This window comes from Vombatus ursinus, unplaced genomic scaffold (assembly GCF_900497805.2).
Source record: "Vombatus ursinus unplaced genomic scaffold, bare-nosed wombat genome assembly UNPS02014832.1, whole genome shotgun sequence".
NCBI classification, from domain to species: domain Eukaryota; kingdom Metazoa; phylum Chordata; class Mammalia; order Diprotodontia; family Vombatidae; genus Vombatus; species Vombatus ursinus.
This window is the reverse complement of record NW_020954610.1, coordinates 64,151,218-64,439,575: the sequence shown is the minus strand read 5'-3', so window position 1 is coordinate 64,439,575 and position 288,358 is coordinate 64,151,218. Positions and strand designations below refer to the sequence as shown.

The 288,358-nt window shown below is 38.2% G+C and overlaps 3 protein-coding genes and 1 pseudogene across 5 annotated transcripts in view; 2 read left to right on the top strand and 2 right to left on the bottom strand.

Annotated features, from left to right (window-relative positions):
* LOC114025961 (cytosolic carboxypeptidase 1-like) overlaps positions 1-3,023 on the bottom strand; it is a 173,093-nt gene extending 170,070 nt beyond the window's left edge. The window contains 2 exon segments of the mRNA XM_027839510.1: positions 2,814-2,918; positions 2,920-3,023. Of these exon segments, the coding sequence (XP_027695311.1) occupies positions 2,814-2,918; positions 2,920-3,023 (209 nt within the window).
* A 68,557-nt stretch (positions 3,024-71,580) lies between these two features.
* On the top strand, positions 71,581-137,736 carry LOC114025950 (N-alpha-acetyltransferase 35, NatC auxiliary subunit). 2 transcript variants are annotated; one of them, XM_027839491.1, is made up of 23 exons: positions 71,581-71,713; positions 72,936-73,070; positions 86,805-86,838; positions 88,656-88,770; positions 90,269-90,343; positions 94,656-94,823; positions 98,064-98,130; positions 98,222-98,265; positions 99,830-99,880; positions 100,579-100,662; positions 104,183-104,297; positions 112,122-112,300; positions 113,311-113,370; positions 114,175-114,281; positions 119,104-119,170; positions 122,038-122,136; positions 122,806-122,984; positions 124,949-125,085; positions 126,151-126,218; positions 129,843-129,983; positions 131,159-131,281; positions 136,183-136,263; positions 137,315-137,736. In XM_027839491.1, exons 1-23 carry the CDS (start codon positions 71,581-71,583, stop codon positions 137,372-137,374), a joined length of 2,322 nt encoding a protein of 773 aa, XP_027695292.1. In that variant the 3' UTR covers positions 137,375-137,736. The 2 variants fall into 2 exon arrangements, with proteins under 2 accessions (XP_027695292.1, XP_027695293.1); XM_027839492.1 differs by lacking the exon at positions 71,581-71,713 and adding an exon at positions 71,754-71,853.
* An 8,587-nt stretch (positions 137,737-146,323) lies between these two features.
* Positions 146,324-252,389, bottom strand: LOC114026004 (Golgi membrane protein 1-like). Of its 2 annotated transcripts, none has more exons than XM_027839567.1 (10): positions 252,177-252,389; positions 222,587-222,735; positions 219,995-220,174; positions 178,383-178,437; positions 175,075-175,177; positions 172,032-172,161; positions 170,350-170,500; positions 168,825-169,109; positions 151,698-151,808; positions 146,324-148,363 (listed from the first exon to the last, which is right to left on the bottom strand). In XM_027839567.1, exons 2-10 carry the CDS (start codon positions 222,713-222,715, stop codon positions 148,281-148,283), a joined length of 1,227 nt encoding a protein of 408 aa, XP_027695368.1. In that variant the 5' UTR covers positions 222,716-222,735; positions 252,177-252,389; the 3' UTR covers positions 146,324-148,280. The 2 variants fall into 2 exon arrangements, with proteins under 2 accessions (XP_027695368.1, XP_027695369.1); XM_027839568.1 differs by lacking the exon at positions 252,177-252,389 and adding an exon at positions 224,976-225,099.
* Positions 226,139-251,510, top strand: LOC114025878 (annotated as a pseudogene).
* Positions 252,390-288,358: the final 35,969 nt, after the last annotated feature.

The window sequence follows — 288,358 nt, the reverse complement described above, 5'->3', positions numbered from 1 at the left end:
GTACTCTGGATATTTTTTCCTTCCACAAAATTACTACAGTTGCTGGTACTATGTCACTAAAAAATTATAATCCATTCAATATTTAAGTGACCCTGTTTTTAAAAAATCTGCTTATTGCTTTAAGATACAGTACCAAATAAATCTTGTCTCCTAATTATAAGAGAGTTAAAGATGTTAAAGAAGTGAGGCTCTATACTTAGCATCTCCTCATGTAGGTAAACAAACAATTTCAGTTTCTGGAAAATCATTTCAAGGAAATATGTGAAATTATTCAAAATGGGTCTGTTACTTCATAGAAATATAAAGAGAAAGTTGTGAAGGCTTTTGACATAACGGATAACTTACATGAGGTCTCTGAATAATTTTTTTCCAAATCTTTTTAAAGGAATTGAGAGGGAAAGGATACTATTGTTTCAAGAATGTTGCACTCAAAAAAAAAAAAAAAAACCTCAGATATTTTCAGGGTTTTTTTTTTTAAGATACTCTGGGAAGTCATTAATTTTTTTTTTTAATCAGTAACATTAAAAGAAAGGCAGGATGTCCCAAAAGTCTTAGTGCCATTTTAAGCCAGTAAAGCTGTAATTTAACTCAAGTGCAGAACTAATTTAACTCAAGTGCAGAAGATGAAGGACAAATGCTAATCGTTTCTATTTATTTCACTAAGCATAAATTTCCAATTGTCTTGGTACAAAGGAAATTTGTAGAAAGAATAAATGTATTTCTATACTCAAGTGGTAATATAGTGTAACATCCAAATATCAAATCTACCCAATTTGATATTTACAAATAAAAGATATTGGCTCTGAATGGAAGAACTGACATTTGATTAAAAATGAATGATTAAAAACTGCTGAATAACTTCACTTTACAAAGACACCCAAAAATGCATCCAAATACAGTACAATACTATCTACAAGTGTCATACAGTTTTAGGTTACCGATACTGCTCGATCATAAACCTTCTCTGACAAGCAATATTAGAAAAGTGGGGGGAGGGAATGAGAATTGGGTTTTCATCAATACTCATGAAAGTAGAACATGTCACAGATCATAGATGTATTGTAGAAAAAGACCTCAATGGCTAAGAATTGGAAATCAAAGGAATGCTCATCAACTGGGGAATGGTTAAACAAGTTGTGGTATACGATTGCAATGGAATATTATTGTGCTACATGAAATAATAAGCAGGATGAGTTCAGAAAAACCTGGAAAGACTTACATGAACTGATGCACAGTGAAGTTAACACAATCAGGAGAACGTTGTACACAGTAATAGAAAATGTCCAATGAAGAACTGGAACGACTTAACTATTCTCAGCAATACAATGATCCAAGACAACCCCAAAGGACTAAGGATGAAGCATACTAACCGCCTCCAGAAAAAAAGAACTGATGTTGACTGAATACAGACTAAAGCATACTATTTCTCACTTTCTTTCATTTTTTTCTTTTATTCCAGTCTTCTTGTACAAAAGCAATTAGAACGTTTTACATAATTGCACAAGTATAACCTGCATCTAATTATTTATTGTCTCAGAGAGGGGAGGGGAGGGAAGGAGGAATAGAATTTGGAACTCAAAACTTTAAATAAAAATGTTAAGGAAAATGAAAAAGAAAGAAATAAAAAGACTTCAAAGGCCATCTTGGAGCCCAGCCCTTTCGTTTTATGGATGAAGAATGTGAGGCTCGATTTGTCCAAGGTCACCCAGGTAGTAAGAGGCAGAGGCAGGATTTGAAACCTACCCTCCACCCCTGTCCGCTAGCCTTTAGAGCCTCCTTCCTGTATCCCTACAGAATGCCAGTCCACATGCATATGTAGGAAAAGTCATAGAAAGGTTACCCACCAATACAAACACCACTGCATGCCTAACACAATGAAAGGGACACACCCAAGACTGAAACACGGAGCACAAATGTTTGAAAAAAAAAAAACACTCCCGTAGCTCCTTAGTTAGTGCTCGACTTGCAATTTCCTCAGGAATAACTAGGGAGGAGAGCAGGAAAACTATGCACTGTCATCTAGGGTGAACTGATGATTGCTCAAGCCAAACCCACAAGGTGACAAGTAGTAGTAAACAGAACACTTGCTTCCCCACAAACCCATTAGGGAAGAGTATAAACATCAAGCTCGAGCTTACACCTCCTTCACTGCCTTCTTTTTCCCTACCCCAATCCCAAAAGGCCTGCTGCAGGTTTCCGAAAGGAAGGGGATTCAGTAACGGGACTGAAGGCTGACAAAGCAAAGCGGGGCTGGGAGAGATCGGCCCCTAAGCCTCGCAGCTCGCCTCGCAATCCCCCCGCGAAGCTCTGGGCTGCACTGCAACAGCGCTGCCTCACTCCTCACTCCTCCCGGGACAATCCAGGGCCCCCATGCACAGGCGAGCCAGGAGGGGCGGGAGAACAGCAGGAGACCTAACACTTCCCCTAAGAGACCGGGATCCCCGGCCTACCAGGCTCCCCCGCTTCCTCAAATAAAAATACGCCGCCCCCAAAAAAAAAGAAAAAGAAAAAGAAAAAGCTCAGTCACGTTCTTGAAAGCCCAAGCCCTGTGTGGCTGAGGGGCCGGCGAGGGGAGGGGGGAGAGGGTCTCAGGGACCCACCTCTGGGTCCCCCCAGATTCCTCCTCCCTCCTCATCCTCCACAACACCGAGCATCCGCTGTCTCCCGGGCCCGCCCAGCCGCCTGTCAAGGCTTCCCGCCGGGCCGCCCCGGGCCCGTCCTGCCCCCGGGAGCCGGGCCGGGATACGGGGCCCCGGCCGCGCCGCCGCAGAGCTGGGGGCGGGGAGGGGAGCGGGGCCGACACCTCCTCTTACCGGCTCTGGGCGGGGAAAGGGACGGGCCTGGAAGGAAAGGCGGCCTCCAGCTCCTGCCCCGGCTCCGGCTCGGGCAGCGGCGGCGGCGGGGGCTGCTTCTCCCGGAGGGCCCCCACGGGTCACTCGCCGCCAGCCGCCCGGTGTTTTCATACAAACCCCGGCAGCAGGCGAGGAGGAGGAGGCGGCGGCGGCGGCGGAACCTGTCCGCATCCCGGGCAACGTCACCGCGCCGCCCCGCCCCGCCCCCACCGGCTTCCCCCTCCCTCGTCGTCTCCCCCCCGCCCCACCTTCCCTACTCCTAGCGGGCGGGGGGGGTAGGGGAGGAGAGCACGCTCCGCCCCACCCCCACTCCTTCCCTGCCCCTGCGGGCGGGAGAGGGGAGCGGGCGCCGATCCACCCCACTCCCCTTCCCTGCCCCTTACGGGCGGAGAGAGCATGCACCGCCTCCCCCCTCGGCCCCCGCCTACTGGCGGGCGGGGGGAGCACACGCGCTGTCACCGTGCCTCGCCGCCCCGCCCCCACTCGGCTTTCCCCTCCATCACCCACCCACTCCCCGTCGGCTTTAAGGCAGGAGGGGGAGGCTTGGGCAAAGTGTGCGGGGAGCAGGAGAAATGTGGGGTGAGCAAGGGGCAGAAGAGGCATAGAAGAATGATGAGTATACTGGGCTCCTTAGGCCTAGCCTCCCCACCCCCACCCCTACCCCCACCCCTACCCCCATCCTTACCCAGCCCCAGGAACCGGCGCCTGGAGGCGCGAACTGCCAACTGCTGGCACGCGCTGCCTCTCTCCCCGCCAAGATTACTGGCTCGCTAGGCTCCATATGCCTTTCTTCAGCTCATCTTTGCATGCATGTGTAAAATGCTGCCCGTAACCCCGCCATGTGCTCCCTGGATCAAACAGCACACTTTTCCCCGGGACTAACCATACTGGTCTTCACTCCACCCACCACCCACCCGAAAGCGTGGAATTCATCAGACCTGGCTTCTTTAATCTCCATTGAGCGCGCAGAACTATCACATGCTTTGAATTAAATCGCAAAGATCTAATACTTGATCCCAGCAGGGAGGTGGAGGGGAGATAAAACTTAAAAAGAGAAGACGATACGAGCAAATACACAACCAGCATATATTTTTTCGTGTATTTTGCATACATGCAAAATGTAAATTATCGTTTCAGGTGTGGGTTTGATTGGAGATCGGATGAGATCTTTTCCAACTCCCAAATTCTGTGAATCTGTCGAAAGCAGTTAAAAAAAAAAACTTAGCCGGTTCTAAGAAGCTCTGAAGGGACGTTGTGAAATTACTCCTTGCTGCCAGACTTATGGGAATATAAAAACTGACTGTTGCAGCATATAGAACAGTTGTTGGTGGTGGTGGTTTAGTTTTCTTTTTTATTAATGACTTTAAACAAATGAAATAGTGTTATAACAAATTACCAACCGAGGTCTTCTGTGGCCTTATTAGAGCATGGATAGGACCCTGTGTTTTTTGAAGGCTATTCCAAGACAGCAAAATTCTAACAGGTTTTAGCGAACTAAAAAGTCTTAGCCCGGAAACCCTGGTGAATCAATCAACAAGTATTTATTAAGTGCCTGCTATATGCCAGCTGCTGTGCTAAATGCTGGGAATACAAATCTTTAAAATGAAATAGTCCCAGCCTTCAAGAAGCTTACATCCTATTCTTGGGAGACAATATGTATATTTAATTATATACTTAATATTCCACACAAAATAAATGATGGCCTGTATATCTGCAAAAACAAGGTTTGGGTTCAGAAATGTTCATCAACCAGGGTGGGGCCACTAGGAGGTGAATTTTTCTCAGTCACAAGAACTCATGGAATGTCTACTAAGATGTAGAGGAGTTGTAATCTGGGAAAGTAGGAAGGAAGAAGGGAGAGAGGAAAAAAGAGAAACAATCTCCTATAACAGATGTAGATCTGTTCTTTCATTTGTATGAAAAAAAAATCTCATCATTAAGCAATTAACACTGTTTTCCATACTTGACTAATGAGTTTTGTGGAGGATGTTTCTGTGCATACAAGTGCTTGTTCAATAAATTTTGATAAAGACAAAATGTTTGATAAATGTTCATGGTAATGACAAAAGCTGAGATTTTTCTTTTTGCTTTTTCTAATGTGGTAAAATAGAAAGGGCACCAAATTTGGAAGCGTAAAGACCTGAGTTTAAGTCCCAGCTCAACCACTCACTAGCAGTATAACACTGAATTTCACTTTTTCACTGGCTATCCCATATGCCTGGAATGTTCTCCCTCCTCACTTCTGCCTCCTGGATTCCTTCAAGAATCAGCTCAAATTCCATCTTCTACCTGAGGCCTTTCCTGGTCTGCACTGTCTCAACTTCTAGTACCTCCCCTCTGAAATTATCTTCTATTTATACTTTGTATATTGTATACATTAATTTTTGCATGTTGTCTTACCCAAAAGAATATGAGTTCTTTGAGGGCAGAGACTGTGTTTTTGCCTTTCTTTGTATTTCCCATGTTTAGCACAGTATGGCACATAGTATGCCCTTAATAGATGCTTCTTGACTGACTGGCAGAAACCATAGAGTTTGGACAGATGTAAGTCCAATCACTTCATTTTACAAATGAAATTGGAGCCCAGAGCTATGGAGGGACTTGTCCATACTTGACTCCTTTGAGCCTCAGTTTCCACATCTATAAAATGAAGATATTACATATCCTACCTGCCTCAGAAGATATTGTGTCAAAACTTTCCCTCAACCCTGCTCAGCCTTCACAGTCATCTATCTGTCCTCCCTTTAAGATGTTAAACTTCTAGACAACTTCTCCCTCCTTCCAATTCCTCACAACTTGCCCACTCCTTAACCCCCTTGCAATCCGGCTTCTATCCACACCGATAGAACTGATATACTGATCCTGTTCTCTCTATGCCCATTACTATCTTCATTATCATATCTAATAGACTTGTCTCAATCCTCATCCTGGGAAAACTTTATATAGCATTTGACATTGTTGACCACCTGACCTCCTTGTTAGTCTTTCGTCTTTTGGCTTCCATAACACTGCCCTCCATTTGGTTCTCCTCCAATATTTCTGCTCTTCAATCAATCAACAAACATTTATTAAGTATCTAAAATGTGTCAGTCTCTGTGCCTAACACTGACACAAAAAACAAAACAAGTCAAAAGATAGTCTCAGCCCTCAAGAAGTTTATAATTTAATGAGGGAGACAGTATGTGTGCATACAGTATGTTTATGAGCTATAAGGAATAGGACACAGGGCAGGAGCTTTGATGAAGGAGAAAGCCTGTAAGGATGAAGATCTAGGGGAAAGGGTGATGTAATGAGGGTTCTAGGCAGAAAGAAGGGGAAAGAGCATGAAGGCTCTGAAAGTGAAGAGAAAGTTATTAAAAAGAGTTCTGAGAAGGTACCAAATAAAAGTGTTGTATTCTTCATAATTATGCCTAAGCCTGACTCTAAACCTAAAGAAACTGAAGAGACAGCTCCCTCTTCTCTCTTGCTTTCATCAACTCCACCCTGTCCCTCACACACAGGTAAGGAGCACTGATTCCCATCAATGAGGAGAGGGTTCCATACTAACGGGCTTTAGAGCTTGGGTTACATGTAATTTTGGAGAATAAGTATGAAAAGATTCCTTTTTGCACAAAAAAAATTGTTAATTCCCATTGACATTGTGGTTGATACTACTGATTCAGTGAGATAACTTGAATAGATGGGCAGGTTTAGTAGTACAAAGTTCTTTCCTATATGAATTAACTTCAATCTGTCACAACATTAGCCAACAGAATACAAGTGGAAAATAGCGAAGGTGAAACAAGATCTGCTCTTGCTGATGACTGTAAGAAGGCAGAAAGGAGACAGTAGCTAAAAGAAAGGAGAAAGTTGAGTAGAATCTTGAATACAAAAACCACTGAAGAGCCAAACCCCATTGTACACACCACACAGCTGATCTGGGACTCTGTCAGTTTTTAGCTACTTCCAAGAAAGCAATTTAATTCAGTTAACTAGGAGTTTGTAAAAAGTCTATTCTTTTGTGCAAACTGTTCAGGCATTATAAGCCATTTCCTCTGAAAGGAAACATTCCTTTTATTGATTACTCTAGATTTTTGGCATGTGAGTGGGATGGGAGAAATACTACAATGACAATTTTGGGGCAGCATGATCTGAATTTTATAAGGCACTTTTAAGAAAGTTAATTCAGCAAGCTCTGTCATAACATCTTTAAAAAAAATGAACAAGGCAAAAAACTGCTTCATTAACTTTTATCTTATATGGCTTCCCTCACTTCTCTGTATGAAAAATATTCTTAATCTATAATCCAATTCCCTAAAAACTAGATGAAAGTGGACCAAAAATAACAGAATACTACTCCCACCAGTCACTACCCAAAAAGGGCCACTACTAGAGTCACTCAAATTTATTTATACTTTTCCAATTTTGCCCTATTATCCTTTTTTGCCTTTCCATTTTGTCCTATTATCCAATGAACACATTATCTTCTATCTATGCACTCTCTTTCTTGGTGATCTCATCAGCTCCCATGGATTCAATTATCATCTCTATGAAGATTACCCCAGTATCTAAATATCCAGCCCTCATCTCTCTCTTTCTTAATCTCCAGTCCTATCATCACCAACTTTGCCTGCTGTACCTGGACCACCTCCATCTGGATGTCTCAGAGCTATTTCAAATTCAATATATCCAAAACAGAATTCATTATCTTCCCATAAAAATCCATACCTCTTCCTAATTTCCCTTTTTCTATCAAGGGCACCACTATCCTTTCAGTTACTCAGACTCACCACCCTAGAGTCATCCTTAACTGTTCCTCCAGCTAACTCCCACCTATCCAATCAATTACCAAATCTTATCCATCCTACCTCCATAATAAATCAATTAATCAATCAGCAAACATTTATTAAGCACTTAAATTTGTGCTTAAACTGTACTGTGTGCTGGAGATACAAATAAAGGCAAAAACAAAAACATTTCTCAAATCTATCCCCTTCTCCCCACTCACACAGCCAACATCTTCATTCAAGCCCTCATCACCTCTTACCTGAACTATTTCAAACAGCCTCCTAAATGGTCTGCCTCATTCCAGTCTCTCCCCTCTCCAGTCCAAACAGCTGACAAATTAATATTCCAAAAACACAGGTCTGACCGTGTCACTCCCTTGCTAAAGCAGCTTAAGTTACTCCCTGTTGTCTCTAGTGAAACACAGATTCCTCTCTTTATCAGGTCCATCATGAACTGGTCCCAGCCCATCTTTCTATTCTAGTTTCACATTATTACCCCTCTAACATTCCACACTCCAGCAAAACTGGTCTGCTTGTTCCCATTCACAGCATTCCATCTCCTGCCTCAATGCCTTCATCCAGGGTGTCCCAGTGCCTGGAATTCTCTACCTCCTCACTTCTGATTTTTGGAATTTCTTTGTCTTTTCCAGGCTTAGCTTGAATATCACTTCCTGCATGAGGTCTTTCCTAAATCCTCCAGTTGTTAGTTGTCTCATCTGCCCCCAATTACGTTTTATTGTATATATTTCATATTTACTTACATAATATAATGGATAGAGAGCTGGTCTCAGAACCAGGAATAACTGGGTTAAAGTCTCACCTCTGATATACTGACTGTGTAATGCTGGGCAAGTCATTTACCCTCTCATTGCTCTGGTTATCTCTCTAATGCTTTAAGTTAAAAAAAAAAAAAGATGCCAACAATATTGGTAGAAGGTATTTCCTCATGCGGGGAATTCCCTATACCAAAGAAATCACAAGTCCAGTTTCTATCATCCCTATATGAGTAAATGTTGTTTTTCCCCTCCCCACCCTAACCTTTTTATGCTATAATGTCTTTGAAGGCAGGGGCTATTCTGGTATTGTCTTTGTATCCCCATGCACTCACACAGTGCCTGGCACATTGTAGGTGATTGATTAAATCGTATTGAGTTGAATTTAACTAACTCTTTTTTTGTTGTTGTTGTTTCAATCATTTCTGACTCTTCGTATCCACATATGGGGTTTTCTTGGCAAATATACTGGAGTGGTTTGCCATTTCCTTCTCCAGCTCGTTCTACAGATGAGGACAGTAAGGCAAACAGGGTGAGTGGTCACACAGCTAGTAAGAGTTGGAGGCAAGATTTGAACTCAGGGAAATGAGTCTTTTTGACTCCAGGCCTGACACTCTATCCACTACACCACCTTCAAAGACCCCACCATAACGCTACCTCTAAACCTACCTGCCATAATCCTAAAGACATCTTGAGAAGACTAAATGCATTCCTGCATTCCAAATCCCTACCTCTCAGACTTAGCTGACTAAATGCAACTGTACGTGATTTTTTTATACAATGTATCTGCATATGACCTATGTGTTTAGACCACAATCTTGATGCATGATACTATATATTATGTGTGGTTTCTTTGTTTGGTCTACATCTTGCAACACTAATTTGGATGTCATAGACTATTTACCTACAGCCTATACATGCGTCCTTAGGGTACTATGCTGAGGCTGCATATTTTTTCTTTTGGTCGATAGAGGAAGGCTATAATAGACACATCTGAGTAGGGTTATATTTCCCAAAATGCCTGGTCCAAGAGCAGAATCACTCATTGAAGAAGTTTCCTTAATTCTATTCTGTAAATAGTGTGACTAGATATTGGGGTGAAGGGTTTTATCAAAAGAGGAGGGGTTTTTGAAAAGAAGTTTCTACTAGGGTCAGTGACCACATGGAGAGAACTAAGGACCACCTGAGACTTCAATGGGGGCATCAGGAACCTAGGATTCCTGGAGCATCTCTGGGGCCCTCTGGAGCAAAGAGAAGACATCTGCCTAAAGACTCCAGTGGAGAGGTAGATACTATGTGTGAAGTTACCTATTCTTGACTTTGCTGCAGAAAGTTCATGGGCCTACCCCCACTATTGGATTAATATTGAACTATTGAACTCCCTCCACTAAAGAATTTGGAAGGTCTTGTTTCTCAAACTACCTCAGGGAGAGGGGAGTGAGATTGTACCTGTGATATTATTTCCCTGTTATTTTACCATTTGTTTCCTGTCCAACTAAGCGTCTTATTCTTTGCCTTGATCTAGTAGTATGGTAGCACCTGAATATTTATACCCAAATTCACTTAAGAAGTCCCCAGTTTTTGATTAGGTGGGAACAAAATGAGCTATATAAGATAAATGCTCTCCTCTGCTATCTCTCACCAACCCCTTCCTCCCTCCCTATCTTCTCTGTCTCCCCTCCCTCTCTCTCTTCTCTTTCTCTCCCTCCCTCCCTCCTTCTCCCTCGTTCTGTCTTATTCTTTCTCTTTCTGTCTCTCTCCCTCTTCCTCTTTCACTTTATCTCTGTCTTTGTGTCTGTCTCTATCTCTCACTCCATAGCTCCTAAATCTCCTTCTGGCATTAAGCATAACAAAGTTTAATCCCTCTTTGACAGGACAGTCTTGAAATGCTTGAACACAGTGATCATGTCACCCCTAAGTCTCATTCTCCAGGACAAACAAGCTCTTTCCCTCAGTATATCCTCATGTACTGTGGCCATAAGTCTGATAAACACATACCTTGTAAGTTGCAGAACTAGGACTTGATTTTCTTCTGACTCCAAGGTCAATGCTGTTCCCATTATTCCACAATGCAAATTCATGTATTTTCTTCTTTTTATCTTTATTTTCTCCTATTTTTATTTCCATGTCCCTCACCTTTCATGCTTTAAGTACCTTTAAAGTTTCCTTCATCTTCTCCACTTTGTCTTTTAACCATTTATTATCTACACAGTTTTATGTGTAAGGAATTTGCAAAGGAAAACTTGCTTGGATTATTCAGCAGCTTTTTGGTCCCACTTAATAAGCAGTAATTTCTAAAAAAGGAAATGATATCTATACCTATCAGTGAAGAAAGCAAATAACCAATTCCTACCTGATTTTTGCAACCAAGCATCACATAAATATGAATGCTGTGGCCTCTGAATGAGCCTTCTAAAAGTTGACATTGATTAATCAATATCTCTTTCAAACTACTGGTTGGCTCAACTTTTCCTCCTACCTAATTAAAATTAATAAGAGCTTAGACTTTTAACTTTTCTCTTTCTTTTTAATTTTTTGTCACAAAGTTTGGAGAAAGGAGAGGTACATATTCAGAAATGAATGTGGTATAAGAACAAAAGATTTTTTTCTTAATGTAAAGAGATCCACATTCATAATCATTGAGCCTTGTTTCATTGATGATACAAATTCTCATTGGATTTCAGATACATTCTAGAAGGTTTTTAATCTTTGAATCAGAGATTTACCACATAGGATTTAGAGCTGAAAGAGATTTCACAAATTATCTTGTCCAAAATTCCTTCAATCTGTTTACCAGATGAGGAAACTGAAACCCAGAGGTGGAAATGACTCACCTATGGTCACACAAGCAATAAACAGTTGAGCTGAGGTGTGAACTGTCTTATTTCAAATCCAATCCTCTCCTCACTTATGCTATGCTGTTTCTCACACAATTCATGTGGCTTGTGGTCAGACAGATTGAAAAAAAATTATGTTATTTTCCTGGGATGGAGAAAGACTAGCAACTCCACCTACAAATTTTACCACAGATGATGACAGAAAAAAAAATTAAAGTGGGTAATTTAAGAGGGGCTAAATTTAACTTGGAGAAAAGACCTGGGGGAATGGTACCAAATCAAAGGGAAATTGTGCCATCTTCCCCTCCAGCTACTTGGACAGGACTGGGAGACCTAGACAGTTTATGCCCTATACAAATCATCACCTCCCCCACATGCTTGTCAGTATGCAAAGAGATAGAAACACAACTAAATTGTCATGAGGAAATATCCTACCAGCCTTCATCTATATTTCTCCTCCCCTTCTCAGCCAAACACTTTGAAAAAACTCTCTATACTTGTGCCTTCACTTCCTCTCTTCTCACTCTCCTAAACAGCAATCTGGCTTCTGAATTCATAATTTAACTGAAATTGCTCACTTTAAAGGCACCAGTGATCACTTAATTGCCAAATCTAATGACCTTTTCTTAATCCTCATCCTTCTTGATCTCTCAACTATAACCTCGATTTACTCTGGGTCCAGTCACCTATTTCCTATTCCTCACAAGATTTGAGCTTAGTGAACACCTCTTGGATAAGCTCTCCTCTCTAGATTTTCCTAACTCTTACTCTCTCTTGATTTTCTTTCCTGCCTCTCTAACCACTCCTTTTCAATCTCTTCTGCAAGGTCTTCATCCATGTCAAGACCATTTGCCGTGAGTATCCCCCAAGTCACTGTTCTAGCCTCTCCTATTTTTGTTCTATATTTTTTCTTAGTGATCTCAACAGCTCCTGTGAGTTTCATCTCTAATTTAGATAACTCCCAGATCTATTTATCCCACTTTAGTCTCTCCTGAGCTTCAATGCCGTATCACCAATTGTCTACTAGAATTTTGAACTAGATGTCCCCTGCATATCTCAAATGTAACTTGTTCAAAATAGAACTCATTATCCTTTTCCCACAAACTGATCTCTCTTTTGAACTTCTCTTTTACCATCAAGGATGCTACCATCCTCCCAGTCATTCAGGTTAGTAGTTTCAGTGTCTTCTGCTAGTACCAATATTGTCATTTCTATTTCTACAACATCTCTCACATACATCCCTTTCTCTCCACCAATCCTAGTTCAGGCCCCCACTCCCTCTCAATTGGCCCACGGCAATAACCTTCTAATTGGTCTGCCTTCTTCAAGTCTCTCCTCACTCCAATCTATCTTCTAGACAGCTGCCAAAGCAATTTTCCTAACGGGCATGTCTGACTATGTCAGATCTCTACTTAAACTCCACTTGTTCCCTACCACCTGTAGGACTAAATATGTACTCTTCTATTTGGCATTTAAAACTTTTTTGCAACTTTGTCTTTTCCCATTTTTTCAATCTTCTTACATACTACTTTTTTTCCCCTTGATTTACTCTGTGGTCCAGACATCCTGGCCTATTTGCTTTTCTTCATAAGCTGCTTCATCTCTGATTTCTTTGTCTTTGCACTGCCCATCTACCATACCTAGTGAATGTTCTTCCTACTCATTTCCCACTCTTATTCTTGGCTTGCTTCAAGGCAGCCAAAGCCACACATTCTGAAAGAGACCTTGACTAGTCTCCACCTCATTTCACTTCCCACCTCCATGCATTCCCACTGTCAACTGGATGGAACTGGCCTCTAACTGTGGGTGGCCAGAGCAAAACAGAGCAGGCCAGAGACAGGAGAGTCAGGAATCAAACGGAAGTTTAATTTCAAAGTGAGGGAAGTAGTTTGCAAGCAAGCACACATGTGCTGGAACCTTGCCCTTAATGCAGGGGACCTGCTTTAGTGCAAGCAGATCTCAATACTTACATCTATGGCTAAGTAGTGAGTTGTAGCCCTGACAATGTGGGATAACAACAACAGTGAGACAAGTTTGATTCGTAGCAGGGCTTCATGACTGGAACATGGGTACTTGTCCGAGCTTGTCCAGTGCTTGTCTAAGCTCAGAGAATACCTGGTTCTGGTCAAAACAATATAATAACCATATGAAACAACTCTGGGATTTTACTGTGCCTGAGATCATCCAGAGGGTGAGCGCAAAGGGTTGTTGTTATGCCGAGCTCAGGGCACAGCTTGTTTGCTGGGCCTTAACTCTAGAAAACAAGGTGTCTCCCAATATGTTGGCACCACACAACATTACCTTGTACCTACTTTATATGTACCATGTATATGCCTATATATGTATATTTTATATCCTCATTAGAATATAAGCTCCTTGCAGGCAGATACCTTTTTTTTTCCACTTTTTTCTGTGTATCCACAGTGTTTAACACAAAGGTTGACATGTAAGTGCTTAATAACCCCTTATTGATTGATTCACTGATCAAGAAAAGAGAATCAACCATCAGATCTAGACAAGTTGTTTCAAAATAGAGAGGGCAATAGAAAATTTCTGAGTTCCTGAGCCACCTCCACTGGCTAAAAAGTGACCTTTTGGGAGTTTTTAGGTGTGAATGGAAAAATCCCATAGAGAGGTCTCGCTAGCTCTCTCTCTTTCCTTTGCATAGGTGATGATACCCATCTCATTAGTTAATAGGCTTGTAGTTTTAAAGCTGAGAGGACTCTTAAAGTCTAACCCTTTCAGTTTACAGATAAGGAAACTGAGGCTCAGTTAAATGATTTGTTCCAGGTCACACAGACAGTAAGTTGCAGTGCTAAGACTCAGACTCAGGTCCTTTGTTTCCAAATTCCATGCACTTTTTCCCTGTATTGTGTTCTCTGCTATGGATCTATACAATCACATCACACCTTAGCCCTCCTTCCTACCCAAGCTCTATTTTAATCCCATCCCCTACTACTGTGTTTCAATTGAGATCACTTACAAAAGGCATTAACTACGTACAGCTCTTTAATCATAATAAAAGATGTGAATAAAAAACAAATGCATCAATACACCCAGCTCAGCATCTCCTCTCAGACCCTATAACCCTCCTCAAGATCAAAGTTCGATGACCTTTTCTACAAGCAAGCCCCAAACTCAGGAGCTCAGCTCCTCCCAACTACATCCCATGGAAGGCATCATTTACCCTATGGCTTTCTCACTATTAGCAAAAGCGTCCCAGGTTTAAAATGAATCGCATAAGTATATTGTCATAAAAGCTTACGTACAATTTCCACATAGAAACAACTGTTGTCTCTTGAGAGTTTCATGTGGAAGTCAGTGTCCCCAGAGAAACAACCTGAAAGTAAAGCTTGCTGAAGTTTGCAAATAAACATTTTGTAAAAACAAAAATTAGTAATTCCCTAAATGATTCTCAATTTCACCCCTTCTTCGAGAATCTCTTAATTAGGATAATTAGAGAAGAAAATAAAGGAAAAAATGTTTGAAGTTACTTGTGTTATGTATCCCCTCTTTACGTCTGTAAGTTTCATTGACAGCAAGGACTAGGTTTTGTTTTGTTTTAATTTAATGTTTGAATCTCCCCCAGTACCCAGTATAGCGCTCTCTGAGTGGCGCCAGGTAGTCAACCAGTATCTGTTGAAGTTGTTGAAATCTAATAGTATTAAAAGCCTAGACATATAAAAAGGAAGGACTAAACATGAAAACATTTCCTGATTTTAAGGGATTTTTACCATTACACCAATGTGATCAACCACACTTAAATCATTAACTCAAACATAAAAGATCTTGGTAAGTATAATGCCTTTCTAACTGTTGGAGGCAAGAATAACCTGAGAATCTAGAGCCTAATATTGAAATATGTACCTGACTATAAGGAATTGGGAACCTCAAAAGTGATGAAACTGTGATTTTTCTCAAAAAAATTATGAAAACTTTTAAGAACAACAAAACCAAATAAATACACATTTACAACTGTTTATAATTAAAAATTAGTTTCTATTTATAGTCTGTCTATAACTGCTCATTGGCTGTTCCTTCTTTATCCCTTTCCAGTACTTATTCATCTTTCTCTTCGCATGTAGAGTTTTCCTTTAATTTTGTCATAGGCAATATGTATAATGGTTTGTTCTATACACACACACACCCACACACACACCCACAGCCTCGCCGGTTCTGCTATCTTCATATGAGTCTTTCCAAATTTTTTATTAAAAATTCCTCACATTTATAGTTTTAAAAGGCACTACAATATTCTATTACATAAATTCTATAGTTTTTTCAGTCATTTTAAACAGGTCATTTATATTATTTCTTATTCTTTGTAAATGCAGTACTGATATAAAAGGCATCCCAAAAGTCTTACTGTGATTTTAAACTATTAAAGTTAAAAACCCAACTGTACTAATTCTTTTGGAACACCTTACATATGTACAAATAACGTATGTATTTATACACATTCATGTGTGAAGTCAGAGGGATTAAGGTCAAATCCTGCCTCTGTCACTTACTACTTTAGGCCAGTCTCTGGACCTCAGTTTCCTCATCTGTAAAATGAAGGATTGGACTAAATGGCCCTAAAGCCCTTTCCAATTCTCAATCTATGATCCTCTAGGCATGTCCCCCTATCTCTAACATGCACTGGCTGTGTGATTCTGGGCAAGTCACTTAACCTTTCGTTGTCTCGGCAACTCTTTAAAACTAGAAGATGCTGACCTACATTGTTAGAAGGAATTGCTTCACCCAAGAGTTCCCTAGACCATTGAAATCACAGGACCAGGCCCTATTTAAAAATCTCAATGATGATACACTTAAGTTATAGTCCCATTAAAAGGATTAATAGATCAAAAGGAATAATTAGTTTGTGACTCTTGACATGTTTAACATAATTTTTCCAGATAGCAGTTCTCATTTTAGAAGCAAGTCCTTCATTAGTAATATTAGTAGAAAAGTATCTCATTTTCTTATATCCATTGAAATTGGTGAGAGAATACAGAATTCTATGAAAAGCTGACTTCTTTGAAAGTCTTCTCCACTGTAGTGACCTTATACTAATTTTAAATGGTTCAGAGAAAGCCCATATGAAATTATGAAAACTATTAGTTAAAAAACATAGTTGTATTGTTTTTATAGTGACATACTGGTAAGTCCCCTGCCCCCCCATTCATTCTCATTTACAGGGAATGCCCCATGTGATATACATATATATATATATACATATATATATATATATATATATATGACATGACCTACTTCCAACTATAAGAAGAAACATATGGACCTGAAGAAGAGAATGGAGACACCAAGGTATAAGGGACCTAGAGAGAGAGGCCTGAGCCCCTCAAAGGAGCCCTGCACACTAAGAAGCTGAAATCAAATAGAGACATGGAAATAGCAGCAGAACAGCAATAGGGATGAGAAACCCATGAGTCTTGCTCTTCCTGGTTCTAGAGGGATCATCATGGTAGGGAACCAGACACAGTCTTTGGTAACCCAAACCTGTCTTCGCATCAGTACTTGAGTCACGTGAACTGTATAGGTCCTAAGGGAAGGCAGGACTCATGGGAAGTTTCATGACTTCCAGAAGTGGAAGGAGAGGTTTCCTAACAGATAAGGGACTTGGATATGAACCCATTCTGCATTGGTCAGGCAAAATAAAATCCATGCTTATTTGATATCTTGTTAGCCTAATTGTTTGCAGGGGAGTCAAGGGCCCTTTTAGGCAAAACACAACAAACCAGATAATGATATTTCCAAGATTTTCCTGGGTAGGTGGATGGGCATAAAAAAAAGAGATTTTGTGAGATGCTTCCTAAAAACATATCCATGACCTGTTAACCAATAGGTTACATTTTTAGGGCTCATCTTGGACCACTAATTTTTTGGAGGAGTTGAGACCATACCCTTGCAAGCACCAAGGCAGGTAAGAGCATAGACAGCATTGTACCACTGTTTATTACTCTGAGTATTTGGGATTCACTAGCCACCATGACTGCTGCCCTTACTAAGGATTGTTATATGGGAGAGTATCTATGAACTCTGATAAGTACAACTTCAAAACACTGACATACCTGCTGGGTTGGGTTCTTTGGTGGGAGCAGTAGAAGGTGTAAAGCTGTAGGAAAGGTGTTGAGAAGGGAGGGTGATGCAGCTGCTGCCTCATATGAGCTGTCTAAAGCATTCCTCGGTCCCTAAAGGGCTACCAGAATGGCAAGGAGAGGAGAATTTGGAGTTGTTCAACTCTCCATTTCTCACAAACACCAAGGAAAATTATGTCCCTTACAGAAGACAAAGGCAGGACTGTGGAAGATACAAAGAGATTTCTGAGGATTTGGAAATACTCTCCTCTTTGGCCAACAACCCAAAGACAATGGAGGCATGGGTCCAGGCTGTGGGACGGGTTGGGAAATGAGTGTGAGGGGACCCCCTAAAAATATACAATGGTTATTCTTTTACCTGCAGAGACCTATGACTCAAATTTTCTTCATAAGGTAATTAGAAGATAATTGTTGCCTGGCATCTTCTGTCCAGCACAGCAGAACAAGCCACATCTTCAAGTCTCCACTGTTTGCTCATTAGCCAGATTGCTTCCTTTGACTGGACCTTTCTGTTTGGATTCATAATACCTAGGAAAGGTTTTCTAGGGAAGAGGCTAATTTCTGAGGGACCTGAGATAGCCCCTGTTCCCAGCATCATCCCCATTTACTAATGCCCATCTAGTTAGTTTCAGCCTCTGGAAGATCAATGCTTTGGTTTTCCTCTTGAGGTAAGCTAAAATGCATGTCTGTGCCCACCTTGTCTGCTGTTGTAGCAGGGTACCACCTGGTCTCTTGGTTATGACTTTTCGGTATTCTTCCTGAATCAAGCATTTTTGATGGCTGAATCTAAGTTTCTTTGTACCCTGGGGAACAGTGATTCTTAGCAGCTCTGACTCTGAGCCAGGTCTAGTTCAAACTTATTCAGCGAGATCTAGCTGATCTGATTTTACCTCTTTTTTTTTTTCACTGTTCCACAATAGAGTGAATTGTTGGGGACATATAGAGAGCCAAATGTAACACGGCCCCTGATAGAGTAAACCTAGGAATAATTATTTTTCATCTGGGAGGGAGGAGGGGGAAAGAGTATATCTTTCATGTGTCCACTTAGAGAAGCTCAGTGGAATTTGTCTCATGCTCCTCACAAAATATCTCTGACTCTTGGCTTTACCCAGGGAAGTCCTGGGAACATCAGTATTAAATTCATTTTTTTCTTCCTAGGTGGCCCCTAAGCTTCTTTACAAGCGCTCAGACTAAGTATGCATTGAGGGTAGAATAGATTTCATGTAAACTGACGAAAATACAAAGTGGACCCACATCCTAGACCTTTGACTATTAGTTAAAAAAATACTCTCTTTACTTTTCTGGAGGACATCAAGTAATTCTGCCCTCCTGTGGATCCCACTTTCCTTCAGGATATGTATAATCTAGACACACAAAGAGTAAAAATAGGAGGCTGGAGTAGAAGGCTGGAGTAGAATGCTTCATCTGGGGTTAAAAAAAGGCAGCAATCATGATCTTAGACAAAGTTAAAATTAAAATAGATTTAAAAGAGATAAAAGCAAGAAAACTATATTATATTAAAAGGTACTGGATAATAAAGTAATATTAATACTAAACTTATATGCACCAGATACTATAGAATACAAATTTATAAAGGAAAAGGTAAATGAATTATAGGTGGAAATATATAGCAAAGCTATAATAGTGGAAGGCTTCAACTTTCCCCTCTCAGGACTAGACAAAAATAAATAAGAAGTCAAGAAAATGAATAGAATCTTAGATGTTGTTGTTTGTCCTTCATGTTCGAAGAGGATCAAAATGATATAATGAAGTAAGGATCAATGTAACAGTGTGTCCAGTTGTGACTGATCAGACCAATATGAGCTCAGAAAGCTCTACCCCAGTCAAGGCACAAATAGTCAGTGTGAACATTCAGGAAGGAGCCGTTTCTAAATTTGCACTTGTCATGTTTCTTTTTAATTGCTTTTTATTCTACTTTGCTCATACAGCACAGTTTCTTTTCTGATGTGGGCATGCCATGCTGTATGGTCCTGTACGTCAGTGTTTCCCATGTCTCACAATCAATACCAAAGTTCTTCAGAGAGACTTTAGAACTGTCCTTGTATCACTGCTTCTGACCTCCATGTGAGCACCCACCTTGTGTGAGTTCTCCATTAAATAGTTTTTTTAGGTCGATGTACATTTGGCATTTGAACCATGTGGCCAGCCCATTGAAGTTGTGCTCTCTGTTGTAGAGTTTGAATGCTTGGCAGCTGAGCTCAATAAAGGACCTCGATGCCCAATACTTTATCTTGCCAAGGGATCTTCAGAAGCTTTAATGGAAGGAGTTCAATTTTCTGGCATGGCACTGGTATATTATCTAGGTTTCACAGGCATACAACAATGAGGTCAGCACAACGGCTCTGTAGACCTTCAGTTTGGTAGGCAGCCTAATACTTCTCTCTCACATTTCTTTCAGAGCTTCCCAAATGCTGAGCTGGCTCTGGCAATGTGTGCATCAACCTCATTATCTATGTAGACATCCCTGGAAAGTATATTGCCAGGATAAGTGAACTTATCCACAGTATTCGAAATTTCTCCATTTGGAGAATCTTTGATAAGCTAGATGTAATAGACCTCTGGAGAGAACTGAATGGGAATAGAAAGGAATATAACTTTTTTCTTAGCAGTACATGGCACCTTTACAAAAATTGAGTATAAATTAGGTCATAAAAACCTTGGAATTTCATTAAAGAGAAGGATCATAATGAGATAACATACCAAAACAAATGCAGTAATCAGAAGAAAATTTCTATCTCTAAATACTTATACCAATAAAATAGAGAAAGAGCAGATCAATGAATTGGGTATGCAATTAAAAAAAACTAGAAAAAGAACAAGTTAAGAATCCCTGACTAAACAACAAATTAGAAATCCTGAAAATTAAAGGTGAGATTAATAAAATTGAATGAAAGAAAACCATTGAATTAATAAATAAAACTAGGAATTAGTTTTATGGAAAAAAGCAGACAAACCATTGGTTAATATAATTAAAAGAGAGGAAAACCAAATCACTAATATCAAAAATTAAAAGGGTGAATAGACCACTAATAAAGATGAAATTGAAACAATTATTAGGAGCAATGTTGACCAATTATATGCTAATAAATTTAACAATTTAAATGAAATTGAAGAATACTTACAAAAATATAAAGTGCCCAGATTAACAGAAGAAATATAATATCAAAATAAACCTGTTTTAGAAAAAGAAATCAAACAGACCATAAATCAGATTCTTAAGGAAAAAGCATCAGGACCAGATGGATTTACAAGTGAATTCTGCCAAACATTTAAAGATCAACTAGTTCCAATATTAAATAAATTATTTGGAATAATAGGCAAAGGAGGAGTCCTACCAAGCCCCTTTCATGAAACAAATATAGTATTGATACCTAAACCAGGAAGATCAAAAACAGAAAAAGAAAATTCCTTTCACTAAGGAATACGGGTGCAAAAATTCTAAATAAGATGCTAGCTAGGACACTACAGCAATATATCACAAAGATTACACATTGTGACCAAATGGGATTTATAACAGGAATGCAGGGCTGCTTCAACATGAAGAAAATTAGTAACATAATTGATTGTATCAATAACAAAAAACAACAAAAATCATATGATTATATCAATAGATGCAGAAAAAGCTTTTGACAAAATGTAACACTCATTCCTATTAAAAACACCTGAAATTACAGGCATAAATGGATTTTTTCTTAAAATGATAACAAGCATCTACCTAAAACTATCAGCAAACTTTATCTGTAATGGGGATAAGCTAGAAGACCTCCCAATAAAATCAGGAACAAAACAAGAATGTACATTATCACCAGTGTTACTTAATATTGTATTAGAAATGCTAGCAATAGCATTAAGAGAAGAAAAAGAAATTGAAGGAGTCAGAATGTGCAATGAGGAAATAAAACTATCTTTTTTTATAGATGATGTAATGGTATACTTGGAAAATCCTAAAGATTCAACTAAAAATTGGTTGAAACAATAATTTTAATAAAGTAGCAGGATATAAAATAAGCCCATATAAATCATCAATATTTCTATATAACACCAAAAAATCCCGCAAGAAGAGGTAGTGAGCGGTATTTCATTTGAAATAACCATAGACGATATAAAATGCCAGAGAGTACACCTGCCAACACAAACCCAGGGATTACATAAACATAATTATAAAACACTTTTTATGCAAATAAAGTCAGATTTGAATAATTGGAACACTATCAATTGTTCATGGGTAGGCTGAACCAATATAATAAAGATAACAATTCTACCTAAACTAATCTACTTGTTCAGTGCCATGCCAATTAATCTACCAAAAATTATTTTGAGGGGCAGCTAGGTGGCACAGTGGATAGAGCTCTGGCCTTGGAGTCATGAGGATCTGAGTTCAAATCTCACCTCAGACACTTGACACTTACTAGCTGTGAGACGCTGGACGAATCATTTAACCCTGACTGCCTCACCAAAATGCAAAAAATAATAATAATAACAAAATTCATTTGGAAAAACAAAAGGTCAAAAACATAAAGGAATTAACAAAAAATGTAGAGGAAGGAGGGCTAGCAGTACTAGATCTTAAATTGTGTTATAAGGAGATAATTATCAAAACTATCTAATACTGGTTAAGAATGGTAGATCAGTGGAATAGAGGAGGTATACAATACACAGTAGTAAATTTTTATAGTAAACTTGTGTTTGATAAATAAAAAGATCTAAGCTTTTGTGATAAGAACTCACTACGTGGTAAAAATTGCTGGGAAAGCAGCCTGGCAGAAACTAAGTATAGACCAACATCTTACATCATTTACTGAGATAAGGTCAAAATGACCTAGACATAAAGGGAGATACAGGTAAATCAGAAGAGCATGGAACATATTATCTATTAGATTTATAGATAGGAGAAGAATTTATGAATAAGCAAAGATAGAAAGCATTGTAGTATGTAAAATAGATAATTTTGATTATATTAAATTTGAAAGGTTTTGTACAAATAAAAATCAGCGTAGCCAAGATTAGAAGGAAAGTAGAAAATTGGGGGAAAACACTTTGTGGAGTTTCATGGATGAAGGCCTCATATTGCAAGTATATAGAAAACTGAGTTGCATGTGTAAGAATATGAGTCATTCCCCAACTGATAAATGGTCAACATATATGAAGGCAGTTATTAGAAGAAAAATAAAACCTATATATAGTCAAATGAAAAAATGCTCTAAATCATTATTGATTGTGTTGTTATTGTTCTTGTTCAATCATGTCTGACTTTTTGTGACCTTAGGCAAACAACTTTGCCTAAACAGATTGCCTAAAATGATAGAAAGGGAAAATGACAAATATTGGAAGGGATGTAGAAAAATTGGAACATTAATACACTGTTGGTAGAATTGTGAACTGATCCAACTATTTTGGAGAACAATCTGGAATTATGTCCAAAGAGCTATAAAACTGTGCATACCCTTTAACTCAGCAATACCAGTACTAGGTCTGTTTCCTAAGGTGATCAGGGAAAAGGGAGAAGAACCTATGTGTTCTAAAATATTTATGGCAGCTCTATTTGTGTGACAAAGAACTGGAAATTGAGGGGATTCCTATCAATTGTGAAATGACTGAACAAGTTATGATATCTGCTTGTGATGGAATACTACTGTGCTATAAAATATGATAAGCAGGATGATTTTAGAAAAACATGGGAAGACTTGCATGAGATAATGCTGAGTAAAATGAGCAGAACCAAGAAAATGCTATTTATAGTAATAACAGCAATATTATTCAAAGAGTAACTGTGAATGGCTTATCTATTCTGAGTAATATGAATATTCAAATCAACTAGAAAGGATTTATGAAGGAAAATGCTATCTACCTCCAGAGAAAGAACTGATATGTGTGAAGAATGTATTATATGGTTCCACATATATCTCTATATCAAATGTTGGCCTTCTCTAATGCAATGTTGGAAGGGAGGGAGGGAGGGAGGGAGGGAGACAACTCAGAACTCAAAATGTAACAAAATTTTTAAAAATTAATATTTATTGATAAAAAAAGACGTATATAATACACAGGACTTTACAATAACAGCATGAGAACAGACCCAGGTTGTTCCTTGGTTCATATGATTATTGATTGCACCAACAAGGAAAAGATCCACTTGTTTCCCCCCAACCCTACTGTCAATGGTACTATTGTTTCAATATTTCCATTTTTGTAAAGGCATTTTGGTATAAATGGTTCCTTGTAGGGGATATATACCTATATGGTCTTTTCTCCACGTTTATACAAGAGCCTAGTCCCAATTCCATGTATAATTGAGCATTTCCAACTCTCCTAGAAGTTCACACATTTTCTTATACGCAGAAATAAATCCCTCCTAATACATATGCCTGAATATTGCCTATGAATGAGGAGGGGGAGGAAATATCTGAATACCTGCTACACTTTTAAATAAATGGTGAGCACCCCATTGTCTAGTAGAAGTCCTGATAAAACTATTTGTTCATGGATATATAAGAATCACTTGTAATGAGCATATTGAATATAAGCAAACTTGTTTCTAAAGTGTTTGAAAAAGATTCACTTTCTTAAGTAGGCTATTACCTATTGTTGTTTACATTTGCTTCTATGACCAGTCTAGAGGTAGTTTTTAGCCCAGCATTCGCTTGAATTAACAAAAATTCCAAATGAGTGGGGTTGGAATTTATGAGATGTTTCACACTCAGAAGAGAATATACGATGTATAAGTAGGCTGTTAAGGAATTTGAAGTTATGAAGCCAAGACTCCGTTATTTTTAGTCCAAATCAGTAAGGATGTATTGAATGTCTACTATTTGCTGAGTACTTTGGAGATTACAGAATAAGTACAGTACAAGAAATGATTTTTTCCTTAAAAAAAAAAAACCTTAAAATCTCAATGAGAGGACAGGATAAGCAAATGAAACAACTGTAGAGTAATAAAACTAAATATAAAAAAATTCCTTTTGTGTCTCCTGAATATAAATCATTACAACACAGCTGTTAGGGGTGGACTTAACACCTGCTAATTCAGGTTTGATATTGGATTGAAATGAGGCACTCAAAAATCACTGAAGTTAATAAAATGAAATTTACTTTGCCCTGACACAGCAAGGATATGCAATGAGGATACACTGGCTCTTAGCTTCTCTAAAAGAGGCCCCTGCATCTCCATGTGGAAATTTGTCTAGTCAGCAGAGCAAGGTATGGAGATTCATATGGTCTTCAGATATTCACTAAGTCAGAAGGGCTAGGAATCTACATGGATGGGACTTTTAAAAATTTCCTTAGGTGACCAGGGAGCTGGATCCTGGGAGGCAGAAACCAATCAGGTCCCAGGGACAACTTTATTGTCTTTTATGAAAAAAATTGATCCCTTTTGCTGGGAATAGGGAACCCTAATCCTATGGCAACCTAGCCTAGCCCTAAGTCACTTCAGTCGAAAATCCAACAGTTAATTCCAAAGCCCAAATGCTTGTCCTAGATGTGGTTTATCTTTGGGACATTATTCAAAGATTACTTTACTTCAGAGCAGATTTCTATGAACAGAGAAACATGTGATCACATATATTTTCCCCAAATAATTATTACTAAAACATAGCTAAAGAGACAAGGGTCTGTTGGAGTAGAGAATGAATTTACTATGAAATTTAAAAGTTCACTTTCTCCTTTTCACATTGCCTTTCCTGACAGTCCTATGAAGCTAAGGATTTGGTCTTAAGTAAGTTATTCAGTGTACCTTTTTCTAGCCTCCAACCTCCACTAGTATAAATACTAGAACACTAACCCACTCCTCCTTTTACCTATCCCATTTCTCAGTGTCTCATGATGGCGCAGAGTTGACCCTGTTTTCTTGAAGGGTGTGCTAGAAGACCACAAGTTCTAGCAGGCTGAAGCTACCTGGAAGAGCTCTTCTGAGACACAAATGAAATTATCTATGTTAAGTGCTTTGCATACTTTGAAGTGCTACCTAATGTAAGTTGTTACTGTTGTTGTTAATGGATTGGAAAGATTTTGAATATGCTTCCAAAGGTCCAGAATTCTTTAAAGCATTAAGTCTATAACCTTTAAGAAAGTTTAAAAACTGCTTATTTCTTTGAGTCTGCAGAAATTATATGCACAACTTTAAAATGGAAAATGTGACTACATTATATGTGTCTTTTCTGTTAAATATTTTTGGGTGTTAAAAGCCTTTTTAAGACAAGGTGTTGCTTATACTTAGGTTAAAATGGCAAAAGAATCTATTATAGATGTGACTACAGAGAAAACATTCTTCAGCCTGTGGCTGAATATTGACATCAAAGGGATATGTCAAAGAAAATGTCAAAAAAATAAGCTCACTTAATGTGTTTGGCATGAATGATAGACTGAGAAGAATCAAACAAAAGTAAACTCAGTGATTCACAGATGTCATTATACTAATTGTACCAAGCACCAGAACTCTACAAAGCTTCCTCCGTGAAAACCATGATCATGACTAATATGTTACCTGAAAAAATAATAGACACTATTGTTTGTTAATTGATTAGAAAGAGATTAGTTTAACCATCTACACCAGAAAAACAAAGTGGATGGATAAAAAACACATATTACTCAGATTAAAGCATGAAACTGAATAGGCTGCCCATTGAGTTAGTACATTAACCTTGAACATGCTCTACAGATGAAAAATGAGCTGAGCCCAGAATTAAATAAATAGGAAGATATGAGGGTCTTTCACATCTGGGAGACTACAGAGTACTTTCAATTCAATAAGCTTCTTAATGCCACACAATATTTTCTCCCAACTTTTCTCCCAAGGATGCCAATGATTTAGACGCTAGTCCTCAGAAATTAATTTTAGTTTTGGTTGGGATTTAAATTAGATCCAATCAAAAAAATTCAACAAGCATTTGTTAAGCAACTGCTATGTGCCAGGTTCTAAAACAAAACATAGTTCTTGCCCTCAAGAAGTTTATGTTCTATTTCCAGGAAATTTCATATATGCTATTAAGTAAATATAAAAATTTAAATATAAAACATTAATATTAACAAAATATCAATATAAAATTATTGTTAAATCTATATGTTTTTAAATATAATTTAAATATGTTAAGCATTTTGTGCTTATTTGGGTAGTGGGCGGGTAAAGGATTAACAATTCAGGGAATAAGAACAGGTGTCATAGAGAGGGTAGCACTTGAACTAAACCTCTCAGACAGCCAGAAGTTCGAAGAGGCAGAACTTTAAAGGATCTTGGTATATTATTATTATTATTATTATCTTTTAAATGTATGACTTTAGAGGGAGAGAATGGGTTTTTAAATGTCCCTTTGGGAATCTGATACCTTTCTTTTCTTTTTTTTTCCAATATAAGTCCTAGAACCAGCATCACATTATTTGTAAATATATGTATATGTATAAATTTATATATATGTATATATTTATAGATGTTTGTGTGCTTGTATGCATGTATGTAAGAGCAGCTAGGTGGCACAGTGTATAGAGTACTGACCCTGGATTCAGAAGGACCTGAGTTCAAATTTGGCCTCAGATACTTACTAGCTATGTGACCCTGGACAAGTCATTTAATCCTGTTTGCCTCAGTTCCTCATCTGTAGAATGAGCTGGCAAAGAAAATGGCAAACCACTCCAGTATCTTGGCCAAGAAAACCCCAAATGGGGTCATAAAGAGTTGGACACAACCGAAACAACTTGAGAACAACAAGAAGTGCATGTGTGTATATATCAGCATTCTACCAAAGGCAAGAAAAAAGCACCTTCTGACTGTAATAACCTGCTAGTCAATCAATGAACATTTGGACTTGTCAGGTAATCAACAATATTTACCAGATACAGACCATAATACCAGAAGTCAGAGGTAGTTATTTTGAATAGCTGTTATAAATATTTTTTTAGTTCAGAGAATTTTAAAACTGGGAGGGAATGCTTTAAATTCAGTCCCAAGTGTTTATTATGCCATGCCAATGTTAAACCTAGTTCTTATAATTATTAAGACAACATTCTATTGTATTATATAATGATACCCATATTGTAACATCATTTCCTTCAGAGTTTTTCCTCTCTTACTCTATCTAAATTTACCTTGTTGACATTAAACACCAATCATTTTATTCTGTATTTTTTTCACAAGTCTTAAAATATCTGTTTAATTTAAGGTCATTTTAGGGCTGGATACTGAAAATAGCTACAAAATTATCTATGGCAATGTGTGGCTGACTCACAAACTAAAAATAATGGTTTTGTCCTTTGTTCTGTAGCAAATATTACATCACAGTATATTGAAATAGTCTATCCCACTAACATAAAGTAACTTCTACAGGGTAGTGGAAAAGTACTAAAGTGTAATTAAACAGAACTGGCTTTAGTTTCTACCACTAACTAGTTATTTGACCTTGGGGAAATCACTGCCCCTCTTTGGGCCTCAGTTTCCTCCTCTGTAAAATGAGGACACTGAAGCAGATGGTCTCCAAGATTCTTAATAATTATAATAGTCTACAATTCTATGAAACCACTTATATGCTGAAAATATTACAAATGAAAAGTGATATTGGGGGAGGGGAGTAAAAATTCTTTTCATTGAGCTCTTGGGGGTTTTTGTTGTTGTTCAGTCATTTCAGTCGTGTCCAACTCTTCATGACCCCATTTGAGGTTTTCTTGGCAAAGATACTGGGGTGGTTTGCCATTTCTTTCTCCAGTTCATGTTACAGATGAGGAAACTGAGGCCAACAGAGTTAAATGACTTGCCCAGTTCACACAGCTAGTAAGCATATGAGGCCAGATTTGAACTCAGTAAGATGAGTCTTCCTCATTCCAAGCCCAGTGCTCTATCCACTGTGAAATTTACATCATTTAAATGATATTTTGATAAAAAGCAATCTAAACTATAGAATGACTTGGTTTATTAAAGACATTAGATGCCCCTCTGGTCTTTTTAAGCTCAAAATATCACAAAATCACAGGATTTCAGAGTTGCAAAGGACCTCAGAGCTATTCCTAAACTGGAATCACCTCTACAATATGACTGAAAAGTGATCACCCAAACTCTGTTTGAAGATCTCTCTTCAGCCCATCACCCCCTGAGGCAATGCGTTTTGTTTTGGGACAACTCATTGATAGGGATTTTAAATATGCCATTCTGCAGTTTCTGCTTGCCTAGTTTTGCCCTCCGCAGTAGAACAAGGTTAATCCCTCTTTCATATGTAAGGGAAGCTGCCTTGCAATTCCTAACTTCTCCTCCAGGCTAAACATTCTCAGTTCTTTCAATATGTCTTTCTTTGGCCTGGCTTCCAGTTATCTCATCATCCTACTCGCTCTCCCCTGAACACATTCCAGTTTGTCTCAATCCTTTCTAAAACATGGTACCCAGAACTGAACACAAAAGTTCTTTCTTTGGACGCAGATAGTATTTTTCTTAATATGTCCTTTATAGTTAATTTGGGTATTTGTAATATTCAAAATAACTTATTTGCTCAAAGTCGTCCTTTTTTTCTCAAAGTTGTTCATAAAACAATATTGTTACTGTATACAATGTTCAACTGGTTCTGCTCATTTAACTCTTCATTATTTCATGCAAGTTTTTCCATGTTTTTCTAAGATCATTGAGCTTATAATTTCTTATAGCACAGTAGAATTCCACCACAGTCATATACCATAGCTTGCCACCACAAAGAGAGCTTCCATAAACACTCTAGAACACATAAGTTCTTTTCTTTTTTCCCTAATCATTTTTGGAAACAAACCTAGCAGTGGTATTGCTGAGTCAAAGGATATACACAGTGTAATAACTCTTTGGGCATAATTCCAGACCACTCTCCAAAATGACTGGATTAGTTTATAACTCCACCAACAATAATTAGTGTCCCAATTTTTGCACATCCCCTCCAACACCTTCCTCCTCAATCATGTAAGCCAATCTGGTAGGTGTAAAATTATATCTCAAGGTTGTTTTAATTTGCATCTCTCCTATAAATAATGACCCAGATCACATGGGTGCTATATCTCAATGTTAACTCATATTTGTCAGAACTCCGGCCAAGGCCAGTGGAGAAAGTGAGAACATCTAGTTCAAGGGACAGAATTAACTATTAGCTACTTAGTTCTGAATTAGATTATGTCACCATCATGGAAATATAAGAGCAACTTGAAATGGAAGTTTTAAAAGGAGGAAGATCAGAACTTATTGCCATTAAGACTAGACTGTCCTCTGCTTTGCAGCCTTGAAGTACCTTCAGTTGCTCTTAGAGAGAAATTTCAGACTCAGGGGAACATCAAGATGCTAGAGTATGGCTGTAGTGCCAAGATTCCTTGGAATCTTCCCTGATGTGGGTGTGTCTCTCTTACCCTTGGGAAGGCAATCAAGGAAGCCATTTGTGTGTGTTTTCCACCCTCCATCCTGAATGTTTGGTGTTCTCTGGATATGCTTTACACCTTCTAGGTCTCTGAAAAAGTCAACCTTTTGGTCTTAAACAGCCAAGATTTCTGGTCTGTAATAAGTCTTTCCTGAAGCAGCCTACAAAAAAAAAAGCAAAAAAAGGCGCAGCTCTCAAGGAGCTCATAGTCTAATGCTCTATGTCATATTCTATTGTATTAATTCTTTTTTTTTTTTTTTTTGCTTTTTGCTTTCCCTTTGAAAGCTTTCTTCTATTCTTTCAAGGAACATTTCATTGTGCTTGATAACCTGGAGACTGAAGAAGCATTTTTCCATTCCTTTCATCTCCTCCAGGAAAGAAGTTAACCTGTATTTGTGCACAATTAGCTGTCATTTGGCTGCAGCAGAAACAAAACATAGCATAATCTCTGCAGGTCACTGGAAGTGTTCTCCATGTTCTCCAGACTTCCTGGCAGTGAGGTGGCACAGCAAATAAAGCACCTAGCCTGAGTCAGGAAAACCTAAGTGATCCTGGGAAGTCATTTAACCTCTTTTTGCCTCAATCCCCTCATATTTAGAAAGAGGATATAAAAACACCTATGTCCCAGGGTTGTTGTGAGGATCAAATGAGATAGTATTTGTAAAATACTTAGCACAGTGCCTGGCACATAGTAGGTACTATATAAATGTTAGTTGTTAATACTATTATTAATTATTTATCAGCTAAGATGCTCAGTTCTCTTTTCTTCCTGTCAGTTCTTACGACTATGTGGCATAGCAAATTGTCTGTTCACTGCATCTTTTTGCCATACTGGGACCAAGTTAGTGAGGACTCCTGAGCCAGACTTTGTGTATCACAGGATTTCTTGTCTTTTTCTATGGTTTTCACTACCTTTTCTTTTGAAAGATGCCTTTTCAGCTGCTTTTGATCCATAATTAGTAGATTCCTGCCAAAACCTTAATGCAAATTGAAACTGCCCTCAGCTGTGATGTGCAAGATCTTAAATAGAAATTCAGCTTCCATGGAGAAATATGAATTACTCATGAGGAGGTCAAGTCCAAACAAATATGACAATACAACCTAAGTTAATCTAACTATCAGAAATTACTTTATAGAGTTAGAAAAATAATAATATAATTCATCTGAAGGAACAAAAGATCAAGAATCTCAAGGCAAATAATGAAAACAAGTGGGAAGTCAGAGGACTTAGCAGTACCAGATATCAAATTATACTAAAAAGTAATAATCATCAAAACAATTTGGTATTGGTTAAAAAAAAAAGGTCGATTAGTGAAACAGATTATCAACTAAAGCAGAGTGAAGCGAGTAGAACCAGGAAAAAATAGCTTATGCAATAATAAAATACCTTAAAGACAAACTCTGAAAGACTCAAAAACTCTGATCAATGTAATGACCAACTATGATTCCAGAGGATTGATGATGAAGCCTACTATCTCCCTACTGACAGGGAGATGATGGACTTAGAGTGTAGAACGAGACATATTTGTTGGACATGGCCACAAAAGAATTGGTTCTGCTTAACTATGCTTAACTTGTCGAAAGGGTTTTGTTTTTCTTTTTTTTTTAATGTTGGGAGGGGTAGGTGAAAGAGAGAAAAAATAGCTTTGTTCATTGGAAAAATTAATTTAATTTTTAAAATGAAGCTTGAAAAAAAGAAATTCAACTTGTAGCCATTTCTCGCATCTTCCTTTCTTTTCTCTTGTTTCTCTACTGTTCAGACATCAGCTATCCCTATCTTGCCTCATCACTGTCTTGATATTCAAAACCAAGCTTCTCTTATCCTTAAAATCTGTTCCTCTTTATTATTTCATCATTTGTGTCAATAGTACCACCCCATATTCCTGTTTACAAACCTGGTGTTATTTTGGACTCTTTCTTTCCCTTGCCTTCCACATCTAATCTGTTGTCAAATTCTGTCAACTTTAATTCAATTTAGCATTTGTTTATGCACAAATCACTATACTAGGTGCTTCAGCAATATCTCTCATACCTGTCCTGTCCTTTCCATTCCCAATTCTACTACCCTAGCATAGACCAAAGGTATTAGACACCCTACTCATGCACTACAACCCTCCTGTGTGCTGCAGGAACCAGATTAAAACGTAATCAAGAAATACTTACCCAAACAAATAAAAATACAATTAAACACAGAAAATATTACATTTTAAAACTAAGTCAATATGCGGCCCACAGGAATCCTTATATATGAATTACTGGCCCAAGTTTCTATTTGCTTTTGATACCATTGGTGTCAAATAGTAGGATCGAAAGTATACCATTGGTTTAGACCATCATTAACCATTACCACCCACCTTCACTATTGCATCACCTTCCAACTAGTCTTCCATCATTAACTTTCTACCTTTCAACCTATCCTTTTAAATGAATCTTCCTTATACACATAAGTCATGTAACTCATTCATTCAAAACTCAGCAATGACTTCCTCTTGCCCACTGAATAAAGTACAGACTTCAGTTTTGCTTTTAAGACCCATCAGTATGGTTCCACAGACCTTTTCAGTATTCTCTTTTGCTACTCTTCTCCATGTGCACTATAATGAGGTGCAAGTATAGCTGTTTGCTACTTGCCATAGTGCACACTTCTGAAGCCTTTCCATCTCAGTGTCTTTCCTCATTGTTTTCCCTATACTTGGAATACCATGCTCCCTCCCCTCCAACAACTGAAATGCGCATTCTTTAAAACCCAGTTTAAATGCCAACTCCTCCATGAAATATTCCCCCAGTGCCCACAATGGTCACTTTCTTTTTCCCTTGACAATAGCATTTTGTTTATGCATCTCTTATTCACTTTTGATGTATTGTTGTGAATTATAGTTACTTGTGTATGTGTCAATTAAACCGGGAAAACATTTATTAAGCACCTGTTACGTGTAAGCCTTTAGGGCTAGAGATGCGAAGGGAAAAAAGGAAAAACTCTCTGCCTTTAAGGAGCTTATGCTCTACTCTCAGATCCTCCCACTAAACTATAAGTTTCACAAGGTTAGTGGTTGTGCCTTATCTAAGCTTTGCATCTCCCCCAGAACCTAGCACAGTGCTTTGCATATAGTAGGCATTTAATAAATATTTGTTGAATTAAATATCACATAGGATATAATATAGAAAATACTAATAAAATTGGTGATTTGAGGAGACTTTCATTGGGAATCCACATGCTTTTTTTGATTTTTCAAATTGATTTTTATATTAAAATTTATACTTCATTTTCCCTAAATCATTCAAGCAATGTCTCATTTTCCAAGATCAACCAAATACTGCTGGGTATTTTTAATATGCTAACAGTCAAAGGGAAATCAAACTTCATTATTCATGAAATTATAAAAATAATGAATGTATGTCTGTTGCTCTAGCAACCAAAACTTCTGATCCAAGGAGATTTAACCACAAATATGAAATATTGATTTTAATGTAGAAGTAAAGAATATGGAACACTTATTTATAGTCAGACAACAGCTGCTACATGAGTGGAGCTCTGACTTTAAAATAATTTAGCGGATTGAAACCAGTGAAATCTTCCTAAGTCTTTACCATCAATTATTTCTTAAACATAAAGCTTAAAAAATTATAGCAGAAGAGCATCATGACTTTAATAGAGCCCTGAAGAATGAATGGATGGATGGATGGATGAATTAAAAAGCATTTATTAAGCAATTACTATGTGCCAAACACTGTTCTAAGAGCTGGGAATATATATACAAGCAAGATAGTCCTTGCCATCAATGAGTTTATACTCTAATGGAAGAAGACAACAAATGTATGTGCTTTCATTTATGAAACATATAGGTAACTCAGTAGGGGGGAAAGTTCTTCAAAGTCAGCACTAAAGAGATTATAAAATTTAATTATTATTCTATAACAAACTATAGGTTTAGCTTTTGTCCTTACGTGAAAATTTGGTATGCAGCCAATGACTCTTCCCCTCTTATAGCAAGTTACAGTTATAGCAAGGCTTTCTTGCTTATTGAGGTATTGTACTGCTAGCCCACATTAATTCAATTACTTCTTTCATCTGAATGACCTTATGGGAACATTCCTTTTGTAAAGGGAGTTGTTTCCAAATGCAGTGATGAGAGGAAATCAAGAAAGTGGTATGTCAATAGCAAAATAAGATACTACAGAAGAATATATAATTACTCAATAATAGAGGTAGAGCAAAAGAGATGGGAGAGGTGGGAAGGAGGAATAGGAGTCCTTGGACAGGTGGAGTTCATTTCTCATACAACAGAATCACTACGATTTTGTGCGATGAGTGAAATAAGACACAGTGATGTTTTGTGTGTGTGTGTGTGTGTGTGTGTGTGTATAACAATGGTACAATTCAATTCAATGAACTTTTATTAAGGGCAGGGCACTGTGCTAGCCACTGATGACAGTGTCAAAAATGAAGAACAATACCTGCCCTCAAGAAGCTTATATTCTACTAGGAGATATGACAAGTATTCAGATAAGGACATTCTATATAATTTGAGGATTGTGAGCACCAACAATGAGAGGTTCAGGAAAGTCTTCCCATGGAACCTGGCACCTGAGCTGAACCTTGAAGGAAACTGAGAATCCTGAGAGATGGAGATAGGGAGAAAAGTACATACTTGTTATCACTATCTGAAACCAAATGCTTGAGGAAGGCAAGTGCTGTCTCATATGTTCCAGAAACCCAAAGCTCTCAGTGCATTTGACCCAAAATAGATGCAATTCAATTCAATTCAACAAATATTTACTTACTACTTACCTTGTAACAAACTGCACTAGGCATTGGGAAAAATATGAAGTCTGACAAAGGCTCTATCCTTATAGAGCTTAAGAGGATATATATATATATATATGTGTGTGTGTATGTATGTATGTATGTATATATACATATATATATACACACACACAGAGAAATATACAGAAAAACATATATACAAATAACTATAATAGAATATAATACACATGTGACATTGATTTAACCTTTCTACAGTGTCATAGCCATGGAAGCTTGCTAAGCCAGGCATTGGTCTTTGAGCTAGGCAGATTACCCAACATTTCCCACGTTATGGTGGTCTTGCTCTGATATTGAATGAACTTCTTAGAAGAAGCTGAGAAGACATCAACAGAGGAGACAATAAGCAAGACTGATAGAGGTAGTAATTAGATTTTGAAGTAATTAGATAGGAGCTGAGGATGAGGTTGACCTGAGTTGTTAAACAGACAAATGCTGGAAGGAGTAAGATAGTAAGTAACCTATAGGCTCTGGAGCCAATTAAAAACATCAGCCAGTTAATGCCTTTCTTTTCCCTTTTTTAATGAACCTGATATGAGAAGAATAGAGGCAAGACAAAGAATTAAGGCAGACCCAAGTGCAACTGTCCACTTTTGCTAGTGGGCGCCTTAGGAAGAAAGATAATAAGTTCAATTTTATACGTGTTTAATTCAAGGTGAACTGGTGGGATATCCAGGTGGACCTATTCTTTTAGCAATGAGAAATGTGAATCTATAAATTAGAATAAGTTCAAGATTGGAGGTATAGATTTGGAAGTTATCTGCAGCCTCAAGGCCATTTCTTAGATTTACCCTTGGTCCAACACGTCATTGTTAAAGCAGTGATTGCCGCAGGAAAGAGAAGTAACACATTTTATTAAGAGGATGTGTTCTGTGAAGTTTGGATTCAGTCAAAGGGCCACACCTGAGGACCGAGAGAGCCACATGTGACCATGAGGCCACAGGTTCCCCACCCCTGCTCTGGCATCCTTAATCCCCTGGTGGAAAACTTAGTGCAATTAGTTGCTCCTTATTTCAGCTATTCCCTGCAGTCACTTGAGCATCTGAGAGACACCTTCCCCAAGCTGCATATGTCACAACTTGTGCTTCTTTTCTCCTCCCATCCTGCAACCCTCTGATTACGTGACACAGGCTTCACCTATCTTAAAGAAAGGTCTTGACATACCAGATATACAGCTAGAGAACAGGAAGGGGGCAGGTGTGTGGTGGTTTGATGTCATGCAGAGACTGGCCTATGCCGGTCATTTGCCTGTGGGCAAGTCACTTAACCATGTTTGCCTTCGTTTCCTCATCTGTAAAATGAGCTGGAGAAGGAAATGGCAGAACACTCCTGCATCTTTGCCAAGAAAACCCCAAATGGGGTCATGAAGAGTTGAATGTGACTGAACAACAACAATAACCTATGAGCTTAGATATTTCTCTTTCCTTCTCAGCCAGCATCAAGCTGATTTAGAATTGCAATCAGCCTGAGGAAACAAATATTTAGTTGCTGCGAAGACATTGCCCCCGTCACTATGATTCAAACAGGACAAGGCTAGTAAGGTTCTTAGGCCAGATTTGAACTTGGGAATGAGTCTTCCTGACTCCAGGCCTAGCACTCTATCCACTGTATCACTTAGCTGCCCTAAGTCACTGGCTATTACATAAACCCATTACCACAGCAGTCAACAGCTACATTCTTTAAGGGGCAGAAAACAGGAAATAAGTGAAGAAGGGTTAATTCAGATAAATGGCCTTAATGGATCTGAGCAGAGCTCTCAGCAGCAGCTACAGAGAATGAGTTGGAATGATTCACTAGTCCCTAGTCCAAGGGTTCTTAGTGAAGTTGGTCTTAAAAAAAAATTTAACTTACTAGCTGTGTGACCCTGCACAAGTCACCAAAAAAGCAAAAAAAAAAAAAAATTTCGATAACTCTATTACAATATAATTGGCTTCTTTTATAATCATATATATAATTTGTAATCATATATATGTTTTATACATTTAGAAAGGTTATTCTGAACCATTTTGGAAAGCATTTTGGAATTATTCTAAATGAAGTGACTAAAATGTGCATGCCCTTTGACTTAGAGATTATACTGCTAGGCATATACCTCAAGGAGATCATTGACAAAAAGAAAGCTTCCCTATGTAACAAGATATTCAAAGCAGCATTTTTGTGGTGGCAGAGAACTGGAAACAAAATTGATACCCATTGCTTAGGGAGTAATGAAACAAATTACAACACATAAACATGATGAAATATTATTACTGTGCTGTAAGAAATGGCATTGAGCATGACTGCAAGGTCATGCCAGAACCAGCACTAACATAGAGTGGTAATAAAACCTGGTCACAATTCTGGATAATGGAACACATCTTAAAGCATATTTCTAAAGGTTCCTCCTACCTACACAAGGGAGAATCCCCACCTAAGGAAGGGAGTGAGCAGCATCTCACAATCATGGGCTTTTACTCAGATAGGACTTGGCTAAGATTTGGTGGAGAGGGGACAGCTAGTAAGGAGACGCCAGGCAATAAGAGACAGAGTATTTCATTCTATGGAAGTTAATATAAAATATTTGGTCCTGTAAAATTCTCTATATAAGCAAAGACTGATGGTGGTAGCTTCACTTGTTCAATATCTAAGTCACTAAGGCCTAGTACATAATAAGCATTTAATAAATGTTTATTGATTGGTATATTCCCTACAATGGCATTACTGGGTCAATTTTCATGAGTGTCTGACAAAACATTATTTTTGTAATAACAAGGAGTTTTGATGATGAATTAATTTCACCATTTTTAATTTACAAATGGAGAAAATGGAAAATGAGGAAAGTCAAATGTTTTAAATGAGGCCAAGACCAAGCTAATGGCAGCACCAAAAGGAAAACTCCTAATCCAGGTCTCTATTTAGCTCTGTCCACTGAATGCTATCCCCCAACAGAGCACTTAACTTTTTGCTTCATATATGTTATAACACAGACTCAATAAATGTTTGTTGATGATGTTAATATTATAATAATAAAGATGTGGTGGTGGTAGTCATAGTAATGGTGATAATGAAGAGCTAAAGATGAAAATGATAATATTCACATGAGCTATTGAATGACTCTACATTCAGTTTCTCCTGTCAAGTCAGTCAATAAGCATTTATTAAATGCCTACTATGCACCTGGCACTATGCTAAGCACTGAGGATACAAAAAAAAGGCAAAGGTACTTCTGCCTTGAGGATCTCACAATTTAATAGAGAAGACAACACACAAACAACTATGTACAAACTATAAATAGGATAAGTAGGAAGTAATCAACAAAGAAAAGGTGTAAGAATTGAAAAATTGTAAAAGGAATTGAAAAAAGATTCCCATAAAAGGTGGGATTTTAGCTGGAAATTGAAGGAAGTCAGGAAAGATGGAAATGGAGATGAGGATGGAGAACATTCCAGTAATGGGGTACAGTCATTGAAAATACCTGGAGTTGAGAGATGGAGAGTCAAGGTATAAAAGACTGGCAAGGTGTAGGGGGCAGGGCAAGGAAGGAGGTGGAGTAGGTTATGAAGAGTTTCCAACTCCAAACAGAAGATTTTGTGTTTGATCCTGGAAGTGATAAGGAACCACTGGACTTTATTAAGTCACTGGAGTGACTTGGTTAAACCTGTGCTTTAGGAAAATCATTTGGTAGCTAAATGGAGGATGAACCAGAGTGGAGAGAGATTAGCAACAGAGAGATCAAACAGCAGGTTGTTACAATAGTCCAGGTATGAGGAGATGAGGCCCTGTACCACAGTTGTGTTTCTATCAGAGGGGAGAAGAGGGTATAGCTGAGAAATGTTGTAAAGGAAAAATTTGTTCTCCAGTGGTCACTTAAAAAAAATCATTTCTTTCAGGAGAGTTATAACTGCAAAGAATTGTAAAATACATAATAAAATAGCTATAGTTTGTATTTAGTATTCCAAGGTTTGAAATTGTCATTTATTCTGAGAATCTGTTTCCAGAGTCAAAATTAGGAGTGTGTCTGATGGTTAACACAAGGCAGAAAAGAGAGACCAGAAACATACAAATCTCATTTCAAATTTTTATTTATTAATTTTTATAAATTTCACTTCTACTGATGAATTTATATCATCATTTTATTCTTGTGATTCAGTCTTCTAGGGCCTGCTCCAGGTTCACTGAGACCTGTTTGCCTGCACTCCCATGCTAAACTGCGTTCCTCCCTTAGCCCAGTGCAATAGACCTTTCCAATTAACCATTCGGGTTGTCGTGGGCTGGAAATTTTTTTTCACTCTGTCTTTTTGTAGGTTCTGCTGCTTTAGAATTTGTTTAGAGTCAATTTTTACAGATATTTGGAGGGGTTTGGGGGAGAGCTCAAGCAAGTCACCACTTTTACTCTGCCATCTTGGCTCCGCCCTCATTATTTAATTCTCTTGACACCTCCACTCATTCACATATTAAGTTATAGTGGACATCAATATCTGACTAATACTGAAAACTTCTCTGTTTATTAATCTGAAGATGAATGAATAGAAAAAAATTCTTAAAAATTATTTTAAACCTATAATAGAAATGAGTAAAACACATCTTTGTTCAAAAATCTATAAAGATTAAAAAAAAGGTTTTTGATGTCAGGGTGTTATCTCATCCTCCACTGTCACTATACATCTATATTGTAGGTATATACACCTTCTCCATTAGGAAAAATTGACGTAATTGATTTGAAGTATGCTTTTCCTCAAACTACAACCGAGATTGATTTCATCAGGCAATGACATAAGATCAGGATCTGAAATAAATAAAGAATTAGCTTCATAGTTGATCTCTAAGCCTGAGAGATGCTGATCAGTGACTTTCTTTCACATGAGCTGACAAAACAGTAAGCACAACATGAGGTTAGTAGATAGCCCAATCATCTCTTCACAGCTTGTGAAAACATTCCAGATGGCAAAGAAACAACTTGCTGAGCAATTATCTCCCTATGACAAACTTGCTCAAGTCCCAGATGCCTGGAAGCTAATTTTCATTTTACTGCATCTTCTCATTGGTCTAATATAATAATTATTAAATAGGCAGAGGGATTTTTGGCTGTAATGAGTTTGGTTGCTTTTGAAATAGAGTAGAGAAAGGCAAGGTCAGCCATTCTTTTACAGAAAGGCTATTATGTAGTTAAGTCACAGATTTGTAGTCACTTTGAATGCAAAAATAAATAGGATTGTGTATGGATTAATAAATATACTTATCAGCATTAAGCATTTCTCTACTATTCTAAGTTAAAACAGAGCTCCATAGAAGATATACACTTACCAAGTTTCCAAGAATTTACTCTGATTCAGCAAGAATGTGTCCACAAGGATCTTAGTTACTAAATCTTAGCGTGGTATTTACCAACTAGGCCCAAGAAAAAGTAAGGGGAGGCCTAAGAGATAGACAGTAGCCAGGGAAAATGGTCTTGCTGTCGACATAACATGTAGAGACATAAATAAACTTTCTAAATTTTCCTAAAGTGATAGAGAATTAACAAAGCCTAAAGGATTTAGGTCTCCTAAAGTTGATCTAAATGATTAACAATTTTTTAAAAGTCTTTATTTTTCTCTGAGAAATTCAGGGGGGAAACCTAGCATGATATAAAAATCTGTCAATTTTTATTGTTGCTTATCACTGTAAGTTGCAGGTAATATTTTTAAAAACTTATTGATGCTTAAAAAAAAAAGACATTGGTCATTTTCCGATGATACCTTCCCCCCATAGAACTCTCACTCTTGCACCAATGAAATGTAGAAGAGTAAAACAAACCAAGACATTGACGATGACTGATAATTTCATTCTACACCTATATCCCATCACCTCTCTACCAAGAGGAAGGAGGCCTGTTCACCATCTATCCTCTGAAGCCAAGATGAGTCACTATATTTATCAACATTCTAATGTCTCTCAATGTTGTTTCCCTTCACATTATTATAGTTAAATAACTAAGATTTCTAGGGATGAAATCTTTCAATTATGAACAGTTTTAGTTGAAAGTTGTTCAGATCACTATGATCAAGTTGGATTTATACCAGGGATAGAAGAATGGTTCAACATTAGAAAGCAATCAACATAATGAATCATTTTTAAAACAAAACATTAAAAAACCACATGATTATCTCAATAGATGAAGCATGATAACGCTTTGATAAAGTACAACAGACAATTATGTTATAAAAAAACCCTACAAAACATAGAATAAGGACCTGTTTTCAATAAGGTAAAAAAATCTAGCACCACAAACTAGTATTATATGCATTGAGGAATCACTAAAATATTTCCCAATAAATACAGAAATAAAGCAAGAATTCTCCCTTTTCTCACTATTATTTGCCATAGTTGTAGAAATGTTAGCAATAGCAGAAAGATGAGAGAAAGAAATTAAAGGCACAAAGATAGGTAAAGAGGAGACAAAATTATCCTTGTTTGCTGAGTAATCAAGAAATAAATTAATCGAAAGAAAGTGCCAGGACATAAAATAAACTGACAAAATCAATAGCATAGCAATAACAAAGTCCAAAAGGAAATAATGGAAATAGAAATTTCATTCAAGAAAACTTCAAAATGCACAAAACCATCTGGGAATCAGTTTATCAAAGTATACACTTCACACATACATAGAGACAATTACAAAATGCTCTTTAAAGAATTAGAGAACAATTTAAATAACTTGATGGATAGTTCATAGCTGAGTTATGCCAATATAATAAAATTGACTATATTATCTAAATTAATCCACAGATCTAGTGCTATACCTATCAAACTATCAGGGCATATTTTACATAACTAGACAAAATAACAGCATTTGTATGGAAGAACATCAAAATCTAGAATACCAAGGGAAGCCATGGGGGAAAATTCAGAAATGAAAGGGAGAATAGAGTATAAAGGCTTCAATTTTTATTAACAAGCATTAATTACCAAAAATTGGGCATTGATTAAAATGTGTAAAACTAGATCAATGGAATAGACTGGACAGGGAAGAACTAGAAATAATTGAATTCAGTAATTCAATGTACAATAAAATCCAAAAGTATACATCAGCCAGGAAAGAACTCTCTATGTGAGATTGCTGAGAAAACTCAGAAGAAATGAGCAGAAATTGGGTTTAAATAGCTTACACCACATACCACAGTAATCTCCAAATGTTTACATAATCTGAATATTAAAAATAACATCACTAAAAAAATTAGAAGGAGACCAGATCTTGTATTGTTTACAGTTATGGCTAGGTGGTAAATTCTAGAAGGAGGAAGAAGAGGAAGAGGAGGAGGAGAAGAAATAGGGACAATTATAAATGACAAAACTCATTTTGATAACATGGAATTGAAAAATTTTGCACAAATAAAATAAATGCAACTAGGTTAAGAAGGGAAGCAATCAAATGGGAAACAATACTTGTATTAAGTATATTTGAAAAAGGCCTATTATCTAAGATATGTAGGCAATTAACAGAAATATGTAAAACCAAAAGTCATTTCCAAAAGATATGAGAAAGCAGCTTTGCAAACTACCAACAACCGTATAAAAGAATGCTCCAAATCATTGTTACTAAGAAAACCCAAATAAAAACAAATGTAAAGTTTCACTGCACACACAGCAAGTTCACAAAGATGGTAAAAAATAAGAATAGTCACTATAAAATGGCCTGCCAAAGACAGATACATTAATATATTACTGGAGTGTGAACTGGCCTAATCTCTCTGGATAAAGTTTGGAATTATGCAAAGAAAATGATCAAAGTAGCCATGCCCTTTGACCCAAATATTCTACTCCTTGGCATATATTCCAAGGCAGTGGAGAGAAAGAAGGAAGAAGGAAGGGAGGAAGGGAGGAAGGAAGGAAGGAAGGAAGGAAGGGAGGGAGGAAGGAAGGAAGGAAGGGAGGAAGGAAGGAAGGGAGGAATATTTATTTTGTAGTAGAAAAGAACTGGAAACAAAGTTGCTAATTATCAATTGGGGAATGACTTAACAAATTGTGATACAGAAATACAATGGAATATTACTGTGCTGTAAGAAACAGTGAATATGATTAATGCAGAGAAGTATGGAAAAACATATGAATCAATGAAAAGTTAAGTAAGAAGAACCAGAAAGAAAATATATATGATGACTATAATAATGTAAAAAGAAAGAATAACAACAAAACAACTGAAATTGAATGCTATGAAATTATAATGACCAAGGTTAGCCCCCAAAAAGAGATATGAGAAGGCAACTCCTTCCCTCCTTTGAGGTACTACAGGTCTGGAACATTATAAATAATGTGAGGCCTTTTTAGTTACTTGGCTAATTTTCCTGAACCATTTTTTTACTTTTTTATTCTTTCTTATAAGTAATGGTTCTCTAGGAGGGGGAGGGAGAGGAAAGCAATACGTTGGCAAATGCAGATGGTCTAAAAACCAAAAGAATCAAAATTATTTCATTAAAAAAGAAAAAAGTTCTCCAAAGCTCTACCATACTATATTAATTCCCTAGTCACTTTTCATTCTATATAGTAGTTTCAGGATGCTATTTTCAGGACATCCAATTTATATTGAATGGAACCCTCCATTTCTAGTATATATGTAAGGCTGGGAACCTACTGCACTTATAGTTTTTGTTCTATAATTTAGCATTTAATTATGTTCTCTCTTCTATTGTTCTTGTGTCCCAGTTGTTTTGTTTATAATAGTCTTGTCTCCTTGGGTCAGGAACCATGTATGTCATATTCTCTTTGTTCTTCAAAGCCTCTAACCCAGTGATAAGTACAGGTCAGGTGCTTAATTATCACTTATCTATTGTTTGAAGTCAAGTATATAAAGTCAAAAAAGCTTCCATTTGGACAGTGTATAATTATTGTATTTCTCATACTCTACAGTATCTTTTGAATACTCTAATCTTAGGTAGAATCAGAAAATGTAAAATTTGACAAATTTTAGGTCCTGCTTCAATACACTCATGTTTTCATGTATCTTTTGTATATTATCATATGCTATTTCTTTGCTAAAGTGGCACATCTTATGCCTTTTTTTCCCTAGGTCACAGCAATCATCTTTTGAAGAAATTGTTGATATCAATTGTATATCCAAGCTCCCTCTGAGAAAATTACAGTGTTGAACACAAGATAATCAGACATCAAAAGTAATCGGCATCATTTAAAACTGTTATTTTAGTTAGTAAGCAAATCAGAATTCTGAAAATTGTACAATAAAGTAGGGGAAAGTTCTGAGAAATAAAGGAAAAAGTGAGGAGTGTGGAGAAATACTGCCCTCCTTAGATCTGAATTGTATACCTCAGAAGAAAATATTTTAAAATGTAAAAATGGGCTCACAAAATCCTAACACCATGATTGACAAATAATTGTCTGTGACAAATGATGGGAGCCAGTGACAAGGGGTGGGGACAGAGATGAAGAGAAAAGAAAGGGAAACTTTGATGATCTTGAAGATCTGCAGTGTATGGCCAGGAATGAATAATTTATTGATTATTCAAACTGTACAGGACCTGACAACTCATCTTGTTCACTTACCTTGCTTTTGATGTAACCATGGTGTACACAATGGTGTACACAAAGCCATCAATAGATCCAGATATATGTGGCTGTTATTCACCTACTGGAGAGGCAATGGGATTGATCCTTTCCCCTTCACCAGTCTGCTCTCTAGGTTGCCATTCTCCAGGATGCTAGGACCCTTCTTCCTGTCTGTTTGGACTTCTCCCATCAACAAATGAGTTAACTGGTCTGGAAACCTGTGACTCTACGGCACCGTGGGATCAGCAAAGAATCAATGAGAGGATCAGTTTGAAAAGCAGCATATGTCAGTTTCTGCCCTACCACCTGCCTATAGGCATCAAGGAGGCACAGTGCATAGAGCACTGGACCTGGAGTCAAGTTAGACCCGAGTTTGAATCCTGCCTCAGACACTTATTAGCTGTGTGGTCCTGACTAAGTCCCTTAACCTCTGTCTGCTTTAGATTCTCCATCTGTAAAACGGGGATAATAATAGTACCTACCTCCGAAGGTTGTTAGGAAGATCAATAAGATAACATAATATTTAAAATTTTTTGCGAACTTTTAAACACTGTAAAATGCTATTATTCTCTGCTCCTATCCTCCTTTTCCCTTCCTTGAATTTTCCTTTTGCTAACAAACTCCCCTTCATCCTAGATTTCTATTTCTCAAATTCCAGTGTTTACTGAACACTGGCTTTCTTCTGAAGACCACTTCTCTTGGCTCATCTCCAAGGTTGGATTCTCCTCTCACATTCTTTGGCCCACAGGGTCAATTGACATGTTCTTAGATCCCCACTGTTACTTAGAACATCCTTCTTCTATCATCATTTAGTAACAAATTCTCTCTTTAAAGTTCACTCCATTTGATCCAAAATTTTATTACTGCTACTTATGGACCTCCAGGTTACCCTCCTTCTTCCTTCCACTACCTAACTCACAGTCTTCTTCTTCTTCATCTAAAACTTGCCCCACTTCAAACACCCTGGCCTTGAAGTTCCCTCTCCTCATTTCCAATGACCTGTTTCCATTCTACCTCAACCATATACGAGAGTGGATGCACCCTTCTTTCCTACTCTCCTCCCCCACTTCAAATTAAATTTTTCCCTGGGGGCTAGTATTCCTAGCCCTGGTTATACCTTCAGATAGGAGATGCTCTGGGTCAGTTTTATAATGAAGAAATTCATGGCAGAAAAAAATAGAAAAAGACTCACAGGTACCTCAATCAGTTCTGTCACTTGGGAGCAGCCATTTTGAAGGGGAAGGTTGTCACACCTGTTTCCATCCTGTCTAGAGAGACAAATAAAAGATAGTTCATCCCTGTTGTAATTAATCCTCTTGTTCCTGCTACAACCCAGATGGCTAGAGGTGAAGGGAATATAGGATTAGGGTTATAAGCACTGGTGCTTTTGCTACTAACCATGACGCTTTAGAAACTGGTGACTACATGAAATTTGTTGGTTATCAAAGACTGGGTGAAAATCCTTCTGTATTCTCCTCCTCCCAAAGTTGTGCGGAGATCAAGTACAAGGGCAGTTTTTTTTGTTTGTTTCTTTTGTTTGTGGGGAGAAATGGATCTATGATTTTATTGGAGCTGCCCCTTTCAATGTACTCACCATGAGACATTATACCTTGCTTAAAATGAAGCTGCTATCATACTAAATATTTTTGAAACTCCTCATGGACTTTTCTTCTAGAATCAAAGTCATAAAAGATAATTAGTCTCATTCCTTTTTATTCATGCCTTCCTTGAGACCAAAAATAGCCCTAGCCAGCTTGACTTACCAGACTTGGTTCTGAATGACTACAGGCTTTTTCCAAAATCATATCCATTTTCAGAGGAAGAAGACATGCCACCAAGAAGGATATTCAAAAGAATTATGGCTCAAAGCCTTCAAAACAATGCCATCATCTTTAAGGGAAAATATGGTTCCTGGCACTTGGTGAGAATGGAACATGATAGCAATGGATAATGCAGCCCAGAAGCTATCAGACTTCCTGGAATTTTTACTAAGAATTTCACATAGCTCCCAAATAATTTCCAAACATTGCAGCTTCTGCTAATACTTAAATGCTTCAAATGACTAGGAATAGCTACAACAGTGTTCATTCTTGAAACAAATAAGTGTCTTTGAATGTACTCAGAAAGGACGAAAACTAAAGCATAGTTACTGGGAAAATAACTAATCATAGTTTGTAGCAGGTGATTCCCTTTCACACACACACACACACACACACACACACACACACACACACATGCCAGTACATTTTACTTAGTCTCATTTTACATACCATATATGTACTTTTTATTTTTTTGAGCAAGAGATGGTTCTGTTTTGGAAATTTTTTTGCTTCCACTTTTGAATAAGTCAAATTCTTCTCTTCAATTTCTCATTGCAGGTTCCCATTTAATATCACCAATGGGAGATGAAACCATTTGTTTCTGTTTATTGAGCATATTTTAAGAATATTTGGCAAAGAAAGATGGAAAAGTATCAGTCTATAAATAGCAAAATTCTCTTCATAATTTCTGCTTTTTCCTTTGAGTTGTCTCACCTTATTTAGCTTTGAAAGGTTCTCCAAAGACTTCAGATGTCAAACAGTTAAGAAAACATAGAATAACGTCTTACTAAATTTTTTGCTGTTTGCTAAAAGGTACACTTCGTTATTTATAGCTCATAAAAACTGTCTAAAAGGCAAAGATATAACTTTATATGGTTCATATGTGAAAGGGTGCTTGGTTTTGTTCATTTCACTTTATTATTGGATAAAAATAACTTCCATTTTCAAGGCTAAAACTCAAAGGAAGTTTAGGAGCTTCAAGCACCTGGGAGATTACCTTTACTCGTCATTTATTTTTTATTTACTCTAAACAAGGAACAAGAAAACAGATCTTAACTACATTGCTATATGGTGAGGGGAGAAGTAGTGCTAAGTTAGAATGGGAAAGAACTCTTTTGACATGAGATATATAATAGATTTTAAGGAGATTGAAGTATATACAACAAACAAAAGAATTTGTCCTTCCCCAAATAGCTTTAATAATAGGCATGTAAGTAGGAGTCTGACTTCCTTTTAGGGGAATTTCTGGAATTAAATTTTTAGATCTGACATAAATAGCCTCCAAGTCTGAATGGTAAAATAGTCCTGCTAAATAGAGAAAATTGAGACAGGATTTTGAAGAAATCTATAAAAGATAGGCTGACTGGTACTAATTTAGAAGGAGATAAATAAATAGATACACACACACATATATATATGTACATATATATACACACACACATAGAGATGTTTGTGTATACATATATGCATATACACATACAATACAGTTATACATATACACATGTATGCATGCATATATACATACAAAAACATATATACACAGAGAGGGTAGGGGGGACATTCAGGGACTTCTCATCATTTGCCACTCAACTGCTTTCCTGGACGTCATTACCTTCAGATGATGAACTCATCATTCTGCGAAATGAATCAACTTAGAAACTCACGCTATATCAGATCATTTCTTATCCCTACTGCATGACTTCAACACGGCCCCTGTACTGGGTAATCTTCCCCCTCCACTTTTCAGCTTCTTTTTATGTGTTATCTCCCCCTTTAGATTATGAGCTCCTTGAGAGCAGAGACTGTCTTATGCCTTTCTTTGTATCTCCAGTGTTTAGCACAATGCCTGGCACATAGTAGGCACTTAAAAAATGTTTACAAACATTGTATATATGCATAAATGTGTATAGAATCTTAGATTTAGAGCTGGAACTTATCTTAGAAGCCATTGAGTTCACACACACCCCCATTTAGCAAATGAAGAAACTGAGGCATAGAGAAGTTCAATGATTTGCCTGGAATCACACAAGCTAGTAATAGCATGAGACATCTCTCCCATTAGAATGTACATTCTTGGATAGCAGACACTTAATAGCAAGAATTCATATTTTTCTATTTGTCTTTGCATTTCCATCGCCTAGTACAGCGTCTATCTCATAGTAGATGCTTAGTAAATGTTTGTTGGAAAATTGATTAGTAACAAGTATTACATTCAATTCAGCAAGAATTTATCAAATATTCATGTGGTAAAAAGTGTGGAAAATACCTTTGGGTATTCAATAGGAGCATTAACCATGGCTTTTAGTGTGTTTACAAGGTTGTTAGGGAGCTAACACAATCAGAGTGTAACTTCTTTTTGAGGTAGCTTTTGTTTCAGTTGATAACCATGTTCTTTCCTCTATACATTTCTAAAATCTTTTAGGGACTAGAAAGAATAAATAATATGAGGTTGGTATATCTTCTGGCCATTTAATGTGAACTGAGTTATCTGACACTGTTCAAATGTTTTGCTTTGAGTAAGACATAACATAAGAGAGTTATTGTTCTTTGAGGAAGATGCTTGACATGCAAGAGACACCAGAGATACTAGAAACTAGTGAATGAAGGAAGGAGAAAATGTATAATGTCAGGAACTGAGCTGATTCTGGATACTCTAGGGGTTACATAACTACCTTGGGAGAAGACACCCCATGCCATCTAATGATCATCTCATGAAGGTGTTATTATAGAAAGGATTTGTCAATCGAAGATTATCCAGGGAGTGAAAGCCAAGGATAATGATGATTTCTCTTTCTTCTGTGACACAAATGGTGAGGGAAGAGGGAGATACTCAGAGTGCTTCCCTACAAAGATCTGTGGCTCAGCATATTGAAAACCAGAAGGAAGGGGTAGCTAGGTGGCGCAGTGGATATAGCACTAGCCCTGAAGTCAGGAGGACCTGAGTTCAAATCTGACCTCAGACACATGATACTCACTAGCTGTGTGACCCTAGGCAAGTCACTTAACCTCGATTGCCTTCCCTGCCCCCCCCAAAAAAACCAGAAAGAAATAAGAGAGACTGGAATGTCCTCAATCTAAAACAAGCAACTACAGGTTTCCTAAAATCATGGTGTGCTTTAACCCTGCCCCTTTCATTTTTCTGTTTCACTTCAGCAAATGTACTTAATATATGAGTGTGAACTTTTTTTGGAGAGGAGGGGGTCACATTTGATGTGGAAAATAAATTTAGAAATTAAATTATGGGACTACGAGGCATAGGGTATATGTTGCCCATGAAAGTTATATGTTTATCCGTATAGGTTTTCTAAACGGGGAAGATATAAAGAGATATCTATGAAAACTCACCTACCCTCCTACAAGATAGACTTTGATTCCTGCTTGGAGAGAAACTGGGAATGGGGCCACAAGATTGGTCACTCTGTGCTCCTCAGACAGGAAATACCAGACTAGAATTATATCTATCTGCTTCTCTAAATATTGCTAGTCTTAGGGAAATGATTACTTCCTAGGTTCAAATTGCTTTCCTGGTCACTATGCCTTAAACAGGAAGGGGCACCCCAAGACTATAGCTAAAAGATTGGTTCCTTCCCATCAAATGCTTGGTTCCTTCCCACCAAAGACCATCACAAATAGGGAATTATGAGTTAACTCATTTATCTAAGCTGATAGCAAGCCAAAATCAGAGAATTATACAGGTTAGAATATACTAGAAAATGTAGAGAGTGAATAAGTTCTTCCAGGAGAAATTCCCCAAAATCTCTAAGGAGGCACACTGGAAAATAAGGACATGCCCAAATGCTACATTCCTCTACATTCTTGCTACTTCCCACTCTTTTCTCTTTCTCTCTGGTTTCTCCCTGAAAAGAATCTAGAACAGGGGCAGGGGACCTGCAGCCTTGAGGTCACGTATAGACTTCTAAGTCCTTGGGTGAGGCCTTTTGACTGAGTCCAAGTTTTACAGAACAAATCTTTTTATTAAGGGGATTTGTTCCTTGAAGTTTGGATTCAGTCGAAGGGCCTCACTTGAGGACCAACAGGGCACGTGTGTCCTTGAGGTTCCCTGATCTAGAATGTACTCTCCAGAAGCAGAACTGAAGAAGATCCCTCCCAAAAGCTCATGACAACTCCACCCTTCACATAGGAATAGAGTTGAATCTTCATTCTGTCCAGCAATGAGGAGAGTCTTATGCAAATGCTCCAGGACTGAACCCATTGCTATATAGCCATATATGGCAAGGCGATCATTCATAAAAAATAAAGGCTCCATATACACAAAATATTAATAGCAATACTTTTGTGGTAGCAAAGAATTGGAAACAAAGTAGATGCCCCTTGATTGAAAGACTGAAGCATAGCAAAATAAATTGTAGTGTGTTAATTTAGTATAAGAAGTCTGGAAAACAACTTGGAATGATGCAAATAAAATGGCTAAAATGGTCATACTTTTGGCTCAAAGATTCTACAGCCAGGCAGTTACTACAAGGAGGTCACTGACAAAAAGAACATCAAAATATTTATAGCAGCATTTTTAGTGATAGCAAAGATCTGGAGGGAGTGGAGGAAGCAGATGCTCTTTGATCGGAGAAGAGCTAAACAAATTGTGGTACCTGAATGTAATGGAATGTTACTGTGCTATTAAGAAACAACAAACAGAGAAGCATGGTAAGACTTAAATGAACTGATGGTAAGTGAAGTAAGATAACAAAATTTTATTTTCAAATAGATCCTGTGGAAATAGGGCCTAAAGTCATTTGATAAATTATAAATCATTGTTGGAAATTAAGCATACCCTTACACTAGAGTAGGCCTAGGGAAGACACCAGGAGCAAAAGCCAATCCTGATTAATGTTAAGTGTGCTCGATGAGTAAGGGGTGGCTAAGGTATAAGGAGGCCAATGCACAGTTGCGTGAGAAGATAGCTCAGGGTTTAGAGTGCCATCTTCTGGCTGTTATAAATATTGCCATGTAGGCACTTCTTTCCCACTTTCAACTTCCCACATTAGAACCAATGTGGGAAGTAAATCGGTAGCCCCAATTTGTAGGGTCATGCTCCTTTACATACGGGAGCTCTCTGCCTCTTTAATTTTTTTTAAATTTGTGAGCTTTTTTAGCTTAAAGTTTACCTTTCAGTTGAATTTTGGACAAGAGAATTAACATAGACCAGTACTCCATGCCAAGAATTCACAATGCTTCAAACTGTTGGTTTACAGCCAGTAGTTTTCAATATTGGACTTATGAAATAGATGTTGTTAGATTCCTATGGCAAAGGAAGACAGAAAGACAGCTTTTATCTGCCAAGCTGGATTTTACCAATTTGAGCATGTTCTCTAAGCCTCTTCAGCGCACCCAGTCACTTTTGAATAGCTTATGGAGAAAATAGCTAGAGACATGAACTATGTGAAAATGTTGGTGTACTTGAATGATCTCATTGTCTTTTGAAAGGTATTGAAAAAATCTGAAGTGATATTGATTAACACCTTGGATTGGCTGCAAGAAGCTGTCAATTGACAAGAGAAATTTCTATAGAGCATCTGTCAAGGATGTGGCTCATACAGTTTCTCAACAAGTAATGAGAAAATATACAAATACTTATCTATGTCCAACAAATTTTTGGTACTTAAGGATTTTTCTTGGATGTGGTGGATTTTACTGAAAATTTATAAAAAGCTATGCTGTAATTCCTAAATTATTCATTGATCTCACTCAAAGATATATTATTGAGATAAACCTGATGCAGAAGGACAGGAAAGGCCAATTTCACCGAAATTCTCTGGAACTATTCAGAAATTGTTGCATGAGGAATGTCAACACCTTTTCAACCGCTTGGTCAACTTCCTCATGTATTATATAGTGCTGGCCTAGGCAGATCCATACAGGCCCTTTGTTCTGCCTACTAATGCTAGCCTAGAAGGTTTAGCAATTGTCCTGTACAAAGAGAAGAACAGTCAACAGAAATCAATTACATTTGCCACTTAAGGGCTTACTGACATCGAACTTACAGAAATTAGAATTGATGACTTTGAGGTGGACAGTCATCATTTCAAAACTATGTGTATGTGTATGGAGCTAAATTTCAAGTATGGATAAAAAAACTATCTAGTGACCTATATTTTGACCAGTGCCAAGTTGGACACTGACTGCCAGATGTGGATAATAGTATTAACTAACCATGAATTCAGTATGTGCTACCATCCAGGGAAGCCCAACATGTGACAATAAAGGTCATGTGACAACAAAGTACAATAATACCCCTAGAAGGCGTGAAGGCTTTTTGTGATACTCAAGCAGAGGGATTGCAGTCAAATAGAAGTACAACTGAAAGTTTAGAAATTTCACCAGAATGTAACCCCACTATGTCACCTAACTACCTTATTATGCATTCATGTGTGAGTTGGTATAACCCCATGGAGTTTCCTTCCTAATATTTTGAGCTCACAGAGTTAATCCTATGTGTATGTGTTTGGGAAAATAGAGATATCGAGCCAGGGCCTGTTTTGTCTTCCCTGTTTGTGCACTGTGAAAGTAAGACACTATTATGAACTGTCTTTCTCAGATCAAAAAGGGGACCATCCAGAGAGAGCATTTAGTCGGTCTGCCAGCTGGTCATACTCAATAAACATTCTTAGATACTCATATTGCTCTTCAATGATGCAAATCATAACCCATCTATGACTGCCCATCTTATGTGAATTTTGTCTATATCGTTCCAAGAGTTTGTCACAGGAGGTCCACTCAACATGCTAGAGGCCTTCTTCTCTTTTTCCTGACATTATGAGGTGACCAATGGAGCATTCTGGTTGTACACAGTGAGGTTGGGCAGCAAGGTGATACAGTAAATACAGTGTTAGATTTGGAGTCAGGAAAACCTGAGTTCAAATCCCGCCTCAGATACTTACCAGCTGTGTGACCTTGAGCAAGTCACTTAACCTCTGTCTGCCTCATTTTACTCATCTGTAAAATGGGGATAATGATAATACCTGACTCATAGGGTTGTTGTGAGGCTCAAATGAAATAACATGTAAATCCTTTTGCACACCTTAAAGCACTACATAATTCTAGGTTACTAGAATTATTCCTATCACACTTGTCGTCTCTTACTCTTGCCACATGACCAACCAATCTTCTCTTCCTACCCTACCATTCTTTGAGGACATCCTTTACTCTTATTCTTCTTTGGAGTTTCTCATTGGTCAGATGTTGCACCCTGCTCACAACTATCAAGCACCTTTTCATTGCCTGATCTGTGATACTGCAGTCTTGCTGTCAATTAGAAACACCAGTAAAATATTAGTATTGAAAGGATAGACCTTTACTTTCAAACTTTGGGAAAGTAAAAGAGCTCTGTAATTTCCCCAAAGCAATCCAGCCTGCTCTCCTCCTCTTTTCAACTCCGGCCCCAGATATACATGATATTGGCCATCCAAATGAACATTGAAATGTAGGCGATAGATATTCTTTATCCATTTGATCTTTTCTATGTGAATGGACAGGACTAACACCTTTAAGTGACTATTGATCTCTTCCAGGAAGTTCTGCAGTATTCTAGCCCTTGATATGATCACTACAATGTCATCCACAAACAGGAACATCTGGAGGACCTCACTATCCAGAGGGAATCCCTTCTTGACCTGGGCTCTGTGCTGGATCTCCTCCATTTTGGTGGTGAACAACTTTGGCAAGCATCATCTCCCTGTTTTATGTCTTACTTGATATTCATGATCAAAGGTTTGTAGAACAGACTATTCATGTTGTGATATCCTCCAAGGAATCCTGGATGACTTTGCTGTAAAAGATCCTAAAAGGTGGCCTTTTGTTCTACTAAATTGCATGCGTTGTCTTTTTTCTTTTTTGTAATCAACAAACAATAAGCACAATGGGATCTTATATTCACTAAATCTTTCAGCTAATTATGAGATTGTAAAGATATGGTCCATTGTTGAATATCAGTTGTGAAAACCTGCTTTTTCCCTACCAATACCTTCTTTGAGGATGCCCTCAATTTATGTACGGATGACTCTGACAAAGATTTCAAATAGATGGGAGTGTAGGACTTTAGGTCAGGAGTTATTCATATGCTCTGAGTCATCCTTTTTTAATATATATTAATAAGGTCCAGACTTTTTTCTCCTGGCATTTGATGTCTTCCTCTCCTTTAGATACCTTATAAATTAGCCATTCAGTGTCCACAGATATATCCCCTTCAGCAGGGATATCCTCTATATATACTTAATCCAATCCAACCGATCCCCTGTCTTTGTTCTCTTATAGAGAATAATACCCTTTCTATTTCCTCTGTAAGCACCTCAGAAACTGCGATGTCAGGGTCCAAGTATGGTGGTCCCCACTATCCTTGATGGAGAAATTTGAAATATTTCTTCTCATTGCCATAACAGGAAACATCAAGCCAAAGAGGTGGTCCATAACAAATATGTATTTTAATGGAGTAAAATAATTAAACAAAAGGGGCAGCTAGGTGGTGCGGTAGATAGAGCACTGGACCTGGATTCAGGAGGACCTGAGTTCAAATGCGGCCTCAGACACATAACATTTACTAGCTGTGTGACCCTGGGCAAGTCACTTAACCCCATTGCCTAGCCAAATAAATAAATAAATAAATAAATAATAAAATAATTAAACAAGAGTTAAGTCCAGTCTGACTGCAGTGAAAGGTTCATGTTGGGAAGTAAGAGGAAATAATTATATACAGGTGTATAGCAATAATTTGCCCCTATTCCAAGTAACCATTTTTTTTTCTTTAAAGAAATAACATTTGGATCTTCTCATAACTTTATGTATATTTGAGATTCTCATAAACAAAAAAAAAATTGTAAACATCCTTTTAGAAAAGAGAGACACAGAGAGAGAGAGAGAGACAGACAGAGAGAGAGAGAGAGAGAGAGAGAGAGAGAGAGAGAGAGAGCATGTGCAATGTACCACTGATGCAATTCCCCAGGCGGAGGAGGCTTCAAGCCAGTAGTGTATAAACTGAGCCCCAAAGCCTATCAGTAGGGGACTCTCTCCTCATTAGCGGAGATCAATGTCTCACACTTACATGACGAGTAACCTCTGTGAAGACTTCTCAGGGTGGTGATGAAAAGACTGTCTTGAAACTAGAGATAGGCTCTGAGAGAACGAACAGGCCATAAGTTTAAATTACCTAAACCTATAGGAATTCGGCCCTAAAAACTCCCTCCTGATTGCCACTGCTACGTCAGCACTAGGTATATTAAATAAGGACAGATATGTTTGGATTGGCTATACCCTGTTTCCTTGTTCTTTGGGAATGTGAAAGATTTTTGTGCCTAGAATGTAAGCCTGCCTCTCAGCCAATGGGAGTAAGGGATAGTGGCAGGGTGGGAGTTTCTTGTTAGCGTTAAGATATATAACTTTGCTTTGTCCTTTGTGCCTCACCTCTCTCCTGCTGGTAATGTACTGGAGGAGTAGACACCCCTTCTCCCGAGATTGTAATAAAGTAACTTTTTGCTTCCACCTTGAGAAGTCTCTGAGTTTAATTGTGTTAGAGTTGCTGTACCACACAGCTTTGGAGGTCCCACTGAGATTTGCCCACCTGTGAGGGAGATCCCTAAATCTGGACCATGAGGGTTGGGGCGCCACCAGAGTTTTCTCCAACAGTCCTCAGGCCAGACTTAGGGTTCTTTCGCTCTGCTTGGGTGAGAACTCGAAGACAGAGCTCGGGGAAGCAAAAAGTGAAAGAAAGTTAAACTCAGGACAGCAACAGGATTTTGTGAAGTCGGCTGGCCGCAGGCAACAATTAAGGTGCATTGGATTAGTCACTTAAGTTGTATGCGTACAGCCCGGAGGTAAGTGGCTCTGATGTCTCCTTATTAGTAGGTCTCTGACCTGGAGGGAAGGCGACAACCCTCAACCAAATTCACTAATTGCTGAGTGTTTGACTCGGGGTTTTGAGGTGACTCTGCCTGGCCAAATTTCTGGCGACATTGAGGGACTGCTCAGGTGACTGTGGGGAGAGGGCAACCTCTTCTGGTGATTAATTGTAATTCTTGAGTTAGTCTCTGACTGGGGGATGAGAGCGATCTCTCCCAATCAAATTCCTTTGTGTGTTGCTCATTAGTAGGAGAATCATGGGCAGGAACAGTCTAAAATAGCAGGTCAGAAGCTGCCATTTGATATCCTGAAAGATAGCCCCTTAAGGGCTAGGTTTAGGGATTGAGATGAATTACCAAAAATATAGGGAACAAATTGAGTAATTAAGTGCACTATCAAAATGAAAAAAAAAAGACAAGAAAAATATAAACAGAATTTGTTTCATGACTTTGTTTCTGTTTGTCATTTGTCTGTGTGTCTGTGTAGTCTGAGGCCCTGTGGGGTGTGGAGACTGCAGCTGGATTTATTACTTGGAAAAAAATGTTTTCTTTCTTTCTCTCCCCCTCTCCCTCCCTGATTACAGCAGCCTCAGAGGAGCAGGTGGATGGGAGAGAGAAAGAGAGACAAATACTTTATTATTTAGGTTATATGATTGGTAAAAGGCGAGTTGAGAAGGATCTTTGAAGTGTCAGGTTAGAATTAGAAATTAGATATGTGCAATTTTAAAGGGACTTTAATCAAAGTCTATCAGAAGGAAAGGCAAGAAAGTTTAAGCATGTAGGAATGAAAGGAGTCTGGGTAGGAGGAAAAGTATAAGCTATTTGCACGAACAGTGTGAACAGAGGGTTTGAGAGTAAAATATTTGGAAGCTTTTGGAAATTGTTGGAAAAAAAAGATTTCTCTGTCTCTCTTTACATTCTAACTCTGGCCAAGTTTTTGAATGTGAAGGGAAAGACAAGAAAGAAAAGGGGATAGTGCTTTTCTCTGGATTTGCAATTCTTATGTCCCTTCAGAGCTCAAAGCTGCCCCAGCCTTGGTGGGTGTAATTTGGGTAGAAGAATTGAAAATGAAAATTTTGCAGCTCATTGTGATTGGATATTGTTATGTAAACTGGGCTGTTCAGTTACTTATTGGAACTCTAGAGGCCTTCTACCTAAGGGGAGAAAATTGATTACATCTAGTTAACATTGATTCAAATTACTGAAGCCTGAGATTCTCAGGTGGGTGGCTTTATCTGATAAACTGCTAAAAAGGACTGGGGACTTTTTCTTAGTTCCCTTAAGGAAGTAGGGGAAAAAAAGGAGAATTTAGAGCAGGAATTGTCACCAGGTGTCTTTCTAAGGGAATATGTAAATTTGTGGAAAATATTTCCTTTTAAGGGGCCAAGAGTATTGGATTTAAAACAAAAATGTTTTTAAATATTTATCATTAGTGATTATAAATTCAGATCTGATTGGATTTAAGTTTACTGTTCTATAAAAAATAATAATAATGGTTGTTATGAGATGTGGCATTATTAGTTAATTTTAAAAGTTAAAAGTGTAATAAGAGTGATCATTTCTATATGTGATAATATGGAAATGCAATTGATGTTATCTGAAGTTTATTGTTTAAGTTATTACTGTATTTCTAAATTGTACTGTAGTTCTAGAACTCTTAGATTGTAAAATCTGAGGGACTATTATGAGATAGAAATGGTGTTAAAGTAACTCTTGACCTGCAGGGGGTCTTTTAGTGATAAAGATGAGATAATTTGAAAACTGTTAAATACCTAGTGAAGTGTATTTGGTTATAAGACTATGACAGCAGATTTTATTTAAAATCTTGACTATTATAAAAATGTATGGTGGTTTAAAGTTATAGTCTCAACATATTAATGATGAGATGAATGATTTTCTATACAAAGTGACTTAGAAGTACATCCATCAAAGTTGATAATGGGTCATTTCAAAGTTTATTGCAATTGTGGAAATAATTTTATAATGTATGCCCTGTGGTAATGATGCTATTAAAATCTGGGCCCCAGAAAGGAAAAACCCTGGACTTTCCCACATGGCCAAATCTCTGGCGTTCCCCTGAGGCTATAACTCCATCAACTGGTCTTTCATTGTGGCTACACCCAGACTCCCCTCCATTGTCTTGCCTCCCTATGGCCCTAGACCACTTCCCATCCTTGGTCCCACCTAAACTTCATTTCCCACCCTTGGTAATTCTATTCCCACATGGCCAAATCTCTGGATAATCCCATCAACTGGCCTTTCATTGTGGCTGCCAGGAAAAAGACAATGATGGACTAGCATAGATAATAGGAAAAAAGCCAGTATAGGGGTGGGAATGGTCCCTGGAGGCTGTTGGACCAGGTGAAAGGGTTCAGAAAGAAAGAAAGATTTTTATTGGGTCTGTTTCAAGTTTTAATATACTACTTACTTGTTTCTGAATTTTCTTATATGATGTAATCTGATAGGCAATTGTATTAGTTATGTTGCTGGAAGGGCAATTTCTTTTATAATCTAGAATGTTGTTAAATTAATTGTGCCTTCAGGGAAAAGAGAAAAAGGAATGAATCGAGGCTTTTGGGGCATTCTATATGGTCCTGTTTTGTAACATTTCCTTTTAAATATTGTAATTTAAGAAATGAGAACTTCCAAGTTTTGTCTATGTTTAAAGGGAAGTTTTAGCTGGGATTATCTGGCTTTCACTTATGAAGTTTAAAGTTGTTAACTAAGCTATTTGGAGTTATTGTTATGTCAAGCACTGGTAAAAATATTTTGTGTTTGCGTGTGAAAAGAAACCTGATAATTATGCAAAAAAAAAGATTTTGTAAAATCTCATAATTCTTATAGGCACCTTTTGACTAGAGAATTTAGGTAATCAGGAATTTTAGGGTAATTAGGAAATTGTAAGCTGTTTTTGAGAAAGGGAGATACTTTCATTAAAAAAAAAGGTTTTGATAAAATCTTTGATATTCTTTTAGAGGGCCTACTAAATTCTATTTGCAAGAAAATTATGTCCAAACCTACTATGAACTTAGAGTTTCATTCCTGGGTTTGTTGTGTCCTTGGACTGGACTTAACTGGGTGCTTTTAGAGAAGTAGTCTCAATGGAAGCAGCATCAGAGATCTAAGACTAGTGATTAATACTAAAGCATATAAGTTGTAAATAGCAAAGATCTTACTGTTTGATCGGAATTCATTCCATGGCCTAGCAATAGTTAAAATTACTGTTTGAACTTATCATATGTATAGGATTCAAGTCCTAAAAGTGTCTCATTCTTTCAGATTAAGAATGGTTAGAAAGGAATAAATAAGCTTGAGAAACAGAGAGGCAAATTTATTTAGAATAGCTACTTATGATCTCAATGGAAACTTTGTTTTACTCAGGACGTTATTAGGAATCAGAACATGTGTAAGAAGTTATGCAAACTACTTAGAGCTCACTTTGGAGATGTTCCTGAATTAAATTATATTCCCACCTGAAAACACTGGTAAGGGGAATTTGCTATCTAAGACCTTGGGGACTGTTAATGAACTATTATTCTGAGTCTAATTCCAGGTATGGTTAACAAGGAACTGATTGAGCTACTGACCCATGACGTCAACAACCCGCAAAGAGGTTTGTGAGCTGCATAGATGAGCTGCAAGGGGGTGTTGTCGTGGGAAGGTCGGGAGAACAACTTTTCTGCATGGCTGAGGTAGGATTCTCCTGACTCAATTTCCCCACTATGACGCCTGGCAGACTTTAAGTCTGGCTCAATGCAACTGGTCATATATATGTAACTTCTGCCTGGAGTTGACATGACTCTAGGGAAGCAGTGTTCCCTTACTTTAGTTATGTTCTTTCGTGGCAAATTCCTACAATCATAAATTTATAAGCATAAATATTGAATCTATTAAACAATAGATTGATGCAGGAACATCTGAGGCTATAGGAAGATGTAAGTCTAAGATTGAGTTGTTTGGCCTAGAATTTCAGAATTAAGTATTCAGTCTTGACATCTGTTACTAGTATATTCCTGTGTATAAGTCAGGATCCTTTAATTTCCCATAATGGTTATGATGAGGTCTGGAGGTTTGGAGGTGCTGGGACTCCAAGGTCACAGCACAAGGGTCCTGCCTGAAGGAGGTCAGCCCAGGTCTTCTTTCGATCAGGGGGAGGTTTGTTGGAGATAAACCACATAGGCCAGTTAAGTGAAGTATAAGGGTTTTCTGGGGCCCATAGACAAATGGGAGCCAGATTCTCTCCGGGGCCAGGGGCAAAGGTGTTGGCTTGGATCCATACCCCGTCATTAGGGGATAATTAGCCACGAGATTGTGGAAGTAGGATATTATTTTGTTACTTAGTTAATACTTAGTTAATGTTAAAGTTGTCTCAATTTGTTACAAATTAATGTTAAAAGAGGAATAGCTTGTGACTTATCTTGTAAATGCCTTGAAAGAAGCATCCATTTTAATTAAGGATTATTTATTTGCACATAATCAGAAGGTGGGACTGTTTTAATATTTGATATGTACTGGTTTTAAATTAACTACTATATATTGGAGTGTGTTAGTAATTTCTTAGTGGAATCTCATCCTCCTGATGGGGAATATGAATAGGAATGAATAATGAACTAATGCAAGGTATGGAACTAGAAGTAATTCAGAGTGTAAGGCTAGGTTTTAATTTTTCTAATTTGAGTTTCTTAAAATATGACAATTGGTCAAGGTTCCAATTTTGACCTTGTAATAGTGGAGACATGGGGGTTGAGAGAACTTTCATTATTTGCCCTAGTTATTGGCAAGATAATTTAAAATTGTGTTAATGTCAATCTTGTAGGAGAGAGAGGACAAGAAGGATCTCTGTAGGAGGAGAGTCTGCTGGACACTGTTTGAACGGCACTTGGACCAGAGGACTTCACCAGATGATGTCCAGAATGTCAGACGGCTGTATGAGAAGAGACTTCTGAAGCTTCAAACAGACAATTTATTGTCACTTTTGGGTCTCTGTATCTGTACTTAATAAGGGTACTGCCCCCCCCCCTTTTTTTAAATTTGTCAATGTGTCATTCACTTTCTCCCATATTATTTTAAGTCCTCAAAATCCCCTGATGAAATGTTGCCCAGTAGCACAGCCCCAGATAGAACCATTACTAAGGCATTGCAAGGTTTAAACACTTTTAGCTGAGGAGTTGGCAGAGAACGCTGAGATAGATAATTAATTAAAAGGATGGTTAGAATACTAACTGCCGTAGGATGTTGTATAGTTCCATGCAATAAGGGACTAGTACAACGATTGATAATCTCACTAAAGATTATCCCATTAGGACCCGCAGTGGGAGTTCAGGGGGCAGGCTCTGGCAATATAAAGATGATGATTGAAAGTACCAATGAGACTTCCACAGTGATGTGGCTTATTCTGAATCTGTTAAATTAAGGGTTTTAAGGGAGCAGGTTTCAGCAAATCTGGGGAATAATGATAGGGAAACAGGGACTATGAAAATAGGGGTGTGGTATGATAGTATAAAACAAGGTGGCAGGCTGGTTGATGAACTATATTGACAATGGTGTGAGAAGTCTTCAGACAGTATGAAATGAGAGGGTGGACTGAATGAGATATGACCTCTGTGAAGACTTCTCAGGGTGGTGATGAAAAGACTGTCTCGAAACTAGAGATAGGCTCTGAGAGAACAAACAGGCCATAAGTTTAAATTACCTAAACCTATAGGAATTCGGCCCTAAAAACTCCCTCCTGATTGCCACTGCCACGTCAGCATTAGGTATACTAAATAAGGACATGTATGTTTGGATTGGCTATACCCTGTTTCCTTGTTCTTTGGGAATGGGAAAGATTTTCACACCTAGAATGTAAGCCCGCCTCTCAGCCAATGGGAGTAAGGGATAGTGGCGGGGTGGGAGTTTCTTGTTTGCGTTAAGTTATATAACCTTGCTTTGTCCTTTGTGCCTCGCCTCTCTCCTGCTGGTAGTGTACTGGAGGAGTAGATGCCCCTTCTTGCGAGATTGTAATAGAGTAACTTTTTCTTCCACCTTGAGAAGTCTCTGAATTTAATTGTGTTAGAGTCTCTGTACCACACAATGCCAACCTTTCTTTGGGTGGCTGAAGTGAGAGAAAGACTCTGGGAAGAAGCTAATATATGTTTCCTGCTAAACTCACAAGGGTATCATTAGGATTAAGAAATTAGTAAGTCCATAAAGTGCACAACATTCTTCTTAAAATAGCTAAGGCATATTAATCCATGTCTACAGATTTCCTTGAGTTAAGAAAAATATAGAATACACAAATGTAAGTGTGCATGTATTACATATAATATACATATTTTTTTCCAAGATCTAACTAGGGAAAAATCCTTAGCTATATTTCCCTCCAAAGAGAAGATGTTAGTTCTCAGAACCTTTTTGTTTGTTTGTTTGTTTCCAAAATAGTTTTTGCCACTAGGGGACAAATTTTTTTTTGTAATACAGAATAGCCAGCTAGCTAAGTCATGCCTACAGGCGCTCTTGAACCATTTTCTCATTCTTACCATGGGTAAGATTTCTGTTCTAAGCATTGACCTAACTCAGCATTAGAAAGTTCTTGTATCTCTGACTTAATTCCCTTATGGGGACCCTGAACCCCCAAACTATTGCAGAGGCAAGGGCTCTGCCAAAGAAGTCCCACAAGAGTTTCACAGGTGTGAGGAAATTTAATTTCCCCTTGGTCCAAGTATCTTTGGTTCTCTTGCAAATAAAAGGGAGGGGAAAAGGCAAGGAATAAAAACCTATCCCCTTCCACCTCAATCTTTTGTTCCAAATTATTGCCTTAATTATATACAGGTGTGTAGCAACAATTTGCCCCTATCCCGAGTAACCAATTTTTTTTTTCTTTAAAGAAATAACATTTGGATCTTCTCATGACTTTATGTGTATTTGAGATTCTCATAAACAAAAAAAAATTTGTAAACATCCTTTCAGGAGAGAAAGACAGAGACAGAGAGAGAGATCTATATCTATACATATGTCATAATACCAAGTCTGTAGTGAGGAACCCACTGGAACTACTACTTGCTTGGACAAACCTGCTCCATCCAAATTGCTCTAGCCACAGTACATAAATCTAGATTCAAGATTTTGTTCCTGCTAGCTTGCCAACTATGCCAGTGTTGGAGGATCTGGTCTGTTGCTATTCAGAATAATAGGAGGTGGAAATAAGAAGGGAGAGCATTCCAGGCACGGAGAACAGCTAGTGAAAATGTACTGTCAGGATATGGAGTGTCTTGTTCTAGGAAGAGCAAGGAGGCCTGAATCATTTGTTTGAAGAGTACATGAGGGTGAGGATGTAAAGTATCAGCAGACTGGAGTATTTGGCAGGGGAACCAGGTTACAAAGGGCTTTGAACTCCCAACAGAGGATTTTATATTTGATCCTGGAGGTGATAGGGAGCTAATGGAGTTAATGGAGTAAGGGGGATCACATGGTCAGATTTGCTTTAGGAAGATCACTTTGACAGCTGAGTGGAGGAAGGACTGGAGTGTGTCTTCCTATGACCAGTTACAAATGTCCTTCTTCATCATGAAATCTGTGGTTGTTTATTATCTTGGGAATGAAATAATCTACTTCTTCAGATAGTCCAAATCTACCATACTAAGGGAAAACTATGTGACCTCAACTCTCTAGACTAGGTATCCTTATTCCCTTTCCCTTCTTATCATACTATTCTACCTTTCAACCTCTTAACACATTAGGATTTCTATATGCCTTCTCAAAATCTTGTTTCCTCTTCACTTTTTCCACCTAATTTATTTCCTCTAGTTAAGGAAGACTATCTTTTCCAACAAATCAGAGAGTAGAAGAACCTTTCTCTAGCCCTTTTGCCTTTTCTCCTAACAGAGGAACCAATTTGCTCTTGGTATATATATGGTTGTTGATTGGAAGAAACACAAATAGCACAATTTAATCCAAGCTACTCATTTTATAGCTGCTTCTATGTCTTTGTGTTTTCAAATGCCCCATAAACAATGTTCATTGTCACTTAGTATGCTAAAGTTCAAGTAGAAAAAAAGGTTAAAGGAGATCAAAAGAAATAAAATAAAGGAGATACTTAACAGAGGGAAGGCACTAGAATTAAGAAGGTTGGGAAAGTCTTCCTGTAAAAGATGGGATTTTAATTGGAACTTAAAGGAAGACAGGGAAGTCAGTGTCAGAGGTATGAGTTGCCCCTCCACATATATACCCTGGCCATATATATTTCTTACATGTATGCTCCTCCCTAGGATATTTCCTAATTGTGTCCATTCTTTCTACTGATGGTATATATATATATATATATATGTATGTATGTATGTATGTGTGTATGTATGTATGTGTGTGTATGTATGTATATATATGTGTATATATGTATATATGTATGTGTGTACATGTATGTATGTATATGTATTTGTAGAAAAAATGCCCCAAGTTTGTGGGAAACATGTTCTTATTCTGTTTTTCTTACTATTTTATCTCTGTTTAAAAATGTTTATCAATATTGTTTATTTTTATATCAACTTCAACTTTAAATACGCTTCCCTACTCTCATCCCCAGAGAACCATCTTTTATGGCAAAGAATAAAAAAGAGGGAAACTTATCAATTCAATAAAACTAATCAATGAATCAGCCAAGCCTGATAGTATATGCAATGTTCCACATTCATAATTCCTCACCTACACAAAGAAGTTAAGGAGGTAAATTTTCTCTTCTCTTCTTTGGGGCCAAATTTGATCACTACAATTATATAGTTCTTTCGTTCTATTTACATTGTTATAATCACTGCATATATCTTTTTTCTGGTTTTGATTACTTCACTTTACATTAGTTCATACAAGCCTTCCTATATTTTTCTGTATTTTTCTATTTTTCATAATATTTCTTACAGAAGAGTGATATTCTATTATATTCATGTATGGCTTTGTTTGGCCATGCCTCAATTGATGAGTAGCTTTTTTTCTATTTCTTTCCTAGTACAAAAAGGGTAGGTATAAATATCTGTGTATATAGGGGACCTTGCTCTCTTTCTCTCACCTTCTTGAGGGAAAATGCTTAGTAATGGGGTCAAAAGGTATAGACATTTTAGTCACTTTCTTAGTATACATCTAAATTGTTTTCCAGAATGGTTGGACCAATTCAAAGCTTCCCCAATAGTGTACTAGAGAGCCCATCTTTCTACAACTTCTTCAACATTGATTATTTCCAAATATTATTTCCAGCCAAGGTTGTGTTGGAAGCAGCTTGAACCTACTCCAGAGAGCCAATTGTTAAATTTTTAGTGTGAGCATTCTTACCTTAGAAATTGGTAAATGCTACAAATACTTGATTTGTTGTTTTGTTAATCTTCTAGACTTCATCGAGAAAGTGATGGAGAAAATGTTAATAATGCAGATTAAACTTAAGATGTTCATCAAATAAGAATTATAATGTGCTTAGCATAGTGTAAATGGTTAGCACTACAAAATGTTAGCTGTTGTTTTTGTTGTAATAAGTGTGTGGTGCACACTCCTTTTTTTCTGAAGAGTTAGTTGTTAAACATTTATCAACACATCACTGAATGTAGCCCATAGACATACTGGTCTCCTTCTCCCTATTCCCACTCTCAAGTACTTCTTGGGTCTCCCAGAGAAAGGCTACATTATCCTCTTGGGGGTCCAACAGTGCCCATGAGGGGTCATGGTGAATCTTTTCTAAAACTATCAGCTCAAGCCCCCATTCTTATATGTTTTTTCCCAATATTAACTACCTGTTATAGTTCATAGCTCCTTTATAACATTAATATCCTGTAGACATTAACACCCTAGTATCATTTAATCAATTAACATCAATTAGCTTTTACAAATGGATCTTTACTGCAAAGATATAGCAGAAACAAAAGTTACAAAGCATTTCCTTCCTGAACCAAGAGGTCATACTCTTCTCATATATCACCTCAGTCACTGGAAAGAAAAAGTTCATACTTAAAGCATTTGCTACAATACATTTGCCTCCACCACGTTTACTTCCAAATGTGGCATGTCTGATAGATAAATTGCTGTCACTTCCTGCCTCTGGGCTGGGTCAAACAAGTAGCTCTTCAAAGCCTTAGCTACCACCTCACCCATGCCTAGCCTCCAACAAATTCTGACATGGACCCATTGTACAGACTCTAGAACTTCACAGTCCAAATTTTCAAAGCTTGAAAGTTCATACTCCTTGCTTATCTCCCACACTCTGCTTAAAATCAGAAAAGAATCAATACAAAGAAGTAAGAAGAGCAGGATCCTGTATTCAAAGTTCACATGGGACAATGGGTGGGGAAGACTTAAAAGCCTCTCTCCATCCAGAGGCTTACAGCATGTCTTTCTCACTGGAATGCAGCCAAGCAAGAAAAACACTTTGATGGATTTGTGTCATTTGAATACTTTCCCAGTTCCACCAGCCAATCAAAAGGCTCTTCTTTTTGAGGTAAGCAGATCAGAAACAATACCTGCATATTCTCAAGTGCACGTGAATATTGTTTTAGCAGAGCATACTGCACATCCTAATGAGGTCTAGACTCATTGACCAGTCACATGTTACACCACTGTAAGAGGAAAAGCTAGACCCTTCTGGCTGATCTCCCTTCTTCCTGGTAGGATGTAATATAGGTGAGTTGTTAATGTTTTAACAAGGTATTAGGTGGGATCAGGTCTTCATAGTGTAGATTCTACTCCCAGGTTGTAAAATGTGGTTTGTGGAACTCCATTGGTATGTTTTCCATTAATAGTCATGCTAGCAGATGCAATTAGTTTATTGCAAAGTAAGAATAGTGATTATGGCAATAGTAAGAACAATACTTCTTCCATTAGTCTGGGGGCATACTTTCCCATAAATGTATATAGTTTCCATACAAACAGTGGCCACAGACTCAGAGTACAATGGAAGTAAAGCACACATATAGGAAGTCCATGTAGCTATGGACAGCTCATATCTCTGGAACTGCAGGACCTCAGTGTCCCTTCTCTTCTTATGGAGTCTTCATGAACTTCAACTAGGCTTCAACTAGATGTAACATCTAGTGAGTGAGTATTTCTACTTCAAAATGACGTGGGTAATGGGATTGAGGGGTAATTAATCTCCCATCATCCTTTGATATACGTACAAAGGTGTCTTCCACAAAGCTGCTTCTAGCCTGGATGACCTCTTAGAGCATCTGAACTCCCACTTTTTATGGGCCTTCAGAAGCAAGATCAATTTCTAACCCTTGAGACACAATCAGAAGGTGTTCACTGCTCATTAAGACATTAACACCTCATCATCTGTCATTACATCCCCGTAAGAGAAACCAGTTGAACTGGACCAACTTCCCTTCTTACTCCATATTCTATCATCTTTGTGGGTTTGCTGAATGTGAGGTAAAATCTCAGAGTTTTTATTTGCATTCTTCTTTCTTTTTTTAAAAATTTTTCATTTTTCTTTCTTTCATTCTTTTTTTTTTTTTTTTGGTTAGGCAATGGGGTTAAGTGACTTGCCCAGCAACACACAGCTAGTAAGTGTTATATGTCTGAGGCTGGATTTGAACTCAGGTACTCCTGAATCCAGGGCCAGTGCTCTATCCACTGCATGACCTAGCTGCCCCTGCATTCTTCTTTCTACTAATAATTTATAGCTGTCTTTTGAATGATTTATAGTTTGTAATTCTTTGTAACAATGAGCCATGTAACAAAAGACTGGACAGACCACATGTAATAGGACTATATAGATGGATATGGGGATGCTCCCACCCCTTTCTCCTAAAAATCTGGATTTTCACCTTTATAGGTGGTAGGTGGACAGCCTACTAGACTCTTACTCCCTTGTTGTTCTATCTTTAAGAAGGATATTGTGCTAAAATTATATCTATCAATTATATCTCAGATATTTGAAGGAGTATTATTCTTTTGGGGCTTAGGATAAAAGCTACTTTCCATGGTCATTCCTGGGGGAAATAGTTTTGCCCCAGACCTGGAGGTTAATACTTAACTTAATCTGAGCTGGCTTAGTTTCCTTTCCCACAAAACACTTTATTACATAAAAAAATTATGAATAGCAAGTAGGCATGTTTATCAAAGCAAGCAATAAAAATGTAATTAGGAAAGCCAAACAGATTAATTTAGGTCAAGGGATTGCAAACTACAACTCACATTCAGCCTTTACCCCATTTTTGTAGAGACAGCTAATAATGGTTTTTACACTTAAAAATACTGTTTATTGTACTTATAAATGTAAAAACTACTCAATTTTGAGGCAGTGCAAAAATAGTCAGCTAGCCAGATTTGGCCCTTGAGCTTTAAGTTACCATAGTCTGCCAACTCTTGGGTTAGGCCAGAGAATACATAAGAGTTAGGGGAAAATTTGTGAAATGGAAGCAGCTGCACCAGGAAAAGAATTATCTTACCCTATAAGTTTATTTTTAATAGTCTCTGAAAGTGCAGGCCATGAGAATCAAGGGACATACTGAGGTTTTGACTTTTTCCCATAAGCCTTCAATGCTGGAAGTCAGCTATTTACCATTCAAAGTCCATGCCTTGCTTCTTCTTTCTCTCCTGTTTGCCTCCAAAAGTCTTTATGAGGAATCATGTCTCCCTATACATATGCAATGTCACAGGACTGTCTTTTATGGGACTGCCAGTTCCCCTCTGAATATGGGACATTTGCTTTCTGTTTGTTCATATCTTTCAACCATTTATCCATCAAAGAATAACTTTTGGTCTAATATGGTTGTATTACTTCCTATATACCTTTGATACTTGTGACGGATTGTCTGATGTTGGCTACGTGCCATGTGGGGGTTGTGGCAAGATGGGGCAGGGACAAGATATTAAGAAGTAACCGGAGCTCACGCTCCCGAGGCAGGGGGCTGTGCCATGTGGAGTTGTGGTGAACTGGGATAGGAACTGGATACGGGGAAGTAACCGGAGCATGTGCTCCTGAGGCAGGGAGCTGTGCCACATGGGAGTGGGACGGCAGAGAACGAGCTCCCTTTGTCACGTCCTCTCCCTAGGTGCAGCGCTAACCCCAGACGTCTCCTTCCTGTATCCAGGCCTAGCCTCCTGTGTCACGTCCTCTCCCTTGGTGCAGCGCTAACCCCAGACATCCCCTTCTGGTATCTGATCCTACAATCAATGACTAGTAGGCGGGCTGAGGAGGAGGGGCTAGGAAGGTATATAGGGGCGGTAGGGGTCGGAGCTCGCTCTCTTGCTCCTGCTCTCTTGCTCTGGCTTTCCTGCTTGGCCTTGCTGTGATGGCCTCTGAATAAAGCTCGAGTGGCCTTGCACCTCCTGATCAGCTCGTCTTTGTGTTTATCCGGGTGGGCACCGAAGACTGGTAAGTATGACCCTGGCAGCCTGCTCCTTATAGGAGGAGAGTGCACGGCGCGACCGGCACAGATACTGGGCTTTTAGCAGAGATATTTGAGGTAAGATATTTTTTCTCAATTGACACTTTTGCTTCTAATGCTAGTTACATTGATTTTGTTAATGGAAAAGCTTTCCAGTTACATGGAATCAAAACAGCAGGCTATGTTTGCTGGTATAAAGTGACAGCTAATTGACTACAGTGCAATTCTTCAACAATGTCCAAAAAGGAAACTAAAGACTATTTGTTTCACAAGTATTTGTGTCACCACTTAGTGATTTATGAAGTTCTCCTTTCTGTAATCTTTCTGAAGGTTGTTGGTTTGTTTTTGTTCAGACTTGGGAGTTCCTAGGTGGAAACCCCCTTACCATTGCAGATAGACAACTTTTCTTTAGCTTACATTCTTAGGACAGCGAGATATTGTGACAGTGTCCAAAGTCACACAAGCAGTATGTGTCAGAGCAGGAGTTGAGCATCTGTGATGTGGTTTAGGGGTTCAGGGGTGCTGGGACCCCAAAATCACAACATGCAGGTCCTGTCTGAAAGAATTCGACCCAAGCCTTCTTTCAGCCAAAGACAAGGTTTATTAGAACATGCATCATATTGGGCAGAGTCTAGGAGTCTGCAAGCCTTGCCTAGATTCTAAGAATCTGAGCAGTGGCTAGATTGTAAGAATCTAAGCAGTGGCTAGATTTTAGGAATCTGAGCATCTTAATGGAGACAAGATGGACCTTATATGCAGAAAGACTGTGGGAGGGACCTAGGAGTGGTCAGTAAACTGGGGTGAACAGAACTCCTGGGACCTTGACCTCATGGCCAAGGGAGAATGGAGCCCAGCTAGGATGAAGGATGGGAAATGGCCAGGAGCCATACATAGGGAGGTAAGACAAAGGAAGGCCCGGTTAGATTAACAGAATAGGCCAGTTGATGGGATTATAGCCTCAGGCGAAGGTCAGAGATTTGGCCAAGTGGGAAAATCCAGGGTTTTTCTTTTCTGGGGTCTAGATCCCAACCCCATCAGGTGCATGGAACAGTCCTAGATTTGGAGTCAGAGAACATGTGTTTACACCTGTTGTTCACTCACTGTCACTTGCTACATGTGTAACTTTGGTCAAGTCACAACTTGTCAGGGCTTCTGATCTGTGAAATGAGGAGGTCATGTCTTAAATTCTCTTGCAGGCCTAAATCTGGGATCTTGTGAACCTTGGTTTTCCTGGCTCCTAAAGACAGCTATCTTTACACCATACTGCCTCAATCCATCGATGAATCAACATTTATTATTCACCCATGTGCCAGGAATTGGGGATATAAAAAGAGGCAAAAGACAGCCCCTGACCTCAAGGAGCTTACAATCTAATGGGAGGTGCAACATGCAAGCAAATACATGCAAAGCAAGTTGTATACGGGATAAATAGGAAATCATTAACAGAGAGAGGGCACTAGAATTAAGAGAGGTCAGGGAAGGCTTCCTGTACAAAGCCAGATTTTAGTTGAGATTTAAAGGAAGTCAGGGAGCAGGGTTGGGGGAACAGCTCAAGTATGGGGAACAGCCAGAGAAAATGCCCAGAGGAATTTGCTGGTGGAAAAGCCAGGGTCACTGGATCAGTAAGAATGACAACAGTGGATTACTTTGTGACCTGAAATAAATGTAGAATTCAGGAGAGAGATGAGGAATAGGTATGTAGGTCTAGAAATCAACTGTACCTAGATAATGATGTGTACCTCTTAATCCCGGGTTCTTAAATTGGAATAAGTGAGTTTGGCTTTTTTTGTTTTGAGAGATTTTTTTTCCTATAAAGCCTCTAGAATTCCTAGAGAAGGAAGTGCAAGTGTTGGTTAGATTTGTCAGTCCATAAACATTTATTAAGCACCTATTATGTGCTATACACTACGCTGGGTCAAATAAACGAGGCAAGGTGGCGCACTAGCTGTTCAAAAGGCCCCTTTATTTGCTTCCTGGAACCTTTGCGGTTAATACGCCGTTGTTTTGAACGCACTTTTCCCGCACTTGAAGCATCACCCTGAGAACAAGTAGGGAATGAGGACGAGGCCAGGGACAAAAGCAAGCAGGGATGAGCTTGCCCAGGTGCGAGACTGCGGGGTTGGGGGGGAGAACCACGGAGAAAGCCAGGGAAGAAACACCTCAGCACGTGCACCCTCGCAGGAGTGACAGGAAGCACCAGCGCAGCGCCCCGCCCCCTCAACGCGCGTACTTACAGACGCACAGGCCACGCCCATTTCTTTGAGCCCGCCCACTTAACCCCCTCTTTACTGGGAAGGGGACAGAGAGGAAAGGGAGGCCTGCTATCGCGAGAGTCTCTTTTTTACGCGAGAATTGAAGGCTCCCTGGCCGAGGCTGGGGAGATAGTTGAGTGGAGGAGGTTGTGCGTGTGCCTGTGTGTGTGTATGTAGTATGTGCAGGTGTATGTGTGGGTGCGTGTATGTGTGCATGTGTGTGGCGTGGTGAGCAAGGCCCCTGGGAGTAAGTGAGGGGGCGGGGTCTCATGAACTCGGTGTACGCATGCGCGCATGCGCGCACGCGGCCGGGCCGCGCCGGGCTGGTCTGCTCGGGGAGGGGGTGGCCGTGGCGGCGACGTTATTTCCGAGGTCGGCAGCGGCGGCGGTACGGTGCGCGGCGGCAGGGGCGCCGCCGAACTAGTCGGTAGGGACGGTTATAGGGCAGCCCCGGAAATCCCTTGCTTTGCTTTTCGGAGCGTCGCGGTCTTGGCGCGGAGTTCCGTGGTGCGGGGGACCCTCGGAGCCGGCGGGTCACCCTGCGGCCCCTGGCCCGCCTCGTCCCAGGTAGGGGCCCCGAGCAGTTCGGCCCCGCCCCGCCCGCCCTCCCGGTGTCACCCGTGCGACCACCCGGCGACCGGGCGAAAGCTAGTCAGCCCCATCTTTGCCCCGCCTGCTCCTCCACGCGCCTCTTTTCCGGCCGGCGCCGGGGGCCGGGCCCGACCCAGGGTGCCCCCGAGGCACCGGGCGCCGCAGATGCGACCCCGCTTTGGGGGGGCGGGGGCGGGTGGGGAGCCTGGCAGCAGGTGGAGGTGCCCCCTCAGGCCGCCTGGCAAGGCGGTGCGCCCAGAAGCCCGGGGTCCTGCCGTGGGGAGTGGGAGTCCGGAGCAGGAGTAGTCATCGGAGGAAGGAGGTAGTAGGGTCGCCACTAGCCCTCAAAGTTAAAAGCGCTCCAACTGCATTCATCAGAACCAGCAGAGTGGCCTCCAGTCTTTTTGTTTGTCTTCTGGTGTCTCAGAAAGAGTCGCTGTGGTGCTCATTGGTCTCGGTCCCCTGTAGGGTGTCTGTAAAGAATCCATAATGGTCCTTCCAGCAGTGGACCTTGTCAGGGTTAGTTTGCCCAAACCTGGGTCCCATGCATGACCTTGGCCTCCTATCTGTAACTGGAGGTATGTGCCCAGCCCTCAAGCAGTTCCAGTTAAAGGGGACCGATGACTAGTGGCACATTCTGAGAATTAGGAGGACACTTTGCGGAGTTATACTTGGGTGCCCAGACCTGACCAATCACAAATTAGTATTGGAACCTCTTTGGTTTTCACGTTGTCTTTCTTTGTAAAAATGAGGGACTTGGAATAGATGATCTACAAAATTACTTCCATCTCCAGTGTTCTGGTAGTCTAAGGTGGGAGTTAGAATCATGGAATGTTAAGAGTTGAATGAAAGGGACCTTAGTGATCATCGGCTCTATTCGCAAGAGAAGAGAGGTGAAATAATTTGGCCAAGGTCACACAAGTAAGCAAGTGGTAGAGGCTGGGCTTTCCTACTGGTAACTCCTTCTTCTAATAATTTAACAGAGAGAACATTGTGTAAATACTTGAGTTTTGTGGAATACTGAAAGCTATTCATTTTCATTTTGACATGCTTTACAGGTAAAATGGTTATGAAAGCTTCTGTAGAAGATGATGATTCAGGATGGGAGCTTAGTATACCTGAAAAGATGGAAAAGAACAGCACAAATACAAATTGGGTAGACATAACTCAAGATTTTGAAGAGGCTTGTCGAGGTAAGTGATAATTTGGATCAGAAGTGCTGCAAATCAGGAAAACAGAAAATTGAGTTTTAGTTCTAAATTCTCACAGTTTGTATTAAAAGAAAGCCGTGTTCATAAAGTATTTTTGTAATTATGTTTCCACTTGCCTGTAATTTAAAATACATATGAAAACCAAAAAGTACCTTGTAAATATAAAGTATTGAGGGCAGATGCTGGTTAAAACAATATTTTTTACAAAAACTTTTGTAAGTAAAAATAAATGTATAGAGAGTACTTGCAGTCAATCAGATTTGTAGTAAAATCATTCAGTGATCTTTTCTGGGTGCTAAGAGAGAATACTTCAGAAGTTATCCTTCTAATGAATACAGTGTGGGAGTACCTGTAGTGCTGCTTTACTTTCAGTTTCTTTTTACTTCATCATTCCTTTGTTTGACTAATTTCCAAAGTCTGAAGGCAGCAGGAAGATTGGGGCCTACATATTAAGTCAGCCATAGATCTCTTCCTTCCTAGATTCTTGTTTATCCACCAAGAAAAGGTTATTCAGATAAGAATTCCATTATTGCTCCATTGACACTTAGAACTGCAGTGAGTCAGAGGGATGCTTGGCTAATTTAGAGTTAAGAAATTCTAAGTATTCATTCTGATGAAAATAGATGATTTTATATGTACAAGGCAGAGAATTGTACTAGACCTGTGGTCTATGAGATTCTATCAAACTCAGTGAATCTATGATCTGTGATACAGTTGTTACAACAGAAGACTTGAATACATACCTTTGCAGACCTGAATTTTCCATATACCATTTATGGCCATATTTATTGAACAAAAGCTACACTTTGTCACAATGATTAGAAACTAACTAGCTTTCAATTATAAGATATTTATTTTAAAAATTAAGTATTTATTAAGCACATTGGATTTGAAGAACTGTATAAAGCATATATTACTCTTATGTAGTGCTAATAAGTGATGCTCTGAGACTTACAAAAAACTATGCATTTTTATTTGGTCCTCTTAATATTTGAAATAGGTAATGAAAACATTATCCACGTTTTAAAGATGGGATAACTGAGACAGAGACAGACTGTTATTTGTCCAGCGTTATACCACTAATAAGTCACAGAACTGGGACTCAAACCCAGGTTTTCAGCCTCCACATTTAGTACTTATTTTACTGAACCATAGTTGCCTTCCTATCTTGTATGTTGTGATTATTAGTATTTGTGAAATAAAACTATTTTTGCATTGTATAAAGAAGATAACTAATAAATGGTTGACTTCAGTTAAGGGTTGTAAAGGCCTTCTGATAACACTTTCCACAAATTAACCTATCTAGGCATAAATATAGCTAGATAGTTGTGTTAATAAGACAAAATATTTTATATGCTATACTGGTTGGGCCATTATCCTCCCAGAGATTAGGATTGAGTCGAGGAATATACTACCACCTTCACTTACTAATGAGTTGCATCAGCTGTTCATTGAACAAAAGATACCTGTAAGGACACGTGCTACTTCTGTTGTACAGTCACCCTCTAGTCCCAGGACTTCTGAATTGTACAGTAGCAGCACAGATGGTAAAACTTGTGCCAGCTCAGAGATGCCTTGGTACCAGTCCACAGTACTCTTTGGCTAAGGTGGCCCAGTGTGAAAGTTTTTGATACAGTGAGCAGCATGATTGGCATAAATTTATGGTTCACAACACTGAGGAATGACCCATTAGGGATGGAACATTACAGAATAGGTGACCATAAACCTTGCAAGGAGAATTGAACAGTGCAACATCTGAGTTCTACAAACACGGGAAATTTCAGGGATGCTAAATGGGGAAAGACACAACACAGTTCATTGTGTCTAAAATAGCTCAAGTGGACCTTCCTGGGGCTTCTGGACTATGATGTGTGCCAACCCTGCTCATAGTACTCTGCTAGCCTCTTTGGAACATCTCGGTAGTTAAATGTGACTAGAATATAAAGCTGGAAAGACTTGGAGATATCTAGAGCAGGGATCTTAACCTCCGTTGTCTTGTGACTTGTCAACCCATTTGGCAATCTGGCAAAGCTTGTGGACACCTCTTCAGAATAATGTTTTTAGGTGATTGATCAGACATGCCAGATTTCAGTCTAGAGGTTAGTGGAGATAGAGGTAATTTTTTTTCCTGTTGAAGTTCACAGACCCCTTGAAGGTCCATGTACCCCAAATTAAGAACCCCTGATCTAGACCAATAACTTCATTTCATAGATAAGGAAGTATCACCCAGTGAGGTAGATTGCTGTCCATGAGATCTTGTAGTCTCAGGTAAATCAGACCTATGTGAGTAATTAATAAAGAAAGGCAGCATATGATTTAAGTTTAGAGAAAGAATACCAACTGGAGTGATTGAGGAAAGTTTCATTTTGGAGGTAGATTACGAGCTAGGCCTTGAATAATAGCTGACATTCATAGCGGATTGGGTCCTGGATTTGGAATTAGGAAGACCCAGTTTGAATCCTTCTTAGACACTAGCTTTGTGACCCTAAGCAAGTTACTTAACCTCTTAGTCTCCCTTTCCTAATTTGTAAAATAGGGATAATAATAACACCTACCTCACAGTGTTGTCTTAAAGATCCAATGAAATGTCAGTAAGCATTTATTAAGCACCTATTGTATGCCAGGCACTTTTAAGTGTTGGGATGCTAAGAAAGGCAAAAAAGGTGTGAGGGTGGGCTTTTGCAAACCTTAAAGTGCCATATAAATACTGTTGTTATTATAATACTTGTAAAGTTTTCAAAGCATTTTACACACTTCCTTAGAAAATGTAATGAGGTAGGTGCTATTAGTATCCCCATTTTACAGATAAGGAAATCAAGCTCAGAGAAGTTATGATCTGCCCCTGGTCATTCATATAAACAGTTAAGTGTTAAAAGATGGGTAGAATTTGGAAAAACAAGAGATGAGAAGGAAAGACATTTCCAATTGTGGGGGAAGGGGAGAGAAACCAGTATGATCACAGTACATGTTCAGTAAACAGTGAGTAGACCTACTGGCACATGTAAAGGGTCCATGTGGTAGAAGAAAATAAGGTTGGAAAGGTAAGTTGTATTGCCAGGCTAAAGACTTTTAACTGTATAGGCTGTAGAGAACCATTGAAAGTGTTGAGCAGGTTAATGTTAATGGTAAAAATATAAAAGCAATATTAAATTAATTTGGCAACTATGTACAAGGTGGACCAGAGCAGAGAGACCAGGTAGATGGTTATTACTTCGTATTTACTGTCACTGTTTGATATTTAATTTGGTTTACATGCTTCTTGGGGACAGGGATTGTTTTAATTTTATATTTATATCTCCATTACCTAGCACAGTGTATGAAAGCATAGGTGCTTAATAAGTGCTTGTTGAGTGATTATTGCAGAGTGAGAAAGGAAAGGGAAAGACACATGAGAAATATTACAAAGGAAGAATGAACAGGACTTAAATGACTGCTTAGATGTGAGGTACAAAAGAAAGCTGAAACTGAGAGTGAGTGACTTAGAGCTGAGAGCTAAAGACCTCCCTTGGGGAGGCCCACAATTTAGGAGTCAAGAAAAATGAAAAAGAGGAAGAAATCAGTTAGAAAACCCAAATAGTGTAATGTCACAAGAGAGTTCTAACTAAAAGAGACTGGTCAGTGGCAAGAAATACTGCTGGGAGGCCAAGGATTGGAGAGTGAGAAAAGGCCGTTCATTGGAGTTGCTCCTCCATTGTCTTTGAATGTGCAAATGATGCACTGTATTTGACTTTAAACTACCTATATTCATTTGACTCTGGTTGATCTTTTCCATTGCCATTTGAAATTAAAGATCCATATAGGCAGAATTTAAACCAAGGCCTGCCCAGCCAACCACCTCTACAGTCTTAAGTGTCCACTTGGGGTGAGTTATTACTGATTATGGTATTGGCAATTGGGGTTATAGGGATTGATCCTGGAGCCTGAGGGCACAGTAAAAACCACTTAAAAGTAAATCCCTCAACTGAGGTAACGTGTAAAATGTTCTGTGTACCTAAAAATACTGTGTAAATGCTTGCTGCTGCTGCTATTATTGCAACTATTTGTTGTTATTTAGTTGTTTCAGATGGGCCTGATTCTTTGTGATCCCACTTGGGATTTTCTTGGCAAAGATACAGGAGTGGTTTGCTGTTATATCCTTCTTCAGCTCATTTTTACAAATGAGAAAACTGAGGCAAGTAGGATTAAGTTACTTGCCCAGGTTCACACAGCTCGTCAGTGCTTGAGATCAAATTTGAACTAGGGGAGATAAGTCTTCGAGACTATAGGCCCAGCTGCTCTATCCACTGTGCCACTTAGCTGCTGCTCCTGCTACTGTTATTGCTTCTTTATAGACCTCTGGGTTTTCCAGGAAGTCCAAGAAATGGAGTTCTGGTAGGGGAAAGGTCATTTCATTTTAACTAGCTGAAAAAGCTGTTTTGTCGAGTAGTCTTGAGCAGGAGGCACAGATTAATTCCTGATATAGTGTGTATTGTGGTAGAATAGCAGTCCCTTCACAATTAGCCTGTGTATAGAACTAGGTCCTAAGAACAGTGATGTACCTGGTATAGCATACCTCTTGGAACTACCAATCCTATCAGAACACTGAAAATGTCTTATGACTAAGGGTTAGGTCTGCTATTATCGCAAAAAATAGATCCTCTGGAAGAAATTTACTCATTTTCTAGATGAGGATTATAGCATATTACTAGCTCTGGAACTAATTACTTTGAGAATTTGATTTTCCTTCTTTTCAATGGAAATTGTTTCCCTCTTCTTGAATAAAGCATACAGGTTTCACAGTGAAGATTCCAGTTCAGAATACTGCTCTCATGGTTTGCTGTGTGTTCTGTTTTAAGATAAAAGTAGTGAGGTATTTTTCTTTAAAATAAACCTTTATCACAGTGGGTTTTCCTCCCCTCTTTAGTGAATCGTATAGTGTAATTTTTCTAGGTTCTGATAATTTTACACATAAATCTATTGCTGTTGCTTTTACCATTTTCAAAACCTCTGTGATGAAGACCAAGTTGTTTTCCATGCCTCCTCATATTTCTTTCTTATACTATGCCACTACACTTAATTAGTTTACTGCACCTATCTTCTCATCTTATACTACATTAAATTGCATGCTTAGCTCTTATCAAAATGGAATGTGAGAGGCTCTTGCTTGAAGTTTTCCCTTTCTTGTCTTTATTCAGAGTGTTTCATGGCCATGGAATAATTTCCTTCCTTTTACTTGTCATTTTATATTCTTCCCCTTCTCATGGTAGTTCAAGGCTTCTCTTTTCTGGGAAGTTTTCATTTATTTAAACTATCTTATTTTACATCCAGTCAATCTCAGTTTACTTTGCTAATTTTTTGTGTAATAAAGATTAAAAAAATACAATTTGTGTTCATGAGCAGCTGCATGCCACTTTAAGCCTATCCAACTTGAATTACTACACAAGTAACATGTTTTTCTTCTAGGTAACAACAAAACTGTCCTGGGACATTTAGTGCTACCTAGTGGTCAGAATGTAAAACCTTTGACTCAAAGTCTTGTGTACTACTTCCTTTAGGGAGACTGTTATGCTAGATTTTTACTTTTCCTAGCTTCACATTACAGTTCCACCTTAGGTAGTCTTTGGGGGGGGGAACACACACATTCATTGTAATCTTAAGAACCTTTAAAGATAATCTAATTTTTTCACTTTGTAGATGAGAAAATATTCAGAGAAGGGAAGTGACTTATCCAAGGTTTCATAGCAAGTTTATGGGAGAACTAGAACCTCAGTCTCGGTCTTCTGACTCTTAAGTCCAGTGCGCTCACTACACTTACTTAGAGTCTCCTGTAACTACTGTCTACTACCATCAGGAAAATCTCCCTCTCATCTCATCTTTCCTGTTTTTATTTACTGTCTAAGATGTTCTTTCCAACCTAATGTATTAGCTTAGTGTCTTTGACTCTGTCATGTAACCAAAATGCACTCCAAAATTTATTTGATAGATTCTGTGTGGCAGAACTCATTCCTTAAGGGCAAGTAAAGTACTGAAAGGATCTTTAGGTACTGGAGAAATAAATAAGCTAATTTAAATAACTTTACCAACTGTAACTCAGAGAAGTATTGTACTATAGAGCGCTACTTTCGATAGTTTGCATTGATTCTTTCCTTGCTTCCACTGAAATTTAGATTAACAAATTTATTCTATACAACAGTGTTTTAATTGATATGTTTTGTCTTTACATTATGATCATTTCTGGAGAGAAAACCATCTTCCTCCCACCCCCATTCGACTGAATCCTCCCTTGAGCTAAAGAGTGATTAAGCAAAAAAACATTTGATATAGTGACTGAAATTGAAATGATATGGGATATTCTGTAGTATTTGTCCTCCACCTCTCTGTTATGAAAACAGTGTTTTATTATTGGTTTTCTGGATTCTTAATTGGTTTTCCAGTTGCCTAGAGATTACCTTCCTTTTGTTGATCTTTTAATTTACATTTTTGTAATTGTATGTTTTGTTTTTGGTTCTCCTTATTTTGTACTGCATCAGTTCATGCAAATCTTTCCATGTTTCAGTTTCTCATATTCATTGTTTCTTTTTCTGGAGGACTAGACTTGTGATTTCATGTACTAGTTTTTTTTCCTATTCTCAGGTTGATGACCATGCAGGACTTTTGAATAAGTGAGGGCAGAATGAAGAAGTGAGTCTATTGTAAAATTAAACAACTATAAAAAATAAGCATTACAGTGTAATGTCTGTGATTTTGAGATTTTGTTTCCCTTCCCTTTTCTTGGCAGGAAATTAAAGTCCTTTGGGTTGGTCTTACTTAAACCCAAAGTTAAAAACAATGATACTTTGACTAATTTGTAATCTCCATAATACTATAGAAGATGCTTCCACACGAATCCATCCTTTGATGCCTTATCAGATCCAGATGACCTTTGATTCTAAAAGTCTATGGCCCAAAATTCAAGCTCTACCAGGTTCTGCTATGCTAGACAGGTTTCAAGTATGGGGCCAACGACAGATTGTATTTTCTTTCCTACAGTCAATCTTGTTGAATTTTGAGAGGCTCATTACCAGTAAGCTTTCTACTTGGTGATGAATTCTTTGACTATAGGAATTCATGATGTTAAGAAAATTTTTAAATGTCCATCTATTATGTACATTCCCTTTCTGCTTCTATAGTGATGGTAGCAGAATATTGGGAAAGGGGACAGAGGATGCTGAGAATAATAGTACCGTCGTTAGTCCACTCATGAACATTAACTTAGTGGTTGGTAATCTAAATGTGAAATCCTTGTTTAGTGAATAAATAGCTATACTACTGGATGAAGGGAATCATAGCAGTCTTTCTAAGGGAAACCAAAAGACAAAGGGAAGCTTCAACTGAATATAAAGGTGATTTTTTTTTTTAAAGATCACAGGTTTTCCTTGGAGAAAAAATAGTTTATGAAGTTAGTTATTTTGTGTATTCAAAAGCAACAAGAAGCATTTCATGGGGCACTTGGTCGTCTTGTTAGGCCAATGATAAACATTTGCAAAAAAGATCACTATGAAGAATTAGAGAAATTCTATGCAAAACCCAATAAAATATTCCAAATGAAATTAGCATGTTTACACAGATGCCCAGTAACTTCAGAGCAAAGATGGATGTAGGAAGAAACTGTGAAAGTTATATAGAAAAACATGATTCAAGAATAAGAAACAAGAAATACCAAAAGTTTGTAGCCTATACAGAAGCCTCTTGGCTATATATCAAGAATACTTTCTTCAAGAAATGAGTCTTAGGGCATTGAACATGGCAAGCACCAGATATCACTCCCCCCAAAAAATGAATTCGATTATATTTTAACAAACAGGAAACAATTAGTTATATCCTAAAGTTATTTCTGACTTTGTATCTTTGTAAAGTGAGACTAACTACTTGTTAGAGCAAAGATCAACTTCGATAACAAATTAGAAGAGAGGTTAAAGATGAGTAGTAGAAGATAGGACATGCAGTTAAGGTATCTCCAGATTGACCTATTTAAACATTTATTGATATAAGAGAATGGAAATAATAGAAGAGACACAAATAGAAACCATCACCTTTTCCTAAGAAAGTGTTACCAGAATGAGTCAATTGCCATAATGATAATATCTAAAGAGCCTAAAAACACACTCTTCTTGCTAAGCAAATTGAGGTGGCAATAAAAGGAAACAACAATTTAAAATGTAAACTTTGTAAAACCTTATAAACAAAGATGGTGGAAGATTTTGAGCAGCATTATCTCATAACACGGAAAGAAGTTATAAAAAGAAGTGTTAAGAAACCTTGGGCAAGTGATTCACCTAAGGCAAGTCATTGCAACAGCATTTAAAGATGAAACTGGGCAGATTCACTAGGAACCTCACCTGTTAACTACTGGCATTACAATAAACCTTGCCACTTGATTGGAAGACAGTTGGAGTGTGTGAATTCATTCCAGGCAGACTCCCACCCTATACCCTGACATTTCAGGATTCCCAGTGTGGAGGGAATTTTGATATTTGTAATAATTGCTATGAAATGTGTAATGAATCTGCTAGTAGGTTAGAATTGCCTCCCTTGTGAGAGAGCTCACCATCAATGGCATCCTTCTGCCTGTGTACCTAAAGTGAATGGAATCAAAGACTGTAGAACCAGTTCATGTCACAGAATTCTGGTCCTGTGACCCACCAAGTAATGACCCCCAAGGACTTGAGCAATATTGCTCCCACAGGATTCCAGAACTGTTGTTTTGTCTTCCATTTTGTCGTGTGAAACCACTCTGGCCTTGGGAACGATTGTTAATAATCCACCTTCCTCCTTCCCTTCTCACTTGTGATTTATGTATATAATCTCTGTCTTCACTTCAGCAAGGTGGGATTCTGATCGTGAGAATTCCGGATTTGCAAATCTCTTCCTCCTAATGAAACTAATTAATTAAGCAGCTACCACATTACTAGCAAAAAAAAAAAAAAAAAAGATGGAACTAAAGGGAGGACAGTGAACAGAAAGATTTTAAAGATTTCTATGATGAAATTTTTTTGTCAACAACAGGGGAGTCTCGACAGTTGAATTCCAATATTGCAATTGCATGAGGGAGTAGAAATAGTATTAAAGGAAAAAAAAGATCAGCAAGACTAGACCCAAGTGTATACAGAAGAGGTCCATTTAGAGATAACATGATTTTGAGGGTTTTGAGGGATCAGTTCTTAAAGATAACTGAAGAAGGGGGCAGTAGGATACCAACAGTTAAGAGTACTCTGAGAAAACTTGTATGAATTGTTGCTGAATGAAATGAGCAGAATCAGAACAATTTACACAGTATTAACAATGTTGTAAAAGTTAACAGCTATCAAAGATTTAAGAACTCTGATCATTGTGATGACCAACCTAGATTTCTGAGGATTAGTGATGAAGATGCCACCAAACTCCTAACAGAGGTGATGAACTCAATTATGAAGAATGACATATAGAGTCTTGGACACAGCCAACATGAGAAGTTGTTTTGCTTGACTGTGCATAGTTGTTATAAGGCTTTTGCTTTTCTTTTTTTTTTCCTTCCTTGTTAGGGAAAGGGTGACAGGAAATAGAGAAATTAAGTGTTTATTAATTGAAAAACATAAAATCTAATTTTCAGAAAGACAGAGTATTTACCAAATGCTTAGAAAAAGACACAAATCTTATTACTGCCAAAAAAAGGGATTGAGAAAACATCAATAACTAACAACCCTTATGCCTGTTTTACAATTTATTAGGAAATCTTTGAGAAAACTTTGTACCTTTATTAAGAGCATTTTTTAAATAAAAGTAAATGTTTTGTTGTTGCCTTTGTATCTTAGTCATTGGGATGAAGAAAGACAGTTAAGCAAAAACATCAGACATTTCAACCACCTCTGACAACGTATACATACAATATTTTAACCTAGCATTCGTCTGCCCCTGTGCTGTGAGGGGAACAGTTTGTTCTCTAGAACCTTCTTTGGTTTTTCAGTTTCTCAGAGTGTATGATCATTTCCTTTACGTAGTTGTTTGTAGTCATTATTATCCTTTTGGTTCCACTTATTTTATTTTGTGTCAGTTCTTACTAACCTTCCTATGTTTCTCTGAATTCCTTCTGATGATTTAAGAAAATAGATAAAAATGCTTTTTATCCAAACAATGATATACAGTTGGGTTAGCACCCCATATTGCTATTCTGTCAGTACATGGTTTTAGAACTAAGGAGTGATCAGACAGGTAGAAGAAAAAGAATGCAGTCATGAAAGAAGAGGAGGGGGGGATGTTCAACAGTGTCACATGCCACAGAAAGATTGAGAAGGATAGGAACTGAAGAATGACCATTAGATTTGTTGATGAGATCATCAGTAACCTTGGAGAGAGTATTTTCATTCATGTGGTGAAGTTAGAAGCCAGATTACAAGGGGTTAAGATTTGGATGATTCAGCAATTAGAAAAGCAAGCATAATGAAACATTTTAATAAAAATGTTAACATTGATATCTTTTGTTTTTACGTCACTTTTATTTCAGAATAAATCTCTCCCCATCATTCTTTGAAACAAATATTAAAAAGAGGGCAAAAAAGCAGCAAAAACAAATACATAAATACGGTCTAATAATATATGTAATAATCCATACCCATAATTATACCCACTCCCTCACCCCAGCTCCCCCCACCTCTGAAAAAAGGGAAAGAGATATATTTTCTCAACTCTTCTCTAAGGCCAAGCTGTGCCATTATAATTATACGCAGCTCAGTTTCATTTTTGTGTTCTTTTATTTACATTGTTGCCATCATGTATTATTTTCCTAATTCTTATTTCACTTGTATCAGGTCATATAAATCTTAACTCTGATATGAATCTTCTATGTATTCATGCACATTATATCTTATGAGCACAGTAATATACCATTTCATTTTTGTAGCAGTTTGTTTAGCTCTTCCCATAATGTATAGCTAAACTTAAGGCATCAACTTTTATTTTCAATTCTTTGCTACCATAAATAGTCCTGCTTTTTTGGAAAACAGTCTTTTCAGCAAGTGTCTGTTAAAGGCCTCATTTCTCAATTATATAGAGAACCAGTCAAGTTTTATGAGAATATAAACCATTTCCCAATTGACAAATGGTCAAAGGATATGAACAGGCAGCTTTCAGATGAAGAAATCAAAGCTATCCATAGGCTTTGGAAGAAGTGCTCTAAATCACTTTTGATTAGAGAAATACAAATTAAAGCAACTTTGAAATACCAACTCATACCAATCAGGTTGGCTAATATGACAAAAAAGGAAGATGATAAATGTTGGAGGGGATGTGGGAAAATTGGGACACTACATTGTTGGTGGAGTTAAGAACTGAGCCAACCATTCTGGAGAGCAATTTGGAACTATGCCCAAAGGGCAACTATACCCTTTGATCCAGCAATACCACTACTAGCTCTGTATCCCAAAGAGGTCATTAAAAAAGGAGAAAGGACCTACGTATGCAAAAATATTTATAGCTGCCCTATTCATGGGCAAAATATTGGAAATTGAGGGGATGTCTGAACAAACCAGTATATGAATGTCATGGACTACTATTGTGCAATAAGAAATGATGAACAAGCACATTGCAGAAAAAGCTGGAAGGACTTGTACAAACTGATGCAAAGTGAAATGAGTGGAACTGGGAAAACACTATGTATGGTATCAGCAACATCGTGTGATGATCAGCTATGAATGACTTGGTTTTTCTCAGCAGTAGAATGATCCAAGACAAGTACAAAGGACTCAGGAAGGAAAATGTTATCCATATCCAGATAAAGAACTGATGGACTCTGAATGTGGATCGAAGCATATTTTTTTCACTTACTTTACTTTTCTTGTGTGATTTTTTCCTTTTTGATTCTTCCACAATTGTGATGAATATGGAAATAATGTTTTGAATTATAGCATATGTATAAACTATATTAAACTACCTACCATTTTCAGAAAAGAGGAGGGGAGGGAGGGAGGAAGAAAAATTTGAAACTCAAATTTTGTAAAAAATGAATGCAAAAATTTTGAACATTTGGTATATATATAGTACTTCTTCTGTCTTGACCACCTTGGGGTATATTCCTAGCAACTGGATCTGTGCGTTAAAAGGTGTTGGATATTTTGTTTACTTTCTTAGCATAATTCCAGATTGCTTTCTAGAAAGGGTGGACCAATGGGGAACTGTTTAGTGTTTGCCAACAGTATACTAGTGCGTCTGTCTTTCAGGGACCTCTCCAACATTGATTCTTCCAATTTTATGTCATCTTGTCAATTTACCAGGCATGAGGTAGAACCTTAGAGTTGTTTTGAGTTTCAAAGAGATCATACTTTTTAATGTGATCAATCCTTCATACAGTTTTTAATAGTTAGAATTTCTTGAGAACTGTTTGTTGCTGTCCTTTGACCTAATAATACCTCTTGGAGAATGTCCCTATATACTTGTGTGAATTCCTTACATAAGCAGTTTATCAGAAAAATTTGACGCGAATGATTTTCCCCCAAAATAGACACCTTTACTTCTTGTCCTAGTCACATTGATTTTGTTTGTTCACAAGCTTTTCAGATTTATGTAACTGAAATTATCTGTCATTTTCTTTTGTGATTATGGCTTTCTTTTGGTTAAGAATTCTTCTCTTAACGCTTAATTGTGAAAGATAACCAATTTCATGCTCTCACTCTCTCTTATGTAATGTAGCCCTTTAGGTCATATACCCATTTCAGGTTGGGGGGGGTGGTATGTATACTATAAGATGTTAGTTTAAACCTGATTTTTGCTAAGCTCCTTTTTGGTTTGCCCTCAGATCCTATCAAATAGGTAGCTTTTCCCCATGTAATTTATTGTCTTAATTTTATTGAGTTTAGGTTTATATGAGTTTCATGATTTCTTATTCTTTTGTACTTAGTTCGCTCACTGATCTGCTTTCCTATTTCTTAACCAATGCCTACTTCTTTAACATGTAATTTGTAGTCTTAGAAGTATTATTCTCCCTTAATTTCTTATTTAAAAATACTTTTAGAAACCTATAAATTAAAGAATAAGTGGAATCTTGTCTAAATTTTAATAGTATTTTTATGTCTTTAGGAAAGAGGCAATATTTAGATTCATTTTTTTTTTTACCATTGATTATGTATTAATGGATTTGATCAGTTTTTATATTTGTAAAGAAATGTCAAATTCAAGTACATTTGAACAAAGAGATTACTTTGTGGCAGCAGTGTTTCCAAAACAGCTTTTTAAAGTAGCAGTTTCAGGGTGCAGTAGATAGAGCACCGGCCCTCGATGCAGGAGGACCTGTGTTCAAATGCGGACTCAGACACATAACACTTACTAGCTGTGTGACCCTGGGCAAGTCACTTAACCCCATTGCCTTGCAAAAAAACTAAACTAAAATAAAATAAAGTAGCAGTTTCAGTTTGTTGTAAATATACCAGTCTTTTTTTAAGAAGTAGTAATGATTTGAATACAGTTGGGATTCAAGGTGAGCCATAGACAATCCTAGGATGACTGTTACTCTCACAACTGTTAAATTTGTTTCCAAGTTACTTAATCCAAGTGTTGTCCAGTTTAGTCGATATATGGACACCTACTCTATGTGAGGCATAATCCTGGGCATTAAATTAATGTTTTCTTATGAGACAGGTTAAAATGTACAAGTATTATTTTATGATACCACTTTTTAAAAAAATGTTATACTCTGTAATTAAAAGTACTATATTTTTACTTTGTTTTTAGAATTGAAGTTGGGAGAACTGCTTCATGACAAACTGTAAGTATATTATTGAAGTTGCCTTTGAAATGGGATGATTTAATATTTGTTTTAGATAATGTGTAGGTAATACGAACTCTTGGAGAGTAGTATTCTCATGGAAAATTAATTATCTAATCATACACTTTAGAACTTTAAAAAAAATGACTAATTATAAGCATTTATACAACTTGGTGAACTGTTTTGTGGCACCAGGCACATTGATATTCATAGTACCACTTTTTTTTAATTTGATGAGGCCATTTTTGTCTACTTCCTTACCTAACATCTTCACTATAGGATTCTGTGTGACCCTATAGTTGTCACTTACTGTTCACTTGGAATAAAGTAGAGTGTACAAATAAGGGGGTTAAAAATGTAAGTGATTCAAAAGCACCCTGTTTTATGTCCTTACCTTTCTTTGCCAGTATCAGCTTATTATGTATTTAACCTTTTTCACCTTATGTTAATAAGAGCATGCCATACTTGTTAATTCATCCTCTATTAAGTTGATTGTTCCTGTGTTTAATCTTCAGTAAATATCTTTAAAAATGAAATATAAAAAAAAATGTAAGTGATTTACTTTCTTTTGCTCAAGGAACAGGTGGCGATGCAATAATAAGACTACTAGGCAGTAGAAAGAATCTGGTTTTGTGATGTCTCCAGTGTATGCCTGAACAACAACAAAGTATCTATGCCCAGTTATGCTGCCACTCCTCTTCTGAAATCTTTTGGGTTACAGTGTGAAATTCCAAATTAACTAATGCTCTTTAACCAGTGGTAATTAATATGTATGTCTTCCTTTGACTAGTGACTGAGACTTATGCAAAAAATATTTTGCATTTTTTTTTCAGCAAACAATAAAGTTTCTACTGGGTATAGAACCCTTTGTCATGCACTAGGAGAGAAACAAAGTTTAATAAAGAGCTTATTGTCTAGGAAAAGAGAGATTAAGTTATAGTAATATAGGCTAAGCTCACAAAATGTTGTGATACCTCTTACTGTTAACAATTGGAGTAAGGCTTCCTACAGGAAGTAGCATTTGAGTTGGACCTTAACTAATGGTTAAGTGTTTAATAGGTAGGAGTAGAAGAAAGAACATTTAAAATATAGGGAATAGCCTAAACAAAGGCTTGGAGGTAGGAAAATTCAGCTGTGCTTGGGGAACAGTGAGTGATCCTTTTGGGATGTTGCAGAGAGCCCATAGAAAGAGGTAAAATGAGCTAAGTCTGGAAAAGTCATGTGGGGTTAGATTGTATGATGTCAAGGGGAAGAGTGAAAAGGGCGGCAGACAGAACCTTGTTGAACAACAATATTCTGTGGTTGGCATCTGGACAAGGAGATTGAAAAGGAACAGTTGAATGAACTATGTCTTGGAAGGCAAAGAGGAAAACATACAGAAGGAAATGTGGTCACCAGCATCGTAACCAAGTCGCACTTCAATGATTCAGTAAACCCTACTGTAACATGGCTTGATATGCAAATTGGACAGTTGGTAATTGATACGAGTTAGGGCTTGAATCCCAGAGTCATGTCAACCTCTTTGCCATTGTCATATTGCTGACTGAATGTGTAAACTTTTTTTTAATTTTTGGAATTGCCTCCTAGAAAACTGTTTTCCTACTATTGTGTTTTTACATAGCCAGTTCTTTATGCTAGATAGGAAATACTTGTGTATAATTTTTGTGTAATTAAGTAGATGACATTCAGTTGAAATGCAAGTGTCAGAGACTGGAAAAAACTGTTACAAAAAAAAATTTAGTGATCAATAACTGTAGCTTATAGGCAGACTAATGGATTGGTTGAAGGACTATAATTTGTTGGAATTTTTTCTGCAGCTTTGGTCTTTTTGAAGCTATGTCTGCCATTGAAATGATGGATCCCAAGATGGATGCTGGCATGATTGGAAATCAAGTTAATCGGAAAGTTCTCAATTTTGAGCAAGCTATCAAGGTGCAATGATTATTATTATACTCTTATTTTTATAATTTCAAAATTTTAAGTAAAGTGATAAACAGAACCATTTGTATTAACTGTCATATTTACTGTAAGAGACAGTTTTTCTTCTAGGTATCTTTAAACATTCAGATAAGTGCTGCTTAACATAATTTAAGAAACCACTGTTCATTTGAAACACACACACAAAATACTTTTAATGTCCATTAAAAGAATGAGATGAATTTACATCAGTAATTTTGTTAATTTTTTTAAAAAAATACATTTAAAGTGTCTGACAGTTCATTTGAAATTTTCTTATCACTATAACAAGTAAAATATAGTACTGTTAAGACTGCATTAATTTAAAATCTATTTGAAAGAAAATTTTGAATTCAATTATAAACTAGAGTGGAGCTTAACTTTGTAATATTAATGGAAAAAAGCTATACTAAGGAAAGTGATATTGTTAGCAAAATTAATGACCTATTAAACTTGCTTAAGGGCAGCAGCTAGGTGGCACCATAGTACATAGAGTGCTGGACCTGGAGTCAGGAAGACTCATCTTCCTGAGCTCAAATCTGGCTTCAGACACTTAATAGCTATGTGGCCCTGGACAAGTCACTTAATCCTTTTTGCCTCCTTCTTTTTATCTGTAAAATGAGCTGGAGAAGGAGCTGGCAAAGCACTCCATTATCTTTGCCAAGAAAACCCCAAATGAAGTCACAAAGAGTTGGACATGACTGAACAACAAAAATTAGCTTGTTTATGGGATCCAACTTTTAAAAATACTAATAGCTGACGTATATAGAGCACTTCTAAGATTTATAAAGCATTTTTTTTTCCACAACCCTGTGGGGTATTGGAAGTATTATTATGCCCATTTTACAGATGAAGAAACAAGCTAAGAGAAGTTGTGATTTGCCCCTGGTCACACAGTTAAGTCAGTATGAGAAGATTTAGTCTGCTACATCAGAGACTTAGAACTTAGATTCATTGTCTTGAATGGAAACAGTAAGCTAAATCTTGTTTCCTTTCAGTTAACTGGGGCTAATTAAAAATTAGTCTTATCTTTCAAGAAGTAAGGCTAAGGAGTTACTCATTGTTCATGAAAGTAATGTTGCTGCATTTCTGTTTTTTAAATTTGTTATATATTTTACTAATTTGCTACCTTTCTCCCCAGCTCAGATTTGTGAAGTTAAGAATTTTTCTGTTATTCCTTCACTCATGTTCTGGAGAGCCCAAAATATGAATTAACTTATTCTTACTAGTCTCCAGATTGGAAAATATGAGTTGGCATTTTCCTCGAATTGCTGTTTTAAGAAATTCAAATTGGTTTTCAAATAAAGTGTGCAAATATGTCAGCATAAGTGTTGTGCTTCGGGACTTTCATCTTATGGGCTAATTTACTTAGATATTTCTTGAAAATCACTGAATTATGTGGGCAATGGTTTTTTTGATGACTTATAAATTTTTGGTTATTGTTTTCACATCTGATTTTTTTTTTCCTTTTTAGGATGGCACCATAAAAATTAAAGACTTAACTTTACCGGAGTTGATAGGGATTATGGATACGTGTTTTTGTTGCTTGGTAAGAACTGGATACAATTTATTAGTTGTTTCATCTTTCAAGACTAGGACTTAATTTTTTAAAGTTCACTTTCCAAAAATGTGTATATTTTTTGGTAGTAAAGTGTCTAATACTGGATCTTCAGTAAGAAATGGGTAAAACTAGTGGAGTATGTGATAGCTTAGGGTATTGTAGGTTCCTTCTTTGTTGCCATGATTTCCTCTGGTTAAAAGTAGGGGAGGGGCAAGGAAGAAGGGGAAATGGCTTTTTTTTTTTTTAATTTTTATTTTTTTTTCCAAATATGACTAAGCCCCTGAGTTTCATCCTTTCCTCCCACATTCTCAGGCTTTTCCAACACTGTATTCTTCCTCTCCATTTTTTCTAATGTAATACGGCACCTAAGGCAATTTAGATATACTAATGCTGAACCTTTCTACCATGAAAATCTTTGGCTACAAACAATATGCAATTATCTCATGAGTCTAATTTATGCTTATTATTTAATTATCTTCATACAGGTTTAAAGTATGGATTCTTATTGTTGTTATTAACAGTGGCTATAAGTGCCTTCTAGGTTCATAATTCTCTTTTAGTCTGTTCTAGGTCTGGACTTTTAAAATATAATGTAATGAGCAGGCTGTGCCCCAGTCCTTGGACAAACTATTGTCTTTTAGCCTACATCTAGTCCTCATAAGAGTAAGATCCTTCTTTTCTCACTCACTTCTTTCTGTTTTGTGGCTTAGATCTTATTTTCTCCATTGAAACATTCTAGATATTCTGTCTTGTTCCTCCTTGAGACTCTAACTGCTGTCACTGCACTTGGTATCCACCACTGGATCCTTACTCTATCTTCTTCTGTCTCAGCTTTTTTTTTTTGTCTTTGATCAGGTTCTGCACAACTGTCTCCTGGGCACCATCCACTCAACTGGCCTAGCTAGAGGTTTCCTTTTACCTCCCCATCCATGGGATATTACAATTACTCCTGGCAATATCCCATTCATGGTTTCACATTACACATTTTAAAGGTAGTGTGTATTGAATTTTGCACTTCTAAAATACTTACTATAGGCCACTTTGCTCCCCTTCTTACCTCACAAGATTATTGTGAGGAACACACTTGGCAAACTTTAAAATGCTATATAAATGTGAATAGTTATTAATCCTGTCTGTACTCCCCCCCCACCCCCTCAATTTGGATTAGCCCTTTTCATTTCCTTCCTTGTTTGTATTATGGGGCTATATCAGTCCAGACTTCAAGACAGTACTATGCTATGATGGAGTCACAACTACACACAGTTCAATTCTCTTGTTTTGCAGTTTCAGAATTTCAGTTTTAACAATTCACTATTATTAGACCCTAGAGTGTGATTTATTCCATCCAAATTCACAAAGGACTGATTTATAAAGTAAAATACCAATTTGCAATGAAGACTATACCATTAAAGTGTCCAGAATGTTTGTGTCCACTATTCACAATACCTTCTTCCTCATACCTAAGACTATAAACTAGAAATGAGAAGGTTTGTTGGTGAATGTGGAATCAGAGCAGAGGGAATGAACTGATCTTGGGAAAATTTTTAAGATAATACCCAGATTTCTGTCTGCTCCACTATACTGACTAGATGGTTTATGTCTGCTATATAGCATCTAAGAGAGAGACTGTTACACAGTGTTGTATAAATGAAAAGTTCCCATTCTTCAACTCTCCTTTTTCTATACTTCTTGCTTACTCTTCTTTTTGAACAACTCATTCATTATTCTCCATTTCACCGTATTTTTATTATAATTCTGTAAAATGAGAGAGTTGAAATAGATGACATCTAAAATCATTCTGTGGTAATATGCAAATTACCAATTTTACAGATTGCTTTTAATTAATTACATCATGGATTAGTTGCTTTCTGGTGATATATAAGGAGACACGTTAATTACATCAATAACAATATCAGCAAATAGCAGCTCTTTTAAGACTATAAGTTGTAGGGAAAGTGCTGATCTGCATTGATAGAGGCTGTTCCCCCCTAGGAGCTCCCCATACCAACACAGAGGGATATCTCCTAACCCCTGTCGCTGGTAGACAATGCTAGTAGGTCAGCGAAGTGCCATTGAAGGTGTGGGGGCAAGGGAAGCACCTGGTCAAAACTGTGCTGTAGGCTGATTAATATGGCAACAGATTACAGGGTGAATTATAGCAGTGTAAAACTAGAGTCAGGAAGACCACACTGAAGGCTAAAACTAGGTTAGTGTTCATAAGAATGGAGAGAATAGTTTGTACCTAGGGTCAGACTGGATGTAGAAAATAGAGAGAAGGAATCGGAGATGACATTGAAATTTCAAACCTGAGTAAAAGAAAGTAGACAGTTGCCATTAATAGTAAAGAAGTAAGAAAAAGCCACCATAAAGATTATTTTTGGAACATATTGAATTTGAGGTGGTGTTAGAAATTCAGGTAAAAATGTCAGACCGTGGAAAATGAGGCCACCACATGCTGTGAGATGAGTGAAGTTCAAGATTTAGATTTGGGAGTCATCTACGTAGAGATGATTATTGAAACCTTGAGAATCATTGCTCAAAAAGAAGAGTAATGTGAACAGAGAACTCAGGGTTCTCAGGTTGCCAGTGTGAATAGGGCAGGAGGACAGAGACAGGAGGTGCTGCCAGATAGGTAGGGGGAGACCAGGTAGTTGCAGTGTTACAGAAACTAAGGGATGACAGTGTGCAGAAGACATAGTGAGGACTGTTCACATGCTGCAGAGAAGCCAAGAAAAGTCTATTGGGGTTAGTGTTGGGAGTTACTGATACACTTAGAAAATGCAGTGTCAGTGCAGTGATTGAGAGGGAACTGAAATCATAAAGGACTGAACAATGTTGTAGTGGAGGCAGTTATTATAGACTGTTCTTTTGAGAACCTGAGCAGTGAGGGGGAGGAGAGGAGAAAGAGTGGCAGAGTTAAGATTTTTTTTTTTAAGTAATTAAGTTGGCAGGGTATGTATATGTAGGCAGAAGGGAGAGAAAGGGAGAGAATGAAAGGGAGAAAGTGAGAAGAAAGGCTGGGGTTAAAAACAAGTTTGAGGAGTTAGCTTTGGAATGAATAGAGGCATATTTCCTCAGAAACATGAGGGAAGAAGAAGATATTGAAATATTTTGAAGTGAGTTAAAGAAAGTTGAGTGAGTATGTGTAGTATAGTATTGATTAAAGTTGGAGGCGGGTTCATTTGCTGAGTTGGATTAGAAAATAGAGATTGGAAATGTTTAGGAAGAAACAATGGGGAATTCAGTGAGTCATTATAAAATGAGGGGGTTTGGGTTAAATATCTAAGTTCTTTCTTAGCAGAAACATCACTAGGCTTATACTAATGACTTTTCAACTTGATAAGACATGTCAAAGATTGTGTTGTATTTGCAGTTTCTGAGAACTTGATTTTGGTTTAGAAATTTTGTGGTGTTAATCAGGTGCAAATAATGCATTTAGAACTAGTCTGATTAACTGGCTGCATAGATTTTGGCTACAAAGGTCAGGAATAGCTTGGAAGGAGAAAGATCAAAGTATTGGACAATATGCATTGTTGGGCAGGTTAGGATTAGGAAGCCTCTAGAAAGAATCTGAGTAAGAATAGCAAGACAAATAGACTGAATTGGCAAAAGTTCAAAGTAGTGATAATAGACTATATATGTTATGGAAATGTGAGGTATTTTGAAATTCAAAGTAGGTGATAGAGGTCAAAGAATACAGGTAGAGAAGCTGGGGGCAGTAGATCTGTCCAAAAGTACAAGGGGCTGCCCTAGCAAATAAGGAGTGGGACTCGGAGGTTTTTGTTTTTGGGGTTTTTTTCCAATCAAAGGTTAGGTGACCATTTGTCAGCTATGTTTTATTGGGTATGTTCTTGTTTTAGTATTGGTTGTATTTTCATCTTTGTATCCCCAGCACCCATAGTGCTTGGTATATGGTAATCACTTAATAAATGTTTATTGATTCATTAACAATATGGCCTCTTAGTTTTGTTACTATCCTAAGTGATTCTGACTTTAATTCTAAAGATGAAGATAGCCTGAATTTGTGGTCTAAGATGTACTGTGTTTGAGAGTGTTTCCTAGAGGCAGCTAATTTCACCATACTATGTAGATTTCTGTAAATCTGAATCATAGACGGCAATCAACACTGAGTATATTGATCTTTTTTTCACAACCCTTTGGTCTTTTGCTTATCTTACATTTTGGAGGACTAGTCATCGTGTTGGAGGAGTGGTTTGTTATTAGTTACAGGAACAGTTTAGATTTTATAAGCTTCTCATATTTGAATCAATATAAAACATAAACATTTTTGTTTTTATAGATAACTTGGTTAGAAGGTCATTCGTTGGCACAGACAGTGTTTACTTGTCTTTACATCCATAATCCAGACTTCATAGAAGATCCTGCTATGAAAGCTTTTGCTCTGGGTATCCTGAAAATCTGTGACATTGCAAGGGAAAAAGTAAATAAAGCTGCTGTTTTTGAAGAGGTAAGTTTTCTGAGGGGTTTTGCATATGTGTGCGTGTGTGTGAATGTGTGTGCGTATATATGTATACATACATATATACACACACATTCACACATTATATACACATATATATGCCCTGCTTATTTTATAGATGCTTATTAGCATAGAAATTTGAGTTCCTTTTAGGACCACTTTAAGCTACATATTTTTGCAAATGCCTCTGTAGCAAAACAGGTTGGCCTCTGCAAGGCTGAGGTGAGAAACACTTGTAGGTTTCCAGGCTGGCATTCGGCAGGGAAAGAGTCGAGGCAGTTGGCAAACAAATGGCCATGGGCTTTGAAGGATAACAAATGGGAGATGAGGGATTATCTTGCTGATCTTGGGAAATATGATTAGGAGAAGTATAAGGAGAAGGTAAAGAATGGGTGCTCATCCAACAGGCAGCCACATTCACCTCCTCTTTGTAGTAGGTACTGCAGGTATATTATCCCTATTTTACTGAAGAGGAAACTAAAGCTATATGAATCAGTAGACACCTATTTGAGTGGTACAGCCCCAGCTCCACAGAAAGCGAGCATGCTATGGTTAATGAACCTAGAGGCTAGGCATTATAGCATATGGAGGCTCAACCGTAAGACCAGATCTGATTCTTTACTAAGGGAGAACCAGCCAGTCTCCTGAGGGTTACAGCTACTCATCAATATAGGATTGCCAGATGACACTGAAATGGGTAGATTTTACTTGATTAAAACTGAGTGAGCCAGCATAAACTCATGAACAAGTGCTGGAGGCCCTCCATCGTCTCCCCCACTGTTCTGGACAAAAGCAAGAGAAGGAAGAGTCCATGACTCTAAGGGCAGGAGTGAGAGAGGGAAAAGGTATGTCTCACTAGACTTCTTCATCAAGAAAATCTGTAGGAAAAATGAGATACAAGGCCTGCCCCACACAAGGGCTCTCATAACTCTCATTACCTTCTTTGACCAGGACATGGAGATCATAATAGTTCATTTCACCTTTCACTTCCACCCCATATATCCATTTGCCCAAGATATCTTATATTCTTACTGCCACCTTGACCCAGCTCAGATACACGGAGTAGTAGAGAGGACCTGATTGTTTTGATAAAAAAAGATAAAAGAAAAATGACTGTATACTTTTAAACATTTTATGATAGTCCTATCAAATGTGCAAAAATGATAAATAAAATGCTTTTTATGGAATAGATTTTGTTACCATTAGTTATTAAACTAATAAATGTAGTAGTCCAACAGAGGGTTTTTGTTACTCTCGTCTGTTCATTCCAGCAGCTAGCAGCATTTCCTGAGTACCTACTATACACTGGCATGTAGTATATACTTAATAAATGGTTTTTTGACCTATTAATTAAAATGAAAATGTCTAGGAAATATATTTTAGTTTTTGCTTATTATTAAAGAGCACTAGCTAACTTGGAATTTTTCATCTTAATAAGTAAGGGTGATGGTAATTGAAGAGACATAGTAAAGCTGATCCTTTCTTTTTTTACTAGTAATAGGGACTCCCACTGCCCTAGTATCCCCATTCTTCTACAAAGAAAGTAGTTTTTGCCCTCAAGGCTCTTGTAACTTGTCATTCAGAAATGTTTTATCATCGTGTTTATGTAAGGGAGAGCTAATGAAAGCAAATGTCTAAAGGGACTATTTGTGTTTTATCAGATATGATGAATGTTTTTGTTTTGTTTTTAGAGTTGATACTGAATTTGTCTCCTAAGATGGTAATGTAGAAATCTTGGTTTGTGAAAATGTCATTCTCTAAATAAAATCCTAGACACATAAAAAAAGTTCTGTTTTATTTTGACATCTTTCTTCATAAGTGATCATATTGTCTTCCTAAGCTTAAGTTATTCTTAAGTTTCTCACTAAAACTATTTTTAGTATAGATTGATGAGTGTATTCTTTCCCATTGGCAACTTCAGGTTAGTGATGTTGAAACTTCCATAACTTTGGATGTAATTACAGGTGAAGAATTCATAAAGGTGCAAGTCTTGTGAATATACATGTAAAAATCACTTAAAAAATAAAATCTCCCTACTTTGAACTAATTAGAAGGAAGCTTGTTTTAATAACATATGACTTACAGAATATCTTTAAAGAGATGTAGTATGTAGAGTGACTCAAAAATATTGCTTGGTCAAGGTTCTTAAAGAATAAATATAAGTGATTTGTAATGAACATATATATCACTTAGTAAATGGATACTTCTGAAATGATTGAGCACTTTATCAATTGGTTCTTAAGCATTCTAAACATTACTGATGGTTTTAGATAGATAATACTGATTTTAAGGAAAGGTCTGTTGCCATGCTGTCTGGTGTTTTTAATAGGAATGAGTGTTATATTTTGTCAAAAGCCTTTTCTGCATCTGTTGAGATAATCATTTTTTTTTTGTTTTCTTATTGATGTAGTCAGTTATGCTGATAGTTTTCCTAATATTGAACCTGCTCTGCATACTTGTTAAAATCATACCTGTTCCACCTTGCTAGTATTTTATTTAATTTTTTTTTTGCATCAATATTCATTAGGAAAATTGGTCTATCTTTCTGATTTTGCTCTTGATTTAGATATCAGCACTATGTGTTGTAAAAAGAATTTGGTAGGACTCTTTCTTTGCCTATTTTCTCAAATAGTATATATAGTATTGGAATTAATTGTTCTTTAAATGTTTGGTAGAATTCACTTGTGAATCCATCTGGTCCTGGATTTTTTTTCTTAGGGAACTCATTTATGGCTTATTTAATTTCTTTTTCTAAGGTAGGGTCATTTGAGTATTGTGTTTTTTCTTCTGTTAATCTAGGCAATTTATATTTTTCGTAAATATTCATCCATTTCACTTAAATTGTTAGATTCATTGGCATGTAGTTGGGTAAAATAGCTCCTAATAGTTGCTTTAATTTCATCTTCATTGGTGGAGAATTCACCCATTTCATTTCTGATACTGGCAGTTTGGTTTTTTCTTTCTCTTTTTAATCAAATCAATTAATAGTTTATCTTTTTTATTGTTTTTTTCATACAATCAGCTTTTAATTTTATTAGTTCAAAAGTTTTCTTTCAGTTTTATTAATCTCTCCTTTGTTTAGGTATTAACATATTTAGATAAGTAGCGTGAGAGGCCTTGTGTTATGTTCCACTTCACAGACAAGGAACGGTTATGTAAGAAAAATACAGCGAATGGCTTAGCAGTTCAGTATTTGAGTCTTAACATCATTATTCCTTTTCTCTTTAGGAAGATTTTCAGTCAATGACTTACGGATTTAAAATGGCAAATAGTGTGACAGATCTTCGAGTTACTGGTGAGACTGTTTATAAAGAAGCTTTATATTTTTATATGTATCCTTTGTGAAATTAGTATGTTACCTTTTAACCACAGTGTATGTATTTTAGGCATGCTAAAAGATGTAGAAGACGACATGCAAAGAAGAGTAAAGGTATGCATTTTCCCCTTATTTTTCTTCATCATCATGTCTTTATCCTTCTCATTGTGAGAGTGTTTTTAAAGAAAAGCTTCTTCCAAGTCAGGGTTACAATTGAGGAGATAGTACTTTGAGATACCAGGCACCACCTAGCATGGATATTTTTGCATTTGTCCTGCCCCTGTGCCTTCTCTCCCTATTTTGCTCTTGGAATAGTAATCTGCCACTGCCTCTGGAAGGGTGTGAATCTACTACTCTGTGGACTTCTCTCATAAGGCCTGTGCCTGCTTGAATGAAAACTCCCTTTCCTGGGTACTGTTCTATTATATGTATTGCAGCCTTCTTTTAGAGTATAAGCTCCTTGAATTCAAGTGTTTTCTCACTTTTTGCGTTGTACATCTCTGACACCTAGCACAGTGCATGGTACTTAGTAGGTGCTTAATGGATTCATGCTGATGGATTGATTCCTTCAAAATTTTGTTGTGGTATGACTTTTAGTATTAATCAGAATGTTGATATAAATTTAATTGAATTCATAGAGCATTTGTTAAATGTTTCCTGTGTGAAAGGCACTCTGCTAGATGCCGTGGGACATCAATAAAAACTACTGATTATCTGAACTAATACTGAGGACTTCACTTTTGTTTTAATTATTGAAAATCTAATCATCTCATAACTTTTGACTATTAGCAAAAAACTGAATACACAATAAGTGTCTTTTTTTCTGCAACTCCAGTAATGTTAATGTCCCAATTATCATGAAAGTAAATGTCTGACCTATTTTTACTGAACTTAAAACTCCATTTATTATTTAATGTTTATATATAATTATATAATATTTATATAATATATAATGTAATTGTAATATTAATTATATTATAAACATTGGATATGCAATGTCTTTTTTTCTACAGCTCCGGTAATAATCCTGTGAAATACACAAGGCAGATATTATTCCCATTCTACAAATGAGAAAACTGGGGCTCAAAAGAGCTTAGGATTTGTATAAATTCACTCCTAGTAATAAATAACAGAACCTTTTAGGGAGTAGCAGAACTCTTACCTGCTTCACTGATTCTCTGTGTAGTGCCCTTTCAGTGATTCCATAGTGCTATATGTTAAGAGATTCTACTCTGCCCAGATATATGAGAACCTGACATAGGCAGGATCTTTGGTTTGGAAATATCTCTTGGGTTTTGAATAGTTATAGGAGCATTTAATTTGATGTTTATTTTCAACCCATGAGATTTGTGAAATGTACGTTTTACAATGTTTGCATTCTAGGAATAGCAAGAAATAAAATGAAGTGCCTGTAACTTTTTACCTAGTTATCACTCATATTTTAATTGTGTGATTTGTATTAGGTAACTTTTGGTAGCCTTCTTCCTGAGCTATGCTTTTGGTTCACGGAATTAATATGAAGAACATCTTTTACTTCTATTTTTATTGTTAAATACTCATTAATGATATTTGAAATTTAACTTGAAGCTGATGATAGCCATATCATATTGACTTATTTTTTCTTTTTTTCTACTTGATGCACAGTTTGGGGTTGTAATTCAAACTTTTTAAATTTTAGAGCACTCGAAGTCGACAAGGAGAAGAAAGAGATCCAGAAGTTGAACTTGAAGTAATTGAACTTATTTTCTGGTAGATAATATCAGAGAAGTCTACCTCTTAATGTTATAGTTTTATGAACTGCGTTGTAATATATGGAAGCTCTTTTTAAGGTATTTCTTCAAAAAATTGGACCTTGCAAGGGGCTTTTAGTTCCCTTGTGTTTTTATTGATATAATAATAATCTGTTGGGTTTATCTAGCATTTTCTTCCAAAGACTGCCAAAGCACTTTCAAATATGTTGTTTCAAATATCCTACTCTATGAGGTAGGAAGAAGTTTTATGTTTGTTTTCCAAACAGTGAAACTAAGATATAGAAGGTCCTTGACTCTTGTACAAAAGTTAAGGCAAGAACCTAAAACTTCCGATTCCCTGCCCAGTGTTGTTTTTAATTGATCATTATTGCCTTTTTAGTGCGAATGAATTAGATTTTTGTAAAAATTGGTGCTTTCAAGTCACACAGGAACAATCACTTTTATAAATTGGAAGCTTATCTTTTCTGTGGACTCAGATCAGTATGTAGGCTGAGTTTGCTATGTGGTTAGCGATTCAAAGGAATTTAAAGTAGCATACAAGAATGTCTTTATAATGTAGTTTTTATGATGGAAAAAGAGAGACTTTATTTTTAGGAATTAAAAGAATATTTATTATTTTAAAATAAAGTACCCTTAAAAAGCATCTGCTAAATACTAGGCATTTCTTTTGTTTTAGCATCAGCAATGTTTAGCTGTATTTAGCAGAGTGAAATTTACTCGAGTGCTACTGACAGTTCTCATCGCTTTTACTAAAAAAGAGGTAAGGACACTTTCATTCATTTTGTCATTTGTTTCTGATGAAATATCTTTATGTAACAGGAAAATTGTTTCATAAAATATGAGCAAAACTGCCTTCCTTGATCAGCTAATAATAATAACTAGGCCCAGATGATATATCCATGACCAAAAAGCAAACCTTGGGTGGCTTTTTTTCTTTCAATTTGCTTAGTGTAGCACTAACTACTGGCTCTGACAGTTTTCTAAATAATCAATTTATCAATAGTCTGGGAACAGAAAAGCCAGCGCTCTTCCCATCCACCTAACTGTTCTAGTCCTGGCCCTTCAGATCTTTTCATGAAGACATATACCATATCCAGTTTTCTTAAACTGTAGTCCACACTAAATTAGAAATGTCACAATTTCAGTTTGCCAATTTCCTACAGTCTTATGTGTTTTAAATTTTATGGCGGTATATTTGGGCAACCCAAGAGCATTTTATATTAGATTTTGTAATAATTAGATGCTAAAGATAGAAGTAGATATTTGGTCCCCTGCTTAGCTGGACTTAAATAGTCCAGTATTAAATCATTAGTTTATAAAAACCAAAGATGTTACCAAAACATTTAGATGAAATGAAGGTTTTTTTCAACATACATAGTATCCCAAAAGTCTTTGTGCAATTTTAAGGTTTAATAGCTTAAAATTGCACAAAGACCTTTGGAACAGCTTGTTTATCAGTGAAAATATGTAATGACACTTTGTGACTTATTTTTTAAAATATTTTGTCATCGTTGTCTTTTATACCACAATTACTTCCCCAGTACTCCACTCAATTTGTGCCAAGCTTTGCCTCCAAAACGGGCAAAATTGTTTTACAGTGACTAAGACTTAGAGAGTATATAACATTCTATACTTATAGTCCATATCCTGTCTATAGGTAGGAAGCATGCTCTGACTTAGTCATTTGGGTCTAACATCATTCATTGCCTTTTATCTGAATTCTGTTATATTTTGATATTTTCTTTATATTATTGTAATTATTATATATATGTGTGTATTTTTTTTTCTGATTCTACCTTCTTTGCTCTTTATTGGTTCTTCCATGTTTTCTTGTATTTCTCTGATTTCCTCACGTTCATCATTCCCTGAGAGACAATAAGCATGATGGCTAAGGATCGACTACAGTCAGGACAAACTTCAAGAATGCCTCTGACATATCTTGGCTCTGTGAACTTTGGGCAGTCACTTAACCTCTCTGTGCCTACCCAGCACTCGTCATTCTGCATAGATAGAAGGAGTTTTCTCATCAGGGAGATCCCTAAACTGAGGAAGTAACAGTTTTCAAAGACAACCACCACCAAAACTGTCCTTATAGCATGGTAATAGTACATTACATTTGGATTCCACAGTTTATTCAGCCATTCCCCAATCAGCAGGGACACATTTTTTTCCCCACCTTTTTGCTGCTATAAACTCATTGATATAAATATTTTAGTATATACTGGACCTTTCTGTCATTGACTTCTTTCGTGTGTGTATGTGTGTATATATATATCTATATATATCTATATATATACACATATATTCCCAGTGATAGGCCCAGGGGATCATAGTGTTAAACAGTTTAGTCAGTTTATTCATGTAATTCCAAATTGATAACCAGAATGACTGAATCAATCCACAGCTCCACCAGCACAATACTGATTATCCCATTTTTGTGCATATGCTCCAAAACAGACTGTTAGAATCTTTGCTAATTTGACGAATTTGATGTGAAACCTCACAATTGTTTTAATTTATGTTTCTCTTAGTGGTAGCAATTTGGAGCATGTTTTTGTTGAGGGTATCATACTTGTTGGTATTTCTTCTGTCCCCTTAACATTTGGGAAATAGTTCTTAGTCTTATATGTTTGTGTGTATTCACTATGTATTTTGTCAGACTTTTATTAACAATGCTTGATACAAAGATTTTTTTTCTTATAATCAGTTGTATTCATTGCAAAATTCTTAATTTTATGTAATTGAAATTGTCAGTTTTGTCTTTTGGTATTATTACTTCTGTCCTTTGGTTTTTAGTTCTCATTGTAGTTGTGAAACATTTCTCCTAATAGTGTCTTCTCATTTTTTAATTATGTGATCATAAATTTAGGTCAAGTATCCATTTGGAATTTATTGTGGCATATGGTATAAGATACTGATCAGAATCTTATTTTCTGCCAAATCACTTTCCAGTTTTCCTATAAGTTCTTGTTGAATGGAAGAGTCTCTCTCTGTATTACTTTGCTTCGGTGTCTTTCTTATGTATTTCTTTCTACTGACCTGTTTTCTTGTTTTTAATCTAATTTTTATGAATATTGCTTTTTAAAATAATTTGAGATCATCCAATACTATGCATCCTTCATTTCTATTTTATAAATTATTTCTTGTGAAATTTTTGGCCTTTTATTCTGCCAAATAAATTTTGCTGTTATTTTACTTCAGTCTGTAAGTTAATCCCTTGGTAGTTTGGTATAACACTAAATATATAGATTAACTTAGTGTTATTTTTATTATTTTGATGTAGCTCAGATATGTACATTATCTATATCTCTATTTAGATTTTCCTTTATTTGTATAAATAGTGTTTTTTGAAAGATATATTTATATAGGTCCTACATGTGTCACTTAGGTTACCTCCCACATATTTTATACTTTTTGTAGTAATTTTGAGTGCAATTTTTTTTTCTGTTATTCTATTGGTTTTGGTTTCTAATATAAAGTCAATCAGCAAGCATTTATTAAGCCTGCTAGCTGCTAGATGCTGTGCTATACGTGTAAAATACTGATGCTTTTTGTGTCCATATTTTGTGTCTTCTATTTCAGTAAAGCTGTTAATCATCTCAGTTAGTTTCCTCATTGATTCTGTAGGATTTCCTTAGTAAGCCATTATATCATATGCATGTAGAGATACATTTTCTTTCCTTTTGCTAATGTCTGTTTAATTTCCTTCTTGTCTTATTGCTTTAACATTGCTAGTACCATGTCAAATAATAGAAGAGAAAAGGGAGAGACTTCTTTTTCCCTTGAATTTGGTAATCATGCTTCCAGTGTTACTCCATTTGCCTATAATGTTATTTCTAGTGCAAGTAAGTGGTTCAGTGAAGAGAGCTCTGGGCCTGGAAGTCAAGATAACCTGAGTTCAAATCTGGCCTCAAACATTTACCAGCTCTGTGACCCTGGGCAAGCCTCTTTTTGCCTCAGTTTCCTCGACTGTAAAATGGAGATTGCGAGAATCAAATGAAATAATATTTGTAAAATGCCCAGTATAGTGCCTGGCATGTAGCAGACATTTGATTAATACTTATTTCCTTTTTTCTTGGCTTTAGATAAATACTTCTGATCATATTAAAGGACCCATTGGACATGCCAAAGCTTTTCATTGTTTTAACATGAATAATTGCTATATTTTGTGGAAGGCTCTTTCTGTATCTTTTGACATAATCATGTGATTTTGCTACAAATATGATTAATTATGCTAATTATTTCCTAATATTGAAATTCTTGTGTTGGTGATTTTTCAGACAAGTGCTGTTGCGGAAGCTCAGAAACTGATGATTCAAGCAGCAGATCTTCTATCCGCAATTCACAATTCATTACATCATGGGATCCAGGCACAGAATGATACTACAAAAGGAGGTAATCATCCTTTTTCTTCCTGTTCTTTTTCAGGAACATAATACCAGGCAGTACTCAATTTACAAACAAACTTTGGAACACAGCACACGTGTAAGTTTCTTGGATCTTGTGATGCTTTTTCCTGTAGAAACAATGAAAAGACCACTAGGTGCTCGAGTCAACCAGTAAAAGGTTGTTCTAGTCATCATATAACTGAAGAATAGTAATGGCTCACATAGTGTTTTAAGGCATAATAAAGTCCCTTCCTCAGAACAACCCTGAGATAGTCTGTGGTTATGTTTGCTTCATTAATGAGGAAACTAATGCAGAGAGGCTAAGTGACTTGCCTATAATCTTAGAGTTGGTGAGTGTGAGCAGGGATTTGAACTAGGGACTCCTGACTGTAAGTGTTCTTTCCACTAAACAAAAGAATCTAACTTCAAATCACTGTCTATAAAAATACTCCTTTAGGGAAATTAATTCTGAGTTCCATCAAGACATGCCAGGGACACATCTTTTTTTCTGCAGCCCTGGCAATGGGAGTACAGATCCTCTCGGTCCCAAGGTATTAGGCTTATATGGCCTAAGGCAGGAGCTTTAATAGGCCTTGAGGGTTTGGGGGAACTTGGAAGGTATCATTGGAAAACCTTTTTCTCCTATTCTTCCTCAAAGCAGCTAAAGCTAAAGCAGAGAAGTAGTGATTGAGGGCTTGGAATGGGAGTTAATGCTTTAGTACCTTGCCCTAAGGCTAATCCTGCTGCCAGCTATTGTTGAACAGTTGAAATTAGTGAGAGGAAGCTAGTGTATGGGGGTGAGGAACAAAATCAATATAGTATTCTTTTCTTATTTCCTTTCACTGTCACCACAGACCTCACTGCTGAGATTGAGCCCTTGGAACTGGTACAATATGAGAAGATGAATGTATCAAATCTTGATGGTTGTGGTGATGAGGAATAAGGGTAGATGATGCTATGCCTATGGAACAGAAAAAAACCTAGTTGATAAGGGTGGAGAGTTATTTTGTACAACCTTGGAGAAATATTTAGCATGTAGATATTGTAGTAGCTTAAAATGGAAAAAGATTATTTTAAAGGTTGAATGTACTGTACCCCACAAATCTAGACTATTTGTTTGCTTGTGCACATCTGATTGCCAGCACACTGCACCAAGTAGAACTCCTTGAGATGTTTAAAAACATTAATGAAAGGGCATCAACAATTGGGCCTTATGAAATGATTAATTTTAAAGTAGCTTAAAACATAATCTGGCTTTGTACATAATTTTATACTTCAGGTTATTTTAACCTATGTTGGGGATTGTGTATTTAATTAGAGTTATTTCACAAGGTCCAAATGTGGTTGACTATTGGCGTTTTTATGTGAGTATTTATTAAAGAGAAACTTCTGGCAGAAATCAAATAGACAACAACTTGGCAAGGTAACAAAGCCTTGGCAACCTATCACCTGTTTTCCAAATCCTTTCCAGCTTATTTAGTTCAGTGTATATGATCATTTTTATTTTAATAACAAGCCTAATTTTATAAATCCTCTGCCTGAATATGGAGAAATACATTTCATAAGAGGGTATAACTTAAAACTTGGTCTTACATAATCAATTTCTAAATCCTTAATTTTGACATCTGATTCTTTTTTAATCCTGTGACTTGTTCTGCTCAGCTATAAGCAGAACATTTTGTTACCAGCTTTTTTTTTATCTAAGAAGGCTGTGTTATTTTCTACTAGTAGTAAAGACCAACCTTCTGACTAGATCTTTATGAAGAAATAAAATACTTCCTTTTTCATTAATTTCTAAAAATCTTTCATTAGAATATGACACTTTATGATCAGGCACTGTGCTTAAGGGTTGTGGATACAAAGAAAGGCAGAAACATGTTCCCTGCCTTCAGGGAGCTCATATTCTAACGGGAGAGATAACATACAAGTAATTATGTATATACAAGATATATACAGTGTAAATATTAGTAGGAAGGCACTAGTTGGGGCAGGAGTGGGGTAGGAAAGGAACTGGGAAAGGTTTCCTGCAGAAGATAGGATTTGAGCTGAGTTTTGAACAAATGTAAAGAAGCTGGAAGGCAGAGCATTCTAAGGATAGTCAGTGAAAAGGCTGACAGAGAAAGGGGAATCAGGAGCTGGAAAGTCATCATGTGTAAGAAGTAGCATATAGGCTAGTTTAGCTGAATCTTAGTTAACGTAGAAGGGAATAAGTATAACAAAACTGGAATGGTAGAGAGGAGCCAGGTTGTTAGTCAGTAAACACTTATTAAATGCGTACTCTGTGCCGAGTACTAGGGATACAACAAAAGGCAAAAAACAGTCCCTGCTATCAGGTAGCTTATGTTTAATAAGAGAGACAAGGTACAAATAGCTATGTAGAGGATAAATTGGAGATAACCAAAATAAGACACTAGAATTAAGGAATATCAGAAAAAACTTCCTGTAGAATATGGGGTTTTAGCTTGGACTTGAAGAAAGCCAGGGTAGTCAGGAGGCAGGGATGAAGAGGGAAAATTCCAGGCATAGGGGACAGTCAGTGAAAATGCCATTTCTTTTGCAAGTAACAGCAAGTGTCACTGGATTGGAATATATATAGAATAGTGTAAGATTAGAAGACTGGAAAGGTTGAGAGGGGAAGAAAATGGAGGAGGGTCCGGTTGTGATGGTCAGGTTAAATGCCAAATAGAATTTTATTTTTGATTCTGGAGGCTATAGAGAGTCACTGGAATTTATTGATCAGGGGACTTTTAAGTGTCAAAGCATTTTGTATTTGATCATGCTGGATATTACTGTAGGAGGATGACATGATCAGAAATTGCTTTGGCAGATGGGTAGAAGACTTATTGGAGAGGGGAGAGACTTAAGTTAGGGAGAACATTTGTGAAGCTGCTGTGAGGCGATAAGGGCCTGAACTGACTGGTAGCTGTGTGAGTAGAGAAGGGGAAAACATGAGGTTTTGTAGAAGGGGAAAAAGACAAGATTGGGCAATTGATGAAGGTGAGGGGAGAATGAAGTCTAGAATGCAGCTGAAGTTTTAGAAGTCTGGAAGACTGGAGGATAGTGGAACCCTTAACAGATATAGGAAAGTTCACAAGAGAGGTGGCTTTGGGGGGTAGGCAGTGGGGAAGTTGTTTTGGGCATACTGAGTGTGAGATGTTTATGGGACATCTGGGGAGATGTGTTACAGAACTGGAGTTCAGGAAAAAGACTGGGGTTGGATATATAGAACTAGGAGTCATCAACAGAGATAATTAAAGCTATGGGATCTGATGAAGTCTCCAAGTGAGAAGGTGAAGAAAGAAGAAAAGAAGGTCCAGGACAGAACCTTAGAGTGCACCTACAGTTAGGGGCTATGATATGGATCTAACAAGAGAGATTGAAAAGGAGCTGTCAGGTACAAGAGTTATATCATGAATGATTTGCAGAATGTTTCTGGGAACAGTAAGGAGTTCCTTGCAACAAAAAAGCCAAATACCAGTGGCTGAAATTTTTTTTCTATAGGTATTAGAAGGTTGACAAAGGAAAAAATGTAAACATCAGATATCTTCAGATAATGTGAGTGTAGAAGATGTAGTTGATGAAGAGAGAAGTTAACTTGACACATTTGAAGACAGTAATTACTTGAGCACTACTGGCAAGCATGATCTTAATTTTGCTGGTAATGTAAAAAAGAAAACCAGAGGGACTAAGAATACTCATGGGTGTGAGGAACCAGACTTGTAAGGTAGTGATGATGATGACTTAGTAATTTGGATGAACAGGAGATCTCCTTGGTGTTCATATGGATGAAGAATTGGAAGAAATTGATGAAGCTGGAAGTGTATTCATGGATGTGCTGAATGAAGAAAATGGAAGTATTCGAGAACTAGATGATTAAGTCAGCATTTTAAAAAAGCAGTGGGGGCAGCTAGGTGGCTCAGTGGATAGAGTACCGGCCCTGTAGTCAGGAAGACCTGAGTTCAAATCCAGCCTCAGACACTTGGCACTTACTAGCTGTGTGACCCTGGGCAAGTCACTTAACCCCATTGCCTAACCAAAAAAACAAAAAAAGCAGTAGAAAAAAGCAGATGATGTTGACTTTGCTGGATCACTTCAAGGACCAAAACAGAACAAGAAGCAGTCCTTCAGTGATTTCAGTTAGTTTCTGTCTGGTGAAGTGTTTGGTCAGCTGCTGAATGAAAATGTTGGGATGAATGCCATGGCTAATAAAGATAATGCAGGTATCAAACAACTTCAGTGGGAGGTTGAATGAGATGACTGGCTTCGTGACAGATGTCAAAAGTTTTATCGGGAAGAAGAAAGAATAGCTTCAGAAGTTTCCAAAAAACATACACACACACCCCCCCCAAAAAAGGCAAAGGAAAAAGCAACTCTTTTTTAAAGAGCCAATTATTTATAACTTTGAAATTAAACTTCTGATTTTTTGCTCTTAACCATTTTTTTGGTTCACATTTATTCGGCAGCTTCCAGGCTATTAATTTAATTTGTAATGAACAGCAAATAAGACCATCAAAAATTTTTTCATTTCGCAGGTGAGAAATCACAGAGGGCCAGAGTGGCTGAATGACTTGGCTAAGGTCATACACCTAGTTAATGGCAGTTAGGACTAAAAGACTATGTTATACTCTTACATCATCAATCTTAATACACTATGCTTCTGTTCCAATGGAGAAACATCCTTGTGTGGTGGTTTATCAGACCCCCGGGTACTTTGTTCTTAGCAGCAGTGTCCCTTCTCCTGATTTTTATTTCCTTGCACTTTAACTAGTCTCTGGTAATTTCACTTCTGGACTATTTGTAACTTTATTCAAACCTCAATTAGTATTTATTGAATGTCTGTTGTAAATATGTAGTGTCTATTCAAGGTAATTTAAAGAGGGGGAAAACTAAAAGATATTCCCTGAATCAAAGGTACTTATAATTTAATTGGAATGAGGAGCAAAAGGTTGGGTGGAGTACAATTTCATGATAAGCGCAGATCAAAGGATTTATAGTAAACCCACAGAAAGACATAAGAATATATCCCCCCCACCATAAAAACCATTGTTCTGACAAAGCTTCTACTCTCCCTCGCTTTAAGCTGCCTATATTTCCTTTAAAATTACCATGTGCATTATTTTGACTGTCACTGCGTAATTAAACACCCTTCACAGTTACTTGTTAACAGGATATATGCTCTTAACTAACTAAAAGATTTTACCCTCTGAATACAACTTATTTAAATTTTCTTAAATTAGACTCTCAGGTATCATACTGCTTCAGATCCTTTTTGGAAACCAAGTAAATAATTTCTTCTCTCTTTGTTATACCCTAGTTTTCATCTCCTTTTCCAGTTTGGTGATAATCTTGCACCGAACTTGTATATGTGCGTGTATACTGTGTGTGTCTGTCTGTGTGTGTGTGTGTGCATGTGCATGCACCATTTCCTTTTGTCCTTTATTTATAACATTAAATCCTTAGGCTGTTTTCAATAGAAATATAGACTTTGTATTTATGTCAGCTTGACAGAATTCTTAATTAAGGATTTAGAAAAACAGATTTTTCATCTAAGCTGCATAATTTGAACAAACTATTTGCCTGGAAAAGTGACCAAAAAGATTTAGTTTTAGGTAAGAAATTGATTTAAGACTTTGGGATGAAGTGACTACCAAAGAACTGAAAACTAAAAGGGTAATGAAACTTCTTTTTTTTTTTTTTTACTAAAAATATTATAAACAATAGAAATTTTGATCCTTTTACTGTTTGGCTGTTGCCACTTATGTACATATAATTGTTACTGAGTAATAATGTAGATATCTTTCTTTCGGCTGAACTAGGGTGAAACAGTATATACAAGAAATGAGATTTGTTTGATTAGCATATAATTTGTTTCTAGTAGGGTAAGTAGGACAGAGGATTTTATACTTTTAAGGAATTGGTTTCAAAAATGAATGTTAAATTGGATTGTTGTGGTGTTTAAACATAAAAAATATTGCACAAACAATACGTTCATAGTATCCATTTCCCATTAATATTTACTTACCATGATATTTTAGGGTTTTTTGAGTTGCTGTTTATCATTTAACTTACTGCTTCTGTTTCAAAGCTGAAAAGTGTGGTATTAAGATGGAAAAAGAGTAATTATGGACATCATTTCAGATGTATATCCGATAGTACTTTGAAAATGAAAATGTTTATACCAATGTCCAAAGATGCAGTTCAGTTCAACAAGCAATTTAAAAGTGCCTATTTTATATATGATGCAGCATCAGTGGATAGAACACCAGGCCCAGAGTCTGGAGGACCTGGGTTCAAATCCTGCCTCAGACCCTTATTAGCTGTGTGACCCTGGGTAAGTCACCTATGCCTCAGTTTCCTCGTCTGTAAAATGAGCTGAGAAGGAAATGGCAAACCACTCCAGTGTCTTTGCCAAGAAAACCCCAAATAGGGTCACAAAGAGTCACACACGACTAATAACAACTGAACAACCATTTTACATATGTGCAAGGCACTGTGATAAGCACCCGGGATACAGAGACAACACTGAAACATTTCCTGCTTTTAGCACACAGTCTACAGAGGAGATAAAATATGTACACTGATCAAGAAGTATGGACTAATATAATTTGAGGAAGGAGAGAACATCAGTAGCTATGGGGTGAGGAAGAGCTTCAGGTAAAGGGGCACCTGAGTTAAGCCTTGAAGGAAGCTTAAAGAGTCTTAAGAGGCACAGAGACAGGAAATAGAATACTGAGTTTGGAGACCAGTTTGTAAATTAATTTGGCTGGAAAATAGAGTGTACAAATGGGAATAATATGAAACAATTCTGGAAAAGTAGGTGGAAGCTGTGTTGAGGAAGGTTTTAAATATTAGGCTGAGAAATTTGTATTTTAAAGGTACTAGGGAACCAGTAACAATTTCTAAGCAGGACAGTGGTTGAATCAGACCTCAGTCTAAATAATGTTAACTTGACAGCTATGTGAAAGATATATAAAGAGATGAGAGCCTGAAAGTAGAGGCTAATTAGGAGGAGTCGGGAATCTGTCCTTCGTCCTATAGATGATAAATGTCAGGATGACATGGGGGGGAAAGCCTGCTTGAAAATGTACTTTCAGATGTTCTAAAACCATGTAAGATAAAGGCAGAAAAACTGTTGTATTTATCACAATAAACATAGTCACTCGAGGCAGTGTTGTGTATCAGAAAGAGCAACAGTAAGATCTGGAATTAAAAGACCTGGTTTGAATCCTGTCTCTGCATGTAGTCCATCAACGAAGTCGTTTGAAATCAGACTGCTTGATTATTTAGCTTATTTCAAGGAGAGCTTATTTCACTTCACTTTTAAGTTAGAAAGAGGGGTTTAGGCTGGTGATTTGTATCTATCAACACAAAAAGTAATACTACATTTTTACCGAAGGGGTTAGACCAGTTCTTCCTTATTCATCTTCTTCACACAGGCTGTCTTTAGTTGAAATAATGTGAATTCCAGAAATAGACCTGTAATCAAATTGAATTACTTGAAATATTATGCAGACTAACTCTGCTTAAAGGTAGTAGGGATCTTATTATGTCTTCCATTATGTATATAATTCATACCTCCAGAGGAGGTAGATACAGGTCAAATGTATTGAAGTTATTAAATCTTAACAGTCTTATTATTATGCAAGTTCAGGAACAGAAAATTGCAAAATACATGGGAAAAAAACAACATATTTAGACTTGTTTGGGAAACTTTCAAGCTGACATCTTGTTCTGCTTTACAGAGGTTCACTTAATATGTTTTAAATTATTTATTGCAGAGGTTAAAATTAAAAGGAAAGATGAAGGAAAAAAATCTTTTTTTTTCTTTTAGATCATCCTATTATGATGGGTTTTGAGCCTCTCGTTAACCAGAGATTGCTTCCTCCTACCTTCCCTCGATATGCAAAAATAATCAAAAGGGAAGAAATGGTCAACTATTTTGCAAAACTTATAGATAGAATAAAAACTGTCTGTGAAGTTGTCAATCTAACAAATTTACACTGTATCCTGGTAAGTAGAGAAATTTCTGGCGTGAAAAAGAACTTCACTTTAGTTAATATGCATCTTTGACATTGGGACTCTAAGCTTTTAGGAATTGTTGAATACTAAAAAGCCATTGGCTTTGCCAAGAAGGAAGTTAGTGGTCACCTTAGAGCTATTCATTACAGAAGTGGGAGCAGAAGTAGGTTGTAGAAGACTTGTTCTATATGAAGTAAAGGTAACATGCATAGGTAAACAAGAGGTTCAAGGGATTGGACAAAGAAGGAGGGAAAAGGAAATTGAACAGAAGTGCAAATAGGCCCAAGCATACTTGTTTTTTAATTTGAAATTGAGATACCCAAGAATCCCTGAAGGAATAAGCCACCTCCTGGCTTGATAGTAGTCATTTGTCCCTTGATGTACAGAGTTATCTTTTTCAGCAAGAGAAATAACTAGAAACTTTATATTTGAGTTTCACCTTCTTTCTTCCCACAAAGGATGGTATGCCTAGCTAAGCACATTTACTAAATTACCAACAAAAACCCAAATATATTTTTTCTAGATTTCATAAATCTGAAGATTTTTTTATTGAAATGTTATGCTCTTAGAATAATGCTATAAAATATATAAATATTTTTAAAGTCTTACTGTAGCCAGCAACTTCAGTGATAAGAATTTAGTAGAATCGTTTCCAGTCCTTTGGGTTTTTTTTTCCCCGAAATAAGAAAGCACTTGTCAGTCATTATTGATTTATTAATGTTTATGCTTTGTACACATTAAAAATAACTTCTGGAATCTATGTTACTGTAGCAAGCTTGGCTAATTTTATACAAAAAGAGACCTAAAATTGTCCATTGTGCTTATAAATAAAATTTGGTAGTTCTAGCAAAATGAACAGATTTGTCATCTTGAGATGTTTGTTTGTTGTAGCCGTGAAAAAAAATACTAGCTACATCCATGTCATTATTTTTTGTATGTGAATTATGTGATCTTTTGAATTTTTGTTAATACTATAATTTTTTTCCCTGAATATGTATTAGGATTTTTTCTGTGAATTTAGTGAGCAGTCACCCTGTGTTCTTTCAAGATCCCTCCTACAAGTAAGTTAGTTAGTTTTGAATTCTGTCCCTATATACTGATTTTTTTATTGTTATATATTTTTTAAAAAGGCAAAATAAATGTTTAAAAGGAATTCAGTTATTATAGAACTGTACTTTTAGTTGAAGAATTGATTTTTAATGTAAATATCAGTAAATAATTAAGATGTGTTAAATATTTTAAAAATCCATGCAAAATGTTGTTGGTTGCTCAAAATTTACTTTTGGCATGCTTGAGAAAGTTACTTTGAAGTATCACTTTCTGTTTCCTATTTTACTGTGTACTTAACAAAAATGAACATTTCCATGTACAAAGAACAGAAAAAAGCCTTACAAATAAAATTATGAACCCTATATTACATATGCAACACTGCTTTCAATATGATGTTGCTAGATTTAATAACTAAGTATTATAGAAGAATTTGAATATATTCAATGCACTGCACTGCTCATCTTAGTTTGACTAGGTTCATAGATTCTGGTCTGACTTTTCAGTGAAGTTACTATGTGCTTTTTATTTCCTACGTTTTAGTTATTTTATTTTGGGTGAGAGCTCAGGAGCACCATTTCCTTATTCTTCTTCTAGTACATTATGGCCCAGAAAGGAAATGTATAACTTTTCATCAATGAGTCAATAACACAGTCTTTTCATGTAGTTAGACATTTTAATCATTGTCTTTCATTCTTCTGGTATCTTTCTTTATAGCAGCTTAAATAGCCTTTCATTTCTCAATAATGGCAGCTGTCTATAGTAGCAGGATGTGACGATCATGGAAATATTTCTAAAGAATTAACATTTCCTTTAAGACTACTTTTCTAGTGGATAACAAAAAGGTCTTTGGAACGCATCTCATGCAAGACATGGTGAAAGATGCACTTCGGTCATTTGTCAGTCCTCCGGTGCTTTCCCCTAAGTAAGTATCTTAAGAAATTTTAAGCAATTTCCCTTTACTTATACTGTGAAGTAATGTTTACTTAAAGCAAATGACTCAACCATTTGATGATCATCTATCTTTGTCTATTAAGCAGATACAGATGATTTTTCAATGTTAGATTTGTGATAAAGAAAGTATAGACAAAAGAGAAAATATGTTGAGTTACCTGGATAAAGATAAAATTCTTTATGAAATTTTCTTTAATTATTACTAACTCCAGCCAATCAAAGTGACCACTTGAAGGATTATAAGTGACAAGTTTGAGCAAAGTTAACAAAAGGCTAGTATAACGGGCTTGGGACTCTTACTTATTCCTTTTAACTTGATCTCTTTTGTTCCAGCTCTAAGTGATCAAATTTGTACTGAGTTTAGAACAGGAGTTGAGACACCACTATAATATTGAAATATATTTATAAATATGTTCTAAAGATTAGCAAATACAGTAGTGATTTTGGAGTTTTTTCCTATAGAAACATTGCATCATATACATGATAGTTAGTTTCCAGGATCAGCCCACAAAAGTCTAAATAATATTATTAACCTGATCCCTGGTCCTAGGAGCCAGTCAGTACAGGAGAGAGGAAGAGAAAGAATGGAATCCCCCCCACCTTCCTTTTTCATACCTTGTTCTAACATAGTTCTCTCTTCAGGTATTCAGTGTTTTTGTGCTGCCCTAAATCTCCCACTGTAGCAACCCATCCCAGGCTTATTTATGCATCACAGTGTTTTGTGCTCCAAAATTACTTTCTCCTTTAGTAAGCTAATTTGTAGCTAAATTATAAGGGAAGAAATGACATTAATATATACAAATGTGTAAGTGACTGATAACTTCCTTACCCTTAGTAATGTCATTGAGTATAAAAATAAATATTGATTTTAATCTGGAAGGTCTTAACTTCTTTGTAGAATTCCCCTCCCTTCCTATCCTTCATGATAAATATTCATGAATAATTGGTGCATGATAATCTTCATCGTGGCATTTTTTATTTAAGGCTTATCCCCATTACCACAAAGTGAGATGATCCAAGTGTCCTGTGAAATTAATTCTTATTGCCTTTGAATCCATGATAAAACCATCTCAGCCGGTTTCTGCCTTTCCAAGAAGAAACTCCTTCCATTTAGTTGTACCTTCCTGTGTTTTGGTTTCATATTTAGTAAGAATATATCAATATTGGTGTGATGGTTGAATTAAAGTAATAAGTCAACTTGTTAGTCATTGGACTAGGGTCTTCCATGAAGTACCCTGACAGTTAAATTGATGTTTATAGAAGTGATCATACTTAGATCATATTTTCTTCAAGAAGAGGGTCAGAAGGCTCTGAACATGTCTGAACAACACCACAAAGAATTTAATTGATTCTGTATTAACAGATGTAACTAAATCAGCCGCTTGCACACAGCCATACTATCAAATTGTTGCAACAATTGTCAAAGTCAGCAACAAAGTAGAAGGAAAGATAAAGACAAAAGGAAGATATGAACTATTTAAACAAGATAGTGATTCTTTAAAAAAAAAAAAAGGGAAATGGATAAAAACAGATCCCAACATGTACTATTACTATTTCCTGTGATAGTTTACTTCATGTAAATTAACAGCCACTAGCCTAAAAGTATTTAGGTAGTATCTTAGCCAGCAAATTCTTTCTCAAGTAGAGAGATACGGTAACCAAGCATAGTGGAAAATTATGAGTAGTACTGCCTCATAAACCAATGAGAAGCATTGGAAGGAAAAACAGTTTATAGAAATCTTAGGTTGAGATCCAGTTAAGCCATTTTATCCCAAGAGCATTTTAGGCTGAATTGGAAGGAGAATAACGAACAGAAAAAGGAAAAAATCTGTCAGGAATTGATAATTTGATAATGGACTGTTTTTTCCATAATTGACAATGGATCTGCTATATTTGGGCTCTAACATCAATTTCCAGTGTCCTGTATTAGAAGTAAAAATGACATTAAAGAAAACAAAGATGGAGTGGCAGCTAGGTGGCACAGTGGATGGAGCACCAACCCTGGAGTCAGGAGGACCTGAGTTCAAATGCAGCCTCAGACCAAACACTTGACACTTACTAGCTGTGTGCCCCTGGGCAAGTCACTTAACCCCATTTGCCTAAAAAAAGAAAAGAAAAGAAAGATGGAAAGAGCCCTGGACCAAGCCAAGTGTGTATTTTAAGGATATTGGGAGAAAAGTTCTGAAGATAATTGGAAATAGTGGAGCACAAAGGATGGAAAATATCATAGCAGATAATCCTATGGAAAAAAAGGCAATCAAGAAAATACCAATACCTGTCCACCCATATGCCTACTATCTTGTCTCTATTAAATTTTGAAAACGAAGTCTACACGTATTGAGAGAACCTTTTGTTTTAACGTCATTTCCAGCCCCAAACCCCCAAATTCCCCACTTTGCGAGCCTTGTCTTGTAACAAATAAACAAACAAACAAAAAACAGTTAAGTAAAACCAACTGCCACAATAGTGGCACCAATTGGCACATCAATAGAACCTGGCACAATCTATACCCATGTTCCTTTCCCCACCCCAAAATAAAAGGAGGATGGGGCATTTCTTCACGTCTTCTCTAGGGCCAAAATCTGGTTATTCTGATTAAATAGTGATTGGCCTCATTTTATTATTCCTTTATTCTATTATAAGTCATGCATATTGTCTTCCTCATCTGTATGCTTCACTCTACACCAGCTCATACTTGTTTTCCTATGTTTTTGTTAATTTTTCATATTCATTGTTAAGGTGCTGTAATATTTAATTATATTCACATACCACAGTATATTCAAGCATTCTCTTCGATGGGTACCCACTTTGTTTCCATTTCTTTGCTACCACAAAAAGTGATGCTGTGAATATTTTGACTTTAGAACATGAAGCCTTTCTTTTCTGGGTGTGATCTTTGGGCAAAAAGGTTATGAATACTTTAGTCACTACGTACATAATTCTAAATTGTTTAGCAGAAGAGTTGAACCAATTCAGTGCTCTACCAATAGTAGTTTTAGTGTAGTAGACAGGATTTTACATTAGTGATAAACTTTAGCAACTACATTTTTACAACTGCGAGGTTGAAAAGGTACACAAAATACAAGATTTGAGTGTGCTTATTGATTGCTAGGGTTTTTAAGGCTTTGAATCAGCAGAACAAAATGCACCCTTCACAGTTATTCTGTAGGCATATACTAAGGTTATGCAGACATATACTAAGATGTCTTAAGTTATCTCAAGAGAGATAACTCTGTTCACTGATTTACTGATTGTTAATAAAGCATTAAACACATAGGCATATGATTGCCAGATCTGTTTGCCAGTTACAAAGGATAACCAATGCAGAGTGAGGTTTTTTTTGTTTTGTTTTGTTTTTGTGGGGGGGAGGCAGTTGGGGTTAAGTGACTTGCCGAGGGTCACAGAACTAGTAAGTGTTAGGTGTCTGAGACTGGATTTGACCTACCTGCCACCAGAGTCAGTTTTAATGAGGATTTCTTTTTAAATGTGAGATCCTTCACGTGTTCTATATATAGGTAACATGTTAATTTCATTGGGCCCCACACAATTTCAAAGTCTCCTAAATGAGATTTACGATATTCAGGAATTTGATGTAACAGTCTATGGAGGAAAAACTAAGTGGATAAAAAATATCTTTGGTTCAGACTATCCATATAGTTGCATGGACAGTCTATAGAGCTGAACTGTCTACTTATATCTGTATCTGTATCTGTATCTCTGTATCCATCCATATGCCTTAGTGCAGATGTATAAGAATGTGTCCCCCGAATTGAATAAGAATATTGGGCTCAATTACATTTGGATAATTACATGGGTACTTTCAATAACCCCAAGCTTTGCCTTGATAACAAAAAAATTATCTTTTACAAACACAATCTGATGTTAGGTGGCTTTGAGTCATGGATTAAAAGATCTCTGAAAAATCAAAATTGTGGGTTACTCAAAAGACATTGTAAGAGACATAGGGCAAGCAATAAATAGTTGGCGAACATACTACCAATAATGAATTGTGTGCAAGAAGTAAAAAAAATTAAGAGGTACAGCCAGAATGAAAATTGACCAAATAGCAAAACGTGGTAAGAGTGTATACACACGCACGCACACACCTCCATACTGTGTGTTAAATTAGAATTGGTATAATATTGACACCTAGAAGAAGGTCCTCAAATCTATTGGGTGAATCCCCAGGAGAATTTATTGAAGCACTTGGACGTGATGGTCACAGGATAAGAAAGCATGTATGGGTTGTGATCTGATTGGTTGGAGTGAGAGTACCTGTATTGAAGAGATTAGAGGTTCTTTAAAACGTATTAATGTAAATGGAATTTCAAACAGTATCATTTGATGTGGAAAATTTAGTTTACATGAGACATAGTTTGGATAACAGAACTATATTTTATAGTTAGGCATCATTTTGTGAAAGTTCATCCCCTCAGGTTAGCTACCCTGAGTATCCCCCCACCATAGCTTTTATTATTCTAAATTTGATACCCCCAATCCTCATAAAGTCTCAAGTTTCCTTCTTATAATGGCAGCCATGATAGAGAGGACACTTTTTTTGACCTGGTGCCACATAACAATATGTAAGATGGCGTTTGTTGGCATTTTACCACTCCCTACCATTTTCTCTTTTTGTACTGTTTTTTTTCTTTCTCCTCTACTTTCGTTTTAGGTTTGCCAGAGGCACCCACAGGCATGTAGCCCAGTTGATGGTACTTAGATTTAGAGAAATTGCTGATCCTTGTCCCAAGCCAAATATAGTTTAATTTAATTTCCTGACAATTGTCTTACAGGTGCTGTCTGTATAATAATCACCAGGCTAAGGACTGTATTGACTCCTTTGTTACTCACTGTGTTCGGGTAAGAATTCACTTAGCATAGACAGCATAGACTAGCAGGTTACTGTAATGTTGGTAAAATGCTACATGGAATATAATCTCTCAATATTAGTATATTGTAACACGTGTTAGCTAATCTGTTTTGTCACCCAGTTTCATCAGTAATTAATAGATTTCTGTTATCTCCTTACTTGAACTTTAGTAGATGCTCTATGACTAAAGTAACCATGTTTTCTGTCAGAAATATAAGGGCATAAGCATGCCACTGAACAGTCCTATTTCTTTTTCAAAACCCTAATAGCATATTTTTTTAAAATTCAAATTAAATGGTTTCCCCAAACCTGAAATTTAAAATTGCCTTATTTCTATCAATATCTAAATGCATTTATAGGAATACCTTACTCCAAGGCAGAAAGATAACTTTTTAATTTAGCTTATAATAGTGTAAAGCTTAAGCTACAATTTAGGAATAACTTGAGAAGCAATAGATTATTTTTATTTCAAAAACTTTTTAATATGTGAACACGTCATTAATTTTGGGACCACTAATGTGAGATTTCTGTTAAATTTGTACCTGCTGCTTCCCAATTATGCTATATAAAACCAAATAAATGGTTTTACCAAGCAAATTAATAGTGCAAATAAGATTGTAAGAAAAAAAGTTGAAACTTAGATGCTCAGTAGGTTATTTCCAAAGCATAAACTCTTTGAACGCCATCTTCAAGTAATTTTTCAAGTACTTTGAATTGATACTTTCAACACACTTAAATTTAAGTGCATCCTGTGTAGCATATGTAGCCTCCTGTGTAAGTGCCTCCTGCTAGATGCTTAAGGAGATAAAAAGTTTAGAGAGGGTGGTCAGCCTCCTGGAGCTGGCCATACTTACTGTACTTAATAACTTCTATCAGTTTAGAACTAAAAAATATCATGGAAGTGAATGTTGAAAACTAAAAATTAATTTTTTTTTTTTAGAAAAACCTTGTATCTTAAATAAATTTAATAAAAACTTATTAAGTAAATTCCCATGAAGCACTTTAGTAGGTGTTTTCTTTGGTCTTATTCTGGTTGCTGTTTTATATACAAATACAGACTCGCATAGTCTTGCTCATTTTTATTCCTTATCATGCAACCAGATGTTTTTGTTTCCTTGTTTTTAATGCTTAAAAAAATCCCACTGCTATTTCCAAGTAGCACTCCCCAATATAAGCAGAAAATAGATGTGTTTCTTTAATCCTCTGAAGTCAAGATTAGCTCCTGCATTTGATCTGAGTTGTTAGGGTTGTTTTCTTTTGCCTTACTGTGATCATTGTATTTGTTGTGATTCTTTTGTTCCTGCTTAATTTGTTCTGTATGAATTTGTACAAGTCTTCACAAGTTTTTCTGAATACTTTTTATTCATTGTTTATTATGGCACAGTATTATTCCAGTGCCAGTTTGATCAACTGTTCTTCAATCAATTCAACCCATTTTGTTTCCACTTTTTTGATACCACGGAATGATGATATGAATATTTTGCAATATATAGGATGTCCTTTCTGTCATTGACATTGCTTTTTTGTCATTAGCCTTGAAGTCTTCAGTAGATCATTGGGTCAAAGAGTATGAACACTAAAGTTACTTTACTTACATCATTATGTGGGCCAGTTCACAGTTTCACCAATAGTTTATTAATGTTCTTATTTTCCTGTTACTCCTTTACTGACTATTTCTGTTTTTAATCATCTTTGCTAATTTGATGAGTGTGAAATGAAACCTGAGTTCTAAACTTTGAGTGATTTAGGGCACTTTTTGTATAAACTTAGTGGTCATTTTCATTTTTTTCTTCTGAAAACTGTTCATATCCTTTTGAATGCTTATATATTATGGATTCTTTATATGTTTGTGTTAATCCCATATATATCCTGGTTGTCAAACTTTTATCCTAAATATTTCATGCAGAGATTTTCTTCCCAATTAACAGTTTCCTGTATCCTAACTGCATTGATTTTGTTCATGAAAAAGTTTTTAAAAATTTTATCTAATTGGAATTATCATTTTTGATCTTCTTAATTTACTCAGTTAAAAGTTCTCCCCCTAACTCCTTTGAAAAGTACCTCCTTCCATTCTTCTCAGTTTTTTTTTTTAATACTGTGACCATTTCTATTGTCATATAATGTATTTGAAACTTATTGTGGTATATGGTGTAAGATGGCCTAAATGGTATAGTTTACAGAATGTTAGAAGTCAAGAAATGGATCCCATCCTTGCTACTGACTATCACTGTGTCACTACTGGGCAAATCATTTGGCTTATATTGCCAAAATGAGAGCAGTCAGACTTGCTTTTTCCCATATTACAGGGTGGTTGTGTGAATCAGAGAAGATAATTTCTGTAAAAGTTTTTTTAAGATACAAACATAAAGTGATAGGTTATTTCAAAAAGTAGTATACTATTTTTTCTCTTCCCCACTCCCTCATACCCCACAAAAATCTATAATCTGAATGTGATGAAGTTTTATAGTTAAAATTTATTCATGAATATTATGGGAAAGAAGTAGTACTAGAAGGACCAATATTCAAGTCTCTTGCATGTCAGAAAAAGCATGTAGCACAGAGTGGCCTGAAATAAGCAGGAAAGGAATTCTACCCTTCATCTCAGTATTCACAGCTTTTCCTAACAGCTACAGTTTAAAAAATTTAGGATAGACTTTGATGGACAGATGCAGAAGACATAGAAACCTCACAAATAGCTTCTTTGTTTTCACTGTTGGTAACTCTGAGATATATATATAAAATGCAACATTTTATCCTAATACCGGATATTAAAATTTTTGTAAATGTCAAATTTCTATAATGTGAAGTCTATAGATTGAATTTCACATTAATGATTAACACATGGTATGTATTTCAGCCATTCTGTAGTCTTATTCAGATCCATGGGCATAACAGGGCTCGTCAGAGAGATAAACTGGGTCATATTCTTGAGGAATTTGCTACCTTGCAGGACGAGGTAAGTAAGAGCCAACAAGTGTTTTTCACTAGAAAAGTACAATTTACAAAATTAATTTTTGTCAGCAAAATGATTATATTCTTAAAACCATTCCAGATCTGAGTCAGCATTTTTATTTTAATCTATCTCATAGAGTAGATCGTATTTAAAGAGCAAATATAAAGTATTTCATGGAGAAAGGAGTCCAGATTTTAAAAATTTAATTTAATGTTTTCAATGAAATAACCTGCAAGCTGGTATTAAAAAGTGAAGTGTTTTTTAACATTTAAAAAAAGGAGAAGTTATAAATTGGGCTTTAGTATTATTTGTACCAAGTTTACTTTATACTAAAAAAAAATCTAAATTTTATAGGTAAATTATGAATAGAGCATTATCTAGTGGTATGAGTATAGAATTGATTGAAACTCCCTCTTTATATTTTTATCTTCTAGAATAAAATGGAGATGATAATAGCAAAAACACTTAGAAGAAATAGCTTTTACTAAGTGAGGAGTTGGGGGATGAGCTTAACCCAAAAAGCCCAATAGAATTTATGATTTTTATGGGAAGATGAGATTGTATTTTCTATTCTGTTCACTTATTGTCCTGCCTTATTTTTTTTAAGTTTCTCCACTATCTTAATTAAAATTCTTTTTTATGACAATGTTTTAAAATATTTTATTCCAATAGGCAGAGAAAGTTGATGCTGCGCTTCACAGTATGTTGTTGAAACAGGAACCTCAAAGACAACATTTGGCCTGTTTAGGTACCTGGGTCCTTTATCATAACCTTCGAATTATGATACAGTATCTTCTAAGTGGCTTTGAATTGGAACTATACAGTATGCATGAATACTACTACATATATTGGTAAGGGAACACTGTTTAAAGTTCTATGTTAAGGAGATGGAAAGAAGAGACCATTGCAAAATATTCTTGCAAGTTACTTTTCCATTGAGTATATTTGAACTTTTATTGTGAGTCAAGTAGAAGACTTATTTAGAATCCTGAAAAATAGATCAGTTTGTTGAAGTCTCAGTGCTGACACTTAATAGGTTTGGGGCCATAGGCAAGTTATTGCACTTCTCTGAGCCCCATGTTTATCATTTATAAGATGGGGACAACACTTGCATTAACTGCTTCACGGTGTTGTTGTAAAGAAAGAACTTGGAAAACTTTAAAGTTCTGTTTAAATGTAAAATTGTTATTGGTGCTGATAATATTATTATTGTTATAGCCTTTTAAGTATTATGACTCCTATAATATATTACTCACCCATTTGTATATTATAGTCAGTAATAAAAAGAACCAAAAGCTTAATCTCATATTTGCTGGTCTTTTTCTTCCAGCTCTGATTTTATACTACCATTATTAAACCATAAGATTCAGGTAACCTGGTGAACAGATTTTTCAGGTTTTAAAATTAGTAACATTTTTTAAAAATTTACTAAGAAAGTAGTTACACATTTGTTTGTAACTTCTGCTATTTAGAGTAAAAAATTAGTTTCATATCCTACCAGTTAATTAACTTAGAACTACTATTTAGTATAGTAATACTTTTTAAGTTAACTTTGTGAAAGACAGAAAATAACACATTTCTTTTGATAAATGAAAGATGTGGCAAGCCTAGCAGGTATGTTGTTTGGGAAGTTCTAGATATAGAAATGTAGCAATTGGAGAAAAATAGCTGGCAGAGCTAATAATTCAGGATTTTAAGACTCACTTTTTTGGTCTAGTAAAGTGTCATGGTAATTCTTAAATTTAGATTCTATTCAACCAAATAGAAAAATTATTAGTAATACTGCCACCATGTGGCAATTGATAACACAGTTTTTATAATCAAGCCAATCAATGATAGATGGTATTTCACGTTGATGATTTTGCCAAGATAGTGGCCATAGATTAATATTGGTCACTTTGTGGTTCCTTTGTATCAGGTTATGATCATGAAAATTATTTTATGCAGCCTAGAATTAAAAACTTGAATATAGTTCTTTGGTCTATTTCAAATGATTAAGTATATCGAGCTTTAGTTTCATAGAGGTTTAGGCCATTTATAAAGTGCATAGAGAGTTTAGACTGTTTGAGTGTAAATAAACATGATGGTGGCTAGTTTATAATACCAAAAAAACAATATTCATAGAATATGCTTGTTTAGTACTCCAGTGAAATGAGTAAATTGAAGTATAAATCTGAAAATGATGTTATTAAATGTGAAATAATGAAAACATTTCTCATTTCTTTTATATGCATAGAGGTACCCTTTGTCGTTGAACCATTTCAGATAATAGAACATATTTAACATAAAAGATCTACTTATACCTATAAGCATTTTGATAATGTTTTAATGAGTTCAATTCAACTCTGTTAACTTAATAGAAATCATTTCATTAATGTGTTTGAAGTAAAGAAACCTCACATGAAATGTCAGTTTGTTAAGTTTGGCTGAAACTGAAACATTTTACAGTAGCACAGCTTTGCCATGAAAATTAGAAATGGAAGTAATTACCCATAAGATCACCCTGTTTATATAGCACCGGCCCTGAAGTCAGGAGGACCTGAGTTCAAATGCGGCCTTAGACCAAACACTTGACCCGTACTAGCTGTGTGACTTTGGGCAAATCACTTAACCCCAATTGCCTTACCAGAAAAAAAAAAAGATCACCCTGTTTAGATCTACAGTGTTAAAATAAGAACCAATTAAGATATTTTTAACAGATTATAATTTAATATTTCCTAATAGATTATAGCTAAATAGCATCTATGAAACTATAGTTATGAAATTGTCTTAAGAGTTAATCATTTAGCAATAACCACGAATTATCTTATTTTAGGTACCTATCTGAATTTCTTTATGCCTGGTTGATGTCAACATTGAGTCGTGCTGATAGCTCACAAATGGCAGAGGAAAGAATAATGGAAGAGCAGCAAAAAGGTCGTAGTAGTAAAAAAACAAAGAAAAAGAAGAAAGGTACTTACAGGTTATTTTAAAACTAGAACAACTAAAGATTTATGGCATGACATTTATTTAAAAATAAGGTTTGTTTTTGGCAGATAATACACACTTAACAGATACTTACTCCTTCCCTATCGGTCATGGGCCTTGTCTCACTACTAATCAGCATAGAACCTTTGACCTTCTCTTTCCTTCCTAGGCTGTTTCCCTCCCTCCTCAGATAATCTGGTGGCCACCTGCTCCCAGGGGCTCGCCATATCGCTGCTCAGCTTAATGTGGACACTCAATCACCTTTAGCCCTACTGCAGCTCAGAACTCCCAGTTTCAAGTGATTTTAGCCTCAGCCTCTCCACTAATAAGAATTATAGGAGTGTACCACCACACCAGCAAAGGTTAAGATACCCTGGTCTGTCTCCTCTTGATATGGGTTAGACTGACAGCATAGGGAGGAGTTGTGTACTACAGAGATGTTCTAAACATCTTAGGACTTTAAGAGAGTTTGCCTGGGAAGCACAGGATGCTTTCAGAAGTCTATACTTTATGATCCATGAAGACAGGGAGTAGGAAGCTCCCATGTTTTTGCTTTTCATCAAGATTTAACCACCATAACAGGGGGTAAGGAAGTTGACTGACTGGTTGTTTTTTAAATGTCCAAATGGGACTGCTTTACATAGGAGTAGATAGATTAATTTGTAAACTAAAAGAGTGTCATATCAAAATGCTTTTTTTTTTTTCAATTCAACAAATACTTATTAAGCAGCTCCTATGCACAAGATACCAAACTAGACACATGTGGGTACAAGGTGAAAGTGAAACAATTCTTGCCCTAAAGTAATCCACATATGTGAGATATTCTTAAGGCAGATATCGTAGTGAAGTCAAAGGTTCTGTCCAAATCATCTTATACTGGAATCTCCTTATATTGAATATCATAAAGAATGGGGACCAATACCCAAATTCTTGGCTATCTTACACACAGATTCTTGTTATAAAGTGAAATTTAACCTTGAGTGGTAAACTTTCTTTTTGTATTAACGAACAAGGTATTTGTATACATCAGAATTTTTTTCTATGTTACAGTTCGCCCACTGAGCCGAGAAATCACAATGAGTCAAGCATATCAGAATATGTGTGCTGGAATGTATAAGGTAATTGGCAGTTTGATGAATATGAAGTTATGTTATGTTCCTTTTTATTTGTTTTGTGTATACAGCAGTTGTGATTACTGTACACACAACTCTTTGCACTTACTATTTGCTTCTCTTCTTTTTTCTTGGAGTATTTTGTCAAGCCCATAGCTTTTTCTTGAATTGAAAGGGAAGTCAGCCATAGTTGTAGATTGATTTGTTGCTTAACAAATGTTTGTTTGGATGTCCTGTGCCATATCATTTTGTATCAAGAAGATAAAAAAATGAAAAAGATAGTCTCTACCCTAAAATTGCTTAGGGAAACAAGGTGCATATATTGTAATTCATATGCCTGATGTATTTCTTATATATTTTATGATAGTTTAGTGCCATATGAGTGACTTAATTCAAAAATGAAAGTGTCTCCAGCTCAGGTGATTAGGGAGCAATTTTTGGAGGAGTTGGAACTTGATTTGTACCCTGAAGGATGCATGGAAATGGCTGTTCCCCAGCATTTGAGGTAGAAGGTGGGGAAAGTTTCAAAGGTGACAAAGGGCAAGGGTATTGGGGGAATAGTAAGAATTTCATTTGGGCCAGAGTCCAGGGTTTTTGTGAGGGAGTAGTACTAGATAAAGTTAAAAAAAAGATAGTTTGCGACTTTGGTACTGTGCCCTGAACTGGGGAGTACTTATCCTGGAGAAGAGTTGGGTGCATGTGATAAATTCTTTCTGTCTTCAAGAATCTGAAGACAAGTGTCATGGGAAAGAGGAGTTACATTTGTTCTGGTTGGCGTCAGAAGAGAGAACTAAGAGCCACAAGTCGGAATTGCAAAGTGGCCAATTTAGAATTGGGGGGCTTCTGGGGCTACTGAGGTCTTGCCAGAGGTCTTCAAGGAAACACATTTGGGGGATGTTGTGAAGTGGGAGAGTACAGTGGAAAGAGTACCAGAGTTAGAGGGTTCAAATCCTCCTTCTGAGGCTTATGCCTGGGTGATCTTAGACAAGTTACTTAATATCTCTGAGCCTCAGTTCTTCATTTATAAAACAAAGGGGTTAGACTATGTAGCCTTGATCTCCTTTCCAGATCTAAATATCTAAATACACAATCCTGTGAATACCAGGCTAAGATGTTTATACTTGATCCAGTAGTCAGAAGGAAACCATTTAAAAATTTTGAGCAGTGGGAGCAAACATGAGTATTTTTTAAGGGAGGTTAATGTGGTGGCAGTATGGCAAACTGATTAAAGAGGGGAAAGACAGGAGACAGGGGAATGTCAGGATACTTTCTTCTCAGACCTAAACTCAAGTAGTAGCAGTGGGAATGGAAAGGAGGAAATAGCCTCAGGATGTTGGACAGGAAGACTTGATAGGATTTGGCGGTTGTTGGGGTATATAAAGTACAGCAGTCAGAGATTCCTGAGGTCTTACAGCCCCAATGATGAACGATGATTAGTGACCAGTAAGGCAGTTTGTTATGAGAAACTGGTTTGATGGAGAAATTCAGTTCTACTTTTGGTAGATCAATTTAATTTGACAATGGAATGGGACAGCATGTAAAATATCTGATAAGCTGAAATGTGGGACTAAAACTTACTTTTTTAAAAAGAGACAAACCACTCAACCTTTAGTTGCTACTTCAGGTTCTTCCACCAATGCATATTGTAACTCTTACTGCTTAGATAGATGGTATTTGAGAGTTGCTGTGGCTGAAAACCCCCTTGTCCCATGTCCATTCTGATGCTGAGCCTCTTTAGACTTAGGCTGGTCCTCGAGGGAAAGTCAGTCTGTCACTGAGCACCTACTGTGAGAGCTTCAGTTCAGCCGAATAGAGCCCTTGAGTGGCCAAGGGGTCATTCTCAGAGACACTCTAAGGATTGTAATCAGACTTTAATGGAGACTGTATTGAAACTTTGGAGGAGGGAGGAAAGGGAAGAGAAAAGAAGTTGTGTAACTGCAGAATTACTGAGTTAGAAAGTGCAAACATCTTAGCCAAAATCTGACCATAGGAGGCTCAGTCATTGTTTGTATACAACTAGGCTGGAAGTCTAGCTTCCTCATGTGGCATACATGCTATATTCTGCAGAAAGGATGGAATTGTAGTTATCTGCACCTAAACTCATCGACACTTCTTTTTCAAACCTGGTACCATTTCTTGTCATAGCCCGCCAAGCTTCAGCTTCAGGATGCTTCTGTGCTTGGCTTTGGTTCTTACCTCTTTTTGTAAGGTTCTTACCTCAAAGTCAAAGCAACATATTATTTGAGTCTAATTAAGCATTTCATGCTGGACTGGTCATCTTGCTGCCTGCCCTGTTCACAAATAACTGAGTTATTTGCCTTTAGAGAAGTACCTCTCTGAATCATTTTACAGCCCCACACATAACGTTACATACATAGTGATAGCAAATATAATATTTTATAAATAAAATATAAAAGAAGAGTCGTTCCATTTCAGGAGTAGAAATAAAGACTTGAAAGTTACCAGCATTAGTTACATCTGTTCCTGAAGGATGTGTATATCATACCTCTGATAGAGAACTGGACTTGAAATCAGGAAGACCTGGGTTAAAATCCCTGGCAGATAGATGAAATCAAAGGGAGGGTAGTAGTGGCATGGTGGAGAGAACCACTGGCCCAGAAGTCAGGAGATCTGGGTCTTCCTCTGTGATTTTAGCCAAGTGGTTCAGGTCAGTTTTCTTATGCATAAATTGGATTAGATGATCTTTTGGTCTCTTCCATAGAAATTTATTCTGGCTCTATGAGAAGAGGATCAGAGAATTCTCCAATTTTCTCTATACTTTTATATAATAGTCTCCAAAGTATCTATCAACATCTAAAATCTTGCTGCAATTGTTATCATGTATAAAAATGAGCACAACACAGAACCTGTAGGTGAAGTGGCAAACCCTGGGGGCATCCCTCATTGCCCTGCTAGCTCAGGTCTGGTTAGGTTTGTTTTGTTTGGAGGCCCATCTATATTCTCAAGAAATATAGTTCATCTAACAGGAATGCCCAGGTGTGGTTTCCCTGATGAGGAAAACAGTAGCTATTCTCTGCTGTCAACAAGTTATAAACTGTTTTGCTTATAAAACACTTTTGTTTGAAGATCTCAGTGCTGCCTAGAAAGCATGATCTATGAATCATAAATCTATAAATAATATAAATCTATAATAATATATATATAATATAAATCTATAAATCAATAAAGTTTGTGCGTGGATGGGGGGAGATTAACCTCTATAGAGATTAGTACATTAGGGGCAGGTAGGTGCACAGTGGATAGAGCGCCAGCCTTGGAGTCAGAAGGACCTGATTTCAAATCTGATCTCAGACACACAACACATGACAGTAACTGTGTGACCCTGGGAATGTCACTTAACCCCGACTGCCTAGCAAAAAGAAAAAAAAAGAAGAGAATAGTACATTAAATGGACATGGAACCCTGCTTAGGAAATGAAAAGGGTTGGGGGAGGAGGGAGGAGAGAAAGAACTAGTAATGCAAAAACAGTTAATGGTGATCAGAATCCACATTGTTTTTCATTTTTTATATTGCAGGTAATGAGTTACACTTGGTATGTTGCTATTTTTTTTTTCTGTAATCAATATTTTTATATTGATATTACCGTTCTCACCCACTTTTTCCTTTCAGACCATGATAGCTTTTGACATGGATGGTAAAGTAAGAAAACCTAAATTTGAGTTGGATAGTGAACAGGTTCGATATGAACACAGATTTGCTCCATTCAACAGTGTTATCACACCACCCCCAGTGCACTATTTGCAGTTCAAGGTAAAGTTTTGTATTTGAATGGCAATCTTGATTTTGTATACCTCAAAGCTTGATGCAGTGGAAAGGTAATTAGGCTTAGAGCCAAAACACCTCTGATCCAGTCCCAGCTGCAACACTGCGTTGGACCGTTGGCAAATCACTTTTCCTCTGAGCATCAGTTTTTGTGTGTAAAATAAGGGTAATAATTGCAGTACCTACCTTGAAGTTGCTATGAGGAAAAAAAACACTGTGTAATTCTCAAAGCATTATGTAGTCTCTTATCATATATCATTAGACCTACTTTTAGATACAGGTTTATATATATTGTTAACTTCGTTAATACCATCAAATACTTTGAGTAGTATGTGGAATCTTGTCATAACATTAAGGCAAGATTATAAATAACCTGAAAATTATTTGGCTTTATTTGGTCTTTCAGCAACATTTTCTTTATAGTGTCTTAAAGAATTCATTTGGAACAGCTAGGTGGCGCAGTGTATAGAGTGCTGGGCCTGAAATTAAGAAAGACCTATTTTCCAGAGTTCAAATCTGTCTTCACACATTTACTAGCTGTGTGACCATGGGCAAGTCACTTAATCCTGTTTGCCTCAGTTTTCTTATCTGTAAAATGAGCTGGTGAAGGAAATGGCAAACCACTCCAGTGTCTTTGCCAAGAAAACCCCAAAATTGGATCACAAAGAGTTGTATATGACTGAAAAAGACTTGAACAACAAAAGAATTTGTGAATATATGAACAATTTCTACTTTCCTAAGTGTTGGATACTCCCATTGTGGGAAATCCTTCCACCAATGCCGATGGCAGCCCATCTTTGACTTACTGCATGAGCTTGAGGGAGAAATGTGAGGTACAGAGTAGTTAAACTACTTGCCTGAGGTCAAAGAATAAACAGAGGTAGAATTTGAACCAAAATATTCTTATTGAAGGTGTAGCACTATACCACACTGCCTCTACTTAAAGCTATTTTATTTCAATTATAATGGCCTACATTACATTATTTTATAAAGGTAGGAAATTGAATAACATTTGGAAAAACAAATAGGTCAGCGTAATGGATTTATTTTATGATCCATGAGAAAAGAAAGTCAACAAATGTAGATGCCTTTGATAAAAAGACTATTTTAAGGTTTTGTATATTGTACATATTCTAGATAGTGTGTTCTCTTTTTCTATTTAGGAAATGTCTGACCTTAATAAATACAGTCCACCTCCTCAGTCTGCTGACCTATATATGGCAGCTAGTAAACACTTTCAACAGGCAAAAATGATACTGGAGAATATCCCAAATCCAGACCACGAGGTAAGACCAAATGAAATGGTGATTCTAGACAACTCAGCTTTGCAGAACACTTTTTCCCCCTGTTTCTTGATGCAGACTGAATTATTAATATGATATTAAAGATTATTGTTGATAAAAATACTATTACTTTTTTTCCAAATTTTTCAGATAATACTACAATTATAACCTTGGTAATCTTGGGTTATTTCTATGACATTGTTATCACTTATGACCATTTTGTAAATGGTAAAACTGATGCATACAGAAATTAGGTGACATTTATACATACTTACGTGACAGAAATAATCCCATAAATTTTTCAGGCAAACCAGTTAGCGTTGGTTCATTTACACAGTGGTGTTATTGGCACGAAGCTCAAAAGCTTTGGTTGTTCTCTTACCAAATTGACTTGCGGACCAATTTGACCATGGCTTGAATGAGTAAGATAGAGACTGAACTTAAACTAATGAGGAAGGCAGTAAGAAAGTTGGAAACAGGTTCCTGATACCCCCACCGCTTTTAATGCTAAAGTTTCCTCCTTACTTGTTTTATCCACAATTTATTAAACATAAAAACTGGTATATTAAATTTGAAATAAGACAACGTAAAAGATCTCTCCCCTCCCCTTTTCTCTTTTTCTCTCTCCCCACCCCCCTCCCCACACATACACTTGTCTGTTTCCCTTCTTTTTTCCCCTTCCAACTCCTACCCCATACACATTCCTTAATACTACCATTTAAAAATATAATTATATTGTTTCTGACTTTGTATGGTTATCTTTGGTTCAGGGAAGAAATGCCTTCTACCCAAGTATATAGAGCATGTTTTGTCGAAGGATTTGATAAACTCTGTAGGCTCAAAATTTTACTCAAATTAGTTTAACACAAGGGGTACCATAGCCTGAAATTACTAATATGAAAAAAAAATAGTTATGCTATTATATTATATTGTCAGGATTATTTATATATAAATTTATAAATATGTACATGTATGTGTATTACACATTACAGTAAGCTTTCTATATTAATACATTATAGCAAGCTTTTACTATATATATATCTATATGCATATATAGTGAAATTTGTTTTCATGAATTCACTGAGTTTTGCCTTGCTATATATACAGATATTCATTAATATATAATATATGTATATATGGTAAAAGCTTGCTGTAATGTATATTTTTAAAATTTGGCTAAATTTTGGAGATGTTTTTACTTCTGCCTCAGTAATGAGATACATCTTTATTGGATTTATAATCAACTAATTCATACTTTTTACTTTGCAGAATGCTAGGTGGAATACAAGTTTAGATAAGACATGTTTCCTGCCCTTGTGTAGGTTACAGTGTAGTTGGAGGATGAGGCATAAAAACAGATAGCATTAAAAAGGAACAGAAAAAAAGTGCTATGTGAAATCCAAGCATCAGGGCAGCTGGGTGGCGCAGTGGATAGAGCACAGGCCCTGGATTCAGGAGGACCTTGAGTTCAAATCCAGCCTCAGACACATAACACTTAATAGTTGTGTGACCCTGGGCAAGTCACTTAACCCCATTGCCTAGCCAAAAAAAAAGAAAAGAAATCCAAGCATCTAAGTTGTTACCACAGTAAACTTCAGAGAAAGCCTAGGGGATAGCATATGAATTGGGCTATAAAAGATGGTTAGGAATTCAGGAGGGCATTCTGAGTGTAGCATAAACAATGCCACCAGCAAGAAATTAATGGTATGTTGGAGGGACAAAGTGGAACATAGAATGTTTAGAGGAAAGTAATAAACCTGAGAAAGTAGGGCTGTCCTGTATTGTGGAGTGTGTTTATGTCAGGCAGAAGAATGAATTTTATTCAGTACACAATAAGGAGTCACTGAAGATTTGAGCACAACAATTGAAATGTCTACATTTATGCATAAGAAAGATTAATTTGGCAGTACTGGAGAGAATGGATGGAAAGGAGAGATCACAACAGCAGAAAGAATTCTGTCTGGGAATACTCGGGGTTAGAAGAGGATAAGAGACTAGTGAAGATGTTGTGTTTAAAATCACGGAAGGAGGGAATATCCCATAGGAGGGCATAGTCACTCAGGAGTATCAGATGCTACACAGAGGGATGAGAACTGAAAAAAGGTCTTCCTGTTCGTGGTGACAGAATGTTGAAGAGGGGTTCTCTTGAGAAAACCACAATTCCAGTGCGGTAAGATGCCAAGACATTTGCTTTAAGTATGAGGGGTAGGAGTTTGAGGAGAGAAGAAAAATTTGAAATCCTTGCTATGGAGAGAAGAAATAATTAAGAGTAGAACAGAGGAATTGTGTATTAGTAGCAAGGTAGTTATAGACCATGAGAGTGGGTGAAATCATGATTTTGTGGCTTCGTCTAGGGATTTTTGTTTGACAAACAATAATGGAAAAATTAGATGGTTGGTATTCCTGAAGGATAAGATTTGGCAGATGTGGAATAGAAAATCCAAGGGGCAAAGAAAGGATTCTAAATATGGTGGCTAGCAATATATTAAAATGGCAGACTATGGAGTTTAAGCTGTGTGTAGAGGTAAGTAAAGTCAAAGTAGAGGAACTACCCTGGGATAATAGGTATAGATTGAGGTACCAAAAGCCATTGTTTTGGTAAAGAATAGATTTAGTGTGAGCAAAAAGAGCGGATTGGAAAGAAAATTGGTTTTATTAGATTGAGGAATTTCATCATCTTGGATCTTGGAGTGATATATTTCAGTTACAAGAAGTAGTGAGATCTATACTAATGACCTCATCATTCATCTACAAACTTACCAGTGATTTCTTAGTTGCCAACTCTTACGGTTTTTTCTCAATCCTCATTTCTTGAGCTCTGAAGCATCTGACACTGCTAGCCTGGACTGTTGCAGTATGCCCCTAATTTGATATCCTTGCCTCAAATCTCTCCCCTACTCTAGCCTGTCCTCCTGTTGCTAAAGTGATTTTCCTAAAGCACAGGCCTAACAATGTCACACTTCCTACATCCCCAAATTCCATTGGCTCCTTAGTACCTTTAAAGTCCACTGTTTGGTACTTTAAAGCTCTTCCAACCTGGTCTTTTCCTACCTTTTTGATATTCTTATACTTTATTCCCCTATATACATACGCACTCCATGATTCATCTTTGCTTTTCTGTTTGCTATTTCTTGCACATAACACACTATCTCCCCTCTCCATGCCTTTGCAGTGACTTCTCCATGCCTGAAATGCCCTTCCTCCTCATCTCCACCTCTTAGCTTCCCTGGTTTCCTTCAAGCATCAAACTGAGCTCAGATCTCACCAGGATACCTTTCCTAATTTCCCTAGCTTCCCATACCTTTCTCCTACCTGAGATTACTTTCCCTACACTCTATATAAATTATTTTATAATACCTAGTTATTTGTGTGTTGTCTCCCTTATTCTTTGAGGTCAGGGTCCGATTTGGCCTTTTTTTCTATCCCTAGCACTGTGGCTGACACGTGGCAAGTACTTCATAAATGCTTGTTGACTGTGTAGTTGATTGAGCTGAAGTAGAGGAGTTCACTAGAGCCGATAAGAGCAAATTTTGTGGTCAGTTTATTAGAGAAGTTGTTAATGTGCAGTACTTGAGCATAAGCAGATGGGATGGTAGAGACCATGAGCCAAGTCCTAAAATCATTAGAAAGTGATGTGGAATATAGTAGACAATAGTGACACGATAGAAGTGTCATGGGTTTAAGTGGTTCCAGAAGAGAAAAGTTATGAATGAGTAATAGAGAAATGGTAGAGGGGAGCAAGAAATATACCAGCTTCCCTTCCTGGCCCTGTGAATCAAGAAATAGAAAGAGTGGCCTCTAGTATAGTGGGTATCTTGATGGAAAACCAGGTTTATATTCAAATGGAAGGTAAAAGAAATGTTGGTTGAAGTGTTTGGGAATGGATACCCTATTTCCTGAATATTATATAATACAGCAAAAATAGCAAAGAAAAAATGTACGGAAGCAACGTCAGGAACCAAACAGGAAGTTTCTTAAGATATCTAAGGAAAAAAAATTGCGTATAGCTAATAAAATTCAGAACAAAGTAGTGAAACTATGTACTTTAGAAATAGATCAAGTAATGTCCGCATCAACGGAACTGATAAAAAAAATAGGACTGTAATACAGAATAACAGAAGGAACAGTAGAAGCAGCAAAAAACTAAGGAGATAGAGTTTGTTGAGAATTTAATTGGGAAAACAATGGAATAATTTAGGAGAAAGGCTTTAAGATTTAGGGATCATTCAGCTTGCTTGGAGCAGAAACTAAATGACTTGAGGGATTAGGGAGTCAGTCTGAGAGGTGGATTAGTGCAGTGTGCCAAAAGAATGTGACAAATAAAGGACTGGATTAGTTGATCTTTCCCAGGGTTGAAAATAAAATTTGGGCTTTTGGTGTTTTGTATTTTGTACATGAACTGACACTTTATTTAGTCTTCTGTGTCCTGAGAATGCTGATATCAGAAAGAAGAACAGGAGACAGTTGAACTGGTGTCCTTCACAAAAATTTCATTTTAAGTGTAATGGAACACTCCACAGTTGCCTTTGTTGTTCATGCTTTATTGCTGGTATGCTGTTATTCTTATACTTGTATATTCTTATATCCTTATATTTTTATTTTTTATACCACTTATTATTGAGGGAACAAGTTGCTAAGACATTGATTTATAGAAACTTGGTTAGTGTGTATGCTCAAAGCCGCAGAATTCCTTTTTTATGTTAAATTAGAATTAAGGAAGTGAGTGTTTCTGGGACTTGTTACTAACAAAGGTATTAATCCTAGATACTAATATTCAGAATTTTTTTTGCCTTTTTTTTTTAATGAAAAATTAATGATGTCACACTGCAGATTTTGATTGGTGTCTTAAAGTAAGACACATTCACCATAACTTTGTGCTTTGACAGATGTATTGCTTATTGTAGGTCAGTCGGATTCTAAAAGTTGCCAAACCGAACATTGTGGTCATGAAGTTGTTGGCAGGAGGGCACAAGAAGGAATCTAAGGTAAGCACATTGCAGAAAACCTGGTGTCCTTATCTCTTAACCTATGAAAATGTGTTGTCATGTAATCATTACATAATATGTTGCAGTAAATGTTCTACTCAGAAATGTGGAACAAAAAAAAAAAATCTGTCAAAGAAGAGTTAATTACTGTAACAGTTATAGAGTGTGTGCCAAAAGCAAAAAGGCACCAAAGCTGGAAGCAACTCGGTGTGATGGAAAGAAACCCGAATTTGGAATTGGGAAATCTGACCCCTCTTTGACTGAATTAGCCTGGGCCAACTCACTCAACTTAGCTGAGCTCTAGACTCCTGAAAGTGCTCTATGAATATCAGCCATTAACATTTATGTTTGCCATTTTTCTTTGAAGGTTACAAGTTTAGTTGAATAAAATTATAAATTCTAGGGGTTTTATATTTCAGGAAAATGAATGGATGGAAATTGTGAAAGAAAATTCATAGAAACATATTGCTGAAAGAGACATTTTTAAAGCTGTTTTCTGCCTCCAAGCAGGAGAATACCTAAATAAAGGACTTGCTTTATCATCAAGTGATAACATTATTCAGATTCCAGGGCTTATTAACCTATGACATTACATTGATGCAACTCAGTGTCATCTGAGACAGTTTTGGCAGCTCTGTCCACTCCATGTGCTGTTATTTTTCCCCTTTTTCTCCTCTTCTTTCCTCTTCCACCCCATGTTTGTCCCCTCCCATTTTTACTTTCCCCGTTTTTTATGCATCAGACAATGCCCACTGGCATTGATGCACCGTCCTGGTGGTTTTCAGAGATAAATAAATTGCTAAACTTGCCACGTTTCAGCCCATTTCCGCTTGTTCAGATACTGAGATGAAAAACAGCTAGTCAATATACATTCCCTAATAATGCTTCTAATCCTTTACCTTTTTCTCACAAAACCCATTTCTTATCTCTAGTTCTTATGTCATGCCTCTCACTATATACAGAGATCAAAACTGGACACCATACTGATAAAAAGCCCTTGTGTGATACATGCTTGTGAATGGATGAATTGACTTTCTGGTTTCCCTTTCAGGTTCCCCCTGAGTTTGACTTCACTGCTCACAAATACTTTCCAGTTGTGAAACTTGTTTGAAAGGGATTTTAAAAACTGACCCTAAAGAGATAGAATCTGAACTTTTATTCCACCAGACAACAGACATCAATCTCACCACATACTTGAGATGAAATGGATTTCTAGAACCTTCATATGGAGTACCTTGAATCTGACAGCCTCACATGACCTGAATGAAAACTGCTGTTTTAAAGTGGTTTGTTGTTATGTTCCATGGATGAAATTGATCTTACTGATGAACAACATTGTATGGTTTTGTTACAGATTTAATCATAAATCATTTTTTATGAATGAATTGAGTGAAATGGTGTTTGTAAAGGTTAATAAAATTCTTGACTGAAAATGCACTGCCTGGGAGAAAATACAATAGCATTTTGTTGATATACAGTTGAGTGATGTGTTTTTGGTCTTTGATATTTGAGTAATTCTATTTTTATTATGAAGTTAAAGGTTTGGTCATTCAGAAAAAGGACATGTGTAGCCTTTGTTGGTGTAGCCTAAGTATATGTAGTTGTAAGCCTGTTCATACTTAGTGTTGGATTTAGTTCCTTTTTTTTTTTTAAATCTCAGTGGACCTTTTAACAAGGCTTTGGCTCTTTGAAAAGCACAGTTCATGGGAAAAGTGGTTTTAAGCATCTTGGATTTAGTGAAGATGAAAACATAGGTGATTTAATACTAAAGCTAAATAATAATAATCTCCAAAAACTGCAAAATTTCCCAGATTAGTATCATTTTTCAAAAAGGAGTTTGCTTACATTTGGGAGATGGTTTCACATAACTGTGTATTTGACTTTTTCCCCCCATTTTTTTCCTCACCCCCTGGTTAAGGTTTAGTACATGATTTTCTTTTGCATAATAATGATTTTAGTAATGATTTTTTGCCATTCTTTGTTTTTGTACTCAGTCTACCGTATGAACCACTGACTTATAAATGACCAGTACATAGGAAGAGCTGCTTTTTCTCCTATTCCCCTTTTGGAGCCTCCGTACCAACCCATCTCCAGTAATGTTGTTTTTGCATATGGAATACAACCCCCTCTCCGAACTATAAATTATTGGTGCCCCCCTCACCTCACAGGCCTTCCTTCTACAGCCTCCCTACACTGCCTGACTCCTAGACCCTTCAGCTCGCCTTTATACCCTGAGAAGCTATGATGGAGGAAGGGTTAAAGTATGAACTCTAGCAAGAAGATAAAGGAAGGTCATGGATAGGTCATACAGAGGACAATTCCTATCTAACCCTGTATTACTTGAGACATATGTTTAGAAAAAATAAGGTTATCATCCCTAAAAAAAATAACACTGGAACTAGCAAGATTATTTTTTCAGTATGGAGGGGCTCAACCTTTGGCATGGGCCTGTTGCTTACCAACATCATCTCACTTCTTAGTTTTTCTTTGCCCCCTTGGTTTCCGTAATATACTTTTAGTACTCAAAAGTCGTAAGTGGAATGGTAGACTACTTATAGTATTTTGTCATTTGGGTTTGTTTTGAACCTGTGGTCTGTTGGTGTAGGGAATTCTCAAGAAAGACACTCCCTTTACCAATGCACATCAGCATCTGCTCTACAAGTTATAATCTCAGTTTGGTGGGGACTGACTTTCCCAGAGTCACAGCCATCATGTGGCAGAAGGCAAGGTTACAACTTAATTCAGGAAACTTGACCATGGATTTTTGAACCATTAAATGGGAACTAGAGGAAGGCCTCTAGTATGTTGAAAGGATGCTTCCAAAATCAGGTATCATGGGCCAAGACACTAGTGGAATTGCGGAGGCTGGAGCTGACCTCCATAACTTTCACAAAAACTGTGGCTATTATAAGTCAATGCTGTGGAGCAAACCTGGGGCAGTTTGAGTTAACTTTGCTCCAGGTGAATTGATCTGGGATGCAGCAATGATCCTTTAGACAAGGAGGATATACAATTATATAATATACTTCTGAGACTCCAGGGAGCCTCCTTATTGGTGATTTTTATTGACTTTTACTTTCCTGGACTGCTTTTGATGTTGTAGATTGATTGCCTTTTACCTGGGTGGGTTGTTGGATGTTTTGTGGGGCTTGGGTTTTTTTGTTTGCTTGTTTTCAGAAATTGCTTATCTGAACCCTTAGGCTCTTATATGATCCATTGCACCACACAGTAAACTACAACGAAGAGCAAGCAACCATATCATTAAAACCATGAATTCACTTAAGTATAGTCACAAGGTAATCCACAATATAGAAGAGTATAGTAGGGGATTATAGAAAAGAGTTGGTACATGCTGGATAGAATAAGCACTAAATCAATGGGTTTTGTTTTTTGTTTTTTGTTTTTTTAATGAAATGGACTGTAGTTCAACAGACATCAGAAGAAGTATTTGCTGAATCAGCTATCTGGTCAGACCACCAACTCATCAGAACAAAGATTAGTAAATGGCTAAAAGAAAAATGAGAAAAAGGTGTTATAAAATTGAAATAACAGTTCTGAACTTATTTTAAATGTAATGTGTAATCCTGGGCAAGTCCTGTGTTACCTGATTAAGGTGCTTTTTAGGCTCTTTGGAAGCTCTGTATGATCATGTAATCCTTGTTAAGGCAAGAGATTTAACTTACAGTTAAACTTATATATGAAATTTAATAATGAATGGGTATCATGTACATTGTCCATTACCCATTTTTCATTATCATAGGATGATATATCGAGAGCTGGAAGAGATCTTAGAGAGCAACTCACACATTTTATTTTATTCTATTTTATATTATTTTTGGTTAGGCAATGGGGTTAAGTGTCTTGCCCAGGGTCACACAGCTAGTTAAGGTCTGAGGCCAGATTTCAACTCAGAGCTTCTTGATTCCAGGGCCAGTGCTCTATCCACAGCATCACCTGGCTGCCCCCTACTCCCACATTTTACAGATGAATAAAAGACCCAGAGAAGTTAAATTACTTGCCTGATGTCACCTAGGAAGTAGCAGAGCTCACTGATCTCTATTTGAAAAAAGCTTTCAATCCATTTGACAAAAATGATGACTTAAGTAGTTCTCTTCAACAAGGTGGCTCCCATCTACACATTCATTCAAAATTCTTTCAAAGATCGAACAGAGAAGGCTCTGTTTTATTACCCTCATCCGGCAAGGAATGAAACAGGGAGACATATGATATTTACCAAGATGTTTGCCACTGTTATGGAGGAGGTGTAGCATAAAATTCAGAGTTGCTGAGAGTTTTGCTGTGAATGACTATTACTTCTAGATGACTCTAAATACAGATGGCATTGTGCTGGTGTCATCAGGCCCTGGGACACTGCATAGACTACTGGAAGATTTGTAATCAACCAAAAAGGCTTTGGCCCGACCATTCTTAAAGACCAAGCAAATAGATCAAGGATGAATGCAGCTCAGATTATGACATGAAGTAGAATGGACAACATATAGCAACTTGCCCATCAGTATATACAACCTGGGACAAACAGTATAAGTGGATAATGAAGGAGACCCAGAATTAAAGAGCAAGAAGATGGACTGAATTGTCTTCGGGAAATTGCAGAGCTCTACTAATGACCCCAAGTTTCACCAGGAAACCACCATCTTGTCAGTATTGGTATTTACCCTGTTGTATGCCTGTGAGATATGGAACACAAAAGTCTCTGAAAAATAAAAAGGGGGAAAGGACAATGGAGAGGAGCATGTTGGGTATAAACAGGCAGCCAGAAAGAAACAGGATAACATAAGATTTAGCAGCTTCTACGTTAAAGGATTGGAGGGCTGAATAGAAAATCTGACTTTGAAATACAAGACTCAAAAGCACAAAAAGGTAAATGAGAAAGAGAAATCATGAGGGATTCAATAAAGTCAAACTGTTTACATTCCTACATGAACAAGTCAACACTATGATGGGATGATAAGGAGTGAGAAAAAGGAATGCATTGGGAGAAGCGAGAGGTAGGATGGGGTAAATTTATCTGTTAAGAGGCTTAAAAGAGCTGCTACCATAGTGGGGTGAGGGGGAGACGAGTAAAGAGGGTGGGGGAAAGCAAGTGAACCTTCCTTTAATCAGAGTTGGCTCCAAGAGGGAATAACATATATACTCACTTGGGTATAGAAATCTATCTTACCCAGTAGGAGGGGAAAGGAATAAAAGAAGGCAGGTAGTAGTGGTAGTCAGAAGCAAAACACTTTCAAAACACTTAAGGATGGACAGGGTGAAAGGGGAGAGAATGACAAATGTGGGAAGATAGGATGGAGAGAATCATAACTGAAAAAAATTCTTAAAACAAGTTTCTCTTTTAAAAGGCCTCATTTCTCAAATCTAAGAGGACTGAGTTAAATTTATAAGAATGTCATTCCTGAATTGATAAATGGTCAAAGGATATGAACAGGCAGTTTTCAGATGAAGTAATCAAAGCTATCTATAGGCATATGAAAAAATGCTCTAAATTACTACTGAATAGGGAAATGCAAACTAAAATAACCGAAGTACCACCTCACCTGTCAGATTGGCTATATGACAGAAAAGGAAAATGGCAAATGTTGGAGAGATGTGGGAAAACTGAGATGCTAGTGCATTGTTGGAGTTATGAAATGATTCAGACATTCTGAAGAGGATTTAGAATTATGCCCAAAGGGCTATAAAACTGCATACATTTTGACCAAGCAATACCACTACCTGGTCTGCATCCCAAAGAGACATGTACAAAAAATATTTATAGCAGCTCTTTGTGGTGGCAAAGAATTGGAAATTAAGGGGATGGCCATTAGTTGGGGAATGGCTGGACAAGTTGTGGTATGTAATTGTGATGGAATACTATTATGCTATAAGAAATGACAAGCAGGATGCTCTTAGAAAAACCTGGATAAACTTAGATGAACTGATGCAAAATGCAATGAGCAGAACCAGGAGAACACTGTACACTGTAACAGCAATATAGTACAATGATCTAGTGTGAATGCCTTTAGCTGTTCTCAGCAATACAATGAAACAAGACAATTCTGAAGGACTTATGATGAAAATACCATCCACATCCAGAGAAAAAACTGAAGTCTGAATGCAAATCGAAGCATACTGTTTTTAACTTTTAAAAATTTTCTTGTTTTTTTGCTCTGTTTTCTCTCACAACATGACTAATATAGAAATATGTTTTGCATGACTGTATGTTGCCTTCTCTAGAAGGGAAGAGGGGAAAGAAGGAAAGAAAGAATTTGGAATTCAGAAATTAAGAAAAAAAAATGCCAAAAAATTGCTTTTACATTCAATTGGGAAAATTAAAATAAAAAAAAAGGATCAGTGGACAACCTGAAAACTATACTTTAAAGAAAAAAAAGAACTCACACACTGCATTTCAAAAAATCATAAAACAGCCCAGATCTCTTAGGACCAGAGGAAGAAAATAGACTCCATCTCCTGAAAGAAACTCCCCAAAGCCCTAGGAATGTCATATCCAAAGTCCAGAGCTGCTTTTAGATCAAATAAAAAATACAGCAAGCATCCAGAAAGCAGTTTAAAGTACCAAGAAAACACAGTCAGAATCACACAAGACGTTGCAACTTCAACTAGAAAGAAAAGCAAAGTTAGGAGTACAGTATTCCAAAAGGCAAAATATACAAGCTTCCAACTAAGGACAACTTCCCCTGTAACACTGAGTATATAATCCTAAGGGAGAAAAATGGACGTTTAGTGGAATAGTGCTTTTAAGTATTTCTGATTGAAAAACTAGAGCTGAATAGGAACTTCTGACAAATATGAGTTGAGAAACCTAAAACAGTAAATGTATTTGAGCACCTGGAAGGAACTGTATGATGATGTGCTAAGATTTTAATAGGGAGAGAAGAAACAAGTGTCCCTTCAGAACCTTAATGTCTTCAAAAAGGATTGAGAGAATTAAATAAGAAAACAATGGGGCAGATTCGTTCTAAGAGTTTTAAGAAGCAGAGAGGATTACTAGTGTGGAAGGGAGAAAGTACATGGAACTTGCTACTTCTCATAACTGGATAACAGGAGACAGAGTACACAAACATGAACGAAGTAGTGGGAAAAGGCATCAGACAAGCTCCAGTCATACCTAAACCAGATAAAGAATGGTTGAACATAACAGTTTGGTGTAGTAAAGTATCAAACTCAGTAGGGCACCAGTAGGAATAAGAAGGGCTAGTTCAGAAAGATAATACCAAGAAGGAAAATAATCACAAGCAAAATAAACTTTCTGAGGAAAGAAGAGAGGAATCTAAGAGGGTGCCCATCAACAGGGGAATAGCTGAACAAATTGTGGTGTATGAGTGTAATGGAAATATTGTGCTGTAAGAAATATTGAAAGAGACCATTTCAAAGAGTCCTGGGAAATAGAAACTAAGTGTAGTGAAGTGAAAGAACCAGAACAATTTCTACAACCTATATCATAAAGAAAAACTGAAAGTCTTAAGACTGCTGTTCAGTGCAGTGACCAGCCACATCTCTCAAACATCTGAGATAAAGCATGTTATTTACGTTCTAACAGAAGTGATGGACTCAAGGTGCAAAAAGAGAGAATACGTTTTGGGACGTGGCCCCTACATAGATTTGTTCTGCTTGGCTATGCTTATTTGTTACATGGTGTGTTTTTTTTCCCTGTTATTTAAATAGAGGGTGGGGAGAACAACTAGTTACAGTGTTGCCACAGAAAGAGAGCCATTTAAGTTTTTTATTAATGTTTTTAAGTACTAAAGAGAACAGAAGGAAGCAGACAAGAACAAGAGTTTGGAAACATGATGGCTGGGTGTGGTGGAACGTGTGTAATGCCTATTGCTGAGGATGCTGAGGCTGCTGAGGCTGGAGGATTACTTGAGCTTGGGAGTTTTGAGCTGTAGGCTAATTCGATCAGGGGTCTAGATATAAGTTGAGGACCAACACGGTAAGCCCCAAAAACTGGGGGGAGGGGGAAGGAGAGGGCACCAGGATATCTAAGGTCTAAGGAGGAGTGAACTAGCCAAGGTTGGAAACAACAGGTAAAGATTCCATAGTGATCAACTATGGTTTCAGGTCCATAAGTGGCCACTGCACTTCAAGCCTGGACAAAATAGGGAGATCTGGTCTCAAAAAAAAAAAAAAAGTAATGTGATAAACATATTACTTAGGGGAGAACTCCCTATTCGATAACTTTTGAGAAAACTAGAAGGCAGTCTGACAGAAATTTAGGCAATGACCGTCATTTTAACCCATATTCCATGATAAATTCAAAAGGGATAAGCAACCTAAATATTAACAATCATATAAAAGAGAAGGCTGTCGTATGTCATTGACAGCTACGGGTATGACATGTTTTTTGGGGTTTTTTTTGCTCTTTGGTGAGGCAATCAAGGTTAAGTGACTTGCCCAGGGTCACACAGCTAGTTAAGTGTCAAGTGTCTGAGACCAGATTTGAACCCAGGTCCTCCTGACTCCAAGGCCAAAGGTCTATCCACTGCATCACTTTGCTGCCCCTACAACATGAATTCTTAACCAAACAAAAAATAGAGGCAATTAATTACAAAAGAAAGTTTTGATCACGCAAAATGAAAAATGTTGGACCAATAAAATTAGTGCATATGGAATAAGAAGGTAAGTAGTCAAATGAGGGGGGCAAAATTTCTATTAAATCTGACAGTTGTCTGATAGCCAAGATATATAGAGAATAAATACAAATATTTAATACTACCATCCTCGTCAATCAGTATTTGCTTAGCAAATGTGTTAAATTTAAGTCTCTGCTTCAGATGAGTAGCCACCAGTTTCATACATCATCAAAAAGACACTAATGTTCAACTGTTTATCAGAATAAAATAATGCAGTAACCCATGCATAGAACAGAATTCATTTTTATTTTAAAGTATTAAATCTTTTTCTAAAGTTAAACAATTTCAAAGCAAACATTGAAAACAAAAATGTTAGACAAGTTTTTCCAAGTTCAGTAAACATTATCCCCTTCATTATTTCATAATATAAACTAATCTAAGCCAAATACAGAGTTGTAGGAATGGATCTAATCTACCCTAAAAATGATTTTAAAACAGTTCTTCACAGTTTAATTTCACCATTCCAGGTTTTACTGCAGGCAAATGTTTAACAAATAGCACTTACAAGTTGTAAGAATAATCATTAAAAAAAAATAACACCAAAGCTATTCTTCCTTCAAAATTTGTAACAGTGGTAAGCTGGTGATTTACTTCAAAGGGTAAATTCTGTCCCCATTCTACCCCCTACATTACAGAAAGGTACAGTTCATATACCTAACACAATAAAACTATTAATGGTATCTCTTGAAAAGAGTTGCTTAAGGGGTCAGAACACATGACTGAAGTTGTAAAGGAAAACTACCCTAAGATTCTCTTTTGTGAAAAGACAACCCTAAGGTGACTACATTCCTAATGCTTGATATTATTTGAGGCTAATGTAACTGATTTTGGGAAAACAGAGTTTCTTAAACTTCAGTAATGGAGACTAATTTTCTATGATTTAACAGTGTACTTGGACAAGTCGTTTGCTGGCTATTTAGAAAAATTATTCCTTCCTTAGTTGATTAGCACCTGGTGCTATTAAAACTAAAATCATGGATTAGATGCCTATTATAGAGAAGATAATTCTTCAGTGGCCACAGAAGCTTCCTGCCTCATTCACATGTGCCAGTGGCCACAAGAGGGCGCAGAATTTAACGTAGATGACTCAGCCCAAACCATCACCACCACTAAGGGAAAAAACGTGAAATATGCTGTCTTGCTGATGGTGTGTCAGATTCTTTCATGGGCTACCAAAATGATTTTAGTGGATGAATTGACAATGGCTGATTTTATTTTTCAATCCCTGAATGTATCACTGCATGAGTAAGAGGAGGATGAGACGTTGTAGACAGCATCTCAAAGGCAGGAGAGATTTTATGTCATTTCTATCAGTAAGTTACCAAAAACCACAGAGAAGAGCTTAGGCAAGGCCTTCTTTATTTATAAGTCCATTTTTATGTCTTCCAGTTGACTTTATTGTTTGCAGCTTTTTTTTTTCTGTTATGGCAGGAAGGTGAACCTGGTTTCTCAAAAGCTATGCCTGCATGGCACAAGTTCTGACAGGTTGTGCTAAGCCATAGAATAGGGACCCAGCCACCGTCTCTGTCATTCTCTAAGGACCAGCCTTGCCTGCAAAGTCCAAAGATACTCTTTCACCCCAAGGCTGGCTACCAAGTGATTACAGTTTTTGGCCACAACAATCTAATAAGGTCACAATAAGTGAAACCATGGGATTGTTGAAGTGCTTTCTAAAAAGTTTCTGGTAACTGAGTAAGGAGGAAGACATAAGACTAAACAAAAAAGACATTGTAGCATGAAAAGGCAAAAAGTCTCTCATCTTAACCTGTCTGTGACATTAACTCATACCAGTGCAGTGTGGTATAATGAAAAGAACATTGGATCGCAATTCATGAGACCTGGGTTTTTGTTCTAGCTCTGTGTGACCTTGGAAAGGCTATTTAACCTCAATGAGCTTCTATCTGCTTGTGTTTAAAGTTAGGGAGATGGAGGAAATGATCCCCAAGGCTCCCTTCCAATTCTAAAACTATGTTTCTAACTACATCTTAAAGACAGACTCTATTTTTTTAATTTATTCTATGCCATATAATATTTTAGAGATTTCTAAATTATGGAAATTTGCATTCAAAAAGTAATTTCATAGACAGTTTTGTTGGATGCCTCTTTCCCTTAAATATTAAGCACAGACTTCAAATCTATTACCTGTGTTCACAGTCTGTGTTATAACAAAGTAGTCACGTTAACTATTAAACAGCAAAAGAAGTTGAATTCATTTCCAAAAATAAACATCATCTAACTAAATTATTCAGATCAGAAGAAACCTTGTTACATAGGTTATTTTCTTTCTCCTTACAAGCTAATGTGTAAAATGTAGGACAAAACCCCCCTCATTTTCTCCTTTCTCTCCAAACCTTCCCAAATCCAGAACATCATATATCTTCTATTAATTTTGTTTTAACCCAGGTAGGCATGGATTCATTTCAAGATCAAAGTCACTTTAGTAATAACAATTCTACATTTCTGTCTTTGTGTCCTGTGCTGTAAAAATGCCCATGTGACATTAACACTCTCCAGTTGTGTTTATAAGTTAATCATAGTCCTCCTTTGTCCATAATACGACTACAGAAGTCCCTAACTGGAAAGGAAATACACATAGTAAGTTACAATCATTTAAAAATAGTGTTATATGAATTTTTTTAAAAAATAAAATGCACGCAACACCCAACCAAAACAAGAACTTTCCATTTAGTCTTGCTTAAAAGTGTTGCTCGTGATGTTTTGTGTATTAACAGTCAGTATTTAAGGGCTATTCTGATTGTCAGAATTACCAGGAAGTGCCTCTGTCTCAAAGCAGGAGAGCCAGCTATCCAGTCCTCAATACACATGCTGCTCACCTTGAGAACAGATGTAAAAGTGACACACTGAGCAGTCAAAGGAGAAATGGACTCCACTGCAGAAAAAGGAAAAACCATGAGGGTCCTCTAGATAGAGTGGACTTCACTCTTAATGACCAGAAGCAGGACTCTTATAAGAAAGTTTTTAATAACATTTAAGAATAATTGGAGCCATGTTGCCACATTAAGAATCATACTTGAAATATGACTCCTGGGCTATTTCAAGGACAGTCTTTTCATGGGTTATATGCATTTTTCCAATAATTAAAAAAAAAAGTGGTCAGTTTTTCCTTTCTAAAAATCTCTACCCGTTTAGAAGCCTTGAAGCCGATTCCAGGGGAAAAAACAAACAAACCCAAATCTTGTCTCAATATTTGACATTCTTATTTTCCCCCCTATTATTGGCATCTTGTATACATATTAAAATTTCCCAACACTGCTCTCCCAGTGCACACATTAGATTGCTTCATATTTATGAACGTTCCATTGTCACAGGGATCGTCTGTTGTAAGCACTCTCTTTAACCCTGGATTCACTTTGTTTGATCCCTCTTTTCACGTTCTTCAACTAAGTTATCATTGATGTTGTCTTTGTTCTGCTCTTCAACATCTGGTTCTAAAAGGAAAAGAAAATTCTCTGTATTAACAGTATTAGAAATCAGCATACTCATTTCCCACCATAATGGATGAATTTCTACAAACTGTATTATAAAGTGGATTATTACATTTCCTCATAGGAGCAACCTTATAATGGGAGTTAGGTTTCCTGATTAAGGATATATACTATTAAATGAATCCCACAGACATAACCAACAAGTCACAACAACGATCATGCAGTAACTATTAACCTCTATTAAATATTAAATTTATGTTAATTACATAAGTGTGTACTTTGTATTATCAAAGGTAGTGATAGTCTCACAATGGTGTTTGGGTCTGGGCATTACATTTCAGGAGGATAGTGACAGGTTGCACAGAATGCAGAAGAGGTGGGCACCCAGGATTGTGAAAGACTTAAAGGGGTATATAATACACACCTACATCTCTAGTTCATCATGAATTTAACCTCAGACCAGTGGGCCAGCTCTATCAAAAATGAAGCAAACATTTCATAATTATACTTACCACTAAAAGGGATTTGTCGAAAGTTATAGTCTTAACTGATGACTTTTTTTTCTCACCTCTCCAGTAATAACTCACATTTCTACAGTGCTTGAAAATTTAAAAACACTTTCCTCAAAATCTCCCCATGAAATTTCAGTAGGCACTGAAAATATTCCTATTTGTAGATGGGGAAATAGGCTTTAGAGAAGTGCTTGCTCATGGCCACCTACATTGTTTCAGAGACCCTTACTGCATCTAAATCAAAGTCGTGACACCAGGTCCAGCATGATGTCTATTGCATCGTACAATTCTTCAAAATCCTTTTGCTGCTTCAAAATATCATAGGAGATAATCCAGTACAACTCTACTTGATGATTAGGGTATTTCTCCCACCAAGAAGCATCTCTGAAAGGGCTTTGGTTTGTTTTGTTTTTTTTTCCCTGCCTCCTCAGTTTATTATACTTAGTCTCAGACTAAATAAAGACCACCAGCACACAAATAGCAGCTCTCAGAAGGAGGTTTCAGAACACTTCTGAAGGAAGCTATAAAAGTAATTGCGACCTCACATTTAAAGGGAGGTTCAAAACATCTTTTGCAGAATTACTCTGATAGACATAGCACAGCATCCCAACTCCTGGTGCGATGGTTTCTGTGTTCTGGCAAACCACTTTAGAGAATGAAGCTATATGTGTGTTAATTAGGCAGGGAATGTGAGGCTCCCATAATATCTATTCTGTGCCAAGGAAACGTAGGAACTGCCTAGATTTCAAATTCCTAAGCTTCATAGGAGTAGAAGCACTTTATTTATATAATTTGATTCAAAGCATAATATAGTGAGGAACAGATTTATAACAGTACAGTTTGGTAAAGAAAACATGCTCTTGTTATGGTTATTTTATAATCTATAAAATAACAATCATCAAAACACTAAGGCATAAAATATCAGGAGTTGGAAGGACCAATGTCAGGCCATCTAGTCATAGAGTCACTGATTTAAAGCTGGAAAGGACATATTGTAGATCATATAGTCCAATCTCCTCATTTTACAGATGGAAAATGAGGCTCAAGGAAGTGAGTTGCCCAAGGTAAAGCAAATATAAAGCATCAGAAGGAGAATCTGAATCCAGGACTTCTGCTTGCAGCCCTTTTTGCTTTGAACTCTCATCTACAATATCTGCAACGTGGTCAATTAGCCTCAACTTGAAAATTCCTAGTGAGGAGGAACCCACTTTCTCCTGAGGCAGCCCATCTTTGGGATAGCTCTAATTGGGAGTTTTTCTTGACATGAAGCTTCTATCTTCCTCTTTGCATTTTCCACCCAGTGCTCCTGGTTTTGCCCTGTTGTGCCAAGCAGAACGTATCTAATTCCCCTTTCACATAGCAGCCCTTCAAATACTTGAAAACAGCTACCATATTTTCACTTAAGGCTTTTTATCTTTCAGCTAAACGTCCCTAGCTGCTTTTGTCAATTCACATGAAGCATAAACTTTAAGTCTTTCACAATCCTGGATGCCCTTCTCTGCATTCCCTGCAGTTTACCAATGCCCTCCTAAAATGTAATCCCCATACCCAAACACCATATTCCAGATAAGGCAAAGTACAGTGAGACAAGCACTTCATTCCTCAATGCTATGCCTTTTAATGCAGCTTCACACTTAACCAGCATTTACTGCCACAGCACCCTCTAGTTATACTGAGTTTGCGGTCCACCGAAATCTCTACATCTTTTTCAGATGGACGGTTCCAGTGGGGAACTTCCAGGAAACCAGTATCACTAGATGGAAGAGTATATGGTGGGGAGTAAGGTGTAAAAAGACTGGAAAGGTAGAGGTTGAGGCGGGGCAGGGTAGGGGTTGAGTGGGAGAGGAAACTGGGTTATGCAGGTCTTTGAACCACAGAGGATTTTATATTTGATCTGGGAACCACAGGAGTTTACTGGGAACCACAGGAGTTTACTGAATATGAGGATGTCCAGCAGACATCCAGTTTGGGATGTCTGAAAGGCAATTAGAAAGAAGCATAAGACGAGACGTGACAGTGGGATAGACAGATTTGCAGATTATCAAAATAGAGATAATAATTAAAACCATGGGAGCTGATGAGATCACCAAGTGAAGTAGTACAGAGGAAGAAGAGGAGAGGGCCCAGGGCAAAGCTCTACGGGACACTCCCTGATCTGAGGGGCATCAGCAAGATAAACACATTGAATGAATCCATCAATTACGACTGAACCACTCTACAGAGACCTTATCACAATACGTAATCTCTATAGAAGTCCTTGACATGAAACTTGGTTCTGAATGCTACCCCCTTCCCCAATTTTTTTTTAAATGTAATCTAGTTCAACAGCATAAATGGAAAGAACTACAAGACAACTGAAATTGAGCACTGCAAAATTATAAAGGACTTGGTTATTTAATCCCCAAAGAGGAGCTATGACAAGAGTTATGAGAAGATACCTCCGCCCCACTCCTCTGTAGAGGTCAGGGTCCACAGGTATGGAAGACTGCATATAATGTCAGATTTTTTGTAATGTTGTAATTGATTTTATAGAACTGTTTTTTCCTATTTCTCTTTTTTTTCTTTAACTATTATAAAACATGACTCTCTGGGAGGGGACAGCAGGAGGAAAAAAGAAAGAAATCTAGACAATGTAAAAATGAATGATATCAACATAAATCTGTTTTTCAAAAACACAACTGGCCTCTGCCAAGTCTCCTGAAGAAGAGAGGGTACTCCCAAAAAGTTTAAACTTCACAAGATAATGATTTGGATTGAAATGGTCAGCCATTACAAGGAGAAGGAGGGATAAAAGGAGGCAGGACCAGACTCCAAACAACACTTACCACTTAGGTTGTTATCATTGCCTGCCAGAGCTGCCTGCTTGTCTCTTTCAGACTCGGCTTCATTTTCATCATTGTAATCTTCACTTATTCCTGATTTGGGCTGATTTACTCCTGTTAAAGATATAAAAACAATCATCAAAAACATGATTCAGTACACAGTAACAGCCACATTGTGCAATGACTAACGTTGATAGACTTAGCCCTTCTCAGCAATGTAAGGACCTAAGACATCTCCAAAGGTCTCATGATGGAAAATGCTATCCACATTCAAAGAAAGAACTATGGAGTTTGAATGCAGATCGAAGCACACTATTTGCTCTTTTTGTTTTGTTTCCTCTTTCTGATGGTTCCTCCTATTGGTTCTAATTCTTCCTTACAACATCACTAATGTGAAAATATGTTTAATAGGAATGTATATGCATAACCTATATCAGATTGTGAGCCATCTTGGGAAAGGAGGGAGGGGGAGAAAAATTTTAAATTCAAAAGCTTGTGGAAGTGATTGTTGATAAATCAAAATACATTTATAAAAAAAAAAGAATCACCTTAAAAAAAAAAAAACCTGATTCAATGGGAAGAGCTCTGAACTTTCCTGCTGAATTGGGAATCATGGGACCAAAATTCAGATCCTAGTTCTGCTATGTACTACTGGCACCACCTTGGGCAAATCATTTAGCTTTTTTTTTTTTTTTAATTTTTAGGCAATTGGGGTTAAGTGACTTGCCCAGGGTCACACAGCTAGTAAGTGCCAAGTGTTTGGTCTGAGGCCGGATTTGAATTCAGGTCCTCCTGACTCCAGGGCCAGTGCTCTATCCACTGTGCCACCTAGCTGCCCCCATTATTTAGCTTTTCTGAGACTTAGTTTCCTCTTCTGTACACAAGAAAGAATTTGATGAGAAGGTGTTCTGAAGTACTTTCTAGTTATAGATTTGTAAATCTATGGGCATATAAAAGTATATTAAAAAAAAAAGGTATTGGGAGGAAGGGGAGTATACTAAAATGGAGGGACAAGGAAAGGCCTCATGTAGAAAATGGCCCTTGAAGCTGAACTTTGAAGGAAATTAGGGATTCTAAGAGAGTTGAGGAGAGAGTACATTCCAGAGATGAAAGATGGAGAGTCATGTGTAAGGAACAGCAAGAAAACTGGCTTATCCAAAAAAAAAATAAAAAAAAAAAGAAAGAAAGAAAGAAAGAAAAAGAAAACTGGCTCAACCACAAAGTGTATTAAAGCGACTAATGTAGAATAAGTCGGGCTGGTGCCAGGTTGTGAAGAATTGAAATACTAAGAGCCTATGTTTGACCCTAGAGGTAGGAGGTATTGGCTCTGGTTCTGACTCTAAGGACTTTGCCTCCATGCCTCGGCTGCCGTCTTATCCCGGAAATTCCCTCAATACCCAGGGCCTTATCACCCGGGAACATCTTGGAACTTCTGCCATGCCAAGCCCTTTCTCCCACTGGTGAGTTCCTTTCAGGGCCTCCCTCCATTTCAGAGGAAAATCCAGGCAGGTCATACTTTATTCTTCTCCTCTTGGCTATGTTTCTGACTATGGAACTTGCCACCATGCCATGGCACAGGTCCCTTCCCTCCTGATCTCCATCATCCCTCTTTTTCAGCCCCCTTTTAGGTGTTGGCTTCCCTTATTGGAACATGAGTTCCTTGAGAGCAGAGCCTGTCTTCCTTTTTGCTTGTATTTGGGGGATCAGAAAGAAGAGCAGGCAGGGAATAAGCATTCATAAGGCTCCTACCACGTCAGACACTGTGCTAAACACTTTACAAATTTCGATCCTCGCAACAACCCTGTGAGGTAGGTGCTATGATTATCCCCATTTTATAGTTCAGGAATCAGGCAAACAGAGGTTAAGTGACTTGCCTGGGCTCACACAGCGAGGAAAGTGTCTGTGGACAGATTTGAACTCGGGTCTTCCTGACTCCCAGCCCAGTGCTCTATCCTGTTTGCCACCTGGCTGTATTTATATCCCCAGTGCTTAGCACTGTGCCTGGCACATAGTAAGCACTTAATAAATGTGTGTTACCTGCCTAGTGAGCAACAGACTAATTTGAGTCAGACCTGTGTTTTAGGAATATCATTATGTACTGTCTATAAATAGAATACCAAGAAATAAAAACCACTGATTGAATAATCTTGTAACGCCAAATCTTTCTTGCTAATGCTGTAATAATCGATATGGAGGGTATCCAAAAGTCTCACTGCAATTTTGTTATTAAAAGCTTTACATTGCACTAATACTTCTGGGACATGCATATATGCCTGCTTTAAACATGGCATCTGTAAATCCTTGCAAATTAAAAGTCATGTTCTATGTGGGGGAGATGGTGAAAAAAATGTCATCCAGAAATTAACTAAATATTTTTTAGGGGGAGAAGCTTAATGGAAAAGAGATAAACCCTACTTTGAGAAATGCTTTTTTTCAGAGTAGTTGCCACTCTTTTAATTTTTTTTTTCTTTCTGGTGAGGCAATCGGGGTTAAGTGACTTGCCCAGGGTCACACAGCTAGTTAAGTGTCAAGTGTCTGAGGCCAGATTTGAACTCAGGTCCTCCTGATTTCAGGGCTGGAGCTCTATGCACTGCGCCACCTAGCTGCCTCCCCCACTGGCACTTTTCAGGAATAGTTCCTACTGGCTCCAAACAAAGGTTAATAAGTAAAATGGCCTGGAAGCTGTATTTTTTCTTTTTTGAAGGTTGAAGAGTTGTGTTGTATAGAATGATAGCCCTCAAGATGCTCAGCACCCCGACTTCTGCAAGAGAAGGGACAATAAAAGCAGTGTAAAGAAACAAGGGCTGAATAAAAGCCACATTAAAATGGATACAGATTGCATCATTTTCTTTAAATTGGTTTACTTCTATCAGTCTGTGGTCTCACTCAAGTGTGCAATCTCTCCAACAGTGCATGGTGCAAGCCTTACACGCCTTCTCATCCTATGCAGTCATTTACCATCTCCTCCCATAAATCATCCTTAGCGTTTCGGATGGGGTGCTTGGGAGCTTGTGCTTGCACTTGGACCCCAAGTTCTCTCTAGTCTCAGAAATACTGTCTCTGACAACCACTGCCCAGCCCAAGGGCACTGTGCCTAGCAATTACTCATGTGTGGGCCTCAGCAAGACCCTTATCTCTCTTCCTGGTGCAGCTACACAAAGCTGGGTGAGAGAGTGCTGGGCTGCTCAGGCCCCAGCCTCAGCTCACGTCTCTGGAAGCCTCCGAATTCTTTAGTAAGTTCCTGTATTATGAGAAAGCTTTCCCTTGCTGCAGAGCATTCTCTCATCAAGACAGAGGGAGAGGGGTGCCTTGCCCAGCCCAAGGAGTTTTGCCCTTGGCTGGCCCAAGGACTCTTCCTCCTGCCAGACTCCCATGATCCATACCTTTGTCATCTCCCTCCCTGTCTGGTATACCCCCTGTACTTTCCCACTGATAGCTCCCAAAGACACCTGGACCTTTGGACTACCTAATCAGTATCCCTGGCATTCCTTTCCCATGCCCTTTTCCATATAAACCCTAGCTCCATCCTCAGTCTCTCACAGGTTCCTTAAGAATCCTTGCCCGCTGAAAAGCGTAACAATAAATCTTTGCCACCTTGACTTAAAGAATGCTTGAGTCTGTGAATTCATTCCAGATGACCCCGTCCTATACTTCAGTTTTTGAGGGGTCTCAACCTCTCAGAATGCAACATTTATGGCGCCCCACGTGGGGCTTGTCTGAAAGTCTCAAGCCTTCTCCAAGTCTCCTTTTCTTCTTGCCTTGTAGTTGGGTCGCCCCTCAAGCACCTAGGAAGACTTGCTGGGGCTTTGGGTCGAGCCTGTAACAGGCTCTAGAAGATCTCCCTCTTGACAAGGGACGCCTTGGGGCAGCTAGGTGGCACAGTGGATAGAGCACCAGCCCTGAAGTCAGGAGGACCAGAGTTCAAATCCAGCCTTAGACCAAATGCTTGACACTCACTAGCTGTGTGACCATGTGCAAGTCACTTAACTGCGATTTCCACCCCCCCTCAAAAAAAAAACCAAAAAAAAAACCCAAAACAAAAAGACAAGGGATACCTTGTTTGGGAACTTTTGTAGGTTTTTTCTCCCTCACCAGGATGCTGGTCAAGGCAAGCAGACTATAGGAACAAGTCTTTTTTTTTTTTTTTTTAGGCTTAAAGGCAAAGAGGATGGGCCAATCTCCCTCTACATCTTGAGATTCGCCCCTAGGTTATCTTTTACAGAACTGGAGAAAGCTCAGTCTCCAAGACCTTAAGGAAAATTTTGCCTGGTCTCCATATGATCTGGAGAACCACAAAAAAAATTGTCTGATTTATCCAGGGGATTTCTGACAAGTCTCTCTGAGCTTTTGGATTCTCCCTGTCATTAGCATGTATCTGTTCTGTGTTTGTCTGTGTGGTACAAGTGAGTGTCCATGTGTAATCTGACACCCTTTGCAGCCAGGTAGCAAGAGTAGCATCTCAAGGCTGCAGCTGGACTCTGGAATGCCACTTTCTTTCTCTCCCCCTCTCCCTCCCTGATTATAGCAGCCTCAGAGGAGCAAGTGGATGGGACAAAGAAAGAGAGAAAAAACTTGGTTATTTAGGTTATATGATTGGTAAAAAGCAAGTCGAGAAGGATCCTCGAAGTATCAGATCTGAATTAGAAAGAAGTAAGATATGTGCAGCTTTAAAGTCCATCAGAGGGATAAGTAGGTAGAAGGAAAGGCAAGAAAGTTTAAGCATGTAGGAATGAGAGATGTATGGGTAGAAAGAAAAGCACAAGCTACTTACATGAACAGTGTGAACAGAGGGTTTGAGAGTAAAAGATTTGGAAACTTTCAGAGAATTATTGGGAAAAAAATTTTTTTTTCCCTCTCTCTCTCTTTACATTCTAACTCTGGCCAAGTTTTGAATGCAGAGGGAAAGACAAGAAAGAAAAGATCAAAAAGAGAGGCACATTGAGTAGCACTTAATCTTTTCTGCCTCACATAAAAGAGAAAAGTTTTTGTGTACCAGAACACAACCAAAAGGTAATTTAATTCATTCTGGTAATATTTTAAATGAAGTGATGCTTTTAATTTAATGCTTATGTCAGAATTTATTATACTGTTTGGCACTAAGGCAAATTGGGAAAATGTATGGATCTGAAATTTGTTAGCTGGGTGACATTAAGCAAGTTACCTCAGTCTATCTCACATGATTGGAAGGTGCCTAACACAATGCCTGGCAGAGGGCAGACATTATAAATGTTAACTACTATTATTATTAGTTCCTTAATTAGATGTGACCAGTATACAATGCCAATGGTGAAGAAATGCCCGATTTTCTATGTAAAGAAGTTTGGAAATGCATTCAACAGAATTGGAGTCACCTGATTGGTAATGTGTTTGTTTTAAGTTTAAACATCTAGTATTGTTTTAAATTGGTAAACTTTTGTATCGTTATGTCAATCAGCTTTTCATAATTTGTATGTTACTAAAATGTGAACTTAAAAGAAACTAAAGGACAGTGGAAAAATTGTGTAAAACCAATTATATTACTTTGTCAGCCCTGCTAACCCTGTCTTATAATGTTTTATAACTGTCATTTAGAAAACCAGGTATTTTTACCTTTACCTGTAATTAGAGAAGGGCTTATAGCTAAAACAATTTGACTATCACTTATGAAAGTTATAAGATTGTTAACTAAGTTATTTGAAGTTACTGTTTTAATGTTAAAACCTAGAACTGTTCATTGATTACTGTGTGTGAAAAGGAGGGGATTGGGTAAAAGCCTTATCCCTCATTCAAAACAGTCCTCCTTGGAATATGGGGGTCGGCAGGCAGAGACACCAAGGATCAGCACCTCCCTGGGGTACGTGGCAATTCCCCTTATTCTGTAAACTTGCCAAGGTCCCTGGAAACTATCTGTGTGGGCAAGGTCATCTGCCCTGAGAAAAGAACTCGTTTGGAGTTCCTAAACAATGAACTGGGCTTGCTGAGAAATTGCAAGTTTATGTACTATATATAGAAATGATTTCTAGTGATTGGCTTTTATACCAGGACAAGTTTAAATTTGAGAAGGAAAGATGTTAAGTGAAATCTCTCATGTATGTGAGTCCTGGTAAATCTTTATTGCTTATTGCAACTCCATGAAAGTAAAATTAACTGCATCTGGCTTTAACCTGTGATTACTGAAACTTGCTGTTTGAGGTAAAAGGCTCTTGGAACTATAACTAATTTTGTTTTGAGTTTAAATTTGGGTATAGTTGTCTGCGTTAAATCAATATCTGAGAGAAATGCCACAAGCTACTCAGAGGGAATATGATCCTGTCCTGTTAACATGTGGAGATCTGCATTTGGGAAAGAGCTGTGAGGACAATCTTAGCCTCAATCTAGGATGGGATCCTCCTGGCTCAGTTTCCCCATTATGTTCCTTTGAGAAGGAATGTTTCCCACCTGACTATTCCTGAGTCTGGCTATGATGTGGAATTGATACTGCATGATTGGAGAACTGTGACTCTTATCTGAATTCAAACAGAGTTAAGGATGTTCCATCTTGTCATATTTGGTATGTCACATGTCCCTGCCTTTTCCTTTTATAGTAGATTTCTCTGATCAGAGCAAGTGGTCAGTAAACGACATGAGGACAATGTAAAAACCCCTGTCAGGGGAGGGATTGTAAATGTCTCTGCTGGTCTCTTGACTTGAACCACCTGTAAGGATGCCTACAGTGATGAGTGTCCCCAGAACTTTACCTCTGCCAGTTGTACCACCTGTTCTGAGGGAACACTCCCTACTTGCACCTATGACTGAATTCCTCCTGCCACTCTCCTAGTAGGTACTCCCTATTCAACTTTCTTTTCCCAGTTGACACATAATGCTACAGCCCCCTTCTAGCTATAACACTCTTGTTGATCTTTTGAAAGTTTCTCTCTTACCTGGAATATTAGCATGTAATCATACTGATCCATGGGGTATCCATGTTCAGTGCCTTTTACAAACAGGCCCCATCTGTACCCCCAAGGGATATTCCTTCCTTTGTGGAATGGGTGGGCCAGGTGGTGAGGATTCTGGGGAAGAAGTAAAGCAAAATGCCACTACTTGGCAGGACCTCAGGACTGTTGTTCTAGCCACCCAGTGTTTAACACATTATAAGGATTTTGGTGTGTGCTGCCTTGAATTTCTGGCACCACCTCAGACCATTTTCAATATTACTACACCTAGTCCCTCCGCTCTAACAAGAATGAAGCATGGGTTCTGGGACAATGTTCTCTGGTACCTTAAAAAGGGAGCAGAATATCTCATGCCTTGGTATGGATATTTACAACATGAATTCATTCTTTCAAACCTAACAGGGACCATTCACCAATTGGCAAATGACACAGCTTATAGTCTCCGGGACATTCAGTAACCTCTGGATTCCCTGGCAAATGTGGTTCTGGATAATCAAATAGCTTTGGATTATTTACTTGCTTAGTGGAGGTGTCTGTGCCCTGGCCAACACCTTCTGCTGTATGTATATTAACAACTCTCAACAGGTGGAGCTCAATAGGACTAAAGAAAGTCACCTGGATGTGAGACATCCATGAAAACCTTAGTACACCAGGGTCATCCTCTTCTTGGGGATCCTGGCTTCTCTCTATGTGAACTCCTATTCTTGTCCCACTCCTGATTATATTCCTTTTACTTCTTTTTTGGCCCTTGTCTGCTTAATCTCCTTGCCAGATTTGTCTCCTCTAGGCTCAGTGCCCTCCACTTCCAGGTGACAGCTGAAGCTGGGTACCAACCTCTGTCTGAGACCACAACCCATCACCTCCTAGACCTGGCATCGGCCAAGTTCCAGACACTGGCTAAAGCACCAACCCCTTGAATGAAGGGACTCCACAAGGCAGGAACAGCTCTATGCCCAATCCCAGCAGGAAGCAGTTTCAGAAGTTGAGACCTTCGTCCCTCACCCCAAAAGATTTTGGGTCCCATCTGTTTAAGGGGGGAATGATGGGGTGCTTGTACTTGGACCCCAATTTCTCCCTAGTCTCAGAAACACTGTCTTTGACAATCACTCCCCAGCCCAAGAACACCGTGCCTAGCAATTACTCATGTGTGGGTCCCAGCAAGACCCTTATCTCTCTTCCTGGTGCAGCTACACAAAGTTGGGTGAGAGAGTGCTGGGCTGCTCAGGCCCCAGCCTCAGCTCACGTCTCTGGAAGCCTCCGAATTCCTTAGTAAGTTCCTGTATTATGAGAAAGCTTTCCCCTGTTGCAGAGCATTTTCTCATCAAAACAGAGGGAGAGGGGTGCCTTGCCCAGCCCAAGGAGTTTTGCGCCCTTGGCTGGCCCAAGGACTCTTCCTCCTGCCAGACTCCCATGATCCATACCTTTGTCATCTCCCTCTCTGTCTGGTATACTCCCTATATTTTCCCACGGATAGCTCCCAAAGACACCTGGACCTTTGGATTACCTAATCAGTATCCCTGGCATTCCTTTCCCATGCCCTTTTCCATATAGACCCTAGCTCCATCCTCAGTCTCTCACAGGTTCCTTAAGAATCCTTGCCTGCTGAAAAGCGTAACAATAAATCTTTGCCACCTTGACTTAAAGAATGCTTGAGTCTGAGAATTCATTCCAGACAACCCCGTTCCATACTTCAATCTTTGAGGGGTCTCAACCTCTCAGAATGCAACATTTCTACCCAACACACTCCAATATTTGGGGTCTGAGGGCAGCACGCAGTTGTCCCATGTTCTTGCTAGATGACCTGCCCACCTCCTTCTCTGATAATGCATTACCTGGGAGATGACTTTTATTTCACCTCTTGAATGCAGGTTATCACTCATAATATACAGGAGCCTACATAATGCTCGCCATATGTTTTTCCGCTGCCCTTTGGGTCACCTGCAATTTTGATTCTTCAGCAATTGGTGACATTCCACAACTTATGGCCCTATACAAATCACCAGAGTATCTTAAGACAAATGGGTACATGTATCAAAGAGCATTTGGGACCATATCAGAAAGGCTGCAAAAACAATCTAGACTACTCTCTCCCTCCTTTCTATTCAATTCTGGGCCATGTTCATTGCTCATCTGCAGTACCTGCAACCCTACTCTCATACTTCATACTGTGGTTTTGTGGTGATCACATATTTTCCAGGGTCATTCCTGTGGACTTTAAGGTCCAGCAAGTCCTACCATACTGGAATGACTTCTGGTATAGGCCCAGTGAGAGGCTGTATTTGTTTTGTTTGTTGCTTGACCTGGCTAAACTCAGAAAGGCTCATCAAAGGTTTGCCCACCCTGTGACATTTTTTGGGAAGGGACAGAGAAGTGTACAAGAGCTCACAAAATAGAATAAATATGCATCCCAAGTTGCTAAGATGTCAAAATGGGATCCATACATGTTTTTAAAAGAAAAAAAAAACACCAGGTATTACACTGAAAGTATTCTTTTTGTTGAAAAATCTTGTTTGGTTATTAGTCATACTATCAAAATTAACTATATTAACTACATTAGCTAGTCACCATAATAGCTACAACATGGGGTTGTCAGAATCAAGCTGGTAAATGCCCTTAATAACACGGACCTGGACATGTACAAATCAAATCACATCTTCCACAACCTTAACTAGACACAGTCAAAAGCCAAGGCCTCACCTCTAGACACCAGACTTCTTACCAAATGATTCCACTATATGTAATCACACAGTACTCTGCTTTGTACCTTCCTAATGTCTTCATTACGTAACTATATTATAGTTATATATGAGCTGGAGTCTTGTCGCTCTGAGAGGACATAAGATCCATGAGGCAAGTGCTATGTCTTATTAAGACTTTGTATCTGCTCAAGCACCCTAGCCCCATGATCTGTATGTAGGAGGAGCTTAATAAATATTTGCTGAATGAATGTGTACTTTGAACACAAAAGGATTGATAAGGTCATTGTTATATCAATGGCCTACTAGTGTGTAATGTACCCCATGCATGACTGTGCTGTACTAAGCAAAACTGCTAAGAGCTTCATACCACATTGAATTATTCATTGCTTACTGCAGCTCTTCAGAAGAATGGATGAATGAAAAAGTACTTATTAAGGGCTGACTTGGCATCAAACACTGTGCTAAGTGCTAGGAATATAAATATAAACATACAGTTAGTTTCTGCCCTCAAGGAACTTATGTTCTAATAGGGGAGACAGCAAAGGACATATGAAGGAAGGCACTATCTGCATCCAGAAAAAGAACTAATAAATAGAAGTATGTATTGAATGGTTTTATACACACACACACACACACACACACACACACACACACACCTAATGGTAGCCATCTCTAGGGTGGGGGGAAGGGAAGGAAAAAAAAGAAATTTATATGATAAACTTTATTATATATATAAAAGGAATAGCAAATTAGATTTGCAGTTTCATGTGCAATCATCTTTTTTTTTATTATACTATGTTATGGTTACTTCCATAAATTTAAAAGAAACAAAAAACAAATAGGAGAGGGATGACCAGGGCACGATATAGTGATCTGGAAAGTTAGTGGAGATGTTGGAAAATAGGTTAACACTCTTTCAAGGCAGCAATAGCAGTTATTGATTTGATTAAGGTTCTAGAACTGAAAAAGTAGATGGGGAAACCTTTGAGATACCTTCCAGCTCTAAATCTATGACCCTATGACTTAATGTAAGTGTAAGTGCGAGGTTGAAACTTGACCCTGCCCTAGGAGACACGTCCCCCCGAGCCCTCTCCCCCTCCTTACTCCCTCTGGGACTATCGACAAGTCTCTTCTTTCAAGGTCTTCATTTTCTCCTCTAAAAAGAAGAGATTCACAAATTAGGAAAGCAAGGAATAGTTCACCTGTCAGATCTATGGAGAAGGGAAGAATTTATGACCAAACAAGAGATAGACAACATTATGAAATGCAAAGTGGCTCATTTTGATTACATTAAATTGAAAAGTTTTTACACAAACAAAGCCAATGCAACCAAGATTAGAAGGGAAGCAGAAAGCTGGGAAACAATTTTTACAGCCAGTGGGATAAAGGCCTCATTTCTAAAATATTTAGAGAACTGAGTCAAATTTATAACAATACTTGTCGGGGAGCAGAGCCAAGATGGCAGAGGGAAAGCAGTGACTGTCTTGAGCTCTCTCCCAAAGCCCTCCAAATACCTAAAAAAATGGCTCTAAACAAATTCTAAAGCAGCAGAATCCACAAAAAGACGGAGTGAAACAAATTTCCAGCCAAAGACAGCCTGGATGGTTGATCAAAAAGGTGTATTGCGCCGGTAGGGTAGAGGAGTGCAGTTCGGAGTGGGCACCCGCAGGCCTCAGCAACCCTGGAGCAGGCCTCAGAGGACTGAACTGTGGGAAGCTGTGGCAGTTTCCAGACTTCCCAACCCCTGAACACCAAAGACAACGTAGAAGGTCAGTGGGAAAAGTCTGTGACTGCAGTGAGAGAGGAGCTAGGTCTCAGCCGCAAGTCTCAAGCACAGCCCCAGGAAGTCTCGAGCGTGGCCCAGGGCCGCAGCTTTTTCCTGAGCTTCTGGCTCACAGACTGAGGGGAAATCAAGTGACTGATCAGAGGGGGATTATAGGGATCTCTTTCCCAGTGCTGAGGCAGGAATCTCTTGCTTTACCAGTGCTTGGATCTGGGTCACAGTTCTGAGGGGCGGTCCTGGGGCGAGGAGGAATGCTGGCGTGGTGGAGCTTGTTGTAGTGGTGGAGAGAAAAGACCTCACCCCTTATCATACCACCTTAGAAGAACTGAAAATTTACAGGTCCCTAGAAGTACCTCTGAAAACAGCTGTACAAACCCCCGAAGCTTGAGACAGTACACTCTTCACGTTGGAAGCAGACTTTTACCTTAACAAAGTGTTTAAAACTCAAGTAACTGGCCGGGATCATGAGTAAGCAGTACAAAAAGAGTCAGACTATATTATCTTACTTTGGTGACAAAGAAGATCAAAACATAAAACCAGAAGAAGACAACAAAGCCAAAGCTCCTACATCCAAAGCCTCCAAGAAAAATATGAATCAGTCCCAGGCCTTGGAAGAGCTCAAAAGGGCCTTTGAGAAGCAAGTAAGAGAAGTAGAGGAAAAACTGAGAGTGATGCAAGAAAATCATGAAAAACAAGTCAACAGCTTGCTAAAGGAGACCCAAAAAAATATTGAAGAAAATAACACCTTAAAAAATAGCCTAACCCAAATGGCAAAAGAGGTCCAAAAAGCCAATGAGGAGAAGAATGCTCTGAAAAACAAAATTGGCCAAATGGAAAAGGAAGTCCAAAAGCTTACTGAAGTAAATACTTCCTTAAAAATTAGAACAGAGCAATTGGAAGCTACTGACTTTATGAGAAATCAAGACACTGTAAAACAAATCCAAAAGAACAAAAAATTATAAAACAATGTGAAATATCTCATTGGAAAAACAACTGACCTGGAAAATAGAGCCAGGAGAGAGAATTTAAAAATTACTGGCCTATCTGAAAGCCCTGATCAAAAAAAGAACCTAGACATCATCTTTCAAGAAACTATCAAGGAAAACTGTCCTGATATTTTAGAACCAGAGGGCAAAATAGGAAAAAATCCACCAATCTCCTCCTGAAAGAGATCCCCAAAGGAAAACTCCTAGGAATATTGTAGCCAAATTCCAGAGTTCCCAGGTCAAGGAGAAAATATTACAAGCAGCCAGAAAGAAACAATTCAAGTATTGTGGAAACACAATCAGGATAACACAAGATTTAGCTGCTTCTACATTAAGGGACAGCAGGGCATGGAATATAATACTCCGGAGGGCAAAGGAGACAGGATTACAACCAAGAATCACCTACCCAGCAAAACTGAGTATAAATTCTTCAGAGGAAAAAATGGTCATTCAGTGAAATAGAGGACTTTCAAGCATTCCTGATGAAAAGACCAGAGTTGAATATAAAATTTGATTTTCAAATACAAGACTCGAGTGGAACATGAAGAGGTAAACAGGAAAGAGAAAATCATAAGAGACTTACTAAGGTTTAACTGTTTACATTCCTGCATGGAAAGATGATATTTGTAACTCAAGAGACCTTTGTCAGTATTAGGGTAGTTGGAAGGGAAAAAATTATATGTGCGTATATATTGATATAGACAGACAGATAGAGGACACAGTGTGAGTTGAAAATGAAGGGGTCATATCTGGAGAATAAGATTAAGGGGTGAGAGAGGAATATACTAGGAGAAGGAGAAAGGGAGAGGTAGAACGGGGTAAATTTATCCCACAAAAAAAAAAAAAACAGAAAAGAAAAGGCTCTTAGAGTGGAGGGGAAACGGGGGAAGGTGAGAGGGAATGAGTGAATCTTATTCTCATAGGCTTTGACTTAAGGAGGGAATAACATACACACTCAATTGGGTGTGGAAATCTGTCTTACCCTACAGGGAAATAGGGGGGAAGGGGACAAGAGAGTAGGGGTATGATAGAGAGGAGGGCAGATTGGGAAAGGGAGTAATCAGAACCAAATACTTCTGAGGAGGGACAGGGTCAAAAGAAAGAATAAAATAAATGGGTGGGCAGGATAGAATTAAAGGAAATAGAGTTAGTTTTTCACAGCATGTCTACTATGGAAGTGTTTTGCCTAACTTCACATATATAACCTATATTTAGTTGCCTGCCTTATCAATGAGGGTGGGTGGAGAGGGAGGAAAGGAGAAAATCTGGAACCCAAAGTTTTAAAAAAACACGTTTAAAAAAAAAAAAGTTTTCACATGCAACTGGGAAATAAGAAATACAGGAAATGGGGTATAGAAATCCATCCTGCCCTACAGGAAAATTGAAGGGGAAGGGGATAAGAGAAGAGGGGGAGAGATAAAAGGGAAGGCAGACTAGGGGAAGGGGTATTTAGAATGCATGCCATCTTGGGGTGGGGGGAGGGGCGAGATGGGGTGAAAATCTGGAACTCAAAATCTTGTGGAAGTAAATGTTGAAAACAAAAAATAAATAAATAAATAAAAATTACCATTAAAAAAAAAGAATACTAATCATTCTCCAATTGATAAATGGCCAAAGGACATGAACAGGCTTTTTCAGATAAAGAAATTAAAACTATCTATAGTCATATGAAAAAATACTCTATGTCACTATTGATTAGAGAAATGCAAACTAAAACAACTCTGAGGTACCACCTTGCACCTATCAGATTGACTAACATGACAAAAAAGGAAAAGGATAAATGTTGGAGAAGACGTGGGAAAATTGGAACATTAATGCATTGTTGGTGGAGTTGTGAACTAATCCAAACATTCTGGAGAACAATTTGGAACTATGCCCAAAAGACCATAAAATTGTGCATTCCCTTTGATCCAGCAATAGCACCACTAGGTCTATATCCCAAAGAGATCATAAAAAGGGAAAAGGACCCCACATGTAAAAAAATATTTATAGCACCTCTTTTTGTGGTGGCAAAGAACTGGAAATTGAGGGGTGGCCCATCAAGTGGGGAATAGCAGAACAAGTTGTGTTGTATGAATGTAATGGAATACTATTGTTCCATAAGAAATGATGAGCAGGATACTCTCAGAAAAACCTTGAAAGACTTGCATCAACTGATGCTGAGTGAAGCGAGCAGAACCAGGAGAACATTGTACACAGTACCAGCAACATTGTGTGATGACCAACTTTGATATACTTAGCTCTTCTCAGCAACGCAATGATCTAAGACAATTCCAAAAGACTCATGATGGGGAAAATGTTCTCCATATCTCCGGAAAGAACTATGGAGTCTGAAGGCAGATCAAAGCATACTATTTTCTCTGTTTTTTTTTCTTTCTCGTGGCTTTTCCCTTTTGTTCTGATTCTTCTTTCACAACATGACTAATGTGGAAACATTTTTAATATTGTTGTACACGTATAGCCTGTATCAGATTGCTCGCTGTCTTGGGGAGAAGGGAGGGAAAGAAAGGAGGAGAGAAAATTTGGAACTCAAAAATCTTATAAAAGTGAATGTTGAAAACTAGAAAGAAATAAATGAATAACTTTTTTAAAAATTAAAAAAGAAATAAAAAGAAGAGATTTAAAACCAGATATTAGTTCAAAGATGTAGAGACGAAAGGGATCTTACAGGTCATCGAATCCAATGGTGCCAAACTCAAATAGAAAAAGGAGCCACTAAACCATAATATACAGGGATCCCTGTGGGTTTCGTTGACTTGAGGGGAAAAAAAACCCACACATTAATATTATCTATGTTTTATTCTATTTTTATCTTTTTTGTTAAATGCTTCCCAATGACTAAAATGTACTGCACTCAGGAGTGTAGTGGGTCATGGCCTTGTGTTTGACACTTTTGATCTATTCCATACTCCTCATGGTTCAGATAAGGAAGATGAGGGCCAGAGGGGTAAAGTGGTCTTAAGGTCTCTTCCAACTCAAAAATCTGGGATCCCGGGATCCAGAATAATTTTAAATTCAAAAACCATATATTACATGCCAAGGTGTGCTGCTATGTGCCAGGAGATCAAAGGTGAAAAATGATGCAGTCTCATCCCTTGACTGGGGGACAAGGAGAGTATTACATCACAGAGGAGGTAATTGTTTAGACAAAATACTGTAAGAAAATCTGAAGAGGTAGAGATCACCTCCTACCCCAGGAGTGGTGGGGGAGGGAGGGGAAAGAAGAAGGTGAAGAGTTGATGAAAATGAGAAGAAGCTGCACGGAAGGGGTAGGGGGCATCTATATTATTAAGAAAGGTCTTGAAGAAAGAGTAGTTGGGAAACATCTTAATATAATGCAAAGAGCACTGGTCCTTTCATCAAGAAGACATGGGTTTAAATGCTACCTCTGATGACTTTCTGTGACCTTGGGCATGTCATGTAACCTTTACAGACCTTAGTTTCCACATCTGTAAAATAAAGGGGTTATACTAAATCCCAGGGCAGCTAGATGGCGGCTCAGCGGATAGAGCACTGGGCTTGGAATCAGGATGATTCCATCTTCCTGAGTTCAAATCTGCCCTCAGACACTTAGTTAACTATGTGTGACCCTGGGCAAGTCACTTAACCTTGTTTGCCTCAATTTCCTCATCTGTAAAACGAGCTGGAGAAGGAAATGGCAAACCACTCCAGTATCTTTGCCAAGAAATACCCAAAATGGAGTCACGAAGAGCTGGACATGACTGAAATGACCCAACAACATACTAAGCACCCCTGAGGTCTCTCTTCTTCCAGTTCTAAATCTGTGACCCTTTGAAACACCTCTAAAAAGTTAAGGAAGAAGTATGTTCTAGGCATGGGGTACAGCCTGTACAAACACAAAGCAGTGGGACAGGACCAGACTGAGACTAACGAATCAGCTCGGCCTGGGTACGCAGAATGTGGGAATGAGGAGCAAGGTGAAAGAAGGCTAAAAAGGTGGGTGGAAGACAGACTGTGAAGGACATTAAATGCAAATCTAAGCTATTCTCATTTTATCCTATAGGCAATAGGGAGTTTATAAGGCTTTTGAGTAAGAAAGTGACACAGTAAAACTATATTAGATTTTAAAATAGAAATTGGAATAAAATATAATAAATCAAAATTTCAAAACTAAGAATATACCTCCCCCCCAACATAGCAGCAGGACCTCAAAGAACTCACAGGATTGAATTAACATTTAAAAAAAGAGCCTAGAAAGCTTAGTTGATAGAATCAAGTTCACCACATCACTACTATTTTATTAAAAACAACCACCACTGCTACCACCACAAGGATTACATTCGTGTTGCATGAAGTGTCCCAGATCACTGCCCCTCAGTGCTGGTCTATTTACTCCCTCATTTTATGGTGTACCAGGTTGAAATTTTCTAAGCCTTCTCTCCCCTACTATACTTCCTCCCCACCCCAGACCATCCTTGCGCTTCGTCTTTTCAGCTCCTTCCTCCTTGTCTTCCTCATTAGAATGTAAGCTCCTTGAGGCCAGGGAATGTTTGTCTTTTTGGTTTGTATCTGTATCCCGGCACTTAGTTTAGTGCCTGGCACATAGTAAACACTCAATAAAAGCTTGTCTGTTTGCTTGCTTTCTTCCTTCCTTCCTCGGGAACCACCAAAATGTGAACACATGCTTTGCAAAATTCACAGAATCTATTTCCGTAAGGAAGAGAAGAACCTGTTCCTGGTTGAAGAGATGCCAGCCTAAGCCTCACCCAGAAAGCCTCTTTACTCACCATCTTTAGCACCATCCTGAGCACCATCCTGCTTGCCCTGTTCATCTTCCCTAACGATGAGTTCGTCCCTCTCTGGCTCATCAGCTTCATGATTTTCCTGGCTGACCAGAAGACCACCTGGCCCCTTCTGGATCTGGACAGATCCTCCAAGTTCAGCACTCTCTTTTTCTTTGCCTTTTTTGTTAGAGTTCTGCTCTCTGACCGGCTCTGGAGGCAGAAGCTCACCTCCCTGGTTCTCCCGCTGAGCCTGTTCTTGGCTTGGAGTCAAGATGTCACTGGTCTCCTCTGCAGGAAGAACACAGTTTGCTTGAAAGACAAATGATCAGAAATGCTCAATAGACAAATCCTACCTCCTTCAACCTGGACAGCCTTCCCAGGAGGCTCAGAGTGAAGAACTCTTTACACCATAAAGTTTGTCCTTTCCACAAATGGCCAGAGGTGCATAAAAAGGGAGATAAGTCACACACTTTTTTGGACCTGGGATTTTTCCACTGTTACTTTTGGAGAACTGTTTGGTCTTGTGGTCACCCCACAAGTGAAGCCAGGGATGACCATTTAGCTAGTTTTGTGTTTTGTTCTTTTTTTTCCAGTCCTTTATGACAGAGAAAATATATATGGGAACTACCAGAGAATCCATCAATTCTAGGGAATAGATTGGCCACATTCATTTTTATCTAATGGCCCCGTTACTCTTCTTTAACAACTTAAAAAATGTTGTTGATACCTTTTTTTTTTAATCACTCTCATTTCTGAATGTATCCTTCTCTCATCCCCTACAGAATGAACCATCCTTTGGAACAAACAATTAAAAAAATAAAAAAGGTTGGGATGAGGAGGGGAGAGGAAGTAGCCCGGCAAAACTAACCAATACATGAAGGGAGTCTGAGAGTATACATAATGTTCAACATCCATAGTCTCCTATGTCTGCAAAGAAAGGAGGGAAGTAATTTTCTCAACTCTCCTCTCTATCCACATTTGGTTATTATAATTTCATCATGTTCAATTTCATTTTTTATTCTTTCTACCTACACTGTTGTAGTCATTATGCATACTACACACCTGGTTCTGCTTACTTTACTCTAGATCAATTCATATAAATCTTCTTATGTTTCTAGGAATTCTTCAGATCCATTGTTTTGTCAGAGTACGATACTCTTCTATAATAGCCATGGACCTAATCAATGTGGCCCCATTAATCTCTGAGACCTTAACATTATGGAACTCATCCATCTTCTAACAAGATTTATGCCCAAGCTGATCTTCATTCATATTTGTGACCTAATAAAGACAAAATCTGCTCCTAATCCATCTAAGACAACTGTTCCAAGAATAAGTTGCCCTTTTTCACTGCTGCCTTATGGCAAGAGATGACAAAACAAAATGGAAGCAACCCTGTAAACCATGAAGACGTGAGCCCACACCATAGAACTATGCTCTACTTTCTTTCCACTTGGTTACTGGGGACTTATGTTTGTTTTTAACTGAACAGGGTCAGGAGAGATCTAATTCATTAGATTCAATTTACCTCCTTTTTCTTCTTGTCTCATCATACTTGGGGTCTTCTCAGAAGGAGAGATGGGTCCCTCAGGAACTATATTTCCTTTCTCCTGCTGCACTCCTACCTCCTTCCGTTCTGATTCACGTTGCTTGGGCTCTGGCTGATTGATAGCAGTTTGCTAAAACACCCACAGTCACATAAATTGCATTTATTAATAAGCATTTATTAAACTCCTATTGCATACCAGGTACTATGCCTGAGATGCTTAAGGATGCAAAGACAGAATTAAACAATCCCTACCCTCAAGGAATGTATAATCTATTGGGGAAAACAGCATGTATACACGTAAGCAAAAACAAAAGATATAAAAAGTAAACACAAGGCACTTCTGGTGCGGAGGACCCAGCAGCTAGTTCTCCATCCTCTGAATTTTCAAAAAAAAACTATAGAAAAGATTCATGCTTTTGGGAAGGACTGAATAACATTTAAGGTCACTTTCAACCCTAATTTCTAAGGGTCTATCACATGTCAAATTTAATATAAAACTGTACAGGAACAACAGCAGGAGTCATCAGCAATCAGGAACAACAAAGTCTTTCAGAAACAGAAGAAAGACTAGCCTGAATTCTGATTCAAAGAACCAGATGATATTAACTTGTGAGTCACATAAGATAGGGGGCTTGTAAACCAGCTATCTAAATAGGCATAATTTATATAACAAAAACCCCTTCTCATTTGAAAAATGGTCAACATATTTAAAAAACTATTCACACAACAAAAATTCCAACAGCACAAAAGAACTATGACACTATCTTGGTTATTATAGGATCTGATTTCTGTCAGAACTGACCAATCCATCTGGTCTTTTTGTTCTTGTTTCTAAAGACCAATGTGCCTTCCCAAAGGGTGAAAAATGAGTTAAGGAAGAAATATTTTCTAATCATTCACAAATCACTACTTACCCTGAATAAGTAAATGGTTTCCAAAATGAGATAACATCAAGGTAGAATATGTTTTGGGGCCAGAAACATGAAGAGAATAGCAACTGAATATAGTCGCATAGTATGGTGGAAGGAGCTCTGATTCTAGATTTGGAAGACATGGAGTCAAATATCACCTTTGACTCTCACTACCTAAGGGCAGCTCACTTTACCTCCCTAGGTGGGCCTCAATTTCCCATTCTATAAAATGAAAGAGTTGGATAGATGGCTTCTGAGGTCCCCCCAGCTCTATTTCTATGAACCTATGAAATCACAGTAGAAGGAAAATCTAATTATACTAGAAACTTGGAAACATTCTGCGCTAGAAAAAACTCAGGTCACTCCAGGTTTAGGTTTGATGGCATTTGGATTTGATGGAAGGATTACCCAATGTAAATTATTTTTTAAAGTTTTAGACGATTCTATTTATTGCTAAATACCATCCATCCAAATCCAGGGAGCTCTTTCCACCTCACCATGCTGCAAACATAATAATGCATCTGTCAAGTGACAGAAACTAGAAAAGGGGTGGGTTTCCTTGATCTAGTGCCCAAGGTAGCAAGTTATCCAGAATAGGCCAGAGCTAGTTTGGAATCTGCCAATGATTCTGGAAAGGGCAGGGACAGGGCTACTGTAGTTAACAGGGAAGCAGAGAAATGAAAGAAAAAAGGAAGAAAATGCCAAGAGTAAGTACTGATCAAAATCATGACAGAAGAAGTACTGACTCACCAGATTGTTCAGAATATTTTTTTCACTGAGATTTCTGGATGCTATGGCTTCACTCCCTTTTTTAGTGATTTCTTCTATCCTCTCTTCACACTGTTCCTTCAACTCTTTCATTTGGTTGATGCACTGATTCCTTTAGGGGGGAAAAGGCCAAAAGAAAAGTACAAAAAAAAAAAAAACCACAACCGTGTCATTAAGGAATAATATCAGATGAGCTTATGTACTTCTCTATTACAACTATGAAATCCACCTCAAAAACATACCACTAATCCAAGATGGCATGACAGCAACCTGGGAGGCAGGTTACTTCTCACAGGGGTCACAAAAAAATAAATACAGAGAAGAGAAATGTCTGAAACACACACACAAAACCCAAGTAAAAATGAGCACACACACAAAAAAAGAGAGAAAAGTGCACCAAAACAGTTAAAAATGCTAAAGGACAACTAAATAAGCTAAAAAACGAAAACCAACAAAAATAGAAAAAGAAACTATACAAGATGTGCCAAGATATGTCCTCAAATGGATAAGGAACATACTCTAAGAAGCTGAGCAAGAATTGACACTAATAAAACAATCCTAAGTCCAGTAAGAGGTAAATGAAAATGAAAAAAATTACCAAACAGAATTTCACACAATGCAGAAAAGGCAGAAATAGGGAGGGGCTCAAAAGAAAAAACACACACACTGATAGCCAAATTATCCAAATTATTGGAAAATACATAGACTCAAGTAACAGATTTGAACTGTGATGCAGCAATTTCAGAATACTCATATCCCCGGAATTTTAGAAAAACAAAAGAACTTGAATGTTACATTATAGGAAATCAAGTAAAATGTCACAAAAGTGGCCAAACAACAACCCAGTGAAGTATAAATAAAAATAATAGATAGGATGTAGAAAATGAAGAACCCAAGATTTATCATACCTAGATTCTTCATAGCAACATAACTGCAAAAGGGTACAGTGATTTGGATGGAGTTGCAGGAGCATGAGAAGAAAGACCTCCAGCTCTGTTCTATTGCTTCAATACTGTTAAGCAAAGCACTAGGATAATCTGCATGGCCCTGGCACTGGCTGCTAGGGACAGGATGGAAGTGGAAGGGAATATATGCATCCAAACTCAAATATCTAGTGAGCCTGGGGCAGCTCCAGATGAATAGAGAAGGAAGGAGGAAAGAAGGAAAGAAAGGAGGAAGCAGAGAGAAAGGAAGAAAGAGAAAACTGACTTAACTTGAGAGACTCTTACTATGCTGGCTAGGGGCAGCTATGACCGACTCACAAAAAAGCTGAAGCAGACCTAAGACTACAGACTAGGTAACCAAAGAGTTATAAGAGACTCCTTGGATGGGAAGATCTGCCTCACAGAGATAGTTCTGTGAAGATACAACAGATACCAGAAGCAGCTGAGCAGAGAAACAATATTATCAACTGATGGTAGGAACAGTGAAGGAAGCAACCCAGCTAAGCATCAAGCGGCAGTTGTGTGGTTTATCCTTCAGTCTCAAAGAGAACTATGACATCAAGAAGATGATGCCATGACTTGCAAGTGAAATGGATTTAAGTGAGGGAGGATCTGTGCAAAGTCACCAGCCTCACTTTCTCCTCTGGAGCCATCTGGATAGATATAGGGCCAGATATAGATGAGGACAACTGGAGATGGCCACAAGTAGCAGTTATAAAATCAAAGAGATGTGTCAAAAGAGTAAAACATGGAACACAAGTCATCCAAGGCTAGAGGTATTATCTCTTCTACTAGCAGCATGGGAATCTATGGTAGAATGTGTCCTCGTGTGTATGAAGGAATTTTTCTTTATTATTTATCTTACTATTGTATTGGGTTTTTTTATTTGTTTGTTTTGCTTTTTGGTGAAGCAATCAGGGTTAAGTGACTTGCCCAGGGTCACACAGCTAGTAAGTGTCAAGTGTCTCAGGCCAGATTTGAACTCAGGTCCTCCTGACTCCAAGACCAGAGCTCTATCCACTGTACCATCTAGCTGACCTGACTCTTCTGTTTCATTAAAAATATTTTACTCATTTTACATGTTAAATCTGGTTTGGTCTATGACAGAATACACTGGATGGAGGCTGAAACTACCTTAAACCTAGGTGTAGCTTTTCTGAGTCCAGAACTATATAACAGTAAGGGAAGAAAAAAATGCAAGCTTCAACAAAGTGTAAATCACTTACCAAGAAAAAGTGATCAAGATCACAGTAGATTTCTCAAGGCAAGAGAATCACAAAAATTGAAATAAGAAGTTTCCAAAACTAATAAGCATAAGCCAAGAACCCAGAATTATCTGTCAAAACTCAGTATGCTTTAACGAAGGCAGGAGAATGAGAACGAGAAGGGGGAAAAGGGAAAAGAGACAGAAAACAAAGTCAAAGATTGTAAAACTTCAGATCGACCTAAATAAGAAAAAAAATTTTTTGTTTGTTTATTTGCTTAATTCAGCTTTGTGAAATAATAAGGCTTGTGTAAATTTGTATCTTTTTTCTTGTATGTTTACAAAAATTATTTGTTTTTGTTAATTGTTACTAAATTTATAATTTAAATAAATTTTTCTTTAACACACTTAGGTTTTTCTCTCTTGCCTGCAGACACCTTTGTATAATGATAACTCTTAACGTAGGTGTTAAGTATAGGTGTTTGAAACTATTAAATGATGTTATTAAGTATGTAACTATTTCATAGGATAAAAATTCATTATGTTCTAAAATAAGGCAAACCTAATTACCCAGAACACCGAGTTTTTAGATCAGAGATCTGGTTCTGTCTGAGTTATTGATTAGCTACGTGACCTTGGGAAATAATTTATCTGTGTCTGTTCTCCATGTTGTATTAATACAAAATGCCTTCCTTTCCCAATTTCCTCATCACTCCCCCTGCCAAAACGAAACAAAACAAAACAATGGTATATCTTTCTGCAGTCTAGCTATGCTATAACCAAACAAGCTGACAAGACCACGCTGTCCTGTGACTTTTCAAAAAATGCTTCTGAATTTCCAACAGTAATTGTGCTTGCATTCGATAAATACACTTACAGATCATAGGAGAATTTCCTCTCCAGGTTGCTCTGGTTCTTCTGAAACTGAAGTATGTCCTGTTGGAGCTTGCCATAGTTCTTCTGCAAGTCTTGCAAATGTTCTGTGCCAAGAATCAAGAGCAGCGATGACTAAAAGATCACAGGTCCCAGGGAACAAACACACACAAAAAGGCAAAAGAGAAGGAAAAAAAGCAGTATTCCAACAGCAAGGTACAAATGTGGGAGATGAAGAGGAGGGGGAAATAGTAAGCAAAAGCAAAAGAAGGCAAGTGAGATGATAGTCCCACTTCCTGCCCACCCCGGCCATCTCTATTTGTCACATTTAATCACTGAATTCCTAAGGGTTCTTGCTTTTGGAGGATGGAATCCGGCACCTACTTTTTATTTATTCAGGTCAACTTTCAGAAAGATCTGAGTTGTTTTCTGAATACCTTTGCCTGCCCTTCTACTCCTGCCAAGGCAAAAGCGCACGAGGAAACTTCATAGGCAAAGCAGCCACATAGGATGGAGAAAGTGAGATTGTCCCCAAGAACCTGAATCCCACACTCCCTTCCCACTCCAGGCTGAACTCCTCCTCCATGTACTCCTTAAATGGATTTGAGGCAGATAGGCTAGGTAGGACAGCAGGTAAAACACTGGACTCGGAGTTAAGAAGAGCCAAGTTTGAATCACCCCCTCAGACACTGAGGAGCTATAGGGCCCTGGGCAAGTCATTTAACCACTTTGTTTCCTCATCTGTAAAATGGGGATGATATCAGCACCTACCCTCCCAAAGATAACATATGTAAACCTTTGCAAATCTTGAAAGAGTTTTAGGAATGCCAGTAATTGTTTTTGTTGTTCTCATCTTATTATTATTGTGCCAAATAAGCAACAATCTCCACAAAGAGGGCTACCATCAGTTACTGACCTATACTCCGTTAGTTATTCTCCTGCTTATTTATATATCCAAATATTCTCATATAAACTACTCTTATTTAAATGGTTAAATAAATCAAAGAAATGTATTAAAAAGCAGGTGAGTATTTAAATAAATAAATATTCTCCTTTTACTAATTTAAATTGACCCCGACATAGTGATGTCGTTTTGGTCCTCTTAGAGCACAAAGGACAGCTACCAACCAACTTATTTAAATCCAAGCTTTCCTCTGATTCTGGGATAGCAATCATTCACCCAGCAATCTTATGTAGAAGCTGACATGTTTCCTTTAAAGAAACTGATCACCTCCCGCCCCCTCACCACCCCATTCTCTTGAAGCTTTGCTTGTAACAGAAAAGAAGCCACACTGCTCCATGGGAAAAATAGGAGGGGGCAAGATACCAGCATAAGGAGAATGACATGAGAGGCAGGGGGCTGGAGTTAGAGTCAGAAGGACCTGAATTGTGCCAGTTGGCAAGTCACATGACTCCTCTGGCCTCAGTTTCCCCATCTGTAATGAGGGAGCTGGGCTTTATGACCCTTAAAAGACCCTACAAGCTCTAAATCTATGATCCTATCTAGCTTATGTCTCCATATGCAAGGCACTGTGATGATCTTGGTGAATACAAAGACGGAATAAAGAATGATGTAGTACAGAGTCCTGCACTCCAGACTGAACACAGGGCTATAAAATGTTGTTAGAGCTGGAAGGGATCCTTGAGATCAACTGGTCCAACATCCTCAATTTATAGATGAGAGAATTAAAGCCTAGAGCAATGAACTGACTTGTCCCAGGGCACACAGATAATTAAGGGAAGAGCTGGGACAAAAAACCAGGTCTTCTGGGTCTCCTTCCAACATGCTTTCCACCATACTACTACACAACCTCACAATTTCCCCATGACTTCTCCACTCTCAGCTACCTAAAGTTCTTAGGATTCTTACAAGTGTGACCCAGGCAGATCCCTACAACTCTGTTCTCTGTTTCTTCTTCTACAAAACGGAGACTTTAGACTGCTTGATCTAGAATCAAAGAACCAGGGGTCAAACCCTTATGTTCTATGCTTTCTACCCACATGACCTTCAGCAAATCACTTGATCACCTTCAGCCTCAGTTTTCTCATCTATAAAATTAGGGACTTAAACTACATGACCTCTTGAGATCCCTTTTAGTTCCAGAATCATGATCCCAAAATCTTCTAAGGTCACTTCCAGCTCAAATGAAGAGCACCCAATGGCAAAAATTCCATATAGCAATTATAAGGCCTTTGATGCATTTACTTCCTTATAATTACATCAAGAGCCATGAGAAAAACTAATTACAAATAGCAGAATTTAATTAAAGCAACAAAGACATGGGCCTACAAGAACAAGAGCTCTTATTGAATAAAAACGGGGACAATTTGTGTTCAGGATATTCTACTTAAACGGTGAGTAAAAAACAGAAAGATCCATAATCAGGATTTCGAGCTGAAAGGATATTTAGAAGCCACTATCCAACATCTTTTAACTACATCAATAAGGAAAATAAGTCACAGAGGGCTTAAGTGACTTGTTCAAGGTCACACAGTTAGTAAGTGAAAGGGAGATCATTTGTTTTTTTCTATCATTAATTCATAAAAATAAACACAATACTTACAGTGACCATATTTTCCAAATCTAAAATCAGGTTATCTTGCTGCTATAAATGTACAAGCATTTATATTAGCTCAGACTAGTACAAATAATATTTTATTTTATTGAATAGAAACATTGCAGCCAAATTATCACCACTGGCACACCTCCCTTCATATTATGGGCTGGTCATGTCTCTTCAACTTAGGATACTCTTAATTCTAAATTTTTTGTCAATAAGATTCATAGATTCAGACCTTAAAGGGCCTTAGAGGCCATCTTGTCCAACCCTTCTTTCTACAGATGATAAAACTGAGGCCCAGAGAGTTTTAAGTGATTTGCCAAAGGTCAACAACTAAATAAACAACTAACAATTTGAACCATATATTTTCATCGTGATGCTAACTGATTGGATTCATCTCAGTTTCTACTGACTAAAATATTAGAATTTCCAATGCATCCAGATGATTTCTGGAGACAAAAGAACAAAACTTTTTTTTAAATTTTTAATTGTGAATTTAAATATCAAATAAAATGGGCATTTCCACATAACATAGTAGAACAAAAAAAGTATGTGATACTACAAATCTCTTTGATGGGCACATTGCTTTTCTTTTTAAGTATATATTAAATTCAACTGGGACAGAATATTTTAAATGAGAATGTCCCCCCCCAAAAATCCAAGCCTTATGGCGAAACTCCCAAAAAAATCACAAGAGGAAAGGCTGGTCTTTGATGGACACCCTTCAGGCAAATGTAGAAGAAATAAATACCTTTCAGATTCCTGATGAGTTTCTCACTTTCGGTGATGTTATTTACTAAAAGTGCCTGAAAAGAAGATAAAACCAACATGAAAATTCTCCCCCACAGTAACTTTTTAAGGAAAAGAACACATTGAACAGAAAAGGAGAAGACATTCATCTGTACCAGTAATACCAAAATCATACACAAAGCAGCTGTCACCAGTACTAGGCTCACATTCAAGTAGAGACCTAATAAAATGATGGCAGTATCTGCAGAAAGGGGAAAGGTGGGGAGAGGGGAAAAGGAGAAGGCATTTCAGGAACCACTTTCCACCTGTCATTCTTGTAACCTGAGAAAAGGGTAAATAGATTTTTTGCTCCCTGTCATTCAAGCTCAAAGCACCCACACATAAAACACACACACACCCCCATTCACAAATAAAAGCATAAGTTACATTTGTCTGCTGTAGTATTATATCCTCGGCAGCTGGTATACAGACGAGCCGGGATTACTCAATAACCAAAGAGGGGCAAGAATCCAGCAGTCCAACAGTCCTGAGTTTCAGCCCAACCCTACACTTCTATGGCCCCTGAGCCAAGTGAGGACTGTGTGCTCTGTGCACCCCACTCTATAAATTCCAAACTACAGGAAGAAATAAAGGGAAGAAGAATAGATTAATAATTCCACCAAATGGATCCTCTCAACTGGTCCATGTAAACATTAGAACCTTTACTTCCAGGAAACACACAAATAATACTTATTATTTCAATATTCCAAGAAATACTCATCAGCATTAGGTACTTTCTGTACTAATGGAGATCAAAGTTCCTCCACGTGGAAGGATGGTTTAATAAGTGCAGAAACATCATCACATAGCCAGCAAAGGTCCACAGAGGCAAAGCTATGGTTTTTCTGATAGCAATGTATGGCTGTGAGAGTTGGATTATAAGGTAAGCTGAGCACTGCAGAACTGAGGCTAATTGTGGTGCTAGAGAAAACTTTGGAGGGTTCCTTGGACAGCAAGGAGGTCAAATCAGTCAATACTTACAGAAATTAATTCAGGCTATTCATCAGAAGGTCAAATACTGAAGCTGAAGTTTAGATATTTTGGCCACATGATGAGAAGATGGGGCTCATTGGAAAAGATCTTGATATTGGGGAAGATTGAAGGCAAAAGGAAAAGCGGAGGGCACAGGATGAGATGGGTGGACAGTGTCATGGAAACAATGAACATGAACTTGGACAGACTTTGAGAGAAAGTGGAGGACAGAAGGCCCTGGCATGCTATGGTCCATGGGGTCATGAAGAGTCAGATGTAACTAAATGGCTAAACAACAACAATATTAATTTTCGCATCAGTTACTGCAAATTTCTTTCCCTTCCATGGATAACTTTCCAACTCTCCATCTTTTGCATATGCTTTTCCATGTATATGTTGTCTCCCTCTATAAAATGTAATCTTCCAGAGGGCAGGAATTTATGTCTTTGTATCCTCAACACCTAGCAGAGTGTTCGGCACATAGTAAGCACTTCAAAGACTCAGATTTGGAAGCAGGGTTGTGCTGAATAAGTCAATTGTTAAAACTGCGGCACGAGCATTTACATTTCCTAAATCAGCAAATGCTATAAATCAGGGCTTGATTTGCTGTTTCTCTTGACTTTGCTCATCATTTGATTGTTGTTTATTTTTTGCTTGATGGTCTAGAAACTTAAGAAAGTGATAGAGAAAATATTATTAATGTAGATTAAATTTAAAAATATGTCTGCCATCACACCCCTGTCTAAATGTGATCTTAGAGGTTACCTAGTCCAGCTACCCCATTTTACATATGAGCATACTGAGGCCAAGAAAAATGAAATGACTTGTCAAATGTCATACAATTAGTGAGATTTTGGGGTAAGATTTGAACTCCAGTCTTCCTGATTGCATACCCAGCCCTCTATGTCACCTAGCTACCTTTCTACTAATGATATAAGCTCTTTCAACACTGGGGCTTTTACTTTTGTCTTTGTACCCTTAATACCTAGAACAGAGCCTGGTACCATAGTAGGCCCTTAATAAAACTTTGCTGATTGACCGATTTCCTATCTCCATGTAAGTAATATTGGTAGGGAACCTAAAAATTTAGTTGCCTCATCTGCAGAAGGAATTCAAACCCAGGTTCTTTGACCACAAATCCAGTGGACTCCATTCACTAAACCATGGTACCTACCATCAATTCATAGCTGACTGCTTGGTAGATTGGGAAGAGGACCCAAGCCAACCTGTGATTCTCAGTTCCCTCTTCTGGAAAATGACAATAATAATACAAGCACTACTTACCCTCACAGGGGTACTGCAAGAATCAATTGAGATAATATATACCATTAATTTGTAAATCATAAAATTCTTTTAGATGTATTAATTTTTTTTTAAAGAGATAAATAGGAGGTGGGAGAACAGAAGTGGGTTGGTTTCTACAGAATCCAAGACAATGACAAAAGTTGGTTTTAAGGAAACAGCAGCCCTTCAAACTCCCAGCATTCGTATAAAAGCACAAGGATATTTAAGGGTAAGAATGCAGTGAGGCAAAGGGAAATCAGAAATGAGGAGCAATGAAAAGGCCTTCTCATTTACTGGAGAGACTGACATTAACATTAAATTTATGTCCACAAGCATTTACTAAGCACTTACTGTGGACAATCACTATACAAACCACACACAAAGACAAAAGAATGGGGAAAAAATGCCCCCCCTCAGAAGTTTATAGTGGGGTCAGGTCACTTCTATGCCCTCAATCACCTTCAACCCTTACCCCTACCCCCACTCCATTTAAATGTATTAACTCCAAGAAATCTGTGATCTCATCAATTTGGGTAAAACTTCCAAAAACACAGATTGAAACTCATCCTTACCTGCCCATTCTGTGCAACACTTGTCCATGTCCTCATATAAATTCATTACACGAGGACCACTCAATGTATTAGATGCTTTCTTTAAATTCTTTTGATATAACAAGAACAACAACAAATCACAAAAGTTGTCCATCAAGTTATTTCTAGCTCTTCCTAGGTGGCCCACCCATCTTCTCTTCTGACCAATCAATTGATCAAAACACAGGCATTTATTAAGCACCTACTATGTGCCAGATCCTGGGGATATAAATATGAAAATGAGATATTTCCTGCTCTTAAGGAGCTTTTATCCTTCTGACAAGACACAATATATACACAGATAAATAAACACAAGACATACACAAAAGTGCTTTGGGAGGAGAGGCAGATAGACAGACAGAAAGCATTGAAGGCATGTGGGGCAGCCAGTGTAAAGGCTGCGGAATGTTATGCGCAGGGAACAACAAATAGGCCAGTTTGGTTGGAATATAGTTCATGAGGGAGAATAATATGTAACTGGCCTAGAAAGAGAAGCGGGAGCAATAGATTGAATGGTTTAAAAACCATTTTAAACAGAAGAGTCTACAGTTTATCCTAAAGTCAATGGGAGACACTAAATCTTCATGAGTACAGGAGTGACATGGCCAGATATGTGCTTTAGAAATGTCCATATGAAAATCTATCTTACCCTACAGGAAAATAAGGGGGGAAGGGGACAAGAGAGCAGGGGGTTGATAGTGGGGAGGGCAGATTGGGGGAGGGGATAATCAAAAGCAAACACTTCTGAGGGACAGGGTCAAAAGAGAGAATAGAATAAATGGGGGGTAGGATGGGATGAAGAGAAATATAATTAGTTTTTCACAAAAGAACTACTACGGAAGTGTTTTGCATGACTACACATCTATAACCTGTACCGAGATGCTTGCCTTTTCAATGAGGGTGGGTGGGGAGCAAGGAAGGGAGAAAATTTGTAACCCAAAGTTTTAAAAACACATGTTAAAAATAAAAAAATTCAAAATAAAAAAAAAGAAATATCCATATGAAAAGGACCTATATGTACAAAAATGTTGATAGCCTCTCTTTTCTGGGGGTAAAGAATTAGAAATTGAGGGGATGCCCATCAATTTGGGATGGCTGAACAAGTTGTGCTATGTGATTATGATGGAATACTATTGTACTACAAGAAATGATGAGTAGGCTGCTCTCAGAAGAACATGGAAAGACTTGAATGGGCTGATGCAAAGTGAAATGTACTGTGTACAAAGTAACAGCAATATTATAAGATGATCAGCTGTGAATGACTTAACTATTCCCAGCAACAAAGCAATCCAAGACAATTCTGAAGTACTTATGATGAAAAACGCTATCCATCCCCAGAGAAAGAACCAATAGTATAGGAATACTGATAGAAGCATAGCTTTTTTTTACTTACTTTCTTTTTCTGGAGTTTTCTTTTGTCTATGTTGTCTTTCACAACATGACTATTATGGATATGTTTTGCACAACTACATGTATAACCTGTATCGAACTGATCACCTCAATGAGGGGGATGGGAAGGGAAGGAAGGAGAGACTTTGGAATTCAAAGGTTTAAAAATAAATGTTAAAAATTATTTTTACATGTAACTGGGGAAAAATAAAATACTAAAAAAAAAAAAGTCTATTTGGTAGCTGTGGAGGCTAGATTAAAAAGAGGCAAGAATAAATTCGAACTTAATAGTCAAGGTGAGAATTAGTGAGGGCCTGGACTAAGGTGCTTACAGTATGTGAACAAAGAAGGGAATGAATGTGGGAACTGTTGAGGGGGTAGAAATCCTTAAGATGTTGGCAAGTGATTGGACATGGAATTTGAGTGAGAGTGAATAGTCAAAGACTGACTCCTAAGTTACAAACCTGGGTGACTAGAAGTCTGACTGTGCTCTTGATAGAAACAAGAAAGCTTAAGGCCGATGCTAATGAGTTCTACTGTGGACATATGCAACATACGATGTTCCATCTATGGAACATCCAGGTGGAGCTGTTCAGGAGGCAGCTGGAGATGTAGAACTAGAGATTAGGACTAGTTACAAAGATTTGGCGATCACGTGCATGACAATAAGAATTTAACCCCATGGGAACTGATGAGATCACTAAAAAAGCATGCAGAAAGAACAGAAGAGGGTATATAAAACAGAGACCTGGGATACGTATAAGGGGCAGTCCATGGATGACGATCCTGGAAAGGGGGCAGAGGAGAACTGGTGGGTCAAAGAGGAAGATCAGTGTCACAGAAACCTAGGAAGGAAAGAGTACTCAGAAAAAAGAAGGGAGTGACCAAAGAGTCAAATGCTGCAGAGGATAAGAAAGATAAAGACTGATTTGGAAAAAAAAAAAAAGCATTAGAGAGCATTGGTGACTGTAGACTACAGGGAATGATGGGAAAAGAAGTCAGATATTACAAAAAGTTGTTAAGGGAAAGGAATATGAGTAAGTGGAGGCAGTGAATGTAGACAGCTTTTTCTAGGAGTTGGACAACAGCTTTAAGAGATGGTAAGGTCAAGCGAAGGGTTTGTTCCTAATATATGTCATGGAGAATTTAAGAACAGGCATGTCTGAAGGCAGTTCTTTCCAGGGAAAGAGCCCAGATAAGGACAACCTGTAAGTTAGAGTGAAGGGTTGATTGAAGGGATAAGATCTTGGAGACAGGAAGGGAAGGGACGAAGGGCACACGGAGAGGCAGTGGTATTGGCAAGAAGAGCCACTCCATCCTGTAAGACCAAAGCAAAGGAATAAAGGATGGGGTATGATACCAAGGGGATTCCAAGTATGGAACTGGGGAGCAGAGAAACAATCTAGTCTCCAATTTTCAGTGAAAGATGAAGCAAAGGCCTCTGCTAAAAGGAAAATGGAGGTGGTGGTATAGGTGGCTTGAGAAGAAAAGGCTCAAACAACATGATAATGAGTGCAATAGTGGAACAGTCAAGAAAAGGTACTAGCACATAGCAGTGGGGACCTGGATGAGAGTGGGATAATCTAAATTTTCAGTTGATCTGGTCAACACACGTGTGTGACACAGGGTGGATAGATAAACCAACATAATCCATGATGAAACATGCTCTCCACCTCCAAAGAGAGGACTGATGGACTCAAGAATACAGATGAAAGCATTTTTTTTCTCCTTTATTTTTCTTTCTTTATTTTTTGGGGGTGGGAGAAGGAATGGCTAATGCATACATTTGTTTTGAATGACTATACATATGTGTAATAGGCTTTGGTTTCCTTGCCTTCTCATTGGGTGAGAGAGAGCAGGAAGAGGGAGAGAATTTGGAAGTGAAAAAAATTTTAAAGGGCTTTACCCTAGAAAGAGGGAGAGAGAAACAGAGAGAGACAGAGAGACAGGAAAGAAGACAAATCAGGGTGGGATTTGGAAAGCAATGAACCAGAGAACCAGAGAAGGGTGCAAGAGATTCAAGGGTAGAAGCCAGTATAAAGTTGATCTGATTATATAAATTTGAGATTCTGATGAAAGTAGGAAGAAGAGAGAGCGAAGTTTGTGGTGAAGACAGAGATTAAGTTCCTCAATGAGAGGTTAATGATTTGCTATGGGCTGGGCAAAACCATGAATGTTACAGGTTTCACAACCTGCCAGCAAAGTCAATTAATCTAGTTTTGACAAGCACAGCCATTGAACCATTCTTCCCTCTGAAGATTAATGCAAAGGTAGAAAATCTTTCTTAATGCATGACTTATAGGATCATGAGAGCTAGGGGTGGGAGGAGCCTTTAAAGATCATCCAATCTAATATCATTTTATGAGGGGAAAGGGAAAGGCATGCATTCACGACACACTTACTATGTGCCAGGCACATTGCTAAGTGCTTTACAAATATTATTTCATTTGATCTACAGAACAGCCAGCCCTGGGAGGTCAGTGCTATTATCCCTAATTCCACTGTTGTCATTCAGTAGTTTTTCAACTGTGTCCAACTGTTTGTGACCCCATTTGGGGTGTTCTTGGCAAAGACATTGGATTGATTTGCCATTTCCTTCTCCAGCTCATTTTACAGATGAGAAAACTAAGGCAAACAGGACTAAGTGACTTGCCCAGGGTGACACAGCTAGTGTCTGAGGCCTGATTTGAACTCAGGAAGATGAGTCTTCCTGACTCCAGGTCCAGCACTCCAACCACTTCACCACCTAGCTTCACCATCCCAATTTTACAGTTGAGGAGACAGAGGCAGACAGCAGTTAAATGACTTGCCCAGGATCACAGAGTTAGAAAGTGTTGAGGCAGGATTTGAAGGCCAAGTCTATTTGCTTTAAGTGTTGGATTAGAGAAATTGGGAACTTGAATTCTGAGGATTAGGTCTAGAACAGTCCCCATGAGGGTATGAGAACAGGAGTCAACAATGTAGGACATCTAGTGAGTAGCAGGGCAGGTCCAGCTGAGGTTATGTACTTACATTAAATCTACAGAAGGTGAAATCAGCTCCATTTCATGATTTTCTCCACTGATACTCAGAAGCTGGGACTGAGAGGGACAGAGAGGTAGCAGTTCCTATCTTCCCAACAGGTTGAATGAGGTCACTCATCTGAGGCTGTGCAAAGAGGCAGTGACAAATATGTTGGGAGAACCATGGTTTTCACCCAGTCTTGTGCTGTGCCCAGTATTACCCTGATGCAGTCAGTCATCAAGACCCCATTAAGCATAGAGACTTGTTTTGTGATGTCAGGAGAATCACCTGGGATCATAGGTTAGATTTATGGCTGGCAAAGGTCCCTAGAGGTCACTTAGTCTGATACCTTTATTTACTGATAAGGAAATTGGCAGGTTCAGTCATTTACATGAGATCACACAGGTAATAAGGGTAGACCCAGGAAGCAAACCTAGGTCCTCAGGACTCACACCCATGCGGTGCTCCTTCCACCACATCCCCACTGGGTCCTACTTTCCTGTCTTCCCAATGGGTATAATGAGGTGGTTTAGGAGGCCATACCCCACTGGATCTCCATTTCTCCAAAATGGTAGGACAGACTAGGGAATCCTTACGGTCCCGTCCAGGATTAACATCCTATCATTTTAATGGGGAAGTGACCTATTTAGGCCTCAGACACAGCGTCTCACTTAACATGTTTGTTAAAAGCAAAGTTACTTAATGGTCAAGATGTTCCGTGACTTTAGCCTCATCACCTCATCATCTCCCAGCTGCTCTCTTCATAGAAAAGCTAGGCTCAGAAGCAGTTTACGTGCTTCGTATATCTGACCATAAAATGAAACAGTACAATGGTGCATTAGACAGAGGTCGAACCATTAAAATACTGTGTACACAGGAAATGAAGGTGAGAAGATTCAGCAACCGTGCGGTTTTGAAAAACAGGATCATTTTTAGCGAGGATTTTTTTTTTAAACTACCACATTCTGAACCGAGAAGCTTAAGTGCTGCAGAATACTAACACTTAGGACAGCCAATGGAGATTGAAAAGAGCCACGTGGACATGGATAATATCTGAAGATACTAAAGGGTAGACAGTTTTTACTCTTTTCCACTCTTTCCTCTTTAATTAACATACTCACAGATAGAGATTCACATATATATGAGGATATGTGTGTGAGTGTTTTCTCTCTAAAAAGAAAGTCAAGAGAGGAAACATGGCATAACAGACAGGGTGCTGGACGTGGAATCCAGAAGACCTGCGTTCACATCTTTCCTCTGACACTTGCTAGCTCCTGCTAGCTACGTTAACCACAGCTGAGTCACTGAACCTCATTAAACAGATGAACAAAAAGATCCAGAATACTGCACCTTGTCGATTGTTGTGAAGCTCAAATAGATTATTAAAAATACTATACCAACTTTAAAGCATCATATAAATGTCAATTATTGTTATTAAAAAAATAAATAAATAAATAAAATAAAAATACCACTACCAAATCACTCTCCCATGTCCCAACTAACTTCTTTGTATTAAACTGATTCAGGGTGACCAACTTTAAGCCAAATGCTTTACTCCCACATGTCTTCATTATGTCAAATTCCACTTCAAAACTTAAGGTTTTTCACAAAAGGCAGATTCAGGGAATCTGGACCAAATCCATGTTTTTATTAACTTTTTTTTTATCTTACTTTATCAAAATGTAACTGTAATAGTGATGATGATGATAACTTATTAGAAACATTGACTTAACTATCACTTAGGTAGCACCTTGCATGTGCTAGTTTCTGGGATTAGATACCCAGCTCTGCCCTCATGTATTTTACAGTCAAACAGAGGACTGTGAAACATTCACAAATAATTCTAATACAAAAGAATTCATTTCAAGTGCATTATGGATAGGCAGAAGAAAGTTCTACATGAGGTCCAAAGAAGTCAATACTGAATAGGAAAGGGATCAGAGACTGCAACACAATGACATAACCATGAGAAAGATTAGTTCAATGGCAATGATACAAAGGGGATGGACAAAGGGGACAGCAAAAAAAGATGAAGGTGGGCTCTTAGGATGCTACTACAATAATCCAGAAGGCTGTTAATAGTGGGAATAGTGGGAAAGATTTGGAGAAAAAGATGTTGCAGAAATGGGGAAAAAAAAAAGGGGATCATATTATTAAAAGCTGGAAGTCATCTTAGAATTCAGCTAGGAAAAAAATACGTCATTTTACAGGTGAAGAAACTCAGATCCAAGAGGGGAACTGACCTGCCCACCCAGTTCACATAGGTTGTAAACAGCAGAGCTGAGATTACAATCCATGTCTTCTGATTCCAAATACTGGCCATTGTACCAGGTTGCTTCTGTTGACAAATTTTTTTTTCCCCTAGTTTTCTTCTACTTGTTGTCCTTTCTCCAGTTTCATCCCCACATGGTCCCAGAAAGATCTGGATAAATCAGGTCTCAAGATTTCTCTAAGTTCATTCCACTGTCTACACCATGTCTGGGTGTACAAATGGTACACAACACATATTCATCATGGCAGAGTGGAGAAGGGGATAGGGGGTAGAATGTGACTCTGAAATCAAAGAAACTGTGTTCAAAATTACTTCTGGCACACACTACCTGAGTGACTATGGGCAAGGCACTTCAGCTCACTGGGACTCAGTTTCCTTATCTGTAAAATTGAAGTGTTGGGACAGGTAACAACAATGGAGCCACTAGAATCTTCGGGCTCTAGCCTTTAACAGATTCACTGTTGATCTGGGCAGAGAGAAGGACAGGAAGACAGCTTCAGAGGGGTTAAACAAGCTTACTGTATTCTAGTCTACTCTTCTCAAAAGGGTTGCTGATAATGGGAGCACCAACTCCTACAGCATTCCCTAATCACATTTCTCATAGGGGCAGACAAGAATGGTAGGAACTACAACTCCTACCAGTCCCCTCAAGCCTCAATGGGGGCCAGCTGAGGCAAATACAGATTTCCCCCAACCTTTGATGGGGGCCGATCAAGGCAGGTACATGCATTCCTCTATGCGTTATCCAAATCCCAACATGGGTTCCCCACTCACTGACCAGTGCCCACTCAATTTATAGGGCAACAGACAAAGAAGGCATCTTGCCAACATTAAGCTCACAGGTTAACTTTAGCAGTATCGTCATGACCTAGCACAGCGCAGGCATACATTATGTCATCCCTGTATCTCACTGCAGTAGCAAGCAGTTGTTTTCAACCATAATTCATGGGAAATATCTATTTTGACCATGTATCCTGGGATCCGTTATCTAAAAAAAAATAACAAAATCCTCCTTACACACACTAAAATCCACCTTACTTACATGAAGGAATTGTACTAGATTGCATATGAGCTCCACCCCAGTTCTGGCTTGGGGATCATATGATTCTAATGGTCTCCAACCCCAAATCTGCCATATTTGCAAATGAGCTTATCTGACTCTTTGTGACCCCATTTGGGATTTTCTTGGCAGAGATACTGGAGTGGTTTGCCATTTCCTTCTCCAGATCATTTTACAGATGAGGAAACTGAGGCAAACAGGGTTAAGTGACTTGGCCAGGGTTACACGGCCAGTAAGAGTCTGAAGCCAGATTTGAACTCAGGAAGATGAGTCTTGATGACTCCAGGCCCAATACTTTATCCACTGCACCACCTAGCTGCCCTTGGCTTTCCCATCTCTCCTCTTTTTTTTTTTTAATTGTTTATTTATTTATTTTATCAACAATCACTTCCATAAGTTTTTGAGTTTTAAATTTTTCTTCCCTTCCATCCCCAAGATGGCACGCAATCTGACATAGGTTCTACCTATACATTCCTATTAAACATATATTCCCATTAGTCATGTTTTAAGGAAGAATTAGAACCACTAGGAGAAATCACAAGAAAGGAAACAAAACAAAACAAAAAAAATAGCAAATAGTATGCTTCAATCTGCATTCAAACTCCATAGTTCTTTCTTTGGATGTGGATAGCATTTTCTATCATGAGGCCTTTGGAGATGGCTTAGATCCTTGTATTGCTGTCTCTCTCCTCTTTTTAAGAAGTCATATATCCAACATATTTTTCACCGTTCTCCTCTGATCATTTTTGCATTAAAGCATTCAAGTATGTTAGTTTAGTATAGATTCCAGTCCAGTCCATTTTATAGATGAGATGAAGAAACTGAGGTCCAGAACAGACAAAGGGTTTATCCAAGGTCATCTTACATCCCAGGGATCAGGAGGGGCAGAAGCAAAAACAGCAACATTGAAACCAAATTGCATTTTTGTACCAACTTCTATAGCGTAGCAAAGGATCATCTCAGTGTGAGAATAAGCTCAACTTTGACAAAGATCTGTGTGGGCAGAATATGTTCATGAAGTGTAGGCAAACAAACCAAAGATTAAAGATAAAAGGGTGTGCTAGGTCACCCACTACTTGTACATCTGAATTACTATATAGTACAATTATTTTTCCCCCAGTTTATTCTCCCAGGTTCTCCTCTCAGAAAGGACAACAAGTAGAAGAATGTAATTCAGATGTGACAGGACAGAGAAAATAGAACAGGTTCAGCTTACTCCTTTTTGCCCACAGAAAAAAATCGGAAAATACTCACACAGCCTGCAAATAGTAGACAGGCTGCACCCAAATCTCAGGCACTTTAGTTACAGATTAACTTTTGGCCCGAGTTTCTATTTAAAATTATTTTTGTTTGGTTGGTTGGATTTTTTTGGAGGCAATCAGGATTAAGTGATTTGCCCCGGGGTCACACAGCTAGTAAGTAAATGAGGCAAGGTCCTTCTGACAGCAAGGCCTGTGTTCTATCCACTGTGCTGCCTAGCTTACCCCTTAGAATTTTTTTTGGGGGGGGGGGCGTGGGTAGGCAGTGGAGTTAAGTGACTTGCCCTGGGTCACACAGCTAGTGTTATGTGTCTGAGGCCGGATATGAACTCAGGTCCTTCTGAATCCAGGGCCGGTGCTCTATCCACTGCACCACCTAGTTGCCCCTAGAATTACCTTTTGAGTATTTGATACTCTAATACTTAGCACCTTCTCTGCAATGTGGATGGTCTTAGAAAGTTGCTTAGAATCTTGAGAAGTTAAGTGACTTGCTTAGAGTCACACATTGAACACATGTCAGAAGTAGGACTTCTTGGCTCTGAAACCAGCTCTCAAACCACTATTGCCCATGCATACGCAAGCACACGAGAACACACACCCACCCTTCCACTAAAGTTCTCCGTTAAGGCCTAATAATGGTGTAGGGATCACTAAGGATAGTAATAGCTAGCCTTTACGTAGGGCTTTAAGGTTTACGAAGTACATTACTGTCTCACTGGATCCTCAAAACAACCCTCTGAGATAGATGCTATTATTATTCACATTTTACGGATGAGAAAACAGACTGAGAGGTTATGTGACTCACTGAGGGTCACACAATTGGTATCTGAGCTAAGATATGAATTCAGGTTTTTGTGACTCCAAGTTCAATACAGAATGTTTATGCTGCCAAGTAAAGCACTGGAGGGCAGCTTGCAGTGGATAGAGTGCTGGGGTTGGAGTCAGGAGGACCTGAGTTCAAATCCAGTCTCAGACACTTACTAGCTGTATGACCTTGGGCAAGTCACTTAACCCTGTTTGCCTCATTTTTCTCATTTCCAAAATGAGCTGGAGAAGAAAATGGCAAACCACCCCAGTATCTTTGCCAAGAAAACCTCAAATGGGGTCACAGAGAGTCAGACAGACACACCTGAAATGACTTACCAACATCAAAAGCATTGACGGGTGCTACCAAATCAGGGAGAAATAAGAGAAATGATCAGCATTGGAGAGAGTGGCAAAGCTGGAAATGTCCTAGTAAAGGAGGCAGCCTCTAACACTACTAACCTTTCTGGGCCTCAGTTTCCTCCTCTGTAAAATGTTTGAATTAACTTGCCTCTGAGGTCCCTTCCAGCTCAAAATCTTTGATCCCAGAGGCCTGTTGTCCTGGGGTCAACAGACTGATTTTGTTTTTGGGTTTTTTTTGTTTGTTTGTTTTTTGTTTTTTTGGCCACAGCAACTCACAAAGGTTAAATGTCTACTAATCAGTGAAAGGAGTGCCTACCCTAATGAAATCACAGATCTTTGAAGGATCTATTTGTACACTAGCCACAATGACAGTGGCAGATGCCAACACTGGTTTTATATAAAAATTCTAGAAAATTACAAATCTGTGCCTTCTGATTAGGACTCTTGCCGTAGGACTTTCCCTTTCCCTTTCTGAAGACATTTAAAAGCTTTTTTCTTAAATTTAAACAAACAGGGACATCTAGGTGGTGCAGTGGATAGAACACAGGCCTTGCTGTCAGAAGGACCTTGCCTCATCTGCTTACTAGCTGTGTGACCCCGGGGCAAATCACTTAATCCTGACTGCCTCCAAAAAAACCCAACCAACCAAACAAAAATAATTTTAAATAGAAACTCGGGCCAAAAGTTAACCTGTAACTAAAGTGCCTGAGATTTGGGTGCAGCCTGTCTACTATTTGCAGGCTGTGTGAGTATTTTCTGATTTTTTTCTGTGGGCAAAAAGGAGTAAGCTGAACCTGTTCTATTTTCTCTGTCCTGTCACATCTGAATTACATTCTTCTACTTGTTGTCCTTTCTGAGAGGAGAACCTGGGAGAATAAACTGGGGGAAAAATAATTGTACTATATAGTAATTCAGATGTACAAGTAGTGGGTGACCTAGCACACCCTTTTATCTTTAATCTTTGGTTTGTTTGCCTACACTTCATGAACATATTCTGCCCACACAGATCTTTGTCAAAGTTGAGCTTATTCTCACACTGAGATGATCCTTTGCTACCCTATAGAAGTTGGTACAAAAATGCAATTTGGTTTCAATGTTGCTGTTTTTGCTTCTGCCCCTCCTGATCCCTGGGATGTAAGATGACCTTGGATAAACCCTTTGTCTGTTCTGGACCTCAGTTTCTTCATCTCATCTATAAAATGGACTGGACTGGAATCTATACTAAACTAACATACTTGAATGCTTTAATGCAAAAATGATCAGAGGAGAATGGTGAAAAATATGTTGGATATATGACTTCTTAAAAAGAGGAGAGAGACAGCAATACAAGGATCTAAGCCATCTCCAAAGGCCTCATGATAGAAAATGCTATCCACATCCAAAGAAAGAACTATGGAGTTTGAATGCAGATTGAAGCATACTATTTGCTATTTTTTTTTTGTTTTGTTTTGTTTCCTTTCTTGTGATTTCTCCTAGTGGTTCTAATTCTTCCTTAAAACATGACTAATGGGAATATATGTTTAATAGGAATGTATAGGTAGAACCTATGTCAGATTGAGTGCCATCTTGGGGATGGAGGGGAAGAAAAATTTAAAACTCAAAAACTTATGGAAATGATTGTTGATAAAATAAATAAATAAACAATTAAAAAAAAAAAGAGGAGAGATGGGAAAGCCAAGGGCAGCTAGGTGGTGCAGTGGATAAAGTACTGGGCCTGGAGTCATCAAGACTCATCTTCCTGAGTTCAAATCTGGCTTCAGACTCTTACTGGCTGTGTAACCCTGGCCAAGTCACTTAACCCTGTTTGCCTCAGTTTCCTCATCTGTAAAATGATCTGGAGATCAGGAGGATCTGAGTTCAAATCTGGCCTCAAACACTTGACACTAGCTGTGTGACCCTGGGCAAATCACATAACCCCATTGCCTAACCCCCCCCCCAAAAAAAATTTAAACAAAAAAAAAAAACCAAAAGATTAAAAACTAGTTGCTTCCTTTATACAGAAAAATGTTACGCAATACACTTGGATAAATAATTGGAGTGTGCTAGGAAAAATCCTTCTGCCCCCTCTTTCCCACCAAAACCCTTTAAACAGCACTTGTGAAGGTGGTTTGGGGGTTTTCACAAGAATATTTCCAAAACTATTTCAAATTAATTCAACCCAGAATGACAATGGTTTAAAATGAAATGTCTCACAATAAAATAGGAGAGCAGCTCACATTTCTATAGCATGTATATAACAAATGCTCTGTGAGGTAGATAGTGCATGTAATATTGTCCCCATTTGACAGATGAGGAAACTGAGGCCCAGAGAAATAAAATAACTTGCTTACAGTCACACCTGTACCAAGTGTCATAAGCAGAAATTGTACCTGGGTCTCCACTGTCCAATTCCAGTGCCCCTTCCACTACAATACCCTGCCTCTCCAGCATAGTACACTTAGTTCTCAATTACCTGTGCTACAGGGAAGGGCCCTGGCAGATGATTCATTCAAAAGTGATTTCTGTTAGGCTCTGGGATGTGGGTGTGTGTTTCTGTTTGGATATAGCTCTGCATAATGTTCTGGAAATTCACAAGATTTCAGGTAAACGTCACTGTGTGAAGACCTGACTTTTAAAAACTTCAAGTCTTTTTTTAAGCTTTCCTACTCTCTCCACTACTTCCCACTATGGATGGAGTATCAAGGACTGGTGACAAACCCCAGCCTAAGCAAAGCTTGAATCACCCTCACTCCAAGCTTGCTCTTTTTGAATGTGAATATTTCCTAGGACAGAGAAATCAATGAATTAACTCAATTTAAAGCAGAAATGTGGACCTGTTGCAGCCCAACACTCCAGTGCCACCAAACCTACTCAAATGGAATTGGGAAATAATTAAAAAATAAACAAAAATACAATAAAACATACATAATGTTCATCAGTGGTTCTTTAAGTGTTTTGTATAAGCCACTTATATGGTATGGCTTAAAGGCTCCCATTTCTAATTGTTTAATGGTTTAAACCAATGGTTTAAAGGACCTTCCTCCAAGTTCCTGCTAAGCTCTGGGCTCTATGAAGAGTCCTTTGGGACATCATCTTATTGGTGAGAGTGTTTCTTCCATCAGAAAGATCCCATTCCTCTGCAGCTTTCTCATTCTGGGTAATTCTTGCCCATATATTCCCTTAAACTTTCCACTAAGAATAAGAGTAAAAAACATAAATCATTTATACTCAAAAGACAGTTCAGGTCAAGAACAAAGTCATGCCAAGTGGGCACTACGAGAATATTATATATACTGTCAAAACTTGGATGATGTTGTCTCTTAAATTGTCTTCTTTTCCTTTCTTTTTTATTCTTTGTTATAAGGGATGCTTCTCTTAGTAAGGAAGGATGGAGAGATATATTTGGAAATGAAGGCGATACAAAAAACAAAAGATATCAATAAAAAAATTTTTTAAGGAAAGGGGATTTGGAAAATATAGGGAATGCTATGACATAATAAATATGGCTCATATACAGAAATCCACCCATCTGCAAAGTTGCTGCATCTTCATTTTCTCTGCTAAAAAGGTTCCTATTTACATTCCCTTTTGAGGCCCACAGCCATGACCTTACCAGGAAAATTTAATTCTGAAAGTCTTCCAGGCATCTGAACACATCTCAAATAACAAAAAGAACCAAAAATATACAGCTGATGATTTTAAGATCAAAAATAAATGACAGGGCATGGCTATTTTTAGCAGCTCCCCACCTAACCTAGATGGAAGCAGCTGAAAAAAGGATCAGAAAGAAGAAAACAAAGAAAAATGAAACCAAGGCCTGGGCTATTTGTGGCTCATGTCTCTTTTTTCCTGATGTTTCAATTATACGCCTTCATGGCAAGCACTACATCTCCTTCACAGGGAGGTACGCCGAGATGTTCAATAAATGTTAACTAATACCACTAATGAGGAACCTTGGCAAGCAAGTGCCCTTTTCCTGCCAGAGTCTCCCATGGAGGGGAAGGAAGGTTTCAGAAGGCACAGTGACTTCATCTCTTGATTTAATGGGACTTGACTCAGATGTGGGATGGTCTTTTTTCTCTCCTCTCAATTTAATGCAATAGCACTAATGTTAGAGTCATCTTAGAGCTAATCATCTTAGTCATACTTTTTTTTTTTAATTTGTAGGCAATTGGGGTTAAGTGACTTGCCCAGGGTCACACAGCTAGTGTTAAGTGTTATGTGTCTGAGGCCACATTTGAACTCAGGTCTTCCTGACTTCAGGGCTGGTGCTCTATTCACTGCACCACCTAGCTGTCCCTTTAGTCATACTTCTATCTAGAGGTTGTTGTCATGTCAGCCAAACAAGACGATTACTGAAGACTACCAAGTAAATGTGAGTGTCCTGGAACAGAGGTGTCCAACTCACACCACCAAAAACTCCTGAGTGTGAACCAGGTTAAAATGTAATGGGGGGAGAGGGGGCAACTAGACGGCATAATGGATAGAGCGCTGGCCCTGGAGTCAGGAAGACCTAAATTTAAACCTAGCTTCAGACACTTACTAGCTGCATGACCCTGGTAAGTCACTTAAATCTCGCCTCCCCCCTCCAAAAAAAAAGTAATTGGGAAATGTTTAACAAAATAAATAAAAATACAATACAGCATAGATAATGTTCATTTGTAATTTTCTAAGTCAATCTGGGGCAGCAGGGATCTGTTTCTATTTTGAGTTTGTTACCACTACACCAGAGAAATGTGTTTAAGGCATAAAAGAAAGGCCTTTGTGAAGAAAACCAGGTTTGTACCACTGAGATGAAGTCCAAGAACAAGGAATTACAAAGGGTTGGTTAAGTCCCAGTACAGAGGAGGGGATTAATGCAGGTGACACAGGAATGCATTGTTAGCTCACAATTATGCATTTACTGTGTTATAAGAGAATTTCTCAGGGCAGTCTAGTATTAATCTATATTACCCATTAATCTGAAGGAAGTTTCCCAGTAAAATTAAGACTTTGACTAGGTGGGAAAGCTCTGATCTATGTGTTTTCCTTTTTTATTTAGACCGCACTGACTCTCAGTATGAGAACAAAAAAGCTCATAAGAGAGAGCCAAAGGAATAAAAAGGCGTGGCTGTATGGCTTGAGGACACAGGCAGAAAGTCCACACTTGTGACCTATATAGCCTGCAGCTCAGGCTAAGTGACACGTAAGTTAGATGAGGAGTAAGGAACACTGATTTCATTTACTTTTCTATTCTGGCCAGAAAGGAAGATGAGTGAGGTATTTATTTACCGTCTCTCATAATACAGGTTTTAAAAAAAAAAAGTAGAGAAAGTTCCCAATGTCTTATACAATGTTCTATTTCTGTTCTTTTTAAAAGGAAATATTCATTTTTGTTGAAGTTTGTACAGTTCAAAAATTTGAAAAGAAAGTTATCTTTATTCTTCTTTTACAACATGACTAATGTGGAAATATGTTTAATATGACTATACATGTATTGCCTACATCAGACTGTATGCCGTCTTGGGGAGGGGGAAAAATTTGGAGCTCAAAACCTTACGTAAGTGAATGCTGAAAACTATAAATTTTTTTTTTAATTATCTTAAAAAGTAATTGTGATTCCTTATGAGCACAAAATTTGAAGTCAGAAGACATAGTTTGGAATTCTAGCTCCACTGCCTGCTAAATGTGTGAGTTTAGCCCAGTCACTTCAACTCTTGGAGTCTCAGTTTCCTCATCAATAAAATGAGGGACTGAACTAAATAACCTATAAGATGTCTTCTAGGTCTAAATTCTTACGATCCTTAATAATTTGAAGTAAGATGCAAAACTGCCTAATTTAAATCCTAAATTCATTAGCAACATCAAGAAACTAAAATTAGACAAAATATTTATTAAACACCTACTACATGACAGGCACAGTGGTAGGAATAGAAAGCCGTTTTACTTCCATCCTACTGGGGTGGATGGGGTACAGGGAACAACGCAAGAAAAAGTACTTGGATGAGGAGAGTTCTAAGAACTGAGGGAACCAGGAAAGACCTCTTGTAAGGCATTGTGCTTGAGGTGAGCCTTAAGGTGAGCTAAGGAATTGTGAGACGTGGTGATGAGGATGACAGCATCTCAAGCATGGAAGGAGAGCCTGTTTAAAGGTGTACAACCAGGAAGAGGACTGTCTATCATTTATGTTGCACTTTGAGGCTGAGTCTGGAAGACCTAAGTTCAAATCCTTACTAGCTGTGTGACTCTGGACAAGCTGCTTGAGAGTAGGGATTGTTTCATTTTTTAAACTTAATAATAATAATGATGATAGCAGCTCATATTTATGTAGCACTTTAAGGACTGCAAAAGGTTTTTTTATGTTACCTCATTTGGTCCTCCTAACAACCCTATGAGATAGATGCTATTGTTATCCCCATTTTACAGATGAGAAAACCGAGGCTACAAAAAAGGTTTCCTCAGAGTGTCAGTATAGCCTCCCAATGTTGAGTTACTAGAGGCACAGAATGTCCAAGTTCAGAGGGTCCTTGAGTGATCAGATGGGCTGAACCAAGATGAAAAGTAATTGAAGTGGCCATCCTTAGATATCCATTAAGCCCCCAAGATCCAGAGAAATTGAATGAATGAATGAATAATAATGGATAAATGAATGAACAGATAAATAATTAAAAGAAATATAGTTAACTTGGGAACCAAAAAGGCTGAAACTGTAAAAAGTAAGTTAAGTGCACTGGCAAAAAGAGATACAGTCAGGAGAGATCAACCAGTAAGGTCCGGAAAAAGCAAGAAAAAAAGCGAACTATTTGTCAGTCTGACGTTAATAATAGAGGTTTACTGCCTTCATAGGTCATAGATCGAGGCTATAACAGAGAAGCACCCAAGGCTTATCTAACCTGATAACCACTACCCATTTCTGTTGATTCACATACAACACAGCTGTTTCTAGGTCCCTAAAAAGCATTGTTAAGGCTTATGTTAAGTCCAATACTGTTCAATCCTGGGCGAGGAACTAACTACTGTGAGGGCATGTGTAGAATTTTCATCTTTGCTACTGATTGATGTCAAGGGCTTCAAAAGACAAAAGCAGATTGGAGACATGAAAAGCTAGTAAAAATGGTGTCTGAGAATAAGTTCTGTATTTCGGCATCATAGCTTCAAACAGAGGTTCTAAACCTGGGGTCCACAGACTCCAGGGGTCACATATAGATTTCAAGGTTTATTAAGTTTTGGTTAGGAAAAAAAAAATCCATCTTTACTTTGACTAATCGCTAATTAATATTTAGCATTTCCTTCAACTATGAATTTTTTAAAAAATTTATTCTGACAAGAGGTCTGTAAGTGTCTCATTAGATCACCAAAGGGGTTCAGGACATATACACAAAAGTTAAGAATCCCTGGCTTAGAATACAGGAAAAATGGACCAGGGATAGAATGTACATTAAAGGGCTGCTAAAATGTATTTGCCCATAATCTTAAAGGGGGTGGGGTGGGGGAGGAAGAGAGACACAGTGAGGTGGCTTAGTGAATAGAGTCGCTGGACCTTCCTGAGTTCAAATATGGCCTCAGACATTTACTAGCTTTGTGACACTGAGCAAGTTATTTAACCCTGTTTACCTCAGCTCCCTCATCTGTAAAATGATCCGGAAAAGGAAATGGCAAACTACTCCAGTATCTTTGCCACAAAAACCCCAAATGGTGTCATGATGAGTCAAACACAACTGAACAACAAAATAATTAATAGTCTTAACAGCTTTAAACTGAAAAAAGGGGGTGGGGTGGGGAAAAGATTCCTTCCATATATCAAGGAAGCTAGAAAGTAGAACATATGGACTAGTGTTGTTCAGGATCTCTAGGATATCTAACCCAAACCTCTAATTTTATTCCCGACAAAACAGAGTGATTAAGTGACTTGCTTAAGGTCTCACAACTAATAATTAGTAGGGTTGGGATTTGAAGCCAGGACCTTTGACCATAAATACAAATGTCCTTCCCCTATACTGTGTGTGGTGCCGAGAACAGTACTGTAGAGTATCACGACCTCTGAAGTCATAGTAACAATAATTAGCATTAATATAGAATTTCAAGATTTGCAAAGCACTTTGCTAATATCTCATTTGATCCTCACAACAACCCTAGGAGAAAGGGCGCTATCATTATCCCCATTTTACAGATGAGAATACTGAGGCTCAAAGGAGTTCAATGACTTGACCACAGTCATATATGCCAGTAAGTGTCTGAGCTATTGTTTGAATTCAAGTCTTCTTGACTCCAAATCCAGAGTTCTATCTACTATGCCACCTAAATGCCTCTAGCCAACTGGTTCTCAGAAGAGGGTCACGGCTAGAGAGATACATTACTGTGTTGAAGTTACAGAAGTGAAAATGTCAAAGGAGAGTATGGGAAATAAGGATAAGAAGACCAAGAACAAATTCCTAAGGACACTCACGTTACAAGTTTGGGAAGAGAATGAGAAACCAGTCAAGGAAATAGCAAAGAAACTGAGAGAATGTTTTGTCTGTGAAATGCAGCTTCTAGTAGCAGGGCCTATCAGATAATGCAGAACCTGGAGGCAGAAGGCATCTGAGTTTAAAATCCCACCTCTATACCTACTAACTATAAAACTGTGGGCAAGTCTGCATCTCATTTTCTTCATCTGCAAAATGGGAATAATAATCTTTGCAAAACCTACCTCTCAGAGGAGGCAGTGTTTAACAGTACCAAACACAAACAAACAAAAAAAAGGTAGGGATTGAAAAATAGGACCCAAAGTGGAAGTAGCATGGAAAATTCAACAGAAGGAGAGGTTACTTCCCAATGAAAACTGGAAGGCTTTGCAGAAGAAATGGCATTTGAATGTGAAAGTATAAGAGATCCAAGGTGAAAGAGAAAGATGGAGAAAGATCACTTCTCACCGACAACAGGGAAAATGTCAGAGGAGATGGCATTTTCATTGGGGCCTGAAGAATGGGTAATAAACTGGATGAGTGAAGTTGATAGGGAAGGACATTTCAAACAAGATCTCGGTCACTGGCCAGTGGCTACAGACCTCAATTTCACTCAGCTTCTTGCTGACATTAAAAACAAAGGTGCAGTCAATCTGCAATATGCAACTTTTCACACTGTATGCCTCAAAGAACATATCACTGACATACCCCATTCATGCCAAAGACAGAGAATAGCGAGAGGAGCTGAGGGGTCATTGAGTAACCTTCAGAAGCTCCATACTGTGTGCAGTATGATAAAATAGCCTACTCTGAACAAATTTCAAAAGCTCCTACAATAATTCATTACGTTCTAATTCAATTTCTTTAAAAAGAATTACATTTGCACTGAAGGGAATTTCTATTTATAGAGCCATAAAATGTTATACTGGAAAATGGAAGAAATATGGCCCACAGTGGCTAGTCAAATAATATGAGTCAAGGAACTGTGTGTCCCCATTACAAACACAGTTACAATGATGCTTCTCTGTCTGCATAGTTACTGTATGTTATATTATATCCTTTCAAAAGGAAATGCAAAGTCTGAACCTTAAATCATATTAATTGAAGCAAAAAAGAAACCAATTTGGGCAAATTTCACAAAGTAGAAGGCAGAATAGGGAGTGATTTCCATCCTCGCGCCTCCCCCCGCCCCTTTCCCAACTGCTGGCAAGCAAAACTTAATACAACACCAGGAAGCAGCCACAGCCCTCTTAGCAAAGTGAGTCTGCTTGGGAGAGTGAGGTTTCCTAGTCTCTCCCTAAACACCATCTTCTATGGTGCATCCAATGCCATCCTGCTTTCTTTGAGTACACTACATTTTTTTGCTGTTTTTCAGTAACTGGTACAGAGGACACTTAAAATTTCATTTCGTTTTCAGCCTCCTGACTCAAAGATAACATGGGGGAAATGGGGGGTGGGGGGGAGGTTTGTGCCTCTTTGGATAAGTGTAACTATTTTAGAATTCTTTTGTTCCCAAAGCCCACAAAAAAATGTTGTTTCTATCCAACCCTCTCCCCTCTCAAAAGGCAGTAGGTCAATAGTCAAACCTGGATATGCAGATTCTAGCCATAACTATGCATGCTCAATGGACAGCAATGTTTTCTAAAGGATTCAAAATTAAAATATAGTGAATTCCTCACCCTAACCTCTATCCCTCACTAAAATAATTTTCTCTATATTCTCTTCATATCTGGCAATGCACTCATCTCTCCTATTCAAAAGGGCAGCTATCTCAAAATCTAATACAAGTGATCTCAGAGCTGGCAGTGACCTTCTATAGACATTTATTCCAACCTGTATTGGAACAGAACCCTTTCTATGGAGGGAGTGAAAAAGGAAGGGTAAGTAGAGAGGGAATAAGCATTATATGGGACAGATCTGCTAAGCATTTTACAAATATCTCATTTGATCCTCACAAAAACTCTGCAAAATATGTACTGTTATCCCCATTTTATAGTGGAGGAAACTGAGTCAAATAGTCAATTGATAAACATGTATTAAGTGCCTACTATGTGCCAGGCACTGTGCTAAGCACTGAAGTTAAATGTTCAATGACTTGCCCATGGCCATACATGTTACCTCCCTATTCTTAGGATAAACGTCTGAGGCTGGATTTGAACTTGGATTTTCCTGCCTCCAGGCCCAGTGCTCTATGCACTGTACCACCCAGCCGCCTCCTTTCTATACCATACCCAACAATCAGTCATTCAAATTTTGCTTGACTACTCCCAGTGAGAAGTAATCCACTATTTCCTAAGCCTGCCCTTGGATAGCTCTAATTGTTATTAGGAAGCTTTTCCTTACATCACATCTAACCTGCATCTTCCACCACTCTGTTAATTGCAGCCCATTACTTAGCATTTTGCACTCTGGGAACAAGAACAAATCAGATCTCTTTTTCATCTAAGAGTCTTTCAAATACTTGAAGAAAAACTGTCATGTTCATAGGATGTACCCCAAGTTTTCTCTTCTCTAGTCTTCAACTCCTCTTCATAGGGCACAATTACAAGGCCTTTCAACATTCTGAACATCCTGCCCTCCTCTGGACCCCTGCCACCTTATCAATGAATGTTCTTCCTAAACTGTGGGGGCGCCCAGAACCGGACATTCCTCCAGAGGTAACCTGACTGACATCACCGCCACACTATCACCTCCCTACCCCGAGACAACGAGACTCTCTTCACGCACTCTAAAATCTCCTCTTGTTCTCTCCCAGTGCTAATCCATCTTTCATACCGCTGCCAGAGTCATCTTCATTACGAGTAAATCTGATTATGCCACTTCTCTGATTAAAAAGCTTTATTTGCTCCCTGTAGCCTACTGAGTCAAATTCAATTTTCTTTCTCTGGCACACAAGGTCCTTGAAAATCTGGCATTTCTGTTCCTTCTCTGGTTTATCTCATTTTACTCTCCTCTATTCTCTAGTCAAACCATTCCCCAAATACACCCCGTACATTCCCACCTTTGGACCTTATTCTATTATTATATATACATTACATATAATATATAATAATGTAATATGTAATATAATAATGTATGTAATATTATACATTATCTTAATCCATACTATTCCTTATGCCTGAAATGTTCCCCCTCCCCTTCTTTGCCTGTTCAGTTCCCACGTCTTTTTTTTTTTTGGCAAGGCAATTGGGGTTAAGTGACTTGCCCAAGGTCACACAGCTAGTGAATGTTATGTGTCTGAGGCTGGATTTGAACTCAGGTCCTGCTGACTCCAGGGCCAGTGCTTTATCCACTGCACCACCTAGCAGCCCCTCTCATGTCCTTTAAAGCTCAATCCAAATACCACCTCCTTCAGAAAGCATTTTCTGATATTCCATCACTAATAGCCTTAATTTGCATCTCTCTAATACCCTTACATATTAATTTATATTGGGTTTATCTGTTTGTCTTATTGCCCTGTTAGACTGTAAGTTCTATGAGCACAGGGATCATATCTAAATTTTGCATCTTCACCAGGACCTAGGCATAGTAATCTGCCACCAAGAGGCATTTAATAAATTTTCATTGAGCTTGTTTAATTCCGATATGATAAACCAAGAGTTTTTTTCCTTAATTGGATAAGGTACAACACTCATCAACCTTATTTCTTTCATTAAAAAATACTCTACCCTCCAGGGTGAACAGATTACATGCACACCTGCTGAATTTAAAGCCTGAAGATTTTTTTTTTTGGCTTTTTTGCTAGGCAATGGGGTTAAATGACTTGCCCAGAGTCACACAGCTAGTTAAGTGTCAAGTGTCTGAGGCCGGATTTGCACTTAGGTCCTCCTGACTCCAAGGCCAGAGCTCTACCCACTGCACCACCTAGCTGCCCCAAGACTGATTATTTAGGGAAACACAATGACTACAATGATGTAAACAGAAAGAACAATAACATGAAACTAAATGCGGTACAATTATATTGATCAAGCTTGGCCCTAGAAGAGAAGTGAGAAAATACATCTCTTTCTTTTCATGGAAGGAAAGGGAGGGAATTATGTGTGTAGAACACTACACATAATGTCTGACATTGTTTGATGTTCTGGATGGTTTTGTGGAACATTTTTTTGTAATTTTTTGTTCTCTGTTACAAGGGAAGGCTCACAGAATGGGGGTATATTCAGTATATTCAGAAGTGAATGTGATATAAAAGCAAAAAGCATCAATAGATTCTTTTTAAAGAAAGTTACTTGGGTCAGTTTTATGTACAAAGTTTTTTCACTTCTAAGAAATTATTTATAATGAAAAGCAGCAAGTCTTTTTATTAGCTGGTTTGTAGGTTAAGCTTTAGATTATTTATATACAGAAAACTCTAATTCCTCTTCCTGATGGAATGGAATACTACTAAGGATCACCTACAACTAATAATCCAAAAAGCATTTTTATTTGACTTCTTTTTTTGCATTTGTTCAGATATGGTTGTATTTGATGATTCAAGAATTCATGATACTTCAGACTAAATTGAAAAATCATGGTATTTCAAATTGAATTAAAAAGTCACACTATGAGATTCTACTTCCTACCTAGCATAGTGCCTGGCACAGAGCAAGCTCTTTTTTTTTCCCTTTTTTTAAGCGAGGCAATTGGGGTTAAGTGACTTGCCAAGAGTCACATAGCTAGGAAATATTATGGGTCTGATGCCACATTTGAACTCAGGTCCTCCTGACTCCTGGGCCGGTGCTCTATCCACTGCGCCACCTAGCTGCCTCCACAGAGCAAGCTCTTAATAAAAGCTTTTTGCTTGATTGGGTGATTTAGTAGGGATAAGGAAGTTATCTAACTTTCTCAATCATAATGTACCTCTGCTCGAAAATCTCCTCCAATCACCAACCTCCATTGCTGGGAATGGACATTATTCGTTCATTGGACCATAGAATGGAACTCATTTAGCCAAATACCCTCATTATATAGATGAGGAAATTTGGCCCCAGAAAGGATAAGTGACTTGTCCAAGGTCATGTTGGCAGTAGCCAAGCAAGGGTTCAAACTCAGTTTAAATCCAGCACTCTTTTCCACTAAACCTTCAGCAACATTTTTTTTTTAAATTAGTTGTATGTCAAAGGCCATTCTCAGCTTTGCTTGACTCTTGATACTAGTCGTAGAGAAAGCCACTCTTAAGATAGTTATCTCCATCAATAAGACACTGAACCTTTATTCTTCCACCCATAATATCTGGAGGACAACTACCTTAAGAGCTGCTTTCTCTATCGCAAGCATCAAGAGCCAATAAATTAGTGACAGTCAAGAGTAGAGGACAATGTAAAGTTGAACAGGTTAACAATAGGGTTGAAATTATGAAGGGAAGAAAAGGTGGCCTATGCAGGGAAGATAGCCTGGGAAATAAATGTGCAAAAGGGGATGTGACTAAAGGCTGTGCTTAAGAAAACAGAGAATAGGTTTTAGGAAGGAAGAGGTAGAGGGAAAAGGGAAAGGTTGACTCAGAGTCAGACAGAAGTATATATAAGGAAAACTGAGTGCGGCTGAAGCTACACTTTTGAGTTGTCATGCTGGAGAAGATCTTTAAGAATGCCTTGGACAGCACGGAGATCAAATGAGTTAACACAAGTTAATTCAGACTGTTCACTGGAAGGTCAAATACTGAAGCTGAAGCTTAAATACTCTGGCCACATAATGAGAAGATGGGATTCACTGGAAAAGACCCTGATGGCGGGAAAGACTGAAGGCAAAAGGAAAATTAGATGGCAGAGGATGAGATGGATAGGTAGTGTCATGGAAACAATGAACATGAACCTGGACAGACTTCAGGAAATAGAGAAGGATAGAAGGGCCTGATGTACTACAGTCCACGGGGTCACAAAGAATGAGACACGCCTGAATAACAATACCAAGAAGTATCTCAGAGTTATGGATTGTGGACGTGAAACATTTGTGGACAATAAAGAGATCAAGATCCCTGTGAGTGGCTGAAATGGAGTGAAGGTACAAGTTATAGATGTTGAGATGGGCGAGAAAATGAGAAACAAAGCTATTTGAGATGACATTCACATGTGAACTGAAGTCCCCAAAAGCAAAGGCAAGGATAGAAATTGAAGAAAGACCAAGCAAAAAAATCCTGAACTTCTTGAGAAAGGAGAAAGAATGGCCACCAGGATCTGGAAAGGTTGATTCACATGTATGAGGAAAGTTTGAGTGATGGTTGTAGATGAAGTGCCTGGAAGTGGCATCCAGGAACAAGAAGCATGGAGCATGCCTTGTTGATACACTTGTTGCGGGGCATGAGAGAGGTGCAGCCAGTACTGGAGAGAGAAGCCAGCGATGGAGAGTCACGGTGGGAGAACAACACATTTTTGTGAGTGCTAGAAGATTGAAGCAGCATGACAAGAAAGGCAATTTTTTAACAAAAGAAGAAGCTTCCACAGGGCACAAAGGTAAGGAAGGGGAGAATGGGATAAGGCCATGGAAGGGAAAAGGCTGACATGGATGGCAACAAGGAAGTAGAGGGTACCAATAGGGGAAGGAGGCTTCTGCAGACTCATTTTACAGATGAGGAAATTGAGGCAAACAGGGTTAAATGATCTTCCCAGGGTCACACAGGTAGTAAGTGTCTGAGGCTAGATTTGAACCTAGGTCTTCCTGACCCTAGGCCCGGTGTTCTATACATTGTACATCACGTAGCTGTCTGTTAGTTCTTGTGTCTGTCTTTTATTATTTCCTATTTTCCTGTATATAGCTTGTTTGTATATATTTGTTTCTTGTCTTCCCCACTGGATTTTTAGTTCCTTGAGGGTAGAGAATGATTGTCATTTGCCCCTTTTTTATATCCCTAGAGCTTGGCTCCGTGCCTGGCACATAGCAGGCACTCAAATGTTTATTTATTGATTTACTGATAGTTAACAATGTTAGCTAAGCTTCCTTAGCTCAAAGTTGAACATAGTACAATGGAAAGAATGCTCCATCGGAAGTCAGAGGACCTAGGTCCAACTCATGGTTTGGCCACTCACTACCTGTGTTAACAACCTTGGACACATCTCCTCCTTCCTACGAGTCTGTTTCCAATATATATAAAATAAGGAGGTTGGATTAGGTGACCTCTGAGAACCCTTCTAGTTCTAAATTTGTGATGTAATCATCATTGAACTCAGCAGTATGCTCAGTCCAGAGAAAAGATTCCCATAACTATAGATTCTCAAATTGTATTTTAGAGGAAAAAAAATCAATAAGGCAGCTTTCTAAAAATTATTTCCTGCCAGGAACTGTTTTCCACTCAGACACTATATTATATCTCGGTTGGTTAGGAGCACAATGTTCATGAGGTCATGACTGGGTTCCAATCCTCAGACAGACAAGTCAATTTCGTTCTATGGCCAAAGATGATACTAAAAACCAAGGTCTGCCATCTGACAAAGGACTATCCCTGGAGATGAAGAATTCTTTTGGCAAATATTTATTAAACACCCACTTAATTCCACAAACTTACAAGTTCATAAGAATATGGAAGGTTTCTATTATCATAGCTTGAAAAACAAGCCAAGTGATTATCTTCATGATGGCAAGTCATCTGAATATTATTAACCTAATGGTCGTCTCCCCCTAACTTCATCTATACCTTTCCTACCTTCAAAGGAAATATGTTATTAACCTGGTTGAAATTTCTATTATGCTCCTTACCTACCTGTGTGACCTTGGGCAAAACTCCCTGAAGCTCAGTTTCCTCGTGTACTTTAAAAAAAAAAAAGAAAAAATAATCTTGCTTTCCTATAAGCATTTACTGAGTACCTACTATGGGTCTGAGTACCTACTATTAAATAAGCATTTTAAATGCCTCCAGTTTTCAAAAAAGGTAGCTAGGTGGCCCAATGGATAGAGCACTGGGCTTAGAATCCATAAGACTCATCTTCAAACTCGGACTCCACTTGCCTTAGTTCCTCATTGAGATAGAGAAGGAAATGGCAAACTACTCCCATATCTTTGTCATAAAAACCCCAAATGGGGTCACAAAGAGTCGGAAATGACTGAAATGACTTAAAAGAAGCAATGAAAAAGGCCCTGTGCTAGGCAATGGAGGAACAGAAAGGCAAAATGAAAATTATTAGCTGACCTCAAAGAGCCTGCATTCTACCACATATGAAATGTGCAGTGTTGAATACCTTTCGGTTTCTTTGTGTCAACAGGGGATTGTGTACTCCCTTATCAGATAAATCATCTTGAACTGACTCTCTAGCTCTCAACAAAAATAGTATACCTAGATTTAGATATACTGATCTAATAATTAGAACAGGTAGGAAGGAGCATTGGATTTTACACACTTACTTACACACACACACCCCTTGAACTTGAGTCTCTATAACCCTATGCAAATTATAAGCAAATGAAAATGTTCCATCTCAGTGGATCATAGGATCAAAATCTGAAAACTGGAAGGACTTCTGGAAGGGATCTAATATAATCTTTTCACTTTATGGGTGAGAAAACTGAGGTGCAGAGAGTTCAAATAACTTGCTCAGAAAGAAAAACCCATGAACTACCAGGTTCAGGCCTGAATCAATGGCCAAGACCCATTAGATGTGTTACATATATAAATGATCTTGGTTTCACAAAACATGATAGAGTAGGAAATGATTTGGCTGCCACACATAACAAACCACCGTCCCAATCACCACTCCAGGGCCAGTCAAGATAACCATAGGGTCTTAAGTCTACCACTGGTGGTTTCAGTTTTTCTAGAAACGTTCTTCAAGAAAGTGTTCACCAAAAGGATCAGAAATTATCAATAGCTGTATGAAAGATTGTTGCACACCACTAATAATATGAGAAATACAATTCAAAATAACTCTGAGGTTTCTTTCACCTCTGTTCAGGAAAGCAATTTGGAAGTATATTAAGAAAGTGCGTAAAAGGTCCACACCCTTTAATCCAGCGAGGCGTACACTTCAAAGAGGTTACTGCCAAAAATAAAAGCTCCACATGCACCAATATATTTATAGAAGCAGTTTTTGTGGTAACAAGAAGCTGGAAGCAAAGTAGATACCCATCAATTGAGGAATGGTGGTATGAGGTACTATAAATGAGGTATATTACAAATGAGGTAAATTGTGGTACATGAATGTAATGGAATATGTGCTGGTAAGAAATAAGAAATATGAAAAATTTAGAGGATCAGAGGAAGGCATAGGAATTAATGCAAAATAAAAAAAAGCAGAATCCACATCCAGAGAAAGATCATTCTATGGAGTCTGAATGCAGATCAAAGCACACTATTTTCACTTTTCTTTTCTTTTTTGTGGCTTTTCCCTTTTGTTCTATTTCTTCTTTCACAACATAACTAATGTATAAATATGTTTACATGACCTCATATGTATAATCTATATCAGACTGCTTGCCATCTTGGGGAAGAAAGCAGGGAGAAAAACTCTGAAATTCAAAATCTCGTAAAAATGAATGTTGAAAACTATCTTTATGTGATTGGAAAAAATAAGATACTATTTACAAAAAATTTAAAAAAAATTTTAAATGAAGTAAGCAGAATCATGAAAACAATATGGACACTGACTACAACCATATGACCATCTTTTATCCAAATAAAATATCACCACCAGGTGGTCCTAGTCCACTGAAGGACAAGGTAGCCCAAAGAGAGGTCTTATCTGGCTTACCAAAAAGGTTCTGATAGACTGATAACAAAGATCCAAATGGCAAACAGACAATCACGGTGTGGGTAGAACTGAGCCCATAAGTGGGGAGAATTAGAAATACATGAGTAGAAAAGTAGACTATGGACTCAGGGGCCAGGCAGTCCCCAATACCAGGCAGGCACTCTTCCCCATTTCCTTCCCTTGACAGAAAACTAAAAATATTCTAACCTGATCAACAGTAGCAACAGCTTATTTCTCCTTTCCCCCATCTTACATAAAAGAACAGCATGATGCTCTGGGCTACAATACCATTTCTTCTATTATATAAGTAGAACATGGAAGGAGGCCAAGAAAGGCCTCAGGAGACTCTGGGCTAGTACCAGGAAGCTTTGTCCCAGAGATTGAAAATGAAAAAACAAACAAAAAATACCAAGTATAAAAATCCAAAAGTGGGTTTAAGAGAGATTTTTGAAGCTCCTCAAACTAACTTCTTTCATTTGTAAGCTAATCAAGATATTTTTTGTCCATTTTTTCCCTAAACAAACTATTTAAATCTAGAGATATATACAGAAATATACATATACATGCCTATATGTATATGCTTATATGCACATACATGTGTATATATGTGCACATATGTGCTTGTATACACATTCGTGCATGGATACATATGTGCACATATACACATACACGCATATATATTTGTTGTTGTTCCATCATGTCTGACTCTTCATGATCCCATTTGGGGTCTTCTTGGCAAAGACACTGGAGTGGTTTGCCATTCCCTCTCCAGCTAATTTTACAGATAAGGAAAATGAGGCAAACAGGGCTAAGTGACTTGCCCAGGGTCACACAGCTAGTAAGTATCTGGGGCTAGATTTGAACTCAAGAAGATGAGTCTTCCTGACTCCAAGCCCTGCACTCCATCCACTGCACCACCAGCACACATACATGGTCTTACAACCCTTCCTATAGTGTTCTGTGACCTTCCAGCCCACATTCATCTCTCCCTTCTCTGAACTCCTTGCCGTCTAACATTTAACTGAGCTCTAACAGTTTCGCATACTTTGTCTCCCAAACCAGACACTAAACGCCTGAAGGGTGGGCATCTGCATCTTATCTTGGTGTGCCCCTTCTAGCGTGACTCCTAGCAGAGCACTGGCTGGGCACAGCATGATGATGATGATGCTTCATGCAGCGTTTTAAAGTTGGTAAAGTACTTTATGTCCATCGAGCTCATTTGATCCTCACAACAACCTTGTGATAGGCATGTGCTGCAGATATTATAAGTCCCATTCTACAAATGAGGAAATTATACTGAGTGAGATTAAGTGATTTGCCCAGGGCCACACAGCCAGTTAGTGTCTGAGGAAAGAGTCAAGAGTTCTGGTTCTAAATCCTGTGTATCGAGTGACTGGCAGGATCCCCAGTCCCAGAGATGGATCAAGGTCTCTGTGCCCCACAATAACTTTCCTGATCCCACTAGACATTAGTGCTTTCTCCACCCAGCTCCTGGAATTACTATGTTTCTATTTTCTATTTTCTCTTCTGGGCACATGTTGTTTCCTGAGTAGAATGCATGATCCATGAGGGCATCAACTGATTCATTTTTGTCTTTGTACCCCCAGCACCCATAACACGGGTGGCACAGTGGACAGAGTGCCGGCCCTGCAGTCAGGAAGACTCCTTTTCCAGAGTTCAAATCTGGCCTCAGACACTTATTATCTGGGTGACCCCAGGCAAGTCACTTCACTTTATTTGCCTCAGTTTCCTCACCTGTAAAATGAGCTGGAGAAGGAAATGGCAAACCACTCTAGTATCTCTGCCAAGAAAACCCCAAAAGGGGTCAGAAAGAGACAGATATGACTGAAATGACTGAACAGCAACACCTAGAACACTAAGCCTAGCACACAGTAGGTACTTAATAAATGCTTGTAGAATGGACTTGAAAATGAGCAAGGACATATCAGGTATACTAAAATCAAAAAAAATCTACAGGTAGGCAGAAGGGAAAAACCCCTGGGTAGAAAGGCAGGGCATTGAAAAGAATGTTTCCTGGTACATTTGCCACACCCCTGCCTCTCCCATTCTGAGATTAACCTGGAAGTTTAACTAAGGCAGGAAAAGTCCCAGGAGAGACTTGGGTGTCAATTTTAATGTGTTTCTCTGATAAATGATTGACCTAGGGTAATTATGTTTCAGACATGTCCCACCCCCTCACTTTTGTCCATGTATTTGTTCTCCCGTAATCTCTGGAGATACATGTGCACACACACACACACACACACACACACACACACACACTTACTTGAACCTATCACACTATTAAAGAACATTAAGGATTATCAATCTATCAATAAGCATTTATAAAGTATCTATAATGTGCTGGGCACCAGTTGCTGCTTGGGGTTACAAGCACAAAGAATGAAACCATCTCTGTTACAATGAGTTTACATTCTACTGGGGAAGACAAGTACAAATAAAAATAAACAGCAGAAATACAAAGTTATTTATATCTATATAGTTAAATGGTATTTTGGAAAGAAGGGCATTAGCATTGCGATAATCTTCTTTCTGAGTTTTAAAATTTTTAAATGAGGGGAAACGCAAGGGATCAGGAAAGCCTTCAATCCAGAAAATGGTACTTAAACTGCTTCTAAAAAGTAGAGAAGGAACACTACACAGCAATACCAATAGCCAATGATCAACTGTGAAAGATAGCTACTCTGATCAAGACAATGATCCGAGACCATTCATTCCAAAAGACTCATGATGAAAAATGCTATCCACATCACATGAACTGATGAATTCTGAATGCACAGTGAAGCATGCTTTTTCTTCCTACCTTTTTTTCCTCTTCCAACATGGCTAATAAGGAAATATGTATTGCATGACTTAATATACATATAATTAATATCATTTGTTGTTGTTTTAGTCATTTTCAGTAGTGTCTGACTCTTTGTGAACCCTTGTGGGGTTTTCTCAGCAAAAATACTAAAGTAGCTTTCCATTTCCTTCTCCAGCTCATTTTACAGATGAGGAAACCAAGGCAAGCAGGGTAAGTGACTTTCCCAGAGTCATACAACTAGTAAGTGTCTGAGGTTGGATTTGAATTCAGGTTTTCCTAACTATAAAAAATAAAGGTAGAGAGGGACTATGAGGCATTGGTAAGAAGGGAGTGAATTCCAGACATGGGGGAAAGATAGTACAGAGGCATCAAACAATGAGATGAAATGTTAATAAATGAGGAACAAAGTGAAGGCCAGTTTACATGAATCATAGAGTTCAGGACAAGTAACCTCCAAGGGGATTTGGAAAAGCAGGCTGAGGCCAGGTCATGCAAAGTTTTAAAAGCTAAACAGGGGAGTGTCTAGTCTATTTTAGAAAAAATAGGATGCCACTGGATTTGGATGAACGGCACACTTACATGGTCAGATCAGTGCTTAATTAGCAGTGTGAAGAATGAACAGAAGAAGGGAGAGACTTGAGGCAGGGAGACCAATTAGGAGTCTGTTGCAATAACCTATTGGTAACCTGAACTAAGGCTGTAGTTCCATGAGTAGAGAGAAAGGGCTGGATTTGAGAGATGTTGTAAAGACAGAAAGGTCAAGATCCAGCAACTGACCGATTATGTACAGTGAGGCAAAGTGTAGTTGAACCAAGGATAATGCTATTATAAGCCTGAGATGCTAGAAGGATGGTGGGTTCTTTGACAGAAATAGGGAGGTTTGGAAGAGGGGAGGGTTTAGGGGAAAGATAATGTGTTCAATTTTAGTAAGGTTGAATTTAAGATGTCTCTGGCACAACCGGCTCATAATATCCAATGGACAATTGGTGATATGGAACTAGAGCTTAAAGGAAAGGCTAGGGGTTGATATATAAAAATGTAGAAAGAGCAGCAAATAATCTAGACTTAAAACTGAGCATATGTCTAAGTTTGCCACCTTGAAATAAAATGGCTCTAATTAGGTTTTCGAATTGTTATATCTTTAGTAATTTTTAATTAATTCCTATTTAATTTAGAACAAGTGCAGAAGACAAAGAAATATCTCAGAAGAATAAACATATAGCCCATTAATTATTTTTCAATTCTTGTCATTAGATCATTATTTTTTCCCAAATCTTAATACCTTTTCATTTTTTGTTTGATTGCACTGATAATGTACTACATTTCACAATAACACTGTATTTTTAAAACGGCAAGCTTTTAAAAAATACTCTTTGGTTCTATTTAAAAATAATAAAAAGTTACCAAGTTTAATTTCTAAAACTCAGAAAACTCAAACATGAAAGGAAGCTATCACAATGAACACAAAAACATACTACAACTATCAGAGAGTACTACAAAGAGCATTATTCTGGTATATTTGAGACCTTAATTAAATGGAAGATGTATATAAAATATACAAACTGACAAAATGGGAAATAGATAACTTATGTAGCCTAATCTCAGAAGATTGATAAGATAGATCACTAGAGGACTCTGATTTAAAAAAGTCATCAGGTCATAACTCTTTAATGATACCTGCCCCTGGGCCCCCTGCCTCCCTCTGACTGAAGAAGGTAGACATCAGAGAGCTCTTCCCAGATCCTCCATTTAAGGAGAGAACCTTGGGCATCCATCTCATCATTTTCAGCCTGGCAGCATTCCTATGGACTTTGTCCTTCCCCTCTCCATCCTTGACCTCCTCGAGCTTCTTCCTATGCACTGTATTATTGGGAAAAATAGATAGCAACAGGATTAAAATTAGCTTGAGATGTGCCCCTCACACTACATATTACAATAAATTTTAAATGGATCAATATAAAAAAGAGAAACCTATACAATATGAAAAAGCAACAACGTATCTCATTTCTGAAGAATTTTATTTTTTGGTCTAAAATAGAATTACTGAAAACAAAATAGATGCATTTAATTACATAAAAATGAAGGGGGCAGACAGGTGACACAGTGGATAGAGTACTGGCCCTGGAGTCAGGAGGACCTGAGTTCAAATCTGACCTCACACACTTACTAGCTGTGTGACCCTAGGCAAGTCCCTTAACCCAGACGGCCTCCAAAAAAAGGGAGGACAGGGTTCCTGCCCAATAAAAATCAATATATCCAACATAAAAAAGAAAATATATTAAGGCAAAAAATCTTTGCAGTAATCATAGTTGAAAAAAATCTGACACAAGAGTTTAGAAGGAGTTGATAGAACCTTACAAGATTATTATCCAATCCCCAATACATAAATGATTAAAGGATACCATTCTAGCGGGGACAAAAACAATTATCACTAATTACTCAAAAAAAATGTTAAAACTCTCCAATTGTCTGAGACAAGTAAATTATAACAACCAGGAGGTACCTCCTTCTTAAGTCACAGCATGTCCTAACGAAAAGAATTCTGGACCTGAATTCAGAACTTGGATTTGAGTCTCACATCTGAATAAATCAAATCCAGGGCTCTTGTCAAAATGATGTTTCCTTTTTTGGAGAGCAATCTGACAAGAGGCACCCAGTTCCTTATCCCTAAGAAGATCTCTAAGGACTGTCCCAAATCAAATTCTACAGTCATAAGTTTATAATAAAAATTTATTTTAGGTAATACAAAAGAGTAGTAATATAAAATATTTTGATAACTATATGAAAAGAAGTTAATGTCTTATGTTCTTGCCTAAATAATAACCAATTTGCCAAAGACACTTAAGAAATTTGCCATATAAATGTATCTATTGTTCATACAACCAACTAGGAAAAACTTTCACCCAAGGCAAATAAGGAAGCAATTGTTCTCATCAACATCTCCATTCCTGAAACTCAGTGGCACCTATTGAACCTTCCAGAAAGGCAGAAAGGCCACTGAAAAGAGAAACAGGGTAATTTTGCCTACAATTCATCAATAGGGGATTATATTAAAAACTTTTAAAAGCAGACACAAGGTTTGTTTGTTTTTTCCAAAAGATCTATGTTTGATAAAGGACTGGTTTTACTATGTAAAGACACAATAATTCGTTTTCTGATGTAAAGATCCTTTATGAGGTCTCCAAATTTTTTAAAAGAGGTCACAAACTTAAGCCAGGAGAAAAAAACAAAACAAAACACACACCACCTTGGTTAAAAATAACCCTATAAAATCCCTTATAGAGGCAACAGGAGGTACGTTCTGTAAAACAAAATTGTATCTACATGACAGAAGATGGCTCATTATCAACAGCGCTTTGTTCATCTACTTGTGACAAATTCTCTGTGCCAAATAATTCTGGACTGCTAATGCCTTCTGTTCTTCCTGCCCATGTGCCCAAGTCACTCACAAGAAAGTACTGTCCACTGTTTGCATGGAGAAAAGAAGAGAGATAAAACAATTCACTGGGCCTGGGAAGGAATTTTAGACTAGGAGTGATTTTTAAATCCTGACTGTGACAGTCACTATCTGTGTAACTTTGGGCAAGACACAATCTCTCTGGATCTCACTTTTCCTCATCTATAAAATGATCAGGGGGTGAGGGGTGCAGAGTAGAAGGGATGACCTCTAAAATCCCTGCCAGTTCTAAATCTATGAACTAGGAACTTAAAAGTGGAGTAGGATTTGTCCTACCACCCACATTCAAGTAAGATGTACAGGAAAGAGTACCAATTATGGAGTCAGGATACCCTCATTTAAACCTTATCTGTGGCACTTGCCAGATTTGTGATAAAAGGTAAGTAACATATCCTTTCAGATCCCAAATATTCCTTATATGTTAAAAGGGGGGTGGGGGGCAGAGGGTGAAAATGCTTGCATGAGATAGCTAATGATTTGCCCATTGTGGGAAAAGTCATTTTAAAATCACCAGGTGCTCTGGAACTACATTATCATCCAACACAGAGACACAGACAGACACACAGACACAGACACACACACACACACACACACACACACACACACACACACACACGTCCCTCCACTTCCAAAATGTCCACACCAAAGAAACAACAACCAAAGTTCCAGGAGCTTAGAAGAGGAAAGGGGTATGAACAACATAAGGAAAACATCACCATCCTTCCTTCTCTTCATCTTTCTCTGCCTGCTTCCTGCTCCTCCTTCCTTGTTTAAGACTGATTCTCGGGGCAGCTAGGTGGCACAGTGGATAGAGCACTGGCCCTGAAGTCAGGAGGACCTGAGTTCAAATCCGGCCTCAGACCAAACATTTGACACTTACCAGCTGTGTGACCCTGGTCAAGTCACTTAACCCCAATTGCCTAAAAAACAGAAAAAAACACTGATTCTCTTTTCCTGCAAAGCCATAGTGGCTTTGTTCCTTCCCTCCATCTTACATGTTATTTCTACCTATTATATTTGTCATAACTGCATTGAATTTGATTCAACACACATATTAAGTCCCTACTATGTGCAAGGCACCTTGCTAGGCACTGGAGATACAAGCAAAAATGAAACAATTCTTCTCCTTATGGAGTTTACAGTCTCCTGGGTGCTGAGAGGAAGGAGAAAATGGGGGATACAAAATACACACAGAGAAGCAAATATAAAGTAATTAAAGAGAGCTTGGGGGAGGGGGGAGGAGATAAGAAAAGATTTTTTGCAGGGTGTAGCAAAGAAGCTAAGACTAAATGCCAGATAAAAATTGTACTAGGGAGTAGTTAGGAAGAAGTGTTATTCAAGGGATGGAGACCAGAAAGCCTGTATAAATGCCTGGGAATGGGAGGTTGGACCCCTAGTCTGGGGAACAAATAGTCTGGTTTGGACAGAACAATGGATGTCAAAGGAAATATGAAGTAAGTCTGCAAAGGTAGATGGGAGTCAAATTATAGAAAGCTTTAAATGCCAAACCAGGGAGTTTCTAGTTCATTCTTGAGGCAATGAATAGGGAGTCCAAATGAAGTCTGTTTTTTTTTTCCTTTTTGGGGTGTGGTGTCATGATAAGAACTATATTTTAGGAATATTACTTTAGCAAATGTAAATATATTGTGTATATATATATATTGTATATATATATATTGTGTGTATATATATATATATAAATGTGTAAATATATTGGAGAAGGAAGAATCAAAGATACCAATTAGGATGCTTTTACAATAGTCCAGAGAACAGGTGATAAAACAATATTATATGATTCATTATAAGGGAGTGTCATTAGGTAGGTATATATGCATAAGAAAATCCCAGGTTCCACTTCACCAAGTTAAGAATTTCATGAATGACAATAACAGGGCTCTCTGCTTCTCACAACAGCAAGAGTTGAAATAATGGTTTCTTAAAACTATTCTACACACACAAAAAAAGGATAGAAATATTTATACTGGAAATTAAAAATAACTTAGTACTTTTAAAATGCTTTAAGGCAGAGGAAGTGACCTTTTTTGTGTTGCAGACCTCTTTGGCAGTTGATGATGCCTGTGGACCCCTTCTTAGAAAAGTGGTTTTAAATGCATAAAATACAATATACAGGATTACAAAGGAAACCAATCATACTGAAATACAGTTATCAAAATATTTTTAAAAACAAGTTCGCAAATTTCCTGAAATCTATCTTGAACTCCTCAGAGTTAAGAACCCCTGCATGAAGCCATGCAAAGTGCTTTCTTCACAGCAAACTTAGGGAGGTAGTTAGTGCTACTGCTATTATCCTCATTTTAAAGATCTAAGACCTCAGGCTCTCTGAGGCTAAATGACTTGACCATGATCATATATAGCTATTAGTATAAGAGGCAGTACTTCAATCCAGACCTTCTAGACTCTAAGTCTAGGTGTGGTATACCTTGAAGGTGTGGTACCTTCAAACTGCATAATAAAAAGAACCACCCTTTAAACTAGAAATAACACAGTTTACGCAATATGCAATCAGCAAATCAGGATAAAATCTACCATTCCCAATGAATAAATGATTAAAGGATATCAGCAGGCTTTTCAAAGGAAGAAATTCAAACTATTAACAACTATATGAAAAAAAAATCCTCCAATCACTACAATAATTAGAGAAATACAAATTAAAACTCTAACTTACTACTTTATACCTATCAGATTGGCAACAATGATAATTGTTAGAGGGGCTCTGGGAACAAAGGCACACTAATGCATTGTTGGTAGAGCTGTGTGAATTGGTCTAGCCACTCTAGGAAAAAAAAATTGGGACTATTCCCTAAAAGTTAGTAAACTGTGCATACCCTTTGACCCAACAGTACCACCAACAGGTCTATATCCCAAAGAGATCAAAGAAAGAGGAAAAGGACCCACAGCTACAAAAAACATTTATAGCAATTCTTGAAGTAATAAAGAACTGGAAACTGGAAAGGTGTCCCATCAATTAGGGAACAACCAAATAAAGTGTGGTATATGAATCTAATAGAATCAGAAACAAGAAAAGGAACCATTTCAGAGAATCCTGGTAAGAATTGTATGAACCAAAACAGAGTGAAATGAGGAAAACCATTTATATAATAACAACATGACAAAAACAAACAACTCGGAAAGACTTAAGACCTCTGATCAATGTAATGACTGACCACAATTCCAGAGCACGAATGACGAAGCATGCTACCCACATCCTAACCATCATCCACCAGAAGCGACAGATTCAAGATGTTAAGCAAGACGTGCATTTCTGAACGTGGACAACGTGGGAATTTATTTTACCTGTTACAAACGTTCAGGGTGTTTTTTCCTACTAATGGAATGAGTAGTGGGAGTGGGAGAAAATAAATACTTGTAAATTGAAAAACAAGTAAAAATTTTTATTAAAAAATAAAGTCATTTGATGTTCCTAGTTAACAAGTTACTAGTAACTTGCTGCTAGTACTATAAATGCAAATTATGCTATATTATTTCTCTAAGCATTTGATTTTCCTTTACTCACTCACATTCAGGTCTTTCCATAAAAATGAAGTGTACTCTTAAGTAACAGGACCTGGAATGGAGCTGATCAAACACGAAATCTAATTCTTCAATTGTCTTTACATGTAATTGGAAAAAAATAAAATACTATTAATTTTTACAAATGAAAAGCTGAGGCCCTGTTTGGTAAAATGTCTTGGCCAAGATACTAGATCTGCAGATTGTAAAGGGTCGCAGGTTCAAAAGATCTCTAGAGTATCACTAATGTCAAAATTGCTAGGCATTCAAATGGTTTAATGAATGAGGATTTTCACTCATCATTGGGGTCTAGCGCAAAAAAAAGTCAGATATACAAAATGTTACATATGGTCTATTCCTAATCCCTTCAGGAAAAGGAAAATAAGATGAATTATCCTGAAGTTCCAGAAGGAAACATATGTCCTTCTTGAGCAATTATTAAATGTCCTATCTTCTACTTGAGGCATTATTATTTCTTTCCCCAAGGAAGTTCACAGTGCATACACTTCAGGGCCTTCTATAACAGAGAGGGGAAAAATAATGCCATACTATTAATTCCAAAAAAACTACACAGAGACAAGAAGCTTAATTAAGTATGCAAAGACTCCCTTGTACTCCCACAGTTTATAGTATATTGGAACACTAAGAGAGGTGGGGGGTAGGGTGGAAAGAAGGAAGGGAACTTGACTAAAAATTAACAGGTCTTGCCTTTTCATCCTGGTACATCTTATTGACATTCTCCATCTGAAAGTTGTGTCTGGATTGGATTCTGTCCAGCTGCTCTCGTTGTTTTTCTAATTCTCCTTGGAACTCATTCTTTTTTAACTCTACGGCACCTCTCTCTGCTGCTGCCCTTCGGACTCTTCCTTCCAACTCCAAGATCTGAGTCTAAATGGAAAACAAAATATAACAGACAAACAGTCACCACTGTAGACCACAATGACTCAGAAATAATAGCAATAGAAGAGAGGTAAGATGTACCGAACTACTTAACAGAAATAGCCAAAGAATCACTACAAACAGGCCCCTCTTTATAACTGAGTTCTAAAAGTTAATTTATAGCTCTATAATCTGGAGCTCAGAATGCATTTTCCCACAGAAAACAAATGGTTAGATTCCTAGGCCATCCCACAAAAGCCTGTCTAACTCAGAATGTAACTGACATGGAAATGTTCAGGGGCCCATTTCAACTATTCCAAACTACTATTTATAATGGTTTTTCTACAGGAAAATGAATTCTGAGCTCAGGATGTCAGAAATTCCATCTACCCTAGGGCCTCCTTCATCTGGAAAAAGAGTTCCTAGGAGAAGGTAGAGTTAAGGTTAGTAGATAATGCTGGGAAATAGTATAGTATAGCTCACATTTACAGTAACTAGTTTAATTCAAGGACATGAAAAGTGATATGTGGTAAATGACTGCAATATAAAAGGCAACATAACAACATAGGAGTGATCTAAATGTCATTTGTAGTAAGAGATTTGGGGGATTAAAAATATATAAGCCTATAAAAGAATAATAATAACAACATGCATACACACATACACACACACCCATACAGAAATACATATACACATGTGTGTATATGATACACCTATATCTATATATGTATATGTGTGTATATCACCTTAATATTTGCAAGATACTTTACATTTTTATCTCACCTGACTTTATTGAAAAAGAAAGCTTTGAAAGTCAGGAGGATGTGTGGTAGGTTTGAGCCCCACCTTGACACAAACTGGTTATGAGACTCTAGACTAGCCAATCTCTCAAGACCCCTGGTAATTGTCTAAGATTATAAATTGCATTAGAATCACTGATCTGGGGGCAGATAGGTGGTGCAGTGGATAGAGCACTGGCCCTGGAGTCAGGAGGACCCGAGTTCAAATTCGGCCTCAGACACATAATACTTCCTAGCTGTGTGACTCTGGGCAAGTCACATAACCCCAACTGCTTCACTTAAAAAAAAAAATCACTGATCTGCATTCATAGAGGGCATTTGCCTCACACCAATGAAATCACAAGTCCAGACTCCCCCCCAAAAAAATGGGAGGAAGGAAAAGTTAAAAAAATTGTGACACGGTAATGTAAATGGATATTATTATGTGATTAAGGACAACAAATATGAAGAATGCAAAAAAACGATCATTTTCTTTAATGAAATATTATGGTATGGCATATACACTATGATCTAGGGATCTAGGTAGTACAGCGGATAGAGTCCTGGTGGTCCTGGAGTCAGGAAGACCTGAGTACAAATCTATCCTCAGACACTTACCAGCTAGCTGTGTGACCCTGGACAGGTCACTTAACCTCTGTCTGCTTCAGTTTAATCAACTGTAAAAAGGGGATAATAATGATAATAATAATAATAATAATAATAATAATAGTAGTAGTAGCTACCTCCCCCAGGGATATTGTGAAGATCAGTGAGATAATATTTGTAAATCAGTTAGCATAGTGCCTAGAACATAATAAGCACTATATAAAAATTAGACATTAACCTTTATCATACAATGAAAAGTGAATAAAAATAAACAAAGAATTTTGATGGGGATTTGGAGGAAAAGACTGAAAAAGTGCTATGAGTTTTTATGTATGCATTAAAATTAATTTACACATAAACAATTACCAAGCAACTTTGGTTGTTTGCATTGATGTTCAACAATTTCTAATGAACATTTAAATATATATTTGTGTGTAATATATTAATCTACATATTTACACATATGTGCCATTCAAAATAATTCCAAAATCATCTCCCAATTTACACTTAAATTCAAAGACTGAAGACCAATTTAAAGCTAGGAAAAGATGCAAAGTTGGGACTGGCTTATATTCAAAACAGCTTGGCAATTACTCTTGCCAATATCCACTTAACATGGCTCTCTGAAGAACTGCCAAGTGGTGGGAAAGGGTGGCAAGGAAAAAAAATTGGAGAAGAAATCTTGAGAAGACTCACAGAGGGCTGAGATGGTTGGACAAAACATATGCTTCTCCTGGAAAAGTGCTCGGGGTGGCTTGGCTTGAAAGCAAATTCGGCACAAACCGTGTGTTAAGAGAGGAGAAGGGAGGGGTCTACACAGACAGAGCCAAGACTGAACCCAAGGGGGGCTAGGGGAGGGGGGCTTGGCACTGCAGCAGAATTTTTTACAGGCCACTACAGCTTTCTCCTAAACCAACAGAGAAAAAGCCAGAGCTTAGTAAGTGAAGCCTGTTAAACATATCAAGGCAAGAAACTAGCTGGTCTCTTGCAACTGTAAGCTTTTTACAACCTCTAAAGAAAAATCCAAGTATCCTACCTGGAGGTTCACACTACGGGAACTTGCAATCCAGTAATTGAAACCCAAGACGATGACACAGGCTAATAAAGCCGCTACCAGAAGAGGTGGTGACTTCATCCCCCGACGCCCATTTCCTAGACCCATCATCTCAATTCAGGTGCAGGAACCTAAGGATTCAAAAATAAAGAATAAATCTTTATCATTATCATCAGGGAATTATATTATACCCTAGCTACCACTAATATTTTAAGTGCCATCCAGCTTAATAGAAGATTTTGCTCTTCACTGTTTGTACGAGACAGTGAAGCTTTGCCTCAGTAGGCCTGCCCCATTTCCTCTTTTGGAAGTTTGACATTTTCTCTGGGAACCACAAAGGATTCAAAAGGTCTGGGAAAGCAAGGAGACAGACACAGCAAAAAAGATGCTCAGGCTGATATCACATCCAGATTCTGGCTACTCCAGCACACCAGTTACAGCCCTGGAAGTAAGAAAATTCTCAGTACTCTCCAGTGAAACATTTATGATTTGGTTCTTTATAAGCACAGGACAGAGTATAACCACTAACAAGTCACACTTACTAATGATGCTTGCTTAAACCATTTTTCAAGACAACCGAAGACACCATACTGTTCAAAGGCAACATGGGAATCTCACTGTGCAAATCACTGCTACTCTCTTGCTTAGACAAGGATTTTCATCTGTCAGTCTGAACAACTTTGTAAGGAACAAGTCTCTCAATAACAGTCCTGTCATTCACAAGGCATAATTGTGGAAGGGGAAGGTATGTGACTTAGCTGAGGTCATAGGAAAAGAGTTTTGCATGAGAAGCAAGGAGAGATTCAAGGCATTCTGGCTCTGATTATGCCCTTTCACCACTAGGCCGTATTCAATCCCTGCCAAGCTAAACGGAATAGTTGACATTCATTACTCTCCCAGTAGAAGACCGTCTTGTGTGCTATGTAATAGTATAGTGTGCCTTATTTCAATTTATAACAGACTTTGAGGGACAATCACACCAAAATGCAATGGTCACTTCAGAAGGACGGGAAAAAGGAAGGAGAGGAGGGGATGGGAAAGAAAGAAAACAAGAGGTGAAAAAGCAAGGGGCAGGAAAGAGAGAGAAAGGAAAGGAAAGGAAGAAAGGAAAAGGGAAGGAAGGAATGTTGGTTTTTAAAAAAAAATCTTAATATATTAAAAAAATCTAAGAATTAGTTGGTATGAGAACTCAATTCAATTCAAGAATCATCTACTAAGTTCTAGGCCCTGTCTTAGGGAATAAAAAAAAAAATTTCTGCCCTCAAGAAGCTCACACCCTATTATAGCAAACAACATATGCATGGATAAATAAATACAAGGCAATTTAAAAACACATGATCAGGGAAGGCATCAAGGATTAGTGAATATGCCAATATATTTGCAGTTTAACCACAAATATGATGTCCAGTATGGACTTCAGTTGTTTATACTGTAAAGTCAGACTAGATGATCCCAAAGGTCCCTTCCAAAGTTAGTAAGCTACGGCTGGCTGATATTTTGAAGTGTTTGCTATCATTTTAAAGGAAGTTATAAAAGTCTTGAAAAAGTCTCAAAATAAAAAGTATTTCAAATGACTCTAATTAAAAAGTAACAATAACAAATATCCACTTGCAAGGTGGGCCAGCTTGCAGGAGGAGTGAGGGGGCAAGGGTAGGGAAAGGGTTACAAAACTGAACGAGCAAGAACAGGATTTTGGAACTCCTCATTTGTTACAGGACCAGCACGTTTCTTTTTTTTCTATTGTTTATGGGACCAAGCTCAGGATGGAGTTTTAGCAAGGTAAGTAGGATTAGTCAAGTCACCTAAGCCCTTGGGGCTCTGGGTAACTCTCAGACTAAAAGCTGTAGAGAAGGCACCAACCTATGTTAGTGAAAGGAGTTTGTTCTTCCTGGAGCTCCCCATACCATTAAATCAAAAGTTCAGTCCTACCCCTATCCTATCTTTTAGCTAGTTATCCTATGCCATGCTACCAAGAATACCCTTCTCCAGAACTTCCTGAAACAGGTCAAATTATCTGCCAAACACTCAAGGCCTTGAGAATCAAACACAAGATTTATTTAAGAGAGAGACTAGAGGAGGAAATGTTGAAGCAATATTTTGGCCTCCATTTGCCCTTCATAAATATTTCAAACTCCCTCCTGTTGCCCAGGGCTGTTGCTTTGATGTTCAGGTACTCAGGGCAAACCAGATTCCCTCTGAGAATGTTTTTTTCTTACACTCCATATCTACATCCTTAACCTACTCTGCCGTTCTTTAGGGAATCATTTTCGTAACTACTTCTCTTTCTTTTTCTCTTAGTCTCCTCTGGAAACTGAAAGTGTTTTCTAAAACTATAATGCAAGCCTTTTCCAACAAAGAAAATGATCCTCACCTGCATGACAAAAATAAAGCCCAGGTTTGAAGCAGATTTTTTCCCCACAGTGGCTATAGATGCCCTAATATTCCTGTAGTCTGGTCTGACAGCTCCAGCGCTGGTCCCTGGGCCTCTGAGGACTTAGGGCTCATAGAGTTACGTATTGAAAGCTAGAAGAGGTCTTAGAGGTCACGTGGTTCAGTTTTGTCAAACTCAAATAGAAACACGGGTCACTAAAGCACACATAAGGATGTCTATTAACATATTAACCAAGAAAGCCACATACTAATATTATCTATATCTAATTGTATTTTTGCCCATTTTGTCAAACATTTACCAATTATGTTTTAATTTAGTTCAGGAGTGTTGTGGGTTACTGTGCTTCTGGCATCTCTGATTCTGATTCAACATCTTCATTTCACAAAAGAGAAACTGAGGCCCAGAGAGTTTAAGCAACTTACCCCAGATCACACAGATAAGATGATAAATGATAGAACTGGTATTTAAACCCAGGTTCTGGGTCTACACCCAGCATTCTTTACTCTTTTTCTTTCCTCTTCTCTTTCTCTTTTCTCTTTCTCTCCCAATCTTTCCTCTTACATTAATACTTCAAAAATCCATGAGATAATCAATGTAGACCCTTCTCTCCATGGACACAGATGAGGAACCCAGTGGCTATTGCCAAAAAATACATGAAAATTTAAAAAAATCAAAACATGATGGCCAACTTTTTGCTAGTAAGCATCTTGGTAATTTAGCTGGGGTTTGTCCTCAGAGGCCAATTCAACCCTGGGCCCATACCCTAAGGATTCCCAACTCAACATATCCCCAAACAAGCTTGCTATCTTTCTACCTAAATCTGCTTCTCCTCCTGACTTGACTATTACCTGCGCTCCCATGTTAATAATTTTAACGTTCTCTTCCATTCTTCCTCTTCCTCATATTCAATTGGTTACCAAATCCTATCCAGGACACCTTAATATCTCTTGCGTATGTTCCCTTCTCTTTATTTCTACTACCACTATCCTAGTATAGTTCTCTTCATTGTGGGATATTTGAATTGCCACAAGAAAGGCCGAAGAAACCTATTTCCATCACTAGATGACATGTCATACTGCAGGGAAGACACCTAGTAGTCTGTTGTTGCCTATCTGGGCCCATAATTTGTCAGCTTGGCTGCCATGTTGGCCTATATGCAATGGATGGTCTTTCATAACTGCTCCAGCTTCCTCATCAAGTGCAATAAGCAGACATGCAGCACCAAGCTCAACAACCTCAAGGCACAAAACTCATTCCATTACAATGGGGAAGTTGGTAGGCATTGAGCAGGCTGCCAATAGCTAGGGCACCATGGTGGTGCTGAAGCACAGGGCAAGTCAGAAAAGCTCACCACCTCCTTTGTGAGGACCATAATCAACAAAAATGCTCAGGCCACATTCAACAGTGTCTGGTACATCATAGGCAAAAATAAATACTGGAAAGATCTCCACGTGGCCACTCTCCACCAGGCCAGTGCCATCCTGCAAAGTCGGAAGCCAATGATGGTGAAAAAGTGAACCTGCCCACCCAAGAGTATGTAAGGTGCCAGGCCTGCCTTTGGCTAATAAAGTCAAACTGCCTCCTCAGAAAAAGAGATAAGGAACTGGGGCCCACAGAGGTTAAGTGGTTTCCCCAAGAGTACACAAATAATTACGTTTCAGAGCCAGTTTGTGACTTCAATCCACAACTATTTAATTACACCTACAATTAAGATGTCTCAGGGAGTTGCTTACAGCTCTCAGAAGTTTAATGCCTTGCCTGTGGACACTGCAGTCAGGAAGTACCAGTAAGCTCTAAATACAGGTCCTTCCAGATTTCAAATCCTGTTTTTCCTCCCCAGTGACACGCTGCATCATTTTAAAATAAAAAGTTAACAAAAGATATGCACATGTTTCAACTATAATTTGACTCTGGTTGGATTCTAGTAGGATGTGAGCTCCCTGGAGCCTAGAACTGTCTCATTTCTAAAATCTGTATCCCAGGCATCTTATACAGTGTTTGGCACACAGCAGACATTTAATAAATGCTTATTGATGGACTGGATGAAAATGCTGCTCAACAAGGATATCCCAAAGATATTCCTCAGAATTTAAAAACGGAATCAGGGAGCTTAAGCAATTAGGTTTACACACCAAAAATGGAACCTACTACATATTTGACTGAAATTAAGTTACCATGAGGCCTTATCTCCATTAATAAGTCTCAGAACAAGGTAACTGGGGGAGTTCTGGCCTTCTGGGCACTAAGCAGCAGCAGAGGCATTGGGCAAGGGCAGGGGGAGGACAGTACTCCTGGGATCTGCACAAATTAGTCATCTGAGAGTGGAAAAGACACCGCTAGGCTATGGTCATGTGCAAACAACTCACTGGAATGGTAACTACCCTGAAGGAAGGGAAAGTTGTCTCTCCACTCTCCTCTACAGTGCAGAGGGGTCAGGGAGTTATAGGTAGAACCCTATGGGGGTCTGGTAGGGAGGGAAACCACATCTTGGAATATATCCATCCTTGGGGCTCTTTTTATTATTTCTACATCTGATAATAAAGTTTATGGTGACAAAGTATCATTAAAAGCCATTCTCTTCATTAACAGAAGTAGCACTGTAATAACAAGGTTGAAATGAATGAAAATAAATGCCATTCTAACTGAATCACCTCACTTCCCGTGCCAAAAGATAAATTACTAGGTCCAGAGTTCTTATATAATTCCAGCTATTATTTGTGGAGTATAAATGAAGTTTCTTAGAAATCATGACTAAAAAAGAATGATCCTTTTTTAAAATTCAATTATCAAAGCAGAGCATATGCTAAAAGATATTTTAGTGTACTAAATGTACTAGTGAGAGAGTACTCATCAAGTACTTAGAACACATCAATCAATAGACAAATATGTCAAGCACCATGTGCCAAGTATGTCCCAGGAGGTGGGGAGACAAAGGCACAAAATTAATCAGTTCTGGCACTCAAGTAGCTTATATTCTATCAGTGAAGACAGGCAGTTTGTGTGCACACATGTATGTGTACATTTATGTATATACACGTGTGTATGTGTGTGTGCATGCACACAATTGATACATATAAAACAGATGCAAGGTAACCTTGAATGGGAAAGCCCTAGAATCTAAGGGGAGCAGAAAAGAACTCCTGCAGAAAGTAGCACTTGAGCTGAATCTTGTTTTCAATTTTGTTAATTTCTTCTCTCATTTTCTATTCTGGTATTTAATGGGGGGTGGGGATAAATTTGTTGCTTTTCTAATTTTTTCAGTTGTATGCCTAATTTGTTGATCTGTTCTTTCTCTCCTTTTTTTTTTTTTTAAACAGATGAAAACATTCTTAAAGACATAAATTTTCCCCTATGGACTGCTTAAGCTGCATCCCAAAAATCTGCATGTTATTTCATTGTTGTCATTATATTTAATGAAATTGTTGCTTCCATGATTTTTTGAACCCTCCCATTCTTTAAGATTATGTTACACAGTCAACAATTTTTAATCATTTCTTCTACAGTCCTTTATTGAATAATTTTTATTGCATTGTGGACCATAAAAATTTGTTTAATATTTCTGCTTTTCTGCATTTGTTTATGACAGTTTTATGCCTTAATACATGGTCTATTTTTGTCAAGGGACTATCTATTTTTGTTAAGGTACCATGCACAGCTGAGTAATATTCCCATTCAATAATCTATAAGGGTCTATCATAGATAACTTTTCTAAAAATTTATTCAAGTCCTTAACTTTGTAAATGTTCCCTTGCTGAGTTCTGCAAGTTCTTTGACGTAGACTTGGGTATGAGCAACATATCTGTGGGCTTGTCTCTGGTTGGAATTCCAGTAGACTGCTGCTCGGCTGTGCCAGTCAGCTGGAAGCTCTGCAGATTTAGAGTAAGAGTTAAAGGACTTCAGGCTCCCCTTTGGGGTATAATTCCTGCCCTGGTTATTCCACTGTTATCTTCAGATTGAGCTGGTGGAACTGAGACCTCACTCTCCTTAAGTCAGAAGCATACCACTGTCACTAGCTTCTGAATTTTCTTCTTGCTCAGTACAGAGCCTAGGGCTCATGATGGTGTCTCACCCTGGACCACCCCTAGAGACAGGTTCCTTCCTCAATCCCACACTGGGTCTGTGACCTAGAGTAGTGAGTGATGGAGATGCCATCTGGCACCCCATCCTGCAGTCTGCATAAGGTCAGGCCTGAACTGGGGCATCTTCTTGCCCTAGTATACAACCTCACTCTTTCAGTCCTCCACCAGAACACTCCACCCAGTGGTTTCGGCTAGCCCAGGCCCACAAGGTCCACAGACCTCTTTGTCTCCTTATGCTGACCTAGGCTGGAAAAATGACAATTTTTTTTTTAACTTTCTGATCAAGACTTACCCTGGAGCATTTTCTAGTTCTTTGTGGAGGAGATATGGGGAAGAGCTCTCATGTATTTCTTCCTACTTTGCCATCTTTTGGCTGGTCTACTCACTTAAGCTGAATCTTAAAGAAAGCCAGGGACTCCAAAATTTGGAGGTGAGGAGGGAAAGCATTCAAGATACGAGAAACGTCTTCTGTAAAGATGTTGAGACTGAGAGACTGAGACAGATGTTGTATTATGCATGAGAAACAGCAAGTTAAGTCAGTATGGGTTAACTATAGAGTATGTGTGAGGAATTAACATATATGGAGAATGAAGAGGAAATAAGGAGCCAAGACATAAAAAAAATTTAAATGCCAAAGAGTGGAGTTTGTATTTGATGCTAGAGGTAATAGGAAGTCACTGAGATTTACTGAATAGAGGGATGACAAGGTCAGATATGTCCAGGTCAGCCAGATAGATGGCAACTGGATGACATACTCCAATAGAGTACTGAGCCTGGAAGTCAGGAAGATCTGAGCTCAAAGCCAGTCCCAGACACTTACTAGTTGTGTGACACTTAACCTATCTGCCTCAGTTTCCTCAACTAAAAAATGGGGATAATAATAGTACCTATCTCACAGGATTGTTGTAAAGATCAAATGAGATATTTGTAAAGCACTTAGCACACAGTGCCTGGCAAAAAAGTAGGTCCTATACAAATGCTAATTATTATTATTACTATTATTATTATTAGATTCTGAAGATATGAGTCATTATCTTTTACTATCTCTTTTTTAAAATGTTATTATAAAATTTACACAATTATTCACTGACAATTCTATTCTAAAAAGTATTTATTAAACAATGACTATATGCATGGTACTGTGCTATTCCTAAAACAGATAAAAATCAACCCAATCTCATTCTCAAGTAACTTACAAGCTAACAGAGAAGAAAGATGTACACAAATTCAAACATTAAAACAAGTGAGCAAAGGAGAAGACCAAGCAATGGGTTATGGGAGATTTCAGGAAGAAGCTCCTTTTCAAAAGAGAATTCAGGGAGGCAGCCCCTCCCTGGAGGCAGTTGGACCCCACAGGACAGACTGGCTTCAAGAACTGCAAGGGTAAAAGCACCGGAGACAGTAGCATAAAAGGCATGGAGCCAGGAGAGGGAAGAACAGGGGATGGAGAGTGGTTTACTTTGGCTAAAGCAGGGAATATATTACTACTATCAATAATAATAATGATGATAAATATTAATCAGGCACAAAGCTATCAAGGAGAAAGCTCTAAATGGCACATATCAGAAGACTTACTAGCATCCTAAAATCAAACCTCAATAGGAAGAACACAAAGCAATTAATTCCTATGCAAAACAAATCTTTTTTTAAAACTATCAAATGGATACTAACAGATTTATACAGAACCTAAAAAAATCCATACAATATCACCAAAACATAGAGTCCATCACCCTAAAGCAGCTATAGAAAGATTAATGTTTCTGCATCAAACAGGGAGAAGAAAATTAATAGATGTTCTCAGAGCATTTGATTTTTTAAACAGTTTAAACTTAGTTCTATATCACTCAAAAAAAATAGTAGAGGAAAAGACGTAAAGGCCACCGGATTTGTCATATTTAAATCGAAGTGGCTTTCCTCCAGATAGAGCCCATGAAACAGCCAAGATCCACCAATGAAATCCAAAGGTCGTCTCTGTGGCACATCCACATGACCTTAAACAAGAATATATAAACAAAGGGGCAGGTAGGTGGTGCAGTGGATAGAGTGCCAGAACTGGAGTCAGGAGGACTTGAGTTCAAATCCGACCTCAAACACATAACACTCACTAGCTGTGTGACCCGGGGCAAGTCACTGAACCCTAACTGTGTCACACACACACAAAAAAAGAATATATAGACAAAGAAGCAATGAACACACGGCTCCTCATGCAGATTTGTTTATAAAAACAGGAGTTTGTGAGAGGAATTCAGGATTACAGAGATTATGGAATCCTGCAATGATCAATACTAACCATAGAAGGAAACAGTAGAAACCGTGTAATACCTCACTGTACACCTACAAGACGAGACTCTATGGCTAGAATCACACGTAAGAACTGGGATTCTAAACCTTTTCTGTGTCATGGCTCCCCCTACTAGAGTGAAGGCTAGAATGTTTTTAAATGCACAAAAGAAAAAAACAGAGTAGCACAAAGGAAACCAATTATACTGAAATACAGCTGTCAAAACAGTTTTAAATAACAAATTAACAGACTCCAGTTTAACAACAACAATGATGATGATCGCTAACAATTATATATAGCTAACATTTGTAAAGCACTTACTATACCAGGCACTGTGCTAAGCACTTGAAGATTATCTCATTTGATCCTCACAACCCTGAGAGGTAGATGCTATCATTGTCCCCATTTTACAGATGAGAAAACTGAAGCTGTGTATACATACACAGACATATGTATAGATATATATGAATGTAAATATCTGCATATATGTATATAACGCACATGTATATATGTATACACACACACACACACACACACACACACACACACACACACACACAGCCTACTACGCACCAGGCACTGAGCTAAGTGCTTTACTCATCACTATCTCATTTGATCTTCACAAAAGCCCTGCGAGGGAGATACTATTATTATGATCCCCATTTTACAGATGAGGATCACAGCTAAAGACTGCACAGTATATATAAAGTATAAATCCATAGTAGTAGAGGGCACTCACAACTAGGGGAATTAAAAAAAGAAAAAGAAAAGCTTCTTCAAAAAGGGAACACTGGACCTGAGACTTGAGGGGAGTCATAGGTTCCCCGGAGCAGAAGTGATAAGGGAGAGCCCACATTGCAGGAAGATGAGACAGCCCAGGCCAGTTTGACTGGAAGAGGGCATGAGGGGTCTAGTGTGTAATCAAGTGGAAAGACAGGACAGAACCAGATAAATGTGTTTTCTACTAAAGGCAATGGGGGAGCAGCAGACATGTGCTGAGCAGGGGAGTAACATGATCATGTCCACCCTTTAATAACATCACTGGCAACCAGGTTGAGTGAGAATTGAAGACGGGAAAGACTAGAATCTAATTAATAGAGTAGTCCTGGTAAGAGAGGTGACATGGGTCTGATTTGGGGTGCTTGTGGTATGAATAAGGAGTGGGAAGTGAGAGATGTAGAGGAGGCAGAAATTTCTCAAGCTCTGTCTCCTTTCCTCTACCCTTTGATGTTTTTCCTTTGTGCTCTGTATTCATTTTCCACCACCTTAGACCTTTCATCATAGATTTAGTTCACTCTTCTTCCGTCCAGGCCCCTGAATCTCTTCATGAACTTCTGACTTTGATCTCAGAATGGCTTACCCATTAACGACCTGGATCTCAGCTTGAACCATATCCCTTCCACAGCCGCAAGATTGTCAATCCCCATATTCCCATGATTCCACGTCTACTATCTTCCTGTTTTCTTCAAATCTGACAATCATGCTGCTTATGCTTTTATCTGACAAAAATCTGGGACAGCACCCTAGCCACTATTCTCTGGTTCCAGGAATCAACCAATTTACACAACCAGTTAACAACTTAGGATCTAGCCCACATCTCTCCGTCTTGTCCGTCAGGATAGTACAAGACATGCAGCCAAACACTTCACCGAAATCCCGGCAAACCCAGGCTAAAGTTTTTTTCAAAAGTTTCTGGATACATGATCAGAAATTCAAGGGTTCAGACTAAATGAACCTTTTCATAACATAGTGAAATAAAGCTTGCTATTCAAAACCAGAGATTTTAGCAATACTATAAAAGCAGTCAAAAACAAGTTAAAAGTACTTTATTTGTACAAACACAGTTACAATCCTTGTACCAGTCACTATTTATTCTTTATTAAGTCAATGAAAATACAGATATTTAGCAAACAGATATATTCTCCAGCTCCACCACATCTTAACTCTAAATTTACAACATTGATAGTGGTTCTCAGCTTGGCCACACAGCCAGAAATATCTAGTGGCCAGGCAATGCTAGCCTGTTATTAGGCACGCTAGCTAACTAGGCAAAATTCTCTCTCTTTTTTTTGACTTAAAAAGTCTCATGTGGGCCACACTCCAGGATAAAACAGGTCTCAGGATATAATTGGTAGGCATTCTTATCCACCAGTCTAATGACTCTATCCAAAAAGAAATTAGGTTACTCTAGCATGACCTATTCTCTGTTCCTTTCCCGTTTCATTGATGTTCTTTTATCTTTTTAAAAATGTCACTATCACTTCCCAATGACTCCTCTCCTCCCTCCTCACGCCTTCCTTTATGACTAATTTAGTACAGTCAAGCAAAACAAAGCAGCACATTGGCCATCTCTGGAAATGTAGGCCTCATTCCACACCTACAACCCACCCTCACTCTGGCAAGAGGTGCAAGGTTTGCTTTACCAACAGTCATCTGTGGTCATGAATGGCCACTCCACTGGACAGAGTTCCAAAATGTGACTTGTTCTTGGTGAAAGTGACCATTGCTTCTTTTTCTAAATGCTCAAAAATCTCCCTCTTAATATGTACAACATTTTTCCATGAATTTATGATAAGATACCTGCCTTATAGTCTGAAGGTTTTATCTTCTTCCCCTTTAAAAAAAAATGGCACATTTGCCCATCTCTCTTTCCCTTCTCCCATTCTGCACAATTTTTCAAAGACCAGCAATTACACCTAAAAAGTTTTTTCATTTCTCTTAAACGTAGCTCATCCAGGCCTATTGACTTGAAATCACTGAAGAGAGTAAAAGCCTTTGTAACTCCAACACACTACTATACTGTGGATAAAGCTACCTCAGACCTTTAAAAAAAATTATCTTTTTGTTGTTGTTCGTGTTACAAATCAGGGTTCAGTGGGTGGGGGTAGGGCTAGAGGAAATGACTGTGGTAAAAAACAAAAGGCAATAATAAAATCATTTTAATACATTTTTAATTTATTATAGAAAGAAGCTTATAAGAGAGACAGAAAGAGACATCATACATCTTGCTAGGTCTAGTTTATGGTTTTTTGTTGTTTTTTAATCTTTTAACCTTCTAACCTGAAACTTGACTCAAAAATCCATAATTTTTTCTAATAACTTTTCTCAGGTCCCAATTTATTCATTCCTAGATAGATTGATAAAAACAAAACAAAACAAAATAAACATAAGACAAAATTTTGTCACAAGATAAAAAGGAAATTTACACTGAAAACACTACAATATTCTAGAACTCATATTTGAATAACAAACAACACTTAACTTTGTAGTCCCAATTGAATGCACGAAAGGCTCTAACTTCAATACCTGCCATCCATGATGCACTGCAAAGATTTCACTGAGCCAGAAAAAGGTTACTAAGGCAACTTAACAAAGTCTCCATATTCCCACTCTTATCTTGTGTATTGTCCACCTCCCTATTAGATAGCTCAAACTGGATGTCCCATAGACATCTTAAACACAACATGTCTAAAATAGAACTCAACTCTCCCCCAAAGCCTTCCCTCCTTCTAACTTCCCTCAATACTGTAGAGGGCACCATCATTCTCCCAGTCTCCCAGGCTCACAATTTAGGTATCATCCTGGACTCCTCACCATCTCTCACCCCACCCCCCATACCCAATCTGTTGCCAAGATCCGTTGATTTCACCTTTGCAGTATCTCTTCAACACGCCCCCCCTTCTCTCTTCTGACACTGTCACCACTCTAGTACAGACACTCATCACCTCATGCCTGGCCTACTACAACAGCCTGCTGGTGGGTCTGCCTGTCTCAAGTCTCTCCCCACTCCAGTATATTCTTCATTCATTTGTCTAACTGATCTTAGAATGCAGATCTGACCATGTCACCCTCCTATTCACTAAACTCCAATGATTTCCTATTACCTCTAGGATAAAATATAAAATCCTCTATTTGGCTTTTAAAGACCTTCCTAACCTGGCCCTTTCCTATCTTTCCTGTCTTTTTGCATCTTAGTCCCCTCCAATCCCCTTGACAATCCAACAACACCACCCTTCTGTACCACTCCTCACACACCATATTTCATCTTCAGACCCTACGCTTTTTCACTGGCTGTCCTCTATGCCTAGAATTCCCTCTGCTTCCTAGATTCCCTGATTTACTTCAAGTCACAGCTAAAATGCCACCTGCTACATAGTAGGCAGTTAATAAATACTGGTTGACTTGATTTGACCACAAAAAGGTTATTCAAACTCTCAGTGCCCCCAAGCAGGTCTCCGAATATTAATTACAAATGAGTTGTTTAGCCACTTCAGGGAGGCAGTTTCCCTATCAATTTTCTAAACTGAAGAAATTACAAATCCTGAGCACCCACACCCACACCCTTTCCTATGTACAAACTGAACTTTTTATACCTGGTACAAATCTAGCACATGTTCCTTAAGTAAACATAATCTGCCTACAGTTTGGGCCAAAAAGAACAATAAGCTACTGTTTTAACTGTACACAGAACACACACACACACACACACACACACACACACACACACACACGCAACTCTTGAGATCCATCTAATACCATTTTTGGTTAAGGCAATCGTATCATACATAACAGACACCCCATCAGATAAAACAGAACTGACCAGAACTGCAGTTGCAGTACGGTTTGGACTTCAAAAACAACAAGCAACAGATTGAAATTGTATTTTTTTAATAGATGCTATAAAAGAAGTATTAATTAACAAAATACTGCTCACAAAACAAATAATGTGCTTAAATAATTACTTAACAAAATAATAATAATAGGGCCCTACTAAGAATAAATGCTCCACCCAGAGAATATGCAGAGAAAGTCTGACTGCACAGGAAAGGGTTTGGAAAATCTCTACTAATTGGGGGCATCAGTAAAACCAACACTATATGCATTCACCTATTTTTCCTCCTTGAACATTCTTGGAATTCTTAAAATTTCCTACCCAATTTTGAGAAAAAAAAATTTACTTATAAAAAACACACTGCTTATTGAATGAATCTACTATAAGGAGGAGAGACTTGTTCCTTGTGGCATAGATGAAAAGCATCTGTGATTACACTAGGGACTCCCAGCTGGGAATTTCCTCCAGATAGCTTAATAGTTAAATCCCAGGGAGTTAGTTATCTGAAGCACAAAAAGGTTAAGTGACTTGCCCAGGGCTACTCAAATTGATGATGAGCTCATCCATCCAGATGTTCCCTCCAATCATGCAAATCACAAGCCAATTATACCTCGCAAATTTTGTGCAACTCTTGTCTAAGTCCTTCCATCATTTCACTCTACAGTCTTCCCAATGTGCTGGACTCCTTCCCCTGCTCCTGACATCACAAGGATACCAGTAAAGCATTCCGGCCGTCTCCTTGCCAATCCTTGCCCTCCCCTTGATTGGTATGATCCAGATCAAGTTCACACAGCTGCTAATTGTCAGAGGCTGGATTTGAACCCAAGCCTGCCCAATTCCAAGTGCAATGCCCATCCATTATGCTACAGCTGCCTTCATGGCACAAAGAACCACATGGGGGGGGTGAGGCAGGAATGCATCTCCTCATAGATGTCAAATAAAGCAGTAAAATCCATTCAATATTTATAAAGTCCCACAATGAGCAATGTGTGTATATATCACACTCAGTAGCCACAGTACAATTAAAGGTGAAAGTATAAATGTTTACCTAGATATATCTTTTAAGATCTGGAATCCATTCCATAAGTAAAAACAGTTGCCCAGAAAAGAGGATCCAAATAGAAGGAAGGAAGAAGTATTAGAAACTCTGGGTTACAATTAACTTTGCCTTGTGACGAGTTCAGGGGCTGATCTAAAGAAATAGAGATGCGAAACTGATAGGAAATGTCCAAAATTGACGAAAACTCTTGGCAATGAACCCAAAACCACACTTCTCAGCTTTCAAACACTTAGATAATTCTCCCCTTCCTTTTCATTTTAGTTTGAAAATGCTATCCATTTTCTCACAAGCAGGGGAATTCAAAAATCATTTATTTGGGACTTGAGAATATATTTTGCTTCTTCTATTTGAAGAGGCCACTAACATCTAACATCCTAGACATTAGTCAAGGGAAGCACGAATAGAAATTGAGTTACTGTGGCTCACAGCTTCCCTGAAATGAGTACTTGAGTGTTCTGGTTTAAAGCTCTCTTGTAAGATCAAAGAAAAAGGAAAAGGACCTATGTGTCCAAAAATATTTATAGCAGCTCTTTTTGTGGTGGCAAAGACCTGGAAATGGAGGGGATTACCATCAACTGGGGAACGGCTGAACAAGTTGTGGTATGATTGTAATGGAATACTATTGTGCTATGAGAAATGACAAGCAGAAAGGTTTCAGAAAAATCTGGGAAGACTTATATGAACTCACGCAAAGGTAAATGAGCAGAACCAGAACACTGTAAACAGGAACAGCAATACTGTAACAATGATCAACCGTTAAAGACTTAGCTAATCTGATCAATAAAATAATACAAGGCAATTCTAAAGGATTCATGATGAAAAATGCCAACCTCCTCCAGAGACAGAACTGGTGAACTCCAAAAGCAGATTAAAGTATATTTTCTCATTTTGTTTTTCTTACTTTAAAAAAAAAAACATGGCTAATATGGAAATATATTTTGCATGATTTCATATGTATAACTGACATATTGCTTGCCTTCTAAATGGGTGGGGAAGGGGCAGGAGGGAAGGAGAGAATTCAGAACTCAAAAGTTTTTTACATGAATGTTAAAATTATTAAATAATTGTTTTAAAAAGTTCTTTTGTTGAGTTATAAATTGTATAGGGAATTTTTAGAAAAGAACATCAGAAAATGAATTCTAACAATGCAGGGCTTTTTAGGACTATATTGCTAAATTACATTAATAAAACTATTTAAACTGCTAGTGATAATGGACTGTTGACAACAATAAGGAGGTATATGAAGAGCCTTTGGAATTAAAAAAAAATAAAAAGAACACAACTATGAAAAAAATTTCTTTCTCAGAGTTACAAAACCCCATCTACTTTTCTAAAAAATAAACTTAAACATTAACAAACATGAAAAGATAAAGAGCGCTGTATATGAATTGTGAATTTCTACTTGGTAGCTTTTAAAGCATATACTAAACTTAACATTATTAATAGTAATAAAACTTTCTTGATTGTGTCCCCTTTCGAATTATCTTTTGTTCTGTTTTTTAATGTTTCACTGATGTCCTTTTCTTCTTTTGCCTCATAATCATTACTTACTCACTCCCCCCCACCTCTTCCCTAAAAAATAAAAATCTTTCCCTTTTAACAAATAGAGTACGTTCACACATTGGTCATGGCGGGAAAAGTGTCTCTTTCTGCATCTCCAGTTCATTACCTCTCTGCCAAGAGGGGAAACACGACTCATCATCAGTCTTCCGGAGTCATGATAAGCCACTTCACTGACCAGTCTTTCAAATTTGCTTTCCTTCATACTATTGAAGTCACTGCACAAATTATTTTCCTGATTCCCGTCACTTCACTTTGCATTATTTCACAGGAATCTTTGAACCCAAATTTCTCTTAATCTATCCTTTTCCTCATTTATTATGGTGCAGTAACATTCCATTATCATTATATACCATACTTAGCCATTCCCCTATTGACGGGTATGCACTTTGTTTCTAGTTCTTTGTCTATCTTTGCAAAGTGATATTAATTATTTTTGCACATGTGGGTCCTTTTTCTCTCTTCTTGACCACTTTGGGATATGTGCTCAGTACTTATATCACTGGATCAAAGGGTATATACAGGGTTTAGCAATTTGGGAAGTGCAATTCCAAATGGCTGGGGGTACCAGTCCAGAATGGTTGGACCGATTCACAACTTCTCCAATAGCATGTTAGTGTGCTTGTTCTTCTACTACTCCTCTAACAATTGTCATTTTCCTATTCTGTAATTTTTGCCTATTAGATGGCGAGAGATGGAATTTTAGAGTTACCTTAATTGGTATTTCTATATTTTAAATTTATTTCAAATTCACTAGTGATTTGAAACATTTTTTCATGTTGCTGATAGCTTAATTCCCTTGAGAACTTCTTGTTCATATCATTTGACCATTTATATATTAGGGAATGACTCTTACCTCTTTTTATCAATTCCCCACGTATGTTGAATATCAGATCTTATCAAAGAAAATACAGAAAAGATTTCCCCCCATTAACTGTTTTATCACTACATTAATTTTGTTTGTGCTGAAACTTTTCAATCATATGCGACCTTTTATCTGTTTTATATCCTGTAACCATCTCTATCCCCGATTTGATCAAAAACATTTCCCCATTCATAGCTATGAAAGGGTGTCTTTTTTAATTTGTTTATGATATGACCTTTTTATATTTAAGTCACGTATTCATTATACATAGCATGCTTTTTGTCGTACATGGTATGAAATGTTGGGCTACTCTAAACCAAGTTTCTGCTATATCACTTCCCAGTTTTTGTCTAATAGTGAGTTCTTATTCTAGTACAGTCATTAGAATGTAGCTCTTTGAAAGGGTTTAAATGCACTGTCTTATCCAAAATATCTTTATAAGCCACTACACTTTTTCAAATCAATAAACATTTATTAAGTACCTACTCTGTGCCAGGCATAGTGCTAGGCGCTAGGGATACAAAGACAGTTCTTTCCCTCAATACCAACTGATCTTTAAGCAGCAACCCAGAACCCTCATCACTTATGTTTGAAGGCACCGCCATCCTAAGGATGTTCCCTTTCATGTCAAGTCTGGGAGTTCTTTTGTTAGGCAAATAAGTCTCTGAGCAAGAAGGAAATAAAGGGTCTTAACAGCTCAGAAACTGGAAGAGAATGGTCCACTCAATAAGGGCATATACGTCCATCTTATTCGTTCATTGTTGTAGCTCCTTATGGCATAATGTTTAGGGCAGTTTTTTTTCCAACTTTTATTGATTTTTTTTTACATTACTCATATTTCTCAATTTTTTTCAATTATTAAGTTTTTTTTCCTCCCTCTCATTTTCACACACATACCAAAAAAAAAAAAAAAAAGAAAGAAAAGAAAGAAAAATAAGACTCTTATAACAATTAGGCAGTCAAGCAAAGCAAATTCCTGTATAGGTCACATCCAAACCTCTGGGTATATGTGTGTGGTGTGGGGGGGGGGGGGTGTAGCCTAATTAAGCTTGTTTCATTGTTTTAGTCTCTGTATCTCTAGCATAGTGCCTGATACATGGCAAGCATTTAATAAACACTTGCTTATATTTTGATTATGGGATTATGCTACTGTGTTCAGTTGCTTCTAGGTGGTTATTTGGCAAATCTGTTTAATCTTTATTTTGCTTTTTATTTATCATTTATCACAAATTTCAATTTATATCACTTTTGCCTATTCAATATTGTACATTTTAAAAAACCACACACACTCAGGTAAACAGTTCCAAGACTGTAATCACTCTTATTTGACAACAGACCATTGCGGAAATAATCCTGCCTCACTGGAGAGCTGTAGGAATAAAGAAAACTAAAATGTTAGGCAACTTTTCAAAGCCATCAGAGAATGAATTACCTCCCAACAAAAAATGGCTCATTTCTGACAGCAATGAAACCCGAGCTATTTAAAAAGGGAGTGACAAAAGTTACATCAGTCAAAGAGAAATGGATGTCAACTTTTTAAAAAGGATTTAAATGTGCCCTATCCCAAACATTTATAAACTATTGAATTTAAATGGTCTATTCCATGAGGATTTGTATAACTCCTCTTATTCACGGACTGTTTTATATCTCTCTGGCACAGTACCCTGCACATAAATATATTCTCCAATACTTCAAGGACTCATGGTTCTTACTGGTATGGGTACTTTTCTCTACACCTCAGCAAAAACCTTTCTTGATTTGGTATGACTGCAAAAATTCATCCCCTAATGGTCAGACTTCTGGTGATGAGCCTCTCCAAATTTAGCCAGGCAGGTTCTGGGATAATACCAATACATCTTTTTTAAAAACATTTTTATTTAAAATTTTGAGTTCCATATTCTCTCTCTCTTCCCCACCCCACCCCCAGATGGTAAGCAATCAGATATAGGTTATACATGTGCAATTATGTAAAACATTTCCACATTAGTCATTTTGTACAAAAAGATTCAAATAAAAGAAAAAGGAAAAAAAGAAACAAAGAAAGAAAAATGAAAATAGCAGGCTTCAGTCTGTATTCACACAGTATCAGTTCCCTCCCTGGAAGTAGACAGTGTGCATCATTAGTCCTTTGAGATTGTTTTGGGTCATTGTATTGCTAAGAATAGCTAAGTCACTCACAGTTCTTCATAGAACAATATTGTTGTTACTGTGTACAACCTTCTCCTGGTTCTGTTCACTTTACTATGCATCAGTTCATGTAAGTCTTTCCAGGTTTTTCTAAAATCATGCTGCTTGTCATTTCTTATAGCACAATATTTTATTACAATCATAAACCACAGCTTATTTAGCCATTTCCCAATTGATGGGCATCCCTTTGATTTCCAATTTTTAGCTACCACAAAAAGAGCTGCTATGAATATGTTTGTACAAATAGATCCTTTTCCCTTTTTTTGGATGTCTTTAGGATATAGACCTAGCAGTGAATACCTATATATCTTGATCCTAGTCCAGTGCTTGCTTGAAGGCTTTCCAGGCTGAAAGGACCTGCCAGAGAGCTCGACTTACCTGGAACAGCCAAAGAGGAGGACCCAGAGTTTACCTCCATACCAGGAAGGAAAAGAACATCACTCATGACCTTATATATAAAGAAGCTCAATAAAGGTGTGTTTAATTGAATTGCTGGGATCTAGCCTAGTGTTACATTTAATCTGTTACAGGTCAGTTACATGTAAACTAATCTTCCTTCTCCCACCCCAAACACAAACAAAATTTCAAATGTCTTACTCAGAGAAAACGAGGTCCAATTGGAAGAACTCAAAGGGAAGAATGTGACTTCTTTTCTTCAAAATTTATTCAAAGAAAATTGGGCTTTCTACAAAGGCCCAAAGATTTGGAGAATTCAAAGTTTCCTCCCAAATGCACCATAGTGATACAAGACAGGGAAATGAGATCTCCCTGCTACTTCCCTAGCCATCTTCTCATTCTTTCCAACAGCCATGTTGGCCAGGCAAGAGCCCATGCCAGTATATTTTAATCATTTTATCTCTGGAACTTCAGCCCTAAGCACCAGCAGCACTGGCACCAGAGGCAGAGGCAGAGGTAGCGGCAGAGGCAGCAGCAGCACCGGCACCACCACCACCCTTCTCATTAATGTCTGCCTCTCCTGGCTCACTATTTCAAGAAGATCCTAGCTATATACTTTACTCACTACTACCTAGCTATCTTCTGCCCCAACTCTCCTCTCTCCAGTTCTGGAACCATGATCAAATCAGCTCAACCACTGTTCCTGGGAGAGATGTGGCAATCTACTCCCTGTGACCCAAATGACCATCTCCTAAATTTTCATAATGAAATGGAAACATATTTGAGCACTTGCTACTAAAAGGGGGAGGGGAGTTGTTGCTTTCAGATTTGTAAAGATTTTTAATTTTTGTGAAATTTATGATTGTTATTATTAATGATGATGATGATGATGATGATGGTCCCCCCATCTCACCCAGGTTGAAGTGCAGGGGTACTCCCATGCTCATCCCACTTGATCAGCAGGCATGCTCCCTTTCCAAACTGAGTCCCATTCACCACTTCTTAGGCTCCATGGTTCAATAAGTGCACAAAGTATGGTAAGAGCTAAGGAAAATCAAGACAAAGTGCTCCAGACAAATGCTTTAAGCTGAAGAAATGAAGCAGTAAAGCTCCTGAAAGAAATCCCCAATTCTCCTCTATATCAAAAACACTTACTGGGCACTGACCATATAAAAAGTACCAAGGGGCAGCTAGGTGGTGCAGTGGATAGAGCACTGGCTCTGGAGTCAGGAGGACCCGAGTTCAAATCTGGCCTCAGACACATAACACTAGCTGTGTGACCCTGGGCAAGTCATTGAACCCCACTGCCTAGCCAAAAAAAAAAAAAAAATGTAAATACAGAAAGACATTGAACACATTTTACATTTTAAAAAAAAGTACCAAGTAGTAAGGAGGCAAAGATTTTAAAAGATATAGAGTTATGCTAAAAATGACTTCAATTTAAAATAGCTTTTTAACTGAGCAAATTTAATATTGACTCCAAATGATCATTCTAAGTTTTCCCCCACTTGTAATTTAGCATTCAAAAAGGCTGTAGGACTTCAGACAACCAAGATGGAATGGAAGTCAGTGAAAGATAGCAGAGCTTTAATAGATCCCTCCTGACTAAAGCATGTAGGCTAGTATCAAGTTAACTGTCAGTGGTCCAGATTTAAAATGACAAGAGTAATCAATTTCAGGCCAACGTTCAAGAATTCCAATGATACTGAGAGATATCTAGCTTTTAAAAGTTTTCTATTCCAACAAATCATTATTGCATTATAATTCTGTCCCATTTAGGAAGTCACTAAGGCATTGCTGACATTTATATGGTCTTACAAGCTTAAATTACATGAGGCAGCATAATATAAACAATCTTGGTATAGGAGTCAGAAGACCTGGGTTCAAAATCTGCCTTTGATGCTTACTACCTGCACAACCTTGAGTAAGGCACAATCTCTCTGGACCTCAATTTCCTCTTCTATAAAACTTTGGGAGAAGGGTAACCAAGAGCAGACGTTCTTAATCCGTGGTCCGTGAACTTGGTGTTTTTTAAAAAGTATTTTGATAATTGTATTTCATTAGGTATTTTATATATTTAAAAAGATTATTCTGAGAAGTGGACTAGAGGCTTCGCCAGATTGCCTACACATAAAAAGGATAAGAACCCCTGTACTAGAGAGACTCTGAAGTTCCTTTCAACTACAGATCGATGGATGGTCTGATGACATAATTTTGATCTATATAACAACCCTCTGAAGAAGGTGGTACCAATAAACTTTAACCCCATTCAGAAACAAAAACAGAGAAGTTACGTGACTCCCCGAGTCACACAGCTCTTAAATATCAGAAGACAAAGTCCAACCCAGACTTCCTTTCTCTCTAAATCAAAGCCACCACACCACCAACACTGTTAAAAACAAGGCTGCATGTTTCCTACTAAAAACCATCACAGAATGCAAAAGCCTCTTTATGACCCAAAACAAAACAAAAACCATTTAATGGCATATTTAGATAAGTTCTAAATTGCTCTTTGAAAAAAAAAAGTACTAACTTACCATTTTAAAATGTATCCTGCTTGTTTTAATATCCTTGTATAATGACTAAAATGGAATACTCTAATAAGATCGTCCTTTATGAAGAAAAACAATGTTTGAAAAAGGAGATTTAGATGTTTTTTTCTGCTAAAAGTACACAAAGACCTACTTGCGAAAAACCACCACCAGGAGAATTTGAGGAAATAATCAGGAAGCAGCATTCACCAAGGATTATGAGCATGAAGAAAACTTTTTTGGACTGCCAGAAAAAATAAGGCAGATCTTTCTGACTATCACCCCAATCTCAATACTCCCTTCTAATCCCCATACCCTGTATAATAAGGGGAAAAGAATACCACTTCAAAATGCCTCCTTTTCTTCATTCAATTCAATAAACATTTATTAGGCCCCTAAAGGAGACAAAAACAAAAGAAAAATAATCCCTATCCTCAAACTGCTTATGTTCTACTGGGGCAAGAGGACATACAGAAAAGTAAATAAATAAGAAATGAATTTAAGAGGTAGAAAGGTGCACTGATAACTGGGGACGGTGGGGGGAGACCGGGGAGATCAGGAGAGACTTTATACAGGAAATGAATGACATGGGGTGTTTCAGGGTTCCATGAAGCACAGTTTGAGAAACACTACCTCCAAAGAAAGAACTGATGAAGTCTGAATACAGACTGAAGCACACTATTTTCACATTCTTGTGTGTGTGTGTGTAGTTTTTTCCTTTTGTTCTGTTTTTTCTTTCACAACATGACTAATATGGAAAAATGCTTTACGTGATTGCACATATATAACCTACATCAAATTGCTTACCTTCTTAGGGATAGGAGGAGGAAAAAAAGGAGGAAGGGAGAGAAGGAAGGGAGAAAATTTGGAACTCAAATTTTATTTTAAAAATGAATGTTAAAAATAGTCCTGTAATTGGAAAAAATAAAATACTATTAAAAAAGGAAGAAAGAAAGAAAGAAAGGTACAAAGGCTTCTAACACTAACAGATTACAAAACTGTCAAGTCAATTAGGGAGCGGTTGTGATGTCAATTAAAGAAGTAGGCACTCCAAGGAAATTCAACAGTAGATTCTGGGATTTGGAAGCAGAAAGACCTGAATTTAAATCTTACCTCAAACACTTACTAATGGAGTATCTCGAGTTACCTGAACAAGTCATTTAAATGCTTTCTTTCTCTGTCTCCTCAACTATGAAATGGAGATACAATAGCACCTACTTCACCCCGCTGCTGTGAGGATAAAAAGAACGAACATTACGACACTACATAAATGCTAACTATACATACAAAAACTGACACGAAAGTGAAATAAGAGTCAACAGGAAACATTTTTAATTGCTGCTTCCAATATTAGAGAGGTGGTGTGGTAAACTGGAGAGAGTAGTGTTCTTGGAAACATTAAGACTTTGGTTCAAATCCTATCCCCTGCCACTTAACCAAGAGCAAGTCAATTTAATTCAACCAGGATTTATTAAGCTTCTGCAACATTCCAATAAGTTTGCTACAGACCAGGGATACAAAGACAAAAACACAAAAACCTTTGTGTTCTAGGAGCTTACATTCTATTTAACATCTGAAGCCTGTTTCTCATCTGTAAAATGGGGACAATACCTGTACCTCATAGGATTTGCCTAAGGATAATAACATTATGTTATCATTAACCAAAAGGCCCTCCACACATGATATCCACATAAATTCATCCAATAACATGTGAAAGAAACTGCCAATAAGTAATAAGTTATGATGCAGATTTTTTTTTTAAATAAAACAGAGGAGTTACATGATGGCAATTCATGGGTTAGTGACAACAGATATTACAGATAGGTAAATCTTAAGGAGTCCAGACTTCTGATCAATGCACATTATGCAAATGGCAAAAAGGGCAACACAATACAGTGGGGTTGCAAAAATTTAGCATTCATGAAACACCTTGGGAGTATCCAAGGAGATAAGGACTTCCCAACGATCCCCTCTTTGATCCCGAGAGAGCTGCAGACTCTGGAACTGGTAAGGCCCTGCTCTAACTGACACGCTAACCTACCACGGTTCTAAGAAATCCTAAGAAGAAAAGATGGAGAGAATCTAGGAGGGAAGAGGGAGCACACAGGAGCCAGTAAGCTACTATGGGTATCCACATCCAGAGAAAGAATTATAGAGTCCGAATGCAGATCAAAGCTTACTATTTTCTCTTTTTTTGTTTTGTTTTTTCTTTCTCATGGTTCTTCCCTTTTGTTCTGATTCTCCTTTCACAACATGACTAATGTGGAAATATGTATAATATGATTGTACATGTATAGTCTATATCAGATCGCTTGCCGTCTTCGGGAGGGAAGGTAGGGAAGGAGAAAAAAATTGGGGACTCAAAATCTTACAAATGTAAATGTTGAAAACTATCTTTACATGTAATTGGAAAAAATAAAATACTATTAAGTGGGAAATTTTTTTTTAAAGCAACTTTGGGGGTTGGGGAAAGGGTTGCCAGTAGTCCACGATCCAGGCGATGTGACTGAACAATGTAGGGATAGACAACTGTCACTGAAAACCTCTCCACGCTACAGCAGCTGCTTTTCCCTTCTCCCCCTTAGGCTAACACTCTTTAGCACAGGAAAGTACAATTCTTAAAAAGTTTGTTTAAACAGTTAACTTTATCTTTTAAATCCGCAATTTTAACAAGTCCTGTAAATTGCAGTTATCCCTTCCAAATTGTGAGTGGAGGGGAGTTTACCGTGATCTGGAAAATCCTCACAAAATTTTTTGGTCCTCCTTTCATACCAGAGAAGTAGAAATTGTGTATATTTATGGTATTAAAAGATAAAATATTGATATTATGTAATACTATACATAAATTTTATGCATTTCTGAGTTTCTAAACTTTTTCTGTCATCTGCTAGCCTTCGTGTGTCATCTTCGGCTCCCACAAAACTCCCAAAAAACTCCCAATTAATTTCTTATGCCGACCCGAATACGGAGGGGATAACTGCACTCATTTTGCTAATCTAAGTAAGTCATTCAAATATACAGTTGGGAGACAGCCTCCTGGGAGGAGGGAGTGCATTAAAACTGCCCTTTTTTGCTAGAGTACTATTTCTGGCTAGGGACTCAGAACTGTACAGTTGTGATTCCTTTTTATAACTTCCTATGGCAGAAAGAATATTTAAACTGGGTCCCTCAGATGGGCTAGACTGGCACTGAGTCTGGACCAAAGACATCTTCTTGGGGTTGTTTTGAGGGGAAAGCTATTCCTGAAGGGAATGGGGTTAAGGAAGTCAAGAGTAAGTAGTACCCTGGCCCAACCAAAGTCATTTAGGATGAGCAAGAGTGACTGCCCAAAAAAAAAAAAAAAAGAGTGACTGCCAATCTTGTCACCAGCATAGCACTACTCTATAGCCACTAACTACACCTAGCAACACATAACTTGGTGGCTAGCAACCTGCATCAGAAGCTGGCTTTCTTTCATAAACTTTGTTGTCCAGTGCTTTCAGTATTACCTGATTCTTCGTGACCCTATACTGGGAATTTTCTTGGCAAAGATACTGGAGATCTGCCATTTCCTTATCCAGTTCATTTTACAGATGAGGAAACTGAGGCAATGCAGGTTAAGTGACTTGCCCAGGGTCACACAGCTATTAAGTGTCTGAGGCCAGATGTGAATTTAGGAAGATGAGTCTTCCTCACTCTAGGCCCAGTGCTCTATCCACTGCAACACTCCATGTTACAAATACAGACCTCAAAAATAACCTTGAAAATTCAACAACTTACCTGTATTGGAACCAGACCACTGTTATAAACAGAACTGGTGCCCACAGTCATCTAGGCATAATACGCAACTATAAACATTCAAGAATATTAATAGATAGCAATAACTAATAAATAAACATCATATGGATAGAACACAGGTCCTGGAGTCAGGAAGCCTCGAGTTCAAATCTGGCCTCAGACACTTGACACTTACTAGCTGTGTGACCCTGGGCAAGTCATTTAACCCATTGCCTAGCCAAAGAAGCAAAACAAAAAACAAAAAAACAAACAAAAAATAAATAACCATTACAATCTCCAAGCTATATAGAACAAAAACTTTTCAAAACACAGAAACTTAGCAGAAGAAATCAAAATTTCATAAAAATAGCATCTTAGAGGTGTATATCATTCTTGTCATATTGTCTACTCCTGGATTTGTCCCTAAGATGCTTTCAATGAGCCTTCAGAAGGTGAGCTTATATCCCAATACTTCCATTCAATTATAATATGCCATTATTTTATCTATCTGTGCAATAGTCTGCAGACCATTAACTACAAATGAATAATGGCAGGATGACAACCTGTCCCAGAACCATTTTTATCTGAACTCCGTCAAAGAATGAGATGAATAAAAATAACATACTCCCACTCCTTTACAAACCAACAAATGATAAAACCCCACACTGCAAAGACAAATCTCAAAAGATCCTTGAGAACTCAACAAATAAACTGTATTAGAACCAGGGTGTCATCCCAGAAACAACTTGCCCACAATCAACCGAGCATAAGTAACTCATAAAAAAATCTAAAAACATTTTTAATAGATACTACCATAATGAATATTCATAACCTCCAGACTATGTAGAATGAAAGACTGATGATGAAGCATACTACACACTGTCTAACTGAAAGATGATGGACCCAAGATGCAGAGACATACGTTTTCAGACAGGACCAATGTACAGGGACAATGTTTACTAGTCATATTTTCTACAAAGGCTTTTTCTTTTTCTTTTTTCTTTTCCAGAGAGTGGAAGGAACAGTAGGGAAAGAAAAAAAGGAAGAAGGGAGGGGGGAGAGAAGAAGGAAGGGAAGGGGATTGAAGCATCTACTTTTAAATGCACAGAACAGAAGAAAGACCAGGAAGAATCAGACACAGAGGATAGCTCTGAAAGTCATATATTGAATTTATTGTGTATTTGAAGAAGAGATATAGTTTCATATATAGATACTCCTTTTCTTCTGTTATGTATGTGGAAATGCCCACTTTATTTGGAGTTTAAATTTGGAATTTTTAAAATACAACTTAAAAAATTATGTGGAATGAAAAGATTCCAAATTATAGAGGCTCAATGGAAAAAAGTCAAAACCATATGTGCACAAGATGAAGCATATTTCATCCCTATCATCCTGTCTGCTACTAGAGTTGCTGCAAAGATACTTTCAATAAACCTACAAAGACGAACTTATATGCCAACAGTTTTATTCACTTACAAAAGCAATCATTATATCCACACCTCTGTAATCATGAAAACATTAAACAAACAAAAAGGAGCCTGTAGAATAGTAACCTGTTCTAGGATCATCTCTATCTGAATTCCATATTGCATATAAGATGAGAATAAAAAAAATAAAAAAAATTATAGCACTTAAGTTATTTATATCATGCTTTAAGGCTTTTATCAAAGCACATCTCATTTGGTCCTCCATTAAGGCTCAACAGAGTACTGCTATTTTTATCCCAGTCTTACAGATAAGGAAACCAAGGAATCAAATGAGAATGTAAATAAAGCATTTGCTTTACAAAACTTAAACCTCTATATGCTTTATAATATTAGAGTGACATCCTCCCCCACTACTTTTTTTTTTTTGGCCTCTAAACAATCTCTTTGATTCAGTAACATGTAGTCAGCCTAGTAAGGACCTGATACTGTTGGCAGAAATTCAAAATTGTTTTAAAACTTCAGTTTCTACTTTTTAACCATGATATCCCATCATTTAATTTGTCCCTTTAACAAATTAAGAGATGAGGTCTAGAAATAAACTGTTCTCCTCTCATAAAGAATTACCTTATATAAAAGTCACTTAAAGACCAGGGGGAACAGCATCAACGGGGATTCTGTGAAGGAATTAAAAGGATAGTCATTAACAAGGATACATCAACAGTGACAGCTGGTCTGGAAAATTCAGAAACTTCTTGTTGTTCAGTCATATCCAGCTCTTCACAACCCCATTTAGGGTTTTCTTGGCAAAAATACTGTAGCGGTTTGTCATTTCCTTCTCCAGTTCATTTTACAGATAAGGAAACTGAGACAAACCAGGTTAAGTGACTTGCCCAGAGTCACACAGCTTGTAAGTGTCAGAGACCAGATTTGAATTTGGGAAGATGAGTCTTCTTCACTCCAGGCCCAGCACTGGGCACAGCACACTGCAAAGGCCTAAATTTGGACCCACCTGATATCCTTAAATTAAGTAATACAACTTCAAATGACAGCTGCTAAATATTCTACTAGATAAATAGACCTTTCAGGGATTCACCCACTCCCTCTTCAATTTTCCTTGGGTTTTTACTTTAACTTAGAGCTGGAGGTCCCCCGTCCCCCCCAGATACAACAGAGGAATTTTCCAAGGGTAAAGCCACAAAAAGTTCTGTTTTCCCAAATTAAAAAGGTACAAAGTCTTGCAAAAACGGATTTTCAGCTTCTCAATATCACAAAGACAATTTCATCAGTCATGCTTAAAAAAAAAAAGGTAATGAAAAACAACTATTTTTTTTAAACCCTTGGTTCTACCAAATTTTAGCTATTAAGTCAGTTACAACACTGGTACTTTAAGACGCATTCCAGAAAAAAAAAAAGTGCTGTTGAAAGGAAGATTTCCACTTCAGCAGCGCTAAAGTTTTGCCTCACCCCAACACCATCAATTGTGCACTACAACAGATAGCGTAATGCATCCTGTCTCCTCTATCTTTTGAGAAACACTCCTTCACGTTTCACGAAATTAGCTTAAGTGAGACCTAGGATGCAGACTGGACCCCGATGCAGACCAGCACCTAGTAAGATGTCCACTGACGGCATCTCCACCTCACCACCACCAAAAACACCCCCTCCCCCAGACTGCACCTGCCCCAAGTCAACCCCCACCCCGTGATAACACAGGAAAACACATCGAAGAGAGCAAGCCTAAGGGATACAGGAAGAGGTGAGGAACTCATTCTTCTCCCACGCTCCTGTATCAGCTCAGCAGAAGATACGTTCACAATTAGAGCAGGAACAACTTCATTTTCCGGATGGGGATGTATTTTATTTTTTGACATTAACATTAATGACAGAACCCAAGAACAAAAAAGAATTCGTAAACCGCAAGCATGCTAATGAGGAACATGGAGGGGGGAAAACCACCTCCACTGGAGCAGAGAATCTTTGGAAAGAATGCCAGACCCCTCCCGGGGGCAAGAATGGAAGCGGGATACAGGACTGGCAGGGGAGGAGGGGGCACCAGGACAGCAAGCAACCCTCTCTCCAGCGACATGAAACTGATGCCCTCTCTAACGTAGAAGTAAAGGCGACCCTCACCCATAAAATCCAGGAACGGATCCTGGAACTCAACTGAAAATAAAACAAAGCAGAAAACCAACAAAACGCCCGTAAAGGACAGAAATCCAGGGAGAGGGGGAGTTAGAGGGGGAGGTCCCCAAAGGAAAGAAGCGTGGAGCTCTCTCTGAGGTCTAAGTTACTCCAGCAGAGGAAAGAGAAAGGGAAGAGAAGGAAAGATGGGGAAGAAGGGGGGAGGGTGGTGGAGATGAGCAAAGGAAAGGAGGGAAGGACAGAGGGCGCCCAGGAAACGGGCTGGTACAACTCCTCGGACTCACCTTCTTCCCTCCTGGATCGGGCGGCTCGTGGCTCCCAGGGCCCTCTCACTCCAAAGCTAGAGCTCTGCGGGCCTCCGCAGTTGTACCTTCCCCGCCCCCGGCTTCGCCACCGCTCTGTTCTCCTAGCAGCCTTCCTCCTTCTCCTCCTCCACTTCTACGCCCTCGCGTAGTCCCTAGTGCTGAGTGGCCACCCTCTCCTCCGTCCGTCGGTCCAGCCGGGAGGGATCCTGCGCCCTTTGACTCCACAACCCCAGCCCAGTCGCTGCCGCCTGAAGCAAAATCCCCGCCCTCCGGGGCTGAACCGCGCAGCTGGCCGGACGCGTCTGCAGCCGGGAGAGGGAAAGGTGGAGCGTGGAGAAAGGGGCTACAAAGCTTTGCGCCCAAGATGCAACTGCAAGCGCTGCTCTGCTAGCTGGGCTGGGCAATGCGGAGGGGGAAGGGGCGGGAAATGGGGAGTAGGGGGAAAGCTGTCGCTGAGGGGGCCTGGAGGTGGGGGGGGCGGGGAAGACGGGACACGCTGCAGCGCAGCGGGAGGCGGCAGCCAGGAGCCAGTGCGTGCTCCGCTGCTGCTGTGGCCCCCTTTCTCCCTTCCGCTAGGTCGATAGCACCTCTACTGCCCAGCAAGAGTGGAGCCCCTTTTCCGGAAAAACAAGTTTCTCACCCACCCATCCTGTGCCAAGCTGAGCCCCTCCCTTCCTTCCCCCCTCCCCCCGGCCCCCGCCGCCCCACCTCCACCTTTTAGTCCAGAGGAATCTGATTGCACCTAGTCCTTCGGAATTTAATTGCATCACCGCTAGGGCAGCAAAATTTGGGTTAAAGAGGGAGGAACAGAGAGAGGAAGAGTAGAGCTATGGTCCAAATGACCTTGACCCTGCGGAAGGGGCCCCTAAATTATAGACTACCCGCAAACCCTCCCTTCTATTCCATTTCCTCCTTAGCAGCCTTATTCTACCCTCAATCTCTTTAGGAAGGAAAAAAAAGTCCTGAGAGAAGGGGGGAGGGGGGTTGCAGATTGGAGCATTCTTACACTTATCTAGATTTTTCCCCCAAGGCGTTTCCAGTTGGTGTTAATTTTGCGCTGTTGTTTTCTCTCAAGCTGTTAGGCTAAGCTGTATTTTCTGGAAATGGCACACTGCCATGCAAACAGCCTTTGCATTACATGGTCCTTTCAAATTAAAGAGGTGCCCATAACCTACATAAACTTGGCCTGTTCTTTTAAGGCCTTGTCTGTGCCTATTTAGTTGGTATTTCAAAAACTCCTGTTGGTGAAAATAAAAATGCCTCCACTACCTGCTTCCTGATGCCTGTCATTCTTTTAACTCAGAACAAACTCTAGTTCCAAAATTAGAGATAAGGCTTAACGTACAAATGCCCCTAGGAGAAGTAACTCAGAGTTATTAAGGCTGAATGAATGCCTGATCACCAGATCATTCCTAGAGAACAGGTTTTGATGGGAGGGTGCCTCCAAGTAGAAACAAAAGGAAAAGAGGCAGAAGAAATACCTTTGGAATTGCAGAGATGAACTTTGACTATTCACAGTTTTGCCTGGGACTTGTGCCTGATGTATTCCTATCTAGCATATCACAGTCTTTGATTTAAAACAATTATTTAAAATAGCAAAATCCTGAATGGTAGCACTTGGTTTAAGTTGATTTTTTAAAAAATATTTGAATCCTAAAACAATAGAATTTCAGAGTTGGAAGAGACCATAAAGGTTATATAGTCTATCCTGAGTCATAAATCACCACCCACCCACCCACCACCCACCTCCGTTTCTAGCTAATGGATTCAGTTTGACAAAACTGGGAGTATCTCAGTTCACCTTTGAATTCGTTCTGGTGGAGCTGGGGTCTATCTGTATTAAGGATCTAAATCTTCACCCTTGGGGCAAACAGTAAGAGCAGCTTCGCCAATCTTTTTTCTTTTCTTTTTTTTTTTAAAGAGCATTGGAGAATCAGACAAGGATAATTTGCATAATCTAGCCCAGTTGCTCTAAAGATGGGAGATGGAAAGGAATTAAGACAGCAAACCAGTCCCCTTAACCCCAAGATTCAAAGGGAAGTGCCAGGGTTGGAGTTGGGGCTGGTATTGGCAGGAAGCACAATCAGTAACTAGTAGAAGGAGACAACTGAGACAGTTATCAAGAGCCTACCCAGAGGTGGAAAACATTCATTTCAGTTGCCTAAAGATTTGTTCCTAAAACCATACAAATAGACCCTTTATGTGGAGGGTGAGGCTGTGGAACTCCAGAGTGTGTTTGTGTACATACACATACATGTATATGGCACAAACCACAGAAGGTTTCAAAAGGCTGGAGGGAATGTGGCCTGCAGGCTTGAAAGGGCTAAACACTATGCTAACTATTTGAAAGCTGGTCCTCTGGAGATAAAATAATGAGCACCATCTGCTGGAGAGACCTGAGTTGGGGAGAAGGTAAAGAGCTTTCAGACTAGAGGACCGCAATGTGGTACCAAAGGACATTAGAAAGGAGTACCATTGTGAAAGACGTAACCTGTAGCCTTTCCCCTCTTCCTGCAGTTGGGACCTCATCCAGTGCAATACTGTAAATCATAGAGAATATACTGGTCTCTAGGGAATGGCTGCCCACAGGTTGAAAGAGTGTTGCCCCAGTGAGCTCAGATGGGAATCCTTTCTCTGTATTTTCTTATGTAAATAAAGCCACTGTATAAGTTAAAGCCTTGTAATCTTGAGTGCTTATAAGAACTGGTTAACTACCCTTGGTATTTGTTTTTATCCCTGGTAAAATTCCAGATACTGTAGATCCTAGATTGAGCTCAAGTGGGAGCAAAGTGCCAAGGGAGTGAAAAGTTTCCAGGGTATACTCGGGCACTTTGTTGGAGGAGGAAGCCTTTGGCTTACATGTACACGGAGATCCCCAGTCCTGACAGTACTTCGTTTCTTTGTTTCTTTTTTTTTTAATACACTTTTACAGATTTTTCCTGTTTCCTACATTATCATAGTATCCCATGTATCCCTCCCCTCGTCCAACCAGAGAGCCATCCTATACAACAAACACTATTTTTTCGGGGGGGGGGGGTCAGTACAACTGATCAATGCATTGAAAAAGTGGACCTCCCACCTTCATGAAGGGGTATGTTGAGAGTGTCTTCTCATTGTTTTTCATTTGAGTCTTGCTTGATCATTTTAATTTTGTTACATTTACTTTTGATTTTTTGGTGTGTCATTCTTTCCATGTACATTGTTGTAGTTTCTGTGTATATTGTTTTCTTGGCTCTGCTTATCACTCTGCATCAGTTCATGTAAATCTTTTGGTAAATTTCTGTATTCATCATATGCATTATTTATTACAGCACAATTCCATTACATTCGTGTACCACAATTTGTTCAGCCATTACCCAATTGATAGATATCTACTTTGTTTCTAATTATTAGGTATCACAAAAGTGCTGCTATGAGTATATGGGGACTTTTTTCTTATTGATAGCTTCCTTGAGGTAAAAGCCCAGTAATGGAGCCTCTGGTTCAAAGGACTTGGACATTTTGGTCACCTTATTTGCATAATTACAAATTGCTTTCCATAATGGTTGTACTATTTCATAGCTCTACCAACAATGTATTAGCCTGCCTATCTTTCTACCACCCGTCCAACATTTACTATTGCCATTGTTTGTCAGTTTTGCCAATTTGCCAGGTATGAGGTGAAACCTCAAAGCTGTCTGGATTTGCATTTCTTTTTTTGTTAGTGATTTGGAGCATTTTTACATGTGGTTGTGAATTCTTTGCAGTTCTTTTGAGAACTGTTTATTCATATCCTTTGACCAGTTATATATTGGGTAGTGACTATTACACACACACACGCACATATAGTTATCTTGATACCAAACCCTTATCAGAGAAATTTGATACAAAGAATTTTTTTTCCCATTTGACCATTTCCTTTCTCATCCTAAGTACGTTAATATGGTTTGTGCTGAAGCTTTTCAGTTTCGAGTTCCCTCTTCTGCAGTAAACACTTCGTTTATGACTTTCATCTTTTTTTGAGGTGGCCCAGTTCTCACTGACTCTTTCTCCCGCTCCCCTGATCCCCTCTTCTCAAGTAATACCCCTTTCCTTTTTTAGGGTATTGTTAATTAGTTCCTTTTTCTCTCCTGCTTTTTTTCTGGTTATATCTTCTTTTTTCTTCCCAGTTAATCAAATAAAATCCCTCTTCCTCTTCTCCCCTTCAGCTAGTCCTGTTCCTATGGTTTTGAAATTTCAGTTTTTTGCACCATTTTCCAAAAAAGATTTCTCTTGTTCTCATTATCATTCATCATCTCTTTCTTTTTCATAAGTTCCCAAAGTGGGCAATAACACCCCCATAGGGTGCTAGAATGATGGGGGGGGTAGTATCCTTGGGTGCAATTGGAAGGGGGGAGTGGGGGAAGCATAAGGAAAGAAGAGAAGAAAAAAAATTTGAAAAACCATTCATACATGTTTCATCTATTGTGTAACAGAATTAAAGTCATAGTGATTACATTATTTTCCAAATATACACACAAAATGCAAGTTATAAGCCATCAGTAGTAAAGTCCACCAACAGGTCTTAACAATCAGGTGTTGGCAGGCAAGTGTGTTTCACATTGTCAGGAAGTATAACATGTATCAGGCAGGATTATGTCATGTAATGACTTCTTTACAATATGATACTATTTGGTTAAATGACACAATATTTCATCATCAAAATTTCAATGCAGGAAAAAACCCACAAGTTTACAATAAATTATTAAATTTAAGATGCATTTCTTTTACAAAAATATATTTTATAAATGACACAAATTTTTTAAAAAATTAAAGGGTTAAAGAAAGTAGATTTCCAGGTTGGGGGGGGGAGTGCTTAGCAACTTTTTTTTAAAAAGGGGGCAGTAGGCCAAATAAGTTTGGGAACCTCTGCTCTATACCCTCATTCTCTGATTTATAACTCCTAAAATTATCTGGTTTCTCTCTTTTCTCTGTATTCTTCATGCAATAAAAGCTTCCAAGGGATCCATTCTAGGCTCTCCCCTCTGTGTGCTTTCTGCCATTGCCTTATAGGGTTTGATCCATGGATTCCCCCCCTTCTATTGTGCCATTTCCCACTATGTCCCTGATTATGCAGCCCACTCATCACCTATACCCTCTCTTAATGATCTTTTTTTTCTATATTTGCCTAGAAATCTCCTCCCTGTGTTCAGGCTCCCCCACTCCTCCAGGTGCCAGTTGCCCCCAGGGATTCCAAGAAGACTTTTCACATACCAAATCCCCCAGGCCTCATCCAATGTAAAGTCCCCATCTCTCCTCACCCATTGGAGCATTCATCACCGGAACAGCCTCCCACCTCCAAAGTAAAGCCTCTCTTCTTTCCCTACCGTTTGTGATCTTTCTTTCCTCCTCTTCATCCACTCCCCTTTAACCTCTTCTGTGTCTGAGATCACAGAGGTCATCTTCCCTTCATTGCCAGCCCTTGATTTGACCCCTGTCAATCCCTCCTCTCTATCCTTCCCCTCCCTCCCTTGTATGTACCCTCTCATGTTGTAATGTAGTCCCGAAAAAGAAGCTTTCACATGTAGCATAGTGTCACCAAGTTCTGTCCATACCACCCTCTGACCGTCTCTTCATTGTTAAATCTCCCAGCTTCCTTCATTGTTAAGTCATCCCTGTCTCTTGGAGTACACTTAGTAAGAAGGCTGGTCTTTCTGCTATCACTGTTGCTGTCTTTACCTGCTTCATTTATTCACTCCGCCGGTATTTCTGTTGTTTGGGGTGTTCAAGAGGCAAATAATCTCTTCAGTTCTGATTTTCTTTCTAAAAATATTTCAAATTCTTTCTTATTATTAAACATCCATCTTTTGTCCTGCTTTTTGGAAGACATTTAGCCCAGGACCCCCATGACATAAGATAGGTATCAAATATGCCACCGGCCCCTTGCAGCTAGCAACACTCCCATTTGCAGCAGAAGCAGATTAAAATGTAATTGGGAAATATTTACATGATAAATAAAAATACAATGAATCATAGATAACATTACATTTTAAAACTAAGTCAATATGCCACCAGTAGAGATCCTTATGTACAGACCACGTTTTTTATTTACTGATCCAAGGCCAAATGACTGCTGTCCTGAGTCTAGTATTAATATTCTGCCTTCATCACAGGTCCCATTATTTATAAAGTAGGTTTAGTGAGAACTTATAGTGGTTTTTTTTAGCTCTTAATGACATCAAAAAGGAACTCTTGCTCATTGGCTTATTCTCTTTCAGCTTCTGCTGTGGAAAAAGGCTATCAGATGTTCTGAGAAGTGAGAATTAGGAAGGCAAACCAACATCTTCCTTTGCAATGGTTGGAAGTCAGAGAAAGCTTTCTAGGCCTTTGAGAGATAAGGAGATTTCAAAGGGCTTTGATGCCAAACATCTGAAGACCCATTATTTGAAGGGAAATTTGGCTCCATATTCAGAAAAATAGAGTGAGAACAGTACAGTGAGTTATAAAAGCAAAGTTTGATCAGTTTTGTGTATGAGACTAGGATTAGGATAGGTGCCAACAGTTAAGGGACCAGGTCTGTTTGTTGCCTTCCTCTTTATCCTCAGTGCTTAGTACAGTGTTTGGCATACAGTAAACACTTAATAAATGCTTAAAGACTGACTGATTAAAAGATTAATAGGAAAAGTACCAAATTGTTTCTAGGTAATTATTTCTTTATAAGCTATTCTAAATTGTCATCATTAAAGTACTGAATGTTGAACTGTTTTAATAGTTATTTTTTAATCATTTTTTTTGGTGGATTGGTGATTTAATTGATGCGAAGAGCTGCTGGTGAGGAAACTCTCTCCACTGATGCCAATCTGCACCTACAGTACAACTGATAGTCTTAGAGAATTGCCTATAATTTAAAGTCTTAAGGAATTGCTTAATTAGTGGAAAACACCTAGTTGAAAATCTATTAAAGGGAGTTTGGGAAGACTTAAGCAAAAAGGACCTCTCCTCCCCCAATCTGAGTTTCCTCCAAAAATGTCTCAAGCTGTATGACCAAGACACCAACCAGTACTTGTTGCCAGTATACCTTAATTATAGGAAAGGTATAGACTATTTAGGGCTGCTAGGTGGCGGAGTGGATAAAGCACTGGGCTTGGAATCAGGAAGACTCATCTTCCTGAGTTCAAATCTGGCCTCAGACACTAACTAGCTGTGTGACCCTGGGCAAGTCTCAGTTTGCCTCAGTTTCCTCATCTGTAAGCTGGAGAAGGAAACGGCGAACCACTCCAGTATCTTTGCCAAGAAAACCCCAAATGGGGTCATGAAGAGTTGGACACAACTGAACAACAGCAAAAATAGAATATTTTATTTTTGAAAACCTGAAACTACAAACCTAAATTTACAAAGTGAGAGCAAACACCATAATTTTAATAGTTTTTTTAATTTAAAAGTAATACTTTCAGTGCCTGATATTTAATGACAGAGTCGAAAACAAGTATTTAGAAGTTGGAAGATCCTGGCAGGATGAGCCCAGCTCCATGGAAGGCTTCATGATTCTAACCCTATTGTTGTAATATTCCTTACTCCTCAAGTGACAGTATTCAGGAGATTTAAAGAGAACAGTAAACCTATTCTCTTAATAATTCCTTTTTCATGTCTTCTAGTTAAGTTTTGCATTTGCAGACTTATGGACCATGACTTCTATCTTATTTGCCTCTAGGTACAACTCCATTAGTATCTCTCATTTATCAGCGTCCAATTAGTTGGTAGCTAAGAGAGTAATTCTTAAGTACCACATATAAACAGTTGGTGTGCCCAGCTCCTAGAGAGGGTGAATTGGTTAGCTACTTCTTTCCTGATGAAAAATCTTTCCTTTCTTGGCCAGAGGCTTGAGAAGTGATGTGACCCAATTTGGAATTTTTACAACTAGCCAATAATTATTATCATTTTGGGTTTACGTAATTTTAGAGGCTGGAGAGAATGTCACAAATTTAGGGGGCGTTCTATTAAGTTTTTTAAAACAGATTGGTAGCCTTGTATAATCTGGTTGCTGTTTGTGGTATAAGGAACATAGGAACTTAATGAGGCAAGAGTACTGACCTAGGAGTCAGAAGATCTGGATTCTAGTTCTGGACTTGTCAAGAACTGGGCATATAACTTAACCTCTCTGAATCCCCAGAGGGCTTCCTGGCTGTGCTCCTGACTAACAGATCAAACAATGCCTTTGCTGCTATTTTATCCTGGAACTTTCCTTAGTGCCCAAGGCCTGCTTGCCCTGGAACATCTCCCTGTAACCTTCTTACTTGTAATATCCTTCCACATGGCCTACCTCCTTCTCCCAATGGTGTGTTCTACTTGGGACCTCCATTTTGTGGAGTTACTTGCCCAGGGTCACACAGCTCATAAGGGTCTAAGGCCAGATTTGAACTCAAGTCTTCCAAACTCCAGGCCCAGTGCTCTATTCACTGTGCTACCTAGCTTCTCAGAGTCAGGAAGTCAGGAAGACCCAAGTTCATTAAATGTGTGACCCTGAGCAAGTCACTTAACCTCTGTTTGCCTCAGTTTCTTCATCTGTAAAATGAGGGGAGAAAAAGCACCTACCTCACTGGGTTGTTGTGAGGATCAAAAACGAGATAATTGTAAAGTGCTTAACACAGTACCAGGCATATAGTAAGTGTTACATACATGTTAGCTATTTTATTGTTGTTGTTGTTGTTATATCTGAATTCCCACCATTAGGAATTTATGGCTTTCAGTTCATTTCCTTTACCTATTGTCCTCTTCTAAAATGTTCTCTGGATAACTGATTAAGCCATTAGCACTTTTGTGAGAATTAGTTTGATCATATTTCTTCCGTTTTTACACCATGAGAGTAGGACGGAGAAGGGAGCACTGAAATGATTAGGAAGGGTGGCTAGCACTAAAGATAAACCTGCCTACTTTATAGACCCGGCACTGGCATTGTGCTTTTCATTCAGAGCTGTAACTAGCAACTTTGACTCTTGGGGCCAATTCAGTTGAGTTGGATGGGGTGGGAACGAGGAATGATAGAAAAGGTAGATGATAGGAGCATAGATTTAGATCTGGAAGGACTGTAGAAGCCATCCAGCCAAGTCCTTCATTTTACAAGTGAAGGACAGAGACCCAGAGATGTTATATTATTTGCCCAAGGTCACACAGATAATAGTAGCAGATCCAAAGAGATTTGAACCCAAGTTCTCTGACTCCAGATTAGTGGGTATGGTCTGTTCTGTCCTCACCCCAGCCTCAGCCTTCACTGGTCTTCATCTCTACTCTCTTTCACTCTCCTTGATGGGGTATAGGTTGGTGGAGGAGTTTGATGTAAGGGGACAGTGGTCTCTGAACATAGTCTAAGCAGAAGAATGTACCACTCCCCTGAATGTCTGTATTTGAGGCAAACTCCTGTCTACTTTATCCTAATTATAGCTCTTCATTCCTTTCACACATGAAAAAACAAAGGCAAGGAAAGTTTAAGTAATTAAGACCTGACTGTCAATGTGCTCTAAAAAGGATTCTTTCCAGTTTACCCAAATTCATAGGGCTGAGTTTTGAATTGTGGAACATTCATTAACCAAAACCTGAACTGACCTATCTCCATTCATTTACCTGTTACACATATGATTTAATAATCTAGAAAGTTAGCAAGGGGTTAGAGTACAATTAAAATTCCTTATCTACTCTGTCACAAGGACACTAACTTTTTTGTGAACTGGAAAGAGTTTGAATGATGATTGTAGGTCAATTGTATTGATGTTTTAAGATTTAACAATTAAGTATTATTTTCAGAATTCATTTTAGATTCTCTTAAATTTTACTCTGAACCTAATAAAAATTCAATATTACCAACCTTATGACTCTTGAAGTCAGCCAATAAAGCAAAAGGGAAAGATTTGGGGACCTATAGAAGTGCATAGAGTGCCAGGCCTGGAGTCAGGAAGACTCATCTTCCTGAATTCAAATCTGTCCTCAGTCACTTACTAGCTGTATGACCCTGGGCAAGTCACTTAATATTATTTGCCTCAGTTTCCTCATCTGTAAAATGAACTGAAGAAGGAAATGGCAAACCACTCCTGTATCTCTGCCAAGAAAACCCCAAAGAGGGTCACACAGAGTCAGAAATGACTGAACAACAATAACATAAGATCAAAATACCACTCTCAAAGTTGATTATTTATATGGGACAAGTGACATGTCATCCCTCTTTTCTTAGCCTGGGTAACATTAACTTTCCTTCACTGTCAGTGCTACATGATCTGCCCAGAACTATGATTTCATTGGTGTAGGGAATGCCTAGAGAGGAATCTCTCTCCACCAATAAGCATTTGCAAATGGTCTGTAATTTATATTCATAGAGAGTTGCACAGAACGTTAAGGGTCTTAAATGAATTTCCCTGGGTTACACTTGTCAGAGGTGAGGTTTGAACCAACTTCTTGATTCCAAGTCCAGTGTTATCTTCTTTATGCCATGTAACCTCTCTCTGTCTCTCTCTGTCTCTGTCTCTCTCTCTCTGTGTCTGTCTGTCTGTCTCACTCTCTCTCTCTTTTTTGCTCTCTCTCCAGCAGCAGATGCTCAGAGACAAATGAGTTCCCAATAGGCTACAGAGGTTTTTAACACTAGAAGGCTCACAATCCATTGTGAATATTTACAGTTCAGATTTTCATGAACTACAGGGTCACTAATTTCTGCCCATTAAAACCAATGTATCCCACTCCAGCCTGGCTCCTTGACTTGTTAATTCTTCCTAGCACTTGTGCTCATTGGTTCTGACTACCAACTTTGGTGAATCTGAAACTAGTGAATTCTTTGACCTCTACCCTTCCTATTTCCCCACAGTTTCTTCTACATAGTGATTCCTATCAATGACAAAACTTAAGATTCAACACCTCACCAACTACAGCAACAGCAACAGCCAGGCTTGATCGACCCCTGCTCTTCTCCTTCTGTAGCCCCTACCAGTAATATGGTAGAAATAGTACCTTTCCTTCTTGAATTGCTGAACTGAAGCACAAACCTACAAGTTTCAGTATTAGCCCAAAGGGGAGAGAGGAAGGCTGTTTTACCTGTAGAGTGGGAAAGATTATAGATCAAAAACAATGGGCATTGGAAAAGATGTGGGAAAATTGGAACACTAACCCATTGTTAGTGGAGTTGTGAACTGATACAACCATTTGGAGAATTATTTGGAACTACACCCAAAAGGCTATAAAACTGTGCATACACCCTTTGATCCAGCAATACTACTATAAAGTCTGTATCCCAAAAAGATCATAAAAAAGGGGAAAGGACCCACATATGCAAAAATATTTATAGCAGCTCTTTTTGTGGTGGCCAAGTGTGCCGGCCGCGCCGTGCACTCTCCTCCTATAAGGAGCAGGCTGCCAGAGTCATACTTAACAGTCTTCGGGGCCTACCTGGATAAACACACAGAGACGAGCCGACCAGGAGGTGCCAACACCCGAGCTTTATTCAGAGGCCATCACAGCAAGGCCAAGCAGGAAGGCCAGAGCAAGAGAGCAGGAGCAAAGAGAGAGCGTGCTCCGACCAGGACCGTTCCTTAAGTACCTACTTAGCCCCTCCTCCTCAGCCCACCTACTAGTCAATGATTGTAGGGTCAGATACCGGAAGGGGATGTCTGAGTTTAGCGCACCAAGGGAGAGGAAGTGACGCAGGAGGCTAGGACCGGATACAGGAAGGAGGTGTCTGGGATTAGTGCATAGACAAAGAGAGAGCACATGACCTAGCAAGTCAGGCCCAGATACCGGGAGGAGGTGTCTGGGGTCAGTGCTACACAAAGGGAAGGTACGTGACCCAGGAAGTCAGGAAGGACACAGGAAGGAGGAGTCTGGGGTTGACGTTGCACTTAGGGAGGGGATTAAGCAAAGGGAACTCGTCCTCTGCCGTCTCGCTCCCACGTGGCACAGCCCCCTGCCTCAGGAGCACATGCTCTGGCTACTTCCTTGTACCCTGTTCCTTCCCCAGCTTATCGCAGCTCACATAGCACTGCCCACTGCCTCAGGAGCGTGAGCTCCGGTTACTTCTCCGTATCCAGCCCATCCCAGTTCACCACAACTCCGCCTAGCACAGCCCCTGCCTCAGGAGCATAAGCTCCAGTTACTTCCTAATATCCAGTTCCTACCCCATCTTGCCACAACCCCCAATTGGCAGTAGCCAACATCAGACAGTCCCTCACAGCCAAGAATTGGAAATTGAGGGGATGCCCATCAATTGGGGAATGGCTGAACAAGTTGTGGCATGTGAATGTAATGGAATACCATTGTTCCATAAGAAATGATGAGCAGGCGAATTTCAGAAAAACCTGGAAAGACTTACATGAACTGATGCTGAGTGAAGTGAGCAGAACCAGGAGAACATTGTACACAGCAACATCAACATTGTGTAATGATTAACCATGATAAACTTAGCTCTTCTCAGCAACACAGTGATCCAAGACAATTCCAAAAGACTCGTGATGGAAAATGCTAACCACATCCAGAGAAAGAAATATGGAGTCTGAAATCAGATCATAGCATACTATTTTCACTTTTTTTGTTTTTTGTTTTTTTCTTTCTTGTGCTTTTCCCCTTTTGTTTTGATTCTTCTTTCACAACATGACTAATATGGAAATATGTTTAACATGATTGTACATATATAACCTATATCAGATGGCTTGCTGTCTTGGGGAGTGGGGAGGGGAGGGAGGGAGGGAGGGACAAAAATTTGGAACTCAAAATTTTGTAAAAATAAATGTTGAAAACTATCTCTACATGTAATTGGTGAAAAAATAAAATACTATTAAGAAAAAAAAAGAACAATGGTTTGTCATTCACTAACCCAAAGGTGACCAATAGTTTCACATTCCCTGTCTCCCCTTTTCCTTCAACAAAACTTGTTCTCAGAAACTTCATCCAAAAATAAAATGTAAATGATTGATAAGCATTAGCCTGCTCCATCCCCAGTAATAATTTGATTCTAGTAGGGATTGAAACCTTAGAAAGGAGGAGTGAAGTTCCAATTTAGAATTTCAGGGATTTTAAAAGAAAATTTATATTAAAAGAACTCTACAGCTTTCTAGTGTCCCTGAAACTTACCAATTAGTTATATAAGAGATAGACAAGTTTATTTTTTGGGTTGGTTTGTTTCTTTTGGTGAGATGGAAAATAACACTCTACTAAGAATATAAATGGTTAGGCAACTTTCCTTCCACTTCCTTCCCTCAAAATTTCATTAGTTATGAATCCGTTGAGAGTGATCTGCAGGCTCCCAATTCCGTCCTATGTTCTGTTCTGGAAGCTATACAACGCATTTATTTTGAAAACTGGAATAAAATCCTCCTTCTTGTAACGATTCTGAGTTGAGATTAGATTTTCAGTGATTGAATTTAAAGGCAGCATAGCACCACTTCCTTGGTATTTATCTATTTGTTTATCTATTTATTTATTTATTTATTTATTTATATTTTTAGTGAGGCAATCGGGGTTAAGTGACTTGCCCAAGGTCCCACAGCTAGTACGGGTCAAGTGTTTGGTCTGAGGCCAGATTTGAACTCAGGTCCTCCTGACTTCAGGGCCAGTGCTCTATCCACTGCACCACCTAGCTGCCCCATCCTTGTTATTTATGATAAAATGCACTAGGTACCAACCAAAAGCACCATTTGGCATATCAATGAAAGCATGAAATAGGAACCATCACATGGTGAAACAAGGTTTGCCTTGAAGCATATTCTTTATTTATGAAGTAGCAAGAGCTAGTTCCATTTTCTTTCTTTTTTTTTCTTCGGTGGGGCAATCAAGGTTAAGTGACTTGCCCGGGGTCACACAGCTATTAAGTGTCAAGTGTCTGAGACCGGATTTGAACTCCTGTCCTCCTGACTCCAAGGCAGGAGCTCTGTCCACTGTGCCATCTAGTACCCCACTAATTCTATTTTCAATGCAATTAAAGTATCCTCTTTTACATAGCCTGAGGTTATTCTGGAGCTCAAACACTGTTTAATCATTTTTTTGGCCCAGACTTTTGATTTACTGATAAAGAGAACTCCTTAAGTTAGTTTAGTCTAGCAACTTGTCCATAACTTATAGTCTTGTAAGTTATTTATAATCTTTTAATTAATCTTTAATTATAGGCAATTGCCAAAATCATTTTCCTAAAGTCTGAGTCAGACCATATCATTCCCCTACTCAATAAACTCCATTGGCTTCCTCTTACCTGTAGGATCAAATATAAACTCCTCTGTTTGGCATTGAAAACTCTTCACAACCTGGCCCCAACTTATCTTTCCAGTTGGAACCACCGGTTGCCATCAGATGTTTTGTGTGCTGTGATTTAGACATAATTTCCGAGTGGAAAGCAAAATCACTCACTGCACACCTGCATGAGGGATGGAATTTGCAAGAGCGGAAAAACATTCTTCTTTTCTGCTTGGAAAGACGACATACCCACTTCTCCATATCTGGAATGTACTTCCTCCTCACCTCTGCCTCTTAGAATCCTGTTTCTTCAGGGTTCAGTTCAAATTTCACCTTCTACTTCTAAGCAGCCTTTCCTGATTGCCACCAAACCCCAGAAGCTAGTGCCTTCCTCTTCAAATCATCTTACCTATTTTGTGTATCCCCAGAAATATACATATTGTGTCCCTTGGCTAAATTGTAAACTCCATAAAATCAGGGGTTATTTGGTTTTGGTTTTTGTATCTCTAGTTCTTGGCTTTTCACATTATTAAAATAATTGATTTAATATTATTAACTTTTAAAAAAATATTCCCATTGCTTTGTATCCCAAATAGGTTTTAAATAGATGTTTATTGATGGAATAGAGAGTTATACTGATAGGTTGAGTGAATTGCTCTTGGTCACATAGCTACTATGATTAGAGATAGTGCTTGAATTGAAGTCTTCCTGAGTCTAAAACTATCAGGAGGCATAATGGAAAGAGTATTAGAGTTGGAGTCAGGAAGACCTGAGATTGAATTCAAATACTTCCTACCGGCCTGACTCTGGACAAGTCACTTCTCCTCTCTCCACCTCATTTTCCCTTCCATAAAATGGAGATGATAATAATAGCATTGTGTGGGGTGTTTGTGATCCCCAAAATAATCACACCAGAGACTTTTTCTTAATAAAGGCAAAAAGGAGTTTTATTGCTTTCTCATGAGAAAGGACACACCCAGCATTGGCTCAAGATGGCTCCAACCAGGTGTGCTAGGGAGTGTAGCTCAAAGCCAGTTTATGTAGACCCTAAGGTGGAACCCCACCCTCCCACTAGCTCATCTTCCCATTGGCTGGGCTTCAGAGGTCACAGTCTAAGCGAGGAAACTTTTCCCCAGCAACAAGGTTTGCAAAAAGGCACGAAACAAGGAACTGTTGGTTCAGCAGGAAAGTAAGAAAAAAGGAGGGGAGAGCCAGAAAGTCTGGACAAACAAGATACCTTCGGGGACATCGCCTGATGTACTCCCATATCTTGTTTACATATTTGTGTAAACCAATAAACCAAGAAATCAATTAATCAATAACCTAATCTCCCCCTGTCCTGTTTTCTTATCAATTTTGTGGGAACCAAACTGTTAGCATTCCTCACAGCATCTATGTCACAGGGTAGTTATGAGAGTCAATGATATGATGCACATAAAGCATTTTGTAAACCTGAAAGCCTATGTAAATGTTAGCTATGATGATGATGATGATGTGATGCTGTGGTTCCTCTCTGTTTAATTATGTTTCTCACATTATATGGATTTAAATGGTGCTGGTAATTAAGCAGATTTTAAAAAGGGAAAGTGCTCTTCAAAGGATGGAATTTGTCCTGAGCATCTTAGGGAGAATGGAATCAGTCCACAGAGTCCAGCAGTTATGTTCACACCTTACGTCATAGAAGGTGAGGTCCACAGACATAGGAAATATGAAAAACCATCTCACTTTTAGGGGAAAAAAAAAAGATGACTTAGAAAATCTTGGCCATTAGTGGCCCACCACTCTTCCTTCACGATTCCACAAGCTTTTCACATACACTATTTCATGGATCCAAAAAAAGCTAGAGAATTCTCTCAGGTACTGGCAGGCAGGCTTTCATACTAGCCTTTCAACTATCCATCACACACCCACACTCTAGTAAGAGTACAGTGCTCCATTGAACTTGTGTTTGTCAATTTCAAAGAGGATGCTCAACTTAGGGAAAGAACAGTAGTAACCAACTGCATCATACAACCATGGAGTAAATGCTGCAAATCTCATTGTCTTTGGGGGGATTCGGCTGTTTTTTCTTTCTTTCTTTCTTTCTTTCTTTTTGCTAGGCAATGGGGTTAAGTGACTCACCCAGGGTCACACAGCTAGTAAGTGTCAAGTGTCTGAGGCTGGATTTAAATTCAGGTCCTCCTGACTTGAGGGCTGGTGCTCTATCCTCTGTGCCACCTAGCTGCCCCAGATTCAGTTGTTTTTTCAATGGTGTCCAACTCTTCATGATCCCATTTGTGGTTTTCTTGTCAAAGATACTGGAGTAGATTGCCATTTCCTTCCCCAGCTCATTTTACAAATGAGGAAACTGAGGCAAACAGGATTAAGTGACTTTCCCATGGTCACACAGCTAGTAAGTATCTGAGGCCAGATTTGAATTCAGGAAGAGAAATCTTCCTAACTCCAGGCCAGGCACTCTATCCACTTTGCCACCTAGCTGCCCACTTTGGGAGAATAAATAGGAGATGCAAAATTAAAATCAAGTTGTTCAATAAACTATGCCAGATCAATATCCACAAAGAAGTCTGGCAAAGGGATACACTGCCCCACCCCACTCTCCCATCCACCCTCCTCCAACTCTTTGCAGCTACGTTGGAGGTATCCTGGTATCTCAGCTGGCATCTCAGTTGGAAAATTGGGATCAGCAGCAATGACAACAGTCAACATCTGCTTTTCGAGTGATATCTCAGAGCCCCAGGAAAAGACAAGGCAGCTATCAAGGGTATCCAAGCTGATTGGCATAGAAATGAACCTTGAAAAGTGGTTGTGCAACATGCATCGCCCAAAAGATAGTGTGCATGGAGATATGCGCTGATTTAGAGGGCCTAAAGGTATTAAACTATATTTCCCAACTCACCAATTTCAGCAGGATAACAGCTTGTACAGAGGGCAAATTGAAAAATGTGATGCAGTTTAGTTTCAGCCCCATCTGCATATTAGCCAGGAATGAGGTATAAGCTAAAGATCAAGGCAGAAAGGAATAACTCTACTGTGCCAATATAATGAGCTGAAACAGTCCGGTACGGGGTTTAGAGGAACAGATACAACCCTACATTCAGTTGATCTCACTATGCACACTCCTGGTGGTACAAACACATATTAAAATGGATAGAGATGTGTTACTAATCTACTTCTCTGCCCCCAATATATGTTCTGGTCCTGAGAGATGAAGCAACCAGCCTTACCCAGAACTACAAACTAATTCTGAGTGCTCCATGTTAGTTAGGAATAGCATTTTTTTTTTTTTATGCTCAGGAGGAAATTTGTAAACGTACGAATTTGGGATAAGCAGACCCCAGGCACCTTTAAACACACCAATCATGAGTAGACTAGATAAACTTGAATACAGGAATGGGTAAAACTCCTTTAATATAGAGGGGCTACATTTATGGACCCATCAGCCATTCTAGAGGGCAGTTAGGTGGTACAGAGGATAGAGTGCCTGGCCTGGAGTCAACAAGACTCATCTTTGTGAGTTCAGATCTGGCCTCAGACACTGACAAGTCGTTTAACCCTGTTTGTCTTAGTTTCCTCATCTGTACAATGAGCTAAAGAAGGAAATGTATCCACTCCAGTATCCTTGCCAAGAAAACCCCAAATGGGGTCACGAAGTATTACACACAATTGAAACACAACTGAACAACAGCTATTGCAGATGCTTCTCTTTTATGTGAAACCAAGCTGGGGGAGAGATGCAGTCTGACGAGAACTATGCATTGAAATGTTAGTCTATAATGAAGAACAGAGTAGATGCATGTGGTTACAAGTGCACAATAGAAAGAAGGAAGCAAACAATCTTCCTACTTCATTACATGACAAATAAAAAGCTTCATGGAAGGTCAGGGGTGGCACAAGTTATTTAGACAATAGCAAACTTTATAAGGAGTATCCTACTTACAAACTGAAACAGCTAGGTGGCACAGTGGATAGAGTGCCGGGTCTGAAATCAGGGAGACTCGTCTGCCTGAGTTCAAATCTGGCCTCGGACACTTAGTAGCTGTGTGACCATGGGCAAGGCACTTTTTGACTCTGTTCCTTATCTGTAAAATGATCTAGAGAAGGAAATGGCAAACCATTCCAGTATCTTTGCCAAGAAAACCCCAAATGAGGTCACAAAGAGTTGGACACAACTAAATGACTTAACAACCATAATACTTACAAACTGGATCACATAGAAGCACAAAGTTGACTGTGAAACCAAAACTTTGGTGGGATGAGCCAATGGTCTGGTTGTTTGGGTAAAAATGGAAATGGTGAACCCTAAGCATCAATTTTGTTAGTCAGTATATCTGTGCTCTTATCACATATAACAACGTCAGAGCTGGAGATTAAATTTATAACATTCCTTTTTTTTCTTTTTTTTAATTCCTTTTTTTTTTTAATGAATGTTTTACATTGATGCCAGAGAACACTATGTCAAGATGTTCATGTTTTTATTTCTTTGAACTCGTAATTAGCATTTTCTGCCCTTTGAGTTCCTTGGATGCTTCAGAGATTTCTAGGAAGAGATTTTGTAGTAATGAACAGAATGTCACATGAAGGCCCAGGTCTGTTCATGCTTCACTTGTGACTAAGGCTGAGAAAACAACAAATATTTTCCCATTTTTGATAGCTAAAAGGTGACTCCCATGCATGAGTTAAGGCTATCCAACATCCCACATCAGATAAGACCACAAGGATAATTTCATTGGATGATTCATTGAATATCAGCATTAAGCCAGGCATGAAACTGGGCGAGAGAGAAAAGTGCACCTAAAGGATTTGGCAGGTTCATGGAGGCTGTCCAGCTCAGAATCCAAATAGAAGGATTCCCTATTGACTGAGAGGTTTTACAGATGCTCTTGCTTCTATGATGATGGTCTTCTAATTACCTCAAGCCCCAGAACACTGAAGGGCTTTCTCAGTGAGGTCCAAGATCACACAAAGGAAATTAGCCTAGCCATTTACATGGAAAACACAAAGTCATGAAAAACCCTTTTTGCTCAGGCTCTGCAGTTCACTTGGACGGACAGCCCATTGATATAATTTATCCTAGATGAATGCTACAAAAAGACAAAGAACTAGCCCTGGCTAGGTTTAGCTAGCGACAAGGAAGAGCCCAGGCTGGATGACGTTTGAGAAATTTCGTCGTGTGTATGATGATCCCAAGCTGCTCCCTCCTGCAAAGCCCATCTTTTTTAACATCAGTATTAATCCCAGTGAAGCTATATGACTGCAAATCAAGGAGTACCATAATCTCATGAGAGTCACAATTGGCAGAAGATGTTTTTAAATGGCCCTTTTATAGTTTAGTATTAAACAGATGCTTAACTCACATGCTTTATGCTAAAATGTGAATTTCTATCCTCTGCTCATAAAAGAACTAAAGGCATTGGGAAAAAGACAACAACAATAACAACAAAGTCCTTGAAACTTGGTAGGATAGATCACTTTATTCAGGGACTTTGCTGCATTTTTTAATAGCAGGATTGCTGTAGGAGCTTTTCTGATGGACTCTGAAGAGGGAAGTAGAAACCAAGTCACAAAGGGCTCACAGCTGCCCACAGATGTTGGTTTCCCCTGAGCTATAAAGGCTCAATCAGGGTGTTCTTCTGATATTGCCTGCAATCAGTGCGGTAAAAATAGGAAACTTGTCTTTATAGGCATGGAATAGGGAATAATGGATTGTATAGGGAGAGTTAGTATCATGCTTGGAGAGATTAGTGTTGTGAATCAGAGACAAAGATGCGTTAGAATGATTAAGTCAATGTGGGCAGCTAACCATAATGCGTAGAATGCCTGGCCTGGACTTGTCTTCCTGAGTTCAAATCTGATCTCAGACACTTGCTAGCTGTGTGATCCTGGGCAAGTCATTTAACCCTGTTTGCCTCAGTTTCCTCATTTGTAAAATGACCTGGGGAAGGAAATGGCAAACCACTTAAGTATCTTAGCCAAAAAAAAAAACCCAAATGGGGTCATGAGGAATTGGACATGACTGAAAAACAACTGAACAACCGCAAAGTCAGTGTATTTGCAGGTATTTTCAGGTATGAATTTTTATGAGTGACTTCAATAAGGATTTCTCTAGTCTGAGTTCAACCCTAAAATGTACCTTGACTTGTAGGAGCATGGGAAAAATGAAGATTAGGGCACAACAGAACAAAGGTGGACTGTGTGGTTAGCTGGCAAGACTGAGTATGTGTTAGGTCCTAAAGCCATCTCTACAGAATGCTCCCATCTCTGAAAACAGTGTGTGTGTGTGTATGTGTGTGTGTGTGTGTGTGTGTGTAACAGAGTCCTTCCCAATCCTATATCTGAGTGATATAACTCCGAGCCCTCCGGCCTCTCCAAACACAGAAAGAATGTACTGAGGTTCAAGAACAGGGAAGGGGGGCAGCTAGGTGGCGCAGTAGATAGAGCACCAGTTCTGGAGTCAGGAGGACCTGAGTTCAAATTCGACTTCAGACACTTCACACTGACTAGCTGTGTGACCCAGGACAAGTCACTTAACTTCATTGCCTAGCCAAAACCAAATCAAACAAACAAAAAAAGAACAAGGAAGTTTAGAACTAAGGGGTTAGCGTACAATTGTGATGTGGTAAATGACAACTTCTGAATAGTATGACATTGTCTTTTTTTGCTTTATTTGAGAAGCAGTCTAATGTAGCCCCCAGGGCTACTCTCCCAATTCCAACGTGGACTAGTAGGTCACAACTTAGCTTCTACTTGTCTCCTCAGAATCTAGGAGGTAGTCCTTAGGGGTTGGGGGACGATTTTCTAGGAGTATACTACTCCTACTATACTACTCCTACTACTAACTCCTACTATTATGTCTTCCCACATTGAATATGAGTAATATTAGCCAATCAGATTTAGCTTTTAAAATATTTATTTTTTAACATTAACTTAAAAAATTTTTAGTTCCAAATTCTCTCACTCCCTCCAGCCCCTCCCACAGCAAGCAATATGATCCCCTTTATATATATGGAGTCCTTAATTAGTTTTAAAAACTTTTATTATTTTTTTTTCAGAGATCAGGCATTCTCTTTTTCTCTCTCCTTTCCCTGTCACCTTCTGGGAAAGAAGGAAGGATCCCCATCTCATGTAAGTGTAATCAAACAAAATAAATTCTCACATTAGTCACATCCAAAAATGCATTGCTTATTCTGCATATTAGGCCATCATCTTGCTGTCATGAGGTTAAGAGCATTCTCCTTTATCAGTCTTCTGGAATTGTGGTTGATTATTTGGTTGATCAGTTCTCAAGTTTTTAAAAATTGTTCACTTTTTAAAAATACTAATGTTATTGTATAGATTGTTCTGGTTCTGCTCACTTTACAAACTTAATTAGCTTTTAGAAATGGGTATTTACTACAGTGGTCTAATTAGTATAACAATTCACCCAAAAGTCTGTGGCACACTATCCCATAAATATGTATACAGCCTAGGGCCCACAGCTGGGAAACCTTCGGCCTCGAGGTCACAAATGGACTTCTAGGTCCTTGGGTGTGGCCTTTTGACTGAGTCCAGGTTTTACAGAACAAATCCTTTTATTAAGGGGATTTGTTCTATGAAGTTTGGATTCAGTCAAAGGGCCACACTTGAGAATCTAGAGGGCCACATGAAACCTCAAGGCCAAAGGTTCTCCACCCCTGGGCCCTACAGGAAAGTGGGCTCAAGCTTAGCTTCCAAATCACAGTTCCTGGAAGTCTTTTTCATGAGTACCTCAAAGTGTTCCCCTTAGGTATGTTGTAACTTTTTCTGCTATGCTCCTTATCGAGCCTTGATGCTACCTTCCCTCATTGCATTTGTTTCATCCCCCTGCCATTGGTTCCCAATAGGGATTCTACCATCAGCTTGTCTGGGGAGTCTTCACGGAAGTCAATGAGAAGTCCATAATCCTCTGGACCTTTTGAAGCTCACAGAGTTCTCGGGCCAAGGGTCAATGGAGAAAGCACAAGATCAAGGTGAAAGCCAAGGTCTCTTTTTCCCTCCCAACCCCCAAGTGATTCCCTCTCAAAGGCAGATGCTCTTTTCTCTGTGTTCTGAAATGGTTTTCTATTTTAAATTAATCCATAGGGCATGGCCAAGTCTCTCACAAAATCCAAATGTACTTCCCATCCAATATCACTCCCCGTTCCTCCAATGGCTTTTAAGGACAACAAAATCAAGCCTTTTCCCACCTAGTATAAAGTCTTTAGCTGATTGATCTGATAGGTGTTTTTAAGGCTTTATTCATACCTAATTCTTTTAAGGACTACTAAATCAAGACTTTTCCCTCCTAGTATAAAGTCTTTAGTTGATTGATCCAATAGGTGTCTTTAAGGCTTTATTCATACCTAGTTCTACCTCTGACTGATTGCTCCAATCAAGAATTACAGCCTTTTCCCAAAGAGATCATAAAAATGGGAAAAGGACCCACATGTACAAAAATATTTATAGCAGCTCTTTTGTGGTGGACAAGAATTGGAAATTGAGGGGATGCCTATCAATTGGGGAATGGCTGAACAAGTTGTGGTATATGAATGTAATGGAATACTATTGTGCTATAAGAAATGATGAGCAGGCTGACTTCAGAAAAACCTGGAAAGACTTGCACGGACTGATGCTGAGTGAAGTGAGCAGAACCAGGAGAACGTTGTACGCGGTAACAACCACATTGTGCGATGACTGACTTTGATAGACTTAGCTCTTCTCAGCAACGCAAGGATCTAAGACATCTCCAAAAGTCTCATGATGGAAAATGCTATCCACAAAGAAGAAAGAACTATAGAGTTTGAATGCAGATCGAAGCATACTATTTGCTCTCCTTTTCTTTTATTGTTTTGTTTTGTTTCTTCTTTCTCATGGTTCCTCCCACTAGTTCTAATTTTTCTTTACATCATGACTAATGAAAATATGTTTAATATGAATGCATAAATGGAGCATTATGTCAAATTGCATGCCATCTTGGGGAAGGGGAGGAAAGGGAAGGGGAGAAAAGTTAAAACTCAAAATCTTATGGAAGTGAATGTTGAAAACTAAAAATAAATTAATTAATAAAAAAAAAAAAAGAAATACAGGCTTTCTCTAGTTAGGGAAATAGAGGAGATGAGACACCCTGCTTGCACTGGTATTGAAAAACAGGAACTCTGGAAAGCTGGATTCCCATTCCAATTCAGCCCACTTGACCTTATGCAAGCATCAATTTTGGTTTTTAGGCTCTTCATTTGTAAACTGTGGACATTGGCTCAAGATGATCTCTAAAGTCCCTTTTTAGCCCAGATCCCATACTCCTATGAATAACTTTGCAAGGCATTCAAAATGATTAGAACAGCCTTGTTATAAGGAAGTTGTCAAATTTCTCAATTCTTTTCTTTAAGGAAATCAAAACTGACAAAGGGGAGCCAGTGACATTTCATAAGGATCCAGGCATTGCATCAATTTACTGGAAATATAGAAACATACCTTTTGCTCCAGGCAGGGTGGGAGTTGGGTTGCTAAGAACCGTGAACACCCAAATCAAAAAAGCAGGAAAAAAGACAATGTTTTCAGGAAGGCACAAAGTAAACTTTCATCTAAGCAGTCTCGTAGCTCTAATATCAGAAAGCAGGTACTTTTATTTCCTCATTGAGTATTCAGAGGAGCTTATTGGACGGGGAGAGGGCAGAAGGATAAGGGGAAGAAGTTAGTTTCATTCTGTTATTGTACTGACTGTGGTGCTGTATTTTATTTAGGTCATATTGCCTCAGGTTTTGTTTGGTAAGATTTGTTTGTAGTTTTATACATATATATATATCTATATCTATATCTATATATTTCCCCTACAGGATCTTGGAATCATAGTGCTGTAGACATTATAAGGAAAAAAACAGAGAGCTATTACATTATGTCAAAGTTGTCTCAGAACTTGGATAATAGAAGCAAGGATAAGTAAAATAAATTAAACCATTCTTTGCAGTAGTATTTTTGTCTCTTCAGAAGGCAATTACTCTGCATACTTAAACTAATATTATATTAGTAGTTCCCTATTACTTCCAGGATCAAATATAAAGTCTTCTGTTTGGCTTTTAAAGCCCTTCATATCCTGGTCCTTTGCAGTCTTCTTAAATCTTACTCCCTACCATGTATTCTACAATCCAGTGACTAGATTTCCCTCAAAGGTGACACTCTTCTCTCCTAAATTCATGCCTTTTCACTGGTTGTTGCCTATGCCTGGAATGCTGTCCCATTTCATCTCCACCTCCTGCCTTCCCTGGCTTCCTTCAAATAATACCTTCTGCAAGAAATCTTTCCTAGTCCCCTTTAATGCCCTTCTCTCTGATACTATTTCAATTTTATCATATATATACATACATACATACATGTATATTTATTCACAAACATATACTACACACATATATAATATATATACATATATATATATGTTTGTACATAGTTATTTGCTTGTTATCTCCACCATTAGATAATTCTAAGCTTCTTGAGGGCAGAGACTATTTTTACCTTTTTTTTGTATCCGCAGAACTTAGCACAGTGCCTTGTACATAATAGGCACTTAATAAATTCTTGTTGACATGACTTACATAGAGCAAAAGAAGCAATCTTAAATAAATATTTTTAAAGCAGTCATGCTAAGATAAGCTCAAATAATTAACAATTTTTTAAAAAAACTATATAATTACTATTTACAAAAAAAATTATTGTTTACAGAAAAAAACCCAAAAAACACTAGGACCAGGTCTTTAAGATCTCTTCCCACTCAGGTGTGCTGATAAATACTAAAAACTGTCCCCCTCAAAAGATATATCTTTCTCTCTATATGTGTGTGTGTGTGTATACACATATATTTATACCCAAACACATATAAGATTCTTTTAAGTTTAATCTGCATTATTAACATTTTATCCATTCACTCTCAAAAGTCTATACAATTAATAAAATAATAAATTAAAAACCATATTATTTCAGGCAAATTTATGAAGTACTCAAAGATTTTCTGTGCTTTTCCTACTCTGCCGCCTTCTCTCTGGCATTCAGTTTCCACTTGCTTTCCCTTCCCTCTATAACAAAACTTAGTCCAATCTTTCAGCATAATTCCTTACATATTTATAGTAATTCACAGTTTTCTAAGAAGTCTTAGATGTCACTGGCCCCTTGGGGACCTTTTGGTTGTGTGGCTACATTTCTGCTTCCTTAAGTCTATGAGAAAACTGCATGTTTCTGTGTAAATTATTCATTAAGGGAGTTTGGTTATGTGAGTGCAGTATCAGAATTGCCTATCAGGTGCTAACCTACTTAAGCTGCCAGTCTAGCCCTTCTCAGTTGCCCTTTTTCTAAAGTGCCAAGGGTAGCCCTTCCCTAATGACTTGTGGTAGGCAGCTAGGTGACACAGTGGATGGAGTACCTGGCCTGAAATCAGGAAGACTCATCTTCATGAGTTCAAATCCAGCCTCAGATACGTACTAGCTGTGTGACCCTGGGTAAGTCATTTAACCCTGCCTGCCTCAGTTTCCTCATCTGTAAAAAGAGCCAGAAAAGGCAATGGCAAACCATTCCAGTATCTTTGCCAAGAAAACCCCAAATAGGGTCACAAAAAATCAGACATGACTGAAAATGACTGAACAACAATGGATTAAAGTACCCCTTCAGGCCACAAGAGAGTTCTTAGTCTGAAAATAACTAGGCTGATTCCTGAAGCTACCACACCCAGATGAATGTGTCACTGACACAGTTGTAATTTGTTACCTGGTTCCCAATTTAATCTAAGAGATGAAATGGAATATTGTTCAAAACAATAAAAAATGAAATCTGCTTTCTTGGTTTAGCTCTGATTTTCTCACCCAGTAACAGATTTCATTCTCTCAAATCATTTCCAAATGCATTCATGGAGTCACACTTAGAATGCTATGATCACATACTTGTACATAGCATAAAGTGAAAAGGGAATTAGACCAAATGCTCATGTGTAGACAGTTGTACCCAATCCTCTCCTTCTCTTAGTTCTCTTCTTATTTCCCACCAGGCCTTATGTTGAGAGAAATCCCAACCACACACACCATTACCTCTAGAAAAGAATAGGTGGAAGGAATATGTACTCCCTGTCTCAAGATTATGAACTAAAAAGAGAAAGCAACTTCCCTGAGCTCACCAGTTTGTAAGAAAGGATTAGGAGTTAGGCTTCCACAACAGAACAAGGGGATTCTGAGGACTTCCAAGATCTTGTGGATAGTTCCTCAACCAATCAGAGAGTGCCCCAAACATTCCACAAACAACTAGTTCCTTAAGAAAGAGCCCTGGAGGCTTAACCAGGTGCAACCCATGGGGGTCAAGGACGAACCTCGACAGGGCAAAGGCTTTTCTCTTGCTTAATAAACTTATTGAATATTAACTGACACACCCTGAGGGCAGAGATAGCCGTCATTTTTTAACATAGAATGCATGAAGTGAGCAGAGTTAACAGAACATGGAAGAACATGGGATGGGCTGTCCAGGAAGAGTGTAACTCAGATGAACTAGACCAACGCTAGCCCTGGTGGGTGGAGTATGGATGTTACTATTTAAAAGTTGACTCTAGGGGGCAGCTAGGTGGCGCAGTGGATAGAGCACCGGCCCTAAAGTCAGGAGGACCTGAGTTCAAATCTGGCCTCAGACCAAACACTTGACACTTAACTAGCTGTGTGACTTTGGGCAAGTCACTTAACCCCATTGCCCCCCCCCCCAAAATAGTTGATTCTACCACTGAACCAGCACCCACGTGCCCGCTTCTCTTGAGAGAAGCATAATAAAGGCTATCCTTCACTCACTCCTGTAGCAGATTTTTGTTTCAGATTTTTCTAACAAGTTGAACATGATTCATAATAGCTGGTAGTCTCAGCAACTTTGGATCTCTGCTCTTCAAAAATCCTAGTTACTATCTCTATTGTGGAAGTATTCATAGTGCACAGGAGTCATGGAAGCTATTAGACATCAGTTGCTTCTCTCTGAAACTAATCATGGTGTTGTCCATGCCTTTTCATGTAATCTTCAATACTCCATTGCTTCTTTCTTCCTTCTCTTGCCAAAAGTCCAAATGACAAGGTAGAAGGAAGAAAGGAAGAAGCAAAAAGAACATAATATAAAGCAGAGATAGCATATCTTTGACCTATTGTATGGCTTCTGGCCTGATCTTGAGGCCTATTGAAATCCAGATGAGGAGGGAGGGATGATTAACCATTTTCGGCAAGGATCATCGAAGTTGTTCTCTGTCTCTCTCTCTTTTTCTCTCTTTCTCTCTCCTCTCTCTCCCTCTCTCTTTCTCTCCCCCTTCTCTCTCTCCTCTTTCTCCCTACTTCCCTCCTCCCTCTTTCTCCTTCTCTCTCCTCTTTCTTTCTCCTCCCTACCTCTCTTTCCCTCTCTCTCTCTTTTTCCGTCTCTCCCTTTCTCCCTACTTCCTCCTCTCTCTTCTCTCTCTTCCCTTTTCCTCCCTACCTCTCTTTTCTTCTGTCTCTCTTTTTCTGTCTATTCTCTCCCTTTCTCTCCACCTCCCTCTCTTCTCTCTTCTCCTCTTCTGTCTCTGTCTGTCTGTCTTTTTCTCTCTCCCCTTCTGTATCGGAAGAAAAATATTAATAAAGACAACAGGATAAGAGTGGTCAACCTCTAGAGATTGGTCTAAGAAAGACAAACAGAATTAGGCTGTATGTGTGTTTATTTTCTCAAAGTGACAGGCATGTATATGAATGCATGGGAGCTGCAGCGTAACTGAGCTCTCTTTGGGGATAGGCTGCACAGATTACAAAGCCATGAAGCAAGAAAGAGCCCCTAACTCAGGATGTCTGACCTCCTGTAAGCTAAGATTATAGTTCCCAATAAGCAAGAAAGTGCCCCGACTTAGGATGTCTATCCTTTTGTTAGCCAAAATTACAGTTTCCATAAAGCAAGGAAATACCCCTGACTTCAGGATGTCTGTGCAAGCTTAATCCGTTCTTGTGGCTGTTGATACAACAGGAGAATTTGGGGCTCGCTCACAGATCATCACAAAGGATTATTAATCCATCAGTCTAGAAGGACTCAAATCATCCTCTTGACTGGCTAGTCCAGGTTTTCGGCTTTCTTCGGGTGCTAAGGGGCTCAAGTGGGTCTCACAGAGGGCAGTAGGTTTCATATTCAATATCTCCTTAGATCCTCCCAACAATCTTATGCAGTATGCAGTGACAGTATTACCATCTCCCATTTTAGTGATAATAGAATAGAGATTCAGAGAGGTTGACCACACAACTGGTAAGTAGCAGAATCAGGATGAGAATCCAGATCTTCAAATTCTTCTTTCTCAGGAAATTGACTAAGGACAGTAACAACCCTTAACTTTTTGGTTTCAGCTTAACCCAAGCTTAGGCCACTCCTATCAGCTGCTGGTAGGAGCCTGGTTGCCACATAATCCTCGGGTCACACTCAAGGCCAGAATTGCCAAGACATTGACCAAGAATAACTGAAGGATGTCCTATGCTCATTGTAGTACTTTTCCCTCCCCAAATTGCCTAGTATCTACTTTATTGTGTTATGTTCCTCCCCAACACCTCTTCAGTGTAAGCTACCTGAGAGCAAGAATTATTTTACTTTTGTCTTTGTAGCCTGGATTAGCACTGGGCCTTACCCTGAGTTAGTGCTTAATAAATGTTTGATGAAGTGAATGGAATTTCATCTCAATGCCTCTTAATTCTAGCACCTTTCTTCTGTTAATTGTTTCCTGTTTATCCTATATGTAGCTTGTTTGTACATACTTCTTTGTGTGTTTTCTTCCCCATTAGATTGTGAGCTGGGCATGGGCAGGGCCTGTTTTTTGCCTTTCTTCGTATCCCCAGTACTTAGTATAATGCCTGACATATAGTAGGCACTTAATAAATGTTTCTTGATTAACTGACTATATCATAATGCCACTTGTTCAAACTAAGGTAAAAATGATGGGTGATATCTTAAAAAAGCTTATAACCCCCTGTTTTAAGATCTCATCTGCTTTAAAATATTCACAAATCCAGTGAAGTCATAATTCAAAGCAATCTCTCTTTCCCCCTAGCCTAGTTAATCTGGGCTACTGACCAATCTCCAGGCTTTACTGCGAAGCTCACAGAGTAGAGAACACTGTCTCTGAGAGGCAGGAATAAGTCTGGGAGCTTAGCCTGGTTTGCCTGGAAGGGAAGAAGAGAGATAGAGGCCAGCAGTTACGGCCATCTCTCCCTCCCTGTGTCCTTTTCCCCTTTTCCCTTTTCTTTCATTGTTATCCTATTCCCAAATGCCTGTGTGATACTCACTCTTATCATGTATACACTACCCTTTTACAAGCTGGCTACTGCCAAGCAGTGCTTAAGCCTCTGGTCAATAGTAAATCTCATGTACAGCAAACATTTTAAAATAGTTTATGTTGTCAGAGCTAAACATTTAGATCAATCGAAAGTAGTTTCTTGGGGCAGCTAGGTGGCGCAGTGGATAGAGCGCTGGCCTTGGAGTCAGGAGGACCTGAGTTCAAATACGGTCTCAGACACACAACACATGACACTTACTAGCTGTGTGACCCTGGGCAAGTCACTTGACCCCAATTGCCTAACAAAAAGCAAAAAAAAAAAGTCCATTAAAAGTAGTTTCTTATCAGAAAAAGACTGATGACCCCTGGTTGAGTGCATGACCTCTCCAGAAAAGTTTTCACCTTAATTAACATTAAAGCTTTAAATTAAAGAGAGAATACTCAAATGGTAGAGTGGGTAACAAGGATTTTTTTTTCTAGTATAAGAGTTTTAATTCAACTCAATCAACAAGCATATTTTAAGCACCTAGTGTATACCAGGTACTGGGCTAGGTATACAAAAATAAGTAAAACGGTCCTGCACTCAAGGAGCTTAGATTCTAAGGCAGAAGACAACATGGACATATATGTATGTACATATATACACATGTACACACATGCATAGATACACACTCATGCAGAGCAGGTACAAGATAATGGTGGAGAAAGCATTAGCAACTGGGGGTGAGGAGGAAAAGCAGAAAAGATCTGCAAAAAGTGGCTCTTGACCTGAGACTCAAAGAAAACAAAGGATTCTAAGAAGGATTTGAATCGATTAAACATCTATAATTTCACTGGTTATGAATACAACAGAATGTAATTTTCCTGAGGGCAGAGACTGTCATTTTATAGATCCAGCCTTAGTACAGTACATGTCACTTAATAAAAATTAAGTAGTTCAAGTCAAAAACATTTATTAAGCACCTACTATGTGCCAGGCCCTGGGCTAAGTGCTGTTCAGTTATTTCAGTCATGTTCGACTCTTCATGATCCCATTTGGGGTTTTATTGGCAAAGATACTGGAGGGGTTTGCCATTTCCTTCTCCAGCTCATTTTACAGATGAGAAAACCATGGTGAACAGAGTTAAGTGACCTGCCCAGGGTCACAGAGCTAGTAAGTATCTGAGGCTGGATTTGAACTCAGGAAGATGAGTCTTCCAAACTCCAGGCCTAGTGCTTTAATCACTGCCCTGCTAAGTACTAGGCCTATTGAATAAATGAATGAATGACTAAGTTAATCACAACCTCTCTGATTTAACTGATAGCTTTAGAGTTACTGGCGCAAACCTAGTAGTGAACATCTCTGAATTTAGGTAGTCTGATCCCTAGGCAACAGTCAAACAATCTAACTGAGGTGGTATTTAAAGCATTTCTAGTTTGTTAGAACCTGCCAGACCTTTCACTGTCCTGGCATAGCCTTTGAGAACCCAAGGGCACATTCACACAATAATGGAATGGTAAAGAAGAACATAACTGGAGGATAATTATCATTATTATTCACTTTAATTCAATTCAACAAACATTATTATTATGTAGAAAGTACTGTGATTTGGTTTGCCATGGGGGAAGCAGGACAAAGGTCTCCGTATCAACCATATAACAATTTTTTGCTAGGGAGAAAACAAAAAAAAATCAGTTTCACCAATTTTCAAGATTTTCTCCCTCATCTGGCTCCTTGGGTAGATTGGAGTCATGATAAGGGTTAAATGGGATCTGCTTAGCACCCCTCCACCCTACGTTTTTATGATTTTGCTAAATAACCCTGGGATGATTCACAGGTACCTAGATTAGCAACCAGAGATATGATGGGAGTTAAAAAGAGTTTTATGACCATAGCTCAAATAATAGTTTAGACAAAGAGGCCATGTTGAGTCAGAGCTCAGTTCACCAAACCAACTTAAATGCCTCTAGCTGGTTAGTTGACTGGGTCCAACCCTTTAGGATCTAAATTAAAAAAGAGCCACTAGAATTCTGATGTAAAAGAGCTTTGTCTAATGGAGTAAAAGATTAGCAACTGAAAACAAGTAGAGGGTGGCAGAGAAAAGCAGCTATTCACTGAAGAGGTTCAACAGAGAGTAATAGTTCAGTGAAGGGAAATAATAACCCAACAGCAACAACAGTAAAAACAACATGGTAGAGAAAACAGATCACCAAATGACTCCAATTCTGCAAAAAATAGATCACAGCCCAGTGGCATTACCAGAAGAACCGCAGCTCTGTAGGGGAGCAAGAAGCAGTGTTGGAGGCAAAAAAGAATTCCATTGGGCATACCTCATTAAGAAGATAAGCTGTCCTCGCTATATACATCACCAATCATATGTGGTTTAAAAAAATTTTTTTTATGAATTTATGGAATAAAATTAGCATTTCCATAAAATAGTATAATAAAAAAGATGATTGAACATGAAACTGCAAATCTATTATGTACAACTTACTATTCCTTTTAAATATATAATAAAGTTAGTGTGTAAATTTCTTTTTTTTCTTTTTTTATTTCCTTTACTCCCCAAGGTGGCTATCATTAGACATAAAAAGGTTTTATACATACATATATATATATATATTTTTCTTTCTTTCTTTCTTTCTTTATATATATGTAAAATTATTCTATAGATATTTGTATTTACCAATTATTTCTTTGAATGTAAATAGCATCTTTCTTCACATGTCAGAGGCCAGATTTGAACTCAGGAAGATGAGTCTTCCTGAATTCAGACCTTTATAGGCCTTTACTATGTCTTATATAGTTCATTTGGGTATTTGTGATAGTCAAAATGACTTATTCACTCAGAGTTAGTCTTAAAACATTATTGCTGTTACTGTATACAATGTTCTCTTGGTTTAGCTCACTTTGCTCTTCACCATTTCATGCAAGTCTTTCCATGTTTTTCTAAGACCACTGAGGTCCTCATTTCTTATAGCACAGTAGTATTCCATCACAATCATATACCACAACTTGTTCAGCCATTCCCCAGTTGATGGGCATCCCTGCAACATGTTTTTCTACATAAATACTCCTTCATAAATTTTCCTGTACATTTATGTACCCTGGTCATACATGTTCCTCTCATGTATCACTTTTCCCACTGATGGTGTGGGAACCCGTGGGAGAGTATAATCTTACATGTATGGAAGGGATTGTTCTTGTCACTTATTTTGCTATTCTTTTTAAATCAATTTCTTCCACTCAGAAATAGCGTGTTCTTTGGTTGGCCGATAAAAGGAAAATATTGGACAAAGCTTCTGAGTTTTGAGTGGATATTGATCCATATTCTGGCTGCAATTCTAAGTAGCTTACAGGGGACCTACATTTATGAAGGAAACCAAGTCCTATAATTATTAATAAAATTATTATTATTATTGCCCATAAGACCAGTCCCATTTGTAGGATAAAGGGTAGCAAAAGTAACACAGTACAAATATAGCACCCCCTTTGGGCTCCTTCAACTCACTTTGGCACTGGTAGGTTGGATCCCCAGAGAGATAACTGCTATTTTAGATTCTAGGGATAACCCTGAGAGTGACTCTCCTCATAACACCATAGTTCATGAGCCCCTACTGAGCTCTCCCTTAAAAATCAGACCATAGATTCAGTTAGCTTTTTAGAAAAGGCATTTATTAAAATGGCATAGCAAGAATAGTAGTTAAGGGGGCAGCTAGGTGGCACAGTGGATAAAGCACCAGCCCTGGAGTCAGGAGGACCTGAGTTCAAATTCAGCCTCAGATACTTACTAGTTAGTTGTGTGACCTTGGGGAAGTCACTTAACACCCATTGCCTCTTTAAAAAAAAAATGAATAGTAGTTACAAATTATAAAACCTTGAAACACACCTTCCCACAAATACATACAGAGCTTGTGGGGAGAGTGGATTTAAAATTAAAGCACGATAATAATGAAGTCAATATATGAGAACACATGTGGCAAAGGAGTACCTCCCAACTCCTATTCCTGGAAGTCCTTTTCTCCATTAATTGAGTCCTCATGAAGTTCTCCTTAGGTATAGTTCTCTACTAGCCTCCACCTTCCTCTCTAGGAACTGTCTTTCCACATCCACAACAGACATTTCCACTAATGTTGGCTACTACTGCCTCTTGAGCTGCTACTGTTGCCATTCTGCCCTGACTGCCAAAGATACTTCTGGTGGGATATATGGATCACCAGACCTCATAAGGTCACTGCCTAGATGCATTTACCTCAAAGCTATTACTCAGTCACTTACTCAGAGAAGCAAATACAAAAAAATACAGGGTGGCCATGTGTTCTTGGTCACTATTATCTAGATGTGGGAGAAGGCAGCTGCCTTTCCTCCACCCAGGGAAACAGCTCAAAGAGGCCCTTGAGCCTCAACACTGAGTAGAAAGAGAAAGATGGTCAGCTCTCTCTCTCTCTCTCTCTCTCTCTCTCTCTCTGTCTATCCTTCTATTCTCTGTTACCTCCAGATGGCCCCTGGCCACTTCACACTCTTGATCCTACCTAGATCCCATTCAACCTCCCAGCCACTCCCATCAAGATACACCTTCTCCCAGACCCCTCCTCCAGTCACCCCAAACTACTTGGACATTCCTAGTTCCCTCCAACAGTCTTTCTGTATATAAGATCCATCCTGGCTGCCACTTAGGGGCTGAGACTTCCTCAAGCCTGCTCGGCTTTACTAGTGTCAGAAATGCTTAGATTCCTTAAGAGTCTGGCCAATATGGCTGATCTTTAATAAACCTTGTGTTTGGCTGAAAGAAGGCTTGGGTCCAATTCATTCAGGCAGGATCCACGTGTCATGATTTTGAGGTCCTCTAAACCTCGACAGCATCCTGTATGTAATATACACCCACATGTCAACAAAACATGTGATCATACTCTGTGTTTACATATACCCACAGTGACAAAAGGATTATTTGTTTTTGGTGCAATCTGGAAAGCTCCTGGAGGGTAAGGACCTTCTATTTATCTCTATATCTTAATCAGTCCCTAGCACCAGTGTCTTGCACATAGTGGTACTTAAAAAATATTTTTAATTAATTTTTTCCCTTCTCCACAATTAAATAACAAAAAAAAAAGACCAACAACAACAAAAACTCAACCCAACAACAACAAAGAAAAACAAAATCTTTATAAGAAATATCATAGTTAAACAAAACCAATCCTTTGTTGGTCATGTCCAAAATAATTACCTCATTCTGCATGCTGAATCTATCACCTCTGTATTAGAAACTGTAGAATATGCTTTGTCTTCAGTCCTCAATGGATATTAGTTGAAGACTGAATAGAAGGATGAATGAATGAATGACAAGGGCAAAAGAACAGCAAAGATCTGTGTCCCAATGCAGTGCCCAGGAATTTGGGAGTGGGAGTAGGGTGGAGAGAGGAGGGAGTTCCTTTCTGACAGAACTCAAAGATTTCTGAAACTCCGGCTTGGTGTAGTTGATATCAGCAGATAGTAAGCAAGAGGCAACCAAACAAAGAGAGGGAATCCGATATCTTTTGATTAATGAGGAGGTGGATCCTTTGGAAGGGCTCTGCATAATTAATAAGCTACACTGTGTTTAGTAATGACACACTCTGCTGGTTGAAACTGCCTAGGTTCAATACAAGATGGGTTTTCTTCTGGAACCTGCTACCTTGAGGGCCCTATAGAACATGCTGCCTTTATAGACTTTTGGAAAAGAGATGTATACAGCTACCAACAGGGAGAAAAATTGTTTTTTGTTATTCATGTAAGTTTTAGCCACGTTTGAGAAGGGAACAGAAAAAAGTCTTAGCATAAACATCTTACTTTAGTATAACACTGTTAATGTCATTTTGGGCTTCTCTGGGTCTGTTTCCCCATCTGTAAAATGAAGGAGTTGGACTTTAAAGTCTCTTCCAGTTCTCATTCTTTGATCCTATAACAAAGCCCACTGTTTTGCAAATATTAGTACAGAGCTCCTTCCTCCCCCAACCACAGCTCCAGCCCCTTCCCTTGTCCTCTGTCCCCTACTGTTGGAGGGTTCTGTATGCCTGCCTTTGTGTAAATCCTGGGCTGCCCCCGCTGACTCCAGCAACCTTTCTCTATGCATTGGCTGATCTGGAGCAGCTGTGCATTCATGGGGAACACTGGCTGTCTCCATAACAACCACAGCTCATTTGTGGCCTCCTAAAAGCTGGAGTGGTGGTATTTGGGTGTCACTGCCAGGTCCTTCCACCTTGTGCATGGTTTTTTACCTGGGTCCCTTTCACCAGCAAATACCTGTGCAGAGGATGCAGTTTAGAGCTTGTTGCATTGGGATTTCAAAGCTGCCACACATTGATTTCATAAAAGCAGTGGTGTTCTTATAAAGCTTAGCAATCAATATAGATGCAAGCTTGCCATGTCTAGCCTGAAGAAATTGCTTTGTTAAATATGTGATTTATGGTTTTGCTGTTGACCTTTATTTTCTGGGCACTGTTTGGTGTCTCAGAGGAAAAGTGTTTATTCTCATTGTCACTAGATGCAAAGACAACTCAGTCATCCATTGGGTTCTCATTTAATTTTGTAACAATAAAAACCAGTCTCCTTTTCAGGCACTATCCAGAAGAATGCAGGATTTTAAAAAAATGGTTCCTAAAGTTATATTAGAATAGCTTTGGATCTAGAAGAGACCTTGACGATCGATCATCAAGCCTGACACCCCCCTCCCTTATTTTGCAAATGAGGAAATAGGTTTGTTGTTGCTCCGTAGTTTCA

Coding starts and splice junctions, on each gene's coding strand:
- LOC114025950 (XM_027839491.1), top strand. CDS start 71,581: ATGCGCGCACGCGGCCGGGCCGCGCCGGGCTGGTCTGCTCGGGGAGGG. Junction 113,371..114,174: donor TTTCAAGATCCCTCCTACAA/GTAAGTTAGTTA, acceptor ATTTCCTTTAAG/ACTACTTTTCTAGTGGATAA. Junction 122,985..124,948: donor GAATACTACTACATATATTG/GTAAGGGAACAC, acceptor ATCTTATTTTAG/GTACCTATCTGAATTTCTTT.
- LOC114026004 (XM_027839567.1), bottom strand. CDS start 222,715: ATGATGGGTCTAGGAAATGGGCGTCGGGGGATGAAGTCACCACCTCTT. Junction 175,178..178,382: donor ACTCATCAGGAATCTGAAAG/GTATTTATTTCT, acceptor TTCTTGGCACAG/AACATTTGCAAGACTTGCAG. Junction 151,809..168,824: donor TCAGGATGGTGCTAAAGATG/GTGAGTAAAGAG, acceptor TATCTTTAACAG/GAGTAAATCAGCCCAAATCA.